This window comes from Narcine bancroftii, unplaced genomic scaffold (assembly GCF_036971445.1).
Source record: "Narcine bancroftii isolate sNarBan1 unplaced genomic scaffold, sNarBan1.hap1 Scaffold_113, whole genome shotgun sequence".
Classification (NCBI taxonomy): domain Eukaryota; kingdom Metazoa; phylum Chordata; class Chondrichthyes; order Torpediniformes; family Narcinidae; genus Narcine; species Narcine bancroftii.
Genome location: NW_027211848.1, coordinates 653,422 through 941,779, shown reverse-complemented (window position 1 = coordinate 941,779; position 288,358 = coordinate 653,422). Strand labels below are relative to the sequence as shown.

The 288,358-nt window shown below is 43.9% G+C and overlaps 1 protein-coding gene and 1 long non-coding RNA gene across 2 annotated transcripts; both read right to left on the bottom strand.

Moving 5' to 3' along the window:
* Positions 1–61,317: 61,317 nt before the first annotated feature.
* Positions 61,318–260,205, bottom strand: LOC138750288 (uncharacterized). Its single transcript, XR_011349231.1, has 4 exons — positions 260,058–260,205; positions 258,590–258,675; positions 232,885–233,013; positions 61,318–63,386 (listed from the first exon to the last, which is right to left on the bottom strand). It is a non-coding gene; the product is annotated as an uncharacterized lncRNA (long non-coding RNA).
* On the bottom strand, positions 246,239–260,060 carry LOC138750287 (endophilin-B1-like). Its single transcript, XM_069912389.1, has 3 exons — positions 259,996–260,060; positions 255,820–256,038; positions 246,239–247,046 (listed from the first exon to the last, which is right to left on the bottom strand). Exons 2-3 carry the CDS (start codon positions 255,976–255,978, stop codon positions 246,861–246,863), a joined length of 345 nt encoding a protein of 114 aa, XP_069768490.1. The 5' UTR covers positions 255,979–256,038; positions 259,996–260,060; the 3' UTR covers positions 246,239–246,860.
* Positions 260,206–288,358: the final 28,153 nt, after the last annotated feature.

Sequence of the window (288,358 nt, the reverse complement as noted above, 5' to 3'; positions counted from 1 at the left end):
AAGGCGAACATAGCACTTGCCTTTTTAACCGCATGCTGTACCTGCATGCTCGCCTTCAGTGACTGGTGCACAAGAACCCCTAGGTCTCTCTGCACTTCCCCATCTCCCAATCTATTGCCATTCAAATTGTAATCTGCCCTCTGGTTTGTGTTACCAAGGTGGATAACCTCACATTTATCCACATTGTAGTGCATTTGCCATGTATCTACCCAGTCCCCCAATTTATCCAAATCACACTGGAGCTTCCTGACCCCCTCTTCAGTGCACACAACCTCTCCTAGCTTAGTGTCGTCTGCAAATTTGGAGGTATTACATCCAATCCCCTCATCCAGATCATTAATGTAAATTGTGAACAGCTGGGGTCCCAGTACAGATCCCTGTGGCACCCCACTGGTCACCGCCTGCCACTCAGAAAATTAGCCGTTTATCCCAACTCTCTGTCTTCTATCTGCCAGCCAGTTATCAATCCACATAAATACCTTCCCCCCACAATCCCATGAGCCTTGATTTTGCATGCCAGTCATTTATGTGGAACCTTATCGAAGGCCTTTTGGAAATCCAGGTACAACACATCCACTGGCTCTCCCTCATCTATTTTACCTCTCACCATCTCAAAGAATTTCAATAGATTTGTCAAGCACAATTTACCTTTTGTAAATCCATGTTGATTCTCTCCGATCCCTTCTCTGCTAGTCATATGCTCCGCTATTACATCCTTAATAATGGATTTCATCATTTTGCCCCTTACTGATGTAAGGCTCACCAGCCTATAATTCCCCTCTTTTTCTCTACCCCTTTTTTAAATAGTGGGGTAATATTAGCTACCCTCCAATCCATGGGTACTGATCCTGAGTCTATTGAGTTCTGGAAAATAATTTTTAAAGCATCTGCTATCTGAAGGTCCACTAGAATGTAGATTATCAGGCCCTTGGGATTTATCGGCCTTCAATCCCTTCAATTTTCCCAAGACCATGTCCTTAGAGATACTGATTTCTTTCAGCTCCTCCCTTGCATTAGTGTCTATGTTTCCCAACATCCTTGGGAGGTTACTGTATCCTCTCTTGTAAAAACGGAACTAAAGTAAGAATTTAATTGGTCTGCCATTTCCTTATTCCCCATTATATATTCCCCTGATTCTGCCTGCAAGAGACCTACTCTGGATTTCACCAATCTTTTCCTCTTGACATATCTATAAAATCTTTTGCAATTGGTTTTTATGTTTGCCGCAAGCTTACTTTCATAATTTATTTTTGCCCTCTTGATTAATCCCTTCGTCCTCCTTTGCTGCATCTTGAACTGTTCCCAGTCTTCGGATTTGGTACTTTTTTTGCCCAATTGATATGTTCTCCCTTTGGACCTAATGCTGTCTCTAATTTCCCTTGTTATCACCAGTTGAGTCACTTTTCTTGGTTTATTTTTATGCAATTCTTCCATTAGATCTTTGAATGCTTTCCATTGTCTATCCACCGTCAACACCCCCCCCCCACCCCATAAACCACCCAATCAATCTTACTCACCTCCCGTCTCATACCATCATAATTCTCTTTATTTAAATTCAGGACCTTAGTCTCGGTGATAATTTCTTCACTCTCCATGTCGAGTGAGAATTCGATCATATTGTGGTCGCTCCTACCCAAAGGGCCTTGTACAACAAGTTTGCTGATTAGGCCCTTTTCATTGCATAATACCCAGTCTAAAATGGCCTGCTCCCAAGTTGGTTCCTCGACATATTGGTCTAGATAACCGTCCCGTAAACATTCAAGGAATTCCTCCTCCTCAGTATTTTTACTAATTTGACTAGTCCAATCGATATGTAAATTAAAGTCTCCCATAATGACAGCTGTTCCCTTATTGCACGTTTCTCTAATTTCCCTTATTATGCCTTCCCTCACCTCTACATTACTATTTGGAGGCCGATATACCACCCCCACTAACATTTTCCGCCCCTTGCTATTCCTCAGTTTTACCCATATAGATTCCGTATCTTCCGAGTTAATAACCTTCCTGTCAATTGTGTCGGTTCCTTCTCTCACCATCAAAGCTACCCCACCCCCTTTTCTTTCTTGTCTACCCCTCCCAAATATTGTATACCCCGGGATGTTAAGTTCCCAGGCTTGCCCACCTTGCAGCCATGTTTTGTAATCCCAATCAAATCGTATTTGTTTGTCTCAATTTCCACAGCCAATTCATCTACCTTGTTCCGAATGCTTCTTGCATTAAGATATAAAGCCTTCAGATTTGCTTTTTTCACCCTCCTTGCTCTTTCTGATTTTTACTTTCGCTGCCTAACCCAACTTTTCCTATTTTATCCTTCCTGTCCTTTGCTTATCATACAGGTTCTCATCCCAGTGCCAAATTAGTTTAAACCGCATCCGACGGCTGCACCAAACCTAGCTGCCAATACATTGATCCCTTTTGAGTTTAGGTGTAACCCATTCTTTTTGTAAAGGTCATGCCTTCCCCAAAAGATAGCCCAATGGTCCAAGAAGCCAAAACCCTGTCTTTTACACCAGCCCCTCAGCCACACATTCACTTGTCTTCACCTTGCATTTTTGTCCTCACTTGCACTTGGCAGAACAGATGCAGAACAGTGGAGAAAAGAACGGAACAGTGTGGAACAGGGGGTCAGCTGGAGAACTGTGGGGACAGATGGGGAACAGAGTGGACCCATGGGGAACAGTGGGTAATTCTGGGGAGCAGTGGGGAACAGATGGTGAACAGTGGAGAACTGTGAGAAACAGTGTGGAAAAATGGGGCACAGATTGGAAACAGAGGAGCATCTGATGGGCAACAATGGGGAACCATGGGGTACAGTTGGTAACAGTTGGGATCTGTGGGGAACAGTGGGGAAGAAATGTGGAACAGTAGGTTAAAGTGGGAGAAATGGAGAACAGTAGGGAACAGAGGGCAACAGTGGGGAATAGATTGGGAACAGCTGGAGAAAAGTGGGGAACAGTGAAGAACTGTGGGGAACACAGGGTAACAGGGGAGAGCAATGGGGAACAAAAGGCGAACATTGGAGAACGTGTGGAACATTGGTCAAAAGTGTGTGACAGGTGGGGAACAGTGAGGAACAGTGGGGAACAGTTGGGGAACAATGGTGTATTGAGGGCAACAGTGGGAAAAATTGATGAATGGATGGAAGAGATGGGAAAAAGTGGGGATCACTAAGGAACAGTGGGGAAAAGTGGGGATCACTAAGGAACAGTGGAGAACAGGGGTGAATAGTGGGGAGCAGTGGAGAACAGATAGCAAACTGTGGAGAATGGGGGAACAGATTGGGAAATGAGTGGAAGAGTGGGGAACCTTGGGGAAAAGTGGGGAATGGTGGAAAATAGCTGAGGAACAGTGGGGAACTGATGGGAAACGGTGGGGATCCGTGGGAGACAGCTTTAACAATGATGTATGGCGCACTGAGACAGAAACTGTGACACCGGATTCAGATCAATGAGAAGGTTTATCAGTGATGAAGGATAAACTGTGTCAGATACTGTGAAAACCAGGTTCACAGTGGGGAGAAAGTTTATCGGTGATACAAAATAAACTCTGGCATATACTGTTATAACGGATTCACAGTGGGTAGAAGGTTTAACAGTGATGTATTGTAGACTGAGGCGGATACCGTGAAACTGGGTTCACATTAGTGAGATGGTTTAACGTTGAGGTTCAATGAACTGTGACAAGTACTGTGACACCAGGTTCACAGTGTGGAAGAGGTTTAAACGTGAAACGCAATACATTGTTGCAGATACCGTGACACAGAGTTAACAGTGGGGAGACATTTTAATGGTGATGTTCGGTAGACTGAGGCATATACTCTGACTCCGGGTACAGAGTGGGTAGGAGGTGACAACGGTGATTTGCAGGAGTCTGAGACAGATACCGTGACACCGGGTTTACAATGCGAAAAAGTTTATAGGGTGATGAAAAATGTTTACACTGTTAGCCCGTAATGTGTCAGTTAAGTCTAGGAACTGACGGTGGCAATTCGTAATACCACGCTGTGCACTCGCTATATCATGCCCCCCCCAAATTCGTCACTGTAACTTAAGATACCAGATATGCTTGAGTTAGGCAGACGTTCATGTCGCCTGGGTTGATAGCACTGAACTGGTGAAGTAGGGTCCATATGGCAGGTTTAAGTCTGTCCACGCTGAATAGCTGTGGATGCCCTCCGATGTCCAATGTATATACCACTCCATATCTCTTAATCAAACAAAATGGTCCTTCATGTGGTTTTAGTAATGGTGCCCCTGGAACCTGTCTTCGTACAAATACAAATTCAGTGTTTAATAGTGATTGGGGGACTTGTTGTCTAGTTTTGCCATGCCAGTTGGTAGAGGATGGTTTGCTGTTAGCAATACCCTTGCGGAGTTGTTGAAGGATGTCCATGTCTGAATTGTTCCTGAAGTGAATATCTTCTGGAACCATAAGGGCCGGACGAAACATCAATTCTACAGATGATGCAGACAGATTTTCTTTTGGAGCTGTTCATACTCCTAATAGAACCCAAGGCAGTTCATCGACCCAGTTGCTCCTTACGTGATATTGTAATGAATAAATATATTTGGAGAATTTGGTAATATTTGCGATTTTGGTAAGATTTAGTGTAGGTTACAAACATACATACATACCTTTTAAAACAGATTTTATTTGAAAGACTGAAGAAATATTGATGCACATACACAAGTAGGTGTTAACTGAACTGATGTAATAAAATGAATGACCATTGTTTGGAAATGGAGCCAGGATGACTACAAGTACCTTTCTGCAGGGTGCTTACAGGAAAGTCACTCACCGGTTTTGTTTACCTAACCACAGCTTGAGCAGAAGAAAGAACTCCTGTTGTTTGGAATAAGAGAAATGGAACTCTGTGGTCACTGAAAGAAAGAAGTTATCATCTGGAAAACCCTGAAGGGGCAAGTTTCATCAGCGAGACATTGACGTGACTAATGGTGGTACCTCAGTTGTGGAAATCCTGGAACAACAAATCACTCTCTGCAAACCCTACAAGAACCTTCCTGAGCGGTAAACATTTACCTTTCGAGCACCAAAACCTGGTGAAATTTATACATGATCAATTATGTGCACAGCAGAAGAATTGCCTGCATCCAGAGAACTTGGAAGAAGGAGAAGTGAGATTGAACTGTGAACCAAAGAACTTTTCATAAAATTTAAACACATTACAAACATGTGTGCTTAGAATTAGAAGGGGGTTAATTTGGGTTAGTTAAGTTAAAGTTTCATTCTATTTTCATGTTTAAAGTTGATTAAAAATAACTTCTGTTTTAAAAACCACCTGTCTTGGTGAATGTCTATTGCTGCTGGGTTTTGGGGTCCTTTGGGCTCGTAACAATATCTGCTTAGATAATGACATTGGGCCTGTTCAAAGTAGGAAATGGCTTCTACCAGCAGGAGTTTCTATTTGAGAAAAAATACTGATAGGTGGCTGAACACATATGTTTCCTAAAAATTAATACCCTCTCCCTCCCTAAACCACATTCAGCCCTGTGACATCTTTCTCCATTGCATTACTGGGACCACCAAGGACCTGACCCATTTCCCATCTTTCCTTGCAATGCCAATATGGCAGCTGCCATTAAGAACAGACAAATCACATTTTAATTCAGCAAGCAAGATGAAAATCATCTGGACATCCTGCTTTAAAAGAAGGGTAAACAAGCCTTCCTAAGTTTGTCACTTCATTTTTATTTCAATTCACATGGAGTATTAGCAAAAAGTTTCCCATCCATTTCGTCATCAAATTATGAGTAAAATCATGATTGCTGTTCATGAAAACCCATAACCTTCAATGTTACACAGATAATCTAGGAAGAATTATGTAACAAAAGTAAATGAAACATTAAAAGAATTTCCCCCTTATAAACACTGAGATTGTAGCACGCCAAGCGACCGGGCGAGCAAAAAAAAGTGAAATCGGAGCAACACTCGGACAGTCCAAGACGGCCCTCCCCGACCTGCGACCGTCATGGAGACTGAAGGATCAGTCAGATCTCACAATGGTCGCAAGTCGGAGTTTTCCCCGTGTGCGGTGCCTGAAGTATTAGAGCCTATTTTTAAAATCAAATGATTTGACAAACGAGAACAGAGACACAGGGAACGAAAGACCCAAAATGTGCGGATTGAATTTGTGACTCAGTGTCTCGGGGTCCATCGGCTGGGGGCAGCCATCTTAATTTCTGTGCGCATGCGCGAGTCATCAGTTGGCGCTTGCCCAAAGGGTTCGCTTAGGGCCGTCATTTGGCACATGCGTATCAATCGCACATGCGCGAACCGAACGCCAAGTGGCGAACCCATCGCGCATGCGCCAACCAAAGACGTGCAAATCTCCTTCTTGCCCCTCCCCTCCCCCCCCCCCCCCCCCCGCTGCCAGTTACCCCGCGGTCTCCGGCCTCGCCCTGTTGGCGCCATCAGGCCTCGCACCGACGCCTCGGCTCCACCCAAACACCACGTCGGTACCGGCCGCTCAACGGTGGGGCCCATCGGGCTGCGGGTCGCCCGCTTTCTCTGGACCGCGTGGCTGAGGAAGGTCCCGGCGCCGCTGCCAACTTCTTCCCGTTAGCGCCCTCGGCGACGCGACCGACCCCGAGCTGACGACGCCACCGCCAACGTCCCGCCTCCTCACAGCAAGAGCCAATCAGCCCGCGAATCCGCCCATCAATCTAACCCTACTTCAGCGTCCAATCCAAAAGCGGCCTCACCGAATCAGTCCATTGGCTCGTGCAATTGAAGCAACTAATCAGCGAGCGATGGAACACACAGTCGCACCCAATCAGCATCGCAAGACAGAAAAGAGAGGCAGTCGAAGGAGCAGTAAACCCTTCGGCCCTTCCACTTCCTACTACCCCAACTATCAAATCCTTGGGAAACACAGGATCACTCTGTCCTGGCTCCTGGAATCCTCTGATCTCAAGAAATACATTGCACCCAAACTACAAGGGAGACTATATATTATCAATCACTCCTTCATATTTATTACTGCTTCCAATTTAATGGAGGACACAAGTGGTTGTGTCAGACAGCTGGACCTCCTCGGTGAACCTCATGGAGCAGGCAATCATGGTGAGAAGATAACTTGCCCCGCGGGAGGCTAGTAGTGACCCTACAATGTTAATGTAGACATGGCTGAACCTACGTGGTGCTGACTTGAATGTCTGGGGATGGTGCCTTCACGTATTCTGCATTTTGGTCATCTGGCAGAGTGTGCAGATCTTGGCCCCGTGACAACCTGTTTCCGGAGGCTCAGCAAGACAATCCTACTGACTACCATTTTGAAAGTTCTGATGGCTGGGTGCGTCAGGTTGTGCAACTCTTCGAAAACCTGCCATCTCCATGTGGTCAGCACGATGAGGCGGGGTTTCCATTGGAATGTCACAGAGGAGCATCTACTTACCAGGGTCGAGGTCAACATCCTCCAGCCTGAGCCTGGAAACTGCTGTCCTGAATGCAAGTATCTCAGGGTCTTCCTGCTGTCCCCTGCCTTGCGCTAAATAGTCGATTCCCTGGGACAGGGCCTGGACAGACTTGGTTGTGGGGTGGGGCAGTGCATCACACAAAATGTGTTGAATGTCTGTAGTGAACTCAGATTCATGAGAGGAGCTGCTGCTGCCTGGCCGATCACGGGTCCAACACCTTATGGAAGGCAAAAGTTAATGACTTCTGGTCCATGAACATCCTGAATTGTCTACCTTCCAAAAATACCTGAAGTGCCTGACTGCCAGGTACAGTACCAATTGCTCTCAGTCAAAGACGCTGTAGTTGAGTTCGGGTGGCCAGAGGTGTCTGCTAAAGAAGGAAAGGGGGCTGCCATTGCCCTTCGATGAATTGCTCCAGTGCACCCCCTACTGCTGTGCTGGAAGAGTCTACTGTGAGAGTGGTGGGTGTCTTTGGCCTGGCGTCTAATGGAAGAGTGATGTTGGCCAGTGCGTTCTTGGCCTTCTGGAACACCTCCAAATCCTCATTGTCCAAGGTAATGTCTTCACGCATGTCTGCATTTTGGTCATCTGGCAGTGTGCAGGTCTGTGTCATCTGCTGACGTACCCACCCTTCCACTCATCATCATTCATAAAAATCACAAAGAGCTGGGGTCCCAGAGTAGATCACCTTGGAGCGCCGCTAGTCATTGTTCCATCTACTACTACCCTCTGTTTTCTGCAGACAAGCCAATTCTGAATCCACACAGCCAAGGCTCCATGCATCCCATGCCTCCCGACATTCTGAATGAGGCCACCGTGGGGACCTTGTCAAGCACCTTACTAAAATCCATGTGCAGCCCATATACACCTTTACCTTCATCTATTTCCTTTGACACCTCCTTGAAAAACTCAATTTGACTCATGAAGCAAGACCTGCTCCTCACAAAACTATCCATGAGTTTCCACAGCATGTTTGTGCATTGCCCTCAGCCCCAGAATCTGCAGACTTCCTGGCCAGTCCCTCCCTTACCCCTTCCCAGAGCTTCCGCATCCATTATAACATCAACCATTGTTGCCCAGTACAGGCCCTTTATCCCATAAAGGCTGTACTGACCTTTGTAAATGTTCTCCACAACAAACTAACCCTTACCTGTACCACACCCCTTGCCTTCTGTTCTCTTACATCCACATGCCCGTTGTCTTGGGTAAACTTATTCCTCTCATTTTGTTCTTTTTAGATTGGTCACAGTGTTTGAGCTACCGAAAGAAAATAGACACATACACACACATACACACATACACACCGAGAGCAGTTCAGTTTATACAAGTCTTTATTATTAAATAGCTAGCTGAATTCACACTACAAAATGCAAGCCCTTCCCAATTATACTTATCAATGCCTGGACTGGTCCCAACTGCCAAAGCGAGGCGACGACTGCACACTTGTAGTAGGTTGTCTGGGCGCCGGTAGCAGCTTCTCCACCTCCCCGGACCGGGACGTTGGTTGGAATCTTGAAGTTCTTCTTCTTGCTGAGAGATGTTGCCACCTCTTGGAGAGTCTCAAAGAGTCTCTTTAAGCAGTGGGACCATGGCTTATATTACCCAAAAGTTGTTTACTTCAGATCTTATCTCTTCGAACAAATGATTTAATTATCTTCAAGGTCTCCTGACAGTCTGCGACCAACAAAAGACAACTGCATCTCTGGGCCTCATGGTGGAAGTTGGATAATGTCTACTGATTCATATGCAACAAGCTGGTTCTCTGCCTTGCAGGAGCAAAGGCTGCAAAAATAAAAAACATGGTTTAAATCTTCCATTACATTCCACCCCTTGGTCGCAGCCTGTCACTTATGAGACCTTACAAGCATTTGAGTACAGAAGGAGTGAAAAAGAGAAACTAAAACTATGATAATCACAAAAACAAGCAAAAATGCGACAACCAACAGAGAATAATGTGGCCCAATCCACCAAATGGACCAGCTCACCATGAAAAAGGGTTCCAATCAAGCTCAAACTATCCTTGTGGGCCACAAGACCCAGACGCTGAAGCTCACCAACAGATTTTGAAACATGCTTAACAATATCCGATATATTAGTGGATACATCGGGCCGTGTCCCCCACAGGCAACTCCCTCGGAACGTCCTCGACATTACAAATCCAATTGCTGGCATCAAAGCACCGGTTAAGCCAGATCAGCAGGAGCACAAGATGGAGGACCTGGAACAAAGAAGCCTGACATATGTCACTCACAGTGCCATAAGCTTTCGATATTTAAACAAACTAAACCATCCTGTCCCTCAATAGCTATCCACTGAGTGTTACCCTGGGCAGGTGTCACTATTTCTCCTTTTACAGGAGGGACACTACCTGATGGTGTCACCCATACCTTTTGTCCGACATTCTCTAGCTCGGGAATGGGGGGCAATGACTGTTTTTCCTCTGGAATAGGCTGTAGTTCAGAAGCGTGAAGAAGTCGGTGGAAAGGCGATGATTCAAATTATGGACGGCCTGCTGCAGCACATGGCACCACCCCTTCAGGGTCCCCAGTGGTGTTAACAAACGAATTTGTTCCTTCAGTAAACCATGCATTCATTCAACTAACCCGGCATCCTGTGAGTAATAAGGAATATGGTGGACCCATAAGTTATCCAACTGCACGAAAACCAACAAGGTCGGGTCAGATACAGCAAAGAGCTCTCTGAACCCTTCTCCATTAACAAGGCTGCGTTCTGGCACCAACCCTCTTTTCAATCTTCTTCAGCATGATGCTGAAACAAGCCATGAAAGACCTCAACAATGAAGACGCTGTTTACATCTGGTACCGCACGGATAGCAGTCTCTTCAATCTGAGGCGCCTGCAAGCTCACACCAAGACACAAGAGCAACTTGTCCGTGAACTACTCTTCGCAGACGATGCCAATTTAGTTGCCCATTCAGAGCCAGCTCTTCAGCGCTTGATGTCCTGTTTTGCGGAAACTGCCAAAATGTTTGGCCTGGAAGTCAGCCTGAAGAAAACTGAGGTCCTCCATCAGCCAGCTCCCCACCATGACTACCAGCCCCCCCATATCTCCATCGGGCACACAAAACTCAAAACGGTCAACCAGTTTACCTATCTCAGCTGCACCATTTCATCGGATGCAAGGATCGACAACGAGATAGACAACAGACTCGCCAAGGCAAATAGCGCCTTTGGAAGACTACACAAAAGAGTCTGGAAAAACAACCAACTGAAAAACCTCACAAAGATTAGTGTATACAGAGCCGTTGTCATACCCACACTCCTGTTCGGCTCCTAATAATGGGTCCTCTACCGGCATAACCTACGGCTCCTAGAATGCTTCCACCAGCGTTGTCTCCGCTCCATCCTCAACATTCATTGGAGCGACTTCATCTCCAACATCAAAGTACTCGAGATGGCAGAGGCCAACAGCATCAAATCCACGCTGCTGAAGATCCAACTGCACTGGGTAGGTCACGTCTCCAGAATGGAGGACCATCGCCTTCCCAAGATCGTGTTATATGGCAATCTCTCCACTGGCCACTGAGACAGAGGTGCAGCAAAGAAGAGGTACAAGGACTGCCTAAAGAAATCTCTTAGTGCCTGCCACATGACCACCACCAGTGGGATAATATTGCCTCAAACCCTGCATCTTGGCGCCTCACAGTTCGGCGGACAGCAACCTCCTTTGAAGAAGACCGCAGAGTCCACCTCACTGACAAAAGACAAAGGAGGAAAAACCCAACACCCAACCCCAACCAACCAATTTTCCCTTGCAACCGCTGTAACCGTGTCTGCCTGTCCCGCATCAGACTTGTCAGCCACAAATGAGCCTGCAGCTGACGTGGACACTACCCCTCCATAAATCTTCATCCGCGAAGCCAAGCCAAAGAAAGAAGGACCCATAAGATACTGTTGTCAGCTGCCCAATCACAGATTGCCTTCCCGGAGAAGTGCGAGCCATTATCAGACTGAATTACTTCTGGTACATCATAACAAGAAATTTAATGGTTTAGTCCTTGGATAGTGCTAGCTTGGTCAGCCGTCTTGGTGGGAAAAGCAAAAAGGTGTCAATCATTACTAGGACGTAACGTTTACCCATACAATCTGGCATTGGGCCTATGTAATCAATTTGCCAGACTGCAGGTGAGTGAGCTCCCTGTCTTATTCGACCATGCAGACGAGGAGGAACAGTGCGGGACTTCAAAAGCTGGCAGGCTGGGCATGTCCGCTCGACCATGCGGACATTGTTCTGATGGATGGGTAAGGCATGTGTACAGGCCACATAGCTGATCCCTTCTCCCCCAAATAGCTACTCTGTTCATGTGCCCATCGAGCCAGGGGGACGGTATCGGCGTGGCTGATAGTGGCAAGCTGATCTGATACTGCATTATGTTGTGCCATGTTCGTCGTCGCATTGGTATGGGCGTCAACGTGATATACGGTTATCTCACGATGATGGGAAGCGTCCCACAACAGCTGCCACAACTGTTTTCCCCATACTGAGCGGTCATGTACCAGCCAGTCATTCTTTTGCCAATCAGACATCCATACCACTAGTCCATTAGCCATAGCCCAGGAATCAGTGAACAAGTGAAGAGGGTGATCATGGGGGTCTAGTGGTAAAGTGACCGCCTTCAACTCAGCATATTGACTGGAGCCACCATCCCCCTCCTCCAATAAGTGAGTTCCTGACCAGGGATGGTAAGCCACCGCCTTCCACTTCTGCTTTCCTTTCACCCAGCGGCTGCTACCATCAGTAAACCAGGCGTCCTCTTTTAATGCTTTCTGTACCATTTCTTCCGTGGCCCCTTGGATCATCACATCATTAATATAATGGTGAATTGAGAGGGAAGGCGATACTGGCACCGTCTCCAAATCACGGACAATTAGGCTGTGGCAAGTAGTGGGAGAGTGTACATAGCCCTGAGGGAGGTGGGTGAAGGTATACTGACGTCCTCTCCAGGTAAAGGTGAACTGATCCTGTGAGACCTCGTCTATAAGAATACTGAAGAAGACGTTAGCGAGATCAATGACAGCATAACATATTCCTGAGTTCCTAGTAGCAATGTTTTCAATAAGGGTGACAATGTCCGGAACTGCCGAAGCAAGTGGTGGGGCATGTTTGTTCAAGAAACAATAATCAACTGTCATCCTCCAGGAGCCATCTGACTTCTGCACTGGCCAAACAGGGCTATTAAAGGGCAATGTTGAGGGCCTCACTACTCCTTCTTCTTGTAAAGCATTGATGGTGGCAGTAATCTCTTCCTGCCCTCCAGCGATACGATATTGTGGAATGCATACTGGTTTTAGGGGGGGGGGGAGGCACCATCACAGGATCCCACTTAGCCCGACCCACCACTAGTCTTTAAGTAATAGTCCGAATTCCAAATGCAAATACCCATTGGCTAATATTAAGGGCTGTACCGGCCAACATAGGATACACTCGTCAGTGGCAGCCACCAGGGCATGTAACCATATAGGGGAAGGGCCAATGTGGCGCGGAATTGCGGAGGTGTAATTGTCCACCTGCAAAATGCTGGATGTGGAATCGTCCCCCTGCGAGATGCCAGACGTGGAATGGTCCACCTGCCAGATGCCGGAGGTGGAATGGTCCTTCTGTGAGAATCCGGATGTGGAATGGACTTCGTGCCAGATGTGTAATGGTACACCGATGAGATGCAGGATGTAGAATGATCTTCTGGACAGATGCCGAATGTGGAATGGAATTCGTGCCAGATGCCAGATGTGAAATGGTATGTTTGTCAGTTGCAGGATGTGGAATGATCCTCTGCCAGATGATGGATATGGAATGGTTTACCTGGCTGATGCTGGAGTGGAATAGACCACCTGCCAGATGCCAGATGTGGAATGTTTCTTTTTCCCCAGATGCAGGATGTGGAGTGTCGGCCTGCCAGATGTGGTAATATCCACCCACTTGATGCCAGATATTGACTAGTCTGCCTGACAGATGCCAGATGTGGAATTGTCTACCTGCGAGATGCCGGATTTGGAATGGACCACTTGCCAGATGCCGGATGTGGAATGGTCTGCCTGTCAGATGTCAAATGTCGTATCAGCTTCCTGCCATTTGCTGGATATGGAAACGTCCACCTAACAGATGCCAGATATGCAATGGTCCCCCTGTAAAATGCCAGACATGGAATGGTCCATCTGCCAGCTGCTGGATGTGTAATGGTTCACCGGCCAGATGCCGGATGTAGAATGAACTTCTGGACAGATGCCAGATGTGGAATGGAATTCGTGCCAGATGCTGGAAGTTGAATGGACTTCGTGTCAGATGCTGGATATGGAATGGTCCACCTGCCAGTTGCCAGATGTGGAATGGTTTTCTGCCAGATGTGGAATAGTAGTCCTGTCAGATGCTGGATGTGGAGTAGTCAACCTGCCTGATGCCGGATTTGAACTGGTCCACCTGACAGGTGCCAGATGGGGTATGGTAAACTTGCTAGAGGCTGGATGTGGAATGGTCCAGCTGCAAGATACAGCATGTGGAATGGTATGCGAACTATATGCTGGATGTGGAATGGTCCTCATGCCAGATGCCAGCTGTGTAGTGGTCTTCAGGCAGTTGCCAGATGTGGAATGTTCCCCCTGTCAGATGTGGAATGGTCTTTCTGGCAAATGCCATATGTGGAATGGTCTACCTGCTAGATGCCAGATTTTGAAAGCTCCACCAGGAATATGCCATTTGTGGAATGGGCTGCCTGCCTGATGGCAGATGTAAAATGTTCCGTCTGCAAGATGCCGCATGTGGAATTAGCTTCATGACATTTGGCAGATGTGATATTGTCCACCTGCCAGATTCCGGATGTCAAATGGTCACCCTGCCAGAAGCCAGATGTGGAATGTTCTGCCTGTCAGATTCATGATGTGGAATGGCCTTCCTGTTAAAAGCCAGAAGTGGAATGGTCTTCCTGCCAGATACAGTGACTCCAATTTGACAGTTGGTTTAACAGTGATGTACTGTAGAGTGAAGCAGATATTATGATACCAGGTACACAGTGTTGAGAGGGTTTAAGTGATGTACAATAACTGTGCCAAATACAGTAACAAGGGTCTCATAGTGGGGAGAAGGATTAACGGTGATGTTCAGTAGAGTTAGACAGATCCTGTGACAAAGGTTTCACAGTGGTGAGAAGTTTTAATGGTGATGTGCGATAAACTTTGGTGGATACGGTGACTTCGAGTTTAAAGTGGAGAAATGGTTTAATGGTGATAGACGGTAGACTCAGGCATATTTTGTGACACTGGGTTCACAGTAGCGAAATGGTTAAAAAGTGATGTACAATAAACTGTGTCAGATACTGTAACATCAGGTACAAGGAGGGGAGAAAGTTTAAAAGTGCTGTATGATAAACTGTGTCAGGTACTGTAAAACCAGGTTCACAGTAAGGAGAAGGTTTAATGGTGATGTATGGCAGACTGAGGCAGATACTGTGACACCAGTTACACAGTGGGGAGAATGTTTAATGAGGATGTATGGTACACTTTGACAGATACTTTTCACACCAGGTACACAGTAGTGAGTAGGTTTAACAGTGATATATGATACATTATGGCAGATGCAGAGACACCAGGTTCACAGTGGGGAGAAGGTTTTACGATGTTCGTTAGAGTGAGACAGATACTGTGACATTGAGTTCACAGTGGTGGAAGATTTAACAGTACGATAAACAGTCCCAGGTACTGTGACACCTGATATCCATTTGTTATGGATTTAAGAGTGTAGGATTATGTGTAGCAGATATTTTGACAGAAGGTTCAAAGGGGAAAGAGGTTTAATGGCGATGTACGATAATCTGTGGCAGATAGAGAGACAATGGGTTTACAGTGGGGAGAAGGATGAACAGTGATGTATGATAAACTGTGGCAATACTGTGACACGATGTTCACAATATTATGAAGTTTTAATGGTGATATATAATCAACTCTGGCATATACTATGACACCAGGTTCACAGTGGGGAGAAGGTTCAACATTGATGTACAATAAACTATGTCAGATACTGTGACACCGGGTTCACAGTAATGAGAATGTTTAACAGTGATACACGATAAACAGTTCCAGATATTATGACACCGGGTTCACTGTGTGGAGATGGTTTAATGATGATGTATGGCAGATTGAGACAGATACTATAAACTCCATGAGATACTGTGACACCGGATTCAGTGTGGGGAGTGGTTTAATGGTGATGAACGGAAGACAGAGGCAGATACTGTGAAACCGGATTCACAATGGGGAGAAGGTCAATCACTGCTGGACCATAAACTGTGCAAGATACTTTGACCCTAGGTTCACAGTGCGAGAAGCTGTCACAGTAATGAACGATAAACTGTGTCAAATACTGTGACCCCAGGTTCACAGTGGGGAGAAGGATGAACGGTGATGTATGGTAAATTGAGATGGATACTGTGACACCAGGTGAACAGAGGGAATAAGTTTTAACAGTGATGAACGATAAACTGTGTCAAATATTGTGACACTGGGTTCACATCCGTCATACAGTTGAACAGTAATGTACGATAAACTGTGTTTGATACTGTGACACCAAGTTCACAATAGGGAGAATGTTAATGGGAATGTACGGTAGATGGAGGCCGATACTGTGACACAGATTTCAGTGTATGGAGTAGATATAACAGTGATGTACAATTATCAGCGGGAGATACCGCGTTCACAGTGGGGAGAAGGTTAATGGGGATGGATGGTAGATTAAGGGAGATACCGTGGCACCAGGTTCACAGTGAGGAGAAGGTTTAACGGTGATGTACGGTAGACTGAGTCAGATACTATGACACAAGGCTCATTGTATTGTTCATTTCTCTTCATTACAACATCTAATTTATATGCTCCGTTTTTTTTGTGGCAACTTCCAAACTTTCCATAAACGAATTCTAATCAGATTTTGTTCATTTAAATAGGTCACCATTAAAATCCCAAATATTTGGTCTCTAAAGTACGCCTCACAAAATTAAATTAATCTAAGGGGGACCTCAGAGGCATTTGAAATGCTGGAAGGCCTGGACAGAGTACATATGGCAAAGTTTCCCATGGTAGGAGATTTAAGGACAAGAGAGCATAATTTCAGCATAAATGGGTGTCAATATAAAACAGATGTGGAAAAATTTATTTTGTCAGCGGGTCGTGAATCGTGGAACTGAGGTCATTGGGTGTATTTCAGGCAGAGATTGAGAGGTATTTGATTAGTCAAGGAATCAAGGGTTATGGAGAGAAAGCTGGGCAGTGGGGCTGTGGAAAAATGGTGGAACACACTCAATGGGCCTACATCTTGTGATCTTTATCTTGCGGAAGACCTAGACAACCCTCCTCTGGTATTCTATTCTTAGAAAACAGTCTGCATAGTGGTTTTATGTTACATTAACCCATTTCTAATTGAATCCCATGTTATTGAACCAATGCAAATTCTGCATTGAGAGGACCACAGCTTCCTAATTTTAAAAAAATTGTCATTGAGCAGCTCAAATTAGATATTTTGCTTCTTTTTTTGAAAGGGAAAAATTACCATCAAATAAAATAAGATAGAGAAAAGCAGAAGAATTTATATACAAGTGGGAATCGAAATTAATGGTTGGTGATAGAGATACACCATTTTTGATACATATATGGAATAAAATAAATGATGAAATTGGTGTAAGTGGATGTACAGCACCCAGAATAGCTTTGATTCAAAATCCTCATATCTTTTTCAAAGGATCATCAATTTTTGGATAGATGGTTTGTAAGGGGATTATGAATGTTGAAGATAGTAATGAAAGGGATCAATTAATGTAATTTGAGCAACTGAGAAATAAATATATAACTCATAGCATTCTTTTTTGCTATTTCCAAATAAGAGCATATTTGAAGGATAAGTTAGGGCCAACCATGTTGTACTGAAATAGAAATTCCTTATAAAGAGGAATTGTTAAAAAATTTACTTCTATGATGTCCTCTTTATTACAAGGAGGAACTTTTAAATGAGGAGTTCTTAAGATGAGACAAAGGTGGGAAATGGTTCTGAATATTGTAATCGATTGGCAAATATGGGAAGATCCATATAAGGATCTCAAGGTAAGATATAAATTAGTTCAGTATAATTATTTTTACATCAGTCATGAAGCAGATGTCAGTAAGGATTTTATTGAAAGCTGCACCGGGAGTCAGGTGACTCAAGCAATTGGATTTGAAAAGCTCTACAAGAAGCTGATTTGGCAATAGAGATCACGTGATCCAGGGGAGTTGTATTAATTCACTTCAACTCAGCATTTTGGATCTATTGACCAGAGTTCCACACCGCAGCAGTGATGAAGGAATTCACAACTAGTTTTTCTTCTACAGTTACTTCTTACAGTAGAGAAATTGTATAGAATAAAATCAGACTGATCAGATGAATGTTTTAGGTGTGGTGAAGATGTAGCAATTTTCTTGCATTCAACTTAGCTTTGTCCTAATGCAAGATCTTTTTGGGGAGAATTACAAATTTTTTGGAACAAGTTACAGGAGTTGTTTTCTGCAAAATCCAACCTTACTTTTATTGGGAAATACTGAAGGAACAAGGCCCAAATTAAAACTATTAATATATCAATTGAAATTTGTTAAATAAGTATTAGCGGAGATGAGGAAATATATTGCACTTACTTGGAAATCAGATATACTTTTAGGGTTACCAAGATGACATGCAAAAATTTCGAAGTTGTATTCCTTTAGAAAAAATTGCATATAGCTTGAGAAATATATACTCTATGCTTTTGCAAATTTGACACCTGAATATTCAAATATTAGGCTTCAATTTGTAATAATGCTCTTTTCATCCCTCTAGACATGCGAGATTATCCTCTAAGTTGTAACATTTTTATTTAGATGTGTTAGATTTCCTCACCACCATGATCTCTGGGTAAGCGGAGGACTAACAAAGGGCATCAGAAAACAGGAAGACCACACACCATCAACATCTGAGTAGCAGAGGATTCAATCCATGGGTGAGTGACCATGGAAGCAGACCAGTGAGGGGTTCTGCAACTGAACGACCCACATAGGTGACAGGCTGTTGGTAATTTGAGGAGAGGAACCCAGGCTGTGAGCTTCTGGAGAAAGCAGTCAAGGGACTCACATTAGGTTGTGGATTGCTGGAGGCTGGTTCGAAACTGGCTAAAAGGATATCAGGTATCAGACTTGGGATACGATTGGATGTTAAATGGTTCCTAATCATGTCAGAGGTTAAAAACAGGAGCTCACATTGCCAATGGCTTGGATTGGTCTGTGAGCATTGAAAGAGAATCCACAAACCCTCAATGACTTGGCCCAGGGTTCAGGGTGGTGGGGGTGAGTGGGGGGAGAGCACGACTCTCTTTTGCTTCTTTCTCTGAGTGCAAGAGGCATTTCAGGCAATTTCTGCCAATGGCGAATCTGTCTGCCTCACAGCAGGAAAAAAGCAATTTTGTGTGATATGACACTTTTTAATTACATGACAGCAAATTGTCTCCTGAAATAGAGAGAGGTTCAAGTTTCAAACTATTACACACTCCACTCACCAGAGACACCTGGATTATACCTCTTCCCACTTAATTTTTTTGCAAGGACACCACATTGCATATTGATATGTTTTTGAAAGAGATGGATTGTAGGAGTCGTGTAGGTCACAAACAAACACAAACACTTCACAAAACAGCTCTTATTTAAAATGCAAGAGCTTTGCTGATAGAGAGTCATTCAGATGCCAAGAGCTTTTGCAAAGACAAAACAAGGAGACTGCTTTGCTAAAGAATTTCAAAAGCAGGGGTAAATGGATTATTGATTTTAAAGCAACTGATGAAAGGACTCAGAAGTTTGGGTCCGGTGCAGTAATCTGGCTGGTTGCAGTTTGCTGTTCTAAGAAGGTCATGTGCTTTTGCAAGCAGAGAGGAGAGACCAAATTGGCTTTTTCTAAGAGAGAGAGATGGCAAGCTGGCATCTTGTTGAAACCCCATTTTGAAGATGGTTTGTGAGTTCTCAGTTCAGCCTGTTGAAAAACTTTGTTGTCCAAACAAGAGGAAATGGCTGGCAAGAGTGTTTCACCTCAAATAAGGGAAATAAAAGGAACTCTATGGTGACCTGCAGAAGAGGTGATCATTTGGAAAACCCTGATGGGCTTCATTGACAAGACCCCAAAGTGGTTGATCAGAGGGAATCAGTTTTTGTGTGTCCAATGAGCAAGAAATCCCTCTCTGAAACCAACAAGAGCCTTCCTGGAGGGGTAACCATTTACCTTTAAGTACCAAAGCTTGGTGCAAATTCATTAATGTTGAATTCTGTGCACAGTATAAGAATTGATAGACACTGATGAACTTGGAGTTGCGTCAAAGAACTTTATGCACATTAAATACACCTGCACTTAGAATGAGAAAGGGGTAATGTAAGACTGTTAAGTTAATAGTGATAAGTTAAAATTTGAACCTTTTTTTGTTTAAAGAAAATTTAAAATGACCTTTGTTTAAGTATCCTTTGTCTTGGTGATTTTCTATTGCTGCTAGGTTTTGTGGTCGTCTGGGCCTGTAACAGTCCCAAGATGAGATCGTCTACTCCAGAACACCCAGAATATCTTATTTCTTCAATAAATGCAGATTTTCCCACACTGTCATTGAAAAATCCTGCACCCATATCTCCAATTCCCTTTCTGCCCTTACCCCACCTCCTCTCCGGCAGAACAAGGACAGAATCCCTCAAATTTCTCACTTACCACCCATCAGCTGCCACATCTGACACATTATCCTTGAACACTTCCAACTTCAGCACCATCCTCTAACCTGCTACATCTAACCCACTCCACTCAGATCCTCTTTTCACAGGGGCACGTCTTTCTGTGACTCCCTCGACGGCACTTCCCTCTCCACCCACCACCACCCGAAGCACTCCCCATTGGAACTGCAGAAATTGCCAAAATTGTCCCTCCATTTCTTGCCACCTCCATCAAAGACCACAATCAGACCTTCCAGGTGAGGCAGTGTTTCACATGCACCCCATCCAACCTAATCTATTACATTTGGTCGACTCAGTTGACGTCGATATCAGCAAGACCAAATACAGACTGGGTGGCCATTGTGCTAAACATCTGTGCTCTGTGGATCTAAACTTGAGCTTCCTGTGGGCTACCATATCAATTCTCTCACCCTTCCAGCAACATGTCTGCTGGCATCATCCATCTCCAGAGTGAGGGCACTCAAACTTAAAGAAAATATATTATATTCCTCCTGGGCAGCCTTAAACTCTATAGCATGAACACAAATGTTTCTAATTTTAAGCAGTCACTCACCTCTGTCTGATTTCACTGTTTCCAGCTCTTGATCTACTGCCCATTTGAATAAAATTACTCCTTTAAGGTAGAAGAGTTGACAGTGGTGTTTTCCCCATGTCGCTTGCCATTGAACAACTGGCAAAATTAAGTTGCGGTTGTTGCAAAATGAATGGTGTTATTGTTCAAAATCTGCCTGAGATTGAAAGTATTCTTGTACTGAATAGACATCTGGGCCAAATGGCTATTTAAGGAGAATCTGTACATGGTTGTACATCCTGAAGTACAATAACTACTTCTATCCACTAAAGAGTGTTAAAGAGCAAGGATAGACAATGCAATCACATAAAATTCACATTCATACAGCACATGTATTAATACACAAAACAAACACACATCTTTATTGGTCAGAAAGCGCCTAAACTTCCCAAGGAGACTGAGAAGGTCAAGGCCAACGGCTCTCATCATGAGATTTTACAGGAGCGCAGTTGAGTCTCCTGTCTGGATGCATCATTGGATGGTCTAGTAGCTGTAGAGCATCAGACAGGAATGATGCAAAGAGTTGTGAGGATCACTGGGGTCTCCCTTTCTTCTGTAGATGACATTTACTGGGAGTGTTGTTTAAACAGGGCTCAAGGAATTGTAAAAAGACCATTTCCATCCAGTGCACAGCATCTTTAACCACGTCTATCATCAAAATCAGGACTGCCAGGCTGGGGAATAGCTTCTTCCCACAGGCTGTGAGATGGAAGAAAAGTATCCAGTAAGTGGGATAATCATCCCAAAAATTTATATATGTAGCGGCTACTTCGATAGAGCTACTAAAGCAACACACACACACACACACACACACACACACACACACACACACACACACACACACACACACACACACACACACACACACACACACACACACACACACACACACACACACACACACACACACACACACACACACACGGTTAGTCAACACAGACTGCTTTATTCAGACTTTACAGGCTTCTTTTATTTAGTGTGTCCCAGGCTCCATGGGACATCATTATGAGTTTGCTTCTGAACCATGGGATCGCAGATTTAAATTAAGCCCTGTGAGTGTCCAGTGCCATCCGGCAGTAGAATCCACACATCAACGTGCCGTTCCTCGCCATGCAGCACCACACGTGGAGAGTCAATTAAATGGGTGAGTTCCCCGCTGTCTATCTTACGATTTCACATGCCCGCCAAAGTACCTTGCCCCCTCGGCCTACTACTCAGCTGCTACACCACCCAGTTCCCTCCCCAGAACCTTTGCAGAAACTAAAACATCAGCTACATGCACCTGAGGTGGACCCACTCACCGTCTGGGCTGGGGGCACTGAAATAGGTGAAGCGGAATTCTCATGGGCAGGCTTGAGTCCACACGAAAGAGCTGTGAATGTCCCCTAATGTCCAAAGTATACACAAGTCCATCCTTCTTCGCCACATGGAAAGGGCCCTCATATGGTAATTCTAACAGCGCTCCTGGGACCTATCTGTGCACAAAAACAAAATCAGCGTCCAGGAATGGTGGGGCACATTCTGTTTAGGTGATCCATGCCAGTGGGTAGGAAAAGGTTTGCTAATCGTGACTCCATGTCAAAGCTATGAAGAAAATTCAGGTCAAAATTGGTTGTGAAATGAATGTGCCATGAAACTGTAAGGACCGTACCATCAACCATCTCTGTGGACAATGCAGGCATATCTTCCTTTGAAGAGATGTGCACTCCCAATAGAATCCATGGCAACTCATCAACCTAATTGAGACCGGTGAGTCAGGCCTTAAGTGCGGACTTCAGTTGCTAGTAGAAACATTCCACAAGTCCGTTGGACTGTGGATGAATTGTGCTCCACGGTCTGAAGTAATGTGTGTCGGAAAACCAAATCTAGCCATCCAATCGACAATGAATGCTCTTGCCCTTGTCTCAGTGTCACTGGATGGCAACGGGACAGCCTCTGACCAGCGTGTGAAACGTTCTTTGACTGTTAGAATGTATCTCAAAATTTGAGATAATGGCAATGATCCAAGCAGGTCCACATGCACGTGTTCCAACCGCCTGTGTACCACCGGGAAAGGTTGAAGAGGTGCCTTAGTGTGCCACTGAATTTTGGCAGTCTGGCAGGAGGTACCTGTGCAGACCCATTATGCGACAGCTTTTTTTAGTCCATGCTATACTTATTTATTTGACATGTGCTTGACAGATGTTCTGATGGATGGATGAGACAAGGTGTGTATCTGGTCAAAAAGGTGTTGCCTCCAAGATGCCGGAATCACTGGTCTAATGTAGCCCAAAGACATGTCACAAAGTAAGGTTGGCCGCCCAGTTGTGGTGCCACCTGCTGTATGTCCAAGTTAGTCATGGTCGTACTTATGGGCTGGGATAAATGGGGAACAGTGGGGGAACAGATGGGGCAAAGTGGGGAACATTGTGAAAAATGGGCAACAGGGTGGAACAGATGTGGTACACCTGTTCCGCACTGTTCTCCAGCTGTTCCCCATCTGTTCACCACTATTATCCAGCTGTTCCCGAATTGTCCCTCACTGTTCTCCAGCTGTTCCAGAACTGTTCCCACTGTTTGACACATGTTCACCGGCTGTTCTAAACTTTTTCCCACTGTTCCCCACCTGCTCCCCACTGTTCCCCAGTTGTTTTCCACCAGTTCCCCACTTTTGACCACTGTTCCACATGGTTCCCCACATTACCCCAATCTGTTCCCCACTGTTCCCACATTCTCCGCAGTTCAATATCTGTTCCCCACTGCCCCCCCTATTCATCTCTGTTCCACTGTTCTCCACTGTTCTTCAGTGATCCCCACTGTTCCCCATCTCTTGCTCACCGTAGAGAACACTGCAGAATAATGGGGAATGGGGGGGATTATTGGAGAGCAGGGGGGAAACACTGAGGAATGTTAAACTGATGGGGAACCGTAGGGAAAAGTGGAGAGATGGTGGAGAACTGCTGGGGACATGTGTCGAACAGGAGGGGAACATTGCGGGATCAGCTGGAGAACAGTGGGTATTAGATGGGAAACTGATGGGGAACAGTGGAGAGATTGTGGGGAACTGCAGGTGAAAAATGGGGACTTGTGGGGAACATGTATCTAACAGGTGGGAAAAAGTGAGGAAAAGATGGGAGGAGTGGGGAACCTTGGGGAACACTGCCAAGCAGTGGGTAACAGAGGGGAATAGTGGGGAGCAGGGGTGAACAATGAGGAAAGGGGAACAGATGGGGAACAGTGGAGAATGGGGGGAACAGTGGGTAACAGATGGAGAAGAAATGGGGAACAGTTAGGAACAGAGGGGAATGAGGAACAGTGGGGAACTGTCGGGAAAACTGCAGAATAGTGGGGAACATTGAAAACATGGTGTGGAACTGCTGGGTTACAGTTGGGACTTGTGGGGAACATGTGTCAAACATGTGGGTAACATATGTCGAACATGTAAGTAATAGTGAGGAACAAAGGGGGAACAGTGTGGAACTGTGGTGAACACTGCATAATAATGGGGAATGAAGGGGAATAGTGGGGAGTAGCGGAGAACAGTGCGGAACTGAGGGAACATATGGGGAACAGTTTGGAAAACTGTGGAACAGTGGGGAATAGTGGGGAGCGGTGGAGAACAGATAGCGAACTGTGGAAAATGGGGGAACAGTTGGGAAAAATTGGAAACAGATTGGGAAATGAGGGGAACAATGGGGAACATAGAGTCTCCGTGGTGAATAGTGGGGAACCGGTGGTAAACAGCTACAGAACAGGTGGGGAACAGTTGGGGAACAGGTGAGGAGCAGTGGGAAACAGTGGAGAACAATTGGGGAACAGTTGAAAAATGGTGGGGAACTGCAGCGGAACAGTGGGGACTTCTGGTGAACCTGTTTTGAACAGGTGGGAAACAGTGAGGAACAAATGGGGTACAGTGTGGAACCATGAGGAACACTGCAGAACAATGGGGAACAGAGGGGAATAGTGGGGAGCTGGTGGGAACAATTAGGAAAGGGGAACAGTGGGGAACACTGCTGAACAGATGAGAACAGAGGGGAACAGATGAGGAACTGATGGGAACAGTGGGGAAAAAAGAGGAATATTGTGAAGCAGATGGAAAACCGTGGAGAACGTAGTGGTCAAAAGTGTGTGACAAATGGGGAACAGTTGGAAACACTTGGGGAACAGCTGTGGAATAGGGGGAAACAGAGGGGAACATTGAGGAATGGAGGAAAAAGATGGGGAACAAAACTGGAACAGTGATGAACAGAGGGGAATAGTGGGGAGCAGTGGGGAACAGAGTTGAACAGTGGGGAGCAGATGTCCAACAGTGGAGAATGCGGGGACAGTGGGTAACAGTGGTCAAAAGTGTGTAACAGGTGGGGAACAGAGAGGTACAATGGGGAACAGCTGGGGAACAGTGTGGAACCATGGAGAACAGAGTGGTAAAATGGGGAAGAGAGGGGAACCCCTGCACAATAGTGGAGAACAGAGAGGAACAGTGGTAAAAAGATGGCGAACAGTGGTGAATGGGGGATCAGAGGGAAACAGTTTGGGACCTGCTGGAGAACAGCAGGGAACAGTGAAGTAATGTGGGGATCAGTGGGGAATTGAGAGGAACAGTGGGAAACAGATTGGGAATTGATGGGGAACAGTGTGGACCCATGGGGAACAGCGGGGAACAATGGTGAAAAGTAGGGCACAGTGGGGAACAGAGTGGAATAATGAGGAACAGTGGGGAACAGAGGGTATCAGAGGAGAGCAGATGGAAACAAATGGTGAACCTTGGGGAACAGTGGGCAAAAGTGTGTGACAAGTGGTGAACAGTGAAGAACAGTGGGAAACTCTTGGAGAACAGCTGGGGAACATTGGGGAATAGTGGACAATAGAGGGGAACAATGAAAATGGAGGGAACAAATGGGGAACTGTGGGGAAAACTGCAGAACAGTGGAGAACAGTGGGAAACGGGAACAGTGGGGAGTAGTGGGGAACAGATTTGAAAATCATGGGGAACATAGGTGAACCATGCGGAACAGTGGGGAATAGTGGTGAAAGTGGGGAACTGCTGTGGAACAGTGTAGACTTGTGGGGAACATGTGTTGAACAGGTGGGGAACAGTGAGGAACAGATGGGGAACAGTGGAGAACTGTGGGTACCATTGCTGAACAGTGGGGAGCAGGGGAAAACAGTGGAGAATAGATGGGGAATAGTGGGGAATGGGGGAACAGATGGAAAAGATGGAGGAACCGTGGGGACCAGGTCGGAAATTGCTGGGAAACAGTGGGGAATAGGTGAGGAACAGTGCAAAACAGAGGAGAACAGATGAGGAACTGTGGGAAAGAGTGGAGAAATGGCGGGGAATGTATTGAACAGGTGGGGAACAGTGAGGAACAGATGGTGAACAGCAGGGAGCATGGGAAACACTGCAGAGTGGTGGGGAACAGACGGGAATAGTGGGAGCAGGGGCAAACAATGAGGAAAGGGGAACAGATGGGGAAATGTAGAGAACACTGCAGAACAGTGGGGAACAGAGGGAAGCATGGGGAACAATGGAGAACAGTGGAGAATTGGGGTACAGTGGGCAACCGATGGAAAAGTGATGGAGAACAACTGGGGAACAGTTAGGAACTTTGGGGAACAGAAGGGAACATTGAGGAAAAGTGGGGAGCAGTGTGCAACAGATGGTGAATGGGGTGAACTGTGGACAAATGTGGGTAAGAGGAGGGGAACAGTGAGGAACAGTGGGGAATAGTGGAGAATAGTGGGTAACTGTGGGGAATAGTGGGTAACAGTGGGAAAATAATGTGGAACTGCTGGGGAACATTGATGACTTCTGGGGAACCTGGTCGAACCTGTTGGGAGCAGTGAGGAACAAATGGTGAACAGTGTGGAACCATGGGGAACACTGCATTATAATGGGGAATGGAAGGGTATAGTGGGGAGCAGGGGGGAACTATGAGGAAAGGGTAACAGTGGGAACACTGCAGAATACTGGAGAACAGAAGGGAACATTAAGGAACAGAGGGAACAGATGGGCAACTGTGGGGAAAACTGGAGCCGTGGGGAACAGAGGGGAATAGTGGGGAGCAGGGGGGCACTATGAGGAAAGGGGAACAGTGGGGAACACTGCAGAATACTGGAGAACAGAGGGGAACATTAAGGTACAGAGGGAACAGATGGGGAACTGTGGGGAAAACTGGAGCAGTGGGGAACAGAGGGGAATAGTGGGGAGCTGGGGGGAACTATGAGGAAAGGGGAACAGTGGGGAACACTGAAGAATACTGGAGAACAGAGGGGAACATTAAGGAACAGAGAGAACAGATGGGGAACTGTGGGGAACACTGGAGCAGTGGGGAACAGAGGGGAATAGTGGGGAGCAGGGGGGCACTATGAGGAAAGGGGAACAGTGGGGAACACTGCAGAACACTGGAGAACAGAGAGTAACATGAGGGAGCAGCTGGGAAACTGCTGGGAAACAGTAATGATTGGTGTGAAACAGTGGGGAAGAGTGGGGAAATGTAGGGAATAATGGTGAACCTTTTGGGAACAGCTGGAGAACAGTGGGGAACTATGGAAATCAGAGGGAAACTGTGGGGATATGTGGGCAACAGTTGAGAATGGGGCTAATAGTGGGTAACAGTGGTGAAAAGAGTGTAACAGGTGGGCAACAGAGTGGAACAGTGGGAAACAGTTTGGGAACAGCTGGAGAACAGTGGGGAACAGGGAGGAACTGTGGGGAACAGTAGGCAACTAAGAGGAATTGTGGGGAACAGTGGGAAACAGATTTGGAACTGATGGGGAACAGTGTGGACCAATGGGGAACAGTGGGTAACAATGATGAACACTGGAGAATAGTGGGGAACAGTGAAGAACTGTGGGGAACAGTGGATAACAGAGGGGAATAATGAGGAACGGTGGGTAGCAGTGGGGAACAGATGGTGAACCGTGGAGAACTGTGGTCTAAAGTGTATCACAGATAGGGAAGAGTGGGGAACACTTGGGGAACAACTGGGGAACAGTGGTTCATAATGGGTAAACAGAGGGGAATATTGAGGAATGGAGGGAAAAGATGGGGAACAGTAGTGAAAACTGCAGAAAAGTGGAGAACTGTGGAGAACAGAGTGGAACATTAGCAGCAGTAGGGATAGATGGCGAACTGTGGAGAATGGGGGGAACATTGGGTAACAGTTGTCAAAATTATGTAACAGGTAGGGAACAGTGAGGAACAGTTGGGGAAAACTGCGCAACAGTAGAGAAAAGTTGGGAACAGTAAAGAACTGGGGAACAGTGGGAAACAGATGGCGAACAGTGAGAAACAGTTCAGGAACAGCTGGAGAACAGTGGGGAGCAGTGAAGAAATGTGGGAAACAGTGGGAAAACAGATTGGGAACTGATGGGGACAGTGTGGAACCATGGAGAACAGTGGGAAACAATGTTGAACACTGGGGAACATTGAAGAACTGTGGGGAACAGAAAGGAATAATGAAGAACAGTGGGCAACAGAGGGTAACAGGGGAGAGCTGTGGGGAACAGATGGTGAACCATGGAGAATGTGGGGAACAGTGGTCAAAACTGTGTGACAGGTGGGGAACAGTGAGAAACATTTGGGGAACAGTGGGAAACCGTAGGCACCACTGCTGAACAGTGGGGAACAGAGGGGAATGGTGGGAAACTTGGGGGATCAATGAGGAAAAGGGACCAGGTGGGAAACAGTGGGGAACATAGCAGATCATTTGGAGAAAAGAGGGTAACAGGGGGAACAGATGGAAAAGAGATGGGGAACGGATGGGGAAGAGTGAGGAACCATGGGGACCATGTGGGAAATTGCTGGGAAAGACTTGGGATTGGTGGGGAACAGATGTTGTACAGGTGTGGAGCAGATGGGGACTGGGGAAGAGTGAAGAAATAGTGGGGAACTGCTGGGGAAAACTGGGGAATTGTGGGGAATAGATGGAGAAAAGTGGGGAACACTGCAGAGCAGTGGTGAACAAAGGGGAATAGTGGGGAAGAGTGTGAATGGGGGGACAGTGGGGAACAGATGGAAAAGAGATGGAGAACAGCTGGGGAACAGTTAGTAACACTGTGGAACAGATGAGGAACAGTAGAGAACAGTTCTGAATAGTGCAGAACAGTGCAGAACAGAGGGTGAGAGTGGGGAGCAGAGGTGAACAATGAGGAAAGGGGAACAAATGAAGAACGGTGGAGAATGGGGGATAACAGTGGGTAACATGGAAAAGAGATGGAGAACAACTGGGGAACAGTTAGAAACTGTGGGAAAAAGTGGGAAATAGAGGGGGATATTGAGGAACAGAGGGGAACAGTAGAGAAAACTGTGGAATAGTAGGGAATAGTGGAGACGTGGTGTAGAACTGCTGGGGAACAGTGGGGATTTGTGGGGAACATGTGTCGAACATGAGGGTAACAGTGAAGAATAAATGGGGAACAGTGTGGAACTGTGGTGAACACTGCATAATAATGGGGGACGGAGCGAAATAGTGGGGAGTAGTGGAGGACAATGAGGAACTGAGGGAACATATGGGGAACGGTGGGGAAAACTGCAGAACAGTGAAGAACTGTGGGCAACAGATGGGAATAGTGGGGAGTGGTGGAGAACAGAGAGCGAACTGTGGAGAATGGGGGAACAGTGGGGAACAAGTTGGAAAATGAGGGGAACAGTGGGGAAGCATGGGAAACAGTGGTGAAAAATGGGGAACTGGTGGGAAACATCTGGGGAACAGTGGGGATCCATGGGGAACATTGGGGAACATAGGGTCTAAGTGGAGAAAAGTATGGAAATGGTGAGAAACAGCTGCAGAACAGTAAGGAACAGATGGGGAACAGGTGAGGAGCAATGGGAAACAGTGAAGAAGAGACTGGGAGCTGATGGGGAATAGTGTGGACAGATGGCGAACAGTGGAGTACCTAGGGAAATGTGGGTAACAGTGGGTAAAGTGGGGAACAGATTGTGAAATGAGGGAACTGAGGTGAACACTAGCAAACTTGTGGAAATCTCCTGGGGTACAGTGGGGAACAGTGTGGAACAGTGGAGAACAGATAGGGAACTGATGGTGAACAGTGGAGAACAGATGGGGAACTGATGGTGAACAGTGGAGAACTGTGGGGAACAGTGGTGAAATGGTGGGGAACTGCTGGGGAACAGTGGGAACTTCTGATGAACCTGTTTTGACCAGGTGGGGAACTGTGAGGAAAAAATGGGGAACAGTTTGGAACCGTGAGGAACACTGAAGAACAATGGGGAATGGAGGAGAATAGTGGGGAACAATGAGGAAAGGGGAACAGTGGGGAACACTGCAGAATGGTGGAGGAAAGAGGAAAACAGTAGGGAGCAGGGGGAAAGATGAGGAACTGATGGGAAGCAAAGGGAATCTGTGGGAACAGGTGGTAAACTGCTGGTAAACAGTAGGGATTGGTAGGGATCAGTGGGGAACAGTTGCGGAACAGGTGAAGAACAGTGGGGAAGAGTGGTCAAAGAGTGGCAGGTGGGGAACAGTGAGGAACAGTGGGAAACATTTCAAGAACAGCTGGGGAATAAGGGGCAACAGGGAAGCCTTGAGGAACAGAGGGAAAAGATGGGGAACAGTATGGAAAACTGCAGAAAAGTGGAGAACAGTGGGGAATGGGAATAATGGGGAGAAGTGGGGAACAGAGTGAAACAGTGGGGAAAAGATGTTGAACAGTGGAGAATGCAGGGAACAACGTCTTTTTTTCAAAATCCTCGTATCTTTTTCAAAGGATCATCCATTCTGGATAGCTGGTTTCGTAAGGGGATTATAAATGTGGATGATTGTTATGAAATGCGTAAATTAATGTCATTTGAGCAACTGAGAAATAAATAACATAAAACATAGCATTCTTTTGTGCTATTTCCAAATAAGAGCATATTTGAAGGATAAGTTAGGACCAACCATGTTGTACTGAAATAGAAATTCCTTCTCGAGGAATTGTTTAAAAATTTACTTCGATGATGTCCTCTTTATTAGAAGTAGGAACTTTTAAATGAGGAGTTCATAAGTTGAGACAAAGGTAGGAAATGGATCTGAACATTGTAATCGATTGGCAAATATGGGCAGATTAATATAAGGATCTCAATGTAAGATATAAATTAGTTCAGTATAATTATTTTTACATCAGTCATGGAGCACATGTCAGCAAGGATTTTACATGAAAGCTGCACCTGGAGTCAGGTGGCTCAAACAGTTGGATTTGAAAAGCTCTACAAGAAGCTGATTTGGCAACAGAGATCACATGATCCAGGGGAGTTGTATTAATTCACTTCAACTCAGCATTTTGGATCTATTGACCAGAGTTCCACACTGCAGAAGTGAGGAAGGAATTCACAACTAATTTTTTTTTCTACAGTTACTTCTTCCACCAGAGAAATTGAATAGAATAAAATCAGAATAATCAGATCAATATTTTAGGTGTGGTGAAGATGTAGCAACTTTCTTGCATTTTACTTAGATTTGTCCTAATGCAAGATCTTTTTGGGGAGAATTACAAATTTTTTGGAACAAGTTACAGGAGTTGTTTTTTCCGCAAAATCCAACCTTACTTTATTAGGAAATATTGAAGGAACAAGACCCAAATGAAATCTCTTAATGTATCAATTGAAATGTGTTAAATTAATGATAGTGGAGATGAGAAAATGTATTGCACTTACTCGGAAATCAGATATATTTTTTAGGGATGCCAAGATGACATGCAAAAATTTCAAAGTTGTATTCCTTTAGAAAAAAATTACCTATAGCTTGAGAAATATATACTCTATGCTTTTGTAAATTTGACACCTGAATATTCAAATATGAAGCTTCAATTTGTAATAATGCTCTTTCTGTCCCTCTAGACATGCGAATATTCTACTCTAAGTTGTAACATTTTTATTCAGGTTTATTAGATTTCCTCACCACCTTGAACTCTGGGGAAATGGAGGACTAACACAGGGCACCAGAAAACAGGAAGACCACACACCCTCAGCATCTGAGAAGAAGAGGATTCAATCCATGGGTCAATGACCATGGAGGCAGACCAGTGAGGGGTTCCGCAGCTGAAGGACCCACATAGGTGACAGGCTGTTGGTAATTTGAGGAGAGGAAATCATGTAGGCTGTGAGCTTCTGGAGAAAATAGTCAAGGAACTCACATTAGGCCGTGGATTGCTAGAGGCTGGTTTGAAACTGGCTAAAAGGGTATCAGATATTAGACTTGAGATATGAGTGGATGTTAAGTGGTTCCTAATCGTGTCAGAGGTTAAAAACAGGAGCTTGCATTGCCAATGGCTTGGATTGGTCTGTGAGAATTGAAAGAGAATCCACAAACCCTCAGTGACTTGGCCCAGGGTTCAGGGTGGTGGGGGTGGGTGGGGGGAGAGCACAACTCTCTTTTGCTCTTTCTCTGAGTGCAAGAGGCATTTCAGGCAATTTCTGCCAATGGCGAATCTGTCTGCCTCACAGCAGGAAAAAAGCAATTTTGTGTGATTTGACATTTTTAAATTACCTGACAGTAAATTGTCTCCTGAAATAGAGAGAGAGGTTCAAGTTTCAAACTATTACAAACTCCACTCACCAGAGACACCTGGATATTATCTCTTCCCACTTTTTATTTTTGCAAGGACACCATTGATTTTATCACAACTCCTCTGCTGCATCTGTCCTGTGACAGATTATATATTTTACATTGTTTATAGATATGTTTTTGAAGGATAGATTGTAGGAGTCGTGTAGGTCACAAACAAACACAAACACTTCACAAAACAGCTCTTACTTAAAATGCAAGTGCCTTGATGAGAGTGAGTCATGCAGATGCCGAGAACCTTTGCAAAGACAAAACAAAGAGACTGCTTTGCTAAAGAATTTCAAAAGCAGGTGTAAATGGAATATTGTTTTTAAAGCAACAGATGAATGGACTCAGAAGTTTGAGTCCAGTGCAGTAATCTGGCTGGTTGCAGTTTGCTGTTCTAAGAAGGTCATGTGGTTTTGCAAGCAGAGAGGAGAGACCAAATAGGTTTTTTTCTAAAAGAGTGAGAGAGAGAGAGAGAGAGAGAGAGAGAAAGAGAGAGAGAGAGAGATGGCAAGCTGGCATCTTGTTGAAACCCCATTTTTAAAACGGGTTGTGAGTTCAGTTCAGCCAGTTGAAAAATCTTGTTGTCCATACAAGAGAAAATGGCTGGCTAGAAATGCTGTTTCACCTGAAATAAGGGAAACAAAAGGAACTCAATGGTGACCTGCAGAAGAGGTGATCATTTGGAAAACCCTGATGGGGAAAGTTACTTTGGCAAGATACCAAAGTGGCTGATCAGAGGGAATCAGTTTTTGTATGTCCAATGAGCAAGAAATCCCTCTCTGAAACCGACAAGAGCCTTCCTGGAGGGTAACCATTTACCTTTAAGCACCAGAGCTTGGTGAGAATTCATAAATGTTGAATTCAGTGCACAGTATAAGAATTGATAGACACCGATGAACTTGGAGTTGTGTCAAAGAACTTTATACACATTAAATACACCTGCACTGAGAATTAGAATGGGGCAATGTAAGGCTGTTAAATTAATAGTGATAAGTTAAAATTTGATCCTGTTTTTCAGTTTAAAGAAAATTAAAAATGACATTTGTTTAAGTATCCTTTGTCTTGGTGATTTTCTATTGCTGCTATGTTTTGGGGTCCTCTGGGCCTGTAACAGTCCCAAGATGAGGTCTTCTACTCCAGGATATCCAAAATGTCTTATTTCAATAAATGCAGATTCTCCCATACTGACTTTGATAAAGTCTGCACCCATATCTCTAATTCTATTTCTGCCCTTACCCCATCTCCTCTCCGGCAGAACAAGGACAGAATCCCTCAGGTTTCTCACTTATCACCCAACAGCTGCCACATCTGACATGATTTCCTTGGGCATTTCCAACTTCAGCACCATCCTCTAACCTGCTACACCTAACCCTCTCCACTCATATCCTCTTTTCACAGGGGCACGTCCTTATTGGTCAGGAAGCACCTACACTTCCCAAGGAGATTGAGGAGGTCAAGGCCAATGGCTCTCATCCTGAGATTTTACAGGAGCTCAGTTGAGTCTCCTGTCTGGCTGCATCATTGGATGGTCTAGTAGCTGTAAAGCATCAGACAGGAATGATGCACAGAGTTGTGAGGATCACTGGGGTCTCCCTTTCTTCTGTAGATGACATTTACTAGGAGTTTTGTTCAAATAGGGCTCAAGGAATTGTAAAAAGACCATTTCCATCCAGTGCACAGCATCTTTAACCAAGTCCATCATCAAAATCATGACTGCCAGGCTGGGGAATAGCTTCTTCCCACAGTCTGTGAGATGGAAGAAAAGTATCCTTTATGTGCAATAATCATCCCAAATATTTATATGTGTAATAGCTACTTCAATAGAGTTACCAAAGCAACACACACACACACACACACACACTCACACACACTCACACACACACACACACACACTCACACACACACACACACACTCACACACACACACACACACACACACACACACACACACACACACACACACACACACACACACACACACACACACACACACCAGGTTAGTCAACAGAAGACTGCTTTATTCAGACTTTACAAGGTTCTTTTATTTACTGCGTGTCCCATGCTCCATGGGACATCATTATGAGTTTGCTACTGATCCACAGGACCATAGGTTTAAATTATGCCCTGTGAGTGTCCCGTACCTTCCGGCAGGAGAATTCACAGATTAATGTGCCGTTCCTCGGCATGCAGCACATGTATGTGTGGTCAATTGAATGGATGAGTACCCAGCTGTCTGTCTTATGAATTCACGCGCCCGCCAAAGAACTGTGCCCGCTCACCCCACTGCGCAGCTGCTACACCCCCCCTCCCAGAACTGTCACCAGAAACTAAAGCACCAGCTATATGCACCTTAGGTGGATGCCCTCGCCATCTGGGCTGGGGACACTGAATAGGTGAAGTGGGATCCACATTGGCAGGCTTGAGTCTGTCCACACTAAACAGCTGTGAATGTCCCCAATGTCCAAAGTATACACAACCCCATCCTTCTTCACCACGCGGAAATGGCCCTCATACGGTCATTGTAATGACACTCCTGGGACCTGTGTGCGCGCATAAAAACAAAATCAGCGTACAGGAGTGGTGGGGGGACATTCTGTTTAGGGGATCCATGCCAGTGGGTAGGAAAATGTTTGCTGATCGGGACACCACGTCGAAGCTTCTGAAGGACGTTCAGATCAGAGTTGGTTGTGAAATGAATGTCCCATGAAACTGTAAGGACCGTACCATAAACCATCCCTTCGGACAATGCAGACATCTCTTTATTTGGAGCCGTGCGCACTCCCAATCGAACCCATGGCAGTTCATCGACCTAATTGGGACCGGTGAGTCGGGTCTTCAGTTGCCAGTGGAAACATTCAACAAGGCCGTTGGACTGTGGATGAATTGTGTTCCGCGGTCTGAAGTAATGTGGGTCGGGAAACCAAATCTAGCCATCCAATTGATGATGAATGCTCTGGCCCTTGTCTGTGTCACTGGATGGCAACGGGACAGCCTCTGGCCAGCGCATCAAACATTCTATGACTGTTAGAATGTATCTCATGTTTTGAGATACTGGCAATGGTGTGAGCCGGTCCACATGGATGTGTTCCATCAACCTGTGTACAGCCAGGAATGTTGAAGAGATGCCTTAGTGTGGCGCTGAATTTTGGAAGTCTGGCAGGAGGTACATGTGCAGACCTATTGCATGATGCATTTTCTCAGTCTATGCCATACATATTTATTTGACATGAGCTTGACAGATGTTCTGAAGGACGGATGAGACAAGCTGATTATCTGGTCAATAAAGCATTGCCTGCGAGATGGCGGAATCACTGGTCTATTGGAGCCCAAAGACGTCACAAAGTAAGGTTGGCCGCCTAGTTGTGGTGCCACCTGCTGTATGTCCAGGTTAGTCATGGCCATACTGTATGCCTGAACATCGGGGTCCATTGCCTGGACACTGGCTAATTCAGGAATATCAATCTAACCCTGAATATGATATACAGTCGGTCTGGACAGCATATTCGTGATGAGATTGTTTTTACCAGAAATATAGCGCACGTCCGTGGTAAATTCTGAAATGTATGTTAATGACGCTGCTGTCTTGCCGACCATGGATCCATTATTTTGCTGAAGGAAAACACGAGTGGCTTGTGCTCTGTGAACACAGTGAAATGCCGACCCTCCAAAACAAATCAGAAGTGCTGTGTGGCTCGATACATTATATTTCATCTCCGATGGCCCTAGATGTTGCCTAAAGAATGTGAGGAGTTGGCAATGGCCATCGACATACTGTTTTGGAGGTATTGAAATTAGGAGAGATAATACTGGGAAATTCATTGATCAGGGCAGCATATGCATCTTTGTGCAGGGTATGCACCCTGAGATGGGAAACTCTCCCTTTGCTGCATACCAGTGGGTATGTTTGAAAAGTGGTTGCATGAACCAATTTCCTCCACTTCACATCTTCTGGCAAGTCATGGGACCTTAAAAAATCTGCACCCAGATCTGCAAAGGAAGCCAACAGGCAATTCCAATGGAATGTCGCACCTCCTATCCCAATCATGACCCTTCCTGTGCCAAAGCAGGGAATTATCCTCCCATTTGCTGTTTGAAGAGCCAGGTGTTGTTATTTATGTGTTATTTTCAAAATAGGTTGGCGGGAGCAAATGGACCACAGCACTCGTGTCTAAAAGAAATGTGCTTACCAGAATCGTCTTGAAGATACAATAGACCCATACTTGTGCCAGTTGCTGAGGCCATTAATGGTAGCCGGCTTTTTCGTTTCCTGCCTTTTTTCTCTAATAGAGGGACACATTTATGGGCATTTTTTCCGCAATGGTAAAAACACCATTCTCGCCGCCTATTAGCAGCGTTCATCCTTCTTTGACTGAACTGCAGATATAGGAGTGTGAAAACAGACTGTACGTGAGCAGACTCACGTTGAAGTATGATCGAGCCTGTCAGCCTCCCGTGCTATGTCATGGGGATGGCGGAAATCCATGTTAATGATTGGTATTGCGACATGACCTGGGAGTTTAGACAGGAATAGAGTCTCAAAAAGGAAACAATGAGAATGTCCATCTGCTAATGCGAGCATCTCATTCATTAGATCAGATGGATCTCTGTCACCCAGGCCCTCCATATTTAAAAGCTCATGTCTAGTCAATTCCAGCGTGTCCAGGAGAAATAGGCGGAACCTGGTTTTATTGGGTCACCAATTGTAGCGGTGACTTCGGTGGAGCTACGAAAATAATACACACACACACACACACACAGTTAGTCAACACTAGACTGCTTTATTCAGACTTTACAGGCCTCTTTTATATACCACATTACTTGTCAGGGAAGATATTACAGCGGAGCGGAGGCAAGAGAAACTAGAGGGCTCATCGAGGGAGGCAGTATGGGTAAAACTAAAAAATAAGAAGGGTGTGGTTACTATTATAGATTAAGGAGACTGCGACTTTTATTCATTGGAATGTAGATGGTTGAAGGGGGTTATGATAGAGGTATTTAAAATTATGAAGGGAATAGATAGACTAGTCGTGAGCTGTCTCTTTCCACTGAGGGTAGGGGAGGTTGGAACAAGAGGGCATAAGTTAAGGGTAAGGGGGAAAAACTTCAGGAGAAATGTTAGAAGATGCTTCTTCACTCAGAGAATGGTGGCAGAATGGAATGATCTTCCAGAAGAGATAGTTGCGGCAGGGTCCTATCTGTCATTTAAAAGAAGGTTGGATGTGTACATGAATATGAGGGGGTTGAGGGATATGGGCAGAGTGTGGGAGGGGGAAACTAGTGGAGTGGTTCATGTGACCAGCATGGACTCGAAGTGCCGATATGGCCTGTTTCCATGCTGTAAACTGTCATTTGGTTATATGTGCCGGGCTCCATGTGACAAGGTGGGACATCATTAAGAGTTTGCTGCCAGCAGATTTAAATTAAGCCCCGTGAGTATCCTGCGCTTTCTGGCAGGAGACTCCACAGATCAACGTGCCATTCCTCGGCATGCTGCACCATGTGCGGTCCATTACGTGGGTGAGTACCCAGCTGTCTAGCTTATGGTTTTGCACTCCCACTGAAGAACTCTTATTCTGCTTCATCTCACTGACCAGCATCCATTCCATAGCCCTCCATCCCTCTCGTATCCCTGAACTTGTCCAAATTCTTCAATGCTAACATTGAGCTCATATTTCCTCATGCAGCTGGCAGTTTGTTCCACTCTCCCACCACCTTGTGTGGAGAAGTTTCCCCTAATGTTTCCACTAAACTTTTCCCCTTTCATCCTTAGCCCATGTATTAAGGACTTCTCCAAGAGGCGGAGTCTCAAAAAAACAACCTCTATCCTCAAGGACCCTCACCACCCAGGCCGGGCGTTATTCACCCTGCAATCATCAGGGAAACAGCTCCAGGAGCCTGAAGACAAGTATCCAATGGTACAAACACAGCTTCTCCCCCTCTGCCATCAGATTTCTGAATGGACAAGGAACAACAGTCTCTCCATCACTTACTCTTCATTTTGCACAAAGGATTTCTTTCTTTTAAAATGTAATTTAGAATATTTGTACCTGTACTGTTGCCACAAAAATGACAAATTTGGTGATATGTTCATCACAATAAATTTTTAATTCTGAAAACTGTGTGTACATCAGAAAATAATCATAGCTCAAAAAACAATTTGAAAAGATGAATTAACTATTGCCATGCACCCTCCCCTTTTACGTCTATTTTTCTAAATCCACTCCATAATCTAGACATCTCTACTTAACGCAACCCACGTTTCTTCTCCCATTCAAAGCACTCAGTGATATACCAAGGCAGTAAAATAAAAATTCAATGCTAGAAATACTTAGCAGGTCATCTACTGGAAAAATAATCGGAGTTAAAACCTTCAGGTCGATAACCTTTTACTGGGATTCAGAAAGATGTTCAAACAAACCTGAGAAAAAGAAGAGGAGAAATAACAAAATGAATACGTGGGATGAAAAGCCCGAGCACCAGAAATGGCAGTGGTTCTGGATGAGTGGAGTCGACTCATTGATCAGCACATCTATCTGGATGGAGGGGTAGAGGATAAACAAGACAAACATGATGCCGTCACTGTGAGGTACAATACGACAGACAGCTGCAGAGAATCTGAAATGAAGAAATGCTGAAAATACTTGTTTTTGGATCAATGTGACAAAATTTGACCTGACAAAAGAAAACAAAATTGCTTTGCTCTGCCAGAACTCTCCAGATCAAGGGGCACAATAAAATAGTCCAGAAGCCAACGTTATAAAATTGAACAGCCAAGTTGTAGAAATCAACAATAAGAGATAAAACACAGTTACATAATTCCATGAAAGTGGTGTCATAGGAAGACAGGGTTCAAAAGACAGCTTTTGTCATCTTGGCCTTCATTAATTAACATATTGAAAATAGGAGTTGGGAAGTTATGGTGAGGTTATATAGGATGTGGGTCAGGCCAAATTTGGAGAATTTTGTGCCTCGTTCTGATTGCCTAGTGACAGGAAGGGTATTAGTAAGATTGAAAGAGGGCAGAGAAGATTTACTAAGACGCTGCCAGGTCTTCAGGAGTTGAGCTACAGGGAAAGGTTGACCAGGATGGGACTTAATTCTTTGGAGTGTCGAAAAATGAGTAAGAGGTGGCTTAAAGTGACATATGAATGAGAAAAAAGGCTGAGAAAGACTGCTGAAGACCCAATACTGAAGGAAAAATTTTGCTTGAGAAAAATTGTCATTGGCCCATTTCCTCTGGAGTTATGAAACCACGCACAGAACAAGTCAATGAGGTACGATTAAAACAGTGGTTTTCAAACCTTTTTTTCCCAATCACATACCACCTTAAGTGGTCCTTTACTAACAGAACACTTCCGGCACAGGGATTAAATGGAATATGAGCCGAGGGGTTGGTTGGGGGGGGGGGGGGGGGGTAAGAGGAGAAGTTTGAAAATTACTGCTCAAGATTAAAGGTTTTCTCCATCTCCGTTTTAAGCAGACATCCTTTTATTCTGAGGTTGTGCCCACTGGTCCTAAACTCTCCCACTACTGCCAAAGTCCTCTCTATCCAGCCCTTTGACTATTCATCAGATTTCATTAGTCCTGCCTCATCCTTCTAAACTCGGGCAAGTACAGGCCCAGAGCCATCAAGTGCTCCTCAAAACATTATTCCTCTCATCCGTGGATTGGATGGTGTTCAAAGAGTCAGCTGAAGGGGGTGTCGTGGAAAGTTGGCGTAGGAAAAAGACGTGAGGAGACACCTCTCCCTGATTGAACTAATCAATACTCGAACTGTAGTGACTTTTTTTGACTTTATCAATGTTTTGAACAGTAATTTACGACTGTAGGATTCTGGAAATGAAGGAAGGAAAAAAGCTGTGTTGGGCAGTACATCACAGAGACAAAGACTGAGGGGAATGATAGGCTTTATTACACACAAGACTGCAGGCCCGGGTCCAAGTGAGGGAAGTGAAGGGAAGGAAGAGGTGGCTCGACCTTTATGGCCTAGGTCACAGGGGAGGAGTCCAGGGAGGAGTCTAGGAGAGGATTTCATCAGGAGGGTAGGCCAGCCCATGCCTGTACTGGTCAGTACAGGCATGAAAAGTACAGAAAAGTACAGAAGCAAGGCCGACCTTCCAGAAGGAAACTCGGGAGCAGTTAGAGATGGATCCGAAGCCTCAGCATGGAAGTCGGGAGCAGCTGGAGAAAACGTCCGCATCCTCAGCGCATCTGAAGATGCAAGATGGTGCCGAGATCTTTAGCCTGGCGTCGGGCCAGATGGAACACGAGCGTGGAATCCGACATGAGCCGGGCTTGACTAAGGAGAGTGGGGGTTGGGTGCCTGAATGCGAGCGCGATTTAGCAGGGAGGGGGGCTGCCTGTATGCAGTGGTGCATCTGGAGATGCTCACCTGCAGGCTACTGAGCTTCTCAGCATGCGTGGAAGTTCTCGCATGAACAAAATTCTGGATCCCATCCACAGTAGGTGTTAGGTCTGCTTTGTTCATGAATGAGTGAGTCAGACAACAGACTGAGTCGAAATCAAGGTTCTTTGTTCTTTATTACCGGATTGTAACACTTGCAACTAACAGTGTTAGTTGGAGAAGGCGCATTCTGCCGTTATCAGCAAGTTGTGTTCTTTATATACCTTAGGATACGTACTTAGTAAATTACCATGACATTGTCCAATGAATAAACTGTTGCTGTCCCTCTCTGCTAGCCTCCTGCATATCAATTTGTCATCCCCACTCTTATCTTGAGAGTACAAGGTCACAACTGCATCTTGTTACGGCCCAGCAATGGGTGACTCCTTCTACATTCCCAGCTCATGATGTTTTTACCTAACATAGGGCTGCCAGGTATGTGGTGGAAGAGAAGAGGTGGAGGAGGACAACTCAGAAGTTCTAGAAGAAGAGCAAGAATTAGTGCAGCTGGACTCATTGAAGGGAGGCCTAAGGCTTTTAGAAAATCTCCTTCTCCAATGAAAGCTGTTATTTCACCAAAGACACATTCCCCAGTCTTCAAGGCCCCTATAACAGGGATGGAAGTCAACCTCATGTCTATAGAACTTATCCAACGATATGAAAAGATGATGTATTCTATGGCCTAAGGTTTTGAAACTTAAAATGATCAATTTGCTGGTTATGAAGGAAAAAATGGCTGGTATGTGTGTAGAAATTACATCTATTCAAGTTGATATTAATAAGTGTTTAACAGCAGTGGACACTGGACAAGATCAATTTAAGAAGATACAAGAAGTTTGATTGACTGTAAGGACTGTGTGGACGATTATGCAGAGAGAATGGATCATATTGAGGATTTGTTTACAGGCTTTGATGTCCAGTAGAGAGATTTGTTACAAAACATTGATTCATTGGAAAATCGAAGTTGTCGTAATAATAAGATAGTTGGTCTGCCAGAAGATATTGAAGGTTCAGATCCTGTAAAATTATTTTTGGAAATGGATTCCAGAGATGTTGGGAGTCAAGTTTTTTAGATCGGGTTCATAGGACATTGAGGAGAAAACCTTTCCTGGGTCAAATGCCAAGAGCGGTTCTTTTAAGATGTTTGCGATATCAGGACAGAGAAATGATTTTGCGGCTTTCGGTTCAGAAAGTCGCCTTGATCAAAGTCCTACGATGGTTCAAGGGAATTGGGTTTTATTTTATGCTGATTTAAGTCAGACTATTAAGTGATGGAAAGAGTTTAATCTGGTCAAAGCAGTGCTGTGGAAGAAAGGGCATAAGTTTACTTTTCGATATCTGACGATATTTAAGGTGATTTATGGGTCAGATCAGTCTCAATGTTTTGAGAGTCCTTATGGTGCATTAACTTTTGCGAATTCCTTCTCAGATTTGAAGGAACCGATGGGGAAAATAGCCAAAGTTAAGATTGGGAAGGGAACGGGAAAAAGAAGTTGGAATCAGAATCGGTGAGTGATGTTGAAGATGAAGCTCAAGCTCAATGTGGGTGTTATCACTGGGATGACTGATGGGTTTAATGTTCGGTTGGGGGGTGGTGGTTAACTCTGCTACTTCTAAAGTCATCTGCCACTTGTGGTATTGACTGCACCTGGTCCACAGTGGGGGTGGGTCCGACTCTGGTACTTATAGGTTTTTTACAGGGTTTATTATTGTTTGAAGGGGGGGGGGTTGAGTATTTTTTATATATATAATTGTAATTGCTGTGTGAAGTGTCAATCTCAGGAGGAAATTAAGTGATGCCTCATTTAAATTTTGTGATCTTTAATGTTTAAGGACTTAATAATCTGATTAAAAGGAAGGGAATATTGGCATATATAAAGAAAATGAAGGTTGATCTTGCTTTATAGCAAGAAACTCATTTGTCTGAGAAAGAACATCTGAAATTAAAAAGAGATTGGGTCGGACATGTTTCGGCATCTTCATTTAATTTGAATGCTAGAGGTGTTGTTACTTCGGCTCATAAGGAGATACTGTTTCAGTTGGGATCATTCTCTGCCACATCGGGTAGAGAGCTGTTGGTGAATTGTAAAATCTTTGCTGAAGCATGGATTTTGATGAATGTTTATCCACCCAATGAAGATGACGAAGAAGTTATTTCTGAAACTTTTTTTTGAATCTGGGTCAAGCTAATGAAAATATTTTGGTTGGTGGGGATTTTAATTGTGCGTTGGATAAAGGAGAAGGCCACTCCGATATAAAACCTACGACCCAAGGACCTCGCTGCCACGTCCCAGCTTGCTTGGCCACGGCACACGAACCATGGGTGTAAAGGGTGGGGCCAGTACTGCGCGCACTGCACTCCACCTAAAAGCTCCTTTGCGTAGGCCCGAGGACAGGTCCACGTCCTCCCCCTCCACGTCCTCCCCCTCCACGTCCTCCCCCTCCACGTCCTCCCCCTCCACGTCCTCCCCCTCCACGTCCTCTCCCTCCACGCCTTCCCCCTCAAAAGATGCTCACAAACTCAAGCTAGCATGCTGGAACATCAGAACCATGCTAGACAAGGCTGACAGCCACCGACCTGAACGTCGGTCTGCCCTCATTGCACATGAACTCCTCAGACTTGACATCGACATAGCCGCTCTCAGTGAAGTCCGCCTGGCAGATGTAGGCAGCCTCCAAGAACGCGGCGCGGGCTACACACTCTACTGGTCTGGCAAGCCTTCGGATGAACGACGCCTATCTGGTGTAGGTTTCATGGTCAAGAGCTTCATTGCCTCCAAACTCGAAAACCTTCCGACAGGCCTCTCGGACCGAATCATGTCCATGCGACTCCCCCTTCAGAACAAGCGTCACATCACCCTCATCAGTGTCTATGCTCCAACCCTCCAGGCGGAACCAGCAGAAAAGGACAAGTTCTACACCGACCTGCGCAACCTCATCCAACGCACCCCTACAGCCGACAAGGTTGTCATCCTGGGCGACTTCAACGCTCGTGTCGGCAAAGACTCAGAAACCTGGCCAGGAATCCTGGGCAAGCATGGCGTCGGCAAGTGCAACGACAATGGGCGCCTCCTGTTGGAGCTCTGCGCAGAACAGCGGCTTGTCATTACAAACACCCTTTTTCAGCAGAGGGACAGCCTTAAGACCACCTGGATGCATCCCCGATCCAAACACTGGCACCTCCTGGACTACATCCTGGTGCGAGAAAGTGACAAACGAGATGTGCTCCACACCAGGGTCATGCCTAGCGCGGAATGCCACACTGACCACCGGCTGGTTCGTTGCAAGCTCAACCTTCACTTCAAACCAAAGCCCAGGAACAATAAAGCCCCCAGAAAGAGGTTCAATGTTGGAAACCTGCAGTCAGACGAAGCGAGAGGAAACTTCCAGGCAAACCTCAAAGCAAAGCTCGACGATGCAACCCGCCTCACGGACCCGTCCCCTGAAACCCTCTGGGAGCAGTTGAAGACTACCATACTGCAATCCACTGAAGAGGTATTGGGCTTCTCCTCCAGGAAAAACAAGGACTGGTTTGACGAAAACAGCCAGGAAATCCAGGAGCTGCTGGCAAAGAAGCGAGCTGCCCACCAGGCTCACCTTACAAAGCCGTCCTGTCCAGAGAAGAAACAAGCCTTCCGTCGCGCATGCAGCCATCTTCAGCGCAAACTCCGGGAGATCCAAAATGAGTGGTGGACTAGCCTCGCCAAACGAACCCAGCTCAGCGCGGACATTGGCGACTTCAGGGGTTTCTACGAGGCTCTAAAGGCTGTGTACGGCCCCTCACCCCAAGTCCAAAGCCCGCTGCGCAGCTCAGACGGCAAAGTCCTCCTCAGCGACAAGATCTCCATACTCAACCGATGGTCAGAACACTTCCAATCTCTTTTCAGTGCCAACCGCTCAGTCCAAGATTCTGCCCTGCTCCAGCTCCCTCAACAGCCCCTAAGGCTAGAGCTGGATGAGGTTCCCACCCTGGATGAGACATATAAGGCAATCGAACAACTGAAAAGTGGCAAAGCAGCAGGTATGGATGGAATCCCCCCAGAAGTCTGGAAGGCTGGCGGCAAAACTCTGCATGCCAAACTGCATGAGTTTTTCAAGCTTTGTTGGGACCAAGGTAAACTGCCTCAGGATCTTCGTGATGCCACCATCATCACCCTGTACAAAAACAAAGGCGAGAAATCAGACTGCTCAAACTACAGGGGAATCACGTTGCTCTCCATTGCAGGCAAAATCTTCGCTAGGATTCTACTAAATAGAATAATACCTAGTGTCGCCGAGAATATTCTCCCAGAATCACAGTGCGGCTTTCGCGCAAACAGAGGAACTGCTGACATGGTCTTTGCCCTCAGACAGCTCCAAGAAAAATGCAGAGAACAAAACAAAGGACTCTACATCACCTTTGTTGACCTCACCAAAGCCTTCGACACCGTGAGCAGGAAAGGGCTTTGGCAAATACTAGAGCGCATCGGATGTCCCCCAAAGTTCCTCAACATGATTATCCAACTGCACGAAAACCAACAAGGTCGGGTCAGATACAGCAATGAGCTCTCTGAACCCTTCTCCATTAACAATGGCGTGAAGCAAGGCTGTGTTCTGGCACCAACCCTCTTTTCAATCTTCTTCAGCATGATGCTGAACCAAGCCATGAAAGACCCCAACAATGAAGACGCTGTTTACATCCGGTACCGCACGGATGGCAGTCTCTTCAATCTGAGGCGCCTGGAAGCTCACACCAAGACACAAGAGAAACTTGTCCGTGAACTACTCTTTGCAGACGATGCCGCTTTAGTTGCCCATTCAGAGCCAGCTCTTCAGCGCTTGACGTCCTGCTTTGCGGAAACTGCCAAAATGTTTGGCCTGGAAGTCAGCCTGAAGAAAACTGAGGTCCTCCATCAGTCAGCTCCCCACCATGATCACCAGCCCCCCCACATCTCCATCGGGCACACAAAACTCAAAACGGTCAACCAGTTTACCTATCTCGGCTGCACCATTTCATCAGATGCAAGGATCGACAATGAGATAGACAACAGACTCGCCAAGGCAAATAGCGCCTTTGGAAGACTACACAAAAGAGTCTGGAAAAACAACCAACTGAAAAACCTCACAAAGATAAGCGTATACAGAGCCGTTGTCATACCCACACTCCTGTTCGGCTCCGAATCATGGGTCCTCTACCGGCACCACCTACGGCTCCTAGAACGCTTCCACCAGCGTTGTCTCCGCTCCATCCTCAACATCCATTGGAGCGCTTACATCCCTAACGTCGAAGTACTCGAGATGGCAGAGGTCGACAGCATCGAGTCCACGCTGCTGAAGATCCAGCTGCGCTGGATGGGTCACGTCTCCAGAATGGAGGACCATCGCCTTCCCAAGATCGTGTTATATGGCGAGCTCTCCACTGGCCACCATGACAGAGGTGCACCAAAGAAAAGGTACAAGGACTGCCTAAAGAAATCTCTTGGTGCCTGCCACATTGACCACCGCCAGTGGGCTGATATCGCCTCAAACCGTGCATCTTGGCGCCTCACAGTTTGGCGGGCAGCAACCTCCTTTGAAGAAGACCGCAGAGCCTACCTCACTGACAAAAGGCAAAGGAGGAAAAACCCAACACCCATCCCCAACCAACCAATTTTCCCCTGCAACCGCTGCAATCGTGTCTGCCTGTCCCACATTGGACTTGTCAGCCACAAACGAGTCTGCAGCTGACGTGGACTTTTTACCCCCTCCATAAATCTTCGTCCGCGAAGCCAAGCCAAAGAAAAGAAGAAAGGATAAATCTCCAAAAACTGTACAAAGAACCAAAATGGCTAAATGGAGGTTAGACTCCATGAAAGATTTGAATTTTATGGAAATCTGGAGGACATTAAATCTGACAGAAAAAGACTTTTTTTTTCACCCAGACATGATCCTTTTTCTAGAATCGACTTTTGCTTAACGTCAGCCCAATTACAGGGTAGATTTATACATGCAGAGTACAAGAGTAGGATTTTGTCTGATCATTCCTCATTGTTAAGTAGAACTACACAATCCTTTATATCGACATCTAAAATCCGGAAAGCTCCAAACACCAGCAAGTGGGGAGTGAGATGGAAGCACGAGTCAGACGGGCAAGGGATGGGGGGAAAATGGCAGCGTGACTGGAAGGGAGTGGGGGTGGATACAGCAGCACAATTTGGGTGGGCATAAATCTGGCTTTCTGAAATCCAGAAAAATCTGAAATTCGAAACACAGTGAAACCCCCCCCCCCCACTCCCCACAAGGGTTCTGGATAAAGGATTGTATACCTGCATATCTTCTGGTTTGCATAATGTAGAGACCCCTTATCGGTGAACATTTAATGGGATGTTATTGAAGCAACCAATGTTGGAAATGCTCAAAGAAGCTGTTGGCCTGAAACGCTTAGCTGTAATTCAGGTCGTGCCCAGAGGATCAGTGAGAGCTCAGACCAATGCTGACTCGAACTGAGACCCTCGAGCTATTGTAATAGTGCCTGGACACCAAAAGATGGAATCCAATGATCCACAAAAGCCCAAGGAATTGTCACTGCAGAGATACCAATGATAGAAATTTCATCCTGTCACCTGGTAGTTCAGTCCTCACACGTGAGCAGATAAGTACATTGTCAAGATGGCGGAAGTGGACCTTCCAAGCCACAAGGTGCACGTGCTGGAAATGGGAATCCAAAACAACAAAATCCCCCAGATTGAATTTCATGTGCCTGGAGACTTTAAGGCTTTGACCCAGCAAGCGAGTCTTTGCCCATAATCCAACATTCTGTTTAACACGAAGCCAGCTAAAATGTTCCTTAACCAGTTTGATTGATGCTCTTTTCAAGAAAGAGATAGATTGTGAAGAGAAAATTTCCTACCTCACAGCCACCCACACAAACGGCCTAGTCCTTCCTGTTGGGGGAAAAAAAATCACAGACCAACTTTTCACCCAGTTCATCCAGGGTCCCATCTTGAAGATGGAGACCAGAGTTGATCTGGTTACACCAGATGAAATCAGGATCAGTGTGTCGTGCATGAGCCATGGCAGTGAAATCGATGGCAGGAGTTGCATGTAATGTCACAACTGGATAGGGCACCAGCGACAGCATTTGCCTTTCCTCAGATGTGTGTGTGTGTCCAATGAAAATTGTAGGATGAAGTCCAAGTGCTGAATCTCTCTGGGCAAGTCGAGATGTGTGCTTGCACTTGCAGTATGCAGAAGAGGATGGTGCTCTGTACAAATGGTCAAAGGATGACCTTCCAATAAAAAGCTAAAATTTTGGATGGAGATTGGGATTCATGAGGGAATTACAATGAAACTTATTTCCAAATTGTATCTTCGACATCAAGAGGAAACTCCAAACCCAGACTTGAATAAATCAAAAGAAAGATGGGAATTAGATTTGGGAACTGAAATTGACCCATTTTGCTGGTCTGACATTTGTTGGGACAAATGTTAATGTTTTCGATAGATTAGTTAATGATAAATTTCTTCATCAATAATATTTAATGCCACATCAATTAATTTATTCCAAATATTTCTCATTTATGTTTTAAATGTGGCACAGACATTGGTACGTTTATAGATTCTCTGTGATCATGTCTCAAGGTGACATCATTTTGGAAAGATGTGGGCAATTTTTTGGAACAAATTATAAAACTGTTTACCATTAACACCCGAGCTTTTACTTTTGGGAAATGTATATGATTTGGAAGCCTAATTCAAGTTCTCAAAAAACCAATTAATTATTTTAATAAATCGCATTGGCAGGGCCAGGAGATAAAAAGCAATTCCATGGAAATCTGAATCCCATCTTAAAATTGATTGTGGGGAAATGCAAACTTGTATTTCCTTAGCAAAGGTGACTTATAATATTAGAACTGGGTACGATACATACTTCAAACTATGGAAACCATATTTAGATATGGGTTTGGATATCTAATGTTTTCACTTCTCCACCCCACCACCACTTTTCATTAATCTTAATGGTTGAACCTTATCATGTTGGTTTAATTCTACTATTTTATTAATATCCTGCCTTTCGTTTTGGGAGGGAATAGTTATCACAGTAGCTTTGCACCTAGATGTGTATTTTTTTTTAACTTTTTACTCTTCTCACTTTTATGTACAGTACAATATTTATTTTTTGATCAATGTAAGTATCATTTGGATACAATTATATTATTATATTGTACCATATACAAAACTATAAATATTTTTTTAAACTGAAATGTTTCACTGCGAGATAGATAGCTAAGAGTTCTTGCCCAAATATTCTATACTTTACCAGTTTCCATTTGCCCACAGACTAGTTGTTTTAACACTGCTCCAACAGCACTGACAGATGCATCTGTGGTAAGAGAGCAAGGCCTTGGGCATTTGATGTACAAGCTTAGTGGCATTTGGAAGAACAGTGTTCACATCATGGAAAGCATACACAGCATCGTCTCCCAAAGTTAAGGTCTTATTGGAAAAAGACATCAGATCCTTTGAGTCGTTCAGCAAGAGGTAATAGAGATGCTGCGGCATTCACCAGGAAACAGCAATAAAAATTCCTCATGCCTAAAAACCATCACAACTGGCCAAACATAATGGGGGGAGGAAATTCTCAAATTCCACACACTTTACATTCATCAGGCAAAATACCATGTTGCATAAATCTCAGTCCCAAAACTACAAGATCAGTAGCACCAGAAACACTTTCCTGGGATTGATCACGATGCCACATTCCTCAAGCCTCGGAAACAATGAGATAAGGTGGCTCTTGTGCTCCTCTTCAACCACACTTACAACCAGAATCTCCTCGATCAACACAAGCACCAAAAAAACCCAAGGCCAGTGAGTTCGTGGTCCATGAACCACTGGAATGTCTGAGCTGCATTCCATAGACCGAATGGTATTCTCAGAAACTCACACATGCTGAACGGGAGCATCTCCGGTGAGTCTGGAGACTCAAATGGAATCTAATAGTGAGCACGTACTAGATCTATTTTGGAAAATGCATATTGGCCGTGGAGGTTTGCTGAGAAGTCTTGTAAATTTGGAATATTGTATCAGTAAGGCATGGTGGAATTGTTCAGGGCACGATCATCTCTGCAACGCCGCCAATCCCTAGTTTTTTTCAGAACCATATATAACCGTGAAGCCGAGCAGCTGTCAGATCTATGGACTACGCACAACTCTGGCCATTCCAATTTTGCGATTTTAAGATAATCCAGGTGTATTACGAGCCTGCGTCTCATAGACACTGTCTTTAAATGGTGGCTTATTGTCACCGTTATGATGTGGTCACGAGGTGAGGGAACACTTGAGCAAGGCTTGGAAAGGGCAGGACCCAGCTTGAAGGCTCGTCAGGCAGCAGATGGCATTGGAAGGACAACAAATGAAGTTCACTTGCATTCAAGAGCTGCAGTCCACACAACATCATTTTTTTCCAAATACATCACTGCAAAATGTGACAAGAAACCACTCCCAAAATAGAATTTGCCACATTTACAACTGAAAAACCACTAAAAATGATTGTGAGACTGAAATGAAATACGAGTGACCTCTGGCCATGTTTGAATAAGAGAATCATTTGTAGCTGAAAGAACACATGACATATTAGAAAGTCTATGCTCCTCAGGCATTAGAGGGACCAGCACCGCTCCAAAGTGACAGATAGTTTTGGAGTTTTACATAGTGTTAGGTCTGCTTTGTTCATGAATGAGTGAGACAAACACCAGGCTGAGTCGAAATCAGGGTTCTTTGTTCTTTATTACCGGATTGTAACACTTGCGACCAACCAGGTTAGTCGGAGAATGCATTCTGCCGTTATCAGCAAAATGGTGATTTTTTATACCCTTGGATATGTGCTTAGAACATCATCATATAATTACTTGTCCAATGACTAAAACTGTTGCTATCCTTTCCCTGCTAGCTTCCTGCCTCTCAATCCATCAATGTTTCTCTTATCTTGTAAGTACAAGGATGCATTCACATCTTGTTACTGCCCCGTACATTCCCATCTCATGATGTTTTACCTAACAGGAGTACAAGGACACCTCCCCTTCTTGTTACAGCCTTGTACAGGGTAACTCCCTACACATTCCCATCTCATGATGTTTTACCTTACAATAGACATGCCAAACTAATAACCTACTCTAACAACCGCCTAGAATTTTTACATTTTTCTCAGTTGCCTTCAATAATGTCTCTCAAATGAAAACAAGATCACAGACAAAGGACAGAACCAGGCCACTAGGCCCATCGAGTCTGCTCCATAAACTGACACTAAGCTACTCTACACTCCTTCCAATTTCCAGCCTTTTCCCCATATCCCTTCATGCCCTCACTAACGACAAACTTGTCTATTTCTTGTTTAAATACTCCCAATGATCTGGCATCCACTGCTGTATGTGGCAGCGAGTTCCACAGGTCCATGACCCTCTGGCTAAAGAAGTTCTTCCTAATCTCTGTTTCATATGATTAACCTCTAATTCTCTTGTCCTCGATTTACCCACCAAGGGAGACATCCATGCCCCATAGAGCCCTCATCAACACCTCTTTACTCTTGTACACTACTCCTCTTGAAATGAATGCCAACATAGCATTCGCTTTCTTCATTACCAATATCACCTGGTCATTCACTTTTAGGTTTCCTTGCACAAGGACACCCAGGTCCCTTTGCACATCCAAGGTCTGAATTTTCATCCCATCCAAATAGTATGCTTCCTGTTTATTTCCACTGCCAAAGGTGTTCAATCTCATCTGCCATAATTTTGCCCAGTTTCCTAATCTGTCTGTATCCTTCTGCAACTTTACGGTTTCTACATTTCCTACTCTGTCATCTATCTTGGTGACCTTTGAAAATTTGGCCACAAAAACATTTAAACCACAATCCAAATCATTCATTTCTTTTTCCTTGGAATATATCTATCCTTCATTCCTTTTATTCCTGCCACATGACATTCCAGAATCGATCATTTCTGAACCTAAACATGTTTATTGTGATGAACGTCTTCTAATAAATGTTCTGGGTTTAATTTTTAAAAATCTTGTTGTCGTTCCTTTTCATCACCTCTTTGCAAGTTGAATTCACAAAATGTTCCAAATATTTTTTCAGAAATAATTCTGTGGTACAGAGGATTACTAATCTTTCCTAGAGGTTAAAAGCTGCATTTTGTTTTTCTGGTCTCAATTGAACATTGTCCAAGGTGAAGGCTGATTAAAATGGATTCAGTAATGATGGTCTTCAAATTTTGCATTATTGTTGTGGCTACACAGCTTGAATTATAAATTGCTGTTTCTACAGGGAATTAACTAATGGAAATGTTCTAAATACATTCATTGGAGATAGATCTCTGTGAAAAGTTTACTGCCCATCGGCAACAATCCTTGAAAACAGGTGAATCATCCCACAACAGTGGAGCTCAGGAATAGGCCATTTGGCAAACATTGTCTGTGGTGAACAAGAAGCGCATTTAAATTAATCCCATCTGTCAGCACATGGTCCATAAACATTACCCATTCCCTCTTGTTCATGTGCCCAACCAAATGCCTCTTAAATCGTGGCGATTTCACCATTATCCTGGCAGCTTGGGCCAGACCCCAACCGCACTGTACAAAAACCTGCCTCACTTCTCTCCTTTACCCCTCTCATGTTCAATATAGGCATCGTAGTATTTTTACATTTCCCATGGGGGCAGGGGAAGAAGACATCGACCATCTCCAGGACTACAATAATTGTATAAATTTCAACCAAGTCATCTCTCAGCCTCCAATCCTCCAGAGAAAACTATCCAAATTTGTCCAACCTCTCCTCAGAGCCAATGCTCTAACCCAAGCAACCTCCTGATAAACTCCTTTTGGCATACAGCAACTAGAATTGCAGAAAACACTTGAAATGTGGCCTAACTACATTTATACTTCATGCCCTGCTCAATGAAGAATACTTTCTTTAACACCCTACACTTGTGTTGCCACTTTCAAGGAGCTAGCGCTTGCACCCCAAGATCCCTCTTTGCAACACGACTACAAGTCCTCTCAAAGTGCAAGACACTTGTCCAGATTAAACGCCATCTGCCATTTCTCTGCCCACATTTATAAGTCATCTGGTTTGGAAGGGAGAATACGAGGGGAACTGGGTGAATCAGCAGGAGAGAGAGTGAAACCTGGTTGGGGGGGTGGGGGGTGATGGTCAGGTTACAAGAACTTGGAAAATTCCATATTCATACCATCAAGTATTAAACTACAGAAATGCAATAAGAGATGGTTCCTCTGGATTTGACCTCACCCTGACAATGGAGGAGGCAGAAGACAAGGGTCAGTGTAGGAATGGAATGGAACTTAAAACGGCTTGTGACCATGAGCCAAGATGGCCATTGTGATTAACTTCCAGGTGCTCAGCCAATCTGTCATTTACTCTGCATTGGGTTTCCTGCCATAGAGGGTACAGACATGGTTGGAGGAGGGGCATGTGAAACTTTACCCTGCATGAAAATGGCTGTTTAGGTCCCTGGATGGAGGTGACTGATGCAAATTGCAGGAGAAAATCCGCGAGGACAGGGAGGAATGTGTGGGGAGAGATGAGTGAACTAGAACGACAGGGTGAAAGCAGTTCCTGGCAAAAGTAGAAAATGGGGAGGGGAAGGTGGGACTCCATCATGTCGAAGGTGGTAGAAATGATAAAGTTACTGGGGATTGCATGTGGTAATTAGGAGTCTGTCATTAGTTGATAGATCTTACTGCAAAATTCATCACCAACGAGTAGGAAAGCAGCTTCAGCCTATTCTCCCTCTCAGAAAAATTTAGTTAATAAACAAAACAATCTTTTAGCACAGCTAGGGGCAAAAGGGCTCTTAATTTAGTTTTACAATCAATAGACTGAAGTTACCCACCATAAATGACACAAAATTCAATTCTAGATTCACGTCTGGTGGAAGTATAAGAGCCAGTGGCTTACCTAATCAGATTAGCCTTATTCTGAGTATCCATATCAACTTTCACACCATCAATCGCAAGCCCCAGTTGTTGATCCCCAACTATTTTCTATCCTTACCCACTTTGCAACCACACCTACCTGAAATTGGAACAAACAACAGCTAATTTGTCCATGTATAAATCATATACAAAATAATTTACCCACATTTTCACATCACTGTAGCCACTGAGGGATAACTTCTTCCCATCAGGAAACTGCACCAGCCACTACAGGGTGCTATTTACCTTGGTGTTACTGAGTCTTTCCAATGTTACTTGCAGACATAATGACATATTTAACATGCACGATACTTCTTTTCTTACTGACCAGAACAATAAAGCATTGTGTACAAAAGAGAAAAGCTCAAGTCAACCAGGAGATACAAACTCCTGACTGCAATGTTGCTGTGCTCATTATTGAAGTCTCACACCGCCTACTACAGATATTCAAAGTCAAGAAATGACAGAATATTACAGCACGGTACAAGCCCTTTGGCCCACGATGTTATGTTGATCTAGATATTTCTGACAAAAAAATAATACCGTGTGGCAGCTACTGCTGTAGATGCTACTAAATAAAGGCAAACACACACAAAGGTAGTCAACTCAATAGTACTTTATTGCAGACATGCACAGACCTGCCTGTTAATGAGCTCGTTAGTGAACACCTTCCGGTCCACAGAACCAGCAGGTTAAAGCTACGAGCCATTAGTGCCCTGAGCCTTTAGGCAGGTGCTTCATCTGATCCACTCGCTGTACTTTGGTGCCCAGCACTGTTAGCCCGCGATGTGTCATGTAAGTCTGTGAACTGACGGACGCGGTTCATAATACCGCACTGTGCGCCTGCTACAACCTTGTTTTTCTTTCACCCATGTATGCCTGTCTAGGAGTCTCTTAAATGCTCCTTACGTGATATTGTAATGGATAAATATATTTGGAGAATTTGGTAAGATTTGAAATTTAGTGTAGGTTACATACATACACACACATTTTAAAACAGATCTTATTTGAAAGACTGAAGAAAGATTGAAGCTCTCTGGAGAATATTATGCACATTCACAAGTAGGTGTTAATCGAACTGATGTCATAAAATGAATGACCATTGTTTGGAAATGGAGCCAGGATGACTACAAGTACCTTTCTGCAGGGTGCTTACAGGAAAGTCACTCCCCGGTTCTGTTTATCTAACAACAGCTTGAGCAGAAGAAAGAACTCCTGTTGTATGGAGTAAGAGGAATGGGACTCTGTGGTAGCTTGAAGAAAGAAGTTACCATCTGGAAAACCCTGACGGGGCAAGTTTCATCAGTGAGACATTGAGGTGACTAATGGTGGTACCTCAGTTGTGGAGATCCTGGAACAACAAATCTCTCTCTAAAATCCCTACAAGAACCGTCCTGAGTGGTAAACATTTACCTTTCAAGCACCAAAGCCTGGTGAAATTTATATACAACATAAGAATTGCGTGCATCCAGAGAACTTGGAAGAAGGAGAAGTGAGATTGAACTGTGAACCAAAGAAGGCAAATACGATATACTCAAGGAGTGATTAACCCCCATCTTTGGGTTCCCACGGACAGAGTCCCATCCACCCTCCTGAGCCAAATGGTCGCCCTTGCCGAAGGACACAGGCCTTGTCTGCACAATGACAGGCTGCAGACATTGCATGAGTCCCTCTGCCATTCGGGTGTCACCAGGTTGTACTACGTCATTAAGTCCCAGAACCTGCCATATACCATCAGGGACGTCAGGGACATGACTGAGTCCTGCTGGGTCTGCATGGAGTATCAAACCCATTTCTTCTGTATGCCACAGGCCCATGTTGTATAGGGCACTCGGCCCTTTGAGCATCTTGGCATGGACTTCAAAAGGCCCCTGCCTTCCAGGAACCGAAACGTCTACTTCCTCACAGTAGTGAACGAGTACTCAGGCTTCACTTTCGCTATCCCTTGAACAGACACCTCTACGGCCACCGTCAGCAGGGCCCTGGGGCAGATCTTCACCATGTTTGGCTACACCGCTTTCATCCACAGTGACTGGGGGTCTAGTTTCATGAGTGACGAGCTGCGAAAGTACCTGACAGCGAAGGGTATCGCGACCAGACGCATGACAAGTTATAACCTAAGAGGTAATGGGCAAGTTGAACACAAAAATGGGATGCTCTGGAAGGAAATCCTCCTGGCTCTCGTCGAAAGGGTGGGCCATTGAGTACTGTCAGGATGCCCAGACTGAGATGCCCCACATAATTCGGTCGATGCTGTGTACGGCTACCAATGAGACCCCTCATGAACCCCTCTCCATTACAAACACACACATGTGAATACACAAACGTGCACACACATACAATCACACAGATGTAAACATGCATACATGCACACACTCACCCACTCGTGCACACACTCGCACACAGGCATGCCGGCTTATTGCACACATGCACCCACATGCACACATGCACACGCACGTTCATGTGCACACACAAATGGACATATACACACACACACACACACACACACACACGTGCACACACACACATGAACGTACGCCTGCATTTTCATGAACTCGTGCACAAACATGTACGCATGCACATGTACTCACTAATGACTCTCACACACAATTGCAAAAACCAAGATGAAAGTGGGAAAATGTTTTGGGCAGAAAAATAGATCTAAATGATTGGAAAATATTATATAAAGATAATGGTAGCCCACAAGTGCGGAGATCAACCAGCACAACACGCGGTAATAAACAGCGGCATAACTCACTAACGTGATCCCCAGCATTGGGAACCAGCGCGGTTGGAAGCTGGGGCAGTGCAAGACCGGCAGCCCTAAAATGGGGCTGGCCGGGCTGCCCAGCTAACAAAGCAACACCAGGCTGGGGAAGAAGGGGAGTCGTATGCAAGAACGTTCCCGCGGGCGGGAATCCCGTTTAACTTATTCATGCGGGAACTCCAACTGTATAAAAGTAGCCTTTCCAGCCTCAATAAAGGCAGAGGAGACTCTACAATAACCTCTGTGAGTTGGGCCTTACAATCAACCTGGCCAAATGGTAGTTCGGACTGAGCACGATTGACTTCCTGGGTCACAGGATTACCAAAGACGGGGCCACAACACTACTCAGCAAGGTGGAGGCCATCCGCAAATCCCCGAGGCTCAGTATGACCAGAGGACTGCAGGAGTTCATGGGGATGGTGAACTTTTCTCAGAGGTTCATCCCTGCAGCTGTTCGAGTGATACGCCCACTTTTCACCCTGATGACTGGCAAGGCGAAAGACTTGACCTGGGACGACTCTGCACGAGTATTCGTGGAAGCTGCGCTCCAGTCCACCCAGGCCAAATGCACCCACAGCCCTCACAGTTGATACCTCAGGAACAGCGATTGGTGGAGTTCTGGAGCAGCAGATTGAAGGAAGTTCACGGGGATGGTGAACCTTTACAATCGTTTCATCTCTGGAGTCGCGCGCACTATGAGCCCATTGTTCGCACTCATGGCCACAAAAGAAAAGACTTTATTGTGGTCAGAGGAGGCGGACAGGGCTTTCATCATGACAAAGGAAGCTCTAGCCAGCGCTGGTCCACCCATGGCTGGAAGCACACACGGTGCTCTCCGTGGATGCATCAGCTATGGCAGTGGTGGGTTCTGGAACAGTGGCTCAATGGACAATGGTGCCTACTGACCTTTTTCAGCAAGCAGCTATGCCCACCAGAGCTCAAATACAGTGACTTTAACCCAGAGCTCGTGGTGCTGTATTTGGCCATTTGGCATTTCCACTACTTCCTCGAGGGTAGTCTGTTCACAGCCTTCACAGATCACAAGCCCCTCACTGATGACCGTACGAGGGGCCATACAAAGCTCTGGCGATGCCAAAGTATCCGTGGTCCACCAGACAGCAGTGCCACCTCTCGTACGTGTCTGAGTTCATGACCGACATCCGACACAGGGCTGGCAAGGACAATGTAGTGGCAAATGTGCTCTCCCGTCCAGCCATCAACACTGTCGTGCCTGGCCTGGATTACGAGCAACTCGCTCAGGCACAGAGGAATGATGGAGAGTCACAGGCCTTGTGGACCACCATGTAGGGCCTCAAACTCAAGGATATCCAGGTGTCCAGCAGCCCGGATACATTGCTCTGCGACATCTCAACAGTGGTCCCGCCGCAGTGGAGGGTGTAGGTCTTCAGTCTGATCCATGACCTCGCTCCCCCAGCAGTAAAGACAACCGTGCGGTTGGTCACAGAGTGGTTTGTGTGGCACGGGCTAGAGAAGGAGGTGGCAGAACTGGCCAGGAACTGTACCAGGTGCCAGATATCCAAGGTCCAGTGACACACACGAGCCCCCATCCAGAACTTCGACCCGGCAGTTAGCAGATTCCAGCACATCCACATTGATGTCGTTGGGCCCCTGTCAGTGTCCAAGGAGGCTCGTTACCTCCTCAGGGTGGTGGATCAGGCCACAAGGTGGCCGGAGGCCTTCCCGATTAAGAAGGCCTCGCGGAAACATGCGCCAGGAATCTGGTCAGCCAATAGATCACCCATTTCAGAGTTCCAGCGCATGTCACTAGCGACAGAGAGGCAGTTTAGGTCTGCCCTGTGGACTCAGATGGCGAAGCTCCTGGCGGTCAAGCTCTACCACACCACAGCATACAATCCGCAGTCCAAAGGGTTGGTAGATAGGTTCCACAGGTACCTGAAGGCATCGCATATGGCCAAGGTCTCTGGATCAAACTGGGCGGACGAACTACCCAGGGTCATCCTCGGGATTAGGACGGCCCTCAAGGAGGACCTGCAGGCTTCAACAGCGGAGATGATTTATGGCGCACTGCTTTCCCTGCAGGGTGAGTTTTTCAGCCCAGACCCTGACATCACAGCCACCGACAAAAACCTGCTGGCAAACCTACGCAGGCAACTGGCCTTCCTAGCTCCCCCACCACCTATACGCCATGGAACCCGGCCATTTCATCTCCCAAAGAGCTCGACTGAGCCCAGGTGCCGTGATTATGTCGATGTCAGCAATGAAGCCACCCAGTGCCGTGTATAAACTTTAACTTGCTGATAGAACGTGGTGTTTGGGCAACCGTAATCATGGCAGGTAAGGCAGGTAGGATCTGGGTGACGGAGGGAGCCCCTGGGCTACGGGGTCTATTTGAAAAGAAAAATATGCCACCAGTCTCCGTTCCTTCCCACGATACTGTGTCCGAACCGCTGTCACACTTTCCTCTTTTAAGGTGACAAACAGTTGAAATGGACGGTCAAATCGTGGGCATCCCACAGCCGGGGCAGAGGTTGGGGATGTTTTTAGTGCCCGAAAGGCACCATATGTTCAAATAGTTTAAAATTGACTTGGTTGAAACGCAACCAGCTGCCCTAAAACGATACCCAAGAGTCAGATAATCTCCTTCCAATGGAAACACTGTAGGTAATCTCAGCATAAGCCCTTGGCACCATATGCGCTGTCTTGGATTCTTTGCCTGGTTCTTTTTCTCTCGGCAGGGACCCAGATCATCCTCGTATGAGGGACCACAATGGGAAAGAGTTCGGGCTCAAGGGTCCCAAGGTGCACTGGTGCTCCGTCCGATGTCCCAGTGACCTTGTGGCCACTTACACCATACATAGTGATCTTCCCAGTGAGAGATTACCGACTCCGCCAATGTTACACTTTAGTCCTGTCAAGGTACAAGAAGTCCAACCAAACCACAAAGTCCAACACACAGAGAATTGATTCGAGTCCTACTAGTGGGAATGAGCAGTAATTAGGGTTGGGTCGACAAGGTCACCTCCCCAGTACTGTTGAACCTCATTCAAAGTACAAGGTTACTGAATACAATATTGAAGACATTTTGGTGCATTTGATTAAGTGACCATTTCTTCGAGGGGATTGTTTCAAGCTGAGGTGTTACAGTGTTTTCTTATTTCTAAAGACAGGAAAATGGTTATCATAGAATTGGCTTTCTAGAATGAAAAGATATGGATTTGTGGCAGATATGATCAAAAGGGGCCTTTAAGACAGTGTGAGCTTAGCACTTGGCACATGTCAATGTTGCTTCCCCAGTGATCATGATTTTGAACAGGGTTAGTTAAATTAAAGACACTGGAGCAAAGTCATTAGGGCCTTTGCTCTGCTCCCTCTGCAGGCTTTTGATGTTTCCACATTCTCTTTGACAAGCTTGTTGTGCCATCAGTTGTTTTTGGGTGGGAACCCGTTTATGAATGGGCTGTGTCTGACAGCTGGTTATGTGTAACAGCAGGGAATAGTGTTATTTGTGCAGAAGACCAGGGGCTGGCTTTATTTATGGAAGAGGTGATAATCATTTAAAAGTCTGCTCTATCTTTCAGAATAGGGTTATCATAACATCTTAACTCTTCTACCCAGCACATTCACTTCATTACATTGTCAACCAATACCACAGATCGGGTGGACAGTCAGAACCTTTGTCCTCACAATAATGAGGTTCCATTCTAGAGGGCACAGCATGAAGATGAGAGAGGGGGAGAGGATGGAAAGTTTAAAGGAGATGTGCAGGCAGAGTTTTGATTTTGCGCAGAGCATGAACTGCCAGACATAGAGGTAAAAGCAGATATGACACCTGCACTCGGTTTTATAAAGTTAACATTCCATATTTTATTAAAAATAGGCATTTTAGACAATTATACACTTTCTATGCAGAGATGATGGGCACCATAATGTTGATGTTCTCGGACAGGCGATGGAGATGCCCAAGGATGGGGCATTGGAGATGCCCAAGGATGGTTCTTCATTGAAGACAGCAGCACATTCTCCAGGTCACTGCCACCCGGTTCAAGATGTTTCTAAGGAGGATCCGCCATGGTCTTATCGGCGTATCCTCCTCCCATGCAATGCGAACTGGATGTTCTCTGGGGTGACAGTGACCTGAACTCCCTGAGTCTTTCAGGACGATTGTGAAATCTTCGTCGTCTTCTTCTATTATCGTATCCATTTTTCTAGTGGGGTGGTGAGATGGGAAATATATTGGGGTAATTTTATTTTTTTGAAGCATAATTAGATGCGAGAGTCGTTGAATATAGCTGAAAATCAATCAGATAATCCGATCACTTGCCCACTGCATGATGTTTATATAGTGAATGGGGATTGTGATGTCACTCAAACCAACCAATGAAAACCCAAAGAAAATCTCCTTTTAAGGTGTAAAAGCTGCCTGATGTTGATCTATTATTAATTATATGATTATAAGTTGAGGAAACCCCCAAAGAAAATCTCCTTTTAAGGTGTAAAAGCTGCCTGACCTTACAGTTCTACACGACAAGTTACTAGACTTTAGACATGGTACAGATATTCAAAGATGCACCATTCCTAGAACCATCTCACAATGACACACTGAAGCAGGCAGCCTGGCCCTTCTAGTCCAGGCTGAACACTTTCTCTCTTTCTTAATATTTATTTAAAATCCCAGAACAGAACATGAATTACTCCATGTGTGGTTCCGCTGTTTAAGAAAGGGTCCAAATGTAATCCTGGAATTATAGGCCCGTGAGTCTGACGTCTGTGGTGGGCAAGTTGATGGAAAGTGTTCTGAGTGTTAGAAATAGAAGTACCTTTAAAAAAATTGCTCGAGACAAAAATTGAGAACAAAGAACATTTATTTTACAACAATGCAAAGTTGGGTGCTTCCCCTTACCCTGGGAATACACACATACACTGGGGCTCACCCAACTTTTATACAGTTTATTTCAGTATAGGAATACCCTCTCCCTTACATTCTTCTGCCTCCTGCTGGAGAGGTTTGGCATTAGGCAATCCTTCCTGCCTACGTGCAGTTTCAGTATACTTGGAGGACCAGGGTGTTAGAAATTAAAGTACCTTTAAAGAAATTGCTCGAGACAAAAATTGAGAACAAAGAACATTTATTTTACAACAATGCAAAGTTGGGTGCTTCCCCTTACCCTGGGAATACACACATACACTGGGGCTCACCCAACTTTTATACAGTTGATTTCAGTATAGGAATACCCTCCCCCTTACATTCTTCTGCCTCCTGCTGGAGAGGTTTGGCATTAGGCAATCCTGCCTGCCTACGTGCAATTTCAGTATACTTGGAGAACCAGGGGGGGTATCCTGTCGGTGCCCCTTCATGTTATTGTCCTTATTCACACCTTCCTGATTCTCGGGGCTACAGTCTCTTGATATGCAGAGTTGACTCATCCTGTCTAGGGTTGGCTAATTTAACATGTATAAATCTGTGTAAGGTTAGCTAATTAGATATGTAGGACTTGGTACTTCTGTCCAGGGCTAGGAGACCCTTATCTGATCCAGACTACCTCAACTTCCTACATTCTATTGTACCTTACCATTCCTTATCTTAGTCTTATGGTCTTATCACAAAGACTAGAAGATTCTTATGTTAATCGTGCTGACTCTGCTTTCCTGCATCCTAAGCCCCAAGCTTATCCTGTTTGTACTGGTTACAGCCATTTACTGATGGACTTTAGTTTCTTCCATGTTCATAATTTTAGATCAATTTTCCCATCTCTCACAATCCTCACTTTTCTTTTAGATCAGTAATACTAATAAGGTGTTGTTTTACCCAGCTGGTCAATAACCGAAATGTAACACCTGTGTAAAGTCTTTAGGTAGGGGAGCACCATGAAGGTCAGAGTAGCGAGTCCAGCTGCTTATTAGGGTTGCAAGTATCAGGCTCCAGTTCTCAGTAAAGAGTCTAGTCCATCCCACATCAGTCCGAAGTTGCCACGTCTGAACATGGGCATGGGCAGATTCACGTTGAAACATTGAAGCAGTGTCTTTTAACCACCCGACTTTTGTAAGCATTGTCCTGACGAAGTCTGTGAGAGACGCTGCCTTCAGCAGCGAACGAGTAGCAGTAGTCAGGCGGTTCCGTTGAATTGTGGCTAGTATCTGATGTCCTCTTCAGCCCCGAACCCTAGGGCCACCGATCTCCGAAGGCTGTTTGGAGCCTGATATTAAAGTGTCAAGCAGCTCACGTTGTTGGAAACTGGTGCTCCCCTTCACGGGGTGATGAAAAGAGACCAAGCTGGGGGGGATTGTTTCTTGTGATTTAACTGTGTGTTGCAGCTTGTCTGCTAACATTAGCAGATGTATCATTGAACTTGTGAGTTGCAGCCTGTCTGTGTACATTAGCATATGTATTAACTCTCTCTCTCTCTGCTACATGTACAATCCTGACTACCATTCTGTCTGTCTTTGTCCCACCATGTCCTTTGTGCTATCGCCTCAAAACTCCTGTCTTTAATACCTGTGTAGGCTAAGATACAAATTAGATGTACTCCACTAAAGCTGTTCAGTTCCCCTGGTCTGTATTGGAATCCCTTGTTAACCCATATCCCACTATGACTATACATTAAATCCATGCCCTGTCTACATTCTAAAGGAGCACAATTGTAACCTCTGCTGCCCCTATTCCAGGGGGACTTAAAACATAGCGAGTAATGAAGTGACATAAACAGTTAACAAACAATACCCCAATAAATGAATAAACAGTTAAAAAAAATAAACAGTTAAAAATACAACAATAAATGTATAAACAGTTAAAAAAATACAACAATAAATGTAACATTACAGCACTTTGTCACGGCGCAGTGTAAGTTTCAGGTCTGAAGGATGAGGAACTGCACGCCAGGTTGAGGGTTGAATCTGTGTGTCGTGATGTTGTGGTTCAGAAGCTGGTTTAATTCTTTGAATGTGGGTCCAGCCTTTCTCTCTTGTTCTTACTGCGGTGTCTGTAATTAAAAGTACACAGAAGGGACCATCCCAGGCAGGTTTTAGTTGATCCTCTTGCCATGCTTTTACATATAACCAATCACTAGATTTTAATAAAATGAATAACAATCTGACTTTCCTTTGTATTAGTGTAAAAATTGTAAAATGAAACACAAACCATATTTGCATGGGTTTTGAATATGTTAGACCTTATTAAAATGCAGTTGGAGCTGCTTGTCTGTATGGGGCACAACCCTCCAATTTGTTAGAGTGAGTACATAACAGACATTGCAGCACAAGAGCCCCTGCAAGAGAACTTGAAACATATTCAACCTTTAGTTCTGCCTTAAGTAAAATGCCTTGTGCCACAGCTCACAGGAGCTGGCCTTATTTAAAAAAGTCTGTAAAACAGGCACCAAAAAAAGTTAAAAGATGTTCTTATGAAGATTGCACACACAATCATTTAAGTACAGGCTAGTTTCTATTATATTCCACTTAAAAGTTCTGCTGCATGAATCCTGGAGCTTGTGGAGTCATTATTGAATCAAGAAATATTGGTGCCATGCCAATCTCATTCTAACATGCCAATTTCTCCAGTCCTTAAGTCAAGATGTACTGAATAGCATCTGGTACAAGATCTGTGAGTTCTTAATGATATTATTATTCTTATGCACCCAATTGTTCTGAACGATGCCACCAATTTAAATCATATTCCACCTATTGCAGTACTCACACAGCACCATAGACCAGTTCGCAGGTTTATTTCTCCATTAAGCATGATGCTGAACCAAGCCACGAAAGACCCCAACAATGAAGACGCTGTTTACATCCGGTACCGCACGGATGGCAGTCTCTTCAATCTGAGGCGCCTGCAAGCTCACACCAAGACACAAGAGAAACTTGTCCGTGAACTACTCTTTGCAGATGATGCCGCTTTAGTTGCCCATTCAGAGCCAGCTCTTCAGCGCTTGACGTCCTGCTTTGCGGAAACTGCCAAAATGTTTGGCCTGGAAGTCAGCCTGAAGAAAACTGAGGTCCTCCATCAGCCAGCTCCCCACCATGACTACCAGCCCCCCCACATCTCCATCGGGCACACAAAACTCAAAACGGTCAACCAGTTTACCTATCTCGGCTGCACCATTTCATCAGATGCAAGGATCGACAATGAGATAGACAACAGACTCGCCAAGGCAAATAGCGCCTTTGGAAGACTACACAAAAGAGTCTTGAAAAACAACCAACTGAAAAACCTCATAAAGATAAGCGTATACAGAGCCGTTGTCATACCTACACTCCTGTTCGGCTCCGAATCATGGGTCCTCTACCGGCACCACCTACGGCTCCTAGAACGCTTCCACCAGCGTTGTTTCCGCTCCATCCTCAACATCCATTGGAGCGCTTACACCCCTAACGTTGAAGTACTCGAGATGGCAGAGGTCGACAGCATCGAGTCCACACTGCTGAAGATCCAGCTGCGCTGGATGGGTCACGTCTCCAGAATGGAGGACCATCGCCTTCCCAAGATCGTGTTATATGGCGAGCTCTCCACTGGCCACCGTGACAGAGGTGCACCAAAGAAAAGGTACAAGGACTGCCTAAAGAAATCTCTTGGTGCCTGCCACATTGACCACCGCCAGTGGGCTAATAACGCCTCAAACCGTGCATCTTGGCGCCTCACAGTTTGGCGGGCAGCAACCTCCTTTGAAGAAGACCGCAGAGCCCACCTCACTGACAAAAGGCAAAGGAGGAAAAACCCAACACCCAACCCCAACCAACCAATTTTCCCTTGCAACCGCTGCAATCGTGTCTGCCTGTCCCGCATCGGACTTGTCAGCCACAAACGAGCCTGCAGCTGACGTGGACTTTTTACCCCCTCCATAAATCTTCGTCCGCGAAGCCAAGCCAAAGAAAAAAAAAGCTGAATCCAGTTGCGCAGGGTTTACCTCCGTGATTATTTACAATGTAACTTCCGCACTACCGGATTTAAATATAAACCTGATGAATGGGGGAAAGTTATCATGAATTAAATAACAGCGGCAATACAGAGAAATTGTGCCGAGGCATTAATTTCACTCCGGAGGAAAATGCACCAGAGAAATGAATGATTAAACTTATAGGAATCCCCATAGGAATCCCCAGAGGTATCTTTATTCTCCAGAGGTGGGTGATCTTTCAAATCACGGACCTTGACTGCTGAATGTGTAGAAGAAATACCTCTAACTGCAAGACAAGAGCCTGAAGCCTCAATTTCAAGTGCCACAGTGCACTTAAAGGGACATGCACACTCCCCCTTCAACTGGCTGATCCAGCCACTTTACACATCAGATCCTTTCTTTATCTCACATACACTTAAAGTTAAGATGTATAGAACTCACCCTATTTGCGCAAACATTTCTCCCTGCAAATGTTATAACATCACTCAACTCTCAGGTACTCCCTGTGCAAAATCACATTTGAATACAATTTATTTCATAAATTGGAATTAACTGGTAGTTAAATTCGCTAATTCTACAGTATTGAAAAACGATCATTTATGACATTTAATTTTTAGCATGAATTTTAATCAATATTGGTCAGTGACTGAAGTGGGAAGTCGTGATTTATGAAATTATCTCTGGTCTCTTCTCTCCCACTCCCGACGCTTCTCCCAACATTCAGGAGCTGGCACACAGTCCCTGCCTTTTCCATGTTACTCATCTACTATTCCTTTAACTGCTTGCATCAAAATGTTAGCCTTTGCTTTCTGCTTATCCTCAGATGTCTGGACAAATGCTTTTTGTGTGATCTGTAGAAGCTGGGTTATTCCCTGCTCATGCCAATTTTCTGTCTTTTGTAATTTTCTCCTAATGTCTGGGGCTGAGTTGGTAACAAAACCTGTTAGTACCAATTGTTCCCCTGCTGGGGATTCTATGTCGAGACCCCCATATTGTATATATATTTGGTCCCAAAAATTGGTCTAACTGTTCGGCACATCCCTGGGGATCTTCTATCAGGGAGGTCAGTTCTTTCTTAAAGTTACGCACTTCAGTACTGGTCAGGGGCACATTTACGAAACCGAGACCCTCTCCCATGGGAACTTCCCGCCGTGGTCTCATCCAATTGGTTTCTGGCTTATTAGGTCTGGGTTCCTGCTCCCTGGGAAATGAATCAAAGGGTTCTGCCCTTTCTTCCTGAAGAGTCTCACGCTGTTCTGAATTAAAGTTACCTCTCTCTCCTGCCAACAGAGGTGGTAATCGAGTGCTTTGTGAGCAAGTTATCATACCACTCCTGCTCTCTTCTCTCTTCTCTAGTGGTGGGGGAGGTGGGGAAGGTGCAGAAGGGTAGGTCATAGGAGGGGAAGGAAAGATAGGAGCTGACATAGGAGGAACATAGGGTGGAGGGAGGGAATGTAACACATCCCAACCCTGTGATTCAGGGACAAGAGGTTCCTCCTCTCTCTTATCCCTGAATTCTTTCTCATTCAAAACCAGCTGTTCAATGGATCCCTTGAGCCAGCAGGCTGCATATTCCCTGCTCTCAACATTGTCTTTCTGGTTTTGATAGAGCCATAGGTTCAAAGCTTTACACATCCATTCATCCTCGGATCCGAATTTTGGCCAGTACACGGAGCTCCCTTTAACCAGGTATTTAACCCATTCAATACAACAATACCTGACCATCGTCAGTTTCTCTTTACCACGGGTCTTTCCTGTGCCCCACTCAGATAACATCAACCCAAGCAGGCTGTACGTAGCTATCTGGTGTTCACATCCTGTACCAGGACTCTCCTCTTTGCTACCCATTATTCCCATGCTTATAAACAAGTAAAATACTCTTACCGAGTTCTAGTAGTACTGCTCTAGTGCGCTTCCTTCCATCGTTTGTTCTCAATGCCTCTTCTCGGATATCACTCGCTTCTTCCACTGACCAGCCACCCGTCGCCCGTGAGTCCAGCTGAATCAGCCGGGGTGCACCTACTCTCGTCGTCGGGGCACTCTGTCAGTGGAGGGAGTGTGATCCCGGACGAGCCCCCATTTGTTAGAAATTAAAGTACCTTTAAAGAAATTGCTCGAGACAAAAATTGAGAACAAAGAACATTTATTACTACAACAATGCAAAGTTGGGTGCTTCCCCTTACCCTGGGAATACACACATACACTGGGGCTCACCCAACTTTTATACAGTCAATTTCAGTATCAGAGTGCCCTCCCCCTTACATTCTTCTGCCCCCTGGATGGGTTTGGCATAGGCAATCCTTCCTGCCTACGTGCAGTTTCAGTACACTTGGAGGACCAGGGGGTATCCTGTGGGTGCCCCATCATGTCATTGTCCTTATTCACACCTTCCTGATTCTCTGGGCTACAGTCTCTTGATATGCAGAGTTGACTCATTCTATCTAGGGTTGGCTAATTTCATATGTATAAATCTGTGTATGGTTAGCTAATTAGAAATGTATGACTTGGTACTTCTGTCCAGGGCTAGGAGACCCTTATCTGATCCAGACTACCTCAACTTCCTACATTCTATTGTACCTTACCACTCCTTATCTTAGTCTTATGGTCTTGTCACAAAGACTAGAAGATTCTTATGTTAATCGTGCTGACTCTGCTTTCCTGCATCCTAAGCCCCAAGCTCATCCTGTTTGAACTGGTTACAGCCATTTACTGATGAACTTTAGTTTCTTCCATGTTCATAATTTTAGATCAATTTTCCCATCTCTCACACTCTGGTGAGTGGAGTGTGTAATAGTTTGAAACTTGAACCTCTCTATTTCAGAAGACAATTTACTGTCATGTAATTAAAAGGTGTCATATCAGACAAAATTGCTTTTTTCCTGCTGAGAGGCAGACAGATTCGCCATTGGCAGAAATTGCCTGAAATGCCTCTTGCACTCAGAGAAAGAAGCAAGAGTCGTCTTCTCCCCCCAACCTCCACCCTGAACCCTGGGCCAAGACACTGAGGGTTTGTGGATTCTCTTTCAATGCTCACAGACCAATCCAAGTCATTGGCAATGTGAGCTCCTGTTTTTAACCTCTGACATGATTAGGAACCATTTAACATCCAATAGTATCCCGTCTGATACCTGATACCCTTTTAGCCAGTTTGGAACCAGCCTCTAGCAATCCATGACCTAATGTGAGTCCCATGACTGCTTTTTCCAGAAGCTCAAAGCCTGCGTGGGTTCCTCTCCTCAAATTACCAACAGCCTGTCACCTATGTGGGACCTTCAGCTGCAGAAACCCTCAATGGTCTGCTTCCATGGACCTTGACCATTGGATTGAATCCTCTGCTTCTCAGTTGTTGATGGTGTGTGGTCTTCCTGTTTTCTGATGCCCTGTGTTAGACCTCCGCTTCCCCAGAGATCGTGGTGGTGAGGAAATCTAACACATCTAAATAAAAATGTTACAACTTAGAGGAGAATCTCGCATGTGTAGAAGGACGGAAAGAGCATTATTACAAATTGAAGCCTAATATTTGAATATTCAGGTGTCAAATTTGCAAAAGCATAGAGTATATATTTCTCAAGCTATATGTAATTTTTTTCAAAAGGAATATAACTTTAAATTTTTGCATGTCATCTTGGCATCCCAAAAAATATATCTGATTTCCAAATAAGTGCAATATATTTCCTCATCTCCGCTAACACTTATTTAACAAATTTCAATTGATATATTAATAGTTTTAATTTGGGCCTTGTTCCTTCAATATTTCCCAATAAAATTAAGGTTGAATTTTGCGAAAAAATAACTCCTGTAACTTGTTCCAAAAAATTTGTAATTCTCCCCAAAAAGATCTTGCATTAGGACAAAGCTAAATTGAATGCAAGAAAAACATTGATTTGATAATTCTGATTTTATTCTATTCAATTTCTCTAGTGTAAGAAGTAACTGTAGAAGAAAAACCAGTTGTGAATTCCTTCCTCACTGCTGCAGTGTGGAACTCTGGTCAATGGATCCAAAATGCTGAGTTGAAGAAAATTAATACAACTCCCCAATATCATGTGATCTCTTGCCAAATCAGCTTCTTGTAGAGCTTTTCAAATCCAACTGCTTGAGTCACCTGACTCCAGGTGCAGCTTTCAGATAAAATCCTTGCTGACATCTGCTACATGACTGATGTAAAAATAATTATACTGAACTAATTTATATCTTACATTGAGATCCTTATATGGATCTACCCATATTTGCCAATCGATTACAATGTTCAGATCCATTTCCCACCTTTGTCTCGACTTAAGAATTCCTCATTTAAAAGTTCCTACTTGTAATAAAGAGGACATCATGGAAGTAAATTTTTTAACAATTCCTCTTTGTAAGGAATCTCTATTTCAGTACAACATGGTTGTTCCTAACTTATCCTTCAAATATGCTCTTCATTGGAAATACCAAAAAAGATTGCTATGAGTTATATGATATTTATTTCTCAGTTGCTCAAAGGACATTAATTGGCCCCTTTCATAACAATCTTCAACATTCATAATCCCCTTACAAAACTAGATATCCAGAAATTGATGCTCCTTTGAAAATGATCCGAGGATTTTAAATCAAAGTTATTCTGGGTGATGTACATCCACTTACACCAAATTCATCATTTATTTTATTCCATATATGTTTCAAAAATGGTGTATCTCTACCACCAACCATTAATTTCAATTCCCACTTGTATATAAATTCTTCTACTTTTCTCTCTCTTATTTTATGGTAATTTTTCCCTTTCAAAGTAAGAAGCAAGATATCTCATTTGAGCTGCTCGATAACAATTTTTTTAAAATTAGGAAGCTGTGGTCCTTTCAAGGCAGAATTTTCACTGGGTCACATAACATGGGATTCAATTGGAAATTAATGGAGAAAATTCTTAGAGATAGTACTTATAAACATCTGGATAGATAGGGTCTGATCAGGAGCACTCAACATGGATTTGTGGGAGGAAGGTCATGTTTGACCAATCTGATTGAATTTTTTGAAGAGGTGACTAGGAATGTGGATGAGGGTAGCGCAGTGGATGTTGTCTATATGGACTTCAGTAAGGCCTTCGATAAGGTACCACATGGAAGGTTAGTTAGGAAGGTGCAGTCTTTAGGTATAAATTTTAAGATAGTCAAATGGATTGAACATTGGCTGAAAGGGAGAGGCCAGAGAGTGGTAGTGGATAATTGTCTGTCAGGTTGGAGGCCGGTGACCAGTGGTGTGCCTCAAGGATCTGTATTGGGCCCATTGTTGTTCGTTATATACAATAATGATCTAGATGATGGGGTGGTAAATTGGATTAGTAAATATGCAGACGATACTAAGATAGGTGGAATAGTGGATAATGAAGAAGGTTTTCAAGGATTGCAGAGGGATTTGGGCTGCTTAGAAAAGTGGGCTGAAAAATGGCAGATGGAATTTAATGCTGATAAGTGTGAGGTGCTTCATTTTGGTAAGAAGAATCAGAATAGGACATACGTGGTAAATGGGAGAACATTGAGGAATACAGAAGAGCAGAAAGATTTAGGAGTAACGGTACATCGTTCCCTGAAGGTAGAAACTCACGTGAATAGGGTGGTGAAGAAGGCTTTTAGTATGCTGGTATTTATCAATCATTGCATGGAATATAGGAGTTGGGAGGTGATGTTGAGATTGTATAAGACGTTGGTGCGGCCTAATTTGGAGTTCTGTGTGCAGTTCTGGTCGCCTAATTATAGGAAGGATATAAACAGAGTGGAGAGAGTGCAGAGAAGGTTTACCAGAATGTTACCTGGGTTTAAGCATCTAGAGTATAGGGAGAGATTGGACTATTTAGGTCTTTATTTTTTGGAGTGTAGAAGGTTGAGAGGGGATTTGATAGAAGTATTTAAGATTATGAAAGGGATAGACAGAGTGGATGTGGATAGACTATATCCGTTAAGAGGAGGAAAGATTAAAACAAGAGGACATGAGTTAAGAATTAAGGGGCAGAGGTTTAGAGGTAACATGAGGGGGAACTTCTTTACTCAGAGAGTGGTAGCTGTGTGGAATGATCTTCCGGGAGAAATAGTGGCGGAGGAGTCAATTGTATTATTTAAGAAAAGGTTGGACAGGTATATGGATGAGAAGAAGATGGAGGGTTATGGGCATTGTGCAGGGAGGTGGGACTAGAAAGGGGTGTTTGGTTCGGTGCGGACTAGAAGGGCCTAATGGCCTGTTTCCGTGCTGTAGTTGTTATGTTTTATGTTAGTACGTCCCACAGTGTAAACTTGTTGTGTGAGTAAATTATACAGTGTGACCTTGTTTTGTGAGTGATTCCCACCATGTAAACTTGTTATGTGTCTGAGTTTCACAGTGTAACCTTGTAATTTTGCTAAATTCGATATTATAAAAGTTATATTAGTGAGTTCCTCAGTGCAAATTTTTTAGGTGAGTGTGTTCCACAGTGTGAGTGAGTCCCACCATTTGAGCTTGTAATATATGAGTTTCAAAGTGTGATGTTGTAATGGAAGTGAATTCCACTGTGTCAACCCGTCTAGTTACTGAGCCTCAGAGTGTAACAATGGCATAGAGTGAGTTTGACAGTGTGACATTGTTATGTGTTAGATTCCCACCATGTAAACTTGTTATGTAGTAAGTGAGTTTCACAGTGTTACCTTTTAACTTCGCTAAATTCGATACTGAAAATGTTATGTTAGTGAGATCTTCAGTGTAACCTATTTAGGTGAGTGAGTTCCACAGTATAACCGTGTTATGTGAGTGAGTTCCACAGTGTAAACGTCATGTGAGTGAGTTCCACAGTATAATCTTGTTTAGTTAGTGAAACCCATATTCTAAACTATATGTTAGTGTGTCCCACAGTGTAAACATGTTGTGTGAGTAATTTACACAGTGTGACCTTGTTTTGTGAGCGATTCCCACCATGTAAACTTGTTATTTGTCTGAGTTTCACAGTGTAACCTTGTAATTTTGCTAAATTCGATATTGAACATGTTATGTTAGTGAGTTCCTCAATGAAACATGTTTAGGTGAGTGTGTTCCACAGTGTAACCGTGTTATTTTGGAGAGTTCCACAGTATAATTTTGGGTACTTAGGGCATCCCATATTGTAAACTTTATGTTAGTGAGTCCCACAGTGTAAATTTGTTATGTGAGTAATTTTCACAGTGTGACCTTATTATGTGCGTCCCACAAATTGACCTTATTATGTGAGAAATTCCCACAGAGTAAACTTGTAATGTCAGTGAGTTTGAAAGTGTGACATTGTTATGGAAGAGATTTCCACAGTGTAACCTTAGTGAGTCTCAGGGTGTAACATTGGTATGGAGTGTGTTCGACAGTGTGACATTTTATGTGTGAGATTCCCAAGGTGTAAATTTATTATGTGGGTGAGTTTCACGGTGTAACCTTGTAATTTTGCTAAATTCAGTATTGAAAATGTTATGTTAGTGAGTTCCTCAGTGCAACTTTTTTAGGTGAGTGTGTTCAACAGTGTGAGTGAGACTCACCATTTGACCTTGTAGTGTCAGTGAGTTTGAAAGTGTGACATTGTTATGGAAGTGAATTCCACAGTGTCAACCTGTCTAGTTAGTGGGCCTCAGAGTGTAACATTGGTATAGAGTGAGTTTGACAGTGTGACATTGTTATGTGTGAGAGTCCCACCATGTAAACTTGTTATGTATCTGAGTTTCACAGTGTTACCTTTTAATTTCGCTAAATTCGATTTTGAAAATGTGATGTTAATGAGTTCCTCAGTGTAACCTTTTTAGGTGAGTGAGTCCCACGGTATAAACTTGTTATGGGAGTCACTTACACAGTGTGACCTTATTATGTGCGTCCCACAAATTCACCTTATTATGTGAGAGATTCCCATAGTGCAAACTTGTTATGTGAGTGAGTTTGAAAGTGTAACATTGTTATCGAAGTGATTTCCATAGTGTCAACCTTTCTACTTAGTGAGTATCAGGGTGTAACATTGGTATGGAGTGTGTTCGACAGTGTGACATTGTTATATGTGAGATTCCCACCGTGTAAACTTGTTATGTGTGTGAGTTTCACAGTGTTACCTTGTATTTCGCTAAATTCGACATTGAAAATGATATGTTAGTGAATTCCTCAGTGTAACCTTTTTAGGTGAGTGAGTCCCACACTGTAAACTCTCCGCTGTAGCATTTCACATCTGGCATCTGGCACGAATTCCATTCCACATCTGGTATCTGTCCAGAAGATCATTCTACTCTGGCATCTCGCCGCTGTACCATTACACATCCAGCATCTATCATGAAGTCCATTCCACATCCGGATTCTCACAGAAGGACCATTCTACCTCCGGCATCTGGCAGGTGGACCATTCCACATCTGGCATCTGGCAGGTGGACCATTCCACATATGGCATCTGGCAGGCAGACCATGCCACATTTGGGCTTTTGCAGGTGGACAATTCCACCTCCGGGATCTGGCAAGCATACAATTCCACATTTGTCATCTGGCACGAATTATATTGTACATCCAGAGTCTCACATGAGGAACATTCCACCTCCGGCATCTGGCATATGTACCATTCCACATCCGGAATGTGTCAGAGGAACATTCCACATCCAGCATCTTCCAGGTGGACAATTCCACATCCATCATCTGTTAGGCTGAGCAGTCCAATTCAAGCAAATGGCAGGTAGATGATACCAGATTCAGCATCTTACAGGCAGACCATTCCACATCCAGCATCTGGCAGGTAGTCAATTCTAAATGCGACATCTCGCTGGCAGCCCAGTCCACATCTGGCATCTATCAGGCAGACTAGTCAATATCTGGTATCAAGTGGGTGGGCAATGCCACATCTGGCATCTGGCAGGCTGACCACTCCACATCGTGCATCTGGCAAAAAAAAGAAAACCATTCTACATCTGGCATCTGGCAGCAAACCATTCCCCATCCTGCAACTGGCAGGTGGTCTATCACACTCCAGCATCAGCCAGGCAGACCATTCCATATCCAGCATCTGGCAGAGGACCATTCCACATCCTGCAACTGACAAGCATACCATTTCACATCCGGCATCTGGCACGAATTTCATTCCATATCCGGCATCCGTCCAAAAGATCATTCTACATCCGGCATCTCGCCGCTGTACCTTTACACGTCCGGCATCTGGTACAAAGTCCATTCCACATCCGGATTCTCACAGAAGGACCATTCCACCTTCGGCATCTCGCAGGTGGAACATTCCACATCTGGCGTCTCGCAGGTGGACAATTATACCTCCGACATCTTGCAGGTGGACAATTCCACATCTAGCATCTGGCACGAATTATATTGTACATCCACATTCTCACATGAGGACCATCTGGCAGATGTACCATTCCACATCCGGAATATGTCAGAGGAACATTCCACATCCAGCATCTTCCAGATGGACAATTCCACATCCATCATCTGTTAGGCTGAGCAGTCCATGTCCAGTAAATGGCAGGAAGATGATACCAGATTCAGCATCTTACTGGCAGACCATTCCACATCTAGCATCTGGCAGGTAGTCAATTCTAAATCCGGCATCTCACTGGCAGACCAGTCCAAATCTGGCATCTGGCAGGCCAACCACTCCACATTCAGTATCTGGCAGGAGTACCATTCCACATCTGGCATTTGGCAGCAAACAAATCCACATCCGGCGATTGACAGTATAAATTTGTTATGTGAGTGAGTTCCACAGTGTAAACTTGTCATATGAGAGAGTTGCACAGTATAATTTTGTTTACTTAGTGTAACCATTTTTCCAAACTATATGTTAGTGTGTCCCACAGTGTAAAATTCTGTGAGTAATTTACATAGTGTGAGCTTGTTATGTGAGTGATTCCCACCATGTAAACTTGTTATGTGTCTGATTTTCACAGTGTAACCTTGTAATTTCGCAAAATTCGACATTGAAAATGTGATGTTAGTGAGTTCTTCAGTGTAACCTTTTTAGGTGAGTGAGTTCCACAGTATAACCTTGTTATGTGAGTGAGTTCCACAGTGTAACCGTGTTATGTGATTCAGTTCCACACTGTAAATTTGTCATGTGAGAGAGTTTCACAGTCCAATTTTGTTCACTTAGGGAATCCCATATTGTAAACTTCATGTAAGTGAGTCCCACAGTGTTAACTTGATTTGTGAATCATTTACACAGTGTGACCTTATTGTGAGTGATTCCCACCATGCAAACTTGTTATGTGTCTGAGTTTCACAGTGTAACCTTGTAATTTTGCTAAATTCGATATTGAAAAAGTTATGTTAGTGAGTCCCACAGTGTAAATTTGTTGTGTGAGTAATTTACACAGTGTGACCTTATTATGTGAGTCCCACAAATTGACCTTATTATGTGAGAGATTCCCAGAGTGTAAACTTGTTATGTGAGTGAGTTTGAAAGTGTGACATTGTTATCGAAGTGATTTCCATAGTGTCAACCTTTCTACTTTGTGAGTCTCAGGGTCTAACATTGGTATAGAGTGTGTTCGACAGTGTGACATTGTTATATGTGCAATGCCCACCGTGTAAACTCGTTATGTGTGTGAGTTTCACAGTGTTTCCTTGTATTTCGCTAAATTCGACATTGAAAATGTAATGTTAGCGAATTCCTCAGTGTAACCTTTTTAGGTGAGTGAGTCGCACACTGTAAACTCGCCACTGTAGCATTTCACATCTGGCATCTGGCACGAATTCCATTCCACATCCGGTATCTGTCCAGAAGATCATTCTACTCTGGCATCTCGCCGCTGTACCTTTACACATCCAGCATCTGTCATGAAGTCCATTTCACATCCGGATTCTCACAGAAGGACCATTCCACCTCCGGCATCTGGCAGGTGGACCATTCCACATCTGGCATCTGGCAGGTGGACCATTCCACATCTGGCAGCTGGCAGGCAGACCATTCCAGATTTGGGCTTTTGCAGGTGGACAATTCCACCTCCGGGATCCGGCAAGCATACAATTCCACATCTGGCATCTGGCACGAATTATATTGTACATCCAGAGTCTCACGTGTGGAACATTCCACCTCCGTCATCTGGCAGATGTACCATTCCACATCCGGAATGTGTCAGAGGAACATTCCACATCCAGCATCTTCCAGGTAGACAATTCCACATCCATCATCTATTAGGCTGAGCAGTCCAATTCCAGCAAATGGCAGGAAGATGATACCAGATTCAGCATCTTACAGGCAGACCATTCCAAATCCAGCATCTGGCAGGTAGTCAAATCTAAATGAGGCATCTGGCTGGCAGACCATCCACATCTGGCATCTATCAGGCAGACTAGTCAATAACTGGCATCAAGTGTGTGGACAATGCTAGATCTGGCATCTGGCAGGCCGACCACTCCACATCCTGCATCTGGGAAAAAAAAACCATACCACATCTGGCATCTGGCAGCAAACCATTCCGCATCGTGCAACTGGCAGGTGGTCTATTCCACTCCAGCATCAGCCAGGCAGACCATTCCATATCCAGCATCTGGCAGAGGACCATTCCACATCCTGCAACTGACAAGCATACCATTTCACATCTGGCATCTGGCACGAATTTCATTCCACATCCGGCATCTGTCCAGAAGATCATTCTACATCCGGCATCTCGCCGCTGTACCATTACACGTCCGGCATCTGGTACAAAGTCCATTCCACATCCGGATTCTCACAGAAGGGCCATTCCACCTCCGGCATCTGGCAGGTGTACAATTCAACATCTGGCTTCTCGCAGGTGGACAATTATACCTCCGACATCTTGCAGGTGCACAATTCCACATCTAGCAACTAGCATGAATTATATTGTACTACCACATTCTCACATGAGGACCATCTGTCAGATTAACCATTACACATCCGGAATGTGTCAGAGGAACATTCCACATCCAGCATCTACCAGATGGACAATTCCACATCTGGCATCTGTTAGGCTGAGCAGTCCATGTCCAGCAAATGGCAGGAAGATGATACCAGATTCAGCATCTTACAGGCAGAACATTCCACATCTGGCATTTGGCTGCAAACAAATCCACATCCGGCGATTGACAGTATAAATTTGTTATGTGAGTGAGTTCCACAGTGTCAACCTGTCTAGTTAGTGAGCCTCAGAGTGTAACATTGGTATAGAGTGAGTATAACTGTGTGACATTGTTATGTGTGAGATTCCCACAGTGTAAACTTGTTATGTGGGTGAGTTTCACAGTGTTACCTTGTAATTTTGCTAAATTCGATATTGAACATGTTATGTTAGTGAGTTCCTCAATGAAACATGTTTAGGTGAGTGTGTTCCACAGTGTAACCGTGTTATTTTGGAGAGTTCCACAGTGTAAATTTGTTATGTGAGTAATTTTCACAGTGTGACCTTATTATGTGAGTCCCACAAATTGACCTTATTATGTGAGAAATTCCCACAGAGTAAACTTGTAATGTCAGTGAGTTTGAAAGTGTGACATTGTTATGGAAGTGATTTCCACAGTGTCAACCTTTCTACTTAGTGAGTCTCAGGGTGTAACATTGGTATGGAGTGCGTTCGACAGTGTGACATTTTATGTGTGAGATTCCCAAGGTGTAAATTTGTTATGTGGGTGAATTTCACAGTGTAACCTTGTAATTTTGCTAAATTCAGTATTGAAAATGTTATGTTAGTGAGTTCCTCAGTGCAACTTTTTTAGGTGAGTGTGTTCCACAGTGTGAGTGAGTCTCACCATTTGACCTTGTAATATGAGAGAGTTTCAAAGTGTGACGATGTTATGGAAGTGAATTCCACAGTGTCAGCCTGTCTAGTTAGTGGGCCTCAGAGTGTAACATTGGTATAGAGTGAGTTTGACAGTGTGACATTGTTATGTGTGATAGTCCCACCATGTAAACTTGTTATGTGTCTGAGTTTCACAGTGTTACCTTTTAATTTTGCTAAATTCGATATTGAAAATGTGATGTTAATGAGTACCTCAGTGTAACCTTTTTAGGTGAGTGAGTCCCACGGAATAAACTTGTTATGGGAGTCACTTACACAGTGTGACCTTATTATGTGAGTCCCAAAGTTTGACCTTGTTGTGTGAGAGATTCCCACCATGTAAACTTGTTATTTGTCTGAGTTTCACAGTGTAACCTTGTAATTTTGCTAAAATCGATATTGAAAATGTTATGTTAGTGAATTCCTCAGTGTAACCTTTTTAGGTGAGTGAATCCCACAATGTAAACTCGGCGCTGTACAATTTCACATCTGGCATCTGGCACGAATTCCATTCCACATCCGGTATCTGTCCAGAAGATCATTCTACTCTGGCATCTCGCCGCTGTACCATTACACATCCAGCATCTGTCATGAAGTCCATTCCACATCCGGATTCTCACAGAAGGACTATTCTACCTCTGGCATCTGGCAGGTGCACCATTCCACATCTGGCATCTGGCAGGTGGACCATTCCACATCTGGCATCTGGCAGGCAGACCATTCCACATTTGGGCTTTTGCAGGTGGACAATTCCACCTCAGGGATCTGGCAAGCATACAATTCCACATCTGGCATCTGGCACGAATTATATTGCACATCCAGAGTCTCACATGACGAACATTCCACCTCCGGCTTCTGGCAGATGTACCATTCCACATCCGGAATGTGTCAGAGGAACATTCCACATCCAGCATCTTCCAGGTGGACAATTCCACATCCATCATCTGTTAGGCAGAGCAGTCCAATTCCAGCAAATGGCAATAAGATGATACCAGATTCAGCATCTTACAGGCAGACCATTCCACATCCAGCATTTGGCATGTAGTCAATTCTAAATGCGGCATCTCGCTGGCAGACCAGTCCACATCTGGCATCCCTCAGGCAGACTAGTCAATATCTGGTATCAAGTGGGTGGACAATGCCACATCTGGCATCTGGCAGGCCGACCACTCCACATCCTGCATCTGGAAAAAAAAAACATTCTACATCTGGCATCTGGCAGCAAACCATTCCCCATCCTGCAACTGGCAGGTGGTCTATTCCACTCCAGCATCAGCCAGGCAGACCATTCCATATCCAGAATCTGGCAGAGGACCATTCCACATCCTGCAACTGACAAGCATACCATTTCACATCTGGCGTCTGCCACGAATTTCATTCCACATGCGGCATCAGTCCAGAAGATCATTCTACTCTGGCATCTCGCCGCTGTACCATTACACATCCAGCATCTGTCATGAAGTCCATTCCACATCTGGATTCTCACAGAAGGACTATTCTACCTCTGGCATCTGGCAGGTGCACCATTCCACATCTGGCATCTGGCAGGTGGACCATTCCACATCTGGCATCTGGCAGGCAGACCATTCCACATTTGGGCTTTTGCAGGTGGACAATTCCACCTCAGGGATCTGGCAAGCATACAATTCCACATCTGGCATCTGGCACGAATTATATTGTACATCCAGAGTCTCACATGAGGAACATTCCACCTCCGGCTTCTGGCAGATGTACCATTCCACATCCGGAATGTGTCAGAGGAACATTCCACATCCAGCATCTTCCAGGTGGACAATTCCACATCCATCATCTGTTAGGCAGAGCAGTCCAATTCCAGCAAATGGCAATAAGATGATACCAGATTCAGCATCTTACAGGCTAACCATTCCACATCCAGCATTTGGCAGGTAGTCAATTCTAAATGCGGCATCTCGCTGGCAGACCAGTCCACATCTGGCATCCCTCAGGCAGACTAGTCAATATCTGGTATCAAGTGGGTGGACAATGCCACATCTGGCATCTGGCAGGCCGACCACTCCACATCCTGCATCTGGAAAAAAAAACCATTCTACATCTGGCATCTGGCAGCAAACCATTCCCCATCCTGCAACTGGCAGGTGGTCTATTCCACTCCAGCATCAGCCAGGCAGACCATTCCATATCCAGAATCTGGCAGAGGACCATTCCACATGCTGCAACTGACAAGCATACCATTTCACATCTGGCGTCTGCCACGAATTTCATTCCACATGCGGCATCAGTCCAGAAGATCATTCTACTCTGGCATCTCGCCGCTGTACCATTACACATCCAGCATCTGTCATGAAGTCCATTCCACATCTGGATTCTCACAGAAGGACTATTCTACCTCTGGCATCTGGCAGGTGCACCATTCCACATCTGGCATCTGGCAGGTGGACCATTCCACATCTGGCATCTGGCAGGCAGACCATTCCACATTTGGGCTTTTGCAGGTGGACAATTCCACCTCAGGGATCTGGCAAGCATACAATTCCACATCTGGCATCTGGCACGAATTATATTGTACATCCAGAGTCTCACATGAGGAACATTCCACCTCCGGCTTCTGGCAGATGTACCATTCCACATCCGGAATGTGTCAGAGGAACATTCCACATCCAGCATCTTCCAGGTGGACAATTCCACATCCATCATCTGTTAGGCAGAGCAGTCCAATTCCAGCAAATGGCAATAAGATGATACCAGATTCAGCATCTTACAGGCAGACCATTCCACATCCAGCATTTGGCAGGTAGTCAATTCTAAATGCGGCATCTCGCTGGCAGACCAGTCCACATCTGGCATCCCTCAGGCAGACTAGTCAATATCTGGTATCAAGTGGGTGGACAATGCCACATCTGGCATCTGGCAGGCCGACCACTCCACATCCTGCATCTGGAAAAAAAAACCATTCTACATCTGGCATCTGGCAGCAAACCATTCCCCATCCTGCAACTGGCAGGTGGTCTATTCCACTCCAGCATCAGCCAGGCAGACCATTCCATATCCAGAATCTGGCAGAGGACCATTCCACATCCTGCAACTGACAAGCATACCATTTCACATCTGGCGTCTGCCACGAATTTCATTCCACATGCAGCATCAGTCCAGAAGATCATTCTACATCCGGCATCTCGCCGCTGTACCATTACACGTCCGGCATCTGGTACAAAGACCATTCCACATCCAGATTCTCACAGAAGGAACATTCCACCTCCGGCATCTAGCATTTGGACCATTCCACATCAGGCATCTCGCAGGTGGACAATTATACCTCCGACATCTTGCAGGTGGACAATTCCACATCTAGCATCTGGCACGAATTATATTGTACATCCACATTCTCACAGGAGGACCATCTGGCAGATGTAGCATTCCAAATCCGGAATGTGTCAGAGGAACATTCCACATCCAGCATCTTCCAGATGGACAATTCCACCTCCGGCATCTGTTAGGCAGAGCAGTCCATGTCCAGCAAATGGCAGGAAGATGATACCAGATTCAGCATCTTACAGGCAGACCATTCCACATCTAGCATCTGACAGGTAGTCTATTCTAAATCCGGCATCTCACTGGCAGACCAGTCCATATCTGGCATCTGGCAAGCCAACCACTCCACATTCAGTATCTGGCAGGAGTACCATTCCACATCTGGCATTTGGCAGCAAACAAATCCACATGCGGCGATTGACAGTATAAATTTGTTATGTGAGTGAGTTCCACAGTAACCGTGTTATGTGAGTCAGTTCCACAGTGTAAAAGTCATGTGAGAGAGTTTCACAGTACAATTTTGTTTACTTAGTGCAACCTATATTCCAAAATATATGTTAGTGTGTCCCACAGTGTAAACTTGTTGTGTGAGTAATTTAGACAGTGTGACCTTATTATGTGAGTGATTCCCACCATGTAAACTTGTTATGTGTCTGAGTTTCACAGTCTAACCTTGTAATTTTGCTAAATTCGATATTGAAAATGTGATGTTAATGAGTTCCTCAGTGTAACCTTTTTAGGTGAGTGAGTTCTACAGTGTGAGTGTGTCCCACCATTTGACCTTGTTATATGAGAGAGTTTCAAAGTGTGACGATGTTATGGAAGTGAATTCCACAGTGTCAGCCTGTCTAGTTAGTGTGCCTCAGAGTGTAACATTGGAATAGAGTGAGTTTGACAGTGTGACATTGTTATGTGTGAGAGTCCCACCGTGTAAACTTGTTATTTGTCTGAGTTTCACAGTGTTACCTTTTAATTTCGCTAAAATCGATATTGAAAATGTGATGTTAATGAGTTCCTCAGTGTAACCTTTTTAGGTGAATGAGTTCCACACTGTAAACTTGTCATGTGAGAGAGTTTCACAGTACAATTTTGTTCACTTAGGGAATCCCATATTGTAAATTTCATGTAAGTGAATCCCACAGTGTTAACTTGATTTGTGAATCATTTACACAGTGTGACCTTATTGTAAGTGATTCCCACCATGTAAACAGGTTATGTTTCTGAGTTTCACAGTGTAACCTTGTAATTTTGCTAAATTCGATATTGAAAAAGTTATGTTAGTGAGTTCATCAGTGCAACTTTTTTAGGTGAGTCATTTCCACAGTGTAAACGTCATGTGAGAGATTTGCACAGTATAATTTTGTTTACTTTGTGAAACCCATATTCTAAACTATATGTTAGTGTGTCCCACAGTGTAAACTTGTTATGTAATTTACAAAGTGTGACCTTGTTATGTCAGTGATTCCCACCATGTAAACTTGTTATGTGTCTGAGTTTCACAGTGTAACCTTGTAATTTTGCTAAATTCGATATTGAAAAAGTTATGTTAGTGAGTTCCTCAGTGCAACGTTTTTAGGTGAGTCATTTCCAGAGTGTAAACGTCATGTGAGAGATTTGCACAGTATAATTTTGTTTACTTTGTGAAACCCATATTCTAAACTATATGTCCCACAGTGTAAACTTGTTATGTAATTTACAAAGTGTGACCTTGTTATGTGAGTGAGACCACCGTTTGACCTAGTTATATGAGAGAGTTTGAAACTGTGACGTTGTTATGGAAGTGAATTCCACAGTGTCAACCTGTCTAGTTAGTGAGCCTCAGAGTGTAACATTGGTACAGAGTGAGTATGACAGTGTGACATTGTTATGTGTGAGATTCCCACCGTGTAAACTTGTTATGTAAGTGAGTTTCACAGTGTTACCTTTTAATTTCGCTAAATTGTATATTGAAAATGTGATGTTAGTAAGTTCCTCAGTGCAACTTTTTTGGGTGAGTGAGTTCCACCGTGTAAACTTGTCAAGTGAGAGAGTTGCACAGTATAATTTTGGGTACTTAGTGAATCCCATATTGTAAACTTTATGTTAGTGAGTCCCACAGTGTAAATGTGTTATGTGAGTGAGTTTGAAAGTGTGACATTGTTATGGAAGTAAATTCCACTGTGTCAACCTGTCTAGTTAGTGAGCCTCAGAGTGTAACATAGATGTGGTGTGAGTTTGACTGTGTGACATTGTTATGTGTGAGAGTCCCACCGTGTAAACTTGTTATGTGTCTGAGTTTCATAGTGTAACCTTGTAATTTTGCTAAATTGGATCTTGAAAATGTTATGTTAGTGCGTTCCTCAGTGCAACCTTGTTATGTGAGTGAGTTCCACAGTGTAACAATGTCATGTGAGAGAGTTGCACAGTATAATTTTGTTAACTTAGTGAAATCCATATTCTAAATTATATGTTAGTGTGTCCCACAGTGTAAACTTGTTGTGTGAGTAATTTACACAGTGTGACCTTGTTATGTCAGTGATTCTCACCATGTAAACTTGCTATGTGTCTGAGTTTCACAGTGTAACCTTGTAATTTTGCTAAATTCGATATTGTAAATCTTATGTTAGTGAGTTCCTCAGTGCAACTTTTTTAGGTGAGTGTGTTCCACAGTGTGAATGAGTCCCACCATTTGAACTTGTTATATGAGAGAGTTTGAAAGTGTGACATTGTTATGGAAGTAAATTCCACTGTGTCAACCTGTCTAGTTAGTGAGCCTCAGAGTGTAACATAGGTATGGAGTGAGTTTGACTGTTTGACATTGTTATGTGTGAGATTCCCACCGTGTAAACTTGTTATGTGTCTGAGTTTCACAGTGTTACCTTTTAATTTCGCTAAATTCGATATTGAAAATGTGATGTTAATGAGTTCCTCAGTGTAACCTTTTTAGGTGAATGAGTTCCACACTGTAAACTTGTCATGTGAGAGAGTTTCACAGTACAATTTTGTTCACTTAGGGAATCCCATATTGTAAATTTCATGTAAGTGAATCCCACAGTGTTAACTTGTTGTGTGAGTAATTTACACAGTGTGACCTTGTTATGTCAGTGATTCTCACCATGTAAATTTGTTATGTTTCTGAGTTTCACAGTGTAACCTTGTAATTTTGCTAAATTCGATATTGAAAAAGTTATGTGAGTGAGTTCCTCAGTGCAACTTTTTTAGGTGAGTGTGTTCCACAGTGTGAGTGAGTCCCACCATTTGAACTTGTTATATGAGAGAGTTTGAAAGTGTGACATTGTTATGGAAGTAAATTCCACTGTGTCATCCTGTCTAGTTAGTGAGGCTCAGAGTGTAACATCGATATGGAGTGAGTTTGACTGTGTGACATTGTTATGTGTGAGATTCCCACCATGTAAACTTGTTATGTGTCTGAGTTTTACAGTGTAACCTTGTAATTTTGCTAAATTTGATCTTGAAAATTTTATGTTAGTGCGTTACTCAGTGCAACCTTGTTATGTGAGTGAGTTCCACAGTGTAACTATGTCATGTGAGAGAGTTGCACAGTACAATTTTGTTCACTTAGGGAATCCCATATTCTAAACTATATGTTAGTGTATCCCACAGTGTAAACTTGTGTGAGTAATTTATACTGTGTGACCTTGTTATGTGAGTGATTCCCACCATGTAAACTGTTTATATGTCTGAGTTTCACAGTGTAACCTTGTAATTTTGCTAAATTCGATATTGTAAATCTTATGTTAGTGAGTTCCTCAGTGCTACTTTTTTATGTGAGTGTGTTCCACAGTGTGAGTGAGTCCCACCATTTGAACTTGTTATATGAGAGAGTTTGAAAGTGTGACATTGTTATGGAAGTAAATTCCACTGTGTCAACCTGTCTAGTTAGTGAGCCTCAGAGTGTAAAATAGATATGGAGTGAGTTTGACTGTGTGACATTGTTATGTGTGAGATTCCCACCGTGTAAACTTGTTATGTGTCTGAGTTTCATAGTGTAACCTTGTAATTTTGCTAAGTTTGATATTGTAAATGTTATGTTAGTGCATTCCTCAGTGCAACCTTGTTATGTGAGTGAGTTCCACAGTGTAACTATGTCATGTGAGAGAGTTGCACAGAATAATTTTGTTAACTTAGTGAAATCCATTTTCTAAATTATATGTTAGTGTGTCCCACAGCGTAAACTTGATGTGTGAGTAATTTAAACAGTTTGACCTTGTTATGTGAGTGATTCGCACCATGTAAACTTGTGTCTGAGTTTCACAGTGTAACCTTGTAATTTTGCTAAATTCGATATTGTAAATCTTATGTTAGTGAGTTCCTCAGTCCAACTTTTTTAGGTTAGTGTGTTCCACAGTGTGAGTGAGTCCCACCATTTGAACTTGTTATATGAGAGAGTTTGAAAGTGTGACATTGTTATTGAAGTAAATTCCACTGTGTCAACCTGTCTAGTTAGTGAGGCTCAGAGTGTAACATCGATATGGAGTGAGTTTGACTGTGTGACATTGTTATGTGTGAGATTCCCACCGTCTAAACTTGTTATGTGTCTGAGTTTCACAGTGTAACCTTGTAATTCTGCTAAATTAGATCTTGAAAATGTTATGTTAGTGCGTTTCCTAAGTACAAACTTCTTATGTGAGTGAGTTCCACAGTACAATTTTGTTCACTTAGGGAATCCCATATTCTAAACTATATGTTAGTGTATCCCACAGTGTAAACTTGTGTGAGTAATTTATACTGTGTGACCTTGTTATGTGAGTGATTCCCACCATGTAAACTGTTTATGTGTCTGAGTTTCACAGTGTAACGTTGTAATTTTGCTAAATTCGATATTGTAAATCTTATGTTAGTGAGTTCCTCAGTGCAACTTTTTTAGGTGAGTGTGTTCCACAGTGTGAGTGAGTACCACAATCTGAACTTGTTATATGAGAGTGTTTGAAAGTGTGACATTGTTATGGAAGTAAATTCCACTGAGTCAACCTGTCTAGTTAGTGAGCCTCAGAGTGTAAAATAGATATGGAGTGAGTTTGACTGTGTGACATTGTTATGTGTGAGATTCCCACCGTGTAAACTTGTTATGTGTCTGAGTTTCACAGTGTAACCTTGTAATTTTGCTAAATTTGATATTGAAAATGTTATGTTAGTGAGTTCCTCAGTGCAACTTTTTTAGGTGAGTGAGTCCCACAGTGTAAACTTGTTATCTGAGTCATTTATACAGTGTAACCTTATTATGTGAGTCCCAAAATTTGTCCTTGTCATGCAAGAGATTCCCACCGTATAAAATTGTTATGTGTCTGAGTATCACAGGGTAACCTGGTAATTTTGCTAAATTCGATATTGAAAATGTATGTCAGTGAGTTCCTCAGTGTAACCTTTTTAGGTGAGTGTGTTACACAGTATAACCCTGTTATGTGATTGAGTTCCACAGTTTAACCATGTTATGTGAGTCAGTTCCACAGTGTAAACTCTCATGCGAGAGAGTTGCGCAGTATACTTCTGTTTACTTAGTGAAACCCTTATTCTAAACTATATGTTAGTGTGTCCCACAGTGTAAACTTGTTGTGTGTGTAATTTAAACAGTGTGACCTTGTTATGTCAGTGATTCCCACCATGTAAACTTGTTATGTGTCTGAGTTTCACAGTGTAACCTTGTAATTTTGCTAAATTCGATATTGAAAAAGTTATGTTAGTGAGTTCCTCAGTGCAACTTTTTTAGGTGAGTGAGTCCCACAGTGTGAGTGAGTCCCACCATTTGACCTTGTTATATGAGAGAGTTTGAAAGTGTGACATTGTTATGGAAGTAAATTCCACTGTGTCAACCTGTCTAGTTAGTGAGCCTCAGAGTGTAACATAGATGTGGTGTGAGTTTGACTGTGTGACATTGTTATGTGTGAGAGTCCCACCGTGTAAACTTGTTATGTGTCTGAGTTTCATAGTGTAACCTTGTAATTTTGCTAAATTCGATATTGAAAATGTTATATTAATGAGTCCATCAGTGCAACTTTTTTAGGTGAGTGAGTTCCACAGTGTAAACTTGATTTGTGCGTCATTTACGCAGTGTGACCTTATTATGTGATTCCCAAAAATTAACCTTGTTTTCTTAGTTAAACACATATTCTAAACTATATGTGAGTGTGTCCCACAGTTTAAACTTCTGTGAGTAATTTACACAGTGTGACCTTGTTATGTCAGTGATTCCCACCATATGAACTTGTTATGTGTCTGAGTTTCACTGTGTAACCTTGTAATTTTGCTAAATTCGATATTGAAAATGTTATGTCAGTGAGTTCCTCAGTGAAACTTTTTTAGGTGAGAGTGATCCACAGTGTGAGTGAGTCCCACCATTTGACCTTGTTATATGAGAGAATTTGAAAGTGTGACGTTGTTATGTAAGTGAATTTCACAGTGTCAACCCGTCTAGTTAGTGAGCCTCAGGGTGTAACAATGGTATAGAGTGAGTTTGACAGGGTGACATTGTTATGTGTGAGATTCCCACTGTGTCAACTTGTTATGTAGTAAGTGAGTTTCAGAGTGTTACCTTTTAATTTCGCTAAATTCGATATTGAAAATGTTAAGTTAGTGAGTTCTTCAGTGCAACTTTTTTAGGTGAGTGAATTCCACAGTGTAAACTTGTCATGTAAGAGAGATGCACAGTATAATTTTGTTCACTTAGTGAATCCCATATTGTAAACTTCATGTTAGTGAGTCCCACAGTGTGACCTTGTTTTGTGAGTGATTCCCACCATGTAAATTTGTTATGTGTCTGAGTTTCACAGTGTAACCTTGTAATTTTGCTATATTCGATGTTGAAAATGTCATGTTAGTGAGTTCCTCAGTGTAACCTTTTTAGGTGAGTGAGTTCCATAGTGTAAACGTCTTGTTAGAGAGTTGCATAGTATAATTTTGTTTACTTTGTGAAACCCAAATTCTAAAGTACATGTTAGTGTGTCCCACAGTGTAAACTTGTAGTGTGAGTAATTTACACAGTGTAACCTTGTTATGTGAGTGATTTCCACCATTTAAACTTGTTATGTGTCTGAGTTTCACTGTGTAACCTTGTAATTTTGCTAAATTCGATATTGAAAATGTTATGTCAGTGAGTTCCTCAGTGAAACTTTTTTAGGTGAGAGTGATCCACAGTGTGAGTGAGTCCCACCATTTGACCTTGTTATATGAGAGAATTTGAAAGTGTGACGTTGTTATGTAAGTGAATTTCACAGTGTCAACCCGTCTAGTTAGTGAGCCTCAGGGTGTAACAATGGTATAGAGTGAGTTTGACAGGGTGACATTGTTATGTGTGAGATTCCCACTGTGTCAACTTGTTATGTAGTAAGTGAGTTTCAGAGTGTTACCTTTTAATTTCGCTAAATTCGATATTGAAAATGTTAAGTTAGTGAGTTCTTCAGTGCAACTTTTTTAGGTGAGTGAATTCCACAGTGTAAACTTGTCATGTAAGAGAGATGCACAGTATAATTTTGTTCACTTAGTGAATCCCATATTGTAAACTTCATGTTAGTGAGTCCCACAGTGTGACCTTGTTTTGTGAGTGATTCCCACCATGTAAATTTGTTATGTGTCTGAGTTTTACAGTGTAACCTTGTAATTTTGCTAAATTCGATATTGAAAATGTTATATTAATGAGTCCCTCAGTGCAACTTTTTTAGGTGAGTGAGTTCCACAGTGTAAACTTGATTTGTGCGTCATTTACACAGTGTGACCTTATTATGTGAGTCCCAAAATTTAACCTTGCTTCCTTAGTTAAACACATATTCTAAACTATATGTGTGTGTGTCCCACAGAGTAAACTTGTTGTGTGAGTAATTTACACAGTGTGACCTTGTTTTGAGAGTGATTCCCACCATGTAAACTTGTTATGTGTCTGAGTTTCACAGTGTAACCTTATAATTTTGCTAAATTCGATATTATAAAAGTTATGTTAGTGTGTTCCTCAGTGCAAATATTTTAGGTGAGTGTGTTCCACAGTGTGAGTATGTCCCACCATTTCACCTTGTAATATGAGAGTTTCAAATTGTGATGATGTTATGGAAGTGAATTCCACAGTGTCAGCCTATCTAGTTACTGAGCCTCAGAGTGTAACATTGGAATAGAGTGAGTTTGACTGTGTGACATTGTAATGTGTGAGATTCCCACCGTGTAAACTTGTTCTGTAGTAAGTGAGTTTCACAGTGTTACCTTTTAATTTCGCTAAATTCGATATTGAAAATGTGATGTTCCTCAGTGTAATCTTTTTAGGTGAGTGAGTCCCACAGTGTGACCTTATTATGTGAGTCAGTTCCACAGTGTAAACTTGTCAAGTGAGAGAGTTGCACAGTATAATTTTGGGTACTTAGGGAATCCCATATTGTAAAGTTTATGTTAGTGAGTCCCACAGTGGAAATTTGTTATGCGAGTAATTTACACAGTGTGACCTTGTTGTGTGAGAGATTCCCACCGTGTAAACTTGTTATGTGTCTGAGTTTCACAGTGTAACCTTGTAATTTTCCTAAATTCAATGTTGAAAAAGTTATGTGAGTTCCTCATTACAACTTTTTTAAGTGAGTGAGTTCCACAGTGTAAACTTGATTTGTGCGTCATTTACACAGTGTGACCTTATTACGTGAGTCCCAAAATTTGACCTTGTTTCCTTAGTGAAACCCATATTCTAAACTATATGTTAGTGTGTCCCACAGCATAAACTTGTTGAGTGAGTAATTTACACAGTGTTACCTTGTTATGTGAGTGATTTCCTCCATGTAGAGTTGTTATGTGTCAGAGTTTCACAGTGTAACCTTGTAATTTTGCTAAATTCGATATTGAATATGTTATGTTAGTGAGTTCCTCAATGAAACATGTTTAGGTGAGTGTGTTCCACAGTGTAACCGTGTTATTTTGGAGAGTTCCACAGTATAATTTTGGGTACTTAAGGAATCCCATATTGTAAACTTTATGTTAGTGAGTCCCACAGTGTAAATTTGTTATGTGATTAATTTACACAGTGTGACCTTATTATGTGAGTCCCACAAATTGACCTTATTATGTGAGAGATTCCCACAGTGTAAACTTTTTGTGTGAGTGAGTTTGAAAGTTTGACATTGTTATGGAAGTGAATTCCACAGTGACAACCTGTCTAGTTAGTGAGCCTCAGGGTGTATCATTGGTATGGAGTGTGTTCGACAGTGTGACATTCTTATGTGTGAGATCCCCATCGTGAAAATTTGTTATATGCATGAGATTCACAGTGCAACCTTATACTTTTTCTAAATTCGAGATTGAAAATGTGATGTTAGGGAGTTCCTCAGTGTAACTGTGTTATGTGAGTGAGTTCCACATTGTAACATTGTCATGTGAGAGATTTGCACAGTATAATTTTGTTCACTTAGTGAATCCCACATTGTAAACTTCATGTTAGTGAGTCCCACAGTGTAAACTTGTTCAGTGTGTCATTTACAGTGTCACCTTATTATGTGAGTCTCAAAACTTGACCTTGCTTACGTAGTTAAACCCATATTCTAAACTATATGTTAGTGTGTCCCACAGTGTAAACTTTTTGTGTGAGTAAATTACACAGTGTGACCTTGTTTTGTGAGTGATTCCCACCATGTAAACCTATTATGTGTCTGAGTTTCACAGTGTAACCTTGTAATTTTGCTAAATTCGATATTATAAAAGTTATGTTAGTGAGTTCCTCAGTGCAGATTTTTTAGGTGAGTGTGTTCCACAGTGTGAGTGTGTCCCACCATTTGACCTTGTAATATGAGAGAGTTTCAAAGTGTGACGATGTTATGGAAGTGAATTCCACAGTGTCAGCCTGTCTAGTTAGTGAGCCTCAGAGTGTAACATTGGTATAGAGTGAGTTTGACAGTGTGACATTGTTATGTGTAAGATTCCCACCGTGTAAATTTGTTATGTGTCTGAGTTTCACAGTGTTACCTTTTAATTACCCTAAATTCGATATTGAAAATGTGATGTTAGAGAGTTCCTCAGTGTACCCTTTTTAGGTGAGTGAGTCCCACAGTGTATACTTGTTATGTCAGTCAGCTCCACAGTGTAACTGTGTTATGTGAATCAGTTCCACACTGTAACATTGTCATGTGAGAGAGTTGCACAGTATAATTTTGTTCACTTAGTGAATCCCACATTGTAAACTTCAAGTTAGTGTGTCCCACAGAGTAAACTTGTTGTGTGAGTAATTTACACAGTGTGACCTTGTTTTGTAAGTGATTCCCACCATGTAAACTTGTTATGTGTCTGAGCTTCACAGTGTAACCTTATAATTTTGCTAAATTCGATATTATAAAAGTTATGTTAGTGTGTTCCTCAGTGCAAATTTTTTAGGTGAGTGTGTTCCACAGTGTGAGTATGTCCCACCATTTGACCTTGTAATATGAGAGAGTTTCAAAGTGTGATGATGTTATGGAAGTGAATTCCACAGTGTCAGCCTGTCTAGTGAGTGAGCCTCAGAGTGTAACATTGGTCTAGAGTGAGTTTGACTGTGTGACATTGTAATGTGTGAGATTCCCACCGTGTAAACGTGTTCTGTAGTAAGTGAGTTTCACACTGTTACCTTTTAATTTCGCTAAATTCGATATTGAAAATGTGATGTTCCTCCGTGTAATCTTTTTAGGTGAGTGAGTCCCACAGTGTGACCTTATTATGTGAGTATCAAAATTTGACCCTGTTGTGTGAGAGATTCCCACCGTGTAAACTTGTTATGTGTCTGAGTTTAACAGTGTAACCTTGTAATTTTTCTAAATTCGATATTGAAAATGTTATGTTAGTCAGTTCCTCAGTGTAACCTTTTTCGGTGAGTGAGTTCCACAGTATAACCTTGTTATGTGAGTCAGTTCGACAGTGTAAACTTGTCAAGTGAGAGAGTTGCACAGTATAATTTTGGGTACTTAGGGAATCCCATATTGTAAACTTTATGTTAGTGAATCCCACAGTGGAAATTTGTTATGCGAGTAATTTACACAGACTGACCTTATTATGTGCGTCCCACAAATTCACCTTATTATGTGAGAGATTCCCACAGTGTAAACTTGTTTTGTTAGTGAGTTTGAAAGTGTGACATTGTTATCGAAGTGATTTCCATCGTGTCAACATTTCTACTTAGTGAGTATCAGGGTGTAACATTGGTATGGAGTGTGTTCGACATTGTGACATTGTTATGTGTGAGATTCCCACCGTGTAAACTTGTTATGTGGGTGAGTTTCACAGTGTTACCTTGTAATTTTGCTAAATTCGATATTGAAAGAGTTATGTTAGTGAGTTCCTCAGTGCAACTTTTTTAGGTGAGCGAGTTCCACAGTATAAACTTGATTTGTGCGTCATTTACACAGTGTGACCTTATTATGTGATTCTCAAAATTTGACCCTGTTTCTTTAGTGAAACCCATATTCTAAACTATATGTTAGTGTGTCCCACAGCATAAACTTGTTGAGTGAGTAATTTACACAGTGTGACCTTGTTATGTGAGTGATTTCCTCCATGAAAAGTTGTTATGTGTCAGAGTTTCACAGTGTAACCTTGTAATTTTGCTAAATTTGATATTGAATATGTTATGTTAGTGAGTTCCTCAATGAAACATGTTTAGGTGAGTGTTTTCCACATTGTAACCGTGTTATTTTGGAGAGTTCCACAGTATAATTTTGGGTACTTAAGGAATCCCATATTGTAAACTTTATGTTAGTGAGTCCCACAGTGTAAATTTGTTATGTGATTAATTTACACAGTGTGACCTTATTATGTGAGTCCCACAAATTGACCTTATCATGTGAGTCCCACAAATTGACCTTATTATGTGAGAGATTCCCACAGTGTAAACTTTTTGTGTGAGTGAGTTTGAAAGTTTGACATTGTTATGGAAGTAAATTCCACAGTGACAACCTGTCTAGTTAGTGAGCCTCAGAGTGTAACATTGGTATAGAGTGAGTTTGACAGTGTGACATTATGTGTAAGATTCCCACCGTGTAAATTTGTTATGTGTCTGAGTTTCACAGTGTTACCTTTTAATTTCCCTAAATTCGATATTGAAAATGTGATGTTAGGGAGTTCCTCAGTGTACCCTTTTTAGGTGAGTGTTTCCCACAGTGTATACTTGTTATGTCAGTCAGCTCCACATTGTAACTGTGTTATGTGAATCAGTTCCACACTGTAACATTGTCATGTGAGAGAGTTGCACAGTATAATTTTGTTCACTTTGTGAATCCCACATTGTAAACTTCATGTTAGTGTGTCCCACTGTGTAAGCTTGTTGTGTGAGTAATTTACACAGTGTGACCTTGTTTTGTGAGTGATTCCCACCGTGTAAACTTGTTCAGTAGTAAGTGAGTTTCACAGTGTAACCTTTTAATTTCGCTAAATTTGATATTGAAAATGTGATGTTAGTGAGTTCCTCAGTGTAACCTTTTTAGGTGAGTGAGTTCCACAGTGTGACCTTATTATGTTTGTCCCAATATTTAACCTTGTTGTGTGAGAGATTCCCACGGTGTAAACTTGTTATGTGTCTGAGTTTAACAGTGTAACCTTGTAATTTTGCTAAATTCGACATTGAAAATGTTATATTAATGAGTCCCTCAGTGCAACTTTGTTAGGTGAGTGAGTTCCACAGTGTAAACTTGATTTGCGCGTCATTTCCACAGTGTGACCTTATTATGTGAGTCCCAAAATTTAATCTAGCTTCCTTAGTTAAACACATATTCTAAACTATATGTGAGTGTGTCCCACAGTGTAAACTTGTTGTGTGAGCAATTTACACAGTGAGAGCTTGTTTTCAGAGTGATTCCCACCATGTAAACTTGTTATGTGTCTGAGTTTCACAGTGTTACCTTGTAATTTTGCTAAATTTGATATTATAAAAGTTATGTTAGTGAGTTCCTCAGTGCAAATTTTTTAGGTGAGTGTGTTCCACAGTGTGAGTGTGTCCCTCCATTTGACCTTGTAATATGAGAGAGTTTCAAAGTGTGATGATATTATGGAAGTGAATTCCACAGTGTCAGCCTGTCTAGTTAGTGAGCCTCAGAGTGTAACATTGGTATAGAGTGAATTTGACAGTGTGACATTGTTATGTGTGAGATTCCCACCGTGTAAATTTGTTATTTGTCTGAGTTTCACAGTGCAACCTTGTAATTTTGCTAAATTCGATATTGAAAATGTTATATTAATGAGTCCATCATTGCAACTTTTTTAGGTGAGTGAGTTCCACAGTGTAAACTTGATTTGTGCGTCATTTACGCAGTGTGACCTTATTATGTGAGTCGCAAAATTTAACCTTGTTTTCTTAGTTAAACACATATTCTAAACTATATGTGAGTGTGTTCCACAGTATAAACTAGTTGTCTGAGTAATTTACACAGTGAGACCTTGTTTTGAGAGTGATTCCCACCATGTAAACTTGTTATGTGTCTGAGTTTCACAGTGTAACTTTGTAATTTTGCTCCATTCGATGTTGAAAAAGTTATGTGAGTTCCTCAGTGGAACATTTTTAGGTGAGTCAGCTCCACAGTGTAACTGTGTTATGTGAGTCAGTTCCACACTGTAACATTGTCATGTGAGAGAGTTGCACAGTATAAGTTTGTTCACTTAAAGAATCCCATATTGTAAACTTCATGTTAGTGTGTCCCACAGTGTAAACTTGTTGTGTGAGTAATTTACACAGTGTGACCTTGTCTTGTAAGTGATTCCCACCATGTAAACTTGTTATGTGTCTGAGTTTCACAGTGTAACCTTGTAATTTTGCTAAATTCGATATTGAAAATGTTATGTTAGTGAATTCCTCAGTGCAACTTTTTTAGGTGAGTGAGTCCCACATTGTGAGTGAGTCCCACCATTTGACCTTGTTATATGAGAGAGTTTGAAAGTGTGACATTGTTATGGAAGTAAATTCCACTGTGTCAACCTGTCTAGTTAGTGAGCCTCAGAGTGTAACATAGATGTGGTGTGAGTTTGACTGTGTGACATTGTTATGTGTGAGAGTCCCACCGTGTAAACTTGTTATGTGTCTGAGTTTCATAGTGTAACCTTGTAATTTTGCTAAATTTGATATTGAAAAAGTTATGTTAGTGCGTTCCTCAGTGCAACCTTGTTATGTGAGTGAGTTCCACAGTGTAACTATGTCATGTGAGAGAGTTGCACAGTATAATTTTGTTAACTTAGTGAAATCCATATTCTAAATTATATGTTAGTGTGTCCCACAGTGTAAACTTGTTGTGTGAGTAATTTACACAGTGTAACCTTGTTATGTCAGTGATTCCCACCATGTAAACTTGTTATGTGTCTCAGTTTCACAGTGTAACCTTGTAATTTTGCTAAATTTGATATTGTAAATCTTATGTCAGTGAGTTCCTCAGTGTAACCTTTTTAGGTGAGTGTGTTACACAGTATAACCTTGTTATGTGATTGAGTTCCACAGTTTAACCATGTTATGTGAGTCAGTTCCACAGTGTAAACTCTCGTGAGAGAGTTGCACAGTATACTTCTGTTTACTTAGTGAAACCCTTATTCTAAACTATATGTTAGTGTGTCCCAAAGTGTAAACTTCTTGTGCGAGTAATTAACATAATGTGTCCTTGTTATGTGAGTGATTTCCACCATGTATACTTGTTATGTTTCTGAGTTTCACAGTGTAACCTTGTAATTTTGCTAAATTCGACATTGAAAATGTTATATTAATGAGTCCCTCAGTGCAACTTTTTTAGGTGAGTGAGTTCCACAGTGTAAACTTGATTTGTGCGTCATTTGCACAGTGTGACCTTATTATGTGAGTCCCAAAATTTAACCTTATTTCCTTAGTTAAACACATATTCTAAACTATATGTGAGTGTGTCCCACAGTGTAAACTTGTTGTGTGATTAATTTACACAGTGTGATCTTGTTTTGAGAGTGATTCCCACCATGTAAACTTGTTATGTGTCTGAGTTTCACAGTGTAACCTTGTAATTTTGCGAAATTCGATATTATAAAAGTTATGTTAGTGAGTTCCTCAGTGCAAATTTTTTAGGTGAGTGTGTTCCACAGTGTGAGTGTGTCCCTCCATTTGACCTTGTAATATGAGAGAGTTTCAAAGTGTGACGATGTTATGGAAGTGAATTCCACAGTGTCAGCCTGTCTAGTTAGTGAGCCTCAGAGTGTAACATTGGTATAGAGTGAGTTTGACAGTGTGACATTGTTATGTGTGAGATTCCCACCGTGTAAATTTGTTATTTGTCTGAGTTTCACAGTGTAACCTTGTAATTTTGCGAAATTCGATATTATAAAAGTTATGTTAGTGAGTTCCTCAGTGCAAATTTTTTAGGTGAGTGTGTTCCACAGTGTGAGTGTGTCCCTCCATTTGACCTTGTAATATGAGAGAGTTTCAAATTGTGACGATGTTATGGAAGTGAATTCCACAGTGTCAGCCTGTCTAGTTAGTGAGCCTCAGAGTGTAACATTGGTATAGAGTGAGTTTGACAGTGTGACATTGTTATGTGTGAGATTCCCACCGTGTAAATTTGTTATTTGTCTGAGTTTCACAGTGTAACCTTGTAATTTTGCTAAATTCGATATTGAAAATGTTATATTAATGAGTCCATCAGTGCAACTTTTTTAGGTGAGTGAGTTCCACAGTGTAAACTTGATTTGTGCGTCATTTACGCAGTGTGACCTTATTATGTGAGTCCCAAAATTTAACCTTGGTTCCTTAGTTAAACACATATTCTAAACTATATGTGAGTGTGTCCCACAGTGTAAACTTGTTGTGTGAGTAATTTACACAGAGTGATCTTGTTTTGAGAGTGATTCCCACCATGTAAACTTGTTATGTGTCTGAGTTTCACAGTGTACCCTTGTAATTTTGCTCCATTCGATGTTGAAAAAGTTATGTGAGTTCCTCAGTGTACCCTTTTTAGGTGAGTGTGTTCCACAGTGAGTGTGAGTCCCACCATTTGACCTTGTAATATGAGAGAGTTTTAAAGTGAGACGTTGTTATGGAAGTGAATTCCACAGTGTCAACCTGTCTAGTTAGTGAGCCTCAGAGTGTAACATTGGTATAGAGTGAGTTTGACTGTGTGACATTGTAACGTGTGAGATTCCCACCGTGTAAACTTTTTCTTTAGTAAGTGAGTTTCACAGTGTTACCTTTTAATTTCGCTAAATTCGATATTGAAAATGTGATGTTAGTGAGTTCCTCAGTGTAACCTTGTTGTGTGAGTGATTCCCACCATGTAAACTTGTTATGTGTCTGAGTTTAAAGGTGTAACCTTGTAATTTTGCTTAATTCGATATTGAAAATGTTATGTTAGTCAGTTCCTCAGTGTAACCTTTTTAGGTGAGTGAGTTCCACTTTGTAACCGTGTTATGTGAGTCATTTCCACAGTGTAAACGTCATGTAAGAGAAATGCACAGTATAATTTTGTTTACTTTGTGAAACCCATATTCTAAACTATATGTTAGTGTGTCCCACAGTGTAAACTTGTTGTGTGAGCAATTTAGACAGTGTGACCTTATTATGTGAGTGATTCCCACCATGTAAACTTGTAATGTGTCTGAGTTTCACTGTGTAACCTTGAAATTTTGCAAAATTCGATATTGTTTGTTCGTGAGTACCTCAGTGCAAATTTTTTAGGTGAGTGAGTTCCACAGTGTAACCGTCATGTGAGAGAGATGCACAGTATAAATTTGTTTACTTTGTGAAACCCATATTCTAAACTATATGTTAGTGTGTCCCACAGTGTAAACTTGTTATGTAATTTACACAGTGTGACCTTGTTTTGTGAGTGTTCCCGCCATGTAAACTTGTTATGTGTCTGAGTTTCACAGTGTAATCTTGTAATTTTGCTAAATTCGATATTGAAAATGTTTGTTCGTGATTTCCACAGTGGAACTTTTTTAGGTGAGTGAGTTCCACCGTGTAAACTTGTTATGTGAGTGAGTTTGAAAGTGTGACATTGTTATCGAAGTGATTTCCATAGTGTCAACCTTTCTACTTAGATAGTATCAGGGTGTAACATTGGTATGGAGTGTGTTCGACAGTGTGACATTGTTATGTGTGAGATTCCCACAGTGTAAACTTGTTATGTGGGTGAGTTTCACAGTGTAACCTTGTATTTTCGCTAAATTCAATATTGAAAATATTATGTTAGTGAGTTCCTAAGTGTAACCTTTTTAGGTGAGTAATTTACACAGTGTGACCTTGTTATGTCAGTGATTCCCACCATATGAACTTGTTATGTGTCTGAGTTTCACTGTGTAACCTTGTAATTTTGCTAAATTCGATATTGAAAATGTTATGTCAGTGAGTTCCTCAGTGAAACTTTTTTAGGTGAGAGTGATCCACAGTGTGAGTGAGTCCCACCATTTGACCTTGTTATATGAGAGAATTTGAAAGTGTGACGTTGTTATGTAAGTGAATTTCACAGTGTCAACCCGTCTAGTTAGTGAGCCTCAGGGTGTAACAATGGTATAGAGTGAGTTTGACAGGGTGACATTGTTATGTGTGAGATTCCCACTGTGTCAACTTGTTATGTAGTAAGTGAGTTTCAGAGTGTTACCTTTTAATTTCGCTAAATTCGATATTGAAAATGTTATGTTAGTGAGTTCTTCAGTGCAACTTTTTTAGGTGAGTGAATTCCACAGTGTAAACTTGTCATGTAAGAGAGATGCACAGTATAATTTTGTTCACTTAGTGAATCCCATATTGTAAACTTCATGTTAGTGAGTCCCACAGTGTGACCTTGTTTTGTGAGTGATTCCCACCATGTAAATTTGTTATGTGTCTGAGTTTCACAGTGTAACCTTGTAATTTTGCTATATTCGATGTTGAAAATGTCATGTTAGTGAGTTCCTCAGTGTAACCTTTTTAGGTGAGTGAGTTCCATAGTGTAAACGTCTTGTTAGAGAGTTGCATAGTATAATTTTGTTTACTTTGTGAAACCCAAATTCTAAAGTACATGTTAGTGTGTCCCACAGTGTAAACTTGTAGTGTGAGTAATTTACACAGTGTAACCTTGTTATGTGAGTGATTTCCACCATTTAAACTTGTCATGTGTCTGAGTTTTACAGTGTAACCTTGTAATTTTGCTAAATTCGATATTGAAAATGTTATATTAATGAGTCCCTCAGTGCAACTTTTTTAGGTGAGTGAGTTCCACAGTGTAAACTTGATTTGTGCGTCATTTACACAGTGTGACCTTATTATGTGAGTCCCAAAATTTAACCTTGCTTCCTTAGTTAAACACATATTCTAAACTATATGTGTGTGTGTCCCACAGAGTAAACTTGTTGTGTGAGTAATTTACACAGTGTGACCTTGTTTTGAGAGTGATTCCCACCATGTAAACTTGTTATGTGTCTGAGTTTCACAGTGTAACCTTATAATTTTGCTAAATTCGATATTATAAAAGTTATGTTAGTGTGTTCCTCAGTGCAAATATTTTAGGTGAGTGTGTTCCACAGTGTGAGTATGTCCCACGATTTGACCTTGTAATATGAGAGAGTTTCAAATTGTGATGATGTTATGGAAGTGAATTCCACAGTGTCAGCCTATCTAGTTACTGAGCCTCAGAGTGTAACATTGGAATAGAGTGAGTTTGACTGTGTGACATTGTAATGTGTGAGATTCCCACCGTGTAAACTTGTTCTGTAGTAAGTGAGTTTCACAGTGTTACCTTTTAATTTCGCTAAATTCGATATTGAAAATGTGATGTTCCTCAGTGTAATCTTTTTAGGTGAGTGAGTCCCACAGTGTGACCTTATTATGTGAGTCAGTTCCACAGTGTAAACTTGTCAAGTGAGAGAGTTGCACAGTATAATTTTGGGTACTTAGGGAATCCCATATTGTAAAGTTTATGTTAGTGAGTCCCACAGTGGAAATTTGTTATGCGAGTAATTTACACAGTGTGACCTTGTTGTGTGAGAGATTCCCACCGTGTAAACTTGTTATGTGTCTGAGTTTCACAGTGTAACCTTGTAATTTTCCTAAATTCGATGTTGAAAAAGTTATGTGAGTTCCTCATTACAACTTTTTTAAGTGAGTGAGTTCCACAGTGTAAACTTGATTTGTGCGTCATTTACACAGTGTGACCTTATTACGTGAGTCCCAAAATTTGACCTTGTTTCCTTAGTGAAACACATATTCTAAACTATATGTTAGTGTGTCCCACAGCATAAACTTGTTGAGTGAGTAATTTACACAGTGTTACCTTGTTATGTGAGTGATTTCCTCCATGTAGAGTTGTTATGTGTCAGAGTTTCACAGTGTAACCTTGTAATTTTGCTAAATTCGATATTGAATATGTTATGTTAGTGAGTTCCTCAATGAAACATGTTTAGGTGAGTGTGTTCCACAGTGTAACCGTGTTATTTTGGAGAGTTCCACAGTATAATTTTGGGTACTTAAGGAATCCCATATTGTAAACTTTATGTTAGTGAGTCCCACAGTGTAAATTTGTTATGTGATTAATTTACACAGTGTGACCTTATTATGTGAGTCCCACAAATTGACCTTATTATGTGAGAGATTCCCACAGTGTAAACTTTTTGTGTGAGTGAGTTTGAAAGTTTGACATTGTTATGGAAGTGAATTCCACAGTGACAACCTGTCTAGTTAGTGAGCCTCAGGGTGTATCATTGGTATGGAGTGTGTTCGACAGTGTGACATTCTTATGTGTGAGATCCCCATCGTGAAAATTTGTTACATGCATGAGATTCACAGTGCAACCTTATACTTTTTCTAAATTCGAGATTGAAAATGTGATGTTAGGGAGTTCCTCAGTGTAACTGTGTTATGTGAGTGAGTTCCACATTGTAACATTGTCATGTGAGAGATTTGCACAGTATAATTTTGTTCACTTAGTGAATCCCACATTGTAAACTTCATGTTAGTGAGTCCCACAGTGTAAACTTGTTCAGTGTGTCATTTACAGTGTCACCTTATTATGTGAGTCTCAAAACTTGACCTTGCTTACGTAGTTAAACCCATATTCTAAACTATATGTTAGTGTGTCCCACAGTGTAAACTTTTTGTGTGAGTAAATTACACAGTGTGACCTTGTTTTGTGAGTGATTCCCACCATGTAAACCTATTATGTGTCTGAGTTTCACAGTGTAACCTTGTAATTTTGCGAAATTCGATATTATAAAAGTTATGTTAGTGAGTTCCTCAGTGCAAATTTTTTAGGTGAGTGTGTTCCACAGTGTGAGTGTGTCCCTCCATTTGACCTTGTAATATGAGAGAGTTTCAAAGTGTGACGATGTTATGGAAGTGAATTCCACAGTGTCAGCCTGTCTAGTTAGTGAGCCTCAGAGTGTAACATTGGTATAGAGTGAGTTTGACAGTGTGACATTGTTATGTGTGAGATTCCCACCGTGTAAATTTGTTATTTGTCTGAGTTTCACAGTGTAACCTTGTAATTTTGCTAAATTCGATATTGAAAATGTTATATTAATGAGTCCATCAGTGCAACTTTTTTAGGTGAGTGAGTTCCACAGTGTAAACTTGATTTGTGCGTCATTTACGCAGTGTGACCTTATTATGTGAGTCCCAAAATTTAACCTTGGTTCCTTAGTTAAACACATATTCTAAACTATATGTGAGTGTGTCCCACAGTGTAAACTTGTTGTGTGAGTAATTTACACAGAGTGATCTTGTTTTGAGAGTGATTCCCACCATGTAAACTTGTTATGTGTCTGAGTTTCACAGTGTACCCTTGTAATTTTGCTCCATTCGATGTTGAAAAAGTTATGTGAGTTCCTCAGTGTACCCTTTTTAGGTGAGTGTGTTCCACAGTGAGTGTGAGTCCCACCATTTGACCTTGTAATATGAGAGAGTTTTAAAGTGAGACGTTGTTATGGAAGTGAATTCCACAGTGTCAACCTGTCTAGTTAGTGAGCCTCAGAGTGTAACATTGGTATAGAGTGAGTTTGACTGTGTGACATTGTAACGTGTGAGATTCCCACCGTGTAAACTTTTTCTTTAGTAAGTGAGTTTCACAGTGTTACCTTTTAATTTCGCTAAATTCGATATTGAAAATGTGATGTTAGTGAGTTCCTCAGTGTAACCTTGTTGTGTGAGTGATTCCCACCATGTAAACTTGTTATGTGTCTGAGTTTAAAGGTGTAACCTTGTAATTTTGCTTAATTCGATATTGAAAATGTTATGTTAGTCAGTTCCTCAGTGTAACCTTTTTAGGTGAGTGAGTTCCACTTTGTAACCGTGTTATGTGAGTCATTTCCACAGTGTAAACGTCATGTAAGAGAAATGCACAGTATAATTTTGTTTACTTTGTGAAACCCATATTCTAAACTATATGTTAGTGTGTCCCACAGTGTAAACTTGTTGTGTGAGCAATTTAGACAGTGTGACCTTATTATGTGAGTGATTCCCACCATGTAAACTTGTAATGTGTCTGAGTTTCACTGTGTAACCTTGAAATTTTGCAAAATTCGATATTGTTTGTTCGTGAGTACCTCAGTGCAAATTTTTTAGGTGAGTGAGTTCCACAGTGTAACCGTCATGTGAGAGAGATGCACAGTATAAATTTGTTTACTTTGTGAAACCCATATTCTAAACTATATGTTAGTGTGTCCCACAGTGTAAACTTGTTATGTAATTTACACAGTGTGACCTTGTTTTGTGAGTGTTCCCGCCATGTAAACTTGTTATGTGTCTGAGTTTCACAGTGTAATCTTGTAATTTTGCTAAATTCGATATTGAAAATGTTTGTTCGTGATTTCCACAGTGGAACTTTTTTAGGTGAGTGAGTTCCACCGTGTAAACTTGTTATGTGAGTGAGTTTGAAAGTGTGACATTGTTATCGAAGTGATTTCCATAGTGTCAACCTTTCTACTTAGATAGTATCAGGGTGTAACATTGGTATGGAGTGTGTTCGACAGTGTGACATTGTTATGTGTGAGATTCCCACAGTGTAAACTTGTTATGTGGGTGAGTTTCACAGTGTAACCTTGTATTTTCGCTAAATTCAATATTGAAAATATTATGTTAGTGAGTTCCTAAGTGTAACCTTTTTAGGTGAGTAATTTACACAGTGTGACCTTGTTATGTCAGTGATTCCCACCATATGAACTTGTTATGTGTCTGAGTTTCACTGTGTAACCTTGTAATTTTGCTAAATTCGATATTGAAAATGTTATGTCAGTGAGTTCCTCAGTGAAACTTTTTTAGGTGAGAGTGATCCACAGTGTGAGTGAGTCCCACCATTTGACCTTGTTATATGAGAGAATTTGAAAGTGTGACGTTGTTATGTAAGTGAATTTCACAGTGTCAACCCGTCTAGTTAGTGAGCCTCAGGGTGTAACAATGGTATAGAGTGAGTTTGACAGGGTGACATTGTTATGTGTGAGATTCCCACTGTGTCAACTTGTTATGTAGTAAGTGAGTTTCAGAGTGTTACCTTTTAATTTCGCTAAATTCGATATTGAAAATGTTATGTTAGTGAGTTCTTCAGTGCAACTTTTTTAGGTGAGTGAATTCCACAGTGTAAACTTGTCATGTAAGAGAGATGCACAGTATAATTTTGTTCACTTAGTGAATCCCATATTGTAAACTTCATGTTAGTGAGTCCCACAGTGTGACCTTGTTTTGTGAGTGATTCCCACCATGTAAATTTGTTATGTGTCTGAGTTTCACAGTGTAACCTTGTAATTTTGCTATATTCGATGTTGAAAATGTCATGTTAGTGAGTTCCTCAGTGTAACCTTTTTAGGTGAGTGAGTTCCATAGTGTAAACGTCTTGTTAGAGAGTTGCATAGTATAATTTTGTTTACTTTGTGAAACCCAAATTCTAAAGTACATGTTAGTGTGTCCCACAGTGTAAACTTGTAGTGTGAGTAATTTACACAGTGTAACCTTGTTATGTGAGTGATTTCCACCATTTAAACTTGTCATGTGTCTGAGTTTTACAGTGTAACCTTGTAATTTTGCTAAATTCGATATTGAAAATGTTATATTAATGAGTCCCTCAGTGCAACTTTTTTAGGTGAGTGAGTTCCACAGTGTAAACTTGATTTGTGCGTCATTTACACAGTGTGACCTTATTATGTGAGTCCCAAAATTTAACCTTGCTTCCTTAGTTAAACACATATTCTAAACTATATGTGTGTGTGTCCCACAGAGTAAACTTGTTGTGTGAGTAATTTACACAGTGTGACCTTGTTTTGAGAGTGATTCCCACCATGTAAACTTGTTATGTGTCTGAGTTTCACAGTGTAACCTTATAATTTTGCTAAATTCGATATTATAAAAGTTATGTTAGTGTGTTCCTCAGTGCAAATATTTTAGGTGAGTGTGTTCCACAGTGTGAGTATGTCCCACGATTTGACCTTGTAATATGAGAGAGTTTCAAATTGTGATGATGTTATGGAAGTGAATTCCACAGTGTCAGCCTATCTAGTTACTGAGCCTCAGAGTGTAACATTGGAATAGAGTGAGTTTGACTGTGTGACATTGTAATGTGTGAGATTCCCACCGTGTAAACTTGTTCTGTAGTAAGTGAGTTTCACAGTGTTACCTTTTAATTTCGCTAAATTCGATATTGAAAATGTGATGTTCCTCAGTGTAATCTTTTTAGGTGAGTGAGTCCCACAGTGTGACCTTATTATGTGAGTCAGTTCCACAGTGTAAACTTGTCAAGTGAGAGAGTTGCACAGTATAATTTTGGGTACTTAGGGAATCCCATATTGTAAAGTTTATGTTAGTGAGTCCCACAGTGGAAATTTGTTATGCGAGTAATTTACACAGTGTGACCTTGTTGTGTGAGAGATTCCCACCGTGTAAACTTGTTATGTGTCTGAGTTTCACAGTGTAACCTTGTAATTTTCCTAAATTCGATGTTGAAAAAGTTATGTGAGTTCCTCATTACAACTTTTTTAAGTGAGTGAGTTCCACAGTGTAAACTTGATTTGTGCGTCATTTACACAGTGTGACCTTATTACGTGAGTCCCAAAATTTGACCTTGTTTCCTTAGTGAAACCCATATTCTAAACTATATGTTAGTGTGTCCCACAGCATAAACTTGTTGAGTGAGTAATTTACACAGTGTGACCTTGTTATGTGAGTGATTTCCTCCATGTAGAGTTGTTATGTGTCAGAGTTTCACAGTGTAACCTTGTAATTTTGCTAAATTCGATATTGAATATGTTATGTTAGTGAGTTCCTCAATGAAACATGTTTAGGTGAGTGTGTTCCACAGTGTAACCGTGTTATTTTGGAGAGTTCCACAGTATAATTTTGGGTACTTAAGGAATCCCATATTGTAAACTTTATGTTAGTGAGTCCCACAGTGTAAATTTGTTATGTGATTAATTTACACAGTGTGACCTTATTATGTGAGTCCCACAAATTGACCTTATCATGTGAGTCCCACAAATTGACCTTATTATGTGAGAGATTCCCACAGTGTAAACTTTTTGTGTGAGTGAGTTTGAAAGTTTGACATTGTTATGGAAGTGAATTCCACAGTGACAACCTGTCTAGTTAGTGAGCCTCAGAGTGTAACATTGGTATAGAGTGAGTTTGACAGTGTGACATTATGTGTAAGATTCCCACCGTGTAAATTTGTTATGTGTCTGAGTTTCACAGTGTTACCTTTTAATTTCCCTAAATTCGATATTGAAAATGTGATGTTAGGGAGTTCCTCAGTGTACCCTTTTTAGGTGAGTGTTTCCCACAGTGTATACTTGTTATGTCAGTCAGCTCCACATTGTAACTGTGTTATGTGAATCAGTTCCACACTGTAACATTGTCATGTGAGAGAGTTGCACAGTATAATTTTGTTCACTTAGTGAATCCCACATTGTAAACTTCATGTTAGTGTGTCCCACTGTGTAAGCTTGTTGTGTGAGTAATTTACACAGTGTGACCTTGTTTTGTGAGTGATTCCCACCGTGTAAACTTGTTCAGTAGTAAGTGAGTTTCACAGTGTAACCTTTTAATTTCGCTAAATTTGATATTGAAAATGTGATGTTAGTGAGTTCCTCAGTGTAACCTTTTTAGGTGAGTGAGTTCCACAGTGTGACCTTATTATGTTTGTCCCAATATTTAACCTTGTTGTGTGAGAGATTCCCACGGTGTAAACTTGTTATGTGTCTGAGTTTAACAGTGTAACCTTGTAATTTTGCTAAATTCGACATTGAAAATGTTATATTAATGAGTCCCTCAGTGCAACTTTTTTAGGTGAGTGAGTTCCACAGTGTAAACTTGATTTGCGCGTCATTTCCACAGTGTGACCTTATTATGTGAGTCCCAAAATTTAATCTAGCTTCCTTAGTTAAACACATATTCTAAACTATATGTGAGTGTGTCCCACAGTGTAAACTTGTTGTGTGAGCAATTTACACAGTGTGACCTTGTTTTGAGAGTGATTCCCACCATGTAAACTTGTTATGTGTCTGAGTTTCACAGTGTAACCTTGTAATTTTGCTAAATTCGATATTGAAAAAGTTATGTTAGTGAGTTCCTCAGTGCAAATTTTTAGGTGAGTGCGTTCCACAGTGTGAGTGTGTCCCTCCATTTGACCTTGTAATATGAGAGAGTTTCAAAGTGTGACGATGTTATGGAAGTTAATTCCACAGTGTCAGCCTGTCTAGTTAGTGAGCCTTAGAGTGTAACATTGGTATAGAGTGAGTTTGACAGTGTGACATTGTTATCTGTGAGATTCCCACCGTGTAAATTTGTTATTTGTCTGAGTTTCACAGCGTAATATAGTAATTTTGCTAAATTCGATATTGAAAATGTTATATTAATGAGTCCATCAGTGCAAATTTTTTAGGTGAGTGAGTTCCACAGTGTAAACTTGATTTGTGCGTCATTTACGCAGTGTGATCTTATTATGTGAGTCCCAAAATTTAACCTTGTTTTCTTAGTTAAACACATATTCTAAACTATATGTGAGTGTGTTCCACAGTGTAAACTTGTTGTCTGAGTAATTTACACAGTGAGAGCTTGTTTTCAGAGTGATTCCCACCATGTAAACTTGTTATGTGTCTGAGTTTCACAGTGTTACCTTGTAATTTTGCTAAATTTCATATTATAAAAGTTATGTTAGTGAGTTCCTCAGTGCAAATTTTTTAGGTGAGTGTGTTCCACAGTGTGAGTGTGTCCCTCCATTTGACCTTGTAATATGAGAGAGTTTCAAAGTGTGACGATGTTATGGAAGTGAATTCCACAGTGTCAGCCTGTCTAGTTAGTGAGCCTCAGAGTGTAACATTGGTATAGAGTGAGTTTGACAGTGTGACATTGTTATGTGTGAGATTCCCACCGTGTAAATTTGTTATTTGTCTGAGTTTCACAGTGTAACCTTGTAATTTTGCTAAATTCGATATTGAAAATGTTATATTAATGAGTCCATCAGTGCAACTTTTTTAGGTGAGTGAGTTCCACAGTGTAAACTTGATTTGTGCGTCATTTACGCAGTGTGACCTTATTATGTGAGTCCCAAAATTTAACCTTGGTTCCTTAGTTAAACACATATTCTAAACTATATGTGAGTGTGTCCCACAGTGTAAACTTGTTGTGTGAGTAATTTACACAGAGTGATCTTGTTTTGAGAGTGATTCCCACCATGTAAACTTGTTATGTGTCTGAGTTTCACAGTGTACCCTTGTAATTTTGCTCCATTCGATGTTGAAAAAGTTATGTGAGTTCCTCAGTGTACCCTTTTTAGGTGAGTGTGTTCCACAGTGAGTGTGAGTCCCACCATTTGACCTTGTAATATGAGAGAGTTTTAAAGTGAGACGTTGTTATGGAAGTGAATTCCACAGTGTCAACCTGTCTAGTTCGTGAGCCTCAGAGTGTAACATTGGTATAGAGTGAGTTTGACTGTGTGACATTGTAACGTGTGAGATTCCCACCGTGTAAACTTTTTCTTTAGTAAGTGAGTTTCACAGTGTTACCTTTTAATTTCGCTAAATTCGATATTGAAAATGTGATGTTAGTGAGTTCCTCAGTGTAACCTTGTTGTGTGAGTGATTCCCACCATGTAAACTTGTTATGTGTCTGAGTTTAAAGGTGTAACCTTGTAATTTTGCTTAATTCGATATTGAAAATGTTATGTTAGTCAGTTCCTCAGTGTAACCTTTTTAGGTGAGTGAGTTCCACTTTGTAACCGTGTTATGTGAGTCATTTCCACAGTGTAAACGTCATGTAAGAGAAATGCACAGTATAATTTTGTTTACTTTGTGAAACCCATATTCTAAACTATATGTTAGTGTGTCCCACAGTGTAAACTTGTTGTGTGAGCAATTTAGACAGTGTGACCTTATTATGTGAGTGATTCCCACCATGTAAACTTGTAATGTGTCTGAGTTTCACTGTGTAACCTTGAAATTTTGCAAAATTCGATATTGTTTGTTCGTGAGTACCTCAGTGCAAATTTTTTAGGTGAGTGAGTTCCACAGTGTAACCGTCATGTGAGAGAGATGCACAGTATAAATTTGTTTACTTTGTGAAACCCATATTCTAAACTATATGTTAGTGTGTCCCACAGTGTAAACTTGTTATGTAATTTACACAGTGTGACCTTGTTTTGTGAGTGTTCCCGCCATGTAAACTTGTTATGTGTCTGAGTTTCACAGTGTAATCTTGTAATTTTGCTAAATTCGATATTGAAAATGTTTGTTCGTGATTTCCACAGTGGAACTTTTTTAGGTGAGTGAGTTCCACCGTGTAAACTTGTTATGTGAGTGAGTTTGAAAGTGTGACATTGTTATCGAAGTGATTTCCATAGTGTCAACCTTTCTACTTAGATAGTATCAGGGTGTAACATTGGTATGGAGTGTGTTCGACAGTGTGACATTGTTATGTGTGAGATTCCCACAGTGTAAACTTGTTATGTGGGTGAGTTTCACAGTGTAACCTTGTATTTTCGCTAAATTCAATATTGAAAATATTATGTTAGTGAGTTCCTAAGTGTAACCTTTTTAGGTGAGTAATTTACACAGTGTGACCTTGTTATGTCAGTGATTCCCACCATATGAACTTGTTATGTGTCTGAGTTTCACTGTGTAACCTTGTAATTTTGCTAAATTCGATATTGAAAATGTTATGTCAGTGAGTTCCTCAGTGAAACTTTTTTAGGTGAGAGTGATCCACAGTGTGAGTGAGTCCCACCATTTGACCTTGTTATATGAGAGAATTTGAAAGTGTGACGTTGTTATGTAAGTGAATTTCACAGTGTCAACCCGTCTAGTTAGTGAGCCTCAGGGTGTAACAATGGTATAGAGTGAGTTTGACAGGGTGACATTGTTATGTGTGAGATTCCCACTGTGTCAACTTGTTATGTAGTAAGTGAGTTTCAGAGTGTTACCTTTTAATTTCGCTAAATTCGATATTGAAAATGTTATGTTAGTGAGTTCTTCAGTGCAACTTTTTTAGGTGAGTGAATTCCACAGTGTAAACTTGTCATGTAAGAGAGATGCACAGTATAATTTTGTTCACTTAGTGAATCCCATATTGTAAACTTCATGTTAGTGAGTCCCACAGTGTGACCTTGTTTTGTGAGTGATTCCCACCATGTAAATTTGTTATGTGTCTGAGTTTCACAGTGTAACCTTGTAATTTTGCTATATTCGATGTTGAAAATGTCATGTTAGTGAGTTCCTCAGTGTAACCTTTTTAGGTGAGTGAGTTCCATAGTGTAAACGTCTTGTTAGAGAGTTGCATAGTATAATTTTGTTTACTTTGTGAAACCCAAATTCTAAAGTACATGTTAGTGTGTCCCACAGTGTAAACTTGTAGTGTGAGTAATTTACACAGTGTAACCTTGTTATGTGAGTGATTTCCACCATTTAAACTTGTCATGTGTCTGAGTTTTACAGTGTAACCTTGTAATTTTGCTAAATTCGATATTGAAAATGTTATATTAATGAGTCCCTCAGTGCAACTTTTTTAGGTGAGTGAGTTCCACAGTGTAAACTTGATTTGTGCGTCATTTACACAGTGTGACCTTATTATGTGAGTCCCAAAATTTAACCTTGCTTCCTTAGTTAAACACATATTCTAAACTATATGTGTGTGTGTCCCACAGAGTAAACTTGTTGTGTGAGTAATTTACACAGTGTGACCTTGTTTTGAGAGTGATTCCCACCATGTAAACTTGTTATGTGTCTGAGTTTCACAGTGTAACCTTATAATTTTGCTAAATTCGATATTATAAAAGTTATGTTAGTGTGTTCCTCAGTGCAAATATTTTAGGTGAGTGTGTTCCACAGTGTGAGTATGTCCCACGATTTGACCTTGTAATATGAGAGAGTTTCAAATTGTGATGATGTTATGGAAGTGAATTCAACAGTGTCAGCCTATCTAGTTACTGAGCCTCAGAGTGTAACATTGGAATAGAGTGAGTTTGACTGTGTGACATTGTAATGTGTGAGATTCCCACCGTGTATACTTGTTCTGTAGTAAGTGAGTTTCACAGTGTTACCTTTTAATTTCGCTAAATTCGATATTGAAAATGTGATGTTCCTCAGTGTAATCTTTTTAGGTGAGTGAGTCCCACAGTGTGACCTTATTATGTGAGTCAGTTCCACAGTGTAAACTTGTCAAGTGAGAGAGTTGCACAGTATAATTTTGGGTACTTAGGGAATCCCATATTGTAAAGTTTATGTTAGTGAGTCCCACAGTGGAAATTTGTTATGCGAGTAATTTACACAGTGTGACCTTGTTGTGTGAGAGATTCCCACCGTGTAAACTTGTTATGTGTCTGAGTTTCACAGTGTAACCTTGTAATTTTCCTAAATTCGATGTTGAAAAAGTTATGTGAGTTCCTCATTACAACTTTTTTAAGTGAGTGAGTTCCACAGTGTAAACTTGATTTGTGCGTCATTTACACAGTGTGACCTTATTACGTGAGTCCCAAAATTTGACCTTGTTTCCTTAGTGAAACCCATATTCTAAACTATATGTTAGTGTGTCCCACAGCATAAACTTGTTGAGTGAGTAATTTACACAGTGTTACCTTGTTATGTGAGTGATTTCCTCCATGTAGAGTTGTTATGTGTCAGAGTTTCACAGTGTAACCTTGTAATTTTGCTAAATTCGATATTGAATATGTTATGTTAGTGAGTTCCTCAATGAAACATGTTTAGGTGAGTGTGTTCCACAGTGTAACCGTGTTATTTTGGAGAGTTCCACAGTATAATTTTGGGTACTTAAGGAATCCCATATTGTAAACTTTATGTTAGTGAGTCCCACAGTGTAAATTTGTTATGTGATTAATTTACACAGTGTGACCTTATTATGTGAGTCCCACAAATTGACCTTATTATGTGAGAGATTCCCACAGTGTAAACTTTTTGTGTGAGTGAGTTTGAAAGTTTGACATTGTTATGGAAGTGAATTCCACAGTGACAACCTGTCTAGTTAGTGAGCCTCAGGGTGTATCATTGGTATGGAGTGTGTTCGACAGTGTGACATTCTTATGTGTGAGATCCCCATCGTGAAAATTTGTTACATGCATGAGATTCACAGCGCAACCTTATACTTTTTCTAAATTCGAGATTGAAAATGTGATGTTAGGGAGTTCCTCAGTGTAACTGTGTTATGTGAGTGAGTTCCACATTGTAACATTGTCATGTGAGAGATTTGCACAGTATAATTTTGTTCACTTAGTGAATCCCACATTGTAAACTTCATGTTAGTGAGTCCCACAGTGTAAACTTGTTCAGTGTGTCATTTACAGTGTCACCTTATTATGTGAGTCTCAAAACTTGACCTTGCTTACGTAGTTAAACCCATATTCTAAACTATATGTTAGTGTGTCCCACAGTGTAAACTTTTTGTGTGAGTAAATTACACAGTGTGACCTTGTTTTGTGAGTGATTCCCACCATGTAAACCTATTATGTGTCTGAGTTTCACAGTGTAACCTTGTAATTTTGCTAAATTCGATATTATAAAAGTTATGTTAGTGAGTTCCTCAGTGCAAATTTTTTAGGTGAGTGTGTTCCACAGTGTGAGTGTGTCCCACCATTTGACCTTGTAATATGAGAGAGTTTCAAAGTGTGACGATGTTATGGAAGTGAATTCCACAGTGTCAGCCTGTCTAGTTAGTGAGCCTCAGAGTGTAACATTGGTATAGAGTGAGTTTGACAGTGTGACATTGTTATGTGTAAGATTCCCACCGTGTAAATTTGTTATGTGTCTGAGTTTCACAGTGTTACCTTTTAATTACCCTAAATTCGATATTGAAAATGTGATGTTAGAGAGTTCCTCAGTGTACCCTTTTTAGGTGAGTGAGTCCCACAGTGTATACTTGTTATGTCAGTCAGCTCCACAGTGTAACTGTGTTATGTGAATCAGTTCCACACTGTAACATTGTCATGTGAGAGAGTTGCACAGTATAATTTTGTTCACTTAGTGAATCCCACATTGTAAACTTCAAGTTAGTGTGTCCCACAGTGTAAACTTGTTGTGTGAGTAATTTACACAGTGTGACCTTGTTTTAAGAGTGATTCCCACCATGTAAACTTGTTCTGTAGTAAGTGAGTTTCACAGTGTAACCTTATAATTTTGCTAAATTCGATATTGAAAAAGTTATGTTAGTGAGTTCCTCAGTGCAACCTTTTTAGGTGAGTGAATTCCACAGTGTAAACGTCATGTGAGAGAGTTGCACATAATAATTTTGTTCACTTATGAATCCCATATTGTAAACTTCATGTTAGTGAGTCGCACAGTGTAAACTTGTTCTGCGTGTCATTTACACAGTGTCACCTTATTATGTGAGTCTCAAAATTTGACCTTGCTTACTTAGTGAAACCCATATTCTAAACTATATGTTAGTGTGTCCCACAGTGTAAACTTGTGTGAGTAAATTACACAGTGTGACCTTGTTTTGTGAGTGATACCCACCATGTAAACCTGTTATGTGTCTGAGTTTCACAGTATAACCTTGTAATTTTGCTAAATTCGATATTGAAAATGTTATATTAATGAGTCCCTCAGTGCAACTTTTTTAGGTGAGTGAGTTCCACACTGTAAGCTTGATTTGTGCGTCATTTACACAGTGTGACCTTATTATGTGAGTCCCAAAATTTAACCATGCTTCCTTAGTTAAACACATATTCTAAACTATATGTGAGTGTGTCCCACAGAGTAAACTTGTTGTGTGAGTAATTTACGCAGTGTGACCTTGTTTTGTAAGTGATTCCCACCATGTAAACTTGTTATGTGTCTGAGCTTCACAGTGTAACCTTATAATTTTGCTAAATTCGATATTATAAAAGTTATGTTAGTGTGTTCCTCAGTGCAAATTTTTTAGGTGAGTGTGTTCCACAGTGTGAGTATGTCCCACCATTTGACCTTGTAATATGAGAGAGTTTCAAAGTGTGATGATGTTATGGAAGTGAATTCCACAGTGTCAGCCTGTCTAGTGAGTGAGCCTCAGAGTGTAACATTGGTCTAGAGTGAGTTTGACTGTGTGACATTGTAATGTGTGAGATTCCCACCGTGTAAACGTGTTCTGTAGTAAGTGAGTTTCACACTGTTACCTTTTAATTTCGCTAAATTCGATATTGAAAATGTGATGTTCCTCCGTGTTATCTTTTTAGGTGAGTGAGTCCCACAGTGTGACCTTATTATGTGAGTACCAAAATTTGACCCTGTTGTGTGAGAGATTCCCACCGTGTAAACTTGTTATGTGTCTGAGTTTAACAGTGTAACCTTGTAATTTTTCTAAATTCGATATTGAAAATGTTATGTTAGTCAGTTCCTCAGTGTAACCTTTTTCGGTGAGTGAGTTCCACAGTATAACCTTGTTATGTGAGTCAGTTCGACAGTGTAAACTTGTCAAGTGAGAGAGTTGCACAGTATAATTTTGGGTACTTAGGGAATCCCATATTGTAAACTTTATGTTAGTGAATCCCACAGTGGAAATTTGTTATGCGAGTAATTTACACAGACTGACCTTATTATGTGCGTCCCACAAATTCACCTTATTATGTGAGAGATTCCCACAGTGTAAACTTGTTTTGTTAGTGAGTTTGAAAGTGTGACATTGTTATCGAAGTGATTTCCATCGTGTCAACATTTCTACTTAGTGAGTATCAGGGTGTAACATTGGTATGGAGTGTGTTCGACATTGTGACATTGTTATGTGTGAGATTCCCACCGTGTAAACTTGTTATGTGGGTGAGTTTCACAGTGTTACCTTGTAATTTTGCTAAATTCGATATTGAAAGAGTTATGTTAGTGAGTTCCTCAGTGCAACTTTTTTAGGTGAGCGAGTTCCACAGTATAAACTTGATTTGTGCGTCATTTACACAGTGTGACCTTATTATGTGATTCTCAAAATTTGACCCTGTTTCTTTAGTGAAACCCATATTCTAAACTATATGTTAGTGTGTCCCACAGCGTAAACTTGTTGAGTGAGTAATTTACACAGTGTGACCTTGTTATGTGAGTGATTTCCTCCATGAAAAGTTGTTATGTGTCAGAGTTTCACAGTGTAACCTTGTAATTTTGCTAAATTTGATATTGAATATGTTATGTTAGTGAGTTCCTCAATGAAACATGTTTAGGTGAGTGTTTTCCACAGTGTAACCGTGTTATTTTGGAGAGTTCCACAGTATAATTTTGGGTACTTAAGGAATCCCATATTGTAAACTTTATGTTAGTGAGTCCCACAGTGTAAATTTGTTATGTGATTAATTTACACAGTGTGACCTTATTATGTGAGTCCCACAAATTGACCTTATCATGTGAGTCCCACAAATTGACCTTATTATGTGAGAGATTCCCACAGTGTAAACTTTTTGTGTGAGTGAGTTTGAAAGTTTGACATTGTTATGGAAGTGAATTCCACAGTGACAACCTGTCTAGTTAGTGAGCCTCAGAGTGTAACATTGGTATAGAGTGAGTTTGACAGTGTGACATTATGTGTAAGATTCCCACCGTGTAAATTTGTTATGTGTCTGAGTTTCACAGTGTTACCTTTTAATTTCCCTAAATTCGATATTGAAAATGTGATGTTAGGGAGTTCCTCAGTGTACCCTTTTTAGGTGAGTGTTTCCCACAGTGTATACTTGTTATGTCAGTCAGCTCCACATTGTAACTGTGTTATGTGAATCAGTTCCACACTGTAACATTGTCATGTGAGAGAGTTGCACAGTATAATTTTGTTCACTTAGTGAATCCCACATTGTAAACTTCATGTTAGTGTGTCCCACTGTGTAAGCTTGTTGTGTGAGTAATTTACACAGTGTGACCTTGTTTTGTGAGTGATTCCCACCGTGTAAACTTGTTCAGTAGTAAGTGAGTTTCACAGTGTAACCTTTTAATTTCGCTAAATTTGATATTGAAAATGTGATGTTAGTGAGTTCCTCAGTGTAACCTTTTTAGGTGAGTGAGTTCCACAGTGTGACCTTATTATGTTTGTCCCAATATTTAACCTTGTTGTGTGAGAGATTCCCACGGTGTAAACTTGTTATGTGTCTGAGTTTAACAGTGTAACCTTGTAATTTTGCTAAATTCGACATTGAAAATGTTATATTAATGAGTCCCTCAGTGCAACTTTTTTAGGTGAGTGAGTTCCACAGTGTAAACTTGATTTGCGCGTCATTTCCACAGTGTGACCTTATTATGTGAGTCCCAAAATTTAATCTAGCTTCCTTAGTTAAACACATATTCTAAACTATATGTGAGTGTGTCCCACAGTGTAAACTTGTTGTGTGAGCAATTTACACAGTGTGACCTTGTTTTGAGAGTGATTCCCACCATGTAAACTTGTTATGTGTCTGAGTTTCACAGTGTAACCTTGTAATTTTGCTAAATTCGATATTGAAAAAGTTATGTTAGTGAGTTCCTCAGTGCAAATTTTTAGGTGAGTGCGTTCCACAGTGTGAGTGTGTCCCTCCATTTGACCTTGTAATATGAGAGAGTTTCAAAGTGTGACGATGTTATGGAAGTTAATTCCACAGTGTCAGCCTGTCTAGTTAGTGAGCCTTAGAGTGTAACATTGGTATAGAGTGAGTTTGACAGTGTGACATTGTTATCTGTGAGATTCCCACCGTGTAAATTTGTTATTTGTCTGAGTTTCACAGCGTAATATAGTAATTTTGCTAAATTCGATATTGAAAATGTTATATTAATGAGTCCATCAGTGCAAATTTTTTAGGTGAGTGAGTTCCACAGTGTAAACTTGATTTGTGCGTCATTTACGCAGTGTGATCTTATTATGTGAGTCCCAAAATTTAACCTTGTTTTCTTAGTTAAACACATATTCTAAACTATATGTGAGTGTGTTCCACAGTGTAAACTTGTTGTCTGAGTAATTTACACAGTGAGAACTTGTTTTCAGAGTGATTCCCACCATGTAAACTTGTTATGTGTCTGAGTTTCACAGTGTTACCTTGTAATTTTGCTAAATTTGATATTATAAAAGTTATGTTAGTGAGTTCCTCAGTGCAAATTTTTTAGGTGAGTGTGTTCCACAGTGTGAGTGTGTCCCTCCATTTGACCTTGTAATATGAGAGGGTTTCAAAGTGTGATGATATTATGGAAGTGAATTCCACAGTGTCAGCCTGTCTAGTTAGTGAGCCTCAGAGTGTAACATTGGTGTAGAGTGAATTTGACAGTGTGACATTGTTATGTGTGAGATTCCCACCGTGTAAATTTGTTATTTGTCTGAGTTTCACAGTGTAACCTTGTAATTTTGCTAAATTCGATATTGAAAATGTTATATTAATGAGTCCATCATTGCAACTTTTTTAGGTGAGTGAGTTCCACAGTGTAAACTTGATTTGTGCGTCATTGACGCAGTGTGACCCTATTATGTGAGTCGCAAAATTTAACCTTGTTTTCTTAGTTAAACACATGTTCTAAACTATATGTGAGTGTGTTCCACAGTATAAACTAGTTGTCTGAGTAATTTACAGTGAGACCTTGTTTTGAGAGTGATTCCCACCATGTAAACTTGTTATGTGTCTGAGTTTCACAGTGTAACTTTGTAATTTTGCTCCATTCGATGTTGAAAAAGTTATGTGAGTTCCTCAGTGGAACATTTTTAGGTGAGTCAGCTCCACAGTGTAACTGTGTTATGTGAGTCAGTTCCACACTGTAACATTGTCATGTGAGAGAGTTGCACAGTATAAGTTTGTTCACTTAGAGAATCCCATATTGTAAACTTCATGTTAGTGTGTCCCACAGTGTAAACTTGTTGTGTGAGTAATTTACACAGTGTGACCTTGTCTTGTAAGTGATTCCCACCATGTAAACCTGTTATGTGTCTGAGTTTCACAGTGTAACCTTGTAATTTTGCTAAATTCGATATTATAAAAGTTATGTTACTGAGTTCCTCAGTGCAAATTATTTAGGTGAGTGTGTTCCACAGTGTGAGTGTGTCCCACCATTTGACCTTGTAATATGAGAGAGTTTCAAAGTGTGACGCTGTTATGGAAGTGAATTCCACAGTGTCAGCCTGTCTAGTTACTGAGCCTCAGAGTGTAACATTGGTATAGAGTGAGTTTAACAGTGTGACATTGTTATGTGTGAGATTCCCACCGTGTAAATTTGTTATGTGTCTGAGTTTCACAGTGTTACCTTTTAATTTCGCTAAATTCGATATTGAAAATGTGATGTTAGAGAGTTCCTCAGTGTACCCTTTTTAGGTGAGTGAGTCCCACAGTGTATACTTGTTATGTCAGTCAGCTCCACAGTGTAACTGTGTTATGTGAATCAGTTCCACACTGTAACATTGTCATGTGAGAGAGTTGCACAGTATAATTTTGTTCACTTAGTGAATCCCACATTGTAAACTTCATGTTAGTGTGTCCCACAGTGTAAACTTGTTGTGTGAGTAATTTACACAGTGTGACCTTGTTTTGTGAGTGATTCCCACCGTGTAAACTTGTTCTGTAGTAAGTGAGTTTCACAGTGTAACCTTTTAATTTCGCTAAATTTGATATTGAAAATGTGATGTTAGTGAGTTCCTCAGTGTAACCTTTTTAGGTGAGTGAGTTCCACAGTGTGACCTTATTATGTGAGTCCCAAAATTTAACCTTGTTGTGTGAGAGATTCCCACCATGTATACTTGTTATTTGTCTGAGTTTCACAGTGTAACCTTGTAATTTTGCTAAATTCGACATTGAAAATGTTATATTAATGAGTCCCTCAGTGCAACTTTTTTAGGTGAGTGAGTTCCACAGTGTAAACTTGATTTGTGCGTCATTTACGCAGTGTGATCTTATTATGTGAGTCCCAAAATTTAACCTTATTGCCTTAGTTAAACACATATTCTAAACTATATGTGAGTGTGTCCCACAGTGTAAACTTGTGTGAGTAATTTACACAGTGTGACCTTGTTTTGAGAGTGATTCCCACAATGTAAACTTGTTATGTGTCTGAGTTTCACAGTGTAACCTTGTAATTTTGGTTCATTCGATGTTGAAAAAGTTATGTGAGTTTCTCAGGGCAACCTTTTTAGGTGAGTGAGTTCCACAGTGTAAACTTGTTATGTCAGTCAGCTCCACAGTGTAACTGTGTTATGTGAGTCAGTTCCACACTGTAACATTGTCATGTGAGAGAGTTGCACAGTATAAGTTTGTTCACTTAGTGAATCCCATATTGTAAACTTCATGTTAGTGAGTCCCACAGTGTAAACTTGTTCTGTGTCATTCACACAGTGTCACCTTATTATGTGAGTCTCAAAATTTGAACTTGCTTACTTAGTGAAACTCATATTCTAAACTATATGTTAGTGTGTCCCACAGTGTAAACTTGTTGTGTGAGTAAATTACACAGTGTGACCTTGTTTTGAGAGTGATTCCCACCATGTAAACTTGTTATGTGCCTGAATTTCACAGTTTCACCTTGTAATTTTGCTAAATTTGATATTGAAAAAGTGATGTAAGTGAATTCCTTAGTGCAACATTTTTAGGTGGGTGTGTTCCACAGTGAGAGTGAGTCCCACCATTTGACTTTGTAATATGAGAGAGTTTTAAAGTGTGACGTTGTAATGGAAGTGAATTCCACAGTGTCAACCTGTCTAGTTAGTGAGCCTACGAGTGTAACATTGGTATAGAGTGAGTTTGACTGTGTGACATTGTAATGTGTGTGTTTCCCATCGTTTCACCTTGTTCTGTAGTAAGTGAATTTCACAGTGTTATATTTTAATTTCGCTAAATTCGATATTGAAAATGTGATGTTAGAGAGTTCCTCAGTGTACCCTTTTTAGGTGAGTGAGTTCCACAGTGTATACTTGTTATGTCAGTCAGCTCCACAGTGTAACTGTGTTATGTGAGTCAGTTCCACACTGTAACATTGTCATGTGAGAGAGTTGCACAGTATAAGTTTGTTCACTTAGTGAATCCCATATTGTAAACTTCATGTGAGTGTGTCCCACAGTGTAAACTTGTTGTGTGAGCAATTTACACAGTGTGACCTTGTTTTGAGAGTGATTCCCACCATGTAAACTTGTTATGTGTCTGAGTTTCACAGTGTAACCTTGTAATTTTGCTAAATTCGATATTGAAAAAGTTATGTTAGTGAGTTCCTCAGTGCAAATTTTTAGGTGAGTGCGTTCCACAGTGTGAGTGTGTCCCTCCATTTGACCTTGTAATATGAGAGAGTTTCAAAGTGTGACGATGTTATGGAAGTTAATTCCACAGTGTCAGCCTGTCTAGTTAGTGAGCCTTAGAGTGTAACATTGGTATAGAGTGAGTTTGACAGTGTGACATTGTTATCTGTGAGATTCCCACCGTGTAAATTTGTTATTTGTCTGAGTTTCACAGCGTAATATAGTAATTTTGCTAAATTCGATATTGAAAATGTTATATTAATGAGTCCATCAGTGCAAATTTTTTAGGTGAGTGAGTTCCACAGTGTAAACTTGATTTGTGCGTCATTTACGCAGTGTGATCTTATTATGTGAGTCCCAAAATTTAACCTTGTTTTCTTAGTTAAACACATATTCTAAACTATATGTGAGTGTGTTCCACAGTGTAAACTTGTTGTCTGAGTAATTTACACAGTGAGAGCTTGTTTTCAGAGTGATTCCCACCATGTAAACTTGTTATGTGTCTGAGTTTCACAGTGTTACCTTGTAATTTTGCTAAATTTGATATTATAAAAGTTATGTTAGTGAGTTCCTCAGTGCAAATTTTTTAGGTGAGTGTGTTCCACAGTGTGAGTGTGTCCCTCCATTTGACCTTGTAATATGAGAGGGTTTCAAAGTGTGATGATATTATGGAAGTGAATTCCACAGTGTCAGCCTGTCTAGTTAGTGAGCCTCAGAGTGTAACATTGGTGTAGAGTGAATTTGACAGTGTGACATTGTTATGTGTGAGATTCCCACCGTGTAAATTTGTTATTTGTCTGAGTTTCACAGTGTAACCTTGTAATTTTGCTAAATTCGATATTGAAAATGTTATATTAATGAGTCCATCATTGCAACTTTTTTAGGTGAGTGAGTTCCACAGTGTAAACTTGATTTGTGCGTCATTGACGCAGTGTGACCTTATTATGTGAGTCGCAAAATTTAACCTTGTTTTCTTAGTTAAACACATGTTCTAAACTATATGTGAGTGTGTTCCACAGTATAAACTAGTTGTCTGAGTAATTTACAGTGAGACCTTGTTTTGAGAGTGATTCCCACCATGTAAACTTGTTATGTGTCTGAGTTTCACAGTGTAACTTTGTAATTTTGCTCCATTCGATGTTGAAAAAGTTATGTGAGTTCCTCAGTGGAACATTTTTAGGTGAGTCAGCTCCACAGTGTAACTGTGTTATGTGAGTCAGTTCCACACTGTAACATTGTCATGTGAGAGAGTTGCACAGTATAAGTTTGTTCACTTAGAGAATCCCATATTGTAAACTTCATGTTAGTGTGTCCCACAGTGTAAACTTGTTGTGTGAGTAATTTACACAGTGTGACCTTGTCTTGTAAGTGATTCCCACCATGTAAACCTGTTATGTGTCTGAGTTTCACAGTGTAACCTTGTAATTTTGCTAAATTCGATATTATAAAAGTTATGTTACTGAGTTCCTCAGTGCAAATTATTTAGGTGAGTGTGTTCCACAGTGTGAGTGTGTCCCACCATTTGACCTTGTAATATGAGAGAGTTTCAAAGTGTGACGCTGTTATGGAAGTGAATTCCACAGTGTCAGCCTGTCTAGTTACTGAGCCTCAGAGTGTAACATTGGTATAGAGTGAGTTTAACAGTGTGACATTGTTATGTGTGAGATTCCCACCGTGTAAATTTGTTATGTGTCTGAGTTTCACAGTGTTACCTTTTAATTTCGCTAAATTCGATATTGAAAATGTGATGTTAGAGAGTTCCTCAGTGTACCCTTTTTAGGTGAGTGAGTCCCACAGTGTATACTTGTTATGTCAGTCAGCTCCACAGTGTAACTGTGTTATGTGAATCAGTTCCACACTGTAACATTGTCATGTGAGAGAGTTGCACAGTATAATTTTGTTCACTTAGTGAATCCCACATTGTAAACTTCATGTTAGTGTGTCCCACAGTGTAAACTTGTTGTGTGAGTAATTTACACAGTGTGACCTTGTTTTGTGAGTGATTCCCACCGTGTAAACTTGTTCTGTAGTAAGTGAGTTTCACAGTGTAACCTTTTAATTTCGCTAAATTTGATATTGAAAATGTGATGTTAGTGAGTTCCTCAGTGTAACCTTTTTAGGTGAGTGAGTTCCACAGTGTGACCTTATTATGTGAGTCCCAAAATTTAACCTTGTTGTGTGAGAGATTCCCACCATGTATACTTGTTATTTGTCTGAGTTTCACAGTGTAACCTTGTAATTTTGCTAAATTCGACATTGAAAATGTTATATTAATGAGTCCCTCAGTGCAACTTTTTTAGGTGAGTGAGTTCCACAGTGTAAACTTGATTTGTGCGTCATTTACGCAGTGTGATCTTATTATGTGAGTCCCAAAATTTAACCTTATTGCCTTAGTTAAACACATATTCTAAACTATATGTGAGTGTGTCCCACAGTGTAAACTTGTGTGAGTAATTTACACAGTGTGACCTTGTTTTGAGAGTGATTCCCACAATGTAAACTTGTTATGTGTCTGAGTTTCACAGTGTAACCTTGTAATTTTGGTTCATTCGATGTTGAAAAAGTTATGTGAGTTTCTCAGGGCAACCTTTTTAGGTGAGTGAGTTCCACAGTGTAAACTTGTTATGTCAGTCAGCTCCACAGTGTAACTGTGTTATGTGAGTCAGTTCCACACTGTAACATTGTCATGTGAGAGAGTTGCACAGTATAAGTTTGTTCACTTAGTGAATCCCATATTGTAAACTTCATGTTAGTGAGTCCCACAGTGTAAACTTGTTCTGTGTGTCATTCACACAGTGTCACCTTATTATGTGAGTCTCAAAATTTGAACTTGCTTACTTAGTGAAACTCATATTCTAAACTATATGTTAGTGTGTCCCACAGTGTAAACTTGTTGTGTGAGTAAATTACACAGTGTGACCTTGTTTTGAGAGTGATTCCCACCATGTAAACTTGTTATGTGCCTGAATTTCACAGTTTCACCTTGTAATTTTGCTAAATTTGATATTGAAAAAGTGATGTAAGTGAATTCCTTAGTGCAACATTTTTAGGTGGGTGTGTTCCACAGTGAGAGTGAGTCCCACCATTTGACTTTGTAATATGAGAGAGTTTTAAAGTGTGACGTTGTAATGGAAGTGAATTCCACAGTGTCAACCTGTCTAGTTAGTGAGCCTACGAGTGTAACATTGGTATAGAGTGAGTTTGACTGTGTGACATTGTAATGTGTGTGTTTCCCATCGTTTCACCTTGTTCTGTAGTAAGTGAATTTCACAGTGTTATATTTTAATTTCGCTAAATTCGATATTGAAAATGTGATGTTAGAGAGTTCCTCAGTGTACCCTTTTTAGGTGAGTGAGTTCCACAGTGTATACTTGTTATGTCAGTCAGCTCCACAGTGTAACTGTGTTATGTGAGTCAGTTCCACACTGTAACATTGTCATGTGAGAGAGTTGCACAGTATAAGTTTGTTCACTTAGTGAATCCCATATTGTAAACTTCATGTTAGTGTGTCCCACAGTGTAAACTTGTTGTGTGAGTAATTTACACAGTGTGACCTTGTTTTGTGAGTGATTCCCACCATGTAAACTTGTTATGTGTCTGAATTTCACAGTGTAACCTTGTAATTTTGCTAAATTCGATATTGAAAAAGTTATGTTAGTGAGTTCCTCAGTGCAACCTTTTTAGGTGAGTGAATTCCACAGTGTAAACGTCATGTGAGAGAGTTGCACATAATAATTTTGTTCACTTATGAATCCCATATTGTAAACTTCATGTTAGTGAGTCGCACAGTGTAAACTTGTTCTGCGTGTCATTTACACAGTGTCACCTTATTATGTGAGTCTCAAAATTTGACCTTGCTTACTTAGTGAAACCCATATTCTAAACTATATGTTAGTGTGTCCCACAGTGTAAACTTGTGTGAGTAAATTACACAGTGTGACCTTGTTTTGTGAGTGATACCCACCATGTAAACCTGTTATGTGTCTGAGTTTCACAGTATAACCTTGTAATTTTGCTAAATTCGATATTGAAAATGTTATATTAATGAGTCCCTCAGTGCAACTTTTTTAGGTGAGTGAGTTCCACACTGTAAGCTTGATTTGTGCGTCATTTACACAGTGTGACCTTATTATGTGAGTCCCAAAATTTAACCATGCTTCCTTAGTTAAACACATATTCTAAACTATATGTGAGTGTGTCCCACAGAGTAAACTTGTTGTGTGAGTAATTTACGCAGTGTGACCTTGTTTTGTAAGTGATTCCCACCATGTAAACTTGTTATGTGTCTGAGCTTCACAGTGTAACCTTATAATTTTGCTAAATTCGATATTATAAAAGTTATGTTAGTGTGTTCCTCAGTGCAAATTTTTTAGGTGAGTGTGTTCCACAGTGTGAGTATGTCCCACCATTTGACCTTGTAATATGAGAGAGTTTCAAAGTGTGATGATGTTATGGAAGTGAATTCCACAGTGTCAGCCTGTCTAGTGAGTGAGCCTCAGAGTGTAACATTGGTCTAGAGTGAGTTTGACTGTGTGACATTGTAATGTGTGAGATTCCCACCGTGTAAACGTGTTCTGTAGTAAGTGAGTTTCACACTGTTACCTTTTAATTTCGCTAAATTCGATATTGAAAATGTGATGTTCCTCCGTGTAATCTTTTTAGGTGAGTGAGTCCCACAGTGTGACCTTATTATGTGAGTACCAAAATTTGACCCTGTTGTGTGAGAGATTCCCACCGTGTAAACTTGTTATGTGTCTGAGTTTAACAGTGTAACCTTGTAATTTTTCTAAATTCGATATTGAAAATGTTATGTTAGTCAGTTCCTCAGTGTAACCTTTTTCGGTGAGTGAGTTCCACAGTATAACCTTGTTATGTGAGTCAGTTCGACAGTGTAAACTTGTCAAGTGAGAGAGTTGCACAGTATAATTTTGGGTACTTAGGGAATCCCATATTGTAAACTTTATGTTAGTGAATCCCACAGTGGAAATTTGTTATGCGAGTAATTTACACAGACTGACCTTATTATGTGCGTCCCACAAATTCACCTTATTATGTGAGAGATTCCCACAGTGTAAACTTGTTTTGTTAGTGAGTTTGAAAGTGTGACATTGTTATCGAAGTGATTTCCATCGTGTCAACATTTCTACTTAGTGAGTATCAGGGTGTAACATTGGTATGGAGTGTGTTCGACATTGTGACATTGTTATGTGTGAGATTCCCACCGTGTAAACTTGTTATGTGGGTGAGTTTCACAGTGTTACCTTGTAATTTTGCTAAATTCGATATTGAAAGAGTTATGTTAGTGAGTTCCTCAGTGCAACTTTTTTAGGTGAGCGAGTTCCACAGTATAAACTTGATTTGTGCGTCATTTACACAGTGTGACCTTATTATGTGATTCTCAAAATTTGACCCTGTTTCTTTAGTGAAACCCATATTCTAAACTATATGTTAGTGTGTCCCACAGCGTAAACTTGTTGAGTGAGTAATTTACACAGTGTGACCTTGTTATGTGAGTGATTTCCTCCATGAAAAGTTGTTATGTGTCAGAGTTTCACAGTGTAACCTTGTAATTTTGCTAAATTTGATATTGAATATGTTATGTTAGTGAGTTCCTCAATGAAACATGTTTAGGTGAGTGTGTTCCACAGTGTAACCGTGTTATTTTGGAGAGTTCCACAGTATAATTTTGGGTACTTAAGGAATCCCATATTGTAAACTTTATGTTAGTGAGTCCCACAGTGTAAATTTGTTATGTGATTAATTTACACAGTGTGACCTTATTATGTGAGTCCCACAAATTGACCTTATCATGTGAGTCCCACAAATTGACCTTATTATGTGAGAGATTCCCACAGTGTAAACTTTTTGTGTGAGTGAGTTTGAAAGTTTGACATTGTTATGGAAGTGAATTCCACAGTGACAACCTGTCTAGTTAGTGAGCCTCAGAGTGTAACATTGGTATAGAGTGAGTTTGACAGTGTGACATTATGTGTAAGATTCCCACCGTGTAAATTTGTTATGTGTCTGAGTTTCACAGTGTTACCTTTTAATTTCCCTAAATTCGATATTGAAAATGTGATGTTAGGGAGTTCCTCAGTGTACCCTTTTTAGGTGAGTGTTTCCCACAGTGTATACTTGTTATGTCAGTCAGCTCCACATTGTAACTGTGTTATGTGAATCAGTTCCACACTGTAACATTGTCATGTGAGAGAGTTGCACAGTATAATTTTGTTCACTTAGTGAATCCCACATTGTAAACTTCATGTTAGTGTGTCCCACTGTGTAAGCTTGTTGTGTGAGTAATTTACACAGTGTGACCTTGTTTTGTGAGTGATTCCCACCGTGTAAACTTGTTCAGTAGTAAGTGAGTTTCACAGTGTAACCTTTTAATTTCGCTAAATTTGATATTGAAAATGTGATGTTAGTGAGTTCCTCAGTGTAACCTTTTTAGGTGAGTGAGTTCCACAGTGTGACCTTATTATGTTTGTCCCAATATTTAACCTTGTTGTGTGAGAGATTCCCACGGTGTAAACTTGTTATGTGTCTGAGTTTAACAGTGTAACCTTGTAATTTTGCTAAATTCGACATTGAAAATGTTATATTAATGAGTCCCTCAGTGCAACTTTTTTAGGTGAGTGAGTTCCACAGTGTAAACTTGATTTGCGCGTCATTTCCACAGTGTGACCTTATTATGTGAGTCCCAAAATTTAATCTAGCTTCCTTAGTTAAACACATATTCTAAACTATATGTGAGTGTGTCCCACAGTGTAAACTTGTTGTGTGAGCAATTTACACAGTGTGACCTTGTTTTGAGAGTGATTCCCACCATGTAAACTTGTTATGTGTCTGAGTTTCACAGTGTAACCTTGTAATTTTGCTAAATTCGATATTGAAAAAGTTATGTTAGTGAGTTCCTCAGTGCAAATTTTTAGGTGAGTGCGTTCCACAGTGTGAGTGTGTCCCTCCATTTGACCTTGTAATATGAGAGAGTTTCAAAGTGTGACGATGTTATGGAAGTTAATTCCACAGTGTCAGCCTGTCTAGTTAGTGAGCCTTAGAGTGTAACATTGGTATAGAGTGAGTTTGACAGTGTGACATTGTTATCTGTGAGATTCCCACCGTGTAAATTTGTTATTTGTCTGAGTTTCACAGCGTAATATAGTAATTTTGCTAAATTCGATATTGAAAATGTTATATTAATGAGTCCATCAGTGCAAATTTTTTAGGTGAGTGAGTTCCACAGTGTAAACTTGATTTGTGCGTCATTTACGCAGTGTGATCTTATTATGTGAGTCCCAAAATTTAACCTTGTTTTCTTAGTTAAACACATATTCTAAACTATATGTGAGTGTGTTCCACAGTGTAAACTTGTTGTCTGAGTAATTTACACAGTGAGAGCTTGTTTTCAGAGTGATTCCCACCATGTAAACTTGTTATGTGTCTGAGTTTCACAGTGTTACCTTGTAATTTTGCTAAATTTGATATTATAAAAGTTATGTTAGTGAGTTCCTCAGTGCAAATTTTTTAGGTGAGTGTGTTCCACAGTGTGAGTGTGTCCCTCCATTTGACCTTGTAATATGAGAGGGTTTCAAAGTGTGATGATATTATGGAAGTGAATTCCACAGTGTCAGCCTGTCTAGTTAGTGAGCCTCAGAGTGTAACATTGGTGTAGAGTGAATTTGACAGTGTGACATTGTTATGTGTGAGATTCCCACCGTGTAAATTTGTTATTTGTCTGAGTTTCACAGTGTAACCTTGTAATTTTGCTAAATTCGATATTGAAAATGTTATATTAATGAGTCCATCATTGCAACTTTTTTAGGTGAGTGAGTTCCACAGTGTAAACTTGATTTGTGCGTCATTGACGCAGTGTGACCTTATTATGTGAGTCGCAAAATTTAACCTTGTTTTCTTAGTTAAACACATGTTCTAAACTATATGTGAGTGTGTTCCACAGTATAAACTAGTTGTCTGAGTAATTTACACAGTGAGACCTTGTTTTGAGAGTGATTCCCACCATGTAAACTTGTTATGTGTCTGAGTTTCACAGTGTAACTTTGTAATTTTGCTCCATTCGATGTTGAAAAAGTTATGTGAGTTCCTCAGTGGAACATTTTTAGGTGAGTCAGCTCCACAGTGTAACTGTGTTATGTGAGTCAGTTCCACACTGTAACATTGTCATGTGAGAGAGTTGCACAGTATAAGTTTGTTCACTTAGAGAATCCCATATTGTAAACTTCATGTTAGTGTGTCCCACAGTGTAAACTTGTTGTGTGAGTAATTTACACAGTGTGACCTTGTCTTGTAAGTGATTCCCACCATGTAAACCTGTTATGTGTCTGAGTTTCACAGTGTAACCTTGTAATTTTGCTAAATTCGATATTATAAAAGTTATGTTACTGAGTTCCTCAGTGCAAATTATTTAGGTGAGTGTGTTCCACAGTGTGAGTGTGTCCCACCATTTGACCTTGTAATATGAGAGAGTTTCAAAGTGTGACGCTGTTATGGAAGTGAATTCCACAGTGTCAGCCTGTCTAGTTACTGAGCCTCAGAGTGTAACATTGGTATAGAGTGAGTTTAACAGTGTGACATTGTTATGTGTGAGATTCCCACCGTGTAAATTTGTTATGTGTCTGAGTTTCACAGTGTTACCTTTTAATTTCGCTAAATTCGATATTGAAAATGTGATGTTAGAGAGTTCCTCAGTGTACCCTTTTTAGGTGAGTGAGTCCCACAGTGTATACTTGTTATGTCAGTCAGCTCCACAGTGTAACTGTGTTATGTGAATCAGTTCCACACTGTAACATTGTCATGTGAGAGAGTTGCACAGTATAATTTTGTTCACTTAGTGAATCCCACATTGTAAACTTCATGTTAGTGTGTCCCACAGTGTAAACTTGTTGTGTGAGTAATTTACACAGTGTGACCTTGTTTTGTGAGTGATTCCCACCATGTAAACTTGTTCTGTAGTAAGTGAGTTTCACAGTGTAACCTTTTAATTTCGCTAAATTTGATATTGAAAATGTGATGTTAGTGAGTTCCTCAGTGTAACCTTTTTAGGTGAGTGAGTTCCACAGTGTGACCTTATTATGTGAGTCCCAAAATTTAACCTTGTTGTGTGAGAGATTCCCACCATGTATACTTGTTATTTGTCTGAGTTTCACAGTGTAACCTTGTAATTTTGCTAAATTCGACATTGAAAATGTTATATTAATGAGTCCCTCAGTGCAACTTTTTTAGGTGAGTGAGTTCCACAGTGTAAACTTGATTTGTGCGTCATTTACGCAGTGTGATCTTATTATGTGAGTCCCAAAATTTAACCTTATTGCCTTAGTTAAACACATATTCTAAACTATATGTGAGTGTGTCCCACAGTGTAAACTTGTGTGAGTAATTTACACAGTGTGACCTTGTTTTGAGAGTGATTCCCACAATGTAAACTTGTTATGTGTCTGAGTTTCACAGTGTAACCTTGTAATTTTGGTTCATTCGATGTTGAAAAAGTTATGTGAGTTTCTCAGGGCAACCTTTTTAGGTGAGTGAGTTCCACAGTGTAAACTTGTTATGTCAGTCAGCTCCACAGTGTAACTGTGTTATGTGAGTCAGTTCCACACTGTAACATTGTCATGTGAGAGAGTTGCACAGTATAAGTTTGTTCACTTAGTGAATCCCATATTGTAAACTTCATGTTAGTGAGTCCCACAGTGTAAACTTGTTCTGTGTGTCATTCACACAGTGTCACCTTATTATGTGAGTCTCAAAATTTGAACTTGCTTACTTAGTGAAACTCATATTCTAAACTATATGTTAGTGTGTCCCACAGTGTAAACTTGTTGTGTGAGTAAATTACACAGTGTGACCTTGTTTTGAGAGTGATTCCCACCATGTAAACTTGTTATGTGCCTGAATTTCACAGTTTCACCTTGTAATTTTGCTAAATTTGATATTGAAAAAGTGATGTAAGTGAATTCCTTAGTGCAACATTTTTAGGTGGGTGTGTTCCACAGTGAGAGTGAGTCCCACCATTTGACTTTGTAATATGAGAGAGTTTTAAAGTGTGACGTTGTAATGGAAGTGAATTCCACAGTGTCAACCTGTCTAGTTAGTGAGCCTACGAGTGTAACATTGGTATAGAGTGAGTTTGACTGTGTGACATTGTAATGTGTGTGTTTCCCATCGTTTCACCTTGTTCTGTAGTAAGTGAATTTCACAGTGTTATATTTTAATTTCGCTAAATTCGATATTGAAAATGTGATGTTAGAGAGTTCCTCAGTGTACCCTTTTTAGGTGAGTGAGTTCCACAGTGTATACTTGTTATGTCAGTCAGCTCCACAGTGTAACTGTGTTATGTGAGTCAGTTCCACACTGTAACATTGTCATGTGAGAGAGTTGCACAGTATAAGTTTGTTCACTTAGTGAATCCCATATTGTAAACTTCATGTTAGTGTGTCCCACAGTGTAAACTTGTTGTGTGAGTAATTTACACAGTGTGACCTTGTTTTGTGAGTGATTCCCACCATGTAAACTTGTTATGTGTCTGAATTTCACAGTGTAACCTTGTAATTTTGCTAAATTCGATATTGAAAAAGTTATGGAAGTGAGTTCCTCAGTGCAACATTTTTAGGTGGGTGTGTTCCACAGTGAGAGTGAGTCCCACCATTTGACCTTGTAATATGAGAGAGTTTTAAAGTGTGACGTTGTTATGGAAGTCACTTCCACAGTGTCAACCTGTCTAGTTAGTGAGCCTCAGAGTGTAACATTGGTATAGAGTGAGTTTGACTGTGTGACATTGTAATGTGTGTGTTTCCCACCGTATAAACTTGTTCTGTAGTAAGTGAGTTTCACAGTGTAACCTTGTAATTTTCCTAAATTCGATATTGAAAAAGTTATGTTAGTGAGTTCCTCAGTGCAACTTTTTTAGATGAGTGAATTCCACAGTGTAAACTTGTTATGTGAGTCTGTTCCACAGTGTAAACTTGTCATGTGAGAGATTTGCACAGTATAATTTTGTTCACTTAGTTAATCCCATATTGTAAACTTCATGTTAGTGAGTCCCACAGTGTAAACTTGTTCAGTGTGTCATTTACACAGTGTCACCTTATTATGTGAGTCTCAAAATTTGACCTTGCTTACTTAGTGGAATCCATATTCTAAACTATATGTTAGTGTGTCCCACAGTGTAAACTTGTTGTGTGAGTAATTTACACAGTCTGACCTTGTTTTGTGAGTGATTCCCACCATGTAAACTTCTTATGTGTCTGAGTTTCACAGTGTAACCTTGTAATTTTGATAAATTCGATATTATAAAAGTTATGTTAGTGAGTTCCTCAGTGCAACTTTTTTAGGTGTGTGAGTTCCACAGTGTAAACTTGATTTGTGCGTCATTTACACAGTGTGACCTTATTATGTGAGTCCCAAAATTTAATCTTGCTTCCTTAGTTAAACACATATTCTAAACTATATGTGAGTGTGTCCCACAGTGTAAACTTGTTGTGTGAGTAATTTACACAGTGTGACCTTGGTTTGTGAGTGATTCCCACCATGTAAACTGTGTTTCACAGTGTAACCTTGTAATTTTGCTAAATTCGATATTATAAAAGTTATGTTAGTGAGTTCCTCAGTGCAAATTTTTTAGGTGAGTGAGTTCCACAATGTGAGTGTGTCCCACCATTTGACCTTGTAATATGAGAGAGTTTCAAAGTGTGACGATGTTATGGAAGTGAATTCCACAGTGTCAGCCTGTCTAGTTAGTGAGACTCAGAGTGTAACATTGGTATAGAGTGAGTTTGACCGTGTGACATTGTTATGTGTGAGATTCCCACCGTGTAAATTTGTTATGTGAGTTTCACAGTGTTACCTTTTAATTTCCCTAAATTCGATATTTAAAACGTGATGTTAGAGAGTTCCTCAATGTACACTTTTTAGGTGAGTGAGTCCCACAGTGTATACTTGTTATGTCAGTCAGCTCCACAGTGTAACTGTGTTATGTGAATCAGTTCCACACTGTAACATTGTCATGTGAGAGAGTTGCACAGTATAATTTTGTTCACTTAGTGAATCCCACATTGTAAACTTCATGTTAGTGTGTCCCACAGTGTAAACTTGTTGTGTGAGTAATTTACACAGTGTGACCTTGGTTTGTGAGTGATTCCCACCATGTAAACTTGTTATGTGTCTGAATTTCACAGTGTAAACTTGAAATTTTGCTAAATTCGATATTGAAAAAGTTATGCAAGTGAGTTCCTCAGTGCAACATTTTTAGGTGAGTGTGTTCCACAGTGAGAGTGAGTCCCACCATTTGACCTTGTAATATGAGAGAGTTTTAAAGTGAGACATTGTTATGGAAGTGAATTCCACAGTGTCAACCTGTCTAGTTAGTGAGCCTCAGAGTGTAACATTGGTATAGAGTGAGTTTGACTGTGTGACATTGTTATGTGTGAGATTCCCACCGTGTAAACTTTTTCTTTAGTAAGTGAGTTTCACAGTGTTACCTTTTAATTTCGCTTAATTCGATATTGAAAATGTGATGTTAGTGAGTTCCTCAGTGTAACCTTGTTGTGTGAGAGATTCCCACCGTGTAAACTTGTTATGTGTCTGAGTTTAACAGTGTAACCTTGTAATTTTTCTAAATTCGATATTGAAAATGTTATGTTAGTCAGTTCCTCAGTGTAACCTTTTTCGGTGAGTGAGTTCCACAGTATAACCTTGTTATGTGAGTGAATTCCACAGTGTAAACGTGTTATGTGAGTCAGTTCCACAGTGTAAACTTGTCAATGGAGAGAGTTGCACAGTTTAATTTTGTTTACTTAGTGAAACCCATATTCTAAAGAATATGTTAGTGTGTCCCACAGTGTAAGCTTGTAGTGTGAGTAATTTACACAGTGTAACCTTGTCATGTGAGTGATTTCCACCATGTAAACTTGTCATGTGTCTGAGTTTTACAGTGTAACCTTGTAATTTTGCTAAATTCGATATTGAAAATGTTATATTAATGAGTCCCTCAGTGCAACTTTTTTAGGTGAGTGAGTTCCACAGTGTAAACTTGATTTGTGCGTCATTTACACAGTGTGACCTTATTATGTGAGTCCCAAAATTTAACCTTGCTTCCTTAGTTAAACACATATTCTAAACTATATGTGAGTGTGTCCCACAGAGTAAAGTTGTTGTGTGAGTAATTTACACAGTGTGACCTTGTTTTGAGAGTGATTCCCACCATGTAAACTTGTTATGTGTCTGAGTTTCACAGTGTAACCTTATAATTTTGCTAAATTCGATATTATAAAAGTTATGTTAGTGTGTTCCTCAGTGCAAATTTTTTAGGTGAGTGTGTTCCACAGTGTGTATATGTCTCACCATTTGACCTAGTAATATGAGAGAGTTTCAAAGTGTGACGATGTTATGGAACTGAATTCCACAGTGTCAGCCTGTCTAGTTAGTGAGCCTCAGAATGTAACATTGGTATAGAGTGAGTTTGACTGTGTGACATTGTAATGTGTGAGATTCCCACCGTGTAAACGTGTTCTGTAGTAAGTGAGTTTCACAGTGTTACCTTTTAATTTCGCTAAATTCGATATTGAAAATGTGATGTTCCTCAGTGTAATCTTTTTAGGTGAGTGAGTCCCACGGTGTGACCTTATTATGTGAGTACCAAAATTTGAGCCTGTTGTGTGAGAGATTCCCACCGTGTAAACTTGTTATGTGTCTGAGTTTAACAGTGTAACCTTGTAATTTTTCTAAATTCGATATTGAAAAAGTTATGTTAGTGAGTTCCTCAGTGCAACTTTTTTAGATGAGTGAATTCCACAGTGTAAACTTGTTATGTGAGTCTGTTCCACAGTGTAAACTTGTCATGTGAGAGATTTGCACAGTATAATTTTGTTCACTTAGTTAATCCCATATTGTAAACTTCATGTTAGTGAGTCCCACAGTGTAAACTTGTTCAGTGTGTCATTTACACAGTGTCACCTTATTATGTGAGTCTCAAAATTTGACCTTGCTTACTTAGTGTAATCCATATTCTAAACTATATGTTAGTGTGTTCCACAGTGTAAACTTGTTATGTATCTGAGTTTCACAGTGTAACCTTGTAATTTTGATAAATTCGATATTATAAAAGTTATGTTAGTGAGTTCCTCAGTGCAACTTTTTTAGGTGTATGAGTTCCACAGTGTAAACTTGATTTGTGCGTCATTTACACAGTGTGACCTTATTATGTGAGTCCCAAAATTTAATCTTGCTTCCTTAGTTAGACACATATTCTAAACTATATGTGAGTGTGTCCCACAGTGTAAACTTGTTGTGTGAGTAATTTACACAGTGTGACCTTGGTTTGTGAGTGATTCCCACCATGTAAACTGTGTTTCACAGTGTAACCTTGTAATTTTGCTAAATTCGATATTATAAAAGTTATGTTAGTGAGTTCCTCAGTGCAAATTTTTTAGGTGAGTGAGTTCCACAATGTGAGTGTGTCCCACCATTTGACCTTGTAATATGAGAGAGTTTCAAAGTGTGACGATGTTATGGAAGTGAATTCCACAGTGTCAGCCTGTCTAGTTAGTGAGACTCAGAGTGTAACATTGGTATAGAGTGAGTTTGACCGTGTGACATTGTTATGTGTGAGATTCCCACCGTGTAAATTTGTTATGTGAGTTTCACAGTGTTACCTTTTAATTTCCCTAAATTCGATATTTAAAACGTGATGTTAGAGAGTTCCTCAATGTACACTTTTTAGGTGAGTGAGTCCCACAGTGTATACTTGTTATGTCAGTCAGCTCCACAGTGTAACTGTGTTATGTGAATCAGTTCCACACTGTAACATTGTCATGTGAGAGAGTTGCACAGTATAATTTTGTTCACTTAGTGAATCCCACATTGTAAACTTCATGTTAGTGTGTCCCACAGTGTAAACTTGTTGTGTGAGTAATTTACACAGTGTGACTTTGGTTTGTGAGTGATTCCCACCATGTAAACTTGTTATGTGTCTGAATTTCACAGTGTAAACTTGAAATTTTGCTAAATTCGATATTGAAAAAGTTATGCAAGTGAGTTCCTCAGTGCAACATTTTTAGGTGAGTGTGTTCCACAGTGAGAGTGAGTCCCACCATTTGACCTTGTAATATGAAAGAGTTTTAAAGTGAGACGTTGTTATGGAAGTGAATTCCACAGTGTCAACCTGTCTAGTTAGTGAGCCTCAGAGTGTAACATTGGTATAGAGTGAGTTTGACTGTGTGACATTGTTATGTGTGAGATTCCCACCGTGTAAACTTTTTCTTTAGTAAGTGAGTTTCACAGTGTTACCTTTTAATTTCGCTAAATTCGATATTGAAAATGTGATGTTAGTGAGTTCCTCAGTGTAACCTTGTTGTGTGAGAGATTCCCACCGTGTAAACTTGTTATGTGTCTGAGTTTAACAGTGTAACCTTGTAATTTTTCTAAATTCGATATTGAAAATGTTATGTTAGTCAGTTCCTCAGTGTAACCTTTTTCGGTGAGTGAGTTCCACAGTATAACCTTGTTATGTGAGTGAATTCCACAGTGCAAACGTGTTATGTGAGTCAGTTCCACAGTGTAAACTTGTCAATGGAGAGAGTTGCATAGTTTAATTTTGTTTACTTAGTGAAACCCATATTCTAAAGAATATGTTAGTGTGTCCCACAGTGTAAGCTTGTAGTGTGAGTAATTTACACAGTGTAACCTTGTCATGTGAGTGATTTCCACCATGTAAACTTGTCATGTGTCTGAGTTTTACAGTGTAATCTTGTAATTTTGCTAAATTCGATATTGAAAATGTTATATTAATGAGTCCCTCAGTGCAACTTTTTTAGGTGAGTGAGTTCCACAGTGTAAACTTGATTTGTGCGTCATTTACACAGTGTGACCTTATTATGTGAGTCCCAAAATTTAACCTTGCTTCCTTAGTTAAACACATATTCTAAACTATATGTGAGTGTGTCCCACAGAGTAAAGTTGTTGTGTGAGTAATTTACACAGTGTGACCTTGTTTTGAGAGTGATTCCCACCATGTAAACTTGTTATGTGTCTGAGTTTCACAGTGTAACCTTATAATTTTGCTAAATTCGATATTATAAAAGTTATGTTAGTGTGTTCCTCAGTGCAAATTTTTTAGGTGAGTGTGTTCCACAGTGTGTATATGTCTCACCATTTGACCTAGTAATATGAGAGAGTTTCAAAGTGTGACGATGTTATGGAACTGAATTCCACAGTGTCAGCCTGTCTAGTTAGTGAGCCTCAGAATGTAACATTGGTATAGAGTGAGTTTGACTGTGTGACATTGTAATGTGTGAGATTCCCACCGTGTAAACGTGTTCTGTAGTAAGTGAGTTTCACAGTGTTACCTTTTAATTTCGCTAAATTCGATATTGAAAATGTGATGTTCCTCAGTGTAATCTTTTTAGGTGAGTGAGTCCCACAGTGTGACCTTATTATGTGAGTACCAAAATTTGAGCCTGTTGTGTGAGAGATTCCCACCGTGTAAACTTGTTATGTGTCTGAGTTTAACAGTGTAACCTTGTAATTTTTCTAAATTCGATATTGAAAATGTTATGTTAGTCAGTTCCTCAGTGTAACCTTTTTCGGTGAGTGAGTTCCACAGTGTAAACGTCATGTGAGAGATTTGCACAGTATAATTTTGGGTACTTAGGGAATCCCATATTGTAAACTTTATGTTAGTGAGTCCCACAGTTTAAATTTGTTTTGTGAGGGAGTTTGAAAGTGTGACATTGTTATGGAAGTAAATTCCACTGTGTCAACCTTTCTACTTAGTGAGTATCAGGGTGTAACATTGGTATGGAGTGTGTTCGACAGTGTGACATTGTTATGTGTGAGATTCCCACCATGTAAACTTTTCATGTGTCTGAGTTTCACAGTGTAACCTTGTAATTTTGCTAAATTCGATATTGAAAATGTTATATTAATGAGTCCCTCAGTGCAACTTTTTTAGGTGAGTGAGTTCCACAGTGTAAACTTGATTTGTGCGTCATTTACACAGTGTGACCTTATTATGTGAGTCCCAAAATTTAACCTTGCTTCCTTAGTTAAACACATATTCTAAACTATATGTGAGTGTGTCCCACAGAGTAAAGTTGTTGTGTGAGTAATTTACACGGTGTGACCTTGTTTTGAGAGTGATTCCCACCATGTAAACTTGTTATGTGTCTGAGTTTCACAGTGTAACCTTATAATTTTGCTAAATTCGATATTATAATAGTTATGTTAGTGTGTTCCTCAGTGCAAATTTTTTTAGGTGAGTGTGTTCCACAGTGTGTATATGTCTCACCATTTGACCTTGTAATATGAGAGAGTTTCAAAGTGTGACGATGTTATGGAACTGAATTCCACAGTGTCAGCCTGTCTAGTTAGTGAGCCTCAGAATGTAACATTGGTATAGAGTGAGTTTGACTGTGTGACATTGTAATGTGTGAGATTCCCACCGTGTAAACGTGTTCTGTAGTAAGTGAGTTTCACAGTGTTACCTTTTAATTTTGCTAAATTCGATATTGAAAATGTGATGTTCCTCAGTGTAATCTTTTTAGGTGAGTGAGTCCCACAGTGTGACCTTATTATGTGAGTACCAAAATTTGAGCCTGTTGTGTGAGAGATTCCCACAGTGTAAACTTGTTATGTGTCTGAGTTTAACAGTGTAACCTTGTAATTTTTCTAAATTCGATATTGAAAATGTTATGTTAGTCAGTTCCTCAGTGTAACCTTTTTCGGTGAGTGAGTTCCACAGTGTAAACGTCATGTGAGAGATTTGCACAGTTTAATTTTGGGTACTTAGGGAATCCCATATTGTAAACTTTATGTTAGTGAGTCCCACAGTTTAAATTTGTTTTGTGAGGGAGTTTGAAAGTGTGACATTGTTATGGAAGTAAATTCCACTGTGTCAACCTTTCTACTTAGTGAGTATCAGGGTGTAACATTGGTATGGAGTGTGTTCGACAGTGTGACATTGTTATGTGTGAGATTCCCACCATGTAAACTTTTCATGTGTCTGAGTTTCACAGTGTAACCTTGTAATTTTGCTAAATTCGATATTGAAAATGTTATATTAATGAGTCCCTCAGTGCAACTTTTTTAGGTGAGTGAGTTCCACAGTGTAAACTTGATTTGTGCGTCATTTACACAGTGTGACCTTATTATGTGAATCTCAAAATTTGACCTTGTTTCCTTAGTGAAACCCATATTCTAAACTATATGTTAGTGTGTCCCACAGCGTAAACTTGTTGAGTGAGTAATTTACACAGTGTGACCTTGTTTTGTGAGTGATTCCCACCATGTAAACTTGTTATGTGTCTGAGTTTCACAGTGTAACCTTGTAATTTTGCTAAATTTGATATTGAAAATGTTATGTTAGTGCGTTCCTCAGTGCAACCTTGTTATGTGAGTGAGTTCCACAGTGTAACTATGTCATGTGAGAGAGTTGCACAGTATAAACTTGTCATGTGAGAGAGTTGCACAGTATAATTTTGGGTACTTAAGGAATCCCATATTGTAAACTTTATGTTAGTGAGTCCCACAGTGTAAATTTGTTATGTGATTAATTTACACAGTGTGACCTTATTATGTGAGTCCCACAAATTGACCGTATTATGTGAGAGATTCCCATAGTGTAAACTTTTTGTGTGAGTGAGTTTGAAAGTTTGACATTGTTATGGAAGTGAATTCCACAGTGACAACCTGTCTAGTTAGTGAGCCTCAGGGTGTATCATTGGTATGGAGTGTGTTCGACAGTGTGACATTCTTATGTGTGAGATCCCCATCGTGAAAATTTGTTATATGCATGAGATTCACAGTGCAACCTTATACTTTTTCTAAATTCGAGATTGAAAATGTGATGTTAGGGAGTTCCTCAGTGTAACTGTGTTATGTGAGTGAGTTGCACAGTGTAACATTGTCATGTGAGAGATTTGCACAGTATAATTTTGTTCACTTAGTGAATCCCACATTGTAAACTTCATGTTAGTGTGTCCCACAGTGTAAACTTGTTGTGTGAGTAATTTACGCAGTGTGACCTTGTTTTGTGAGCGATTCCCACCATGTAAACTTGTTATATGTCATAGTTTCACAGTGTAACCTTGTAATTTTGCTAAATTCGATATTGAAAATGTTCTGTTAGTGAGTTGTTCAGGGCAACTTTTTTAGGTGAGTGAGTTCCACAGTGTAAACTTGTTATGTGAGTAATTTACACCGTGTGACCTTATTGTGTGAGTGAACATAGGAACATAGGAAGTAGGAACAGGTATTGGCCCAAAATGGTCCATTGAGCCTGCTCCGCCATTCAATACGATCATTGCTGATCTAATATATGACCTAACTCCACCTACCTGCCTTCTCCCCATATCCTCTAATTCCTCTATCATGTCAAAATGTATATTTAAATATGTTTAATGAGGCAGCCTCAACTACTTCCCTGGTTAGAGAATTCCAAACAGTCACTACTATTTGGAAAATCTAATTTTCCTCATCTCTGTCCTAAATCTACTCCCCCGAATCTTGAGACTGTGTCCTCTGGTTTTAGTTTCCCTGGCCATCTCAAAAAACCTTCCAACATCTATCCTATACATACCTTCATAATCCTATGTTTCTATAAGATCTCCTCTCATTCTTCTGAACTTGAGCGAATACAACCCTAGATGATTTACTCTTTCATTATAACTACTCTTTGCAGACGATGCCGCTTTAGTTGCCCATTCAGAGCCAGCTCTTCAGCGCTTGACGTCCTGCTTTGCGGAAACTGCCAAAATGTTTGGCCTGGAAGGCAGCCTGAAGAAAACTGAGGTCCTCCATCAGCCAGCTCCCCACCATGACTACCAGCCCCCCCACATCTCCATCGGGCACACAAAACTCAAAACGGTCAACCAGTTTACCTATCTCGGCTGCACCATTTCATCAGATGCAAGGATCGACAATGAGATAGACAACAGACTCGCCAAGGCAAATAGCGCCTTTGGAAGACTACACAAAAGAGTCTTGAAAAACAACCAACTGAAAAACCTCATAAAGATAAGCGTATACAGAGCCGTTGTCATACCTACACTCCTGTTCGGCTCCGAATCATGGGTCCTCTACCGGAAGCACCTACGGCTCCTAGAACGCTTCCACCAGCGTTGTCTCCGCTCCATCCTCAACATCCATTGGAGCGCTTTCATCCCTAACATCGAAGTACTCGAGATGGCAGAGGTCGACAGCATCGAGTCCACGCTGCTGAAGATCCAGCTACGCTGGATGGGTCACGTCTCCAGAATGGAGGACCATCGCCTTCCCAAGATCGTGTTATATGGCGAGCTCTCCACTGGCTACCGTGACAGAGGTGCACCAAAGAAAAGGTACAAGGACTGCCTAAAGAAATCTCTTGGTGCCTGCCACATTGACCACCGCCAGTGGGCTGATAACGCCTCAAACCGTGCATCTTGGCGCCTCACAGTTTGGCGGGCGGCAACCTCCTTTGAAGAAGACCGCAGAGCCCACCTCACTGACAAAAGGCAAAGGAGGAAAAAGCCAACACCCAATCCCAACCAACCAATTTTCCCCTGCAACCGCTGCAACCGTGTCTGCCTGTCCCGCATCGGACTTGTCAGCCACAAACGAGCCTGCAGCTGACGTGGAATTTTTTACCCACTCCATAAATCTTCGTCCGCGAAGCCAAGCCAAAGAAAGATAAGTCAACCCCTTCATCCCAGGGATCAATCTAGTAAACCTCCTCTGGACCGTCTCCAAAGCCAGTTTCTCCTTCCTCAAATATGAAGACCAGAACTGGACACAGTACTCTAGGTGTGGTCTCACCAGTACCTTATACAGTTGCAACATTACCTCCCTACTCCTGAATTCAATTCCTCTCGCGATGAAGGCCAACATTCCATTTGTCTTCTTAATAACCTGCTGCACCTGCAACCTAACTTTTTGCGATTCATGCACAAGCACTCCCAAGTCCCTCTGCACAACAGCATGCTGTAGTTTTTCACCCTTTAAATAATATTCAGCTCTTTTATTTTTCTTGCCAAAGTGGATAACCTCACACTTACTAACATTGTACTCCATCTGTCAGACCTTTGCCCACTCATCCAGCTTAACTATATCCCTCTGCAGACTCTCCACATCCTCATTACAATTTGCTCTTCCACTCAATTTGGTGTCATCCGCAAACTTGGCTACACCACATTTTGTCCCCTCCTCCAAGTCATCAATGTAAATGATGAACAGTTATGGGCCTAACACCGACCCCTGCGGCACCCCACTTACCACTCTCTGCCAACCTGAAAAACTCCCATTTGTCCCGACTCTCTGCCTTCTGTCAGACAACCAATTTTCAATCCAGGCCAATATACTTCCCCGGACTCTACTTTCCTGTAACTTACTGATAAGTCTCTTGTGCGGCACCTTATCAAACGCTTTCTGGAAATCCAAATATACAACATCAACCTGTTCCCCTCTATCCACCGCAACCATTATATCCTCAAAGAATCCTAACAAGTTTGTCAAACAAGATATTCCCTTTCTAAAACCATGCTGCGTCTGCCTAATTGAACCCTTACGTTCCAAAAGTTTCACTATTTAATTTTAATGACGGCTTCAAGCATTTTTCCAATTACAGATGTCAAGCTAATTGGCCGATAATTTCCAGTCTTCTGCCAACATCCCTTCTTAAAAATTGGCGTGACATTTGCTGTCTTCCAGTCTGCCGGGACCTGCCCAGAATCCAAGGAATTTTGGTATATGCCCACCAATGCATCAACTATAACTTCTGCCATTTCCTTCAGAACCCTTGGACCAAGTGATTTGTCTGGCTTTAGTCCCATTAGTTTCTCCATCACTACTTCCTTTGTAACAACTATTTTATCAGGGCCCTCCCCAACATTCGCATCCTTAACTCCGCACTTGGGCATGCTGGACGTGTCTTCCACCGTGAAGACTGAAACAAAATATTTGTTTAATGCCTCGGCCATTTCCTCATTTTTTGCTACCAGTTTTCCTTTCACATCCTTCAAGGGTCCTATGTTAACTCTGGCCACCCTCTTCCATTTTATATATTTATAAAATTTTTTGCTTTCTGTTTTTATATTTTGTGCCAATTTACTTTCATAACCTTTTTTCCCATTTCTTATTACCCACTTTGTAACCCCTTGTTGTCTCTTAAAGTTTTCCCAATCTTCCAGTTTCCCACTGCTCTTTGCAGCTTTGTACATCTGCGCCTTCAATTTTATACTCTCCTTTATTTCCTTTGTTAACCACGGTTGATTTTTCCCTCTCTTGCTGCCCTTTTTCCTGACCGGAATAGTCAGGATCAGGTGTGGAACAGGTAGGGAACAGTGGGGAACAGGTGCGGAATAGATGGGGAACTGATGGGGAAAAGTGGGGACATCCTGGGAAAGTATCGAACAGGTGGGGAACAGTGAGGAACCATGGAGAACACTGCAGGGCAGTGGGGAACAGAGAAGAATAGTGGGGAGCAGGGGGAACAGTGGAACTGATTTGAAACAGTGGGGAACCGTGGGTAACAGATGGGAAACTGCTGATAGAACATTGGGATTGGTGGGGAACAGTGGGGAAATGTTGGGGAAAAGGTGAAGAACAATGGGGTTCAGTGAAGAACTGTGGGGAACAAATGTGAAACAGTGTTCTGTGGGAAAAATGGGGAACTTCTCTAAAACAGTGGGGTACAGTGAAGAACTGTGGGGAACATGAGGAACAGATGTGGAGCAGTAGGGAACAGTAGGAAAAATGGGGAACAGTTCGGGAACAGCTAGAGAACAGTGTGGAACAGTTTAGGAACAGCTGGAGAACAGAGGGGAACAGATGGGGAACCATGGGGAGCAGGTGGGAAACTGCTTGGAAACAGTTGGGATTGGTGGGGAAGAGCAGGAAACAGTTGGGGAACAGGTGAAGAACAGTGGAGTACAGTGATGAACTGTGGGGAACAGATCTGGAACAGTAGGGAAGAGTGGGGAAAAGGGGAACTGCTGGAAAACAAACGGGAACTATGGGGAGGAGGGAGAACAGAGTGGAACAGATGGTGAACAGTGGAGAATGGGGGAACAGTGGAGGAAAGTGTGGGAAACAGCTGGGTAACGTGTGGAATAGGTTGAAAACAGTGGGAAAAGGTGAGGGACAGTGGGAAACAGTTTAGAACATATGGGGAACTAATGAGAACTGTGGGGTTCAGTGGGGAACAGTGGAGAAATGGTGGGAAACTGCTGGGGAACATGTGTCGAACAGGTTGGGAATAGTGGGAAACAGGTGGGGGAAAGGTTAGGGAGAGCGTTAAACAGTTTAGAACAGATGGGGGACTGAGGGGGAACTGTGGGGATCAGAGGGGAACAGTGGAGAAATGTTGGGAAATTGCTCGGGAACATGTGCTGAACAGGTCAGGAACAGTGTGTAACAGATGGGGAACAGTGGGCAACCATGGGTAACAGTTGGGAAACTGCTAGGAAACAGTTGGGATTGGTGGAGAACAGGGGGTAAATGTAAGGAACAGTGGGGAACAGTTGTGGAAGAGTGGAGAACATGTGTGAAACCGTGGGGAACAGTGGGATAAATGGGGAACAATGGGGAACAGTGGGATACATTGGGGAAAATGGGCAACAGGGTGGAACAGATGTGGAACAGTGGGGAACTGTGGGGAACAGTTGTCGAACAGTGAGGAACTGAGAGGGAAGAGTGGGAAATATGCTAAAATTGGGCAACAGTGCAATGCAGATGGGGAACTGTGGGGAACATTAGGAAAAATGGGCAACATTGCGGAAGAGATGGGGAAGAGTGTGAAACAGTAAGTGGGGAACAGATGTGGAACAGTGAAGAACAGGTGTAGAACAGTGAGGAACAATGGGATAAATGGGGAACAGTTCGGGAAGAGCTGGAGAACGGTGGGGAACAGTTTGGGAAGAGCTGGAGAACAGTGCGGAACAGTTCGGTAACAGTGGGTAACAGATGGGGAACACTTGTGGAACAGTAAGTTACAGTGGGAAAAATGGGGAACAGAGGGGAACAAAGGGGAAACGTACGGAACACTTCGGGAACAGCTGTCAAACAGACAGGAACAGTGGGGAGCAGGGGGAACACTGTGGAACAGATGATGAAGAGTGGAGAATGGGGTAACAGTGGTGAAAAGTGGGGAACTGGTGTTAAGTAGCTGGGGAACAGCTGGAAAACAGGTGTGGAACTGGTGGGGAACAGTGGGGAAAAGGTGAGGGACAGTGGGAAACAGTTCAGAACAGATGGGGAACTGATGTGGAACTGTGGGGATCAGTGGGGAACAGTGGAAAAATTATGGGAGACTGCTGGGCAACATGTGTCGAACAGGTGTGAAACACTGGGGAACAGTGGGTAACTGATTAGGAAAGATTGGGGAACATTGCAAAAATTGCGCAACAGTGCAGAACAGTTGGGGAACAGTGGTGAATATTAGGAAAAATGGGAAACAGTGCAAAACAGAGGGTAAAAGTCAGTGGGGAACAGTTGTGAAACAGTGGAGAACAGGTTTGAAACAATGTTGATCAAGTGTGGGGAGAAATAGAGAACAGGGTGGAACCGTGGGGAATGATACAGAAAAATTGGGAACAGGGGAATATTGGGGAGCGGGGTGCAACAATGAGGAAAGGGCAACAGCTGGAAAAGAGTGGGGAACACTTCAGAACAGAGGGTAACAAACGGGTGCAGGGGGAACAGATGGGGAAATGATGAGAAACAGTGGGGACCCGTGGGTAACAGGAGGGAAGCTGCTGGGAAACAGTTGGAATTGATGGGGAAGAGCAGGAAACAGTTAGGGAACAGGTGGAAAACAGTGGGGTACAGTGGTGAACTGTGGGAAACAGATCTGGAACAAAAGGGTACAGTGGGAAAAAGGAGAACTGCTGGAAAACAGCTGCCAAACTATTGGGGAGCAGTGAGAACAGTGTAGAACAGATGGTGAACAGTGGAGAATGGGGGAAGAGTGGTGAAAAGTGGGGAACAGATTGGGAATGAGATGAACAGTGGGGAACTATGGGGAACAGTGGTGAAAAGTGCGGAACTGGTGGGAAACAGCTGGGGAACAGTGGGGAAAAGTTGAGGGACAGTGGGAAACAGTTTAGAACAGATGGGGAACTGATGTGGAACTGTGGAGATCAGTGGGGAACAGTGGAGAAATGGTGGGAAATTGCTGGGGAACGTGTCAAACAAGTCAGGAACAGTGAGAAAAAAATGGGGAACAGTGGGGACAGGTGAAAGATGGTGGGAAACAGTTTAGAACGGATGGGAAACTGAGGGGAAGAGATGTGGAATAGGGGAGAACAGGTGTGAAACAAAAGGGAACAATGGGATAAATGGGGAACAGTTCGGGAAGAACTGGAGAACAGTGGGGAACAGTTCGGGAAAAGCTGGAGAACAGTGGGTAACAGATGTGGAACAGTGGGGAACAGGTGGGAAACTGATAGGGAAGTGTGGGGAATATTGCAAAATTGGGCAACAGTGCAGGACAGATGGGGAACAGTGGTGAACATTAGGAAAAATGGGCAACAGTGTGGAACAGATGGGGAACAGTGGGGATAAGTAAGGAACATTGGGAAACAGTTGTGGAACAGTGGAGAACAGATGGGGAACAGGGGGAAACATTGGGGAAAATGGCCAATAGGGCAGAACAGAGGGGAACACTGAGGATCAATGGAGAAAACTAGGGAACTGTGGGGAACACTGTAGAATAATGGTAAATGGAAGGAAATATTCGGGAGCCAGGGGGAAACAATGAGGAATGTTAAACTGAAGGGGATCAGTGAGGAACTGTGGTGAACTTCTATGGAAGAGTGGGGAACATTGCGAAAATTGGGCAACTGTGCAGAACAGATGGGGAACTGTGGTGAAAAGTAAGGAACAGTGGGGAACAGTTGTGGAATGGTGGAGAACAGGTGTGAAACAGTGGGGAACATTGGGATAAATGGGGGAAAGGGTGGAACAGTGGAGAACCGTGGGGAACACTGCAGAATAATGGGGAATGGAGGGGAATATTGGGAAGTGGGGGGAAATATTGATGAATGTTAAACAGATGGGGATCTGTGGGGAACAGAGGGTAAAAGTGGGGAACTGTGTGGAACATTTTGGAACAGTTGTGTAACAGTAGGAAAAAGGGAAAACAGTGGGGAACAGTTTGGGAACAGCTGGAGAACAGAGGGGAACAGATGGGGAACCATGGAGAACAGGTGGGAAACTGCTTGGAAACAGTTGGGATTGGTGGGGAAGAGCAGGAAACAGTTGGGGAACAGGTGAAGAACAGTGGAGTACAGTGATGAACTGTGGGGAACAGATCTGGAACATTAAAGTACCATGGGGAAAAGAGGAACTGCTGGAAAACAAACGGGAACTATGGGAAGGAGGGAGAAAAGTGTGGAACAGATTGTGAACAGTGGAGAATGGGGGAACAGTGGGGAACAGTGGTGGAAAGTGTGGAAAACAACTGGGTAACATGGGTGGAACAGGTGGATAACAGTGGGAAAAGGTGAGGGACAGTGGGAAACAGGTTAGAACAGATGGGGAACTGATGAGAACTGTGGAGTTCACTGGGGAACAGTGGAGAAATGGTGGGAAACTGCTGGGGAGCATGTGTCGAATAGGTCGGGAACAGTGTGTAACAGATGGGGAATAGTGGGTAACCATGGGTAACAGTTGGGAAACTGCTAGGAAACAGTTGGGATTGGTGGAGAACAGGGGGAAAATGTAAGGAACAGTGGGGAACAGTTGTGGAAGAGTGGAGAACAGGTGTGAAACCGTGGGGAACAGTGGGAAACATTGGGGAAAATGGGCAACAGACCGGAACAGTGAGGAACTGTGGGGAATATTGTGGAAAATGGGCAACAGGGCAGAACAGATGTGGAACAGTTGGGAACAGGTAGGGAAGAGTGGGAAAATTGCTAAAATTCGGCAACAGTGCAGAACAGATGGTGAACATTGTGAATAATTAGGAAAAATGGGCAACATTGCGGAACAAATGCGGAAAAGTAAGCAGGGAACAGATGTGGAACAGTGGAGAATGGGTGTGAAACAGAAGGGAACAATGGGATAAATGGGGAACAGTTTGGGAAGAGCTGGAGAACAGTGGGGAACAAGTGATAATCTGCTGGGAAACAGTTGTGTTTGGTGTGGAAGAGTCGGGAACAGTTGGGAAACAGGTGAAGAGCAGTGGGGTAGAGTGATGCAATGTGGGGAACAGATGTTGAAGAGTAGGATGCAGTGGGAAAATGGGGAACATTGGGGAACAAAAGGGAACAGTAGGAAACAAAGGGGGACAGTGCGGAACAGTTTGGGAACTGGTGCCAAACAGACAGGAACAGTGGGGAGCAGGGGTAATAGTGTGGAACAGTTGGTGAAGAGTGGAGAATGGGGGAACAGTGATGAAGAGTGGGGAACTGATGTTAAGCAGCTGGGGAACAGTTGGGAAACACGTGTGGAACGGGTGGTAAAAATGGTGAAAAGGTTTAGGACAGTGGGAAACAGTTTAGAATAGATGGGGAACTGATGTGGAACTGTGAGGATCAGTAGGGAAAAGTGGAGAAATGGTGGAGAACTGCTGGGAAACGTGTTGGACAGATGGGGAACACTGAAGAACAGATGTGGAATAGTGGAGAATGGTGGTATAAATTGGGAACAAAATAGAAAAGTAGGGAAGTGTGTGGAACAGTGGGAATCTGATAGGGAAGATTCATGAATATTGCAAAAATTGGGCAACACTGCAGAACAGTTGGGGAACAGTGGTGTACATTAGGAAAAATGGGCAACAGTGTGGAACAGATGGGCAACAGTGTGGAACAGGTGATCAAGAGTGGGGAAAAGTACAGTGGGAACAATGTGGAACCTTGGGGAACCCTGCAGAAAAATGGGGTACAGGGGAATATTGGGGAGCAGGATGGAACAATGTGGAAAGGAGAAGAGATGGGAAAGAGTGGGGAACACTGCAGAAAACAGGGGAACAAAAGGGAGCAGGGGGAACAGATGGGGAACCATGGGTAATAGGTGGGAAACTGCTGGGAGAAAGTTGGGATTGGTGGGGAACAGTGGTGAAAAGTTGGGGAACAGGTGAAGAACAGTGGGGTACAGTGAAGAACTGTGGGGAACAGATGTGGAAGAGTAGGGAACAGTGGGGAAGAAAGGGGAACAGTGGGGAATAGATGGGTAACAGCTGGAATACAGATTGGAACAGTTTGGGAAGAGCTGGAAAACAGAGGGGAACAGATGGGGAACTGATGGGGAACAGTGGGGAACCATGGGGAACAGGTGGGAAACTGCTGGGACACAGTTGGGATTGGTGGGCAACAGTGGGGAAATGACAGGAACAGTGGGGAACACGTGTGAAACAGTGGGGAACAGTGGGATAAATGGGGAACAGTGGGAACAGGTGGGAAATTTGGGAAACATTGGGGAAAATGTGCAAAAGGGCAGAACAGTGGGGAACAGAAGGAAAAAATGGGGAACTGTGTGGAACAGTTGCTAAAATTGGGCAACGGTGCAGAACAGATGGGGAACAGAGGTGAAAGTAGGAAAATGGGTAAAGGTGTGGAACAGATGGGGAACAGTCGGGATAGGTAAGGAACATTGCGGAACAGTTGTGGAACAGTGGAGAACAGGTGTGAAACAGTGGGGAACAGTGGTATAAATGGGGAACATCGGGGACATTGGTGAAAATGGACAACAGGGTGGAACAGATGCAGATCAGTGGGGAAAAGTAGGAAACATGGGGAACACTGGAGAATAATGGGGAATGGAGGGGAATATTGGAGAGAAGGGCAGAAACATTGAGGAATGTTAAACTGATGGGGAACAGTGGGAAAAAGTGGACAATTGGTGGAGAACTGCAGGGGACATGTGTCGAACAGGTGGGGAACAGTGAAAATTGATGGGGAACAGATGGCTAACAGTGGAAATCATTGGGGAATATGGGCAACAGGGCAGAACAGTGGGGAACAGAAGGCAAAAGTGGGGAACTATGTGAAACAGTTCTGGAACAGTGGGGAACTGATAGAGAAGAATGGGAAAATTGCTAAAATTGGGCAACAGTGCAGAACAGATGGGGAACAGTGGAGAACATTAGGAAAATGGGTAACAGTGCAGAACAAGTGGGGAAAAGTAAGGAACAGTGGGGAACAGTTATGGAACAGTGGAGAAGAGGTGTGAAACAGTGGGGAACATTGGGATAAATGGAACATTGGGGACATTGGTGAAAATGGACAACAGGGCGATACAGATGGGGATCAGTGGGAAAAAATAGGGAACAGTGTGGAACCGTGGGGAACACTGCAGAATAATGGGGAATGGAGGGGAATATTGGAGAGCAGGGAGGAAACACTGAGGAATGTCAAACAGGTGGGGAACAATGGAGTGAAAATTGATGGGGAACAGTGGGGAAGAGATGGGGAACAGTGGGGAACTGTGGAGAACTTATAGGGAAGAGTGGGGAACATTGCGAAAATTGGGCAACAGTGCAGAACAGATGGGGAAAAGTGGGGAAAAGTAAGGAACAGTGGAGAACAGGTGTGAAACAGTGGGGGACACTGATCAAGCGTGGGAAAAAGTAGGGAACCTAGTGGGGAAAATGGGGTACAGGGGAATATTGCGGGGCAGGGTGGAACAATGAGGAAAGGGGAACAGATGGAAAAGAGTGGGAAATACTCAGAACAGAGGGGAACAAAAGGGAGCAGGGGAACTGTTATGAAACAGTGGGTAACAGGTGGAAAACTGCTGGGAGAAAGTTGGGAGTGGTGGGAACAGTGGGAAATAGATGGGGAACAGGTGTAGGACAGTGGGAAACAGATATGGAACAGTACGAAAAATGGGGAACAGTGGGGATCAGAGGGGAATAGTGGGGAACAGATGGGGAAAAGGTGAGGGACAGTGGGAAACAGTTCAGAACAGATGGGGAACTGATGTGGAACGGGGGGATCAGTGGGGAACAGTGGAGAAATGGTGGGAAACTGCTGGGGAACATGGGTTGAACAGGTTGTGAACAGAGAGGAACAGATGGGGAATAGTGGGCAGCGTGGGTAACAGTTGGAAAACTGCTGCGAAACAGTTGGGATTGGTCGGGAACAGTGGGGAAATGTAAGGAACAGTGGGGAACAGTTGTAGAACAGTGGAGAACAGGTGTGAAACAGAGGGCAACAGTGGGATAAATGGGGAACAGTGGGGAACATTTGGGTAAATGGGCAATAGGGCAGACAGTGGGGAACAGAAGGGAAAAGTGGGTTACTCTGGGGAACAGTTGTGGAACAGTGGGGAACTGATAGAGTACAATGGGGAAATTGCTAATATTGGGCAACTGTGCAGAACAGATGGGGAACAGTGGTGAACATTAGGAAAAATGGGTAAAAGTGTGGGACAGATGGGGTACAGGGGATAAGTAAGGAACATTAGGTAACATTCATGGAACATTGGAGAACAGGTTTGAAACTGTGGGGAACAGTGGTATAAATTGTGGACAGTGGGGAACATTGGGGAAAATGGGGACAGGGGGAACAGATGTGGATCAGTGGGGAAAAGTAGGGAACAGTGTGGAACCATGGGGAACACTACAGAATAGTGGGGAATGGAGGGGAATGTTGGAGAGCAGGGGGAAAACACTGAGGAATGTTAAAGTGATGGGGAACAGTGGGGAAAAGTGTAGAAATAGTGGAGAGCTGCTGGGGATAGGTTGCACAGGTAGGGAACAGTGAGAATAGATGGGGAACAGATGGGGAACAGTGAGGAACTGTGGGGAATTTATAGGGAAGAGTGGGGAATATTGAGAAAATTGGGCAACAGTGCGGAACAAATGGGGAAAAGTGGGGAAAAGTAAGGAACAGTGGGGAACAGTTGTGAAACAGGTGTGAAACAGTGAGATAAATGGGGAAAAGAGTGGAACAGTGGGGAAAATTGGGGAACCGTGGTGAACACTGCAGAATAATGGGGAATGGAAGGGAATAATGGGAAGCAGGAGGGAAACAATGAGGAATGTTAAACAGATGGGGAACAGTGGGGAACACTGCAGAGCAGTGGAAAACAGTGGGAAACAGTGGTATTAATGGGTAACGGTGGGTAACAGAGGGAAAAAATGGGGAACTGTGTGGAACAGTGAGGAACCTGTGGAACAGTGTGCAACTGATTAGGGAAGATTGGGGAACATGGCAAAAATTGTGCAGCTGTGCAGAACAGATGGGGAACAGTGGGGAGCAGTGATCAAGCATGGGGAAAAGTAGTGAGCAGTGGGGAACACTGCAGAAAAATTGGGAACAGGGGAATATTGGGGGGCTGGGTGGATAAATGAAGAAAGGTGGACAAGATGGGAAAGAGTGGGGAACACTGCAGAACAGAGGGGAACAAAAGGGAGCAGGGGGGTGCAGTTGTGGAACTGATGGGAAACAGTGGGGAACCATGGGTAACAGCTGGGAAACTGCTGTGAGAAAGTTGGGATTGGTGGGGAACAGTTGGGGACCAGGTGAAGAACAGTGGGGTACAGTGAAGAACTGTGGTTAACAGTGGGGAACACATGTGAAAGAGTAGGGAACAGTAGAAAAATGGGGAACAGTGGGGAACAAATGGTAACAGTGGGGAAATGTAGGGAACAGTGGGGAACAGTGGAGAACAGGTGTGAAACATGGGGAACAATGGAATAAATGGGGTACAGTTAGGGAACAGCTGGAAAACAGTGGCGAACAGTTCTGGAACAGCTGGAGAACAGTGTGGAAGTTTGGGAAAAGCTGGAGAACAGAGGAGAACAGATAAGGAACTGATGGGGAACAGTGAGAACATGGGGAACAGGTGGGAAACTGCTGGGAAACAGATGGGATTGGAGGGGAAGAGTAGGATACAGTTGGGGAACAGGTGAAAAACAGTGGAGTTCAGTGATGAACTGTGGGGAACAGATCTGGAACAGCAAGAAAACAAAGGGGAACTGTGAGGAGCAGGGAGAACACCGTGGAACAGATGGTGAACAGTGGAGAATGGGGAAACAGTGGGGAAAATGGGCAACAGGGCGGAACAGATGTAGAACATTAGGGAACAGAGGAGAAAAGTGGGGAACTGTGGTGAACATTAGTGAAACAGTGGGGAACTGATAGGGAAGAAAATTGCTAACATTGGCGACAGTGCAGAACAGATGAGGAACAGTGGGGAAAAGTAAGCGGGGAACAGATGTGTAACAGTGGAGAACCGTATGAATAATAGGGAACAGTTTGGGAACAGCTGGAGAACAGTGGGGTACAGATGGGGAACAGTGAGGAACTGGTGGGAAGCAGCTGGGGAACTCTAGGGACAAGGTGATGTACAGTCGGGAAAAGGTAAGGGACAGTGGGGAACAGTGGGGAAATGGTGGAGAACTGCTGAGGAACATGTGTCGAACAGCTGGGGATAGTGGAAACAGATGGGGAACTGATAGGGAAGAGTGGGGGTCATTGCGAAAATTGGGCAACATTGAGGAGCAGATGGCAACAGTGGTGAAAAGTAAGGAAAAGTGGGGAACAGATGGGGAACAGTGGGGAACATATGGGAAAATGGGCAACAGGGCAGAACAAATGCGGAACAGTGGGGAACAGTGATCAAGAGTGCGGAAAAGTAGGGAACAGTGTGGAACCTTGGGAACACTGCAGAAAAATGGGGAACAGGGGAATATTGGGGAGCCGGGTGGAACAATGAGGAAAGGGGAACAGATGGGAAAGAGTGGGGAACACTGCAGAATGGAGGGGAACAAAAGGGAGTGTGGGAACTGATGGGGAACTCATGGGAAACAGTGGGGAACCATGGGTAACAGGTGGGAAACTGCTGGGAAACAATTGGGATTGGTGGGGAAGACTTGGGAACAGATGAAGAAGAGTGGGGTACAGCAGTGAACAGTAAGAAAAATGGTGAACAGATGTGGAACAGCAGGGAACAGTAAGAAAAATGGGGAACAGTGGAGAACAGTTCGGAAACAACTGCAGGGAACATTTTGGGAAAAGCTGGAGAACAGATGGGGAACAGTGTGGAACAGATGGTGAGCAGTGGAGAATGGAGGTACAGTGGGGAAAAGTGGGAAACAGATAGGGAAATTAGGTGAATAGTTGGGAACCATGGGGAACAGTGGTGAAAAGTATGGAACTGGTGGGAAACAGCTGGGTAACAGTGGAGAAAATGTAAGGGACAGTAGGAAACTGTTTAGAACAGATGGGGAACTGTGGTGGAACTGTGGGAATCAGTGGGGAAATGGTGGGAAACTGCTGGAGACATATGTCAAACAGGTCGGGAACAGTGAGGAACAGATGGGAAACAGTGGGGAACCGTAGGTAACAGGTGGGAAACTGCTGGGAAACAGTTGGTATTAGCTCAAACAGTGGGGAAATGTAGAGAACAGTTGTGGAACAGTGGAGAACAGGTGTGAAACATGGGGAACAGTGGAATAAATGCGGTACCGTTTAGGAACAGCTGTAGAACAGTGGTGAACAGTTTGGGAACAGCTGGAGAACAGTGGCGAACAATTCGGGAACACCTGGAGAACAGTGGTGAACAGTTTGGAAACAGCTGGAGAATAGTGGGGAACAGTTTGGGAACAGCTGGAAAACAGTGGGGAACAATTCGGGAACACCTGGAGAACAGTGGTGAACAGTTTGGGAACAGCTGGAGAACAGTGGGGAACAGTTTGGGAACAGCTGGAGAACAGTGGGGAGCAGATAGGGAACAGTGAGGAACAGGTGGGAAAGTGATGGGAAATGGTTGGGATTGATTTGGAAGAGTGGAGAACAGGTAAAGAACAGTGGGGTACAGAGGGAAAATGGGGAATAGTGGGGAACTGATAGGGAAGAGTGGGGAACAGTAGGGAAAAAAGGGGAGCAGTTTGGAACAGTATGGGAACAGTTGGAAAACAGTGGAACAGTGGGGAGCAGGGGCAACAATGTGGAACAGGGTGAACAGTGGAGAAATGGGGAAACAGTGGTGAAAAGTGGGGAACTGGTGGGAAGCAGCTGGGGAACAGTGGGGAACATGTGGAATACAGTTGGAACAGTGGGAAAAAGGTGAGGAACAGTGGGAAACAGTTTAGAACAGATGGAACAAGTCTTCCCCACCAATCCCAATGGAATTGGGAAACAGGTTGGAAACTGCTGGGAAACATTTGGGATTGGTGGGGAGGAATGGTAAACAGTTGGAGAACAAGTGAAGAACAGAGGAGTAAAGTGATGAACTGTGGGGAACAGATTTGGACAGTAGAGTACAGTGGGAAAAATGGGGAACAGTGGGGGACAAAGAGAAACTGTGGGGAATAACGGGGAACAGTGCAGAACAGTTCGGGAACACCTGGAAAACAGGTGAACTGTGGGGAGCAGGAGGAAAAGTGGAGAATGGGGGAATAGTGGTGAAAATTGGGGAACTGTTGGGAAGCAGCTGGGGAACAGTGGGGAACATGTGGAATACAGTTGAAAACAGTGAGAAAAAGGTGATGGACAGTGGGAAACAATTTAGAACAGATGGGGAACTGATGTGGAACTGTAGTGATCAGTGGGGAACATTGGGGAAAATGGGCAAAAGGGCAGAACAGATACGGAACAGTGGGGAACTGTGAGGAACAGTGGAGAACAGGTATGAAAGTGGGGAACAGTGGAATAAGTGGGGAACAGTGGGCAACCGTGGGTAACAGTTGGGAAACTGCTGGGAAACAGTTGGGATTGGTAGGGAACAGTGTGGAAATGTAAGGAACAGTGGGGAACAGTTGTGGAACAGTGGAGAACAGGTGTGAACAGTGGGGAACAGTGGGATAAGAGGGGAAAAGATGGGGAACAGTGGGAAATATTAGGTAAAATGGGCAACAGATTGGAACAAATGCAGAACAGTGGACAATGGTGGGGAACAGTTGTGGAACAGTGGGGAACTGATAGGGAAGAGTGGGAAAATTGCTAAAATTGGCCAATAGCACAGAACAGATGGGGAACAGTGGTGAACATCAGGACAAATGGACAAAATTGCAGAACAGATGGGGAAAAGTGCAGAAATGGAAGCGGGGAACAGATGTGGAACAGTGGAGAATGGGTGTGAAACAGAAAGGAACAATGGGATAAATGGGGAACAGTTTGGGAAGAGCTGGAGAACAGTGGGGAACAGTTTGGGAACAGCTGGAGAACAGTGGATAACAGATGTGGAATAGGAAGGAAACTTATAGGGAAGTGTGGGGAATACTGCGACAATTGGGCAACAGTGCAGAACAGATGGGCAACAGTGGTGAACAGATTGGGAATAGTGGGGATAAGTAAGGAACAGTGGGGGACAGTTGTGGAACAGTGGAGAACAGATGGAGAACAACGGGGAACATTGGGGAAAAGGATCAATAGGGCAGAACAGTGGAGAACACTGATCAGTGGGGAAAAGTTGTGAACAGTGTGGAACCGTGCAGAACACTAGAATAATGGTAAATGGAAGGGAATATTCGGGAACAAGGGGGAAACAATGAGGAATGTTAAATTGATGGGGAACAGATGGGCAACAGTGAGGAACTTTGGGGAACTTCTAGGGAAGAGTCAAGGAACAATGCAAAAATTGGGCAACAGTGCAGAACAGATGGGGAACAGTGGTGAACATAGGAAAAATGGGCAACAGTGTGGAGCAGATGGGGAACAGTGGGGAAAAGTAATTGGGGAACAGTTGTGGAACAGTGGAGAACAGGTGTGAAACAATAGGGAACAGTGGCATAAATGGTGAACAGATGGGGAACAAAGTGGAAAAGTGGAGAACAGTAGTGAACAGTTCAGGAAGAGCTGGTGAATAGAGGGGAACAGTTCAGGAACAGTGGGGAACAGATGGGGAACTGTGGGGAACAGATTAGAAGAGTAGGATACAGTGGGAAAATGGAGAAGAGTGGGGAAGAAAGGGGAACATTAAGGAGCAAACGGGAACACTGCGGAACAGTTCAGGAACGGTTGGAAAACAGGGGAACAGTGGCGAGCAGGGGAACAGCGTGGAACAGATGGTGAGCAGTGGAGAATGGGGGAACAGCGGTAAAAAGTGGGGAACTGGTCAGAAGCAGCTGGGGAACAGTGGGGAACAGGTGGAGTACAGTGAGGGAAAGGTGAGGGACGGTGGGAAACAGTTTAGAACAGATGGGGAACTGATGTGAAACTGTGGGGATCAGTGGGGAACAGTGGAGAAATGGTGGAGAACTGTTGGGGAACATGTGTCGAACGGGTGGGGAACAGTGAAGATCTGATGGGGAACAGATGTGGAAATGTGGGGAACCGTGAGAAACTGATAGGGAAGAATGGGGAACATTGCTAAAAATGGGCAACAGTGCAGACAGATTGTGAACGGTGGATAACGGCGAACAGTGGGTAACAGACAAGAAATTTGGGTAACAGTTCGGGAAAAGTGAGGAGCATTGGGGAACAGTGGGGAACAGAAGGGAACAATTCGGAACGGGGAAAGAGATGGAAAACACTGCGGAACATTGGGGAACAGTGGCAAACAGAGGGGAACAGTGGAGAGTAGTGGTGAACAGTAGGAAAACATTCGGGATTAAGATAACAAAGGAAGGATGGAGGTTAAGGTATAAGGTAGAATAGGGAATATATGTGAGGGTCATTCTCTGAAATGCATTTACATAGTGAACAAGGTAGATGAGGTTAGAGCATGGATTGGCACTTGGAATCATGATGTTGTGGCAATTAGAGACCTGGTTACAGGAGGGTCAGGACTGGCAACTAAATATTCCAGAATATAAATGTTTTAGATGTGAGAACAGGGGATAAAAAAGGGGGAGGAGTTGCTCTGCTTGTTAAGGAGGACATTACTGCCATGAGATGGCAGGATGGTTTGGAGGGATCATCCAGTGAGGCTGTTTGGGTGGAATTGAGGGGAGGAGGAGGCATGAGGGTACTAATAGGAGTATATTATAGACCACCAAATGGGCCAAGAAAATTGGAAGAACAAATTTGTAAGGAGATAGCATATATGTGTAATAAACATAAGGTAGTGATCATGGGAGATTTTAACTTCCCTCATATTAATTGGGATACCCATACAGTAAGAGAGATGGATGGGCTAGAGATTTTCAAATGTGTGCAAGATAGTTTTATTAATCAATATGTAGAGGAACCGACTCGGGATGGTGTAATACTGGATCTCCTGTTAGGGAACGAGATAGGTCCGGTGTCTGACGTTAATGTTGGAGAACAAATTGGGTCTCGTGATCACAACTCTATTAGTTTTAGGGAAGAGCAAATAAGGGCCTAAAGTTGAGGTTCTGGATTGGAGAAAGGCAAATTTCGAAGGAATGAGAATAGCTTTGGGGAGTATTGAGTGGGACATGATTTTTTTCAGGAAAGGATGTAAATGAAAAATGGAGAATATTTAAAGAAGATATTTTGAGAGTATAGAGTAGATATGTCTCAGTGAGGATCAAAGGAAAGGCTGGAAGTCATAGGGAGCTTTGGTTTTCGAGGAATATTAGAAATTTGGTTAGGAGAAAGAGGGAGGTGTATAAGAGGATTAAATAGCAGGGTGATGAGAAATTGAAAGAGGACTACAAGGAGTGTAGAAAGAAATTAGAAAGGCCAAAAATAGGCATGAAAAGGCTTTGGCAGACAGAGTAAAAATAAATCCAAAGGATTTCTATAGGTACATTAAAAGTAAAAGTTTAGTGAGGGATAGAATTGGACCCCTTGTAGATAGGGAGGGTAGGCTATGTGAAAGATCAGAGGAGATGGGAGAAATTTGAAATGATTTCTTTTCCTCGGTATTCACTAGGGAAAACATATTGTACCAGTTGAAGTAAAGAAAAATGTAAGCCTTGAAATTATAGATTTATAATTATAGACCTGTGAGTCTGACGTCTGTGGTGGGTAAGTTGATGGAAAGTGTTCTGAGGGATGGCATTTACAAATATTTGGTTTTGTCAAGGGTAGATCATGCTTAACAACCCTTAAAGAGTTTTTCGAGGGGGTTACAAAAAAGATTGATGAAGGGACTTTAGTAAAGCTTTTGACAAAGTTCCCCACAGGAGGTTAGGAAAAAAGGTGGAGGCATTAAGTATAAATAAGGAGTTAGTGAAATGGATTCAGCAATGGTTGGATGGCAGGTGTCAGAGAGTACTGGTAGAAAATTGTTTGTCAAATTGGAGGCCGTTGACTAGTGGAGTTCCTCAGGGATCAGTCCTGGGTCTACTCTTGTTTGTTATATATATTAATGATCTGGAAGAAGGGGTGGTAAATTGGATAAATAAGTTTGCAGATGATACAAAGATTGGTGGTATTGTGGACAGTGAGGAAGATTATTGAATTCAAGAGTTGGGGTGTTACGATGAAATTGTACAAAGCATTGGTGAGGCCAAGTTTGGAATAATGTGTGCAGTTTTGGTCACCAAATTATAGGAAGAATATAAACAAAATTGAGAGAGTGCAGAGAAGGTTCACGAGAATGTTGACAAGATGTCAGGGTTTGAGTTACAGAGAAAGGTTGAGCAGCCTGGGGCTTTTATCTCTGGACCATAGAAGATTGAGTGGGGATTTGATGGAGGTGTTCAAGATTTTAAAAGGGACAGAGAGAGTCAATGTGGATAGGCTTTTTCAATTAACAGTGGGGGATATTCAAAGCAGCGGCCATGGTTTGAGATTGCAGTGGGTACATAATAAGGGAAACATGAGGGGAAATTTCTTCACGCAAAGAGTGGTTGTGATGTGGAATAAGCTTCCGGCAGAGGTGGTTGAGGCAAGGAACATTTACATTTAAGAAAAGATTGGTTAATTACCTGGAGGGGAGAGGATTGGAGGGGTATGGACAAGGTGCGGGTCTATAGGACTAGGAGGGTGGGGATTTGTTCCGGCATGGACTGGTAGGGCCAAACTGGCCCGTTCTGTGCTGTATATGGTTATATGGTATATGGGAACCGCTGGAGACAGTGGAGAGGTGGAGAACAGTGGGGAACAGTAGGCAACAGAGCAGAACTGTGGAGAACTGTGGGGAATAGTAGGGAACAGTGGTGATCAGATGACAAATAGTAGGGAAAATGGGCAACAGTGGGGAAGAGGGGAACAGCTTGGGAACAGTGTGGAATAGTGAAGAACAGTTGGGAAGAGTGTGAGCAGCGGGAACAGATGGCGAACAGTGGAGAACGGGGGAACATTGGGTAACAGTGGACAGAAGTCGGGAACAGTGGGGAACAGCTGGGGAACATTAGGGAACCGTGGGGAACATTGCAGAGCAGTGGTGAACATAGGGGTATAGTGTGGAACAGGGGTAAACAATGAGGAAAGGGGAACAGATGGGGAACAGTGGAGAACACTGCAGAACAGTGAGGAACAGAGAAGAATAGTGGGGAGCAGGGGGGAACAGTGGGGAACAGAAGGGGAAGAGTGTGAAGAATGGGGAAGAATTGGGAACAGATGAGGAACAGTTGGGGAACAAATGGGGAATGGTGGAAACCATTGGGAAAAGTGGGGAAAGTGGGTGTGGAGTGGGGTAAAGGTGGGATAATACTGTGGAACCATGTGCAATAGTGGGGAACTGTGGGGAGCAGGTGTGTAACAGGTGGGGAGCAGTGGGGAACATTGGGGGTACATGTGAGGGACAGTGGAAAACAATGGGGAACAGTGAAGAATTGTGGAGAACAGTGGGAAACAGTGAGGAATTGTGGTGAAAATTAGGAACTGTTGAAAACAGTGGGGATCACTGGGGAACAGTGGGGAACATTGTAGGGCTGTGGTGAACATAGGGGAACAGATGGTTAACAGTGGAGAACACTGCAGAACAGTGGGCAACAGAGAGGAATAGTGGGGAGCATGGGGGAATATTTGTGGAACAAATGAGGAATGGTGGAAAACATTTGGAAAAGTGGGGAGAGTGGGTTGTGGAGAACTCTAGGGTAAAGGTGGGAAAATACTGTGGAACCATGTGCAATAGTGGGGAACAGGTGTGAAACAGTGGAGAACAGTGTGAAAAAAGGGGAACAGATGGAGAATAGTAGTGGAGATTTGTAAAAAATGGGCAGCAGTGCGGAAAAGATGGAGAACAGTGTGGAAACGTGGGGAACACTACAGAACAATGGGGAATGGATGGGAATATTGGGGAAAGGGGGAACAATGAGGAAAGAGGAATGGTGGGGAACACTGCAGAACAGAGGAGAACAGAGGGACACATTAGGGAGCAGGGGGAACTGATGGAGAACAGTAGGGGACAGTGGGAAGCAGATTGGGAACTGATGGGGAAATTAGTGGACCCATGGGGATCAGTGGAGAATAATGATGAACACTGTGGAACAGTGGAGAACAGTGAAGAACTCTGGGGAAGGATGAGGAACCGTGGAGTACCGAGGGGCACATTGGGGAGCAGTGGGATAAATGGGTATCAGTGGGGAAAAGATGGGGAACAGTGAGTAACGTGGAGGAAAATGGGCAACAGGGCGGAACAGTGGGGAACTGTGAGGAATGGTGGGGAAAAGTAGGGAACGGTGTGGAACTGTGGGGAAGACTGCAAAATAATGGGGAATTGAGGAGCAGGGGGAACAATGAGTAAAGGGGAACTGATGGGAAACAGCGGGGAAAACTGCAGAACAGATGTGGAAAATTAGGGAACAGATGGAAGAATGCAGATAGTGGGGAACTGCTGGGAAACAGTTGGGATTGGTGGGGAAGAATGGGGAACAGTTGGAGAAGTGGTGAAGAACAGTGGGGTACAGAGAGAAAAATGGGGAACAGTGGGGAACAAAGGGGAACTGTGGGGAACAGTTTGGGAACAGTGGAGAATGGGGGAACAGTGGGGAAAAGTGGGGAACAGAATGGGAAATGAGGTGAACAGTGGGGAACCATAGGGAACAGGGGTGACAAGTGGGGAACTGGTGGGAAACAGCTGGGGAACAGGTGTGGAACAGTGGGGAAAAGGTGAGGGACAGTGGGAAACAGTTTAGAGCAGATGGGGAACTGATGTGGATCTGTGGGGATCAGTGAGGAAGAGTGGAGAAATGGTGGGGAACTGCTGGTAAATGTGTCAAACAGGTGGGGAAGTGAGGAACAGTGAGAACAGAGGGGAATAGTGGGGAGAAGGGGGGAACAATGAGGAAAGGTGAACAGATGGGGAACACTGCAGAACACTGGAGGACAGAGGGGAACAGTGGGAAAAATGGGGAACAGTTGTGGGACAGTGGGGAACAGTGGAACAAGTGGGTATCTGATAGGGGATAGTGGGGAAAAATGAGAAAATTGGGCAACAGTGCGGAACATTTGGGGACCAGTGGTGAACATTAGGAAAAATGGGCAACAATGCGGAACAGTGGGGAACAGTGGGGAACAGTGGGGAACAGTGGGGAACAGTGGAGAACATTGAGGAACAGTGGAAACAGAGGGGAACAGTGGAGAGTAGTGGCAAACAGTTCGGGAACAGCTGGAGAACATTGAAAAACTGTTGGGAACCGTAGGCAACAGAGTGGAACAGTAGAGACCTGTGGGGAGTAATCGGGAACAGTGGTGATCAGATGATGAACAGTGAGAAAAATGGAGAACAGTGGGAAACAGAGGGGAACAGTGAAGAACAGATGGGGAACAGTGGAGAATGGGTGGAACATTGGGTAACAGTGGACAAAAGTGGGGAAACGATGGGGAACAGTGGGGAACACTGCAGAACAGTGGAGAAAAAAGGGGAATTATTGTGAGCATTGAATAACTGTGGGGAACAGATAGCGAACAGTGGAGAATGGGAAAAAGTGGGGAACAGGTTGGGAACTGTAAGGTAAAACATCATGAGATGGGAATGTGTAAGGAGTTACCCTGTACAGGGCTGTAACAAGATGTGAATGCATCCTTGTACTTACAAGATAAGAGAGACATTGATGGATTGAGAGGCAGGAAGCTAGCAGGGAAAGGATAGCAACAGTTTTAGTCATTGGACAAGTAATGATATGATGATGTTCTAAGCACGTATCCAAGGGTATAAAAAATCACCATTTTGCTGATAACGGCAGAATGCATTCTCCGACTAACATGGTTAGTTGCAAGTGTTACAATCCGGTAATAAAGAACAAAGAACCCTGATTTCGACTCAGTCTGGTGTTTGTCTCACTCATTCATGAACAAAGCAGACCTAACAGAACTGAGGTGATCAGTGGGGAACTGATGGGAAACTGCTGGTGAAGAGTGAGGATCAGGTGTAGAACTGGTGGGGAACAGGTGAGGAATAGATGGTGAACTGATGGGGAACAGTGGAGAAATGGGGGACTGCTAAGGAACATGTGTAAAAAGGTAGGGAACAGTGAGGAACAGATGGGGAACAGTGGGGATCCTTGGGAACCACTGCTGTACAGTAGGGAACAGAGAGGAATAGTGGGGAGCAGAGGGGAAAATGAGTAAAGGTGAACAGATGGGGAACACTGCAGAAGAGTGGAGAACAGTGGGGAACAGTGGGAAATGTGGGGAACTGATAGGGAAGAATGGGGAACAGTGGGAAAATTGGGCAACAGTGCGGAACAGATGGGGGACAGTGGTGAATATTAGCAAAATTGGGCAACAGTACGGAACAGATGGGGAACAGTGGGGAAACGTAAGGAACAGTGGGGAACACTGTGGAATAGGGGAGAACATTGGGGAACAGTGGGGAAAAGTGGCAAACATAGGGGAACAGTGATGAGTAGTGGCAAACAGTTCAGGAACTGCTAGAGAACAGTGAAGAATTGTGGGGAACCATAGGCCACAGAGTGGAACAGTGGAGAACTGTGGGGAATAGTCGGGAATAGTGGTGATCAGATAACGAACAGTGTGAAAAATGGGCAACATTGCGGAACAGTTTGTGTACAGCTTGGAAACAGTGTGGAACAGTGAAGACCTTTGGGGAACAGTGGGGAACAGATGGTGAACAGTAGAGAATGGGTAGAACATTGAGTAACAGTGGACAAAAGTGGGGAAATGATGGGGAACAGTGGGGAACACTGCAGAACAGTGGGGAAAAGAGGAGAATTATTGGGGAGCAGTGGATAACTGTGGGGAACAGATAGTGATCAGTGGAGAATGGGGAAAAGTGGGGAACAGATTGGGAACTGAGGTGAACAGTGGGGAACTGGTGGGAAACTGCTGGTGAATAGAGAGGATCAGGTGTGGAACAAGTGGGGAACAGGTGGGGAATAGATGGGGAAAAGATGGGGAAAAGTGGAGAAATGGTTGGGGACTGCTGGGGAACTGTGGGGACTTGTGGGGTACATGTGTCAAACAGGTGGGGAACAGTGAGGAACACATGGGGAAAACTGGGGAACCATGGAGAACACTGCAGAGCAGTGGGGAACAGAGGGAATTAGTGGGAAGCAGGGGAGAACAATGAGTAAACGGGAACAGATGGGAAACTGGAGAACACTGCAGAAGCGTGGGGAACAACGAAGAATAGAGGGGAGCAGGGGGGAACTGTGGGTATCAGTGGTGAATGGGGGAACAGTGGGGAAAAGTGTGAAACTGAGGAATAGTGGGAAGAATGGGGAAGAGTTGGGAACATATGTGGAACATTTAGGGAACTGATGGGGAATGGTGGGAACCATTTGGAAAAGTGGGAACAGTGAATTGTGGAGAACAGTGGGGCAAAGGTGGGGAAATACTGTGGAAGCATGTGCAATAGTGGGGAACTGTGGGGAGCAGGTGTGTAACAGATGGGGAACATTGGGGACTTGTGGGGAACATGTGTCAAACAGATGGGGAACAATGAGGAACACTGGGGAACCATGGAAAACACTGCAGATCAGTGGGGAACAGAGAGGAATAGTGGGGAGAAGGGGAAACTGTGGGGAAGAGATGGGATAAAGTGTAAAACAGTGGGGAACAGTGGTGAACACTGGGGAACAGTTGAGGACAGTGGGGAACAGTGGGTAAGTCTGGATATCAGTGGGGAAGAGATGCTGATCAGTGGAGAACTGTGGGAAAGTGTGTGGAAAAGTGGGCCACAGATGGAAAACAGAGGAGTATCTGATGGGCAACAATGGGAAACATGGGGTACAGTGGGTAACAATTGGGATCTGTGGGGAACAGTCGTGAACAGTGGGGAACTGTTATGGAACAGTAGGGAAAAGTGGGAGAAATAGGGAACATTGGGGAACAGTGGTGAACAGTTCGGGAACAGCTGGAGAAAAGTGGGGAACAGTGAAGAACTGTGGAGGACAGTGGGGAACAGAGGGGAAGAATGAGTAACAGTGGTGACAATGGGGAACCGTGGGGAACAGGTTGGAAACTGCAGGGAATCAGTTGGGATTGGTGGGGAAGAGTAGAGAACAGTTGGGGAATAGATGAAGAACAGTGGGATACAGAGGGGAAAATGGGGACCAGTGGGGAACAAAGGGGAATTGTGGGGAACAAAGGGAATCTGTGTGGAACAGTTCGGGAACACCTAGAAAACAGAGGGGAACATTGGGGAGCAGGGGGAATAGATGGGAAACAATGGGCAACAGTGGGGAAGAATGATGAAAAAGGGGACTCACTGAGGAGCAGTGTAGGACAGCTGGCGAGCAGTGGAGAACAGGAGGGTAACATGGGGAAAAGTGAGGAACAATGGGGAACAGTTGGTGAAGAGAGGGAAAAAGTTGGGAACATAAGGGAACAGTTGGGGAACAGAGGGGAACAATGAGGAAGAAGGGGAACTAATGGGGAACAGTGGGGAACACTGCAGAACAGTGGAGAACAGAGGGGAATATTGGGAACAGTGGATAACTGTGGGGAACAGATAGTGAACAGTGGAGAATGGGGAAAAGATTGGGAACTGAGGTGAACAGTGGGGAATAGTAGGGAACTGGGGGGAAACTGCTGGTAAATAGTGTGGATCAGATGTGGAACAAGTGGGGAACAGGTGGGTACCAGGTGAGAAATAGATGGGGAATTGATAGGGAACAGTAAGGAACAGTGGAGAAATGGTGGGGAACTGCTGGGGAACAGTGGTGACTTGTGGGAAACTGAGGTGAACAGTGGGGAACTGGTGGGAATCTGCTGGTGAATAGTGAGGAACAGATTGGGAACAGGTGAGGAAAAGATGGGAAACTGATGGGGGTGTTGGGAACAGATGGGGAACAGTTAGGGAATAGGTGTGGAAAGGTGGGAAACATTGGGAAAAATGGGGAACATTGTGTTGTGGAGAGCAGTGGGGTAAAGGTGGGAAAATACTGTGGAACCATGTGCAATAGTGAGGAACTGTGGGGAGAAAGGTGGGGAAATGTGGGGAACAGTTCGGGAACAGCTGGAGAAAAGTGGGGAACAGTAAAGACCTGTGGGAGACAGTGGGTAACAGAGGGGAAGAATGAAGAACAGAGGGTAACAGTGGAGAACCGTGGGGAACAGGTGGGAAACTGCTAGGAAACAGTTGGGATTGGTGGGGAAGAGTGGGGAACAGTTGGGGAAGAGGTGAAGAACAGTGGGGAAAAGTTGGGCCAGTGTGGAAGAAAGGGGAACTGTGGGGAACAAAGGGAAACTATGTAGAACAGTTCAGGAATAGGTGGAAAACAGAGGGGAACAGTGGGGAGCAGGGGGAACATATGGAGAACTGATGGAGAACAGTGGAGAATATTGGGGAACAGAGGGGAATAGTGGATAGTAGTGGCAAACAGTTTGGGTACAGCTGGAGAACAGTAAAGAACTGTGGGGAACCGTAGGCAACAGAGCAGAACAGTGGAGAACTGTGGGGAATAGACGGTAACAGTGGTGATCAGATGACGGACAGTGGTAAAAATGGGGAACAGTTTGGGAATAGCTTTGAAATATTGTAGAACAGTGAAGAACTGTGGGGAACAGTGAGGAACAGATGGTGAACAGTGAAAAACAGGTGGAACATTGGTTAACAGTGGACAAAAGTGGGGGAAATGATAGGGAACAGTGGGGAACACTGCGGAACAGTGGGGAATTATTGGGGATCAGTGGATAACTGTGGGTAACAGAGAGCAAACAGTGGAGAATGGGGAAAAGTGGGAAACAGATTGGGAACTAAATTGAAGTGTGGGGAACTGGTGGAAAACTAGTGAGGTGTAGAACAGGTGGGGAACAGGTGAGGAATGGATAGTGAACTGATGGGGAACAGTAGGGAGCACTGCAGAAATGGTGGGGGACTGCTGGGAAACAGTGGGGACTTGTGGGGTACTTGTGTCAAACAGGTTGGGAAGAGTGAGGAACAGATGGGGAAACTGGGGAACCGTGGAGAACACTGCAGAGCAGTGGGGAATGGAGGGGATTAGTGGGGAGCAGAGGCAAACAATGAGGAAAGGGGAACAAATGGGGAACAGTGGAAAACAGTTCAGAAGCGTGGGGAACAGCGAGGAATAGAGGGGAGCAGGGGGAAACAGTGGGGAACAGTTGGGAAACAGTGGGAAATGGAGGGAACAGTGAGGAACAGTGGGGAAAATGGGAAACTGTGGGGAACACAGCAGAACAATGCGGAAGAGGGGAATATTGGGGAGTGGGGGGAACAATGAGGAAAGGGAAACACTGGGGAACACTGCAGAACAGATGAGAACAGAGGGAAACAGAAGGAAGCAGGGGAACAATGGGGAACAGTGGGGAACCATGGGGAACTGATAGGGAAGTGTTGAGAATATTGTGAAAATTGGGCAACAGTGCAGAACAGATGGGGAACAGTGGGGAAAAGTAAGGAACAGTGGGGGACAGTTGTGGAACAGTGGAGAACAGGTGTGAAACAGTGGGGAACAGTGGGATAAATGGGGACAGAGGGGAAAGTTGGGAACTGTGTGGAACAGTGGGGAACAGTTTGGAACTGATTAGGGAAGATTAGGGAACATTGTGAAAATTGGCCAACAGTACAGAACAGTTGGGGAACAGTGGTTAACATTATGAAAAATGGGCAACAGTGCGGAACAGATGGCGAACAGTGGGGAAAAGTAAGTGTGGAACAGTGGGGAACACTGCATAAAAATGGGGAAAAGGGAAATATTGGAGAGCAGGGTGGAACAATGAGGAAAGGGGAACAGTTGGGAAAGAGTGGGGAACACTGCAGAACAGATGGGGACAAAAGGGAGGAGAGGAAACTGATGGGAAACAATGGGGAACCGTGTGTAACAGGTGGGAAACTGCTGGGAGAAAGTTGGGATTGGTGGGGAAAAGATGTGAAACACATGAAGAACAGAGGAGTACAGTGAAGAACTATGGGGAACAGATTTGGAACAGTTGAACAGATATGGACAAAGGGGAACAGTGGTGGACAGATGGGGAAAAGTGGGGAACAGTTCGGGAACATATTGAGAACAGAGGTAAACAGTGAAGAACTGTGGGGTTCAAAGGTGGAATAGTAGGGAACAGTGGGTAACTAAGGGGAACAGTGGCGAACAGGTGTGGAACTTTGGGAACACCTGGAGAACAGTGTGGAGCAGTTTGGGAACAGCTGGAGAACAGAGGGGAACAGAAGGGGAACTGATGGGGAACCATGGGAAACAGGTGCGAAACTGGTGGGAGAAAGTTGGGATTGGTGGCGAACAGTGGGGAAAAGATGTGGAACACATGAAGAACAGAGGAGTACAGTGAAGAACCATGGGGAACAGATTTGGAACAGTTGAACAGATATGGACAAAGGGGAACAGTGGTGGACAGATGGGGAAAAGTGGGGAACAGTTCGGGAACATATTGAGAACAGAGGTAAACAGTGAAGAACTGTGGGGTTCAAAGGTGGAATAGTAGGGAACAGTGGGTAACTAAGGGGAACAGTGGCGAACAGGTGTGGAACTTTGGGAACACCTGGAGAACAGTGTGGAGCAGTTTGGGAACAGCTGGAGAACAGAGGGGAACAGAAGGGGAACTGATGGGGAACCATGGGAAACAGGTGCGAAACTGGTGGGAGAAAGTTGGGATTGGTGGCGAACAGTGGGGAAAAGATGTGGAACACATGAAGAACAGAGGAGTACAGTGAAGAACTATGGGGAACAGATTTGGAACAGTGGAACAGTGGGGGACAAAGGGGAACAGTGGTGGACAGATGGGGAAAAGTGGGGAACAGTTCGGGAACATATTGAGAACAGAGGTAAACAGTGAAGAACTGTGGGGTTCAAAGGTGGAATAGTAGGGAACAGTGGGTAACTAAGGGGAACAGTGGCGAACAGGTGTGGAACTTTGGGAACACCTGGAGAACAGTGTGGAGCAGTTTGGGAACAGCTGGAGAACAGAGGGGAACAGAAGGGGAACTGATGGGGAACCATGGGGAACAGGTGGGAAACTGCTTGGAAAGAGTTGGGATTGGTGAGGAAGAGAGGAAGCAGTTGGGGAACAGGTGGAAAAGAGTGGGGTACAGTGATGAACTGTGGGGAACAGATCTGGAACAGTAGCGTACAGTGGGACAAAAGGGGAACTGCTGGAAAACAGAGGGGAACTGTGGGGAACAGGGAGAACAGTGTGGAACAGATGGTGAACAGTGGAGAATGGGGGAACAGTGGGGAAAAGTGTGCAATAGATTGGGAAAGAGGTGAACAGTGGGGAACCATGGGGAACAGTGGTGAAAAGAGCGGAACTGGTGGGAAACAGCTGGGGAACAGTGGGAAAAAGTTGGGACAGTGGGAAACAGTTTAGAACAGATGGGGAACTGATGTGGGACTGTCGGGATCAGTGAGGAATAGTGGAGAAATGGTGGGAAACTGCTGAGGAACATGTGTCGAACAGGTCGTGAACAGTGAAGAACTGATGGGGAACCTTGGGCAATAGTGGCTAACATTTGAGATTATTGGGGAACAGTGGGAAAATGTAAGGAACAGTGGGGAACAGTTGTGGAACAGTGGAGAACAGGGGGGGTAACAGTGGATAATGTGGGTAATAATTGGGGAACAGTGAGGAACAATGGGGAACTGTTGGGGATCAGTGGGGAACAGAGGAAAAAAGTCGGGAACAGAGGGGAACAGTTGTGGAACAGTGGAGATCAAGTGGGAAACAGTGGGATAAATGGGGAACAGTACGGAGCATTGGGAAAAATGGGGAACAGGTTGGAACAGATGTAGAACAGTGGAGAAAAGTAGGGAACAATGTAGAAACCCAGGGTACACTGCAGAATAATTGGGAACAGAGGAATTACTGGGGAGTGGGGGAACAATGAGGAAAGGGGAAAAGATGGGGAACATTACAGAACTGAGGGGAACAAAAGGGAGCAGGGGGAACTGATGGGGAACTGATGGGAAACAGTGGAAAACAGCTGGGAAACAGTTGTGATTTGTGGGGAACAGTGGGGAAAAGTTGGGGAACAGGTGAAGAACAGTGGAGAACAAGTGCGAAACAGTGGCAAACAGAGGGATACATGGGGAACAGATGGGGAACCATGGGGAACAGGTGGGAAACTGCTTGGAAAGAGTTGGGATTGGTGAGGAAGAGAGGAAGCAGTTGGGGAACAGGTGGAAAAGAGTGGGGTACAGTGATGAACTGTGGGGAACAGATCTGGAACAGTAGCGTACAGTGGGACAAAAGGGGAACTGCTGGAAAACAGAGGGGAACTGTGGGGAACAGGGAGAACAGTGTGGAACAGATGGTGAACAGTGGAGAATGGGGGAACAGTGGGGAAAAGTGTGCAATAGATTGGGAAAGAGGTGAACAGTGGGGAACCATGGGGAACAGTGGTGAAAAGAGCGGAACTGGTGGGAAACAGCTGGGGAACAGTGGGAAAAAGTTGGGACAGTGGGAAACAGTTTAGAACAGATGGGGAACTGATGTGGGACTGTCGGGATCAGTGAGGAATAGTGGAGAAATGGTGGGAAACTGCTGAGGAACATGTGTCGAACAGGTCGTGAACAGTGAAGAACTGATGGGGAACCTTGGGCAATAGTGGCTAACATTTGAGATTATTGGGGAACAGTGGGAAAATGTAAGGAACAGTGGGGAACAGTTGTGGAACAGTGGAGAACAGGGGGGGTAACAGTGGATAATGTGGGTAATAATTGGGGAACAGTGAGGAACAATGGGGAACTGTTGGGGATCAGTGGGGAACAGAGGAAAAAAGTCGGGAACAGAGGGGAACAGTTGTGGAACAGTGGAGATCAAGTGGGAAACAGTGGGATAAATGGGGAACAGTACGGAGCATTGGGAAAAATGGGGAACAGGTTGGAACAGATGTAGAACAGTGGAGAAAAGTAGGGAACAATGTAGAAACCCAGGGTACACTGCAGAATAATTGGGAACAGAGGAATTACTGGGGAGTGGGGGAACAATGAGGAAAGGGGAAAAGATGGGGAACATTACAGAACTGAGGGGAACAAAAGGGAGCAGGGGGAACTGATGGGGAACTGATGGGAAACAGTGGAAAACAGCTGGGAAACAGTTGTGATTTGTGGGGAACAGTGGGGAAAAGTTGGGGAACAGGTGAAGAACAGTGGAGAACAAGTGCGAAACAGTGGCAAACAGAGGGATACATGGGGAACAGATGGGGAACAGTGGGATAAATGGGGAACAGTGGGGAACAGATGGGGAACAGTGGGGAATATTGGGGGAAATGGGCAACAGGTTGGAACAGATGCAGAACAGTGGATAAGAGTGGAGGAAAGTAGGGTACAGTGTGGAACCCTGGGGTACACTGCAGAAAAATGAGGAATGGAGGGATTATTGGGGAGTGGGGGGAACAATGAGGAAAGGGGAACAGATGGGGAATAGTGGGGAACACTGCAGAACAGAGGGGAAAAAAGGGGAACAGATGGGTAACATTGGGGAACAGTTCGGAAACAGCTTGAGAATAGTGGGGAACATATGGGGAAGTGACGGTGAATAGTGGGGAACCATGTGGAACAGGTACAAAAATGCTGGGAAACAGATGTGATTGGTGGGGTACAGGTGAAGAACAGTGGGGTACTGTGAAGAACTGTGGGGACCAGATGTGGAACAGTAGGGTACAGTGGGAAAAGTGGGGAACAAAGGGGTACAGTGCGGAACAGTTCAGGAACAGCTGAAAAATAGAGAGGAACAGTGGGGAGCAGGGGTAATAGTGTGGAACAGATGGAAAAGAGAAGGGGAAGTGATGGGGAAAAGTGAGGACCCATGGGGACCAGGTGGGTAAATGCTGGGAAACAGTGGGGAACAGTGGAGAACCATTTGGGAACAATGAAGAACTGTGGGGAACTGTGGAGAACAGGGGGGGAAAAGTGGGGAACAGTTAGAACAGTGGGGAACATAGAGTCACATTGGAGAAGAGTGGGGAACACTGGGAAAATGTTGAAAACAGTGGGAGCTGTGGGTAATTCTGGGGGGGCAGTGGGGAACAAATGGTGAACAGTGGAGAACTGTGGAAAACAGTGTGGAAAAGTGGGGCACAGATGGGAAAGAGTTGAGCATTTCGTGGGCAACAATGTGGTACAGTGGGTTACGGTGGGGGGATTGTTGGGGAATATGGGGAACATTGGGGAACAGATGGTGACTGATGTGGAATATAGGGGAACAGTCGGGAACATTGTTGAACAGATGTTGAACAGTAGGGAATAGTGGGAAAATGGGAAAAAGTGAGGAAAAAGAGGAACTGTGGGGAACTGTCTGGAATTGAGGGTAACAGGTGTGAAACAGTAGAGAACAGTGGGAAAAATGGGAAACAGTGCGGAACAGATGGGGAAGAGTATGGAACAGTGGGGTATACTGCAGAACAATGGGCAACGGAGGGGAATATTGGGGAGCAGGGGGGACAATGAGGAAAGGGGAACAGTGGGGAACACTGAAGGAGAGATGAGAACAGAGGGGAACTAAAGGGAGCAGGGGGAACAATGGGGAACTGATGGGGAACAGTGGGGAACCGTGGGGAAAAGGTCGGAAACTGCTAGGAAGCAGTTGGGATTGGTGGGGAACAGTGGGAAACAGTTGGAGAACAGGTGAAGAACTGTGGGGAACAGATGTGGAACAGTAGGGTACAATGGGGAAAATTGGGGAACAAAGGGGAACAGTGGGGAACAGTTCGGGGACAGCTGGAAAACAGAGGGGAACAGTGGGGAACAGGGGGAACGGTGTGGAACAGATGGAAAAGAGATGGTGTAGTTATGGGGAACAGTAAAGACCCATGTGGACCAGGTGCGAAACTGCTAGGAAATGGTGGGGAACAGTGGGGAACTGATTAGGCAACATTGGGAAAATTGGGCAACAGTGCAGAACAGAGAGGAAAAGTAAGTGGGGAACAGTTGTGGAACAGTGGAGAACACAGCAGACAATTGGAGAACAGGGGAATAATGGGGAGCAGCTGGAACAATGAGGAAAGGGGAACAGATGGGAAAGAGTGGGGAACACTTTAGAACAGAGGGGAACAAAAGGGAGCAGGGGGATCAGATAGGGAACTGATGTGAAACAGTGGAGAACCGTAGGTAACAGGTGGGAAACGGCTGGGAGAAAGTCAGGATTGGTGGGGAACAGTGGGGAACAGTTGGAGAACAGGTGAAAACAGTGGGGTACAGTGAAGAACTGAGGGGAACAGTGGGGAACAGACGTGGAATATTATAGAACAGTACGAAAATGGGGAACAAAGCGGAACAGTGGCAAACAGATGGGGAACAGTGGGGAACCATGGGGAACAGTTGGGAAACAGCTGGGAAACACTTGGGATTGGTGGAGAACAGTGGGGAACAGGTGAAGAACAGTGGGGTACAGTGAAGAACTGTTTGGAACAGTGGGGAACAGATGTGGAAGAGTAGGGAACAGTAGGAAAAATGGGGAACAAAGGGGAACAGTGGCGAACAGATGGGGAAGAGTTCGGGAACAGCTGGAGAACAGTGTGAAAGAGTATGGGAACAGCTGGAGAACAGAGGGGAACCATGGGGAATAGGTGGGAACTGCTGGAAAACAGTTGGGATTGGTAGGGAATAGTAGGAAACAGTTGGGGAACAAGTGAAAAACAGTGGGGTACAGTGATGAACTGTTGGAACAGATCTGGAACAGAAGGGTATAGTGCGAAAAGAGGACCTTCTGGAAAACAGAGGGGAACTGTGGAGAGCAGGGAGAACAGTATGGAACAGTAGGGAATAGTTAAAGAACAGTGGAGAACAGGTGTGAAACAGTGGGGAACAGTGGGATAAATGGGGAAAATGGGCAACAGAGCGGACAGATGCAGAACAGTGGGGAACACTGTGGAACAGTGGGGAAAGTAGGGAACAATGTGGAACCGTGGGGAACACTGCAGAATAATATGGAATGGAGGGGAATATTGGAGATAAGGGGAAAACAATGAGTAATGTTAAACTAATCTGGAACAGTGGGTAACAGTGGAGAAATGGAGGAGAACTGCTGGGGAATATGTATCGAACAGTTGGGAAACAGTGAAAACAGATGCGGAACAGTGCGGTAAAGTAAGTGGGGAACAGTTGTGGAACATTGGAGAACAGGTGTGAAACAGTGGGGAGCAGCTGGAGAACAGTGGGGAACAGTTCAGGAACAGCTGGAGAACATTGGAAAGAGATGGGGAACAGTGGGGGACACTGCAGAACAGAGGTGAACAAAAGGGAGCAGTAGTAACAGATGGAGAATTGCTGGGAAACAGTGGGGAACTGTGGGTAACATGGGGGTAACTGGTGTGAAACAGTTGGGATTGGTGTGGAACAGTGTGTAAATGTTGGGGAACAGGTGAAGAACAGTGGGGAACAATGACGAAATGTGGGGAACAGATGTGGTACAGTAGAGAACATGGGGAACAGCTGGAAATCAGAGGGGAACAGAGGGGAGCAGGGGGGAACAGATTGGGAAATGAGGTGAACAGTGGGGAACCATGGGAAACAGTGGTGAAAAGCAGGGAACAGGTGGGAAACACCTGGGGAACTGTGGGTAATGTGGGAAACTGTTGGGAAACATTTTGGTGTGGAACAGTGTGGAAAAGTTAGGGGACAGGTGAAGAACAGTGGGCTACAGTGAAGAACTGTGGGGAAGAGATGTGGAACAGTAGGGAACAGTAGGAAAAATGGGGAACAGTTTGGGAACAGCTGGAGAACAGTTTTGGAACAGAGAGGGACAGATGGGGTACTGATGGTGAACAGTGGAGAACCATAGGGAACAGGTGGGAAACAGTTGGAATTGGTGGGGAAGAGTACAGTACAGTGGTAAAATGGGGAACAGCTGGAAAACAGAGATGAATCGTGGGAATCAGGGGGAACAGTGTGGAACAGATGGTGAACAGTGGAAAATGGGGGAACAGTTTGGAAAAGTGGGAAACAGGTTGGGAATTGAGGTGTACAGAGGGGAAGCATGGGGAACAGTGGTAAAAAGCAGGGAACTGGTGGTAAATAGGTGGGGAACAGTGGGAAACAGTTTAGAATAGATGTGGAACTGTGGGGATCAGTGGGGAACAGTGGGAAAATGGTGAAGAACTGGTGGGGAACAGTGCAGAACAGATCATAATAGAGGGGAACAGTTGGGAGCAGGGGGAACAGATGAGGAACAGTGGGAAACAGATTGGGAATAGGGTGGACCCATGGGGAACAGTGGAGAACAATGCTGAACACTGTCGAACAGTGGGACACCATAGAGGACAGTGAAGAACTGTGGGGAACAATAGGGAACAGTGGGGAACAGGGGGCACAGTGGGGAGCAGTGTAGAACAGGTGGCGAACAGTGGAGAACAGAGCAGGTAACAGTGGGTAAATGCGGGGAACAGTGATGAACAATTGGGAACAGTTGGGGAACAGGGGGGAACAGAGGAAAAAAGTCGGTAACATTGTACAACAGGTGTGGAACAGTGGGTAAGAGTTGGATAAATGGGATCAGTGGGGAACAGTGGGAAACTGTGGGGAACAGGTGAGACATTCCTGGGAAACAGTTGGGATTGGTGGGGAACATTAGGGAACATTTGGAGAACAGGTAAATAAATGTGGGGTACAGTGAAGACCTATGGGGAACATATGTGGAACAGTAGTGTATAGTGGGAAAAATGGGGATCAGTGGGGAATAAAGGGGAAAAGTGCTGAACAGTTCAGGAACAGCTTGAAAACAGAGGGGAATAGTGGGGAGAAGGGGAATCAATGTGAAACAGATGGTGAAGAGTTACAAAATGTGGGGAACAGAGTGGAACAGATGTTGAACACTGAAGAATGGGGAGAAAAGTGAAGTACAGATGGAAAATAGATGGGGAAGTGATGGGGAACATTGACGAGCCTTGGGGAGCAGATGGGAAACTGCTGGGAAAAAGTGGGGATGAGTGGGGAACAGTAGAGAACTGTTAGGGAACAGTGGAGAACAGTGGGGAACAGTCGGAACAGTGGGGAACAGAGGAGAACAGTGGTGAACACTGGTTAACATGGAAGATCAATGAGGAAATTGGAACTGATGAGGAACAGTGTGGACGCATGGGGAACCACGCTGAACACTGTGGAACAGTGGGGCACAGTGAAGAACTGTGGAGAACAGTGGGGAAGAATGGGAAATCATGGGGAACAGGTGGGAAACTGATGGCAATAAGTTGGGATTGGTGGGGAAGAGTGGGGAACAGTTGGGGAAGAGGTGAAGAACAGTGGGGTACAGTGATGAACTGTGGGGAACAGATCTGGAAGAGTAGGGTTCTGAGGAAAAAAAGGGGAACTGAAGGAAAACAGAGGGGAACAGCGGGGAGCAGGGGAAGAGTGTGAAACAGATGGTGAACAGTGGAGGACAAGTGTGAAACAGTGGCGAACAGATGGGGAACAGTGGGATAAATGGGGAACAGAGGGGAACAAAGGGGAACTGTGGGGAACAAAGCAAAACTATGTTGAACAGTTTGGGAACAGCTGGAAAACAGGGGAACAGTGGGGAGCAGGGGGAACAGTGTGGAACAGATGGTGAACAGTGGAGAATGGGTAAACGGAGAAAAATGGGGAACAGAATGGGAAATGAGGTGATCAGTGGGAAACCATAGGGAACAGTGGTGACAAGTGGGGAACTGGTTGGAAATAGCTGGGGAACAGTGGGGAACAGGTGTGGAATATATGGGAAACAGTGAGGAAAACGTGAGGCACCCTGGGAAACAGTTTAGAGCAGATGGGGAACTGATGTGGATATGTGGGGAACAGTGAGGAACAGATGGGGAACAATGGGGATTCATGGGGACCACTGCTGAACAGTAAGGAACAGAGGGGAATAGTGTGGAGCGGGGGGAACAATGAGGAAAGGTGAACAGATGGGGAACACTGCAAAAAATGGACAACACAGGGGAACAGTGGGTAAAATGGGGTAGATTGTGGAACAGTGGGGAACAGTTAGAAAAGTGGGGAAGAGTAGGGAACTGATAGGGAATATTTTGGAACATTGTGAAAATTGGGAAACAGTGCAGAACAGATGGGGACCAGTGGTGAACATTAGGAAAAATGGGCAACAGTGTGGAACAGATGGGGAACAGTGGGAAACAGAGTTGAACAGTGGAGAGTAGCGGCAAACAGTTCAGAAGCAGCTGGAGGACAGTGGAGAACAGTGAAGAACCGTAGGCAACAGAGCAGAACAATGGAGAACTTTGGGGAATAGTCTGTAACAGTGGTGATCAGATGATGAACAGTAGGGAAAATGGGGAAGAGTGGGGTACAGAGGGGAACAGTTCGGGAACAGCTTAGAAACAGTGTGGAACAGTGAAGAACTGTGGGGAACAGATGGCAAACAGTGGAGAATGGGGAACAGTTTGGGAACTGAGGTGAACTCTGGGGAACTGCAGGGAAACTGCAGGTGAATAGTGAGGATCAGGTATGGAACAAGTGAGGTACAGGTGAGGAATAGATGGTGAACTGATAGGGAACAATAGGAAACAGTAGAGAAATGGTGGGGACTGCTGGGGAACATGTTTTGAACAGATGGGGACCAGTCAGGAACAAATAGTGAACAGTGGAGAATGGGGAAAAGTGGGGAACACGGGGGAACTGAGGTGAACAGTGGGGAACTGGTGGGAAACAACTAGTGAATAGTGAGGATCAGGTGTGGAACAAGTGGGGAACAGATGGGAAATAGGTAAGGAATTGATGGTGACTGATGGGGAACAGTAGGGAACAGTGGAGAAATGGTGGGGGACTGCTGCGGAACAGTGTGGACGTGTGGAACATGGGTCAAACAGGTGGGGAACAGCGAGGAACAGATGGGGAAAACTGGGGAACTGTGGAGAACACTGCAGAGCAGTGGGGAACAGAGGGGATTAGTGGGGAGCAGGGGCAAACAATGAGCAAAGGGGATCAGATGGGGAACAGTGGAGAACACTGCAGAACCATGGCGAACAGAGAGGAATAGTGGGGAGCAGGGGGCAACAGTGGGGAAGAGATTGGGAATAGTGGAGAATAGCGGAACAGTGGGGAAAAGTGAGGAAATGTGGGGAAGAGTGGGAACAATGGGGAACAGTTAGGAAACTGATGGGGAATGGTGGAAAACATTGGGAAAAGTGGGAACAGTGCATTGTGGAGAACAGTGGGGTAAAGATGAGGTAATACTGTGGAACCATGTGCAATAGTGGGGAACTCTAGGAAGCAGGTGTGTAACAGGTGAGGAACAGTGAGGAAATTTGGGGAAAACTGGGGGAATGGGTGGGATGCTGCTCGGCAACAGTGGGGACTTGTGGGTAACATGTGACAAACAGATGGGGAACAGTGAGGAACATATGGGGAACACTGAGGAATGGTGATGAACACTGCAGAGGAGTGGGGAACAGAGGGGAATAGTGGGGACCAGGGGGGAACAGATGGTGAACAGTGGAGAATGGGGGAAAGTGGGGAACAGATTAGGAAATGAGGTGAACAGTGTGGACCAATGGGGAACTGTGGGCAACAATGATGAACACTGGAACAGTGGTGCACAGTGGGGAACAGTGAAGAACTGTGGGAAGCAGTGTGGAACAGATGGCGAACAGTGGAGAAAGTGGAGAGCATTGGGTAAGAGTGGACAAAAGTGGGGAACAGTTAAGAAACACCTGGGGAACATTAGGGAACAATGAGGAAAGGGGAGAACTGATGGGGAACAGTGGGGAACACTGCAGAACAGTGGAGAACAGAGGGGAATATTGGGAACAGTGGAAAATTGTTGGGAACAGATAGTGAACAGTGGAGCTTGGGGAAAAGTGTGGAACAAATTGAGAACTGAGGTGAACAGTGGGGACTTGTGGGGAACATGTGTCCAACAGGTGGGGAAGAGTGAGGAACAGATGGTGAAAATTGGGGAACCATGGAGAACACTGCAGAGCAGAGACAAACAGAGGGGAATAGTGGGGAGCAGGGGCAAACAATGAGGAAGCAGGAACAGATGGGGAACAGTGGAGAACACTGCAGAACTGTGGGGAACAGAGAGAAATAGTGGGGAGCAGGTGGAAACAGATGGGGAACAGTGAGGAACACTGGCAAAGAGTTGAGGACAGTGAAGACCAGTGGGTAATTCTGGAGATCAGTAGGGGACAGATGGTGATCAGTGGAGAAGTGTAGGAAACAGTGTGGAAAATTGGAGCACAGGGCGGAACAGATGCAGATCAGTGTGAAAATTGGAGCACAGATGGTCAATAATGGAAACATGGGGTACAGTGGGTAACAGTGGGGATCTGTGGGGAACAGATGTGGAACAGGAGGGAAAAGTAGAAGAAATGGGGAACATTGGGGAACAGAGGGGAACAGTTAGGGAACAGATGGGGAAAGGTGGGAATCAGAGAAAAGTGGGGAAGAGTGTGTTATGGAGAACAGTGGGGTAAAGGTGAGAAAATACTGTGGAACCATGTGTAATAGTGGGGAACTGTGGGGAGCAGGTGTATAACAGATGGGGGAAAAGTGGGGAACATGTGGGAAACTGCTGGAGAACAGTGGGGACTTGTGGGGAACATGTGTCAAACAGATGGGGAACAGTACAGAACAGATGGGGAACACTGGGGAACCGTGGAAAACACTGCAGATCAATTGGGAACAGAGGGGAATAGTGGGGAGCAGGGGCAAACAATGAGGAAAGGGGATCAGATGGGGAACAGTGGAGAACAGGTGGAACATTGGGTAACAGTGGACAAAAGTGGGGAAATGATAGGGAACATTGAGGAACACTGCAGAACAGTGGAGAAAAGAGGGGAATTATTGGGGATCAGAGGATAACTGGGGAACAGATAGCAAACAGTGGAGAATGGGGAAATGTGGGGAACAGATTGGGAACTGAGGTGAACAGTGGGGAACTGCTGTTGTCTAGTGAGGAACAAGTGTGGAAAATCTAGGAAACAGGTGAGGAATAGAGGGGGAACATGGGAAAAAAAGTAGGGAACAGTGGAGAAATGGTGGGGAACAGTGGGGACTTGTGGGGAACATGTGTCAAACAGATGGAGAACAGTGAAGAACAGATAGGGAATAATGGGAACCATGGAAATCACTGCAAATCTGTGGGGAACAGAGGTGAATAGTGGGGAGCAGTGGGGAACAGTGAGGAACAGTGGAGAATACTGGGGAACAGTTGAGGACAGTGGCGAGCAGTGGGTAATTCTGGGATCAGTTGGTAACAGATGGGGATCAGAGGAGCATCTGATGGGCAACAATGGGAAACTGGGGTACAATGGTTAACAGTTGGGATCTGTGGGGAACAGTCAGGAACATTGGGGAATCAATGTGCAACAGTAGGAAAAAGTGGGAGAAATTGGGGACATTGGGGAACAGAGGGAAATACTGGGGAACAGAGGAGAACGGTGGTCAACAGTGGAATCGTTGGGGATCCGCTGGAGAAAAGTGAAGAACAGTGAAGAACTGTGGGGCACAGTGGGAAACTGCTGGGAAAGTTGGAATTGGTGGGGAAGAGTGGGGAACTGTTGGGGAAGAGGTGAAGAACAGTGGGATACAGTGGGGAAAATGGGGACCAGTGGGGAACAAAGGAGAACTGTGGGGAACAAAGGGAATCTGTGTGGAACAGTTTGGGAACAGTGGGGAGCAGGGGGAACAGTGTGGAACAGATGGTGAAGAGTGGAGAATGGGGGAACAGTGGTGAAACGTGGGGAACAGTATGGGCAATGAGGTGAACAGTGGGGAACTATAGGGAACAGTGTTTACAACAGGGAAACTGGCGTGGAAAAGGTGGGGAACAGTGGGGAAAAGGTGAGGCACAGTGGGAAACAGTTTAGAGCAGAAGGGAAACTGATGTGAATCTGTGGGGATCAGTGAGGAACAGTGGAGAAATGGTGGGGAATTGCTGGGAACATGTGTCGAACAGGTGGAGAACAGTAAGGAACAGATGGGGAACAGTGGGGATCCGTGGGGACCACTGCTGAACAGTGGAGAACAGAGGGGAACAGTGGGTAAAATGGGGAACAGATGTGGAACAGTGGGGAACAGTGTGGAACAGTGATCAAGAGTGGGGAAAAGTAGGGAACAGTGTGGAACCATGGGGAACACTACAGAAACATGGGGAACAGGGGAATATTGGGGAGCAGGGTGGATCTATGGGGAAAGGGGAACAGATGGAAAAGAGTGGGGAATACTCAGAACAGAGGGGAACAAAAGGGAGCAGGGGCAACAGTTGGCAAACTGAGGGGAAACAGTGGGGAACCTCGGGAGACAGGTGGGAAACTGCTGAGAGAAAGTTGTGATTGGTGGGGAACAGTGGGGAAAAGTTGGGGAACAGGTGAAGAACAGTGGGCATCAGTGGAGAACAAAGGGGAACAGTGGCGAATTGATGGGGAACAGCTGGAAAACAGTTTGAAACAGTTTGGGAAGAGCTGGAGAACAGGGGGTAACAGATGGGGAACTGATGGGGAACAGTGGGGAACCATGGGGAACAGTTGGGAAACTGCTGGGACTCAGTTGGGATTGGTGGGCAACAGTGGAGAAATGTCAGGAACAGTGGGGAACAGTTGCGGAACAATGGAGAACAGGTGTGAAACAGTGGGGAACAGTGAGATAAATGGGGAACAGAGGGGAACAGATGGGGAACAGTGATAAACATTGGGGAAAATGGGCAAAAGGGCGGAAAGTGGGGAACTGTGGAGAACAGTTGCGGAACAGTGGGGAACTGATAGAGAAGAATGGGAAAATTGCTAAAATTGGGCAACAATGCAGAAGAGATGTGGAACTGGAGAACTTTAGGAAAAATGGGTAAAAGTGTGGAACAGATGGGGAATAGTGGGGATAAGTAAGGAACATTGGGGAACAGATAAGAACAGGTGTGAAACAGTGGGAAACTGTGGTATAAATAGGGAACTGTGGGGAACATTGGGCAACAGGGCAGAACAGATGAGGATCAGTGGGGAAAAGTAGGGAACAGTGTGGAACCGTGGGGAAAACTGCAGAATAATGGGGAATGGAGGGGAATTGGAGAGGAAGGGGAAAACACTGAGGAATGTTAAGCTGATGGGGAACAGTGGGTCACAGTGGAGAAATGGTGGAGAACTGCTGGGGACATGTGTTGAACAGGTGGGAAACAGTAAGAATATATGGGGAATAGTGGGGAACAGATGGGGAACAGTGAGGAACTGTCGGGAACTTATAGGGAAGAGTGGGGAACATTGCAAAAATTGGCAACAGTGCGGACCAAATGGGGAAAAGTGGGGAAAAGTAAAGAACAGATGGGGAACAGTGGGGATAAGTAAGAAACAGTGGGTAACAGGTGTGGAGCAGTGGAGAACAGGTGTGAAACAATGAGAAACTGTGGGATAAATGGGGAACAGGGTGGAACACAGGGGAAAATTGGGGAACTGTGGGGAACACTGCAGAATAATTGGGAATGGAGGGAATAATGGGAAGCAGGAGGGAAACAATGAGGAATGTTAAACAGATGGGGAACAATGGGGAACACTGCAGAGCAGAGGAGAACAGTGGGGAACAGTGGGTAAAAGTGGGGATCAGTGGGGAACAGAGGGGAAAAGTGGGGAACTGTATGGAACAGTGAGGAACTGTTGTGGAACAGTGTGCAACTGATTAGGGAAGATTGGGGAACATGGGAAAAATTGGGCAAGTGTGCAGAACAGATGGGGAACAGTGGGGAACAGCAATCAAACATGGGGAAAAGTAGTGAACAGTGGGGAACACTGCAGAAAAATTGGGAACAGGGGAATATTGGGGGACAGGGTGGATCAATGAGGAAAGCTGGACAAGATGGGAAAGAGTGGGGAACACTGCAGAACAGAGGGGAAAAGTGGGGAACCATGGGTAACAGGTGGGAAACTGCTGTGAGAAAGTTGAGATTGGTGGGGAACAGTGGGGAAAAGTTTGGGAACAGGTGAAGAACAGTGGGGAAAAGTTGGGGAAGAGGTGAAGAACAGTGGGGTTCAGTGAAGAACTGTGGGTAACAGTGGGGAACACATGTGAAAGGGTAGGGAACAGTAGGAAAAATGGGGAACAGTGGGGAACAAAGGGTAACAGTGGGGAACAGTTGGGGAACACCTGGGGAACATTGGGAAAGAGAGGGAAACAATGAGGAATGTTCAACAGATGGGGAACAATGGGGAAAACTGAAGAACAGTGGAGAACAGAGGGGAACAGTGGGTTAAATGGGGATCAGTGGGGAACAGAGGGGAAAAGTGAGGAACTGTATGGAACAGTGAGGAACTGTTGTGGAACCGTGGGAACTGATAGAGGATAGTGGGGAATATTGTGAAAATTGTGCAACAGTGCAGGAACATTGGTGAACATTAGGAAAAAATGGGCAACAGTGTGGAAAAAATGGGGAACAGTGGGGAACAGTTGTGGAACAGTGGAGAACAGGTGCAAAACAGTGGGGAACAGTGGAATAAATGGGGAACATTGGAGAACAGCTGGGGAATAGTGGGTAACATTGGGGAAAATAGGCAACAGGGCGGAGCAGATGCAGATCAGTGTGGACCATGGGGAATAGTGCAGGAAAATGGGGAATGGAGGCGAATATTGGGGAGCAGGTTGGAAATAATGAGGAAAGTTAAACAGATGTGTTACAGTGGGTAACAGTGGAGAACAGTAGAGAACAGAGGGGAACAGTGGGTTAAATGGGGAACAGTGGGGAACAGAGTGGAAATGTGGGGAAATATAAGTGCAGAACAGATGTGGAACAGTGGAGAAAAGGTGTGAAACAATGAGAAACAGTGTGGAACAGTGATCAAGAGTGGAGAAAAGTAGGGAACAGTGTGGAACCGTGGGAAACACTCCAGGAAAATGGGGAAGAGGGGAATATTGGGGAGCAGGGTGGACCAAAGGTGGAAGGGGAAGAGATGGGAAAGAGTGGGGAATACTTCAGAACAAAGTGGAACAAAAGGGAGCAGGGGGTACTGATAGGAAACAGTGGGGAATCATGTGTAACAGGTGGGAATCCGCTGGGAGAAAGTTAGGATTCATGGGGAACAGTGGGGAAAAGTTGGGGAACAGGTGAATAACAGTGGGGTACAGTGAAGGACTGTGGGGAAACAGTGGGGAACAGATGTGGCAGAGAAGGGAACAGTAGGAAAAATGGGGAAGAGCGGCGAACAGATGGGAAACAGTTCTGGAACAGCTGGAGAACACTGTGGAACAGTTTGGGAACAGCTGGAGAACAGAGGGAAACAGATGGGGAGCTGATGGGGAAACATGTGGAACAGGTAGGAAAATGCTGGGAAACAGTTGGGATTGGTGGGGAAGAGTAGGATACAGTTGGGGAACAGTTGGAAAACAATACAGTACAGTGGGAAAAAAGGTGAACTGCAGGAAAAGTGGGGAACTATGGGGAGCAGGGAGAACAGAATGGAACAGATGGTGAACAATGGAGAATGGGGGTACGTTGGGGAAAAGTGGGGAGATGGTAGGAAACTGCTGGGGAACAGTGGTGAACAGGTGGGGAACAGTGGGGTAAAGGTGAGGGATAGTGGGAAACAGTTTAGAACAGGTGCAGAACTGATGTGGAACTCTGGGGATCAGTGGGGAACTTTGGGGAAATGGTGGACAACTGCTGGGAAACATGAGTCGAACAGGTCGGGAACAGTGACAAACAGATGGGGAACAGTGGGGAACAGATGGGGAAAAGGTGAGGAACAGTGTGAAACAGTTTAGAACAGATGTGGAACTGTGGGGATCAGAGGGGAACAGTGCAGAAATGGTGGGAAACTTCTGGGGAACATGTGTCGAACAGTGAGCAACAGATGGGGAACGGTTATGCAACCATGGGTAACAGTTGGGAAACTGCTGGGAAACAGTTGGGATTGTTGGGGATCAGTGTGGAACAGTAAGAAACCATGGGGAACTGTTGTGGAACAGTGGAGAACAGGTGTGCAGCAGTGGGAAACAGATGCGGAACAGTGGGAAACAGAGGGGAAAAGTGGGAAACTGTGGGGAACATTTGTGGAACAGTGGGGAACTGATAGGGAAGAATCAGAAAATTGCTAAAATTGTGCAACAGCGGGGAACAGTGGTGACCATTAGGAAAATGGGCAACATAGCAGAACAAGTGGGGAACAATGGGATAAATGGGGAACAGTTTGGGAAGAGCTGGAGAATGGTATGGAACAGTTCAGGAATAGCAGGAGAATAGTGGGGAACAGTGGGTAATAGATGGGGAACAGGTGGTAATCTGCTGGAAAACAGTTGGGATTGGTGGGGAAGAGTGGGGGACAGTTGGGGAATTAAGAATTTAAGAATTATTTTCCAGAACTCGATAGACTCATCATCAGGACCCATGGATTTGAGGGTAGCTAATGTTACCCCACTATTTATAAAGGGGGGTAGAGAAAAAGCGGGGAATTATAGGCCGGTGAGCCTTACATCAGTAGTTGGCAAAATGATGGAATCCATAATTAAGGATGTAATAGCGGAGCATATGACTAGCAGAGAAGTGATCAGACGGAGTCAACATGGATTTACAAAAGGTAAATCATGCTTGACAAATCTATTGGAATTCTTTGAGATGGTGACAGGTAAAATAAATGGGGGAGAGCCAGTGGATGTGGTGTAACTGGACTTCCAAAAGGCCTTCGATAAGGTCCTGCATAAACAACTGGCTTACAAAATCAAAGCTCATGGGATTGGGGGCAAAGTATTGATGTGGATTGAGAACTGGCTGGCAGTTAGAAGACAGAGAGTTGGGATAAATGGCTCATTTTCTGAGTGGCATGCGGTGACCAGTGGGGTGCCACAGGGATCTGTACTGGGACCCCAGCTGTTCACAATTTACATTAATGATCTGGATGAGGGGATTAGATGTAATAACTCCAAATTTGCAGATGACACTAAGCTGGTGGAAACAGCTGGGGAACAGTGGGAAACAGCTGGGGAACAGTGGGAAACAGCTGGGGAACAGTGGGAAACAGGTGTGGAACAGGTGGGGAACCATCGGGAACAGTGGGGAAAAGGTAAGGGACAGTGGGAAAGTGGTGAAAAGTGGGGGACACTCGGGACCAGTGGGTAACAGTTGTAAAATAGATTTGAGGAATGGAAGGAACAGTGAGGAACAGGTGAGGAACTGTGAGAAACAGTTTAGAACAGATGGGGAACTGATGAGGAACAGTGGGGAACAGTGGAAAAATGCTGGGGAACAGACAGGAACAGAGGGGAATAGTGAGAAACAGGCAGTAAAATGTGGAAAGGGGAAAAGATGGAGAACAATGAGGAACACTGTCAACAAGTGGAGAAAAGTGGGGTGTAGGGGGAATAGTGGGGAACAAATGGGGAGCAGTGGAGAATGGGGGAACAGATGGGAAAGAGATGGAGGAGTGATGGGGAACAATGAGGAACCATGGGGACCAGGTGGGAAATTGCTGGGAAGCAGTGGGGTTTGGTGGGCAACAGTGGGGAACAGGTGAAGAACAGTGTCAAAGTGTGGGGAACAGTGGGGAACATGTGGAAAAATGGGGAATAGTGGGAACAGTGTGGAACATAAAGTCAAAGTGGGGAACAGTGATGAAATGTGGGGAACAGAGGTGAACACTGGGTAACAGTTGAGGCAATTGGGAAGCAGTGGAGAACAGTGGAGAACAATTCAGGAACAACTAGAGAACAGTGGGGAGCAGTTTGAGAACAGCTAAAGAACAGATGAGGAACATTGTGGAACCATGGGGAACAGGTGAGAAACTGCTGGGAAACAGTTGGGATTGGTGAAGAGGAGTAGGAAACTGTTGGGGAACAGGTGAAGAACAGTGGGGTACAGTGATGAACTGTGGGGAACAGATCTGGGACAGTAGGGAACAATGGGAAAAATGGGGAACAGCTGGAAAACAGTGGAACAGTGGGAAACAGAGAACTGTGGGGAACAGATTATGAACAGTGGAGAATGGGAAGCAGTGGGGAAAAGTGGGGAACAGATTGGGAAATGAGGTGAACAGTGGGGAACCATGGGGAACAGTGGTGAAAAGTTTGGAACTGGTGGGAAACAGCTGGGGAACAGTGGGGAACAGTGCAGAAATGGTGGGAAACTGCTGGGGAACATGAGTCAAACAGGTTGGGAACAGTGAGGAACAGATGGGGAACAGTGGGGAACCGTGGTAACAGGTGGGAAACTGCTCGGAAGCAATTGGTATTAGTGGGGAACAGTGGGGAAATGTAGGGAACAGTGGGGAACAGTTGTGGAACAGTGGAGAACAAATGTGAAACATGGGGAACTGTGTAATAAATGCAGTACAGTTAGGGAACAGCTGGAGAACAGTGATGAACAGTTCGGGAAAAGCTGGAGAACAGTGGGGAACAGGTGAGAAACTGCTGGAAAACAGTTGGGATTGGTTGGGAAGAGTGGGGAACAGGTGAAGAACATTGGGTACAGTGATGAACTCTGGGGAACAGTTTGGAACAGTAGGGAACAGTGGGGAAAATGGGGAACAATTTTTTTGTGGAACAGGGGGGAGAGTGTGAAAAAGATGGTGAACAGTGGAGAATGGGGGAACAGTGGTGAAAAGTGGTAACTGATGGGAAGCAGCTGGGGAACCATGGGCAACAGATAGGGAAGATAGGGTGAAATCCAAAATTTGGGCAACAGTGGAGAACAGATGGAGAACAGTGGTGAAAAGTGGGTAACTGTTGGGAAACAGCTGGAAACAGTGGGGAACAGGTGAAGTATAGTGGAGAAATGTTCAATAACTGCTGACGAAGGTGGGGAATAGATGGGGAACAGGGGGAGCTATCCAAAAATTGGGCAACAGTGCAGAACAGATGGGGAACAGTGGTGAACATTAGGAAAAATGGGTAAGAGTGCGGAGCAGATTGGAACAATGCGGAACAGATGAGGAACAGTGGGGAAAAGTAAAGAACAGTGAAGAGCAGGTGGAGTACAGTGGGGAAAAGGTGAGGGACAGTGGGAAACAGTTTAGAAGAGATGGGGAACTGATGTGGAACTGTGGGGATCAGTGGAGAAATAGTGGAGAACTGCTGGGGAACATGTGTCGAATGGGTGGGGAACAGTGAAGGTCAGATGGGGAATATGTGGAAAAGTGGGGAACCGTGGCGACTGATAGGGAAGAGTGGGGAACATTGCTAAAAATGGCCAACAGTGTGGAACAGATGGGGAACAGTGGGGAATAGTAAGGAAGAGTGGGGAACAGTGGAAAACAAGTGTGAAACAGTTTATAACAGATTGGGAACTGATGTGGAACTGTGGGGATCAGTGGGGAACAGTGGAGAAATGGTGGAGAACTGCTGGGGAACATGTGTCGATTGGGTGGGGAACAGTGAAGATCAGATGGGGAACAGATGTGGAAATGTGGGGAACCGTGGGGAACTGATAGGGAAGAGTGGGGAACATTGCTAAAAATGGGCAACAGTGTGGAACAGATGGGGAACAGTGGAAAACGGGGGAACAGTGGGTAACAGAGGAGAAATATGGGGAACAGTTTGGGAACTGATGGGGAACAGTGGGGAGCAGTGTGGAACAGATGGAGAACAGGGGTGAACAGTAGGCAACAGGACAAATGTGGGGAACAGCTGGGTATCAGTGAGGAACACTGCAGAACAGTGGAGAACAGAGGGGAACAGTTGGGAGCAGGGCGAACAGATGGGGAACAGTATGAGGCAGATTGGGAACTGATGGGGAATAGTGTGGACCCATGGGGAACAGTTGGGAACCATGCTGAACGCGGTGGAAGAGGTGGGCACCGAGGGGTACAGTGAAGAACAGTGGGGATCAGTGGAATAAATTGGGAAAAGTGGGGAACTGATGGGGAACAGTGGGAAACATTGGGGAAAATGGGCAACAGTTTGGAACAGATGCAGAACAGTGGGGAAAAGTAGGGAACAGCGTGGAACTGTGGGGAAATGGCATAATAATGGGGAACGGAGGGGAATATTGGGGAGCAGGGGGAACAATGAGGAAAGGGAACAATGGAGAACATTGCAGAACAGATAAGAACAGGGGAACAGTAGGGAGCAGGGGATACAGATGGGGAACTGACGGGGAACAGGGGGCATAGTGGGGAGCAGTGTAGAACAGGTGGTGAACATTGGAGAACAGGGGGGATTGACATTGAGTAAATGTGGGGAATAGTTGGGGAGCAGTGGGGAACATAGGGAAAAATCGGGAACAGTTGTGGAACAGTGGAGAACAGATGTGGAACAGTGGAGAACAGTAGGATATATGGGGAACAGATGGGGAATAGAGGGGAATATTGAGGGAAATGGGCAACAGGTCAGAACAGAAGTGGAACAGATGCAGAACCCTGCCGAAGAGATGAGAGAGGGAACAGTAGGGAGCAGGGGGAACTGATGGGGAACCATGGGAAGCTGATTGGGAAGAGTTGGGGAAGAGAGTGGACCCATGGGGAACAGTGGAGGACAATGCTGAACCCTGTGGAACAGTGGGGTACAGTGAAAACTCTGGAGAACAGATGGGCACAATGAGGAGGAGTGGAGACCAGGTGGCGAACAGTGGAGAACAGGGGGGTTAACAGTGGGTAAATGTGGGGAACAGTGGAGAACAGGGGGGTTAACAGTGGGTAAATGTGGGGAACAGGTGGGGAACAGTGGAGAACAGGGGGGTTAACAGTGGGTAAATGTGGGGAACAGGTGGAAAAAAATCAGGAACAGGTGTGGAACAGTGGGAAACAGTGGGATAAATTGGGATTAGTGGGGAACATTGGGGAAATGGGCAACAGGGCACAAGATGTGAAGAACTGTGAGGAACAGTGAGGAACAGTGGGGAAAAGTAGGGAAGACTGAGGAACTGTGGGGAACACTGCGGCATAATGAGGAATGAAGGGGAATATTGGGGAGCAGGGTAGAACAATTAGGGGAACAGTGGGGAACACTGAAGAACAGAGGGGAACAAAAGGGAACAAAGGGAAGCAGGGGAACAGATGGGAAACAGTGGGGAACCATGGGTAACAGGTGGGAAACAGCTGGGAGAAAGTTGGGATTGGTGGGTAACAGTTGGGAACTGTGGGTAACAGGTGGGAAACTGCTGGGAAACAATTGGGATTGGTACGGAACAGTGGGGACCATTTGTTGAACAGTAGGGAACAGTACGGAAAATGGGAACCAGATGAGTAACAGTGGGGAACAGCTGGAGAACAGTGGGGAACAATTTGGGAACAGCTGGAAAACAGTTGAGAACAGATGGGAAACTGTGGATAATGGGGGAACAGATGGGGAATGGTTATGGAATTGATGGGGAACTTTGGAACCATTGGGAAAAGTAGGGAACAGTGTGTTGTGGAGACAGTGGGGTAAAGGTGGGAAAATACTGTGGAATCATGTGCAACTGTGGGGAACATTGGGGGAACAGGGGGGAACATTTGTGAAACAAGTTAGGGACAGTGGCAAACAGTGGGGAACAGTGAAGAATTGTGGAGAACAGTGGGAAAAAGTGGGCAGAAGTAGGCAAGTGAGGGTAAACAGGTGGGGAATAGTGGAGTATAGTGGGGAACAGTGCAGCAATGGTAAGGAATTGCTGAGAAAGAGTGGGGAACAGTTGGGGAAGTGTTAGGGAACAGCGCAGAACTCTGGAAAACGGTGAGGAACAGTGGGGAATGGTGGAGAAAGTGAGGAACTGTGGGGATCACTGGGAAATAGTGGGAAGCAGTGGCGAATAATGCAGAACAATGGGGGAAATGGGGAACAGTAGGAAACAGTGAGGAACAGTGGGTAACAGTTTGGAACAGTGAGGAGCAGTGGGAAAAGATGGGCAACTGTGATGAACTGTGTGGAAAACGGTAGAACACTGGGGGCCAGATGAGAGTGGGGAAGAGTAGGCAACCATGCAGAACAGTGGAGAACAGTGTGAGGATCAGTGGGTAAAAGTGAGGAAAAGATGGGAACAGTGGATAACAGTGTGGAACCGTGGGGAACATTGCAGAACAGAGAGGAAAATGGTGAATAGTGGGGAACAGTCAGTAACAGTGAAAAACAGTGGGGAAACATTGGGAACAGTGCGGAAGAGTGAGGAACAGTAAGGAACAGTGGTGAAAATGAGGAACAGTGGGGAGCAGTGGCGAATAGATGGGGAACTGAAGGGCAACAGTGCAGAACCATGGGGAACAATGCAGAACAATGGGGAAAAGTGAGGAACGCTGGTGAAAATGAGAAACTATGGGAAACAGTGGGGAACACTTTGGAACAGTGGGGAGCAGTGACAAATAGATGAGGAACAGGCGGAACAGGTGGGGAACAGTGGAGAACAGAGGGGAATTATTGGGGAGCAATGGATAACTGGGGAAACAGATAGCAAACAGTGGAGAATGGGAAAAGGGGAACAGATTGGGAAGTGAGGTGAACAGTGGTGAACACTGCGGGAACTGGTGGGAAGCTGCTGGTGAGTAGTGAGGATCAGGTGTGGAACAAGTAGGGAACACGGGGAACATTGGGGAACAGGTGAGGAATAGATGGGGAGCTGATGGGGAACAGTAGGGAACAATGGAGAATGGTGGAGAACTGCTAGAGAACAGTGGGGACTTGTGGGGAACATGTGTCGAACAGGTGGGGAACAGATGAGGGACAGTGGGGAACAGTGAAGAACTGTGGAGAACAGTGGGAAACAGTGTGGAACAGTGGGCAGAAGTAGTCAAGTGAAGATAACATGGGGAATAGTGGGAAACAGTTGGGGAACAGAGAGGAAATGGTGGTGAACTGCTTAGTAACAGTGTGGAACAGTTGGGGAACTGTTAGAGTACAGTGAAGAACACTGGGAAAAAGTGGGGAATGGTGGTGAATGTGAGAAACTAGGGATCAATGGGGAACAGTTGGGAGAGGTGGCGAATAGATGGGGAACTGAAGGGCCACAGCGCGGAAACATGGGGAAGAATGCAGAACAATGGGGGAAATGGTGAACACTTTGGAACAGATTCAGAACAGTGGGGAACAGTGAAGATCAGTGGGGAACAGTGAGGAAAATATGGATAACAGTGGATAACAGTGCAGAACAGAGGGGAAAATGTTGAACAGTGCGGAACAGTGAGGAACGGTGGTGAAAATTATGAGCTGTAGGGAACAGTGGGGAGGGGTGGCGAATAGATGGGGAACTGATGAGCAACAGTGGGGAAACATGGGGAAGAATGCAGAACAATTGGGGAAATGGGAAAGAGTGGGGAACAGTGTGGAAAAGTGGGGAACAGTGAGGAGCAGAGGGAAGTGATGGGCAACAGTGAGGAACTATGTGGAAAATGGTAGAACACTGGGGGACAGTTGTGAACAGTGGGTAACAATGCAGAACAGTGGAGAACCGTTGAGGATCAGTGGGGAACAGTGGCAAAATTGGGTAACAGTGAGGAACTGTGAAAATCAGTGGGGAACACTGGGGAAAAGTGGGGAATGGAGGCAAGCAGTGAGGATCATTGGGGAACAGTGCAGAAAAGATGGTGAACAGTGGGGATTGATGGGGAACAGTTGGGGAACAGGTAAATAACAGTAGGGTACAGTGTGAAAATTGGGGACCAGTGGGGAAAAAGGGGAACAGTGGGGAACAAAGGGGAACTGTGCAGAACAGTTTGGGAACAGCTGGAAAACAGAGAGGAGCAGGGGGAACAGTGTGGAACAGTGTGGAACAGATGGTGAACAGTGGGGAATGGGGAAACAGTGGGGTAAATTGGGGAACTGTGGTGAAAAGTGGGGAACTGGTAGAAAACAACTGGGGAACAGTGGGTAACCGGTGGGGAACAGTGGGGATCCATGTGGACCACTGGTGAGCAGAGGTGAACAGAGGGGAATAGTGGAGAGCAGGGGGAACAATGAGGAAAGGTGAACAGATTGGGAACACTGCAGTACAGTGGAAAACAGAGGGGAACAGTGGGTAAAATGGGAAACAGAAAAGTGGGAAAATTTGGGGAACAGTCTGGAACAGTAGTGGAACAATGGGGAAAAGTGGGGAACAGTGCAGAACAGATGGGGAACAGTGGTGAACATTAGGAAAAATGGGCAACAGTGCGAAGCAGATGGGAAACAGTAGCGAAAAGTAAGGAATATTGGGGAACTGTGGAACAGTGGAGAACATTGGGGAAGAGAGGGGCACAGTGGGGAACAGTGGCAAACAGTAGGAAACAGTTTGGGAAGAGCTGGAGAACAGTGGAGAAGTGGAGAACAGTGAAGAACTGTGGGGAACAGTAGGCAACAGAGCGGAAAAGTGGAGAACTGTGGGGAATAGTCGGGAACAGTGGTGATCAGATGGCGAACAGTGGGAAAAATGGGGAACAGAGGGGAACAGTTCAGGAACAGCTTGGTAACAGTGTGGAACAGTGAAGAACTGTGGGGAACAGATGATGAAGAGTGGAGAAAGGGTGGAACATTGGGTAAGAGTGGACAAATGTGGGCAACAGTTGGGGAACACATGGGGAACTTTGGGGAACAGGGAAACAATGAGGAAGAGGGGGTACAGTGGGAAAACTGTGGAACAGTGGAGAACTGAGGGGAATTATTGGGGAGCAGTGGATAACTGTGGGGAACAGATGGCGAACAGAGGAGAATGCAGAAAAGTGGGGAACAGATTGGGAACTGAGGTGAACAGTGGGGTGCAGTCGCGAATAGATGGGGAACTGAATCATGGGGAAGGATGAAGAACAATGGGGGAGATGGGGAACATTGGGGAACAGTGAGGAGTAGTGGGAAAGTATGGGCAACAATGAGGAACTGTGTGGAAAAGTGTAGAACACTGGAGGATAGTTGAGAACAGTTCATAACAGTAGGGAACTGTGTGAGGATTAGTGGGGAAGAGTGGCAAAAATTGGGTAACAGTGAGTAACTGTGAGAAACAGTGGTGAAAACTGGAGAAAAGTGGGGAATGGAGGCGAGCAGTGGGGATCAGTGGGAAACAGTAGGGAACCATGGGGAACAATGAGGAACAGTCAGGAATGGTGGTGAAAATGAAGAACTGTGGGAAACAGTGGGGATCACTGGGGAACAGTGGGGAGCAGTGGGGAAGAATGAGGAACAGTGAGTGAAATTGGGACAGTGGGGAACAGTGAGGAACTGTGGGCAAAAAAGAGGAGAACACTGGGGACAGTTCAGAACAGTGGGGAATAATGCTGTAGACTGGGGAAGTGTGGAGCACAGTGAGGAACAGTTCAGAACAGTGGGGAATAATGCTGTATACTGGGGAAGTGTGGAGCACAGTGAGGAACAGTGAAGAACAGTGGGGGACAATGGGAAACAGAGGGGAATAATGAGGAACAGAGGGGAACCGTGTGGAGCAGTGTGGAACAGATGGCGAACAGTGGAGAACAGGGGTGAACAGTAGGTAACTGGATAAATGTGGGGAACAGCTAGGGAACATTGGTGAACTATGGGGAACAGTCAGGAATAGGTGTGAAATAGAGGGATAAATGGCGAACAGTGGGGAACACTGAGAAAAATTGGTAATGCAGAACAGATGGGGAACAATGAAGAAAAATAGGGAATGGAGGGGAATATTAGGGAGCAGGGGGGAACAATGAGGAAAGGAGAACAGATGGGGAACACTGCAGAACCGTGGAGAAAATAAGGGAACAGAATGGAGCACGGGGAACAGATGGGGAACAGTAGAGAACTGTGGATTACAGGTGTGAAAGTGCTGGGAAATGGTGGGGAACAGAGGAGAACTTTTGGGGAAGAGTGAAGAACTGTGGAGAACTGGAAAACTGTGAAGAATAGTGGGGAACTGTGAGGAACATCAGAGTCACAGTGGTGAACACTGCAGAACAATGGGGAACAGAGCGGAACACCGTAGAACAGATGGGAACAGTAGGGAGCAGGGGAAAGCTGAATGGGAAATGATAAGGAACTGTAGGGATTGGTGGGGAACAGTTGGGAACCACATAAGAACAATGGGGTAAAGTGAAGAACTGCGGGGGACAGTGGGGAACATAATGTCACAGTGAGAAATTGTGGGGAACAGTGATGAATACTGGGGAACAGTTGAGGACAGTGGGGAGCATTGGGTAATTCTTGGGAGAAATGGGGTACAGATGGTGAACAGTGGAGAACTGTGGGAAACAGTGTGGAAAAGTGGGGCACAGATGGAAAACAGGAGCATCTGATGAGGAACAATGGGAAATGGGGTACAATGGATAACAGTTGGGATCTATGGGGAAGAGTCGGGAACCGTGGGGCAAGTGGGGAACAGAAGGGAACAGTGGGGAACAGAGGTGAACAGTTCGGGAACAGCTGGAGAAAAGTGGGGAACAGTGAAGAACTGTGGGGGACAGTGGGAAACAGAGGGGAAGAATGAGTAACAGTGGGTGGGTAACAGAGGGTAACAGAGGAGAGCAGGTGGAGAACAGTTGAGAACAGGGGGTATAGAAGTCAAAAATGTGTGACAGGTGGGGAACAGTGAAGAACAGTGGAAACACTTGGGGAACAGTGGTGTATTGTAGGCAACAGAGGGAAAATTGAGGAATGGAAGGAAGAGATGGGGAACTGTGGGGATCACAGAGGAACAGTGGAGAACAGTGGGAAACAGAGTCAAATAGTGGGGAGCAGTGGGGACCAGATAGCGGACTGTAGAGAACAGGGGAACGATGTGGAACATATTGGGAAATGAGGGGAACAGTGGGAAACAGGTTAAGAACAGTGGGGTACAGTGGGAAAAATGAGGAACTGTGGGGAACATTTCAGAAACAGCTGGAGAAAAGTGGGGAACAGTGAGGACCTGTGGGGAACATGTGGAAAACTGCTGGGAAACGATGAGGAACAGTGGAGAACCATTGGGGAAGAGTGAAGAACTGTGGAGAACTGTGAAGAATAGTGGGGAACTGTGGGGAACATAGAGTCACAGTGGTGAACACTGGAGAACACTGCAGAACAATGGGAAACAGAGCGGAACACTGCAGAACAGATGGGAACAGTAGGGAGCAGGGGAAAGCAGAATGGGAAATGATGAGGAACTGTGTGGAGCCTTGGGGAACAGTGGGGAACAATGCTGAACACTGTGGAACACTGGGGCACAGTGGGGATCAGTGAAGAACTGTGGGGAACAATAAAAAAAATTGGGGGAAATGAGGAACAGTGGGGAACCGGGAGCACAGTGTGGAACAGTGGGGAACAGTGGAGAACAGGGGTGTAACAGTGGGTAATAGATGGGGAACAGTGATGAACAGTGAGATAAATTCAGGAACTGTGGGGAACAGTTGTGGAAAAGTGGAAAACAGATGTGAAACAGTGGGGAAAAGTGGGATAAATGTGGAACAGTGGGGAACATTGGGAAAGAAGGGCAACAGGTTGGAACAAATGCAGAACAGTGGGGAACAGTGAAGAAATGTGGAGGAACAGTGGGGAACAGAGGGGAAGAATGAGTAACAGTGGGGAATAGAGGGTAAAAGGGGAGAGTAGTGGGGAACATATGGTGAACATTGGAGAACGTTGGGAGCAGTGGTAAAATGTGTGGGGAACAGTGAGGATTAGTGGGGAACACGGGAAGAAGTTGCGGAACAGTGGTGTATTGAGGGCAACAGCGGGAAAAATTTGAGGAATAAAAGGAAGGGATGGGGAACAGTTGGGAACCATGTTGAACTGTGGTGAAAAGTTTGGAACTGGTGGGAAACAGCAGGCAGAACAGTGGGGAACAGGAGTGGAACAGGTGAGGAACAATGGGAAACAGTTTAGAACTGATGAGGAACAGTTGGGAAGAGTGGAGAATGGTGGGGAACTGTTCGGGAACTGTGGGAACACTGCTGAACTATGGGAAACAGAGGGGAAGACTGCAGAGCAGTGGGGAACAGAGGGGAATAGTGGGGAGCAGGGGGTACAATGTGGAAAGGGGAACAGATGAAAAACAGTGGGGGACACTGTCGAAAAGTGGAGAACAGTGGGGTGTAGGGGGAACAGTGGGGAAAAATGGGAAGCAGTGGAGAATGGGGGAACAGATGGAAAAGAGATGGGGGTATGATGGGAAACAGTGAGGAACCATGGGGACCAGGTGGGAAATTGCTGGGAAACAGTGGGGAAACATTAAGGAACAGGTGAAGAACAGTGGAGAAACATTAAGGAACAGGTGAAGAACAGTGGGGAACTGTGGGGAACAGTAGGAAACATGTGGAAAAGTGGGGAATAGTGTAGAACATAGAGTCAAAGTGGGGAACAGTAAGGAACTGTAGGGAACAGTGGTGAACACTGGTTAACAGTTGAGGCAATTGGGGAGCAGTGGGTAATTCTGGGGAGCAGTGGGGAATGGATGGTGAACAGTGGAGAACTGTGGGAAACAGTGTGGAAAAGTGGGGCACAGTTGGGAAACAGATGAGCTTCTGATGGTCAACAATGGGGAACCTTGTGGTACATTGGGGAACAGTGGGGGAACAGTTGGTGAACAGTGCAGAACATTGTTCCCAACTGTTCCCCATCTGTTCTTTTTTCCTCATTGATCCCCCTGCTCCCCACTCTTCCCCTCCGATCCCCATTGTTCTGCAGTGTTCCCCACGGATCCACGCTGTTCCGCACTTTTTCCCATTTTTCCCAATGTTTCCCACTATTCCCCAAAGTTCTTCATTGTTTCCCACTGTTCTCCACCTGTCCTCCTCTGTTCCCCACCGTTCACCACTTTTCCCCTCTGTTCCCCATTTTACTCACTGTTCCCCATCTGTTCCCAAATGTTCCCCATTTATCCCTATGGTCCCCACTATTTGACATCTGTTCCTGACTTTTCCCCACAGTTCCCCTCTTTTCCCCCTCTGTTATCCAATGTTCCCCAGCTGTTCCCCAACTGGGGGAAGAATGAGGAACAGTGGGGAACAGAGGGGCACATTGGGGAGCAGTGTAGAACAGGTGGCAAACTGTGGAGAACAAAAAGGTAACAGTGGGTATATATGGGTAACAGGTGGGGAACTGTTAGGAACAGGTGGGAAACTGCTGGGAAACACGGGATTGGTGGGGAACAGTGGGGAAAATTTGGGGAACAAGTGAAGAACAGTGCAGTACAGTGAACTGTGGGGAACAGATGTGGAACAGTAGGGAACAGTATGAAAAATGGGGAACAAAGGGGAATAGAGTGGAACAGTAGTGAACAGTTCGGGAACATCTGGAGAACAGTGGGGAATAGATGGGGAACTGTGGGGAACTGATGGGAAACAGTTGGGATTGTAGAGTGGGGAACTGTTGGGGAACAGGTGAAGAACAGTGGGGTACAGTGAAGAACTGTGGGGAACAGATGTGTAATAGTAGGGTACAGTGGGAAAAATGGGGAACAGTGGGGAACAAAGGGGAAAACTGCTGAACAGTTTGGGAACAGCTGGAAAACTGAGGGGAACAGTGGGGAGCAGGGGGAGCTGTGTTGAACAGATGGTGAGTATGGGGGAACAGTGTAGTACAGATTCGGAAGTGATGGGGAACAGTGAGGACCTGTGGGGACCAGGTGGGAAATGGCTGGGAAACAGTGGGAATTGGAGGGGAACAGTGGAGAACCGTTGGGGAACAGTGATGAACTGTGGAGAACAGTGGGGAACTGTGGGGAATAGTCGAAACAGTGGGGAACATAGAGTCACAGTGGGGAACAGTGGGGAACACTGGGGAACTGTTGAGGACAGTGCAGAATATTGGGGAATATGGGGAACGGTGGGGAACAGATGGGGGACTGATGTAGAATATAGAGGAACATTGGGGAACAGTCAGGAACGGTGGTGAAGAGATGGAGAACAGTGGGAAACAGTGGTGAAAAGTGGGGAACAGTGGGTAACAGTTGTGAAACAGATTTGAGGAATGGAAGGAACAGTGGGAAACAGGTGAGGAACAGTTTAGAACAGATGGGGAAATGATGAGGAACACTGGGGAACAGTGAAGAAATGCTGGGTAACAGCCGGTAACACTGCAGAGCAGTGGGGAACAGAGGGGAATAGTGGGGAACAGGTGGTACAATGTGGAAAGGGGAAAAGATGGAGAACAGTGAGGAACACTGTCGAAATGTGGAGAAAAGTGGGGAGCAGGGTGAACAGTGGGGAACAAATGGGGAGCTGTGGAGAATGGGGGAACAGTGGGGAACAGATGGAAAAGAGATAGGGGAGTGATGGGGAATAGTGAGGATCTGTGGGACCAGGTGGGAAATTGTTGGGAAACAATGGAGATTGGTGGTCAACAGTGGGGAACCATTGGGGAACAGGTGAAGAACAGTGGGAAACGTGGAAAAGTGGGTAATAGTGGGAACAGTGTGGAACATAGAGTCAAAGTGGGGAACAGTGATGAAATGTGGGGAACAGTGGTGAACACTGGGTAACAGTTAAGGCGATTGGGGAGCAGTGGATAATTCTGCGGAGCAGTGGGAAATAGATGGTGAAAACTGGAGAACTGTGAGAAAGAACGGAAAAGTGGGGCATAGTTGGGAAACAGATGAGCTTCTGATGGACAACAATGGGGAACATCGGGTACATTGAGGGGGACATTTGGGGAACACTGCGGAACATTGTCCCCCACAGTTCCCCATCAGTGCTCCTTTCCTCATTGTTCCCACCTGTTCCCCACTATTCCCCTCCAATCCCCATTGTTCTGCAGTGTTCGCCACGGATCCACACTGTTCTGTTCTTCTTCCCATTTTTCCCATATTCCCCACTGTTCCCCATCTGTTCCCCACAGTTCTTCACTTTTTCCCACTGTTCTCCATCTGTCCCCACTGTTCCATACTGTTCCCCACTTTTCCCTATTTTCCCCACTGTTCTGCATTATTCCCACTGTTCCCCACTTTTTCCCTCCGTTCCCCACTGTTCCACATTTTACCCACTGTTCCCTATCTGTTCCGCACTGTTGCCCATTTTTCCCAATATTCCCCACTGTTCCCCATTTATCCCTCTGTTCCGCACTGTTGCCCATTTTTCTCAATGTTCCCCACAGTTCCCCATTTTTCCTCTTCTGTTTTGCACTGTGCCCCTCTGTTCCCCAGTTCCCCAGCTGTTCCCCAATTGGATGAAGAATCAGGAACAGTGGGGAACAGAGGGGCACAGTGGGGAGCAGTGGGGAACAGTGGCATACAGTGGAGAACAGGCAGGTAACAGTGGGTAACAAGTGGGGAACAGTGCTGAACACTGGGGAACACTGCAGAACAATGGGATACAAGGGGAATATTGGGGAACAGCAGGGGAACAATGAGGAAAGGGGAACAGATGGGGAACACTGCAGAATTGATGAGAACAGAGGGGAACAGTAGATAGCAGGGGGAATAGATGGGGAACCGATGGGGAAGATTGGGGAGCATTGCGAAAATTGGGCAACAGTGCGAACAGTGGGGATAAGTAAGTGTGGAACAGTTGTGGAAACAGGTGTTAAACAGTGGGGAACAGTGGAATAAATGGGGAACAGTTCGGGAACAGAAGGGGAACAGTTGGGAAACGGCTGGGAAACAGCTGGGATTGGTTGGGAAGAGTGCAGAATAGTTGGGTAACTGGTGAAGAACAGTGGGGTACAGTGATGAACTTTGGGCAACAGATTGGAACAGTAGGGTACAGTGGGAAAAATGGGAAACAGTGGGGAACAAAGGGGAACAGTAGGGAATCGAGGGGAACAGTGCGGAACAATTTGGGAACAGCTGGAAAACAGACGAACAGTGCAGAGCAGGGGGAACGGTGGGGAAAACGTGAGGGACAGTGGGGAATGGTGGGGAACTGATAGGGAAGAAAGGGTAACATTATGAAAATTGGGCAACAATGCAGAGCAGATGGGAACAGTGGGGAAAAGTAAGGAACACTGGGGAACAGATGGGAAACAGTGGGGAACAAAGAGGAACAGTAGGGAATCGAGGGGAACAGTGCGGAACAATTTGGGAACAGCTGGAAAACAGATGAACCGTGCAGAGCAGGAGGAACGGTGGGGAAAACGTGAGGGACAGTGGGGAATGGTGGGGAACTGATAGGGAAGAGAGGGTAACATTATGAAAATTGGGCAACAATGCAGAGCAGATGGGAACAGTGGGGAAAAGTAAGGAACACCGGGGAACAGATGGGGAACAGTGGGGAACATTGGGGGAAATGGGCAACAGGGCAGAATAGATGGGGAACAGTGGTCAAGATTGGGAAAAGTAGGGAACAGTGTTGAACCATGGGAACACTGCAGAAAAATGGGAAACGGGAATATTGGGAAGCAGGTGGAACAATGAGGAAATGGGAACAGATGGGAAAGAGTGGGAAACACTGCAGAACAGAGAGGAACAAAAGGGAGTGGTGGAACATATGGGGATCTGATGGGAAACAGTTGGGATTGCTGGGGAAGTGGGGAAAAGTTTGGGAACAGGTGAATAACAGTGAAGTACAGTGAAAAACTCTGTGGAACAGTGGGGAACAGAAGAGGAACAGTTGGAAAAATGGGGAACAGTCAGGAACAAAGTGGAACTGTTAGGAACAGATGGTAAACAGTTGGGAAGTGTTCGGGAACAGCTGGAGAACGTGGGGAACAGCTGGGTAACTGTAGGGAACATGTGGGATACAGCTGGGAAATAGTTGGGATTGGTGGGGAAGAGTAGGGAACAGTTGGGTAACAGGTGAAGAATAGTGGGGTACAGAGGGAAAATGGGGAATAATGGGGAACTGATAGGGAAGAGTGGGGAACTGTAGGGAAAAAAGGCAAACAGTGCAGAACAGTTTGGGAACTGCTGGAAAATGGGAACAGTGGGGAGCAGGGGGAACAATGAGGAACAGATGGTGAACAGTGGAGAAATGGTGGAACAGTGGTGAAAAGTGGGGAACTGGTGGGAAACAGGTGTGGAACAGTTGGGGAACAGTGGGGAAAAGGTGAGGGACAATGGAAAACAGTTTCGAACAGATGGGGAACATGTTGAACTGTGGGGATCAGTGGGGAACAGTGGAGAAATGGTGGGAAACTGCTGGGGAACATGTGTCAAACAGGTGGGGAACAGTGGGGAAAAGTAAGGAACAGTGGAGAACAGGTGTGAAACAGTGGGGAACATTGTGATAAATGGGGAACAGATGGGGACATTGGGGAAAATGGGCAACAGGGAAGAACAGATGCAGAACAGTGGGGAAAAGTAGGGAACATATGGAACAGTGGGGAACACTGCAGAATAATGGGGAATGGATGGAATATTGGAGAGCAGGGAGGAAAAAATGAGGAATGTTAAACAGAAGTGGAAAACAGAGGTTAACAGTCAGTAAAATGGGGAACATTGGGAAACAGAGGAGAAAAGTAGGGTACTTTATGGAACAGTGGGGAACAGTTGTGGAACTGCGGAGAATTGATAGAGAAGAGTGGGCAACATTGTAAAAATTTGGGGACAGTACAGAACAGATGGGGAACAGTGGTGAACATTAGGAAAAATGGGCAACAGTGCGGAACAGATGCGGAACAGTGTGGAAAAGTAAGTGGAGAACAGTTGTGGAACAGTGGAAAACAGGCGTGAAACAGTGGAATTAATGAGGAACAGTTCGGGAACAGTTGGAGAACAGTGGGGAACAGTTCTGGAACAGCTGGAGAACAGTGGGGAACAGTTCAGGAACCGCTAGAGAACAGTGGGGAACAGTTCAGGAACAGCTGAAGAACAATGGGGAACAGTTCGGGAACAGCTAGAGAACAGTGGGGAACAGTACCGCAACAGTTGGAGAACAGTGGGGAACAGTTCAGGAACAGTTGGAGAACAGTGGGGAACAGTTCGGGAACAGCTAGAGAATCGTGAGGAACAGTTTGGGAACAGTTGGAGAACATTGGGGAACAGTTCAGGAACAGCTGGAGAACAGTGGGGAACAGTTCGGGAACAGCTAGAGAACATTGGGGAACAGTTCGGGAACAGCTGAAGAACAGTGGGGAACAGATGGGGAACAGTGGGCAGCAGGTGGGAAACAGTTGGGATTGATTGGGAAGAGTGGGGAACAGTTGGGGAACAGGTGAATAACAGTGGGGTAGAGTGATGAACTGTGGGGAACAGATTGGAACAGTAGGGTACAGTGGGAAAATGGGGAACAGCTGGAAAACAGGTGAACAGTGGTGAAAAATGGGGAAATGGTGGGAAGCAGGTGGGGAACAGTGGAGAAATATTGGAGAACTTCTGAGGAACATGTGTCGAACAGGTGGGGAACTGTGGGGAACTGACAGGGAAGAGTGGAGAACATTTCAAAAATAGGGCAACAGTGCGGATAAGATGGGGAACAGTGGTGAAAAGTATGGAACGGTGGGGAACAGATGGGGAACAGTGGGGAATATTGGGTAAAATGGGCAACAGGGCAGAACACATGCAAAACAGTGGGGAACAGTGATCAAGAGTGGGGAAAAGAAGGGAACTGTGTGGAACCTTGGGAACACTGCAGAAAAATGCGGAACAGGGGAATATTGGGGAGCGGGGTGGAACACTGAGGAAAGGGGAACAGATGGAAAGAAGTGGGAAAAAGTAAAGAATAGTGGAGAACAGTAGTGGAACAGTGTTGAAAAGGTGTGAAATGGGGGAACAGTGGGATTATGGTGAACAGTGGGGAATATTGGGGAAAATGGGCAACAGGGTGGAACAGATGCGGAACAGTGGGGAAAAGTAGGGAACCGTGGGGAACACTGCAGAAACATGAGGAACAAGCGAATATTGGGGAGCAGGGTGGAACAATGAGGAAAGGGGAACACATGGGAAAGAGTGGTGAACAGTGCAAAACAGAGGGGAACAAAAGAGAGCAGGGGTAACCGATGGGGAACTGATGGGAAGCAGTGGGGACTGTGGGTAACAGGTGGGAAACTGCTGGGAGAAAGTTGGGGAACAGTGCGGAAAAGTTGGGGAACAGGTGAAGAACAGTAGGGTACAGTGAATAACTGTGGGGAACAGATGTGGAAGAGTTGGAAAATTGGGTAGCATTGGGGAACCATGGGGAACAGTGGGTATCAAAGGGAAACAGTGCAGAACATTTCGGGAACAGCTACAAAACAGACGGGAACAGTGGGGAGCAGGGGGAATAGTGTGGAACAGATGGTGAATAGTGGATAATGGGGAATAGTGGTGAAAAATGGGGAACAGGTGGGAAACTGCTGGGAAACATTGGGATTTGTGGGGAAGAGTGGGGAACAGGTGAAGAACTGTGGGGAACAGTGATGAACTGTGGGGAACAGTTGTGGAACAGTAGGTTACAGTGGGAAAAATGGGGAACAGAGGGGAACAAAGGGGAACCATGCGGTACACTTCAGGAACAGCTGCCAAACGGACAGGAACAGTGGGGAGCAGGGGGAACACTGTGGAACAGATGGTGAAGAGTAGAGAATGGGGTAACAGTGGTGAAAAGTGGTGTTAAGTAGCTGGGGAATAGCTGGGAAACAGGTGTGGAACTGGTGGGGAACAGTGGGGAATAGGTGAGGGGCAGTGGGAAACAGTTTAGAACAGATGGGGAACTGATGTGGAACTGTGGGGATCGGTGGGGAACAGTGGAGAAATGGTAGACAACTGCTGGGGAACATGTGTCGAACACGTGGGGAACAGTGAGGAACAGGTGGGGAACTGTGGGGAACAGATGGGGAATAGGTGAGGGACAGTAGGATACAGTTTAGAACAAATGGGGAACTGATGGGGATCAGTGGGAAACAGTGGACAAATGGTGGGAAACACTGGGGAATATGTGTCGAACAGGTCGGGAACAGTGAGGAACAGGTGGGGAACTGGGGAACAGATGGGGAATAAGTGAGGGACAGTGGGAAACAGTTTAGAACAAATGGGGAACTGATGTGGAACTGTGGGGATCAGTGGGGAACAGTGGACAAATGGTGGGAAACACTGGGGAATATATGTCGAACAGGTTGGGAACAGTGAGGAACAGATGTGCAACAGTGGGAAACAGTGGGGAAAATGGGCAACAGGGTGGAACAGATGCAGAACATCAGGGAACAGAGGAGAAAAGTGGGGAACTGTGGGGAACATTAGTGAAACAGTGGGGAACTGATAGGGAAGAAAATTGCTAACATTGGCAACAGTGCAGAACAGATGGGGAACAGTAGGGAAAAGTAAGCAGGGAACTGATGTGGAACAGTAGGGAACAGTAGGAAAAATGGGGAACAGTTGAGGAACACCTGGAGAACAGTGAGGAACTGGTGGGAAGCAGCTGGGGAACTCTAGGGACAAGGTGAAGTACAGTGGGGAAAAGGTGAGGGACAGTGGGGATCAGTAGGGAACAGTGGGGAAATGGTGGAAAACTGCTGAGGAACATGTGTCGAACAGCTGGGGATAGTGGGGACAGATGGGGAACTGATAAGGAAGAGTGGGGGACATTGTGAAAATTGGGCAACATTGCGGAGCAGATGGGAACAGTGGTGAAAAGTAAGGAAAAGTGGGGAACAGATGGGGAACAGTGGGGAACATTGGGGAAAATGGGCAACAGGGCAGAACAAATGCGTAACACTGGGGAACAGTGATCAAGAGTGCGGAAAAGTAGGGAAGAGTGTGGAACCTTGGGAACGCTACAGAGAAATGGGGAACAGGGGAATATTGGGGAGCCGGGTGGAACAATGAGGAAAGGGGAACAGATGGGAAAGAGTGGGGAACACTGCAGAATGGAGGGGAACAAAAGGGAGTGGGGGAACTGATGGAGAACTCATGGAAAACAGTGGGGAACCATGGGTTACAGGTGGGAAACTGCTGGGAAACAATTGGGATTGGTGGGGAAGACTTAGGAACAGATGAAGAAGAGTGGGGTACAGCAGGGAACAGTAAGAAAAATGGTGAACAGATGTGGAACAGCAGGGAACAGTAAGAAAAATGGTGAACAGATGTGGAACAGCAGGGAACAGTAAGAAAAATGGGGAAGAGTGGAGAACAGTTCGGAAACAACTTGGGGGAACAGTTCGGGAAAAGCTGGAGAACAGATGGGGAACAGTGTGGAACCATGGGGAACAGGTTGGAAATGGCTGGGAAAGAGTTGGGATTGGTGGGGAAGGGTAGGAAACAGGTGAAGAACAGTGGGGTACAGTGATGAACTGTAGGGACCAGATCTGGGACAGTAGGGTACAGTGGGAAAAATGGGGAACAGCTGAAAAACATAGTGGAACAGTGGGGAACAGGGAGAACAGTGTGGAACAGATGGTGAGCAGTGGAGAATGGAGGTACAGTGGGGAAAAGTGGGAAACAGATTGGGAAATTAGGTGAATAGTTGGGAACCATGGGGAACAGTGGTGAAAAGTAGGGAACTGGTGGGAATCAGCTGGGAAACAATTGGGATTGGTGGCGAAGACTTGGGAACAGATGAAGAAGAATGGGGTACAGCAGTGAACAGTAAGAAAAATGGGGAACAGTGGAGAACAGTTCGGAAACAACTGGGGGGAACATTTTGGGAAAAGCTGGAGAACAGATGGGGAACAGTGTGGAACCATGGGGAACAGGTTGGAAATGGCTGGGAAAGAGTTGGGATTGGTGGGGAAGGGTAGGAAACAGGTGAAGAACAGTGGGGTACAGTGATGAACTGTAGAGACCAGATCTGGGACAGTAGGGTACAGTGGGAAAAATGGGGAACAGCTGAAAAACATAGTGGAACAGTGGGGAACAGGGAGAACAGTGTGGAACAGATGGTGAGCAGTGGAGAATGGAGGTACAGTGGGGAAAAGTGGGAAACAGATTGGGAAATTAGGTGAATAGTTGGGAACCATGGGGAACAGTGGTGAAAAGTAGGGAACTGGTGGGAAACAGCTGGATAACAGTGGAGAAAATGTGAGGGACAGTAGGAAACTGTTTAGAACAGATGGGGAACTGTGGTGGAACTGTGGGAATCAGTGGGGAAATGGTGGGAAACTGCTGGAGACATATATCAAACAGGTCGTGAACAGTGAGGTACAGATGGGGAACAGTGGGGAACCGTGGGTAACAGGTGGAAAACTGCTGGGAAACAGTTGGTATTAGCTCAACAGTGGGGAAATGTAGGGAACAGTGGGGAACAGTTGTGGAACAGTGGAGAACAGGTGTGAAACATCGGGAGCAGTGGAATAAATGCGGTACACTTTGGGAACAGCTGGAGAAGTGGGGAACAGTTTGGGAACAGCTGGAGAACAGTGGGGAACAGTTTGGGATCAGCTGGAGAACAGTGGGGAACAGTTTGGGAACAGCTGGAGAACAGTGGGGAACAGTTTGGGAACAGCTGGAGAACAGTGGGGAACAGTTTGGGAACAGCTGGAGAACAGTGGGGAACAGTTTGGGAACAGCTGGAGAACAGTGGGGAACAGTTTGGGAACAGCTGGAGAACAGTGGGGAACAGTTTGGGAACAGCTGGAGAACAGTGGGGAACAGTTTGGGATCAGCTGGAGAACAGTGGGGAACAGTTTGGGAACAGCTGGAGAACAGTGGGGAACAGTTTGGGAACAGCTGGAGAACAGTGGGGAACAGTTCAGGAACAGCTGGAGAACAGTGGGGAGCAGATGGGGAACAGTGAGGAACAGGTGGGAAAGTGATGGGAAACGGTTGGGATTGATTTGGAAGAGTGGAGAACAGGTGAAGAACAGTTGGGTACAGAGGGAAAATGGGGAAGAGTGGGGAACTGATAGGGAAGAGTGGGGAACTGATAGGGAAGAGTGGGGAACTGATAGGGAAGAGTGGGGAACTGATAGGGAAGAGTGGGGAACTGATAGGGAAGAGTGGGGAACTGATAGGGTAGAGTGGGGAACTGATAGGGAAGAGTGGAGAACTGATAGGGAAGAGTGGGGAACTGAGGGAATAGTGGGGAACTGATAGGGAAGAGTGGGGAACTGATAGGGAAGAGTGGAGAACTGATAGGGAAGAGTGGGGAACTGAGGGAAGAGTGGGGAACAGTAGGGAAAAAAAGGGGAGCAGTTCGGAACAGTATGGGAACAGTTGGAAAACAGTGGAACAGTGGGGAGCAGGGGGAACAATGTGGAACAGGGTGAACAGTGGAGAAATGGGGAAACAGTGGTGAAAAGTGGGGAACTGGTGGGAAGCAGCTGGGGAACAGTGGGAAACAGGTGGAATACAGTTGGAACAGTGGGAAAAAGGTGAGGGACAGTGGGAAATTGTTTAGAACAGATGGGGAACTGATGTGGAACTGTGGGAAACTGGTTGAAAACTGCTGGGAAACATTTGGGATTGGTGGGGAGGAGTGGTAAACAGTTGGAGAACAAATGAAGAATAGTAGTGTAGAGGTGAGGGAAGGCATTGAAAGAGAAATTAGAAAAGCGTGCAATAAGGGAACAGCTGTCATCATGGGAGACTTTAATTTGCATATAGATTGTACTAGTCAAATTGGTAAAAATACAGAGGAGGTTATCTACTGTTCTCCATAACGGGACAGTTATCTAGACCAATATGTCGAGGAACCAACTCGGGAGCAGACCATTTTAGATTGGATATTAAGCAATAATAAGGGGCTAATCAGCAATCTTGTTGTGCGAGGCCCTTTGGGTAGGAGTGATCATAATATGATCGAATTCTCACTCGACATGGAGAGTGATGAAATTAAAACCGAGACTAAGGTCCTGAATTTAAATAAAGGGAATTATGATGGTATGAGATGGAAGTTGAGTAAGATTGATTGGGTGGTGTTTATGGGGGAGTTGACTGTGGATAGACAATGGAAAGCATTCACAGATCTAATGGAGAAATTGCAAAAATCGTTTATACCGGTTTGGCATAAAAATAAACCAAGAAAGGTAACTCAACCGTGGATAACAAAGGAAATTAGAGACAGCATTGGGTCCAAAGAGAGAGCATATCAATTGGCCAAAAAAAGTACCGCAACCGAAGACTGGGAACAGTTCAAGATGCAGCAAAGGAGGACAAAGGGATTAATCAAGAGGGCAAAAATAAATGACGAAAGTAAGCTTGCGGCAAACATAAAAACCAACTGCAAAAGCTTTTATAGATATGTCAAGAGGAAAAGATTGGTGAAATCCAGAGTAGGTCCCTTGCAGTCAGAATCAGGGGAATATATAATGGGGAATAAGGAAATGGCAGACCAATTAAATTCTTACTTTAGATCCGTTTTTACAAGAGAGGATACAATAACCTCCCAAGGATGTTGGGAAACATAGAAACTAATGCAAGGGAGGAACTGAAATAAATCAGTATCTCTAAGGACATGGTCTTGGGGAAATTGAAGGGATTGAAGGCAGATAAATCCCAAGGGCCTGATAATCTACATCCTAGGGTACTCAAGGAAGTGGCCATTCAGATAGCAGATGCTTTAAGAATTATTTTCCAGAGCTCGATAGACTCAGGATCAGTACCCATGGATTGGAGAGTAGCTAATGTTACCCCACTATTTAAAAAGGGGGGGTAGAGAAAAAGCGGGGAATTATCGGCCGGTGAGCCTTACATCAGTAGTGGGCAAAATGATGGAATCCATTATTAAGGATGTAATAGCGGAGCATATGACTAGCAGAGAAGGGATCGGACAGAGTCAACATGGATTTACAAAAGGTAAATCGTGCTTGACAAATCTAATGGAATTCTTTGAGATGGTGACAGGTAAAATAGATGGGGAGAGCCAGTGGATGTGGTGTACCTGGACTTCCAAAAGGCCTTCGATAAGGTCCCGCATAAACGACTGGCTTCCAAAATCAAGGCTCATGGGATTGGTGGCAAAGTATTGATGTGGATTGAGAACTGGCTGGCAAGTAGAAGACAGAGAGTTGGGATAAATGGCTCATTTTCTGAGTGGCAGGCGGTGACCAGTGGGGTGCCACAGGGATCTGTACTGGGACCCCAGCTGTTCACAATTTACATTAATGATCTGGATGAGGGGATTGGATGTAATATCTCCAAATTTGCAGATGACACTAAGCTAGGAGGGGTTGCGTGCACGGAAGAGGGCATCAGGAAGCTCCAGTGTGATTTGGATAAATTGAGGGACTGGGCAGATACATGGCAAATGCACTGCAACGTGGATAAATGTGAGGTTATCCACTTGGGTAATACAAACCGGAGGGCAGATTACTATTTGAATGGCAATAGATTAAGAGATGGGGAAGTGCAGAGAGACCTAGGGGTACTTGTACATCAGTCTCTGAAGGCGAACATGCAGGTACAGCAGGCGGTTAAAAAGGCAAATGGTATGTTGGCCTTCATATCAAGAGGGTTTGAGTATAGGAACAAGGATACCTTACTGCAGCTGTACAGGGCCTTGGTGAGACCCCACCTGGAGTATTGTGTGCAGTTTTGGTCACCTTATCTAAGGAAGGATGTTCTTGCAGTGGAGGGAGTGCAAAGGCGATTCACCAGGCTGATACCTGGAATGGCAGGAATGACTTATGAGGAAATATTGCGCAAATTGGGATTTACTCGCTGGAGTTTAGAAGATTGAGAGGGGATCTCATAGAGACATATAAAATTCTGGCAGGACTGGACAGAATGGATGCAGATGGGATGTTTCCAATGGTGGGGGAGTCCAGAACCCGGGGCCATGGTTTGAGGATAATAGGCAAACCATTTAGGACCGTGATGAGGAGGAATTTCTTTACCCAGAGGATGGTGAAACTGTGGAATTCATTGCCACAGAGGGCAGTGGAGGCAGGTTCATTAAATATATTTAAGAGGGAATTAGATATATTTCTTCAGTATAAGGGTATTAAAGGTTAAGGAGAGAAGGCGTGGACAGGGTACTGAACTTTAAGATCAGCCATGAACTCGTTGAATGGCGGAGCAGGCTCGAAGGGTCGAATGACCTACTCCTGCTCCTATCTTCTATGTTTCTATGTGATAAACTGTAAGGAACAGATTGGGATATTAGGGTACAGTGGGAAAAATAGGCGAACATTGAGGAATAGGGGGAAGAGTGTGGTGAACAGTGGAGATGGTGAACAGTGGAGAATGGGGTAACAGAGGTGAAATGTGGGTAACTACTGGGAAGCAGCTGGGGAAAAGTGGGGAACAGGTGGAGTTGGTGGAGAAATGGTCGATAACTGCTGAGGAACATGTGTCGAACAGGTGGAGAACAGTGGAGAACCATGAGGAACTGATAGGGAATAGTGCGGTGAATTCCAAAAAAATAGGTAACAGTGCCAATCAGATGGGGAACAGTGGTAAAAATTAAGAAAACTGGGTAACAGTGGGGAGCAGATGGGGAACAGTGCGGAACAGATGGGGAACAGTGGGTAATTAATGCGGAACAGGTAGGAAACTGATAGGGAATTGTGGTGAATATTGCAACAATTGGGCAACAGTGCAGAACAGATGGGCAACAGTTGTGAACATTAGGCAAAATGGGCAACAGTGTGGAACAGATTGTGAACAGTGGGAATAAGTAAGGAACAGTGGGGAACAGTTGTGGAACAGTGGAGAACAGATGGGGAACAACGGGGAACATTGGGGAAAAGAATCAATAGGGCGGAACAGTGAGGAACACTGAGGATCAGTGGGGAAAAGTTGTGAACAGTGTGGAACCATGGGGAACACTGTAGAATAATGGTAAATGGAATATTCGGGAACAAGGGGGAAACAATGAGGAATGTTAAATTGATGGGGAACTGATGGGCAACAGTGTAGAATTTTGGGGAACTTCTAGGGAAGAATCGGGAACATTGTGAAAATTGGGCAACAGTGCAGAACAGATGGGGAACAGTGATGAACATAGGAAAAATTGGCAACAGTGCGGAGCAGATGGGGAACAGTGGGGAAAAGTAATTGGGAACAGTTGTGGAACAGTGGAGAACAGGTGTGAAACAGTAGGGAACAGTGGCATAAATGGTGAACAGATGGGGAGCAAAGTGCAAAAGTGGAGAATAATAGTGAAAAGTTCGGGAACACCTTGTGAACAGTGGGGAACAGTTCAGGAACAGTGGGGAACAGATGGTGAACTGTGGGGAACAGATTAGAACAGTAGCAAACAGTGGGGAAAATGGGGTAGAGTGGGGAAAAAAGGGGAACATTAAGGAGCAAACGGGAACACTGCGGAACAGTTCAGGAACAGTTGGAAAACAGGGGAACAGTGGCGAGCAGGGGAACAGCGTGGAACAGATGGTGAGCAGTGGAGAATGGGGGAACAGTGGTGAAAAGTGGGGAACTGGTCAGAAGCAGCTGGGGAACAGTGGGGAACAGGTGGAGTACAGTGAGGAAAAGGTGAGGACAGTGGGAAACAGTTTAGAACAGATGGGGAACTGATGTGAAACTGTGGGGATCAGTGGGGATCAGTGGGGAACAGTGGAGAACTGCTGGGGAACATGTGTCGAACAGGTGGGGAATGGTGAAAATCAGATGGGGAACAGATGTGGAAATGTGGGGAACCATGAGAAACTGATAGGGAAGAATGGGGAACATTGCTAAAAATGGGCAACAGTGCAGACAGATTGTGAACAGTGGATAACGGGGAACAGTGGGTAACAGACAAGAAATTTGGGTAACAGTTCGGGAAAAGTGAGGAGCATTGGGGAACAGTGGGGAACAGAAGGGAACAATTTGGAACGGGGAAACAGGTGGGAAACACTGCGGAACATTGGAGAACAGTGGCAAACAGAGGGGAACAGTGGAGAGTAGTGGTGAACAGTAGGAAAACATTCGGGATTAAGATAACAAAGGAAGGATGGAGGTTAAGGTATAAGGTAGAATAGGGAATATATCTGAGGGTCATTCTCTGAAATGCGTTTACATAGTGAACAAGGTAGATGAGGTTAGAGCATGGATTGGCACTTGGAATCATGATGTTGTGGCAATTAGTGAGACCTGGTTACAGGAAGGTCAGGACTGGCAACTAAATATTCCAGAATATAAATGTTTTAGATGTGATAGAACAGGGGGTAAAAAAGGGGGAGGAGTTGCTCTGCTTGTTAAGGAGGACATTACTGCCATGAGGTGGCAGGATGGTTTGGTGGGATCATCCAGTGAAGCTGTTTGGGAGGAATTGAGGGGAGGAGGAGGCATGAGGGTACTAATAGGAGTGTATTATAGACCACCAAATGGGCCAAGAAAATTGGAAGAACAAATTTGTAAGGAGATAGCATATATGTGTAATAAACATAAGGTAGTGATCATGGGAGATTTTAACCTCCCTCACATTGATTGGGATACCCATGCAGTAAGAGGGCTGGATGGGCTAGAGATTTTCAAATGTGTGCAAGATAGTTTTATTAATCAATATGTAGAGGAACCAACTCGGGATGGTGTAATACTGGATCTCCTGTTAGGGAACGAGATAGGGAACTGGTTGGAAGCATCTGGGGAACAGTGGGGAATGGGGTAACAGTGGTGAAAAGTGGGGAACTGGTGGGAAGCATCTGGGGAACAGTGGGGAACAGATGGTGAAAGGTGGGGAACAGTGGGAAAAAGGTGAGGGACAGTGGGGTACAGTTTAGAACAGATGGGGAACTGATGTGGAACTGTGGGGATCAGTGGGAACAGTGGAGAAATGGTGGGGAACTGCTAAGGAACGTGTAGAACAGTTGGCGAACAGTGAGGAACAAATGGGGAACAGTAGGGAACCGTGGGGAACATATAGGGAAGAGTGGGGAACATTGCGAAAATTGGGCAAGAGTGCAGAACAGATGCAGAACAGTGGTGAACATTAGGAAAATTGGGCAACAGTGTGGAACAGATGGAGAACAGTGAGGAAAAGGAAGGAACAGTAGGGAACAGTTAAAGAACAGTGGAGAACAGGTGGGGAACAGTGGGATAAATGGGGAAAATGGGCAACAGAGAGGACAGATGCAGAACAGTGGGGAACACTGAGGAAAGTAGGGAACAATATGGAACCATGGGGAACACTGCAGAATAATGGGGAATGGAGGGGAATATTGGGGATCAGGGGGAAACAATGAGTAATGTTAAACTGATCTGGAACAGTGGGTAACAGTGGAGAAATGGTGGAGAACTGCTGGGGAACAGTTGGGAAACAGTGAAAACAGATGGGGAACAGTGCGGTAAAGTAAGTGGGGAACAGTTATGGAACATTGGAGAACAGGTGTGAAACAGTGGGGAACAGCTGGAGAACAGTGGGGAACAGTTCAGGAACAGCTGGAGAACATTGATAAGAGATGGGGAACAGTGGTGGACACTGCAGAACAGAGGTGAACAAAAGGAAGCAGTGGTAACAGATGGAGAATTGTTGGGAAACAGTGGGGAACTCTAGATAACATGGGGGTAACTGGTGTGAAACAGTTGTGGAACAGTGTCTAAAAGTTGGGGAACAGGTGAAAAACAGTGGGGAACAATGACGAAATGTTGGGAACAGATGTGGTACAGGAGAGAACATGGGGAACAGCTGGAAATCAGAGGGGAAGAGTGGGAAGCAGGGGCAACAGTGGGGAACAGATTGGGAAATGAGGTGAACAGTGGGGAACAATGAGAAACAGTGAAAAAGCAGGAAACTGCTGGGAAACATTTGGGACTGGTGTGGAACAGTGTGGAAAAGTTAGGGAACAGGTGAAGAACAGTGGGCTACAGTGAAGAACTGTGGGGAAGAGATGGGGAACAGTAGGTAAAATGGGGAACAGTTCGGAAACAGCTGGAGAACAGTTTGGGAACAGCCGGAGAACAGAGAGGGACAGATGGGATACTGATGGTGAACAGTGGAGAACCATAGGGAACAGGTGGGAAACTGATGGAAAACAGTTAGAATTGGTGGGGAAGAGTACAGTACAGTGGTAAAATGGGGAACAGCTGGAAAACAGAGAGGAACCGTGGGAATCAGGGAGATCACTGTGAAACAGATGGTGAACAGTGGAAAATGGGGGAACAGTTTGGAAAAGTGGGAAACAGGTTGGGAATTGAGGTGTACAGAGGGGAACCATGGGGAACAGTGGTGAAAAGCAGGGAACTGGTGGGAAACAGCTGGGGAACAGTGGGAAACAGTTTAGAACAGATGGAGAATTGATGTGGAACTGTGTGGATCAGTGGGGAACAGTGGGAAAATGGTAGAGAACTGGTGGGGAACTTGCGTCAAACAGGTTGGGAACAGTGCAGAACAGATCAGAATAGAGGGGAACAGTTGGGAGCAGGGGGAACAGGTGAGGAACAGTGGGAAACAGATTGGCAATAGGGTGGACCCATGGGGAACAGTGGAGAACAATGCTGAACACTGTTGAACAGTGGGACACCATAGGGAACAGTGAAGAACTGTGGGGAACAATGGGGAACAGTGGGGAATAGGGGGCACAGTGGGGAGCAGTGTAGAACAGGTGGAGAACAGAGCAAGTAACAGTGGGTAAATGTGGGGAACAGGTGGGGAACAGTGAGGAACAATTGGGAACAATTGAGGAACAGCGGGGAACAGAGGGAAAAAGTCGGTAACATTGTACAACAGGTGTGGAACAGTGGGTAAGAGTTAGATAAATGGGATCAGTGGGGAATAAAGGGGAACTGATCGGGAACAGTGGGAAACTGTGGGGAACAGGTGGGGTACTCCTGGGAAACAGTTGGGATTGGTGGGGAACATTAGGAGAACAGGTAAAGAACAGTGGGGTAGAGTGAAGACCTATGGGGAACATATGTGAAACAGTAGGGTATAGTTGGAAAAATGGGGATCAGTGGGGAATAAAGGGGAAAAGTGCTGAACATTTCGGGAACAGCTGGAAAACAGAGGGTAATAGTGTGGAGAAGGGGAATCAATGTGAAACAGATGGTGAACAGTTAAGAACTGTGGGGAACAGTGTGGAACAGATGTTGAACACTGGAGAATGGGGAGAAAAGTGGATACAGATGGGAAATAGATGGGGAAGTGATGGGGAACATTGACGAGCCATTGGGAACAGATTAGAAACAGTAGGGATGAGTGGGGGACAGTAGAGAACTGTTGGGGAACAGTGGAGACCAGTGGGAAACAGTGGGGAACATAGAATCACAGAGGGGAACAGTGATGAACACTGATTGTCATTGAAGAACAATTAGGAAATTGGAACTGATGAGGAACAGTGTGGACCCATGGGGAACAGTGGGGAACCACACTGAACACTGTGGAACAGTGGGGCACAGTGGGGAACAGTGAGGAACAGTGGGGAAGAATGAGGAACAGTGGGGAATCATGGGAAACAGGTGAGGAACTGATGGCAATAAGTTGGGATTGGTGGGGAAGAGTGGGGAACAGTTGGGGAAGAGGTGAAGAACAGTGGGGTACAGTGATGAACTGTGGGGAACAGATCTGGAAGAGTAGGGTACTGAGGGAAAAAAGGGGAACTGCAAGAAAACAGAGGGGAACAGCGGGGAGCAGGGGGAAGAGTGTGAAACAGATGGTGAACAATGGAGAACAAGTGTGAAAGTGGCGAACAGATGGGGAACAGTGGGATAAATGGGGAACAGAGGGGAACAAAGGAGAACTGTGGGGAACAAAGGGAAACTGTGTTGAACAGTTTGGGAACAGTGGGGAGCAGGGGGAACAGTGGGGAACAGATGGTGAACAGTGGAGAATGGATAAACAGTGGAGTAAAATGGGGAACAGAATGGAAAATGAGGTGATCAGTGGGAAACCATAGGGAACAGTGGTGACAAGTGGGGATCTGGTTGGAAACAGCTGGGGAACAGTGGGGAACAGGTGTGGAATAGATGGGAAACAGTTATATGGATGTGGATATGTGGGGATCAGTGAGGAACAGTGGAGAAAAAGTGGAGAACTGCTGGGAAACAAGTGTCAAACTGGTGGGGAACAATGATGAAAAGATGGGGAACAGTGGGGATTCATGGGGACCACTGCTGAACAGTGGGGAACAGAGGGGAATAGTGTGGAGCAGGGGGAACAATGAGGAAAGGTGAACAGATGGTGAACACTGCGGAAAAATGGAGAACAGAGGGGAATAGTGGGTAAAATGGGGAAGATTGTGGAACAATGGGGAACAGTTAGAAAAGTGGGGAAGAGTGGGGAACTGATAGGAAATATTTTGGAACATTGTGAAAATTGGGCAACAGTGCAGAACAGATGGGGACCAGTGGTGATCATTAGGAAAAATGGACAACAGTGCGGAACAGATGGGGACCCGTGGTGAACATTAGGAAAAATGGGCAACAGTGTGGAACAGATGGGGAACAGTGGGAAACAGAGTTGAACAGTGGAGAGTAGCAGCAAACAGTTCAGAAACAGCTGGAGAACAGTGGAGAACTTTGGGGTATAGTCGGGAACAGTGGTGATCAGATGATGAACAGTAGGGAAAATGGGGAAGAGTGGGGTACAGAGGGGAACAGTTCGGAAACAGCTTAGAAACAGTGTGGATCAGTGAAGAACTGAGGGGAACAGATGGCAAACAGTGGAGAATGGGTGGAACATTGGGAAACAGTGGACAAAATTGGGGAAACGATGGGGAATAATGGGGAACTGTGGAACAGTGGAGAAATGAGTGGAATTATTGGGGAGCAGTGGATAACAGTGGGGAACAGATAGCAAACAGTGGAGAACGGGGAACAGTTTGGGAACTGGGGTGAACTCTGGGGAACTGGAGGGAAACTGCAGGTGAATAGTGAGGATCAGGTATGGAACAAGTGGGGTACAGGTGAGGAATAGATGGTGAACTGATGGGGAACAGTAGGAAACAGTGGAGAATTGGTGGGGACTGCTGGGGAACATGTGTCGAACAGGTGGGGACCAGTCAGGAACAGATGGGGAACAGTGGAGAATGGGGATAAGTTGGGAACCGATTGGGAACTGAGGGGAACACGGGGGAAACTGCTTGTGAATAGTGAGGATCAGGTGTGGAACAAGTGGGTAACAGATGGGAAACAGGTGAGAAAGAGATGGTAAACTGATGGGGAACAGTAGGAAAAGTGGAGAAATGGTGGGGGGCTGCTGGGGAACAGTGGGGACGTGTGGAACACGTGTCGAACAGGTGGGGAACAGTGAGGAACAGATGGGGAAAACTGGGGAACCGTGGAGAACACTGCAGATGAGTGGGGAACAGAGGAGATCAGTTGGGAGCAGGGGCAAACAATGAGGAAACGGGAGCAGAGGGGAACAGTGGAGAACACTGCAGAATCGTAGTGAACAGAGAATAATGGGGATCAGGGGGAAACACTGGGGAAGAGTTTGGGAACAGTGGAGAATAGTGGAACAGTGGGGAAAAGTGAGGAAATGTGGGTAACAGTGGAAAGAATGGGGAAGAGTTGGGAACAATGGGGAACAGTTCGGGAACTGGTGGGAAACATTGGGAAAAGTGGGAAGAGTGCATTGTTGAGAACATTGGGGTAAAGATGAGGTAATACTGTGGAACCACGTGCAATAGTCGGGAACTGTAGTGAGCAGGTGTGTAACAGGTGGGGAACAGTGGGGAAAATTGGAGGAACAGGTGGGAAACTGCTAGGGAACAGTGCGGACTTGTGGGTAACATGTGACAAATGGATGGGGAACAGTGAGGAACAGATGGGGAACACTGGGGAACCGTGAAGAACACTGCAGAGCAGTGGAGAACAGAGGGGAATAGTGGGGAGCAGGGGCGAACAGTGGGGAACAGATGGGGAACTGTGGAGAACTGCAGAACAGTGGGGAAAAGAGAGAAATAGTGGGGACCAGGGGCCCACTGTGGGGAACAGTGGGGAACAGATGGTAAAAATCAGAACAGTGGTGAACAATGTGGAACAGTTGAGGACAGTGGGGAGCAGTGGATAATTCTGGGGATCAGTGGGGACAAATGATGATCAGTGGAGAATTGGGGAACAGTGGTGAAAAGTGGGGAACAGATTGGGAAATGAGGTGAACAGTGGGGAACTGGTGGGAAACAGCTGGAGAACAGGTGTGGAACATGCGGGAACATATGGGGAAAAGGTGAGGGACAGTGGGAAACAGTTTAGAACAAATAGGGAACTGATGTGGAACTGTGGTGATCTGTGGGGAACAGTGGAAAAATGGTTTGGAATTGCTGGGGAACATGTGTCAAACAGGTGGGGAACAGTGAGGAACAGATGGGGAACAGTGGAGACCACTGCTGAACAGTGGGGAGCAGGGGGAAACAGTGAGAAAAGATGAACAGTGGGTAAAATGGGGAAGAGTGGGGAACATTGGGAAATATGGGGAACAATGGTAAACACTGCAAAACATTGGGGGTAATGGGGAACGGGGGAAAAATGAGTGACTGATGCGGAATATGGAAAAACATTGGGGAACAGTCAGGAATGATGGTGAGCAGTTGTGGAAGAGTGGGGACCAGTGGGAAAAATGTGAAGCATTAGGGAAAAGTGGGGAACAGTGGGAAAATGCGGAACAGTGTGCAAATGTGGGGAACACTGCAGAACAATGGGGAATGGATGGGAATATTGGGGAACAGGGGGGAACAACAAGGAAAGAGGAACAGTGGGGAACACTGCAGAACAATGGGGAACAGTAGGGAGCAGGGGGAATAAATGGGGAACTGATGGGCAACAGTGGGAAGCAGATTGGGAACTGATGGGGAACAAAGTGGACCCATGGGGAACAGTGGAGAACAATGCTGAACAGTATGGAACAGTGGGGCACAGTGAAGAACTCTGGGGAAGAATGAGGAACAGTGGGGAATAGAAGGGCACATTGGGCAGCAGTGTAGAACAGGTGGTGAATAGTGGAGAACAGGGGTGTAACAGTAGGTAAATGTGGGGAACAGGTGGGAAACAGTGAAGAACAATTGGGAACAGTTGGGGAACAAAGGGAAAAAATCGGGAACAGTGTAGAACAGGTGTGGAACAGTGGGGTACTGGTGGTGAATAGTGAGGATCAGTGGGAAACAGTGAGGAACAGTGGGGATCAGTGAATAACACGGGAACAGTGTGTAATAGGGGGCAGCTGGAGAACAGTAGGGAACACTGATGAACTGTGGGGAACAGATGGGGAAACGGTGGGGAACAGGTGAGGAACAAGTGGGGAACAGGTGAGAAATGGTGGGGAACTGTTGGGGAACAGTGAGGTCTTGTGAGGAACATGTGTCAAACAGATGAGGAACAGATGAGGAACACTGGGGAACCGTGGAGAACTCTGCAGAGCAATGGGGAAAAGAGCAAAATAGTGGGGAGCAGTGGGGAGCAGATGGGGAACAGTGGAAAATGGGGTGAACAGTGGGGAACAGTGGGTAAAAGTGAGGAACTGTGGGGAACAGTGAGGAACTGTGCGGAACAGTGGAAAGAATGTGGAAGTGTTGGGAATAGATGGGGAAGAGTTGGGACTAGATGGGGAACAGTTAGGGAACTGATATGGAATGGTGGGAGCCATTGGGAAAAGTGGGGAACAGTGTATTATTGAGAACAGTGGGCTAAAGTTGGGAAAATACTGTGGAACCATTGCAATAGTGGGGATCTGTAGGGAGCAGGTGTTAACAGGTGGGGAACATTTGGGGAACAGTGGCAAACAGTGGGGAACAGTGAAGATTGTGGAGAATAGTGGGGAACAGTGAAGAATTGTGGACAACAGTGGCAAACAGTGTGGAAAAGTGGGCAGAAGTAGGCAAGTGAGGGTAACAGATGGCAAATAGTGGGAAACAGTTGGGGAACAGTGGAATATAGTAGTGAACAGTGCGGAAATGGTGTGGAACTGCTGCAGAACAGTGTGGAACAGTGGGGAGCAGTTGGGGAATAGGTTGGAAAAAGTGCGGAACACTGGGGAACAGAGGCGAATAGATAGGGAACTGAAGGGCAACAGTGGGGAACCATGGGGAAGAATGCAGAACAATGGGCAAAATGGGGAACAGATGCGGAACAGTGGGAAACAGTGAGGAACACTGGGGAACAGTGAGGAACTGTGGATAAAAGTGGAAAATACTGGGGGACAGTTGAGAACAGTTTGTAACAGTGCAGAACAGTGGAGACCAGTGTAAGGATCAGTGATGAACAGTGGCAAACATTGGGTAACATTGGGGAACTGTGAGAAAAGTGGGGATCACTGGGGAACAGTGGGGAGCACTGGTGAATTGATGAAGAACTGAAGGGTAACAGTGGGGATCCATGGGGAAAATTGTGGGGAACAGTGGGGAACGGTTGTTAGAATGAGGAACTGTGGGGAACAATGGGGATGACTGGGGAACAGTGGGGAGTAGTGGGGAACTGTGAGCAACTGTGCAGGAGAAGTGGAGAAAACTGGGGAAAGTTGAGAACAGTGGGGAACAGTATGGAACAGGGGGAACCATTGGAGAATAGTGGGGAACACAGAAGAACTGTGGGGAACAGTGGGAAACAGATTGGAACTGATGGCGAACAGTGTGGTCCCATGGGGAATAGTGAGGAACAATGCTGAACACTGGGGAAGAGTGGAGCACAGTGGGGAACAGTGAAAAACTGTAGGGAACATGAGGGGAGCAGTGAGGAACAATGGGGAACAGAGGGGTATAATGAGGAACAGTGGAGAGCAGAGTAGAACAGATGGTGAATAGAGGAGAACAGGAGTGAACAGTAGGTAACAGTGGACAAATGTGGGTAACAGTTGGGGATCAGGTGAGGAACTGTTGGGGAACAGTTTGGGAACAGCTGGGAATCAGTGGGGAACAGATGGACTGATGTGGAATATAGGGGTATCATTCGGGAACAGTCGGGTAAGGTGGTGAACAGATGTGGAACATTAGGGAACAATGGGAAAAATGGGAAACAGTGGGGAACAGTCAGGAACAGTGAGGAACAGAGGAACAAGGGAACAGTGGGGAACATTGTGAAACAGTGGAGAACACTGTAGACGGTTGAGAACATTAGGGTACAGTCAAGAACCATGGGGAACAGATGGGGAACTGTGGGCAACAGATTGGGAACTGATGGGGAACAGTGGTGAAAAGTGGTGAACTGGTGGGAAACAGTTGGGATTGGTGGGGAACAGTTGGTGAACAGATGGAGAAGAGTTGGGTACAGTGAACATCCGTGGGGAACAAATGGGGGACAGTGGGGAACAGTGAGGAATAGAGGAGAACAATGAGGAACTGTGCAGGAGAAGTGGAGAACACTGGGGAAAGTTGAGAACAGTGGGGAACAGCATGGAATAGGGGGGCAGCTGGAGAACAGTGGGGAACACTGAAGAACTGTGGAGAACAGATGGGGAACAGTGAGGAACAGTGGGGAACAGTGAGGAACTGTGCAAGAGAAGTGGAGAAGACTGGGGACAGTTGAGAACAGCGGTGAACAGTGTGGAACAGGAGGGGAGCAGCTGGAGAACAGTGAAGAACTGTGGGAAGCAGATTGGGAACTGATGGGAAACTGAGGGTGAATAGTGTGGTCCCATGGGGAACAGTGGGGAACAATGCTGAACACTGGGGAAGAGTGGAGCACAGTGGGGAACAGTGAAGAATTGTGGGGAACAATGGGGATCAGATGTGGAACAGTAGGGAACAAAGGGGAACAGTGGGGAACAGATGGGGAACAGTTCGGGAACAGCTGGGGAACAGTGGGAAACTATTGGGGAACAGTGTGGAACATTGGGGAATATGAAAAACATTTGGAAACAGTGCAGTACATTGGGTAAAATGGAGAAGAGTGGGGAACAGATGGAGGACTGATGCAGAATATAGGGGAACATTGGGGGACAGTCGGGAACGGTGGTGAATAGATGTGGAAAGGTGGGAAAAATGGGAAACAGTGGGGAAAAGTGGGGAACTGTCGGGAACAATGAGGAACAGGGGGAAATAATGGGGATCACAGCGGAAATGTGGAGATCATGGGATAGTTGAGAACAGTGAAGAACTGTGGGGAACAGAGGGAAGCAGATGGGGTACTGATGGGGAACAGTGTGGACCCATGAGGAACAGTGGTGAAAAGTGGGGACCTGGTGGGAAACAGTTAGGATTGGTGGGGAACAGTGGGGAAGAGGTGAGGAAAAGTGTGGTACAGTGAAGAATTGTGGGGAACAGATGTGGAACAGTAGGGAACAGTGGGAAAAGTAGGAAACAAAGGGGAACAGAGGGGAATAGAGGGGAGCAGTGAGGAACAGATAGTGAACTGTGGAGAATGGGGGAAGAGTGGAGAAAAGTGGGTAACTGTTGGGTAATGAGGGGAACAGTGGAGAACATTGGGGAATATAGGGAAGAGTGCGGAACAAATGGGGGACTGATGTGGAATATAGGGGAATATGTGGAACAGTGGCAAAAATGGGAAAGTTGGAAAAAAGTGGGGAACAGTTGGGAACAGTGGGGGACAGTATGGAACTGAGAGGAACAATGGGTAACAGTGGCGAGCCCTGTGGAACAGATAGCAAACAGTGGAGAGCAGGAGGAACAGTGGGCAACAGAGGACAAATGTGGGTAACAGGTGGGAACAGTAATGAGCAGTGGGGAACAGTTGGGGGACAGTGTGGACTGAGAGGAACAATGGGGAACACTGGGGAGCAATGTGGAACAGATGGCGAACAGTGGAGAGTGGGGGAACAGTGGGTAACAGAGGACAAATGTGGGTGACAGGTGGGAACAGTGAGGAGCAGTGGGGAACAGTTGAGGAACAAGGTGAACAGATGGAGTACAGTGGGGAACACTGCAGAACTGTGGAGAACATTGGGAACAGAGGAGAAGAGAGGGGAACAGTGGAGAGTAGTGGCGAACAGTAGAAAACAATTCGGGAACAGGTGAAGGACAGTGTGGTACAGTGAAGAATTGTGGGGAACAGATGTGGAACAGTAGGGAAAATGGGCAACAAAGGGGAACAGTGGGGAAACAGATGGGGAGCAGTCCATGAAAAGCTGGAGAATAATGAAGAACAATGGGGAACAATAGGCAACAGAGCAGAACAGTGGGGAATAGTTGGGAACAGCGGTAATCAGATGGCGAACAGTGGAAAAAATGGGGAACAGTGGGGAACAGAGGGGCATAGTTCAGGTACAGCTTGGGAACAGTGTGCATCAGTGTCGAACTGTGGAGAACAGTGGCAAGCAGATTGGGAACGGTGGGGAATGGGGCAACATTGGGTAACTGTGGACAAAAGTGGGGAACAGGCGGGGAACAGTTAGAAAAGATTGGGAAACAGTGCAGAACATTGAGGAAAATGGGGAAGAGTGGGGAACAGAGGGGAACAGTTTGTGTACAGCTTGGGAACAGTGTGGAACAGTGAAGAATGGTGGGGAAGAGAGGGGAAGAATGAGTAACAGTGGGGAAGAGAGGGTAACAGGGGAGAGCAGTGGGGAACATATGGCAAACATTGGAGAACATGGGGAACAGTGGTAAAAAGTGTGTGACAGGTGGGGAACAGTGGGGAACACTTGGGAAAAGTTGGGGAACAGAGAGGGCAACGGTGGGGAAAATTGAGAAATGGAAGGAAGGGATGGGGAACAGTGCAGGTCCCTGCGCAACAGTGGAGAAAAGTGGGCAACAGCGGGGAATAGTGGGGAGCAGATAGGGAACTGTGGAGAATGAGGGAACAGTGGGGAACAGATTGGGATATGAGGGGAACAGTGGGGCTACATGGAGAACAGTGGAAAAAAGTGGGTAACTGATGGGTAATGAGGGGAAAAGTGCAGAACATTGGGGAATAGGGGGAACAGTGGGGAACTGATGTGGAATATAGGGGAATAGTGGAGAACAGTCAGCAATGGTGGTGAACAGATGTGGAACAGTGACAAAAATGGGAAACAGTGGGGAAAAGTGGGGAACTAAAGGGAACAGTGGGGAACACTTTGGAAAAAGTTAGGGAACAGTGGTGCATAGAGGGCAACAGCAGGGAAAATTGAAGAATGGAATGAACTGATGGGGAACAGTGGAGATGTCTGCAGAAGTGGAGAACAGTGGGCAACAGAGGGGAATAGTGGGGAGCAGTGGGGAACAGGTGGGGTCAGTGGGGAACAGCTAGAGAACTGTGGGGAACAGAGCAGAACATTAGGGAATATGGGGGACATTGGGAAACATTGCAGAATACTGGGGAAATGGAAACAGTGGGGAACAGATGGGGGACTGATGAGGAATATAGGGGGACATTGGGGAACAGTCGGGTACGGTGGTGAACAGATGTGGAACAGTGTGAAAAATTGGAAACAGTGGGGAAAAGTGGGAACAGTTGGGGACAGTGAGGAACAGGTGTGAATAAATGGAGAAAGTGGGAAAAATGGGGAACAGTGGGGAACAGATGGAGAACAGTGTAGAACCGTAGGGAACACAACAGAAGAATGGGGAACAGAGGGGAATATTGGGGAGCAGGGGGAACAATGAGGAAAGGGGCACAGATGGGGAGCAGTGGGGAACACTGCAGAACAGATGAGAACAGAGGGGAACAAAAGGGACCAGGGGGATCTGATGGGGAACAGTGCTTGTCATGATAATGAATATGTATGAGATGTACCGGAAGTCACGTGGTATGAGAGAGAGATAAGAGCACAAGCAGGAGAACAAAGGAAACTGGAGAATAAAGACTCGGAGAAGTTTACCTGATAAAACTTGTGCTTGATGTTTTATTAACTTCACATTTCGGGCCACAAATGTGACATTGGCGACAAGGATGAAAGAAGCTTGAAGAAAATTAAAGACTAAAGAAGATTACAGAGGATTACAGACAACTTCAAGGTGATAAGTATTTTCTCTTTAACTCAGTACTTTTGGGGCTGGAATATTTCCTCATGGCTGGAGCAGACGGTGACTTTCTAACACATAGTGGAATTGCTCATTTTGACCCAACGGGTGATGCAAGCACTGTAAGTGTGAAGTGGAAGGCATGGCTGGAAGAATTTGAATCCTACGCTGAGAGTCGTGGCCTATTTCTAGATACTGGTACAGTTGAACAAAAAGCGCAGAGAAGGGCGTTACTTCTTTTCACTGCAGGACCCGCAGTTCGGGAAACATTTAAGACACTTTTGAATACTGGAAGAAAGGATGAATACCGGAAAGCGGTAGATGCATTAAATGCACACTATGTAGTAACACCGAATGCTACATTTCAACGCCATTTGTTTCGAAGAACGATACAAGAAGATGGCCAGACAATTGCTCAGTACGTGACGAGACTATGCCAGCTAGCTGTTGGATGCAATTACAAGCCAGCTGATTTGGACAACCAATTATTGGATCAAGTCGTACAGCACTGCAGATCAGATAAACTCAGAAGACGTCTACTGGAAAGGGGGAGTGAGTTGGAACTCACCGATGCTTTAACCATTGCTGCTGCATTAGAGGCTGTTGAAGGGCAATTTCATACCATGACCCTGAAAGACAACTCAAGCCAGCAAGTTAAGAGGCTCTCACATAGCCATAACCAGCCAAGATATACGTCGACACAGGACGTAGAGTGTTATAGATGTGGAAACCGAGGTCACTTTGGAAAAGACCCATATTGCCCGGCCAAAGGCAAAGTTTGCAGAAAGTGTGGAGGTAAAGACCACTTTGCAAACAAGTGCAAAAGCAAGTCCAATGCAGACCAGAAGAGGAAGAGTACAACTTCCAAAGGCAAAGCCTGGGGGAAAGGAAAGTATCCTGGAAAGAAAGATACCATTCGCCAGATAGACGGTGACGATGATGATACCCATGAGGAACAGAGTTGTTACCAATTTACGTTGAATGAAGTACATCATGAGAAGGTCCCAGTGATCATTGATGGAGTGACAGTGCAGGTCATTGTAGATTCAGGCAGTGACAGTAATGTGATTGATCGACATTTATGGGAGAAGTTGAAAAGGAAAAAGATCATCTGTACCTCAAAGAAGTGTTCCAAGAAACTGTATCCATACACAACAACCAAGCCATTGCAGACCATTGGATGTTTTACTGCAACTGTTGAAGCTGGAGATAAGTATACCGAAGCAGAGTTTATGGTCATAGAAGAGAGGGGAGAACCATTGCTGAGTAGAAGCACAACGCAAGACCTGGCAATACTTCATATTGGAGCTTGTGTCAATTCAATTCAGTCATACGAGGATATGAAGCAAGAATTCCCCGCAGTCTTCCAAGGAGTAGGAAAGCTGAAAGGTCGACAATTGAAGCTAGCGGTAGATGAAACGGTCAAAACCAAGGCACAACCAATGCACCGAACTCCGTTTGGACTTTGTGGGAAAGTCGAAGCCAAAATTAAAGAATTGATCGAACAAGACATTATAGAACCGGTGGAACATTCGACACAATGGGTCAGCCCAGTAGTGATTGTGCCCAAACCAAAGGGTGACATAAGACTATGTGTTGACATGAGAATGGCCAATGAAGATATAATTAGAGAACGACACCCTATACCAACAGTGGAGGAAATACTTCAAGAACTAACTACCAGCAAGGTATTCTCAAAAATTGATCTGAAATGGGGCTATCATCAATTAGAGCTGGATCCAGGTTCCCGAGATGTAACAACATTTGTGACTCACTGTAACATAACATAACAATTTACAGCACGGAAACAGGCCATTAGGCCCTACTAGTCCGCACCGAACCAAACACCCCACTCTAGTCCCACCTCCCTGCACAATGCCCATAACCCTCCATCATCTTCTCATCCATATACCTGTCCAACCTTTTCTTAAATAATACAATTGACTCCGCCGCCACTATTTCTCCCGGAAGCTCATTCCACATGTCTACCACTCTGTGGATTGTATCGTTACAAGAGGCTATCATTTGGAATTAATGCAGCTTCGGAGATCTACCAGTATGAAATCCATCGAGTGATTCAAGGCATTCCTGGAGTTGCCAACATTTCTGACGACATCATAGTCCATGCACCAACGATGGAAGAGCATGACAAACGGTTGAGGCATGTACTATCTAGACTACAGGAGGCAGGCTTTACCGTGAATGGAAACAAGTGCAGTTCGGTGTGTCAGAGATGGACTTCATGGGACACAAACTTACACGGGAAGGACTAAACCCTGCAGAGGCCAAGGTGAAAGCTATTGTAGAGGCACGTGCACCTCAGAACGCAACAGAGGTGAGGAGTTTCTTGGGATTGGTCAATTTTTTTGCAAACTTCATTCCTAATTTCGCTACAGTGGCAGAACCACTAAGGAAACTAACCAGGAAAGGTGTACCATTTCATTTTGGATCTGAGCAGAAGAAAGCATTCACAGTGCTGAAGCAAAGCCTGACAGATGCAAAAACTCTTGGATATTACGATCCGGCGGCATCAACCAAAGTCATAGCGGATGCCAGCCCAGTTGGTTTAGGAGCCGTGTTGGTTTATGCATGATGGAGGACCAAGAATCATTGCCTATGCCAGCAAATCGTTATCAGATGTGGAAGGAAGATACTCTCAGACAGAGAAAGAAGCACTCAGACTTGTATGGGCCTGTGAGAGGTTCCATGCATATTTATACGGCATTGAATTTGAACTCATCACAGATCATAAGCCATTAGAGGTGATCTATGCACCTAGATCCAAACCATGTGCCAGAATAGAGAGATGGGTACTCAGACTACAACCCTACAAATATAAAGTGATCCACATTGCAGGGAAAACAAACATTGCAGATCCGCTGTCCAGATTGGTGAAAGATGGTGGTCCACAATCCAAGTCAGAATTGGGAACAGAAACAGAGAGCTTTGTACGCTTCGTAGCTATTCAGTCGACACCGAAAGCTGTGACTACGAAGGAAGTCGAGAGAATCCGAACGTGATCCAGAACTCATGGAAGTAAGAGAATGCATACAGAGTGGACAATGGGACAAGTGTACTCACAAGGCTTACATTCCCATTAGAGACGAACTTTGTTGCATCGGACAGTGTGTATTAAGAGGTTGCAGATTGGTGATACTGCAAAGATTGAGACCGAAGATCGTATCCTTAGCGCATGAAGGACACCTAGGTATTGTTGGTACCAAGCAAAACCTCAGGACCAAGGTATGGTGGCCAGGTTGTGATAAGGACGCAGAGAAATTTGTTAAAACTTTTCACGGATGTCAAATCATAAGCAGGAGTAATCCGCCAGAACCGATCTGGAGTACGCAACTCCCGACAGGACCATGGATCGACGTAGCTGTTGATTTTCTTGGACCTTTTCCGACGGGTGAATCAATTATGGTAATGATAGATTACTACAGCAGATACTATGAGTACGTGGTGTTGAAGTCCACAACCACTGAAAAAACAATACAAGCGTTAGCGGAGATATTCGCAAGATATGGATTACCTGTTACATTATACTCTGACAACGGTCCACAATTCATTTCAGAGACATTTGCGGAATACATGAGGACCACAGGTATCCACCATCATAAAGTAACTCCGAAATGGCCGCAAGCCAACGGGGAAGTAGAGAGACAAAATCAGTCCATTGAAAAACGATTGAGGATTGCACACGCAGAAGGACAAAATTGGCGAGAAGCATTGCTATCTTATGTGGCTGTCTATCGAGCAACGCCTCATGCAACCACTGGAAAAAGTCCTGCAGAAGCATTTTTTGGGAGAAAAATCCACACAAAAATGCCAGAAATAAAGGAAATCGAGACAACCAGGAGATGAGGGACCACGATGCTGAAAAGAACGGTGCAGCAAAGCTGTACACAGATTCGAAACGTGGAGCTAGGTACTCAGACATCATGCCAGGAGATAATGTTCTAGTGGGGCATGAAACTGGTGGTAAGCTAGACACACCTTATTACCATCAACCCTATACTGTCGTATCCAGAAGTGGCAGTATGGTGACAGTCAAGTCTCCAACTGGAGTCCTGTATAAGAGAAATGTATCAGGTGTAAAAAGGTACCAGTCCAGAGATACATCGAGCGAAGAGATTGAAAGGCCAATACGAGATGCTGAAACTGAGAGACCTGATGATGTTCCAGAGGCAGTTACCAGCACTCCTGATGAAGTGACTAGAGCGCCAGAAACACCCGAAGCCGTGGCGAGCAGTATTTTCGACGGTGAGAGTGAACAACCGAGAAGCGACGACAATATCACAAGCAGGCCGAAACGAAACTGGAAAGTGCCCAAACCATACGAAGACTTTGTGCCATAGTTTTAATAAGAACTTTGGGACAGTATTTTAATCTTATATCATAAAGTGCATGTATGAGTGCTGTAGGAAGTAAATTTTATGTAGTTGAGTTATAGTATTACCATTAGTTACGATGTTTGTATGTTTCCGAGGGATATTGGTAAGTGAAGGTAAAGTTTATTTCTGATTAAAGGAGGGATGTCATGATAATGAATATGTATGAGATGTACCGGAAGTCACGTGGTATGAGAGAGAGATAAGAGCACAAGCAGGAGAACAAAGGAAACTGGAGAATAAAGACTCGGAGAAGTTTACCTGATAAAACTTGTGTTTGATGTTTTATTAACTACACATTTCGGGCCACAAATGTGACAGTGCTGAACATTGGGAAATACATGGAAGAGTGTGGAAAAGATGGAGGACTGATGTGGATAAGAGAGGAACAATGGGGAACATCTAGAAAAGGGTGGGGAACAGTGTGAAACATTGGGGAATATGGGGAACAGTGGGAAACAGATGGGGGACTGATGTGGAATATAGGATAACATTGGGGAACAGTCAGGAATGGTGGTGAACAGATGTGGAACAGTGGGAAAAATGGGAAACAGTGAGGTAAAAATGGAGAACTGGGGAAAATTGGGAAAAAAAGGGCAAAAGTGAGGAATAGTTGGGGAAAAGTGTGGAACCATTGGGAACATTGCAGAACAATTGGGAACAGAAGACAATATTGGGGAGCAGGGGGAACAATGAGGAAATAGTAACAGATGGGGAAAGTGGGGAACACTGCAAAACAGATGACAACAGAGGGGAACAAAAGGGAGCAGGTGGGAAACTGCTTGAAAACAGTTGGGATCGGTGGGGAACAGTGCAGAACAGTTAGGGAACAGGTGAAGAAAAGTGAGGTACAGTGAAGAATTGTGGGGAACAGATGGGGAACACTGGGAAAAATGGGGAACAATGGGAATCAGTGGGGAACAGTTCGGCGACAGCTGGAGAACAGTGAAAAACTGTGGCGAACATACGTCAAACAGTAAGTAACAGTGTGGAACAGTAAGTAACAGTGTGGAACAGTGAGGAACAGTTGTGAAAATGAGGAATTGTGGGAAACAGTGGGAATTACTGGGGAACGGTGGGGAAAAGTTGGGGAACAGGTGAAGAACTGAAGGGCAACAGTGTGGAAGAATGCAGAACAGTAGGGGAAATGGGGAACAGTGTGGTACAGTGGGGAACAGTGGGGAACAGTGAGGAACTGTGGACAGTTGAGAACAGTGGGGAACCGTGTGGAACAGGGGGGACAGCTGGAGAACAGTGGGAAACAGTTTAGAACTGATGGGGAACATTGGGGAATGTGGGGAACAGATGGGGCACTGACGTGGAACATAGGGGAACACTGGAGAACAGTTGGAAACCTTGGTGAACAGATGTGGAACAAAATGGGAGAAATGGGATACAGTGGGGAAAAGTGGGAACAGTAGGGAACAGGTGTGAAACAGTGGAGAACAGTGGAAATAATGGGGAACAGTGGGAAAAATGGGAAACAGTGCGGAACCGATGGGAAACAGTAGGGAACCGTGGGGAACATATAGGGAAGAGTGGGGAACATTGCAGGACAATAGGAAATGGAGGGGAATATTGGGGAGCAGGGGAGAACAATGAGGAAAGGGGAACAGATGGGGAACACTGCAGAATCAATGAGAATAGAGGGTAGAGGGTAACAAAAGGGAATGGTGCAACTGATGGGAAACAGTGGGGTCAGATGGGGACTGAAGGGGAACAGTGGGAAACCGTGGGGAACAGTTGGGAAACTGCTGGGGAACATTTGGGATTGGTGGGGAACAGGTGAAGAACAGTGGGATACAATGTGGAAAAGGGGGGAACAGCTAGAGAACAGTGGTGAGCAGTGTGGAACAGAAGGCGAACAGTGGAGAGCGGTGGGGGCAAACAGTGGGTAACTGAGGACAAATGTGGGAACAGTGAGGAGCAATGGGGAACAGCTGGAGAACAGTGAGGAACCATGGGGAACAGGTGGGAAACCTGGGAAACAGTTGGGATTGGTGGGGAATAGTGCGCACAGTTGGAGAACAGGTGAATAAGAGTGGGGTACAGTGAAGAACTGTGGGGAATGGATGTGGAACAGTAGGGTACAGTGGGAAAAATGGGGAACAGTGGGGAACAAAGGGGAGCAGTGCTGAACAGTTCGGGAACAGCTGGAAAACTGAGGGGAACAGTGGGAAGCAGGGGAACAGTGTGAAACAGATGGTGAACAGTGGAGAATGGGGGGAACAGTGGGGTACAGATGGAAAAGAGATGGAGAAGAGTGAGGACCCATGAGGAACAGGTGGGAAACAGCTGAGAAACAGTAGGGATTGGTGGGTAACAGTGGAGAACCATTGGGGAACAGTGAAGAACTGTGGGGAACAGATGGGAAACAGATGAGCATCAGATGGGCAACAATGGGGAACAATGGGGTACAGAGGGTAACAGTGGGGGGACTGTTGGGGAACAGTGTGGAACATTGGGGAATATGGGGAATATTGGGAAACGGTGCAGAACATTGGGGAAAATGGGGAACAATTGGGAACAGATGGGGGACAGATGTCGAATATAGGCAAACATTGGGGAACAGTTGGGAACATTGTCGAACAGATGTGGAACAATGGCAAAGATAGGAAAAGTGAGTAACAGGTTTAAAACAGTTGTGGAACAGATGGGGAACAGTGTGGAACCATGGAAAACTGGTGGGAAACTGCTAGAAAACTGTTGGGATTGGTGGGGAACAGTGGGGAAAAGTTGGTGAACAGATGAAGAACAGTGTGGTACAGTGAAGAACTGTGGGGAACAGATGTGGAAGAGCTGGAGATCAGTGGGAACAGGGAAAAACTGTGTGGAACTGATAGGGTACATTGGGGAACAGTGCAGAACATTGGGAAATATGGGGAACAGTGGGGAACAGATGGGGGACTGATGCGGAATATAGGGGAAGAATGAGGAACAGTCGTGAACAGTGGGAAACAGTGGAGAATAGTGGGAAAAATGGGCAACAGAGCGGAACAGATGGGGAAAAGTGTGGAACCGTGGGCAGCACAACAGGACAATGGGGAATGGATGTTAATATTGGGGAGCAGGGGGGAATATTGCTGAACAGAGGGGAACAAAAGGGAGCGGTGGAACTGATGGGGAACAGTGGACATCCATGGGCAACAGGTGGGAAACTGCTGGGAAACACTTGAGATTGGTGAGGAACAGTGGGGAAAAGTCAGGGAACAGGTGAAGAACAGTGGGGAACAGTGGTGAACTGTGGGGAACAGATGTGGAACAGTGGGGATTAGTAGGAAAAATGGGGAACAGTGGGGAATAGCTGGAGAACAGTGGACACTGATGGGGAACAGTGGGGAAACGTGGGGAAGAGGTGGGAAACTGCTGGGAAGCAGTTGGGATTGGTGGAAACATTGGGGAACAGGTGAGGAACAGTGGGGAACAGTGAAAAGCTGTGGGGAACAGATGTGGAACAGTTGAGTACAGTGGGAAAATGGGGTACAGTGAGGAAAATTGGGAAAAATGGGCAACAGTGGGGGACAGTTTGGAAACAGCGGGAGAACAGTGGGGAACAGTGAAAAACTGTGGGACCAGATGTGGAACAGTAGGGAAGAGTGAAAAAATGGGTAACTGTGGGGAACAGATGGGGTACAGCTGGAGTACAGTGGGGAACAGTGAAGAACTGTGGGGGAACAGTGGGGAACAGAGGGGAAGAATGAGTCAGTGGGGAACAGAGGGTAACAGGGGAGAGCAGTGGGGAACATTTGGCGAATATTGGAGAATGTGGGGAACAGTGGTAAAAAGTGTGTGACAGGTGGGGAACAGTGGGGAACACGGACAAAAGTTGGGGAACTGTACTCTATGGAGGGCAACAGTGGGGAAAATTGAGGAATGGAAGGAAGGGATGGTGAACAATGGAGATCTCTGTGGAACAGTGAGCAACAGAGGGGAATAGTGGGGAACAGATAGCAAACTGTGGAGAATGGGAGAACAGTGGAGAAAAGTGGGGAACAGATTGGGAAATGAGGGGAACAGTGGGGAACCATGGTGAACAGTGGTGAAAAGTGGGGAACTAGAGGGAAACAGCAGGTTGAACAGTGGGGAATAGGTGTGGAATAGGTGAGGAACAGTGGGAAACAGTTTAGAACAGATAGGGAACTGATGGGGAACTCTGCGGACTTGTGGGGAACTGTTGGAAGGGCAGGAAGGTACCATATATACAGATTTGGAGTGGTACACACATTTGGGAAAATTTGGAAAGAATGAAGGATGACAACAGCAAGAGGAAAAGAACTGACTCATGAGCAACTAATTGAAAATACTTTGGAAGCATTAATCAAACTAGAAAGAATTGCCACAGTACATGTACCAGGACATCAGAAGGGAAACTCACCAGAAGCACGAGGAAATCGGATGGCTGATGAACTGGCCCGACAAGCAGCACGATCAGGAACAGTGCATTCACATGATGGCTCTGATACCTCTCAGAGAAGGGCTGAAGAAGGTCCTATCTTTTCCCTCCCTGAAGAAGAACAAATGGAAAAGATGGGAGCAAAAAAGACGGAAAATGCTGGCTCCCCGATGGAAGACAACTGTTAAATAAAGAAATCACCCCGCAGATACTAGGGGAACTGCACTCACGCTCCCACTGGGGAGCGCAAGCACTGTGTGATGCATTCTTACGAACTTATGCCTGCAGAGGAGTCTATATCCTTGCAAGACAGACAGTGAACCGCTGTGTGTTCTGTTTAAAGGTTAATAAGAAAGTTATGAAAGCTATGCCTGGAGGAGGACAACCTTTACCAATCTGGCCATTTCAGCGGATACGTGGATTTCACCGAACTCCCTAAGGTCCAGCGATGGAAATTTCTACTAGTAGTAGTGGACCACTTCACGTGATGGGTGGAAGCGTTCCCCACCGTCAATGCCACTGCACAAGCATATAATTCTGGAACAAATTGAACTCCGAAATGGAACAGCCGAATCCATCAATTCAGATCGCGGAAAGCACTTCGCTTCTAAAATTCACAGCCTGGTCTGTGAAACCTTAGGTATAAAATGGAAGCTGCATACACCAAGGCATCCAGAGTGGAACAAATGAATGCCACTTTAAAAATGCAAATTACAAAACTAAAAGAATAGACTAAATTACCTTGGACCAAGTGCTTAACAATAGCTCTTTTCAGAATTCAGCCAGCCCCATGACAAAACATTAAATATCCCCTTACGAGATGTTATTTGGACTCCCATATTTGGGGGGGATAGAAGGAATACCTACAGTCAAAAATAATGATGTGTTTTTAAGGAACTATTTACTGCTAGTCTCTCATTCTCTTGTAGATTATAAAGCTAAGGGTCTGCTGGTGCAGAGCCCTCCTCTAGATTTCCCTATCCACTCTGTGAATGCTGGTGACTGGGTCCTGATCAATTCGTGGAAAGAAGAAAAGCTTCAGCCCCAGTGGAATGGACTATATCTAGTACTATTGACCACAGAAAAAGCAGACTAAACAATGGAAAAGTGATGGACACATGCTAAAAGTTAAATAAATGGGACCCAACAGTATCAGATAGATGTTTTCACTGTCAGAAGGAAATGGGAACAACAGTACATTTCAATTTGGGCATGTGAGAAAGTGGAAAAGTTTTGGGAAGATCTAAATCAGGTATTAAATAAAATCACAAAAAATAACATAGCAAAAAATCCAGAGATCTTACTTCTAAGTAATATAAGAAGTAAAGAATGTGGCCTCAATTTGGATGAAGTGCAAAAAAGATTTATTATGATAGTCTTAGCTGAAGCAAAAAAATGTACAATGTCAACCTGGAAATCAGAAGATCGCCTAAGAATACAGCAATGGTACATTGCCCATTCAGAGCCAGCTCTTCAGCGCTTGACGTCCTGCTTTGCGGAAACTGCCAAAATGTTTGGCCTGGAAGTCAGCCTGAAGAAAACTGAGGTCCTCCATCAGCCAGCTCCCCACCATGACTACCAGCCCCCCCACATCTCCATCGGGCACACAAAACTCAAAACGGTCAACCAGTTTACCTATCTCGGCTGCACCATTTCATCAGATGCAAGGATCGACAATGAGATAGACAACAGACTCGCCAAGGCAAATAGCGCCTTTGGAAGACTACACAAAAGAGTCTGGAAAAACAACCAACTGAAAAACCTCACAAAGATAAGCGTATACAGAGCCGTTGTCATACCCACACTCCTGTTCGGCTCTGAATCATGGGTCCTCTACCGGCACCACCTACGGCTCCTAGAACGCTTCCACCAGCGTTGTCTCCGCTCCATCCTCAACATCCATTGGAGCGCTTACACCCCTAACGTCGAAGTACTCGAGATGGCAGAGGTCGACAGCATCGAGTCGACGCTGCTGAAGATCCAGCTGCGCTGGATGGGTCATGTCTCCAGAATGGAGGACCATCGCCTTCCCAAGATCGTGTTATATGGCGAGCTCTCCATTGGCCACCGTGACAGAGGTGCACCAAAGAAAAGGTACAAGGACTGCCTAAAGAAATCTCTTGGTGCCTGCCACATTGACCACCGCCAGTGGGCTGATAACGCCTCAAACCGTGCATCTTGGCGCCTCACAGTTTGGCGGGCAGCAACCTCCTTTGAAGAAGACCGCAGAGCCCACCTCACTGACAAAAGGCAAAGGAGGAAAAACCCAACACCCAACCCCAACCAACCAATTTTCCCTTGCAACCGCTGCAATCGTGTCTGCCTGTCCCGCATCGGACTTGTCAGCCACAAACGAGCCTGCAGCTGACGTGGACTTTTTACCCCCTCCATAAATCTTCGTCCGCGAAGCCAAGCCAAAGAAGACATGGAAATGAATAAATGTATTCCATTGGAAAAATAACATATAATTTAATAAATATCATCAGTTTTTGAACAAATTTGGGAACCGTACATGGAACACAACAGAGAGGTCCTACCGCGGACCTCTACCCCCTAAAATGACAGAATGAGAAGAAGATGAAATAAACTGACCCAGTCTGTAAAAGTAGATGACACAATTTTCTTGCTTATTTCATTGTGTGATGACATTTTTTAATGGGTTTATTGTATTGTATATGTTGAATGTTTAGTGGGTGGGGAGGGGGTGGGAAGGAGGGAGGGAAGGGAGGGGGGAAAAGGGGAAAAATGACACTGTATATATTCAAGAGGAAAATGTTTGTGTGTATTTTGGTCAATATGGATCATAGTGTGAAAAATAAAAACTTTAAAAAAAAGAATAAAGGGACCATTGGATCCACCACCAGCCAAAGAAGTAAGGAAAGAGGAGTAAAAAGGAACAGAAAAGAAAACTACAATAATGAAACTTTTACGTTTACTATTTCAATTCGACATACATATAACTTTGTGTGTTGAACCTTAAAATTCTTTTATCTCTCTATGTACTAATTATGCTAAGAACCAAAATCAAACAGATTGTTGGGTATGTGTGAAAATGCCACACCATGGCAAGTCAGGAGTCCCCTTAGTAGCAGTCCCTCTCTCCCTACATGTATTATTTGATATATATACCTTGTCCAGCAACAGTGATCCAACCACTGAAGATAAATAAAAAGGGTGGTCGATACGACCAAAACCAACAAAGTCACCAACTACTCAGTCTGGAGTGTTGCTTCCTTTTGAGGAACCAACTAGGAGTTTCCAATTGCATGCAGAATTGGACCGTCACACGACTGCGAATCCCGCACCCTGTAAATGGCACATATTGGGTGTGTGTATGTTAAATTTATTCATAGTTACCTGGGGAAAAGGAATGTTGGAATCAGACAAAAGGATTTAAATTGACCCATACACTTAAAGGTTGGAGTGGATGCCTACCTGGCCTACTTAATTCCCCATGTCCCTGATCTTAACCAGCTATCTGTATTAGGCTCATCCCATGGGAAAAAACAAAAGGGTGACTGAAGGCGATCGTCTCATGTGGATGTTTTTCCCAACATTTGGAGCCGCATGAAGGGCGGTTGAAATTCAAGAATGAGCAGCCACCCTAGATGAACTAGTAAATGATACGAACCTGGTGCTTGGGGAAGTCCAATCCCAAGTCTGGGCAATAAATACAGAAATGGCCACCATGCAACTTACAGTCCTCCAAAAATGCATGGCCCTTGATTTTATTTTGACAGAGAAAGGGCTTTAATTGGTTCTGAATGTTACACATACATCCTGGATGAATCAGCTAATATCTCGGATTTGGTGGTCCATATTAAAAAGTGTAGAGAGAAGATCCAGGAGACTAGAGATAAATATAAAAAAGGAGGTGATTGGACATGGGGAGATTGGAATTTCGGAGGTTGGGTGCCATGGTTAATGCACTCTGCTATATCTGGCTGAATGATTCTAGTGGGCTTATTGATTGGATCAGCCATCCTACGATGTTTTATCACAAGATCCATTTGCTCAGCTACTGGAGCGAAGCAGGTGGTATTAAAAAATCCCATGGCAGATGAACAACGACAAATTCAACTCATGTTACAATTTGAGGAAACAAAAGGTGAACAATAATGCAGTTTAATCAGAAATACATGATAACGAGAAAAAAGGAGGAATTGTGAAAAACAGTTGAATATGATTAAACTCGCACCATTCTGTGAAAAATGATGGAATGCAAAGTATGTAGATAAGAGCTTGAGAGTAGACAGTACTAGCCAGTGGGCCCCTTCTTATCTCAAGCCCCAAGGATGCAAGGAACTGGTTCAGGTTGGTACAGTGACCTAAGATAGTCTATAGCTCGTACTGCGATTGCCTAATAGGGACATGAACAGGCAATGTATGGATTGATGGAAGGGAGAAGGAGAATGTTGTAATATATTGGTATTCTGAATGGAAGAAGGTAAATGAAGGTGAGGTGATGTTGAACGCGGGACTGTAGAAAAGAGTGATGATTCTGAACTTCCGGTATGTCTCCAGACCAGGAACACCCGACTCTGCAGACTCGAAATAAAGATGAACCTGTTCTTCAAAACTTTGTCTCCAGAGAAAGGATTGTGAACACTTTATATTTCACGGTGGGGAATGGATGGTGAACAGTGGAGTAGTGTGGGAAACAGTGTGGAAAAGTGGGGAACAGTTGGAAAACAGATGAGCTTCTGATGGTCAACAATGGGGAACCATGGGGTACGTTGGGGAACAGTGCAGAACATTGTTCCCCACAGTTCTCCTTTCCACATTATACCCCCTGCTCCCCATTATTCCCCTCTGATCCCAATTGTTCTAGTGTTCCCCACGGTTCCACACTGTTCTCTAGCTGTCCCCCCGGTTCCATACTGTTCCCCACGGTTCCCAAATTTTCCCCACTGTTATGCATTATTCCCACTGTTCCCCACTTTTGCCCTCTGTTCCCCATTTAACCCACTGTTCCCCATCAACTGTTCCACACTGTTGCCCATTTTTCCCAATGTTCTCCACTGTTCCCCATATATACCTCTGTTCCCCAGTGGTTCACACCTGTTCCTGACTATTCCCCACAGTTCCCCACTTTTCCCCTCTGTTCTCCACTGTGCCCCTCTGTTCACCAGCTGTTCCCCATCTGGCGGAAGAATGAGGAGCAGTGGGGAACAGAGAGGCACAGTGGATAACAGGTGACGAACAGTGGAAAACAAGCGAGTAACAGTGGACAAATGTTGGTAACAGATGGGGAACAGCTGGGAACAGAGGGAAAAAGTCGGGAACAGTGGGGAATAGTGGTGGAACAGTGGGGAACAGTGGGATAAATGTGGAATGGGGACAGCTGGAGAATAGAGGGGAACAGGGTGGAACAGATGCAGAATATTGGGGAAAAATAGTGAACAGTGTGGAGCAGGGGGTTCAAATGGAGAACACTATGGAACAGTGGGGAACAGTGAAGAACTAAGGGGAAGAATGAGGAACAGAGTGGCACAGTGGGGAGCAGTGTAGAACAGGGGGGAAGATTGGGGAAAATGGGCAACAGGGCAGAAACATAGAAACATAGAAGATAGGAGCAAGAGTAGGTCATTCGGCCCTTCGAGCCTTCTCCACCATTCAATGAGATCATGGCTGATCTTAAAGTTCAGTACCCCGTCCCCGCCTTCTCTCGTAACCCCTAATTCCCTTATACTGAAGAAATATATCTAATTCCCTCTTAAATATATTCAATGAACCTGCCTCTACTGCTCTGTGTGGCAATGAATTCCACAGATTCACCACGCTCTGGGTAAAGAAATTCCTCCTCATCTCGGTTCTAAATGGTTTGCTTATTATCCTCGAACCATGGCCCCGGGTTCTGGACACCCCCACCATTGGAAACATCCCTTCCGCATCCATTCTGTCCAGTCCTGCCAGAATTTTATATGTCTCTATGAGATCCCCTCTCAATCTTCTAAACTCTAGCGAGTACAATCCCAAATTGTGCAATCTTTCCTCAGAAGTTATTCCTGTCATTCCAGGTATCAGCCTGGTGAATCGCCTTTGCACTCCCTCCATTGCAAGAACATCCTTCTTCAGATAAGGCGACCAAACCTGCACACAATACTCCAGGTGTGCTCTCACCAGGGCTCTGTACAACTGCAGTAAGGTATCCTTATTCCTATACTCAAATCCTCTTGATATGAAGGCCAACATACCATTTTCTTTTTTAACCGCCTGCTGTACCTGCATGCTCGCCTTCAGTGACTGGTGCACAAGAACCCCTAGATCTCTCTGCACTTCCCCATCTCCCAATCTATTGCCATTCAAATAGTAATCTGCCCTCCGGTTTGTATTACCAAAGTGGATAAGCTCACATTTATCCACATTGTAGTGCATTTGTCATGTATCTACCCAGTCCCCCAATTTATCCAAATCACACTAGAGCTTCCTGACCCCCTCTTCAGTGCACACAACCCCTCCTAGCTTAGTGTCGTCTGCAAATTTGGAGAAATTACATCCAATCCCCTCATCTAAATCATTAATGTAAATTGTGAACAGCTGGGGTCCCAGTACAGATCCCTGTGGCACCCCACTGGTCACCGCCTGCCACTCAGAAAATGAGCTGTTTATCCCAACTCTCTGTCTTCTATCTGCCAGCCAGTTCTCAATCCACATCAATACCTTGCCCCCAATCCCATGAGCCTTGATTTTGCATGCCAGTCATTTATGTGGAACCTTATCAAGGCCTTTTGGAAATCCAGGTACACCACATCCACTGGCTCTCCCCCATCTATTTTACCTGTCACCATCTCAAAGAATTCCAATAGATTTGTCAAGCACGATTTACCTTTTGTAAATCCATGTTGACTCCGTCCGATCCCTTCTCTGCTAGTCATATGCTCCGCTATTACATCCTTAATAATGGATTCCATCATTCTGCCCACTACTGATGTAAGGCTCACCAGCCTATAATTCCCCACTTTTTCTCTACCCGCCTTTTTAAATAGTAGCGTAACATTAGCTACCCTCCAATCCATGGGAACTGATCCTGAGTCTATCGAGTTCTGGAAAATTATTTTTAAAGCATCTGAATGTCCACTTCTTTAAGTACCCTAGGATGTAGATTATCAGGCCCTTGGGATTTATCGGCCTTCAATCCCTTCAATTTTCCCAAGACCATGTCCTTAGAGATACTGATTTCTTTCAGTTCCTCCCTTGCATTAGTGTCTATGTTTCCCAACATCCTTGCGAGGTTATTGTATCCTCTCTTGTTAAAACAGATCTAAAGTAAGAATTTAATTGGTCTGCCATTTCCTTATTCCCCATTATATATTCCCCTGATTCTGCCTGCAAGGGACCTACTCTGGATTTCACCAATCTTTTCCTCTTGACATATCTATAAAAGCTTTTGCAGTTGGTTTTTATGTTTGCCGCAAGCTTACTTTCATAATTTATTTTTGCCCTCTTGATTAATCCCTTTCTCCTCCTTTGCTGCATCTTGAACTGTTCCCAGTCTTCGGATTTGGTACTTTTTTTGGCCAATTGATATGTTCTCCCTTTGGACCCAATGCTGTCTCTAATTTCCTTTGTTATCAACGGTTGAGTCACCTTTCTTGGTTTACTTTTATGTCAAATCGGTATAAATGATTTCTGCAATTCTTCCATTAGATCTTTGAATGCTTTCCATTGTCTATCCACCGTCACCCCCCCCCCCCCACCCACCATAAACCACCCAATCAATCTTACTCAACTCCCGTCTCATACCATCATAATTCACTTTATTGAAATTCAGGACTTTAGTCTCGGTGATAATTTCTTCACTCTCCATGTCGAGTGAGAATTCGATCATGGTGTGATCGCTCCTACCCAAAGGGCCGCGTACAACAAGATTGCTGATTAGGCCATTTTCATTGCATAATACCCAGTCTAAAATGGCCTGCTCCCGAGTTGGTTCCTCGACATATTGGTCTAGATAACCGTCCCGTAAACATTCAAGGAATTCCTCCTCCTCAGTATTTTTACTAATTTGACTAGTCCAATCGATATGTAAATTAAAGTCTCCCATAATGACAGCTGTTCCCTTATTGCATGTTTCTCTAATTTCCCTTATTATCACCTCTACATTACTATTTGGAGGCCGATATACCACCCCCACTAACATTTTCCACCCCTTGCTATTCCTCAGTTCTACTCATATAAATTCCGTATCTTCCGAGTTAATATCCTTCCTGTCAATTGTGTCGGTTCCTTCTCTCACCATCAAAGCTACCCCACCCCCTTTTCTTTCTTGTCTACCCCTCCAAAATATTGTATACCCCGGGATGTTAAGCTCCCAGTCTTGCCCACCTTGCAGCCATGTTTTGTAATCCCAATCAAATCGTATTTGTTTGTCTCAATTTCCACACCCAATTCATCTACCTTGTTCCGAATGCTTCTTGCATTAAGATATAAAGCCTTCAGATTTGCTTTTTTCACCCTCCTTGCTCTTTCTGATTTTTCCTTACACTGCCTAACCCAACTTTTCCTATTTTATCTTTCCTGTCCTTTGCTTATCATACAGGTTCCCATCCCAGTGCCAAAGTAGTTTAAACCGCATCCGACGGCTGCACCAAACCTAACTGCCAATATATTGACCCCTTTTGGGTTTAGGTGTAACCCATCCTTTTTGTAAAGGTCATGCCTTCCCCAAAAGAGACCCCAATGGTCCAAGAAGCCAAAACCCTATCTTTTACACCAGCCCCTCAGCCACACATTCATTTGGCTTAACCTTCCATTTTTGTCCTCACTTGCACTTGGCAGAACAGATGCAGAACAGTGGGGGAAAGTAGGGAACAGTGTGGAACAGGGGGGACAGCTGTAGAACTGTGGGGACAGATGGGGAACAGAGTGAACCCATGGGGAACAGTGGGTAATTCCTGGGAGCAGTTGGGAACAGATGGTGAACACTGGAGAACTGTGCGAAACAGTGTGGAAAAATGGGGCATAGATTGGAAAGAAGAGCATCTGATGGGCAACAATGGGGAACCATGGGGTATTGTTGGTAACAGTTGGGATCTGTGGGGAACAGTGGGGAAGAGATGTGGAACAGAAGGGAAAAGTGGGAGAAATGGAGAACAGTAGGGAACAGAGGGTAACAGTGGGGAACAGTTCGGGAACAGCTGGAGAAAAGTGGGGAACAGTGAAGAACTGTGGGGAACGGAGGGGAACACAGGGTAACGGGGAGAGCAATGGGGAACAAAAGGCGAACATTGGAGAAAGTGTGCAACATTGTTCAAAAGTGTGTGATAGGTGGGGAACAGTTGGGGAACAATGGTGTATTGAGGGCAACAGTGGGAAAAATTGATAAATGGATGGAAGAGATGGGGTAAAGTGAGGATCACTGAGGAACAGTGGAGAAATGGGGTGAATAGTGGGGAGCAGTGGGGAACAGATAGCGAACTGTGGAGAATGGGGGAACAGTAGGGAAAATATTGGGAAATTAGTGGAACAGTGGGGAACCATGGGGAAAAGTGGGGAACTGGTGGGAAATAGCTGAGGAACAATGGGAAACTGATGGGAAACAGTGGGGAACCGTGGGAGACAGCTTTAACGATGATGTATGGCGCACTGAGACAGAAACTGTGACACCGAATTCAGATCAATGAGAAGGTTTATCAGTGATGAAGGATAAACTGTGTCAGATACTTTGAAAACCAGGTTCACAGTGGGGAGGAGGTTTATTGGTGATGTATGGTAGACTGAGACGGATACTGTGAAACTGGGTTCACATTAGTGAGATGGTTTAACGTTGAGGTTCAATGAACTGTGACAGGTACTGTGACACCAGTTTCACAGTGTGGATGAGGTTTAAACGTGACACGAGATATATTGTTGCAGATACAGTGACACAGAGTTAACAGTGGGGAGAAATTCTCATGGTGATTTTCTGGAGACTGAGGGAAATATTATTTCACCAGGTTCACAGTATGAAGAAGGTTTAACAGTGATGTATGTTTGACTGAGGTAGATAATGTGACACCATTTTCATAGCGGGAAGAAGGTTTAATGCTGATATTTGGTAGACTGAGGCTTATACTGTGACACCGGGTACACAGTGGGGAGAGGATTTCACGGTGTTTTACAGGAGTCTGAGGTAGATACTGTTACACCGGATTCATAGTGGGGAGGTTCATCAGTGACACATGATAAACTGTCAGATACTGTGACACCAGGTTCACAGTGGGAAGGAGGTTTAACGGTTTTATACGATACACTGTTGCAGATACAGTGATACCGGTTTTACAGTAGTGAGAAGGTTTAATTGTGACATACGATAAACTGTAGCAGGTTCTGTGACACCAGGTGCACAGTGGGGATTAGGTTTAACATTGATTTAATGTAGACTGAGACCGATTACTGTGACACCGGGTTCACAACATTGAGAAAGGTAATGTACGATAAACTGTGTCAGATACTGTGAAAACCTGGTTCACAGTGGGGAGAAGGTTTATCAGTGATACAAAATAAACTCTGGCATGTACTTTTATACCGGGTTCACAGTGGGTAGAAGGTTTAACAGTGATGTACGGTAGACTGAAACGGATACTGTGAAACTGGGTTCACATTAGTGAGATGGTTTAACATTGAGGTTCAACGAACTGTGGTAGGTACTGTGACACCAGGTTCACAGTGTGGACGAGGTTTAAACGTGAAACGCGATACATTGTTGCAGATACAGTGACACAGAGTTAACAGTGGGGAGACATTTTAATGGTGATGTTCGGTAGACTGAGGCATATACTGTGACTCCGGGTACACAGTGGGTAGAAGGTTCAACGGTGATTTACGGGAGTCTGAGACAGATACCGTGACACCGGGTTCACAATGGGAAAAAGTTTATAGGGTGATGAAAAATAAGCTGTGGCAGATAAACTGACACCAGGTTCACAGTGGTGAGTGGTTTAATGGTGATGACGGAAGACAGAGGCAGATACTGTGACACCAAATTGACAATGAGGAGAACGCTTTTCTGTGATGTACAATAAAGTGTGTAAGATACTGTGACCCCAGGGTCACAGTTGGGAGAAGGTTTAACTATGGTGTATGGTAGACTGAGGCAGATTCTGTGACACTAGGTATACAGGGGGTGGAGGATAAACAATGATGTACAGAAAACTGTGGCACATAAAGTGACACTGGTTTCACTGTTGGGAGAATGTTTAATGTTGGGATACAATAGACAGAGGCAGATACGCTGACACCAGCTTCACAGCGGGGAGATTGTTCAATGGTGATGTACGATAGACTGAGATAGATACTAAGACAATGGGGGTTCACAGTAGGAAAAAGGTTTAACAATAATGTACTATAACCTATGTCAGATACTGTGACAGCAGGTTCACATTGGGGAGAATGTTTAATGTGCTGTACGGTAGACTTTGGCAGATATTGTGACACTGAGGTCACAGTAGTGAAAAGGTATTTTAACGGTGATGTACGCTAGACTAGGGCAGTACTGTGACACCAGGTTGACAGTGGGGAGAAGGTTTAACGGTTATGTACAGTAGATGTTGGCAGATACAATAACACTGGCCTTACAGTGGGAAGAAGGTTTACTGGTGATGTAAGGGAAACTGAGGCAGATTCTGTAACACCGGGTTCACAATGGGGTGAATGTATAACAGTGGTGTACAAAAAACTGGGGCAGACAAAGTGACACTGGTTTCACAGTTGGAAGAATGTTTGATGGTGATGTATATTAGACGTATGCAGATACTCAGACACCAGCTTCAAAGTGGGGAGCAAGTTTAACAGTGATGTACGGTTGACTGAGGCAGATACTGTGAAACCAGATTCACAGGGGGAGAAGCTTAAACGATGATGAATGGTAGACTGAGTCTGATACTGTGATACAAGGTTCACAGGATGAAAAGGTTTAACAGTAATGTACGATAAACTGTGTCAGATACTGTGACACCAGGTTCACAGTGGGGAGAAGGTTTAATGGCAATGTATGGTCATTTGAGATAAATACCATGACACCAGGCCCACAGTGGGGATGAGGTTTAACTGTGATGTACGGTAGACTGAGGCAGATACTGTGACACCATGTTCATAGTGGGGAGAATGTTTAATGGGTGTACAACAAACTGTGGCAGATGCTGTAACACCAGGCTCACAGTGGGTAGAAGGTTTACTGGTGATGTAAGGTAGACTTTGGCAGATACTGTGACACCAAGTTCACAGTAGTGGAAAGCTTTAACAGTGATGTACTATAAACTGTGGAAGATACATTGACACCAGTTTCACAGTTGGGAGAATGTTTTACAATGAAGTACAGTAGACTGAGGCAGAAACAATGACACCAGGTTCACAGTGGGGAGAAGGTTTACTGGTGGTGTCAGGGAAACTGACGCAGATAGTGTGACACTGGGTTGACAGTGGGGAGAATGTTTAACAGTGCTGTACAGTAAACTATGACAGACAAAGTGACACTGGTTTCACTGTTAAGAAAATGTCTAATGGTGGGATATGATAGACGTAGGCAGATACTCTGACAGTGGGTAGATTTTTTAATGGTGATGTACGGTAGACTGAGACAGATACTTTGACATCAGGCTCATATTGGGGAGAAGGTTTAACGGTGATGTACGTTAGAGTGAGGCAGATACTCTGACACCAGGCTCATTGTGTTGTTCATTTCCCTTATTTACATCTAATTTATATGCTAGATTTTTTTGTGGCAACTTGATGATGGGGTGGTGAATTGGATTAGTAAATATGCAGACGATACTAAGATAGGTGGAATAGTGGATAATGAAGAAGGTTTTCAAGGATTGCAGAGGGATTTGGGCTGCTTAGAAAAGTGGGCTGAAAAATGGCAGATGGAATTTAATGCTGATAAGTGTGAGGTGCTTCATTTTGCTAAGAAGAATCAGAACAGGACGCATGTGGTAAATGGGAGAGCATTGATGAATACAGAAGAGCAGAAAGATTTAGGAGTAACGGTACATTGTTCCCTGAAGGTAGAAACTCACGTGAATAGGATGGTGAAGAAGGCTTTTAGTATGCTGGCCTTTATCAATCATTGCATGGAATATAGGAGTTGGGAGGTGATGTTGAGATTGTATAAGACGTTGGTGCGGCCTAATTTGGAGTTCTGTGTGCAGTTCTGGTCGCCTAATTATAGGAAGGATATAAACAGAGTGGAGAGAGTGCAGAGAAGGTTTACCAGAATGTTGCCTGGGTTTAAGCATCTGGAGTATGGGGAGAGATTGGACAGATTGGGTCTTTATTCTTTGGAGCGTAGAAGGTTGAGAGGGGATTTGATAGAAGTATTTAAGATTATGAAAGGGATAGACAGAATGGATGTGGATAGACTATTTCCGTTAAGAGGAGGAAAGTTTAAAACAAGAGGACATGAGTTAAGAATTAAGGGGCAGAGGTTTAGAGGTAACATGAGGGGGAAATTCTTTACTCAGAGAGTGGTAGCCGTGTGGAATGATCTTCCGGGAGAAATAGTGGCGGCGGAGTCAATTGTATTATTTAAGAAAAGGTTGGACAGGTATATGGATGAGAAGAAGATGGAGGGTTATGGGCATTGTGCAGGGAGGTGGGATTAGAAAGGGGTGTTTGGTTCGGTGCGGACTAGAAGGGCCTAATGGCCTGTTTCCGTGCTGTAATTGTTATGTTATGTTATATGTTATGTTAACATGGCAAATATTGAGAATTGAGAACATCTGATTTGATAGAGGTATTCAAAAGTATAAGGGGAAGAAGTGAGATCGATGGTAATATTCAAGGAAATGTTGGCAAGATATATGGACAGAATAGGTGTGGAGGGTTATGGGCATTGTGCAGGGAGGTGGGACTAGAGAGGGGTGTTTGGTTCGGTGTGGACTAGAAGGGCCTAATGGCCTGTTTCCGTGCTGTAATTGTTATGTTATGTTAACTTCCAAACATTCCATAAACTTCTTTTCTAATCAGATTTTGTTCATTTAAATAGGTCTCTTAAGTATTCTGCACAAAATTAAATTCGTTACTTGGGTTTGGTTCAATGGCACTTCAGTCTGCTTCATTATTTTTTTAGACCCTCGTTTTGTGCTTTCTGCTTTGCCCAGCAGATTCACCAAATAGGCATCCAACTCTGTCTTCTCAGCTTGACCCAACATCTCCTCTGTAAACTTAAGCAAACCAAGGAGACCAAAGTTAAAATTTTCATATTTGCATTTTCAAAAACAAAAATGGCGCTGTGACCTGTAGTTTCACATCTTAATCCCACTTGCTAAACTTGCAAGCAACTGCACCTCATCCTACAGCTGGAAAATTGCAATAGAACTGGTTGGTTAAAGCAAAGATACCTCCCAGTCACCCCATTAAAGGCCTCCAAGTTAACAACAGGTTGCAACCCGTCAGTTCAATACAAAGATCTGTATCAGGAAGATTAACGGGCTTTAAAAAAAATAATTTCCACTATTGAAAGAAAACTCATCAGGGAACACCAGGCTCTTGTTGAACAATTCCTGTTGTATTCCTCAAAATGGTTTGATCTTGATTTCAAGCAGAGTCATTTGGTGAGATTGTTGGTCCAGAACAAACTCTGCCCACACACTCCCTTAAATACCTGCAAAGTCCTGGCTCAGCTCTGCTCCATGCTAAAGCTATCAGAGCTTTACTGAAGAGGTAACTGACTTCAGATGCTGGTACGTTGAGTCAAAAACACCCTAATACTTCCCTGAAAAACACACCTCTCTCTGAAAACCATCAAGAACCTTCCTGAACTGTAATCATTGATATTTAGAGCACCAAAATCTGGTGAACTTAAATTCTGTGCACAGTATCAGAATGGCCTGCAACCAGTGAACTTGGAGGAATGAGACTGTGAACTAAAGAACTTTTCTGAACTTACACACACATTACACACATGTGCACTTAGAATTAGAAGGGGGTTAAGTTAGATAAAGTAAGTTGAAGTAGTAAAATAGTGATAAGTTAAAGTGTAATTCCATTTTCATGTTTAAAAATAATTAAAATCAACTTTTGTTTAAGTAACCATTTTTCAGGTGAATATCTATTTCTGCTGGGTTTTGAGATCCTCTGGTCTCGTAACACAGCACCAAGCTTCTGAACAACCTTAATTCTTAAAGTTATGATAATAGTCCATTAATGGACCCTTGAATCTTTTGAAAGTTATTATTTTACTCCAATTTTTTTTTAATATCGACAAGACATAATATCATTTAACCGTTGTGTATGTGTTGTTGGAGAATTGTCTTTCCATTCAATCAGAATTAGAGTTTTGGATGCCGTATTTGAGAAAAGATGTGCTGGTGTTGGAGGAGGTTCAAAGATGATTTACTTGAATATCAGGAATGATAGGGTTAGTTTATTAGGAACAATTGTTGACTCTTCGACTGTACTAGTTGGAGTACAGAAGGATAAGGGGGACCTCAGAGGCATTTCAAATGCTGGAAGATATGGCAAAGATGCTTCCCATGGTAGGTGACTCTACGACAAGAGAGCATAATTACAGGATAAAAGGGTGATAAAACAGATGTGGAAAAATTGATTTTGTCAATGGGTTGTGAATCTGTGAACTGAGATCATTGGGTATATTTAAGGCAGAGATTGACAGGTATTTGATTAATCAAGGAATCAAGGGTTATGGGTAGAAAGTTGGGCAGTGGGGCTGAGTGGCAGAATGGTGGAACAGACTCGATGGGCCTACTTCTGCTCCTAGACCTTGTGATCTAAATCCTGTGGAAGACCTAGACAACCCTCCTCTTGTATTCCATTCATAGAAAACAGTCTACATGGTGGTTTTATGTCATGTGAACCCATTTCCGATTGAATGCCATGTTACAAGTGACCCAATGCAAATTCTGCATTGACAGGACTACAGCTTCCTGATTTTAAAAATAGTTATCGAGCAGCTCAAATGAGATTTCTTGCTTCCTTTTTTGAAAGAGAAACATTGACATCAAATAAAATAGGAGAGAGAAAAGCAGAAGAATTTATCTACAAGTGGGATTTGATATTAATGGTTGGTGATAAAGATACACCATTTTGAAACATTTGTTTAATATATGGAATAAAATAAATGATGAAATTGGTCTAAGTGAATGTACATCACCCAGAATGGCTTTGATTCAAAATCGTCGTATCTTTTTCAAAGGATCATAAATTTCTGGATAGCTGGTTTTGTTTCGTAAGGGGATTATAAATTTGGAAGATTGTTATGAAAAGGGGTCAACTAATGTCATCAGAGCAACTGATAAATTATTATCATATAACTCATAGCAATCTTTTTTGCTATTTCCAACTACGAGCATATTTGAAGGATAAGTTCGGACCAACCATGTTATACTGAAATAGAAATTCTTCCTAGAGGAATTGTTAAAAAATTTACTTCGATAATGGCCTCTTCATTACAAGTACGAACTTTTAAATGAGGAGTTCTTAAGTCGAGACAAAGGTGGGAAATGGATCTGAATATTGTAATTGATTGGCAAATATGGGCATATCCATGTAAGGATCTCCATGTAAGACATAAATTAGTTCAGTTTAATTCTTTTTACATCAGTAATGTAGCAGATGTCACCAAGGATTTTATCTGAAGCTGCTCTTGGAGTAAGGTGACTCAGGCAGTTGGATATGAAAAGCTCTATAGGAAGATAATTTGGCCACAGAGATCACGTGATCCAAGGGAGTTGTATTAATTCACTTCAACTCAGCATTTTGGATCTATTGACCAGAGTTCCACACTGCAGCAGTGATGAAGGAATTCACAACTAGTTTTTTTCTTCTACAGTTACTTCTTACACCAGAGAAATTGAATAGAATAATATCAGAATTATCAGATCAATGTTTTAGGGGTGGTGAAGATGTAGCAACTTCCTTGCATTCAACCTAGCTTTGTCCTTATGCAAGATCTTTTTGGGGAGAATTACAAATTTTTTGGAACAAGTTATAGGAGTTGTTTTTCTTCAAAATCCAACCTTACCTTTATTAGGAAATATTGAAGGAACAAGGATCAAATTTAAACTATTAAAGTATCAATTGAAATTTGTTAAATTAATGTTAGCGGTGATGAGGAAATGTATTTCACTTTCTCGGAAATCAGATATATTTTTAGGGATGCCAAGATGACATGCAAAATTTCAAAGTTTTATGTCTTTGGAAAAAATTACATTAGTTTGAGAAATATATACTCTATGTTTTTGCAAATTTGGCACCTGAATATTCAAATATTAGACTTCAATTTATAATAATGCCCTTTCCATCCTTCTAGACATACGAGATTCTCCTCTAAGTTGTAAAATGTTTATTTAGATGTGTTGGATTTCCTCGCCACCACAAACTCTGGGGAAGCGGAGAACTAACACAGGGCACCAGAAAACAGGAAGACCACACACAATCAACATCTGAGAAGCAGAGGATTCAATCCACAGGTCAGTGACCATGGAACCAGACCAATGAGGGGTTCTGCTGCTGAAGGACCCACATAGGTGATAGGCTATTGGAAATTAGAGGAGAGGAACCCAAGCAGGTTGTGGGCTTCTGGAGAAAGCAGTCAAGGAACTCACACCAGGCCGTGGATTGCTAGAGACTGGTTCGAAACTGGCTAAAAGAGTATCAGGTATCAGACTTGTGATATGAGTGGGTGCTAATCCTCAACATTCATTGGAGCGCTTTCATCCCTAACGTCGAAGTACTCGAGATGGCAGAGGTCGACAGCATCGAGTCCACACTGCTGAAGATCCAGCTGCGCTGGGTGGGTCACACCTCCAGAATGGAGGACCATCACCTTCCCAAGATTGTGTTATATGGCGAGCTCTCCACTGGCCACCATGACAGAGGTGCACCAAAGAAAAGGTACAAGGACTGCCTAAAGAAATCTCTTGGTGCCTGCCACATTGACCACTGCCAGTGGGCTGATATCGCCTCAAACCATGCATCTTGGCGCCTCACAGTTCGGCGGGCATCAAACTCCTTTGAAGAAGACCGCAGAGCCCACCTCACTGACAAAAGGCAAAGGAGGAAAAACCCAACACCCAACCCCAACCAACCAATTTTCCCCTGCGACCATGTCTGCCTGTCCCGCATCGGACTTGTCAGCCACAAACAAGCCTGCAGCTGACATGGGCATTTACCCCCTCCATAAATCTTCGTCCGCGAAGCCAAGCCAAAGAAGAATTGGTTCCTAATCGTGTCAGAGGTTCAAAACAGGAGCACGCATTGCCAATGACTTGGATTAGTCTATGAGCATTGAAAGAGAATCCACAAGCCCTCAGTGACTTGGCCCAGGGATCAGGGTGGGGGGGGGGGGGTGGAAGAGGGGAAGGGGGAGAGCACGACTCTCTTTTGCTTCTTTCTCTGACTGCAAAAGGCATTTCAGGCAATTTCTGCCAATGGCGAATCTGTCTGCCTCACAGCAGGAAAAAAGCAATTTTGTGTGATATGACACTTTTTAATTACATGACAGTAAATTGTCTCCTGAAATAGAGAGAGAGGTTCAAGTTTCAAACTATTACAAACTCAACTTGCCAGAGCTACCTGGATTATATCTCATCCCCCTTTTCCTTTGCAAGGACACCATTGATTTTATCACAACTCCTATGCTCCATCTGACCAGTGACAGATTATATATTTAAAAATTGTATATTGACATGTTTTTGAAAGAGATGGATTGTAGGAGTTGTGTAGGTCACAAACACAAACACTTCACAAAACAGCTCATACTTAAAATGCAAGTTTTAATGGTTCTTGAGATACTAAGAACAATGGAATGTTTGCTTTATTAAAACCTGAAGAATTTGTGAAGGAAGGAAAGACTGCTGGTCAAACGGAGAGACCATCTGTTGATTAGGTGTATTTTTTAAAATTGAAACTAAGTCAATAGAGTGCTGAGAGATGGCAGCGGTTTGAATAAGCAAGTTCTTGATTCAAGTTCCTGCGCAGACAGGCTGGAGTCCGTTGGCTCATGATTCATCCTTTTGAAGAGACATAGTGGACTTCAAAGGAAGAAATGGTGGCACATGTCATGTGATGAGACATTTTGGAGAAACATTACAAACGAGATGCAGAAGTTGTTGTCCATCCTGTAGGGAAGAGAGGATTGAACATACAGTCATCAGAGATGGTACAGTTACATAGTCTTCTCCTTTGACCAGGAGTAACAAGTGGATTTTAAGGAGAAAGACCACTTCTGTCTCTTTGAGATCAAGAGGGCAGCCTCGTTGTGTCCATGGAAATGGCCACTTTTGAAGAATAAAGTAAAAGTGATCTTGTATTTGCAACATAACCATTTTTAAATGGTGACTGAGTTCAGTCCTTGACTGGGTTTATGGAATCATTGTGGAAGAAAATAGCCACTCCACTCTCTCTTTGAAAAGAGAACAGATTCATCATGTGGAAGAGATTCGGAAACCTCCTGCAAGAGAGGAAAATAAACTCTCACAGAGTAAGTTTCAGAGCAATGTTTCTTCATCCAAGAAATTCAGACGAGTTTGAAAGAGGACCGATGACGATGTTTCCAAATACTTCAGTAGCTTTTGAGCCACAATTTCCATGGACAAGGTGTCAAACGACTCAAATCCAGATACAACCCTTCACAAAGCTCAAGTCAACCAGGAGATACAAACTCCTGACTCCAATGTTGCTGTGCACATTTGCTACATTATTGAAGTCTCACATTGCTTACAGCAGATATTCAAAGTCAAGCAATAACTGAAATAACAGAATATTACAGGACGGTACAAGCCCTTTGGCCCAAAATGTTGTGCTGATCTAGATATTTCTAACAAAAAAAATAATGCCCTGTAGCGGCTACTGCGGTAGATGTTACTAAATAAAGGCAAACACACACAATGGTAGTCAACTCAAGACTGGTTTATTGCAGACATACACAGACCTTTTATTTTCTGCCTGTTAATGAGCTCGTTAGTGAATACCTTCTGGTCCACAGGACCAACAGGTTAAAGCTACGAGCCATTAGCGCCCCGCACCTTTAGGCAGGGGCTTCAACTGATCCACTTGCTGTACTTTGGCACCCAGCTCTGTTAGCCCGCGATCTGTCAATTAAGTCTATGAACTGACGGTGGCGGTTCACAATACCGCGCTGTGCACTCGCTATATCACACCCCCCAAAATCGTCACTATAACTTAAAATGCCAGATACGCTTGATTTAGGCAGACGTCCATGTCGCCTGGGTTGATGGCACTGAACTGATGAAGTAGGGTCGTATGGCGGGTTTAAGTCTGTCCATGCTGAATAGCTGTGGATGCCCCCCGATGTCCAATGTATATACCACTCCATATCTCTTAATGAAACAAAATGGTCCTTCATGTGGTTTTAATAAGGGTGCCTGTGGAACCTGTCTTCGTATGAATACGAATTCAGTGTTTAATAGTGATTGGGGCACTTGTTGGCTAGGTTTGCCATGCCAGTTGGTGGAGGATGGTTTGCTGTTAGCAATACCCTTGCGGAGTTGTTAAAGGATGTCCATGTCTGAATTGCTTCTAAAGTGAATATCTCCTGGAACCATAAGGGCCGGACGAAACATCAATTCTCCAGATGATGCAGACAGATTTTCTTTTGTTAATACTCCTAATAGAACCTAATGTAGTTCATCGACTCAGTTGAGACCAGTGCGTCGGGCCTTCAGTGAAGATTTAAGTTGATGATGGAAACGTTCCACCAGGCCATTGGACTGCAGATGGTACGCAGTAGTGTGGTGCAACTGTGTACCAAAAAAATGAGACAAGGAAGCCCATAATGCCAAAGTGAACTGTGGTCCACGGTTATGTGTGTCGGCACATCCAATTTAAGATGAATGTTTTAGCATATGCCTCAGTGTTACTGACTGGTAATGGAATGGCCTCTGGCCAGCGTGTGAAGTGGTCAACTACCGTGAGAATATCCCTCGTGTCCTGTGATACTGGTAATGGTCCAACCACATCCACATGCTCTAATCTTCTGCGTATTGTCAGGAAAGACTGCAGGGGTGCCTTGGTGTGGTGCGGAATTTTCAGATTGGCAGGATATACACGATCGGGTCCATTGAGTGACGTCTTTTTTCAGCCCATGTCACATGTACTTATTTGACATTACTTTGACTGAAGTCCAGATGGATGGGTGTGATAAATTGTGAATGTCATGTTGTGGTGCCACCTGTTGAATGTCGAGTCCAGTGATAGCTATACTGTGTGCCTGTATATCCGGATCCGCAGATTGTGCCGCAGCCAGTTCAGCAATGTTGACTCCACCTTGAATATGGCACACACTTGATCTAGAGAGCACATCTGCGACCAGATTGTCCCTTCCTGAAATATGACGTATGTCCGTAGTAAACTCCGAAATGTAGGACAAATGTAGTTGTTGTCTTGCCAACCAAAGATCTGTGAATTTGCTCAAGGTGAAAATTAGAAGTTTATGGTCTGTGAATATGGTGAAATGTCGACCTTACAAGATATAACGAAAGTGCCTTATAGACAGATAAAGTGCTAATAGCTCTCAATCAAAGGTGCTGTATTTAATTTCTGCTGGTCTTAGATGACGACTCAAGAAGGCAAGGGGCTGATAATGGCCATTGACGTATGTTCCAGATCTGCACTCACAGCTGTTCCTGAGGCATCAATGCAGTTTCAGGATTTGGATGCGCAAGCATTGCTGCTTTGGCTAATAATTATTTGGCGGACATAAATGCAACCTCTGCCTCTGAGGTCTAGTAATGTTTTTGTTTGGAGCAGAGATGATGTCAAACAGGGGTTGCAGGATGTCAGCAATCCCAGGAATAAATCTGTGATTAAAAAATTATCATTCCCAAAACCTTTTCCAGCCGTTTGACAGTGACAGGTCTGGAGATTTTATGGATGTCGTCTACCTTGCCTGATAATGGAGATATGCCGTCTGCTGTAATTTTATGCCTTAAGAATTCTATGGTTCACTTGCCAAATTGACACTTCTCAAGATTAATTGTCAGTCCAAAGTCTTGGAGCCATTGGAAAAGGCAGCACAAATGGAGGCGGTGACCTTGCTCATTTTGACTGCTACAAGGAAGTCGTCCAAATAAATAAGCGCAAAGTCTAAATCTCTGCCAAGAGCGTCCATAAGCAACTGAAAAGTTTGCATGGCATTCATACCAAATGGCATTCTGAGGAATTCATAAAGACCAAACGGCGTAATAATTGCTGTCTTGGTCATATCATTCTCATGAATTGGTATCAGATAATATCCCTTAACCAAATCAATCTTTGAAAGTATGCGGCAATGATGTAGATGGGCGGCGAAATGCTGTATGTGTGGAATTGGGTATCTGTCAGGTGTTGTGTCATCATGAAGCCTACAGTAGTTGCCGCAGTGTCTCCATCTGCCTGTCTCCTTGACTACCATATGCAAAGGTGAGGTCCAAGGGCTCTTTGAGCATCGGATGATACCCAATTCTTCCATTGCTTTAAATTCTGCCACAATTTATCAAGCACCAGACGCTGAGCCCTGACATGGGCCAGTGGGCCTGATGTGTCTATGTAATGAGACCCACCATGGACTATTCTTGAGGCATTGGAGTTCAGGGTGAGAATATGGGGAAATTCAGGGAGTAGACCAGTATATGCATCCATGTGTAACGTATGTACTCCGAGCTGTGAAACTCTCCCCTTGATGCATGCCAGTGGATATGTCTGAAAGATGGTGATGTGAACTAGTTTACTCTGCTTTATGTCTACCAATAAGTTGTGGGAACATAAAAAATCCACAGCCAAAATAGGTTGAGCGACAGAAGCGAGGACACAATTCCAATGTAACGTGGTTCCACCTATTCCGACTCATCTAGTGCCAAAACTTGGAATGGCAGTTTCATTCGCCCCTCTCAGGGTCAAGTGCTGTTTTTTGAGTCCTTTCAAAATAGGTCGGCAAACTAAATTCAGCACCTGTGTCTACAAGAAATTTGTGCTTACCTGCATCGTCCTGAAGATACAATAGGCCTGTATATATGCCAGCTTCCAGCGCTCTTGTTTTCCGACTTCTTTTTGTAGTAGGTACATGCTGGATGCACTTATGGGCATAGTTTCCCCAGTGGCGATGGTAAAATCACCACTCTCGATGTACATCAGCATGTTCCTCTTTCTTGGTTTGGACTGCAGATACTGGAGTTTGGTAGGATGCGGGAGATGCTTCTGCAACAGAAACAGGATGTATTGGGGCAGACTCTTGTGTCGGAGTACGATAGAGCCTGTCAGCCTCTTGAGCCACGTCATGGAGATGGTGAAAATCCATGTTACCAATGTGTATGGCCACGTGAGCGGGAATTTTTGACAGAAATAAGGTTTAAAAAAGCAGACAATGGGAAGGACCATCTGACAACGCCAGCATCTCATTCATCAGGTATGATGGATTCTTGTCAGTTTGGCCTCCCACGTTCAAATCCACGCTCATCAAGTAAGTTCCAATGTGTCAAGAAGAAACTACCGGAACCTGGTGCCCTGGTCTTCTGCTGGAGGATGAGCAGAAAACTTGCTTACTGGCAATGCAGTGGCCACGCCCAATGTAATCACGACTTGCCAAAATTTTGTGTCTTCTGCCATTATACCCCAAAAATGAAACTGGGTTTCAGCTTGAAGAAACCAAATTTGTGGCTGATGTGTCCAGAAAGGAGGCAAATGAAGCCCAACTGCATTAACTGTCATGGCGGCAGCAGTTGTTCCTGCTGTTGAAATGTCCTCCTTTTCCATAATGATTCAAATTCATTAAATCTTAACTTTGGGATCACCAATGTGTAGCGGCTACTAAATAAGGGCAAACACAAACAAAGGTAGTCAACTCAAGACTGGTTTATTGCAGACATACAGATCTTTTATTCCCTGCACGTTAATGAGCTCATTGGCGAACAACTGCTGGTCCATAGGACCATCACGTTAAAGCTATCAGCTTTATAGCCCTGGGCCTTCATCTGATCCACTGGCTGTACTTTGGCGTCCAGCACTGTTAGCCCACAATGTGTCAGGTAAGTCTGTGAACTGACGGTGGCGCCCTCTACAACCTGTTTTTCTTTCACCCATGTATGCCTGTCTAAGAGTCTCTTAAATGCTCCTTACGTGATATTGTAATGAATAAATACATTTGGAGAATTTGGTAATATTTGCGATTTTGGTAAGATTTAGTGTAGGTTACATACATACATACATACCTTTTAAAACAGATCTTATTTGAAACATTGAAGATTTATGCACATACACAAGTAGGTGTTAACCGAACTGATGTCATAAAATGAATGACCATTGTTTGGAAATGGAGCCAGGATGGCTGCAAGTACCTTTCTGCAGGGTGCTTACAGGAAAGTCACTCCTGGGTTTTGTTTATCTAACAACAGCTTGAGCAGAAGAAAGAACTCCTGTTGTTTGGAATAAGAGGAATGGAACTCTGTAGTAGCTTAAAGAAAGAAGTTACCATCTGGAAAACCCTGACGGGGCAAGTTTGATCAGCGAGACATTGAGGTGACTCATGGTGGTACCTCAGTTGTGGAAATCCTGGAACAACAAATCACTCTCTGCAAACCCTACAAGAACCTTTACCTGAGCGGTAAACATTTACCTTTCGAGCACCAAAACCTGGTGAAATTTATACATGATCAATTCTGTGCACAGCAGAAGAATTGCCTGGATCCAGAGAACTTGGAAGTAGGAGAAGAGAGATTGAACTGTGAAACAAAGACCTTTTCATAAAATTTAAACACATTACAAACATGTGTGCTTAGAATTAGGAGGGGGTTAATTTGGGTTAGTTAAGTTAAAAGTTTCATTCTATTTTCATGTTTAAAGTTGATTAAAAAGAACTTCTGTTTTAAAAACCACATGTCCTGGTGAATGTCTATTGCTGCTGGGTTTTGGGGTCCTTTGGACTTGTAACAATATCTTCTTAGATAATGACAATTTGGCCTGTTCAAAGTAGGAAATGGCTTCTACTAGCAGGAGTTTCTATTTGAGAAAAAATATTGATAGGTGGCTGGCCACATGTTTCCTAAAAATTAATACCCTCTCCCTCCCTAAACAACATTCAGCCCCGTGACATCTTTCTGCATTGCATTACTGGGACCACCAAGGACCTGACCCATTTCCCATCTCTCCTTGCAATGCCAATATGGCAGCTCCCATTAAGAACAGACAAATCACATTTTAATTCAGCAAGCAAGATGAAAATCATCCTGACATCCTGCTTAAAAAGAAGGGGAAACAAACCTTCCTAATTTTGTCACTTCATTTTAATTTTGATTCACATGGGGCATTAGTAAAAAGTGTCCCATCCATTTTGTCACCAAATTATGAGTAGAATCATGATCGCTGTTCATGAAAACCCAAAACCTTCAATGTTACACAGATAATCTAGGAAGAATTCTGTAACAAAAGTAAATAAAACATTGAAATAATTTCCCCCTTATAAACACAGACATTGTAGTGCCAAGCAACGGGGCAAGCAAAAAAGGCCAAATCTCTGCAACACTCAGACAGTCCAAGATGGCACAGACACCCCTTCATTGCCAAGAAGGAGCCCGCGTCTAGCACCATGTGCGGGCTGAGGAGTCCTTCACTTCGTGTAGCGGCCAGCCGGCCGGAGAGTGACGTAATGATGCAAGTCTGCTGGAAGTCAAAGGGTACGTCAACAGAAGTGGCCAGGCCAGCAAGCACATGTGGGGAATTTAAACCAGTAAATCCAGTCTTTGTTTTACACTACCTTGTGTGGACGTCTCTTTATTTGGTAGCGCTGCCGCAGCGGATGCTACATGGTGATAACTTCTTACTTGCTGCAACCAAATAGGTCTGCAAGATACACCAACCAAAATAGAAAACATGACCAGAAATTCAGAGATCATAAATTTAAAAGGTGGTGAAATCTTTACGCTGTATTGTTAACACCAAAGTCCCTCTATTTTTCAAGGCATTCGGACAAGTAACTGAGAAACATTACATTTTAAACACATGGTGTAAGGGATACTTGAATGTGAGGAGTCAAGCAAGTGCTAAATAAGGATGAAGTATAATGGGTTAACTTAAGGATAAGGGATACTGGAATGTGAGGAATCAAGCAAGTGCTCATTAGAAATGAAGTTTTATGGGTTAAATCAGGGTGAAGGGATGCTGGAATGGGAGGAAGGGTTAGGAAGGGTTATAAAAGTATAATAAAATAAGTATCTTCAAAACAGGATAGCAAGTAAATAGCTTTAGCAAGTCTTGGGGATTGGTTAATGAGTAAAGAACAAATTCATGATATTTCCTGGCTAACAAGTTTGCAGATAGGCACATAAACTGATAAGAAGTTAGAATCCACGTGGGTGGAACTACCTAATGCTAAACCAATGCAGGAGGCAGAAGAATGTTAGGGGGAAGGTATCTCTGTACTGAAATGAAATGTATAAAAGTTGGGTCTGCCTCAGTATCTGTGTGTATTCCCAGGGTAAGGGGAAGCACCCAACTTTGCATTGTTGTAATAGTATAATAAAGATCTTTGTTCTCAATTTTGTCTCGAGCAAATTCTGTGAAGATACTTCTGCTTCCCACACGGTAAGTCAGGATCAGAAGGGGAGGAACATTATTGTTCAAGTGACACAACTTTAAAAAATATCATCTATCTTGATGAAGAATGTGATCCTACATCAGGAAAAACGGATGGAATCAGACACATTCTATGAGCATTGGGAAGCAAAGAAAAATGGATTGGTTTTCCATCCCTTCCGAAGCGACCCGACTTGCGACCGTCATGGAGCCCGAATGATCAGTCAGATTCCAAAACGGTCGCAAGTCGGAGATTTCCCCCGTGTGAGGAGCCCTGAAGTCTAAGAGCCTATTTTTAACATCAAATGATTTTCCAAATGAGAACAGAGACATGTGCGGATTGAGTTTGTAACTCAGTGTCTCGGGGTCCATCGGCTGGGGGCAGCCATCTTAATTTCTGTGCGCATGCGCGAGTCATCAGTTCGCGCTTGCGCTAAGCTTTCGCTTTGTGGCCGTCATTTGGCACATGTGTATCAGCCGCACATGCGCAAACCGAACGCCAAGTGGCGAACCCATCGCGCATGCGCCAACCAAAGACGTTCCAATCTCCTTCTTACCCCTCTCCCGCCCCCTCCCGCTGCCAGTTACCCCGCGGCCTCCGGCCTCGCACCGACGCCTCAGCTCCACCCAAACACCCTGTCGGTACCAGCCTCTCACGGGTGGGTCCCATCGGGCTGTGGGTCGCCCGCTTTCCCTGGACCGCGCGGCTGAGGAAGGTCCTGGCGCCGCCGCTAACTTCTTCCCGTTAGACCCGCTGTGACGCGACGGACCCCGAGCAGAAGACGCCACCGCCAACTTCCCGCCTCCTCACAGCAAGAGCCAATCAGCACGCGAACACGCCCATCAATCTAACCCTACTTCAGCTTCCAATTCAATAGCGGCCTCACCGAATCAGCCCATTGGCTTGTGCAACTGAAGCAACCAATCAGCGAGCGATACAACACAGCCACACCCAATCAGCATCGCAAGACAGAAAAGAGAGGCAGTCGAAGGAGCAGGAGACCCTTCGGCCCTTCCACTTACTACTACCCCAACTATCAAATCATTGGGAAACACAGGATCACTTTGTGCTGGCTCCTGGATTCCTCTGATCTCAAGAAATACATTGTACCCCAACTACAAGGGAGACTATTTATTATCAATCACTCCTTCATCTTTATTACTGCTTCCAATTTAATAGAGGACATAAGTGTTGTGTCAGCCAGCTGGACCGCCTCGGGGAACCTCATGGAGCAAGCAATCATGGTGAGAAGGCCCCGTGGGAGGCCGGTAGTGACCCTACAATGTCAATGTAGACGTGGCTGAAACTATGTGGTGCTGACTTGAATGTCTGGGGGTGATGCCTTCACGTATGTCTGCATTTTGGTCATCTGGCAGAGTGTGCAGGTCTTGGCCCAGTGACAATCTGTTTCCGGAGTCTCTGCAAGACAAACCTACTGACCACCATTTTGACAGGACTGATGGCTGGGTGCGTTAGGTTGTGCATCTCATCAAAAACTGTCATCTCCATGCTGCCGGCATGATGAGGCAGGGTTTGCCATTGAAATGTCGCAGAGGAATGTCTACTTATCAGGGTCGATGGCAACATCCTCCAGCCTGAGCCTTGAAACTGCTGTGCTGCATGCAAGGATCTCAGGGTCTTCCTGCCATCACCTGCCGAGGGCGAAATAGTCTATTCCCTGGGACAGGGCCTGGACAGACTTGATTGCGAGGTGAGGTAGTGCGTCACCCACGATGTGTTGAATGTCTGTCGTGAACTCAGACTCATATGAGAGGAGTCGCTGCTGCCTGGCCGACCACGGGTCCAACACTTTATTGAAGGCAAAAGTTAACGGCTTCTGGTCCATGAAGACTCTGAATTGTCTACCGTCCAAAAAATACCTGAGTGCCTGACAGCCAGGTACAGCACCAATTGCTCTCAACCAAAGGTGCTGTAGTTGAGTTCAGGTGGCCAGAGGTGTCTGCTAAAGAAGGCCAGGGGCTGCCATTGCCCTTCGATGAATTGCTCCAGTGTGCCTCGTACTGGTGTGCTGGAAGCATCTACTGTGAGAATTTGGGTGTTTCTAGCCTGGTGTGTACCAGAAGGGTGGTGTTGGCCAGTGCGTCCTTGGCCTTCAGGAACCCCTCCAAATCCTCATTGTCCCAGGTAATGTCTTTACCTTTCTCCACAAGATGCGGGCCACTAACGATATGAATCGTTGATAAAAATTAATCGTACCGGTGAATTCCTGCAACCCCTTCACTGTGGGGGGAGGTTTGTGGAAGTACAGAACAGCCTCTACCTTTTTAAGCAGGGGTTTAGTTATGTGCCTATTGATTTGACGCCCCAAGAAGTTGAAAGTTTCCAGCCTGAACTGGCACTAAGCAAGATTTATAGTTAGTCCAAATTCCTGCAGACGGGCGCACAGTCACCTTAGATGGTCTCTGTTTAGCTTCATTGCCACCACTTTGACACCTTGTGGTTACTGCCACCCTCTGCTGTTGGAGAATATCCTCCTTGGTCTCAGTCCCTCAATGTGACTAAGAACCCCTGAAAAGCACCTAATGTTTGGCCTTCATCACCACTCCTGGCAAGGCATTCCTGGCTCCCACAACTCTGGGTAGATACCCCTGATATCTACCCTAAACCTTCCTCCCTTTGCTTTGGGCAAATTTCATCATGTTTGCTACCCCCATCTGGATTTCAGGCAGACCAAAGGGCATCTTTCACCGAGTTTCTGGTCTTCCAGCAGCTCTGGATGCTCTGCTCAGGGAACCACCCCTATGTATCCCATCGAATCCTAGACTCTCTATGTCAGCAATTCTCTGCTGACCATTGCCTGATGCCCTTTTGGTCAAAATTGTTTGTCAATGAAACCATTCCCAGGAAGGTGATGTGGCAAAGTCCTGCTGACTGGGACATTGTGTGGTACCAGGGCCAGACAAATCTTTCGCAACACCTGAACCAGGTAGAACCTCAGCACATAGCAGCTTTTGGTGCCCTTGCTCTTTGGTTCCACGCACAGCCACACACAATCATGGCCATGCCGGTTACACTCTTGCCCCCATTGATTGATGACGAACATGGTCCTTCTCCAGACTCTACCCATTTTGGACCCCCACATGAAGAGGAAGACTGTTTTGGGAATTGCCAGGGTGAAGGTGTGGGGATGGGCCACACCTGCCCCACGTGCAGCAGTACCGAGAGTTCCTTGCACCTTGCACCTTGCACCTGGCACCTGGTTATCAGATTTTCGCCGATTGATAGAGTTGGGCATCTCTGTGGTTCTCGCTGTCTCCTGGATATGGGGGTGTCTGTACTGCTCCTGGTCTCCTGGAGCTGGGGGTCTCCAAAGTGCTCACCATCTCCTTGAGTTGGTGTATTTTTCTCCACCAGCCCCACATGACAACCAAGACCCCTGGATGGAGGGCAGAGGCACAGAGAGATCAGAGCGAACACGGGTAGTTTCAACAAGTTGGGGTCAATCCAGGTGCCTGGTAACGGGAGGAAACCAAGGGGGAAGGAGGATGCAGGTCATTCGATAGCAGGACATTGCGAGAGAGTGGATTCCTCGGACTCTTGAGGAGGGAAGGCGCTGGTTGATCCATCGGTTTAGGGGGGGAAGGGTATAGACATGGCAGCTGACTGGAATTGTCAGCGGGGTACTGAGACCTGGTGGAGGAGGGGAAGGAGGGTGCAGTTGTATTCCGACGAGAGGGTGCTAAGGGAGAGGCAACATGGGTGGAACCTCAAGACAAGGGTCCCCTGATTGTTTGCAGGAATGGGATTTGTGAAAAGACTCATAGATATCCAGCACAGAGCATCTTTGTCACCCTGCCATCAGGAAGGAGATGTGGAGGTATAAAAGCAGAGCAGCCAGGCAGGGAAATAGCTTCTTCTCACAGGCCGTGAGATTGACAAGGCAACATGAGCTGGATGGGAGCAAAGAATGAAAAAGGGGAGAGGAATATGGACTGATTACAACAGCCTAGCCAGCAGGAGAGAGGGGCCGAAGGGCCTGTTTGTGTGTTGTCTATCTGGACCAGCCTTTTGTGTTCAAGCTTTAAAAAGCCAACCCATTTTTTAATTTAATAACAATGGTACAGAATGAATCAAGAGACAAGACGTCTGTCCAGCAGCGAGCATCGAAGGCACTTCCTGAAATGGAGGCTCTGGAACCACAGGGAGGTTCTGGCTGCAATGAGGCCTTGCTTCTTCTGCAAGGAGGAGAGGAGAGGCAGGGGAAATGCAGGGGAACAGGTGGTGAGGGAGGGGATAGGGATGCCTTCCTCCATTCACCTCCCATTTCCTCTACTCCGTAGCCCTCCTCATTCCCCTGCCCGTTCCCCTCCCCAACCCCTCAACACCTGGACTGGTCCCAACATCCGAAGCGAGGCAACGACTGCACACTTGTAATAGGTTGTCGGGGCGCCGGTAGCAGGTTCTCCACCTCCCCCGACTGAGACATTGGTTGGAGTCTAGAAGTTCTTCTTCTTGCTGAGAGATATTTCCACCCCTCAGAGAGTCTCAAATCTCAGCAGTGGGACCATGGCTTATATTACCCAAAAGTTTGTTTACTTATAGCTTATCTCTTTGAATAACTGATTTAATTATCTTCAAGGTCTCCTGACAGTCTGTGACCAACAAAAGACAACTGCATCTCTGGGCCTCATGGTGGAATTTAGATCATGTCTTCTGATTCACATGTATACATTCTTGCATAAGCTGGTCGAAATCCTCCATTACAATTCCATAGAATGAATTTGTGATGTGATTTATAACCACTCTCTAACCTTGTTATGTGAGTGAGTCCCACATTCTGAACTTGTTATATCAGTGAGATCGACACTGAAAATGTTATGAGAGTGAGTTCCACAGTATAATCTTGTTTTCTTAGTGAATCCCACATTGTTAACGTTATGTTAGTGAGTCCCACAGTGTAAACTTGTTATGTGAGTTATTTTCGCAGTGTGACCTGGTGATGTGACTGTGTCCCACAGTTTGACATTGTTGTGTCAGTGAGTTCGATATTGAAAATGTAATGTTAGTGAGTTCCAGAGTGTAACCTGGTTATTACACTAACCTTGCTCTGTGAATCAGTTTAAAGTGTTACATTGTTATGGAAGTGAATTCCTCAGTGTCGTCCTTGTTTAGTTAATGAGTCTCAGAGTGTAACATTGGTATGTGAGTGAGTTCGACAGTATGACCTTGTTATGTGCAAGATTCCCACAGTGTAAACTTGTTATGTGAGTGAGTTCCACAGTATAAACTTGCTATGTAGTGAGTTCCACAGAAACTGTAGAAGAAAAACTAGTTGTGAATTCCTTCTTCACTGCTGCAATGTGGAACGCTGGTCAATCGTTCCAGACTGTTGAGTTGAAGTGAATGAATAAACTCCCCTGGATCACGTGATCTCTATTGCCAAATCAGCTTCCTGTAGATCTTTTCAAATCCAACTGCCTGAGTCACCTGACTCCAGGTGCTGCTTTCAGATAAAATCCTTGCTGACATCTGATAAATGATTGATGTATAAAGAATTATACTGAACCAATTTATTTCTTACATTGAGATCCTTATATGGATCTGCCCATATTAGCCAATCATATACAATATTCAGATCCATTACCCACCTTTATCTTGACTCATGAACTCCTCATTTAAAAGTTCCTACTTATAATAAACAGGACATCAGAGAAGTAAATTTTTTAACAATTCGTCTTTATAAGGAATTTCTATTTCAGTACAACATAGTTGGTCCAAACTTATCCTTCAAATATGCTCTTCATTGGAAATAGAAAAAAAGATTGCTATGAGTTATACGATATTTATTTCTCAATTGCTCAAAGGACATTAATTGACCCCTTTCATAACAATCCTCCACGTTTATAATCTCCTTACGAAACCAACTATCCAGAAATTGATGATCCTTTGAAAAAGAAATGCGGATTTTGAATCAAAGCTATTCTGGGTGATGTACATCCACTTACACCAATTTCATCATTTATTTTATTCCATATATTAATCAAATGTTTCAACAATGGTGTATCTTTATCACCAACCATTAATTTCAATTCCCACTTTTATATAAATTCTTCTGCTTTTCACTCTCCTATTTTATTTGATTCTATTTTAACCCTTTCAAAAAAGAACCAAGAAATCTCATTTGAGCTGCTCGATACTAATTTTTTAAATGAGGAAGCTGTAATTCTGTCAATGTAGAATTTGCATTGAGAGAAACGCAGCGGTCTTTAGCGATCTTATTGAATTGGTTAAAATGGCATAACATGAGAGCAAATATTCCGGAGGAGTGTGGGCCACGTAACATGGGATTCACTCGGAAATGGGTTCACATAACATAAAACCATGATGCAGAAGAGGTTGTCTTGGTCTTCCGCATGATATAAATCACAAGATATAGGAGCAGAAGTAGGTCCATCGAGTCTATTCCACCATTCTTCCACTCAGCCCCACTGCCCAACTTTCTCCCCTTAACCCATAATTACTTGACTAATCAAATACCTGTCAATTTCTTCCTTAAATAAACCCAATGACCTCAGTTCCACAGATTCACGACCCACTGACAAAATTTGTTTTAAATCGACACCCTTTTATCCTGAAATTATGCTCTCTTGTTCTAGAATTCCCTACCATGGGAAACATCTTTGCCATATGTACTCTGCTCAGGCCATCCAGCATTTGAAATGCCTCTGAGGTCCCCCTTATCCTTCTGTACTCCAACTAGTACAGTCAAAGTGTCAACAAATGTTCCTCATACACTAACCCTTTCATTCCTGATATCATTCCAGTAAATCATCTCTGAACCTTCCCCAACACCAGCACATCTTTTCTCAAATACGGCACCCAAAACTCTAAATCTGATTGAATGGAAAGGTAATTCTCCAACGACACATAAACAACAATTAAATGATATTATGTCTGTTGAAATTTACAAAAAATTATTAAAGAGTCAAATAATAACTTTCAAAAGATGCCGGAGCCCATTTATGGACAATTATCATAACCTGAAGCTTGGTGCTGTGTTACGAGAACAGAGGATCCCCAAACCCAGCAGCAATAGATATTCACCAAGACAAATGGTTACATAAACAAGAGTTGATTTTAATTATCTTTAAACATGAAAACAGAATTACACTTTAACTGATCACTATTTTACTACTTGAATTTACTTTATCTAACTTAGCCCCCTTCTAATTCTAAGTGCACGTGTGTGTAATATGTCTGTAAGTTCAGAAAAGTTATTAGGTTCACAGTTCAATCTCACTTCTCATTCCTCCAAGTTCACTGGTTGCAGGCCATTCTTATACTGTGTATAGAATTTAACATATATAAAGTTCACCAGGCTTTGGTGCTCTAAAGGTGAATGATTACCACTCGGAAGGTTCTTGTTGGTTTTCAGAGAGAGTTGTTCAGGGAAGCATTAGTGTTTTTTTTGACAACGTACCAGCATCTGAAGTCCGTTATCTCTTCAGAAAAGCTCTGATAGCTTAAGAATGGAGCAGAGCTGAGCCGGGACTTTTCAGGTATTTAAGGGAGTGTGTAGGCAGGGTTTGTTCTGGACCAACAATCTCACCAAATGACTCTGCTTGAAATCAAGATTCAAACCATTTTGAGGAATACAACAGGAATGGTTCAACAAGAACCTGGTGTTCTCTGATGAGTTTTCTTTCAATAGTGGAAATGATTTTTTTTTAAAAGCCCGTTAATTTTCCTGATACAGATCTTTGTGTTTAACTTTCAGGTTGCTATCTGTTGTTAACTTGGAGGCCTTTAATGGGGTGACTGGGTGGAATCTTTGCTTTAACCAAGCAGTTCTATGCAATTTTCCAGCTGTAGGATGAGGTGCAGTTCCTTGCAAGTTTAGCAAGTGGGATTATGATGTAAAACTGCAAGTCACAGCGCCATTTTTGTTTTTGAAAATGCAAATATGAAAATTTTAACTTTGGTCTCCTTGGTTTGCTTAAGTTTACAGAGGGGATGTTGGGTCAAGCTGAGAAGACAGTGTTGGATGATTTGGCGAATCTGCAGGGCAAAACAGAAAGTACAAAACAAGGGACTGAAAAAATAATGAAGCAGACTGAAGAGCTGTTGCAACCAAACCCAAGTAAAGAATTTAATTTTGTGCAGCGTACTTTAGAGACCAAACAATTTCGGCTTTTAGTGGTGACCTATTTAAATGAACAAAATCTTATTAGAATTGAAGTTTATGGAATGTTCAGAAGTTGCCACAAAAAGAAATGAGCATATAAATTAGATATTGTAATTAAGATAAATGAACAATACAATGAGCATGGTGTCACAGTATCTTCCTCACTCTACCATACATTACCGTTAAAATTTCTCCCCAATATGAACCGATGTCAAAGTATATACCAGAATTTATCATACCACACTGTTAAACCTTCTCCGCATTGTGAATCCGGTGTCACAGTATCTGCCTCAGTCCTCCGTACATCACCATTAAACCTCTCCCCAATGTGAACCTGGTGTCACTTTATCTGCCACAGTTTATTTTACATCACCATTAAACCTCCTTCTTACTGTGAACCCAGTGTCACAATATCTTCCTCAGTCATCAATACATCAGCATTAAACCTCTACCCACTGTGAATCTGGTGTCACTTTATCTGCCACAGTTTATTTTTTTAATCACCATTAAACCATATTCCCACAGTAAACCTAGTTTCACAGTGTCTGCCGCAGTTTATTGTATATCATTTTTAAACCATCTCATTACTGAAAATGCGGAGTAACAGTATCTGACTCAGTCTACCGTACATCAACGTTAAACCTTATACCCACTGTGCACCTGGTGTCACAGTATCTGACACAGTTTATAGTATATCACTGTTAAACCTTCTCACTACTGTAAACTCGGTGTCACTGTATCTGCCAAAGTCTACTGTACATGAACGTTAAATTTTCTCCCCACTGTAAACCTGGTGTCACAGTATCTGACACAGTTTATCGGACATTACTGTTCAACGTTCTCACTGCTGTGAACCCAGTGTCACAATAACTGTCTCAGTCTCCCGTACATCATCGATGAACCTTCTCCAACTGTGAACATGGTGTCACTGTATCTGCCTCAGTCTTCCGTACATGACCATTAAATTTTCTCCCAACTGTGAACCTGGTGTCACTGTATCTGCCTCAGTCCTACCATACGTCACTGTTAAACCTTCTATCTTCTGTACACCTGGTGTCACATTATCTACCTCAACATACCATACATCACCGTTAAACCTTCTCCCCACTGTACTCCTGGTGTCACATTATCTACCTCAACATACCATACATCACCGTTAAACCTTATTCCCATGTGAACCTGGTGTTACAGTATCTGACACATTTCATAGTATATGACTGTTAAACCTTCCCACGAATGTAAATCCTATTATAAAATAATGCTCCCCTTCTAAATCTCGCAGTATTCTAATCCCCACCTATTTAAAATATTCCAAAAAAAAGAGAAAAATCAATCCCCAAACGAGCTACTCAAAAGTAGTAGCTACCTAAAAATCTGGGTGTGGTAAAGTCCACAAGTGGCAGGTGACTAAAGGACTCAGTGTCACCCACTCCCCCAGTCAGACTTTCACAAAGTATTGAAACAAAAACATTCAACCCAGTGATTCCAGTCCCAATGATTGTTCCGGATCTTCAATATCGAGAAGACTTTGCGTCAATTCAACTTTTTCATATTCTTTCCATATTTTCCAATCTTCCCATTTCCATTACCATTGACCCTTCTCTTCGGTGACATTGGTGACGATCGCCCATTTCCTTGCATGCATCATGGTCATTTTCAAAAAACTGAGATTGAAAATTCCCATAAAAAGCTTTCAATACTGCCGAGTAGTGAAAAGCAAATTTATATCCCTTTCTCCACAATACTTTTTAAGCCGAATTAAATTCTCAGCATCTTCTGATAATTTCTTGACTCAGATCTGCATTAAAAAAAAACCCTATTATTTTGAACCATCGTTGGAGCCTGATTTTGCCGTGCTTTCTGCACCGCCAATTGGAATATCATCTTCCTGTCTTGATATTTAAAACAGCAAATAAAAACTGCTGGTGGTAATTGGCCTGGAAATGGTTTCTTCCTTAACACTCTATTTGCTCGATCTAATTCCAGTCCATCCGGAAAGAATTCCCAGCCCAACACTTCCAGGATCCATTTCTTAAAAAACTTCACCGGATCCGAACCTTCCATATCTTCCAGAAGACCAACTATCTTAACATTATTTATTCGACTTTGGTTTTCCAATGAGTCAAATTTCTTCAATAATTCCTTCTTCTGAATCCCCCAATCTACAAAAGGATCTTCCACTTTTTCCATTTTTTATCTATGACGCTCCACTTGACTCTTGCATTCAAGAAACCCTCCTCAATCTTTTTAAAATGATCTTGCACAGTATCCACTGATCGTGTCCATCTCGTAACATCACACTTAACTGCATTAATATCTTCCAGAAGAGTTACTTCTTCACAAACAGAGTTCATTTTAGTTTTCATTTCCGAAAATCCTTGAGTCATCTGATGAGACATCTGCATTGACATATTTGACATATCGTCCATGAGCTGAGCAATCCCTTCCAGAATTGGAAACACAGAATCCAGTCCAGGATCGATCACCTCCCTTGAGGCCGACCTTCTTTTCCCTCAGTCCTGAGTTCTTCAAACTCTAATGAAGTTGCGCTTTCTTCTTCCTCCAAAGCAGTAGGTCCTCTTCCAGTGCGGCTGCAGGTCTGGACACCCAACGACAGTGTGCCAACCGCATTAGCTCACCGTCGCTTGGGCTCCCCCACAGCCCACACCTTCTCCAAAGGTCCGTGGACCCTTGACGCATTGCGCTTGCCCGGTAGGTCTACCCATACGCAGGTGCGTCATCCCCGGACCACCAGGCAATGCTGTGGGCTCGCGGGCCTGTCATGCGCCCGGGTTCACGAATACACGATTCGAAATTGGGCAAACTCAATGCTAAACTGGCGTAATACTTAGCTGGGCAGGAGTTCTCTGAGGCTTGGAGACTCCAGTCGACAATTCTGTTGCTTCAACTTGATAGGTAGGCCTCAATTCTTTAACACTTTTGTAAGGTAATTTCTTCTGTAACTGAGTTTTCGATTTTTTTCACATTTGCAGCCGTTTTGATAGTTCACTATTCCAACGTCTATGAACAGTATTTTAATCACTTTTACAACTTTAAAAATTGACCATTTTATAGTCTAACTGGGGAAGGTGGCTTTTTGTCACAGTAGCTGACACAGTTTGGAGTAAATCACTGTTAAAGCTTCACATTACTCTGAATGCTGTCTCACAGTTTCTGCCTCAGTCTACCGTTCATCAACATTAAACCTTCTCCCCCTGTTAACTTGGTGTGAAAGTTACTTTTTTAAGTTTACCACACATCACCATTAAACCTTCTACCCACTGTAAACCTGGTGTCACAGTATCTGACATCACTGTTAAACCTTCTCACCACTGTGAAAACTTTCTCACAGTTTCTACCTCAGTTTAATGTACATCTACTTTAAACCTTCTCCCCCTGTGAAGCTGGTGTTACAGTATCTGCCTCAGTTTCCCATAGATTACCAGTAAATCTTCTCCCCATTGTGAGACCAGTTTTACTGTATCTGCCACAGTTTATCGTACATCACTATTATACCTTCTCATTACTGTGAAATCGGTGTTACAGTGTCTGCCAAAGTCTACCGTACATCACCAGTAAACCTTCTCCCCAATGTGAGCTTGGTGTTACTGTATCTACCACAATTTCTTGTAAATCACCGTTAAACATTCTCCCTTTTGTGAACCTGGTGTCACTATATTCGCCAAAGGTTATCGTACAGCTCTGTTAAACATATTCCCCACTATTAACCCGGTGTCACAGTAACTGCCTCAGTTACCCATACATCACCAATAAACCTTCTTCCCAGTCTGAGCCCAGTATCAACGTATCTACGTAGTCTCCCTTACATCACCATTAACCTCTTCCCCATTGTCAACCAGGTTTCACAGTATCTGCCACAGTTTATTGTAGATCATTTTTAAACCTTCTCACTACTGTAAACCCAGAGTCACCTTATTCTACTGTACATCTCTGTTAAACCTTCTCAGTACTGTAAACACGGTGTCACACTATCTACCAAAGTCTACGGTATATCACCGTTAAATATTCTCCCCATTGTGAACCTGGTGTAACAGAATCTGATACAGTTTATTGAACATTACTGTTAAACCCGCTGGATAAGTTCCAGATAGCAAAAGAGTAGTTCTCGCATCTGCAGGAACTGGGGATCATTCGACGCTCCGACAGTCCTTGGGCTTCACTGCTCCACCTGGTCACGAAAGCCTCCTGTGGCTGGCATCTCTGCAGAGATTATCGATGGCTTAATGACATGACAATACCTGACCGTTACCCCATCCCTCACATTCAGGACTTTACAGCCAATCTGCATGGCGCGAGGGTATTCACCAAGGTCGACCTGGTGTGCGTGCATCATCAAATCCCATTGCACCCGAGGACATCCCCAAAATGACCATCATCACCCCCTTCGGCTTGTTCAAATTTCTACGCATGCCTTTTGGGCTCAAGAAAACCGCCCAGAGCTTCCAGCACCTCATGGATAAGGTGCACAGGGATTTTAATTTTGTGTTCATTTATCTGGATGACATTCTTGTCGCCAGCAGAGACTGGGCACAACACAAGTCTCACCTGCACACCCTCTTCTCCCGACTGCCTAAATTCGGCCTAATGATCAACCCAGCCAAATGCCAGTTTGGAAAAGAGTCCATGCAGTTCCCGAGCCATCACGACCGAAGGAGCTACACCAGCTGCTATGAAGGTCACTGTAATCAGAGAGTTTCCACGCCCAGACAACCTCAAGGAGCTACAAGAGTTTGCAGGTATGGTCAACTTCTATAACCGATTCATTCCAGCCGTTGCACACATCATGCAGCCACTCTTCGCCCTTATCGCGGCCAAGAACAAGATACGCCTGGACTCCAGAGGCGACGAAAGTTGCCCTCGTGAAGACTACCCTACTCGTCCCCCCACACACCGACCTTCCTATGTTGCTCTCCGTCGATGCCTCTGCCACCTCCGTTGGTGCCATCCTGCAGCAGCAGGTTAATGGACAGTGAAAACCACTGGAATTCTTTAGCCAACTTCATCGTCCGCCAGAACACGTATAGTGCTTTCAACCATGAGTTGCTGGGCATGTACCTTGCTGTGCCTCATTTGCACTATTTCTTGGAGAGGAGGCCTTTCACCATTTATACCTACCCCAAACCCCTCACTCAGGCTCTCGCTATGGCTAGAGATCCCTGGTCGGCCTGCCAACAGCGTCACCTGTCCTTTGTGTTGGAGTTCACCGTCAACATTTGGCACAAGGCGGGGAAAGACAATGTGGTCGCTGACACGCTGCCTGACTATGACCAGCTTGCCCTGGATCAGAAGTCCGATGATGAGATGCAAGCCTTCAGGACGGCCATCACGGGCCAGCAGTTCCAGGTCCTCCCGATTCTTCTCAGTGATTATACCATCCTGTGCGATGTCTTCATGAGCACCCCATGACCAGTTGTTCCCCAGCAGTGGTGCAGGCATGTCTTCCACCATATCCACGACCTTTCCCACTGTTCCATCAGGTCCAAGGTTCATATGGTGGCAGAATGCTTCATTTGGCACGGGCTTCGAAAGCAGATTGCAGACTGGGCCAGAACCTGCACCCATTGCCAGCTTTCCAAGGTACACAGGAACACCAGAGTGCCTGTGCAGGATTTTGAACACGTCCGAGAATGGTTCAGCCACATACATGTGGACATTGTCAGCCCTTTACCCGTTTCCCGAAGTAACCGTTAACTTTTCACGGTGGTAGACTGCACCACTCATTTGCCTGAGGTTATCCAGAAGCCTCCACAGACTCCTGCTCCCGAGCACTTTTGACCGGTTGTATTGCCTGGTTCGGAAGGGGATGATGGAGTAAATAAGATAATGATTTAGGGATAGATGATAAGAGGATAGAGGGGGGGGAGGTATCAGCTAACCAACTGTAGTAGGGACTTGGTCGAACGATTGCATTGACTGATTGGCACTAAGGCAGCTACGGCAAATGGGTGGGTGGACCGGCCTTGGGCATCTACTTGACACCCAATGGTCTGCAGGCGTTATCGGTGAGCTGGTCTATGTGCAATCTAGCCCTGCCTGGTGAGTTTATCAATGCACCTCACAACTTGCAACAGGCACCGCATGGTTTACTTACCATCTCCGGGCCCAGTGGAAGGATATAAAAATAATAAGAAATTATGGGATATAGAGAAGAGGTTATCCAGCCCAGTGAGCTGTATTCCTCAGAGTATGTGGTCAGATGAGACCCTTCACAGCACCCTTCAAAGACTGTAAGGCTGTTGAGGTACTGTGAGAATCCAGCATTCAGGATACAATTCACGCCATCGTAATTAATGTAAGAGGGAACTGTTTACTGTGGACAGATTAAAGGCAGGCAGCACCTCAACCCAATGAGTGGAGGAAAGTATTTCTTGAATGGGGGATTAAAAGGGAGGGTGGAATAGTTGGGGGGGGGATGATGATGTGGTGGCATGCATTAGGCATGTGATCAGCCCCTCATGTCATTGCATAGCGGTGGGGGAGCGTCAAAAGTGGCAGCCGGACGAAGGAGTTTTCGAAGGGTTACTGAGAAAAGGCTAAAAAAGAGATGTGAACTGCGGGCCACGTGACCCTGTTGTTCTAATGGATTTAGTGTTTGTGGTAAGACAGCATGGCAACTGATTAAGGAATTGTTGCTCACTGAACTCAACCTGTTGGTTGTAGCTGCCGCTACAGTAGTATCTTAGGTTTCTTTTCCTTTCTTTTCTTTTTTATATATTATCAACATATATTTGTAAGCTCTGTAACATTGTGATTTGATTTTAATTGTTATAACTTTCATATATATGTTGATTTAAATAAAATATTCAATGAAAAAAAATTCTTCAAGAATTGTGCAGAAGAAAATTTGGATGGGATGAAACTATCCCAGAATCCATCGCACAAGATTGGAGAAATTGGATTGAGTGTCTTCAAATACTTGGACGTTTGAAGTCAACAGACTTTGGAGTGGCCACGTTTGCTGTTACACCATTTTGCTGATGTAGTGAAAGTGATTTTGATCCTGTCAGTTACTGAGTCCTGTGAAAACCAAGTGTGAGTACATGGTGGATTTGTAATGGGAAAAGCCAGAGTGGCTCCATTAAAGTCAGTCACCAGACCTTGAATGGAATTGACTGCTGCTACTACGGTGAGCAAAATGGACACTATGTTAAGCAGAGAATTACAGATGGAGTTAGCAGATTCTGAGTTTTGGCCTGATAGTACATCAGTGCTTAAATATATTAATAATGAAATCATGAGGTTTCATATCTTTGTGACTTACAGAGAGAATGAAAACCTGGACAACAACAAATGTCAGATTTACCACAGGCCAGAGTTTCACCTGATGAATTCCCTTTTACATACGTGGAAGTTGATTATTTTGGTCCTTTTATATCCCAAGATCTTCCCATGATCTTCCAGTTTAGAGTGTAGTGTTACCAATGAAATTGCTGGGTCTGTCAAACATATCAGGACATCATCTGCAAATAGATTAATCTCATCTTCTTCCTGGTTTATTTACCCACGATCCTTTAATGTCTGGATCTCAGTGAATATCTTCCACCAACGGTTCTCGAATCAAAATGAAGAGAGCTGGAGATAATGGGCATCCCTGCCCACTAGACCTGGTTAATGGGAATGCTGAGGACATTTGTCCATTAGGTACAACCCTAACTTTGGGCTTATAATATAATACCCTGATCTAATTTATAAAATTGGACTATTGTCTGATTATTTTAAACCCTTTTCTGTTTATTTAATAAATACATAAAAGCCCTTCAGGTCTGTAATATTTCAATATTATCTATCTATTATAAAAGCCCTCTCTGCTCAGCAAGTTTCTGCCATTAAATACTGGGCCAAAATAACAAATTAAATCTTGCTTTGGATCCTGTTTTTATTGGATCATTTGATCCAAGATAGACCTTTGCTCCAACTATGAACTTTACGGCCTGTGTGAAGAGGGGATAACAGAGCCAGTTCCTTGTTACTAGTTGTAATTCCCCAACTTCTGCTGGGAATGTAATAAATGGAAAGAGTATAGCATTTGGATCAGGCTTGCTTTAGATAATTTTGGAAAAATCAGTGAATCGCCCTTCATGGGCCATGACAGAATTACAGTTTTCCAAAAAAGTTCTACGATATTACCATTTTCCAAATTTGACACATAATCCATGATTGAAAAACTGATTGAGAATTTTGGCCAATTTAGGAACTGTTTTGGGCTAAATGGTTTTTCATTGGGCAACCCTATGATAGATAACCATCTTTTTCCACCATCCTTGTTGGATGTAGATTTCAAGGATGGTATAGAATAGGTATTCAAAGTTTCAATGACCCCTTTATTTCAGTTAATTTTGCCACGTTCTAACAATTATCAACTAAATTTTGAACTTAGTTATCACTCTTTTTTGACATTGAAAAATTAGACATTTTCTTCAATCTAAGATTTTGGATTTTCCGTGAATTTCTAAGACTAATATTCTTCATCTATTTTTTTAAATTTACGGCTTTATGTTCATGGTGGATTAATAGCATGTATTTATAATAATGTATTGGGTTTAAAATCCAAGATTAAGAGCAGTTGTGAATGAGATTTAAATATAAAATTTCCAGAAGTAGCTTGGTATTCTATTCTCAATTGTATTAATGACTCTTCACTTTATGCTAGGCATTGATTTTTACAATTTAAGGTGGTACAGGAATACATATGTCCAAACTGAAACTATCTCGCTTGTATGCAGATGTTGATTCACTATGTGAGAAATTTAAAATTTTCCAAGTCTCTTTAATTCCTCTGTTTTGGGAACGCCCAAACTTAGAGAAATTCAGGAAAGGCATTTTTCAAACTTTATCAATGGTTCTTAAGATCAATTTTGAACTTGTCCGTTAAATTGCTCTGTTTGGTTTTTCTCGTGATCCAGATAAACCATCGTCGGCAGCTCAGAAAAAATTTTGAGCTTTTGCTACGTTAATAGCCAGATGAGCAATGTTATTGAAATGGAAAGATGATTCTTCCCCGACTCATACACTGTGATTACATGATGTAATGTCCTTTTAAGTTTAGAGACAATCATATCTTATATTAAAGATAGAAAGTTCCAATCGATGAAATAATGGGGCACATTCCTAGAATTTTTCTACAATTGGAGGAACTAAATGTGTGGTTTGGCCATTCATCGCCTGTTCTCTGGCGGCTACCAGTGGTTCTACACTATTCTTCTTTTCTTCATTACATAAGATAACTTTGATTAGAGGGAGAGGTTGGATTAGACCTAATTTTTAGGTTTTTTTCGTTTTAGCAGTTAATTTTTTTTCTTTTTCCCTTCTATTTAATTTATTTCAGTTAATGGGTTTGACGGTGTTCTATAGATTATTTCTGATCAATTGTTTTTGAGGTTAATGAAACAGTTTGCCATTGTGTTCAAGATGGTTAAAGGAGAGAAAGAGTAAACACTCTTTATTCTGAATAAGATGGTATCTAAAGGATGACATGGTTGGTGTGGAAACACCAACACCTTTACAGCACCAATGGTTGGGACCGGACCTGGGTTCGGGTCCTGCACTGTCTATAAAGAGTTTGAAAGTCTTCCCTGTATCTGCGTGGGTTTTCCTCAGGGGCTCTGGTTTCCTCCATCCATTCAAAATGTGCAGGGGGTGTAGGTCAATGGGGTGTAAATTGGGCAGCATGGCTTTAGGGCATGAGATGTTCTGCTACCGTGCTGTATGTCTAAGTTAAAAATTAACCGAATATGCAATATAAACGTAACTCATTTTATGGCATCGCGCGCTCATGTGCCTTCTCATAACATTTACTGGGTGATCTCTAAAATTTCTTGATTGATCAAGAACAGTCTCTACTCCTTTCTGAAACCTCTCATGCCTGGGTTCATCCCGATATCCATGTGTGTGTCCTCTCACCAAATTGTTTAAGAATCAGTGACCATAACTAAATCTTTCAGGTTCACATCCTTCCTCCCAGTTTTGTAGTGGAGTCTAATTCTTTGAATGATATTGCCATTACATGTACAATATAGATGTTGTATTTAAAATATAAAACAATCCACATCAATCATCAAGCTGCCATTTACACCTACCTGAGGGATGTGAGAGGACATCAGTACCCAGAGGAAACCCATGGAGTCAAAATTGTAAGGTTTGGAGTAGAGTGGATGAAAAACCAGAAGGCAATTGATGCGTAATGTTGTCTTCTGTTCAATGGATGAGCCTGGCTCGACATTTATCTCGATGCAGTTTTTTTGGAAGTTTATTTAAGAATTTTACAGAACCAAGAAAAAATACAAAGTTTAATCTAAAACTACCCTCTACTACCTCCCTCCTCCCCCTTCTAATCTATCCCAGCCCCTATAACCCTCACCCCTACGAAGCTTATATTAAAAAACTCAATAGCATCGTCTCATAACAGACTGTTATGGTGTGACATCCATTTACATCTTGCAACACGTATAAGGCTTTTACTTAACATCTCAACCCATACATTCCAAATACCAACTTCACATCTTTATAAAAAAAGAATAATTATTTTGCAAATTATGCGTTATTTTCTCTAAGTAAATACATGATTGAATTTCATTGTTCATCTATAAATTCTCAATTCGACATCATTTTTCCAAGTTGCAGCTATACATTTTCTAGCCACTGCTAATTCTAAACGAATATATGCAATTTGATGTTTCTCCAAGCGTAAATTTGCCATAATTGTATTCATGTATCCCAGTAATCATACCCATGGATCCACATATAAATCTATTTGAAAAGAACTCGCAAAAATGTAATCACTTTTTACCAAAAGGGATTCAACTTTAAACATTCCCACGCTGAGTATAAAAAAAGTACCTGTCTGATCACCAAATCAAAAACACAAATCTGACCCACTAAATCCATATTTTGTCAGTTTTTCAGGAGTTCAATATAACTGATGCAGAAAGTTATAACTAACTAAACTATATCGTACATTAATTAATTTCATAACACTAACCAAACACATGTAAGACCACTCATCCACAGAAATAGGAACACATAAATCCTTCTCCCATTTATCCTTTATTTTAAATATATCTACCTTTTTCATCTTTTCTTGTAATAACACATCATTTCGGAAACAAATCCCTTTTTTCCCCTTATCAACAATTAATCTCTCAAATTTCATTTGACCAGGTTATACTAAAATTTCTACCAAAGCATTCTAATAATAAATCTTGTACTTGATAGTAAGCAAATAAAGTATTTTGTGATATTCCAAATTTCTCTCTGTCTATTAAACCAAAGAAGTGAATCTACTTCAAAACAGTCCTCCAATCATATCACTTCTTTTGATTCCCAATCTTTCAAATAAGAATTATTCATAGAAAATGAAATTGTCTGATTCTGATATAATGGTGTCTTAGCTGAAATCTTACCTTTCGATCCTATAAACTGATTCCATTTATACCATACTCCTATCAAATGTTTCAATACTGTCAGTTGATACTACTGCAAAAGCAGAGGATTCCATTTATATATAAAATAATGTATTGTTCTTTCTTGTATTTGATCCATCTCCACATTCACCCACATCGGAGGTTGGTCAATATCAAACAATCTATTCATAAACTTTAATTGTGCTACTTGATAATAATTTTGAAAATGTGGAATTGATGACCTCCCAAAACATACCTCCATGTCAACTTTTGCATAGAGACTCTAGACAACTTACCTTTCAATAGAAAGAAACAATCTGCTTTATTTAATTCCTGAAAGAACTTTCCCGGTATGACACTCAGAATAGATTGAAACAAATACTGAATGTGTGGATATATACTCATTTTAATACAATTTACCCGTGTTAACAGTGACTCCTTCCATCTATTTAAATCAAACTTAATCTTATTTAATAATGGTACATAATTTAAGCTGTATAAATTTTGATACTCTTTATCCATTATTATGCCCAAATAATTTTATTTGACCATTTAAACTTCATAAGTTGTTTACAATCTGAATAATCTCCATCTGATATTAGTAATATCTCACTTTACTTTATAGCCTGACATTACCCCGTATCTTTTCAACAAATTTTCTAATGGTTCGAAAGAATTCTTAGGTTGAGACAAATATATCAACACATCATCTGCAAACAGATTAATTTTATACTCTTGCCCACCAATTGTAATTCCCTTAATATTCATTTCTTGCCTAATTGCTTGGTTCTATAACTAATGCAAATAAGGCTAGTGACAGCGGACGACCCTGTCTAGTGGATCTAAACAAATTGAATGCCTGCAAAATCTGTCCATTTGTCACCACCCGAGCAGGAGTATTAGTATATAATGCCTTAACCCAACTGGTAAAGAGTGGTCCAAATTTATATTTTTCTAACACCTTAAATAAAAATTCCACTCCACACTGTGGAAAGCCGTTTCCATGTCTAGCGCTAATATCATTGTCTGGTTGAGTTGTCTTGAAGCATTAATTATTGTAATTAATTTAGTAATATTATCAGCTGAATACCTGTCCTTGATAAATCCTGCTTGATCCACATGTACTAATTGCGGTAAAAGGTTAGCCAATCTGTTTGCTAAAACCTTTGCTACAATTTTGTAATCTACATTCAATATTATTATTTATTAATATTAGTCTGTATGACACAACTTTTAATGGATCTCTGTCTTTCTTTGGGATGAGTGTTATTAATGCCCTTGAAAACGATTCTGGAAATAAACCTGTATCAGTGGCGAGCTTCAGTACATCAGAATATTCCGGAAATAACAAATCATAAAAATTTCTCTAAAATTCCAATGTAAATCCATCTTCTCCAGGGGATTTTCCACTTATCATAGATTGTAACGCCTCCTTAAGTTCCAAATCAGTAAATGAACCATCCAAAGTCTTAATATCCTCTTCCTCTAATAAAGGTAAATTTAAATTCGACAAAAAACAATCAATCTGCTCCATATCCGAATTCCCTTCAGATAAAGTCCCGATAAAATGTACAAAATTCATCATTAATATCCTGTGGTTTATGTTATCTCTGAATTTCTCCTAACTGCATTCTAGGCACTTGTTCAGTTTCCAATTGCTAAGTTAAAACCGTATGTGCTCTCTCCCTCAACTCATAGTAGAGCTGTTTCCATCATTGAATTATTTTTTCACAATTGTATTATAACAAAGCTTCAATTTGGACAACTGTATTTTATTATCCTCAGTTGAATTTTTCTGAAATGTCTTCTCTAATGTTGCAATTTCTTTCTCTAAGTCCTGAATTTCTGCTATATATTGTTTCTTCACTTTTGCTGTGTAAGTAATAGTTTGACCTCGTAAATATCTTTTTTAAAGTATCCCATAACATAAACTTACTTTGAACTGATCCCTCATTCGTTTCTAAAAAAACCTAATCTGATCTCTGACAAGCGTAATAATTTCAGGTTTTTTTTAACAACATTTCATTAAATCACCAACAATAACAAGTTTCCACCATCTCAGCGATACTACGTGAAATTAACAATAATGAGTGATCTGATAGAATCCTACTCTTATACTCAGCCTGTCTGATTCGACCCTGCAAATGGGCTGATACCAAAAAAAAACTATTCTTGAAACCGAATCATGACGTGCAGAATAAAAAAGGAAAAATCCTTTTCGGTCGGATTCCTCCGTTCCCATATTTCCACTAAATTTAAATCCCCCATCAACTCAGTTATTCTTTTCGCCATTTTGGTTTTTTTTTTCACAATTTTTCGAGATTTAATCAACAACGGATCCAAACAACAATTAAAATCTCCTCCAACCATAATATTCTCATTGATTGATTCAAATATAAAAATGCATCAGGAACAAAGTGAACATCATCTTCATTCAGTCCATAAGAATTCATCCATGTCCAAGCCTCTGAAAATAGTTTCCAATTAACCTTCAAAACCCTCTCTACATGAGCAGAAAAAGATTCTAAAAAGGCACCTTTTTATGTATCTCCCGATAGTTTTTACCTGGCCCACCAGGAGTCACTCTTTTCACTTTTGTACATGGCTTTTCATTGTTTGAGAAGATTTTATAATTTGCAATGTTTTCCTGGGAATTTTAACAGCTCTTGGCTAATATTGTGAACTCCGAGTTGCGCACATATTGAAATATGAAAATAAAGTATCTATTTTGAGGAACAGAAGGAAAGGACACTGCTGGTGACACATCTCAAAGAGCAAAGGTGCAGGAAGGGGGAACATTGCAGAGTGCGTCGAAAGAACCAAACACTTGTTGATCCAAACCAAGACTTTTATTAACTAAAAGACTGGAGCATATCATAAGTGGGTCGACCAGTCCAGAATGACCTGGTCTGGCTAGGAGAAATCCTTTAAGACCTGCCAGTAGGTGTGGCTACACTCTCAGCCAATCACAGTCATCCTACACTACACTCTGGACAGATAAACATTGGTGTTAGAATCTGTACTATCAGGGGGAACGACCAGAAGGCAATTGCTGTGTTATGTGGCTTTCTGCAGGTGTGCAGAAATGCTGGGAAACAATTCTGGGGGCCATCTGTTTTTCTTCACCCGTTACAGAGCAGCAGGTAGCTGGGAGAAAACAGCAAGGCTGCAGAGAGACAGATAGATTAGGAGAATGGAAAAAGAAGAGGCCAGTGAATTCCAAAGTAGGAAAATGTTTGGTCATGAACTTTGGGAGAAGGAATAAAAGGGCAGATTATTATTGGATAGGGTGAACATTCAAAATTCTGGGGGAGATGGACCTTGGCATCGCCGTGCAGGATGCCCCATAGGTTAACTTCCATGTTGGTGGTCAATCAGCTGATTGGAATGCTGGTATTCATATCGCAAATAATAGGATATAAGAGCAGGGATGTGATGTTGAGGCTTAAGAAGGCACTGGCGAGGCAGCACCTGCAGTAGCGGAGAGAGTTTTTGGCTCCTTATTGAAGAAAGAATGTGCTGGCATTGCAGAAGATTCACAAGAATGATTCCTGGAATGAAGGGATTAATATATGAGGAAGGTTTGATGGATCTTGGACTATACTCCTTGGTGTTCAGAAGAATGATGAGTGGTAGGGGTCCTCAGAAGCACTTCGAATGTTGAGAAGCCTGGATACAGTAGATGTGGTAAAATTATCTCCCATGTTAGAGGAGTCAAGGACGAGAGAGCACAACTTCAGGGTTGAAGGATTCCCACTAAAAACAGAGGTGCAGAGGGATTTCTTGACACACAGACTGCAGAACCTCTTGAATTTTTTAACTGGTGGCTGCAGTGACCAAATCATTGGGTGCATTTAATGCACTTCAACTCTGTCTGCTGCAACAGGGTGGATCTCCCAGTGGCCACCCATTTCAATGCTTACATGGCTGACCGTGGACTCAAGCACATTTAGATTCTGATGAAAACAATTCATTAAATCAGTAAAAGTTCAACCACAGCAACTGCTGGAATATAAGTTATACAAAACTGCTGGAAAAAGCAGGTCAGGAAGCAGAGAAACCAAGAACTGGAGAAGTAAGAAAACAAGTGTATTTGAATTGACAGGCTGGAGAAAACACAGAATAGGTGTTGGGAAATTTGCAAAGAAAGTCCTGGCCAAATAATGTAAGAAGCAGCCAAGTGGAACCACAAGATGCCCCTGTTATGCAATTTTCCCAGGTGGCACATTTTTCTGGCCTTGTCTTGAGATGTGCATCTATATGTTGTGGTTAAAAACCCACCGTTAAGCTGGAGGAGCTCAGCCCGGATTTTCAGTGTCCATAGGAGATCAAGATATATTCCCAACATTTCAGTCCTGAGCCCTTCTTCAAGGAATGAGCCAGATACAGGAACTCTTAGAAAAGGCACTTTCAGGTGGCCAAATGCCCCACTTGTAAAGCCCCATATAATGGCAATATGGGATGCCGGAAGGCCACCTGAATGCGCAGGATGCGCCTGCCAAATGAACTTGGTAACCCTCCTCCGAGAGGTATAATCGGCACAACACCGAAATGCTGTGGTGCCGGGTGGAGGTGTTTGTTGAGTTTACCATTTTTGTTTTTGTTCTGCGGTGTTCAAGTGTGGAGGGTATTTGCAATGTGATTTGTCCGTTCCATGGTTTACATCTAGTTTAAACATAATGTGAAATGTTTACATTGCTATATGGAACTCAGATATTTATGAAGCAATAAGATTTCTCAAAAAATGATTTTTATTACATTTTTGACAAGCACACAAGTCTCATTTATATGCAACCATTACTTCATGAGAACACATAACATGCCAGGCAGTAGGCTCATGTTGTCGCATTGGGTGGGGAGGGTGGAGGGGGGAACAAGTTGTGGAAATTAGGAGCTAGGTGGCAGGGTCATACCCTTACAGGATGGACAAAATGGCAGAATGGATGGCCTGGTGCCCATGGGCCTGCTGATTGTGACAATCTGTGCTAATGGGTGCAGGACCATCTGCTTCAACCAACGTCCGCTCTGACAGAAAGTCTTCCTTGTTAATCTCACATATATTGTGCAGGACACAGCGAGCAAACACAACACCTGGGACTAAGGTGGTAGAGATATCCAGACGCTTGGACAGGCACCACCGGCAGCCATTTAGACGGCAATATGCATGTTCCACCACTATCCTTGCAGAATTAAGGGCCTTGTTAAATCTTTGCTGATCCAGATCCAGTCCTTGGTGCTGTGTGAACCCCTTCATCAGCCAATTTCGTAGTGGATATGCCAGATCACCCACAAGATGCGCTGGAACCTCTACGCTTTTGTCCATTAACATTCTTGGACACCTGCAGGCACAACAATGGAGAATGTTGTTAATTCATACACATGACCGTTGACACAATAAGCATACATAAGATTGACACATGGAGCTTTGTAGGGTGAACACTCACGTCAGGTGGGAAGTGGTATCCACCCTGGTCCTCTTCCTTTCTATACAGAGGAGAGTTGGCAAGCACTGAGGCATCATGGGTACTGCCCTGCCAACCAAAACATCTGAGAAGCTGTAACGTGAATGGAAAGCACAGTGAAGTTATAGACATTGAGATGTGATGTGATAAAGACCAATAAAGGCTTAGCTCACCAGAATCTGTGGTCGACCACCGCTTGCAGAACCACCCAATGCCAGCCTTTGCGATTGTAGTAGGCTGCAACATGCAAGCTGGGGGCAATAATGGGAAGATGTGATCCATCAATGGCACTGGCACACATTGGGTATCCCCTTTGCACCAAGCTGTCATTGGTCTCCTGGAGACGTGTTCCAATGGGCAGGGACATGAGACGTTTACCGAGGAACTTCGTCAAGGCGGCCGTCACCTCCTGCACCACCATGCACACGGTGCTGATGCCTATTCCAAAGATGGAACTGATGGATCGATACTCACAAGGGGTGGCATACCAGCGCAGAGCCACAGCTAATCGAAATCCCGGCTCCATGGTTGCTGCGCCTGGTCTATGCGGCTTCAAGTGAGGTTCTTAGAGTTCCAGCATGAAGTGAAAGGTGCCATGCGACATACGAAAGTGTTTCCTCCATTCAGCAACATCAAATTTGGTGAGGTCCTTACTCCAGAACTCAGCGCTCTGGGATCAGTTCAACCTCCAGAGAGACCCATGTGTCACTGACAAGCATCATTCACCTTCGTCTGTGAACAATGGTGGGCGAAACCTCTGGGCAGAAACAATTTCAAGCTGGCACTGGAAGGTGTTGTTAAGGTTACTGAACGCTTACTGTAGCTTTTGACAATTCACATCTGATAGGTAATAGACTCAATCAGCTGTGTTTGGACGGGAAACCAATATATGAATGGGCTGCCTTTTGGCAGCTCATTGACTCGATCGATATTCAGTTAGCGCTACTGTGTTAAAAATATTAAGGAAGACATCACAGATTTTGGAGGTTGGGACCCTGTTGGGAAGAATTGATCATTGATCCCTGTCTGGAAGATTTGCTGGCCTAAAGACTTGTATTTTCTCACCCACTCTGGAAGCCTGTGAGTGAGTAAAACCTATACTGGTTGTATTTTCATCGGAATTTATAGCTATCCTATAAACACAAACTTCTCCATGTCCGCCACAAGAGCGGGGATCTCCCAGTGGCCACCTGCTTCAATTCCCCATCCCATTCTCTTGCTGACAGCCTGTTCATGGTCTTGTCGTGGCTGCAAAAGGTGGTGCTACTGAAATGAAGCACCTCCACACAGCATGAAGTGAACCAGTAACTGCCTTTATATGAACCTCTCGTGCTGCTTTTAGGGGACGACCTCATTCCTCTCTGGGGTGCGCTGGTCTAGGGGAGTGATGTCAGTGCGTTGCGGAGTTGCTGCAACCAGGATGTGGCGACATCTCCCAGGCAACATGTGTCACCAAATGCATGCTTCTCGTGAGAAGGGAAGGGGCCTATGCCATCTTGTACCAACTGACTGGGACAGCGATTCGGCCCGCCTGACCACATGGTCGCTCGGCCTGCTATGAAAAACCTCATCCCTATCACATCCAATTAACACCTTTTGTTGGGCTGGATTTGTCCCCTAACCAGAATTCTGAGCCTTTCTGAGATTTCCTGCTTCTGGGTTATTCTGTTTATTCCTTGAAGAAGGGCTCAGGCCTGAATGCTGGAAAGAATAGCTGAGTTCCTTCAGCATGTCGGTGTGTTTGTAACTATAATCACAGCGTCTGCAGACTTCTGTGTTTCACTCATCTTTATTTGTAATACAAAGAACTGATGTTGGCAGTGGTGGTGGGGAGAGTGGGGGGTGGGGAACCACCTGATGGCATCCTCATTAGTACCTGGACCTACCACTTTGTGTCAGCCTATCCCAACAACTGGGAGCTACAACCCTGCGACAGTTCCCATAGAATTAGAGGACTAACAGTAGATCTGTGTGGAAAGAAGAACCTTAGCTGCTTCTTGCCCTTTCGTGTAAGACTTTATTCGTAATAAATGATCGACCACAAAAAACCCTGTTCCAAGTCTCTTTCAGCCCTTAGTATCATGTCCATACATTCCCATCATTGAACATTTTACATGCGCTCTCTGTTTGCACTCGGATGGTGAGTGGGAGCAGTTCCTTTGGTGCTTCAACCTTCTCCCGACCCTTGCAGAGAAGCTGTTCTTCATCCTGCTGATGCTGGTTCTGATCCTCCTTTCTCTTCCTTGATGGGAGCAGCTGAGAGATGCTGTGGGCTGGGTCAAAGGGCTTCTCCAGGATTTGGCATGGCCTCTTCAGACAAGGATCCTGCTAGATCACACTGATGGGGAAGAGGGAGACTCCAGTGATCCTCTCTGTTGCTCTGAGGGTCCTGTGGATTGACTCCAATCCATTTCTCTGCAAGGACCCTCTCATCCAGTTTAGTTTGTACTTGCGTGATGTTTCAAGGTCCCTCGGCCTGACGGAGATTGCCGATTCTATCGCATCTGCTGATTCCAAACGACCTTAGTTCCTCCGACCTGTCGGGTCAGTCCGATTTAATGTTTCTCATCTTTTGTTTGATTTTTTAAGACTGTGTAGTGGATGTGTGTGGGGTATAAGTGCATGGGTGCTTGTGGGTGGGTATATGTGTGAGCGTGTGTAAGAAGGGGTGTGAGGGACAGTGTGTGTGTGTGTGTGTGTGTGTGTGTGTGTGTGTGTGTGTGTGTGAGGGAGTGGGAGTGTCTGTTGGCATTTGGGTGTGTGTGGTAGTGTGTGTGTGCGTGCATGTATGTGGGGGTTTTATTTACAGTGAAAAAGTAAATACAGAATATTTACAATATATACAGAATATATACAGAAGAGTGAACAAATATATACAAATATATCAACGATCAAATATATACAGAACATATGTAGAAAGCACAACATCGACGTCAAATGAAAAGAACTCGACAAAATTATCTCACTTATCGAACACGTCCCTGATATAAAAGCATATCTACCAATTTGCCCCGAAATAGTTGGGGTTGTGTGTGGGATTTGGGATGTGTGTGTGGAGTTGTGTGGAATTGGGTGTGTGTTTGTGGACTGCATGTTCGGGTATTGGGTGTTGGATGGAACGTGTGAGTGGATGTGTGTGGTGTGTGTGGGTGAGATTGTGCGGTGGATGTGTGTGGGTTATATGTGCATGGTTGCTTGTGGGTGGGAATGTGTGTGGGCGTGTGTAAGAAGGGGTGTGGGGGAGGGTGTGTGTGTGAGGGTGTGTGTGCAGATATGTGGGGCTTTTGTTTACAGTGAAAAAGTATATACAGAATATATACAATATATACAGAATATATACAGAACAGTGAACAAATATATACAAATATATCAACGCTCAAATATATACAGAACATTTGCACAAAGCACAACATCGACGTCAAATGGAAGGAACTCGACAAAATTAACTTACTTATGGAACACATCCCTGATAGAAAAGCACATCTTCCAATTTGCCCCAAAATCATTGGGATGTGTGTCTGGAGTTTTGAGGGATTTGGGTGTGTGTTTGGGGTCTGCATGTGGGGTTATGGAGGGAATGGGTGAGGGGTTGTGTGTGGGGTGTGTGGGTAGGATTGTGTGGTGGATATGTGTGGAGTGTATGTGCTTGGGTCCTTTTGGGTAGGTATGTGTGTGGGCGTGTGTAAGAAGGGGTGTGAGGGAGGTTGTGTGTATGTATGTGTGCGTGTGGGAGGGTGTGGGAGTGGGTATGTGTGCGTGTATGCATTTCCTTCTTTCCATTTTCCATAAGTGAACAAATATATGTAGACATTTCTACAAAGCACAACATCGACGTCAAATGGAAGGAACTCGACAAAATTATCTCACTGATAGAACATGTCGCTGATATAAAAGAACATCTTCCAATTTGCCCCAAAATAAT

Coding starts and splice junctions, on each gene's coding strand:
- LOC138750287 (XM_069912389.1), bottom strand. CDS start 255,978: ATGCTGATGTACATCGAGAGTGGTGATTTTACCATCGCCACTGGGGAA. Junction 247,047..255,819: donor GTATCTTCAGGACGATGCAG/GTAAGCACAAAT, acceptor GGTTTGCTTAAG/TTTACAGAGGAGATGTTGGG.